Raw genomic sequence first — 288,358 nt, forward strand, 5'->3', positions numbered from 1 at the left:
GATAGGAATTATCCTTGGATGCAGTGCTGGTGGGAAGGAAGTTATCATGCAGGGACATCTTCAAGATGGGGATGCAAGGTGGATGTCTGTTGGGGCAGCGAAAGATGTTTGGTGGTGGCACTGTCTTGTCTGTTGCATCTACTGTTCTGCCTGAAGATCCCGCTGTGCCCTCTGCTCAGCCCGCTTGGTATTATTGTACTTCATCTGATGTTTCAGCCTTGGCCAAATCTTGTAATGAAATCTCCCCTAGTGCACCCTGCTCTCTTGAGGGCTTGTCCGCTCTCTGGCTGTGTTTCTCACTCGGCACAAGCTGAATGAAAGCTGGGTTCTCACCTAGGCTCTTCACCACTGAGTCCTACAATGTCAGTCATACTGCAGCTTTTCAGTAAAATGTTGATGTATTGTAAACAGAAGCTAACCATGGCTTCAAAATAAACTTAAGCCCAATTTGATAAGAAGACTTGGTTAAATCTCCCACTGGGCTTAACAAATTGCCCACATTTTCTCAGAATGACATTTTTAACATATGTGAGTTTTTTAAAAGCATTCTTTCTGCATCTGATACAGAAATTGCCTTTGGGGACGTACAAATGCAAAGCATGTAGTCAATGAGGAAATGAAGTCATGATAAGTTAGAGTTTTTCATCTGAATAATTGGATTTCTAAACACATGCATATTTTAAATGTCTCCTTGTATTAAATCATTCATGGAAAATATGTTGCTGTTAAATAAAATAGTATCTGACAACAATCAGGAGGCACCATAATGATTTTCTCTTTCACACTTGGTTAGGTATAGCATTTGTGGTAATACCAGCGAAGATAAGTGATTACAGTTCTGAGGAAGAACATTGTGTGAGCTCTGGCACAAGCTGCTCCTTGCAGTTACTGTGGTGCGGAACCTAGGGGTGGAACAGAGTGCCAAGGTCAGTCACAGACAGACCCGGACCAACTGTTTGCAGGGACCATCACCTGGCTCCTAATTCAATCATGAGTCCTAAGAAGCAGCTAGAGAGATGACCCAGCAGGTAAAGGCATTGCCTCTGAGCCGAGTGGTCTGAGTTTAATTCCCAGGTCCCATGTAGTGAAAGGACAGAACCAACTCCATCAAGTCCTGAGTTGTCCTCTGACCTCTGCACTCACATGGCCACACAAAATAAATAAATGAATATTTAAAGAGTCCTACTAAAGGATCTTAAAGCTTTTGAGCAGGCACATTCTGTTAACAGCTTGCACCCTGATTTATTTCCTCTATCTATCTGTGTATCAATGTATTTAAGTATGTATGTATGTATCTATCTATCTATCATCTATCTATCATCTATCTATCTATCTATCTATCTATCTATCTATCTATCTATCTTCTATCTATCTATCTATCTATCTATCTATCTATCTATCTATCTATCTATCTATCTATATCTGTCCCATTGCCCAACAGTATCATCCATAGTTAAATACAGTCCAGTCAAACTATACACGTCCACGAATGCTCATTAAGCCTGATCCATAGTCACCATGGAGGAACGTGGAGCAAAATAAACAGATATTCTCAGCTGAGATTCCAGAAAACTAGATGTGATGCCCCAATCGTTACTTCTCTAATTGTCTTCACTAAACACCTGCCCAGAATAAATAAGGTTTATTTTGGTTCAATATTTGAGGGGAGAGGGTTCACCAGGGCCATTGACCGAAATAGCTGAGACGATTAGAAAAAGAAATCACAGAAGTTTATTTTGTGTGTAGATCTGGAGGTCGGAAGTCTAAGCTAGAGATACAGACATGGAGGAATGGAGTGAGGAGCATCCCCTAGGCGGAGAACTGCTGGCTTCTTCACCCCTCACTCCTACTGCAGTGGGAAAGTAAACTGTGGCAGCCACTTCAGAAATAAGTCTGGGGGTTTCTCTACATTTTTATTACATTTGCTTACTTTGATTTTATTTTATTGGGAGGGGGCCCATGTGTGGAGGGCAGAGGACAACTTGTAGGACTTGCTTCTCTCATGCCACCATGTGGAAGGAGCTCCGTCAAGGTCAAGTTCCCTCATGACTTGTGGAACACTGTGACCTCTTAGCCCAAAGCTAATCTGTTGAGCCACTGACGCTGCTGCATTGCCACCAAGAGCCTATGCCTTCATCGCCACACTGATTCCTTTGTAGTTTTCTGGATGGTTAATCAGTCAAGAATCTTATGTCTTGTTCAGCTTTCTGGTGTGTTAAAAGTTACCCAAAAGAGAAGAAAGACATCAGTTTTAGAGAGCACGGAGATAAAATGAACTAGACGGAAGACTCTGAACCACTCCGATTCTGAGAACATTTCTCTTTAACAATCAAAAGGCTATTAATCCATCTGTGGTATTGAAGCCATCTTTAAAATATTGTTTTATTATTCATCAATAGTTGTGTCTGATGCTAGTCAGTGTCTAGAGTTTCTGGTGGATTCCTTAAGCAATATGTATGTTGCGTGGTGACAAACTTTGCTAATGAAAGCCATATTGGGAAAGTGGCATGCTCTTTGAATATATGTTTTAATGAAGCTAAACTATATTGATCGAATGTTAACAAAACATTGGTGGGCTTCTGGTGGATGTCTGGAGGATTCCAGATGCCGAACTTAGTCAGGTCTCTTCAGATAATAAAAGGTTCGTTTGAGATGCCCCAACTCAACCCAAACATAGACAATATATAATTTTTATCAACAGCTCATTTAGTTTATGGTTAATTGTAAATGAAATCTTTTTGCAAGAATAAGAGGTGATGAACTATAGAAAAGTCTTTCTCCATTTTGTATACATGAAGGGAAAATCATAAGCTTCCCAAGTAGAAATTAAATTAATTTCAGTTATATTCCTTCAGAAATATAATGGATGTGACTAATTTAATTTTACAATTAAAAACATTCAGCACACCCCATTTAAATACCAAATGATGAATATCTTAATGTTTTATTTTCATTCTCTTGTGACAACTTAAGGAAGAAGCAGAGAATAACAGTTAAAAACTGATTTTAAAAGAACAAGATGGTGAAAGTCTTTTTTATGGCCATTTCTAGGATCAGAGAAGCTGAAGGCATGACTTGGGTTTTCCTTGAGAACCAGCGGGAAAATTGCATTAGAAAACAATAAGGAGGAGTTGGCAGACCCAGGGTTCTTTTTCTTTTTATTCCACGTGTCAAATAGAACCAGAAAGGAGGACTGAAGAGTCAGGAAGGTGAGCCCAGAGGGAAAACACAAGGAGAGGGGAGATCGGGGTGAGTGGAAACGAGAACTTAGTTCTCAGCTCTCATGATGCTTAAGATGGGGACTTGCAATCAAAACCACTTCTGCCCTCCTGCTTGGGGTTAACATTTTCTCCTCACTCTTAGAGCTTGAAAAGAAAATAGCCACAACTGTGCTGGGTGACACTCAAGGCAGAGGTAATGTTCCCACCTCTGTACAGCTGCCTCCCTGGGGAGACTGGATGATTGACAAGAAAGACAACGAACAAATGAAATCACTGAAAACCGCACCCAAGTGAGGAGAGTCTGGGATGTGCACAGGAAACACTGGTCAAACTGATATTCCATGGCTGCATTTCCAAGTCGGTCTTGTTGACTGCTTGATTCTGGACCAACTTGGCTATTTTTGTATTCCTGTTTTCCAATTTGTTCCCGAATCTGTCCAATAAATACGACTGGCAAGAGAGTGAGAAAAAAACAACAGACATAAGGCTGGATACAAGCAGACCTTTTCTCTTGTGGGTGATCACAGGGGGATACGGGTCACTCTAGTGAGAAACGGAGCTGAACTTGAGTTGTGCTGTTGCCATGGTTACCTCCTAAAATCCACAGCATCATCTGTCAGAGGTGTCTAATGCTTATGACATGCCAAGGTGGTTCTCAGCCTTTGTGCCCAGCTCCAGTTTCGATGGTGGTTTGATCCTTAAAGTTTGATGAGCTGTTAGGGGTGGTAGCCCGTGTGTGCTTGGGCAGAACACACTGGACATGCTATTGTTCCGGGGCAGCTTTTATATTCACGGGCGTGGGGAGCCAGACAGTGGGTTTTCTGCATTTAGGATCCATATCTGGCTTTGATCTGTGAGCTTCGTGGAGAGATTCGTCATCCCTCCTTCATGGGCGCAACTCTTACGGCAGGACTAGAGTCGTCTGTAGATACTGTGATCAGCCTGACTCCATTAAAAATGATCTTTTTTTTTTTTTTGAGCTATCAAGAGGTATTTGTTCTGGAGAAACAGAATCTTCTGCCTTTCATTCTCAGGCTAGATGGTGTTTTTGTCATACGAAACTAATCTTCCACAACAAGAGGTTAGATGGAAACAAGACCTCAGGCCTTTCCTTTAGCATCAGCTGGGATCCCTCCTGTGTGCCCAAAGGATGCTTTGCCCGTTCTCATTCTCATCTTTCATCGTTTTCATGACTATGACATAGCAAGCCCATAGAAAAGCTTTTGTTAGTGCAAAGTCTCCTTATCTGGAGGCAGCTAGTGGTTCTTTAATGTTACATTTGCCTACTTGCAACTCAGTAATTTTTTCATGTGTGTGGGTGCTTTTCCTCCATGGATGTCTGTCATATGTGTGCCTAGTGTGTGCAGAGGCCATAAAACGGTGTTGGATCTCCTGGAACTGGATTTACAGATAGAAGTGAGCTGAACCCAGTTCCTTCTGGGGCAGGGGGGGTGGGGAGTGCTCTTAACTGCTCAGCCATCTCTCTAGTCCCATTGCTTTTTGTTTGTTTTCTTTTCTTTTATTTTGTTTTAAAGAAGTGTATTTATTTGTCCCACAGCACACATGTGGAGGTCAGGTAACAATTTGTGGAGGTTAATTTTCTCCTTCCATCTTGTGCACCAAATTTAGGTTGTCCAGATTATGTGGATAGCCCCTTTACCTGACAGTTAGTCACACAGCTTTTCATACCATATGTATATATACATATATATATATGTATACACACACACACACACACACACACACACACACACACACACACACACACACACACATATCTCCATACCAAGGTCTTTGGGTTCGCCTTTCTTCAGGGATGCTCTAACCAGTCAATCTCAAGGATTTTCGTACCCTCCAAAGCTCAGAAACGTGAAGTCATTTAAAATGAACTTTCTGTATTCTGTTGACTCCCAAGTCAGGCACAGATGTCTGCTTGGTGGGTGGACTGTGCATTGCAGGCAGACTTGAATCAAAGCTTAAGCAATGAGTTTGGATTGTAACGTTTCCTTTTCCAAAAGAAATTAGTGTATTGCGCCCATAAAATCCTTTCTCCCGGAGATGGGATAAGCAGGTGGCTGCAATTTGTATCAATTAAATGGTGACCTCATTTCTGTAATTTACATTTTTTCTTCCTTAATGGTAGCTTTTTAACAAAACTGCTGATGGATAGGATTTTTATGACTTCTTTTTTTTCTATGTCTATCATCTTTTCTGCACTAATTTGGAAAGTTCTAGTAAGAAATGCAAGCATCATCTACTGGACTTTAAAGAACAAAGAATGAATGCGTCTCATTTTACTTGAAAAAGAAAAAGTTACAGCCAAGTGGAATCCTGTGGAGATTATGAAGATGGACACCCTGACTCTGTAATTCGATCTTGTACAATTTCTGTCTGTCAGGTCCTGGGTTATCTTTCCAGCTAATCGCTTTGCTGAAGTAAATGAAATTTGGAAATTTTCAGCTGAGGAAAGGGTAGTTAGGTGGGAGCTAAGGGAAGGGGTTGATGCAAAACTGAGAGGTATATTCACAAGTAATGATGAGAATTTTATCCTTGGAGTTAGCACTTCATAAGTTAGTGCAGATTTATGATGACATATGTCCACCCACATAGTGTCAAGCAGAGGAGATTTATTGCCCTAAACTACCTGCCCCCATCACCCGTTGTACTGGCTCATTCTCCACTCAGCCCCAAATCCTGACAACCACCCACCTTCTTAATGCCTTTTCTCATTTTCCTTCTCTGGAACATCATTCATTAAAAGCATACAAGTAACCTTTCAGGTAGCTCCTTTTCTGTAATAGTAACGCTCCTATGGCTCTTCCAAACTCCATCTAGGGCTTGAAAACTAATTTCTTTGCAGCACTAATTGTCAAACATAGCGATACAGTCCTATTTATTTATGCAACAATTCACTGGAGGTCTTCTAATTGCTACTAATTATGGTCAGTTTTAAATGAAGTTGACCTGAGTGTTCAGATGCAGGTTTTTGTGCATGTAAGGTTTTCAGCTCCTTTGAGAAAATAGCAGACGGCAAGGCTGCTTGATCACATAGCAAGACTGCATTTGTGATCAAGCTGTTTTAAAATGGTTGTATCACTCTATATCCCAGCAACAGCAAACAGGAGTCCCGAGGCTGCAGCTCCTTGCTCACAGTTGATGTTGCAGTGTTCTGGATTTGGACCATTCTGAGGAGTTCATTGTTTTATTTTGCATTTCGATGTTGCTTTATGATGCAGAAAGTTACCCTTCTTTTATTTTATCTGTTCTGGTCTCCAGTCTGATTTCAAATTACGTGTGTGTATGTGTGTGTGTGTGTGTGTGTGTGTGTGTGTGTGTGTGTGTAAGACTACTTCTCTATCATTTGTTCTTAGTATTTTTTTCTCATTGACGAGAAATGGTTTTAAATTTTTGTTAGATTCACGTAAAGAGTCAATGAAAAGTTTTATCAGCAGTCATTCATGTATCTCCTTAGGCGCATAGCACTTCATTTCATATTGAACAGTTTCATGTGGATATTTCATTAGTCATTTTTATTGATTAATTTTGCTATTTGACAGTTTCACATACATACAATGTATTGTGATTACTGCCCCTCCATACGCTTCTTTATCTCCCTCCCATTCCTATCACACCCCTGAATCATTTTGGCTTTTAATATGCATACATATACACACCTCTGTGTATTTACACTATAAATCTATAACATCATAATTTTATTTACCATGAGTAGATGTGTGGAACACACACATACACAGTGAATACACATAAATGCATTTAATGTATTTCTTTGGAAATTCTAAGAAGCAGCCTCATCCATAGATAGACCCAGGGTGTATCATCAGCTGCTGAGTGACAGGATATGTTAGATAAAAGCCCCAGTTTTCTGTCCCTGGTCATCACTAATGATTTAATGAAGTTGTCTGGGGATGAGAGGGCTGGGAAAGAGGCAGACAAGGAGGGATGTTCATACAGAAGGAAGGAAATCCTTACTATCGATGGCATTAGATCACAGTAATGGTGACCATGTGCAGTGATTCTGCCTCAGCAGAGCAGCAGGAGGGTCTCTCGGATGCCTGGCACCGTCTGCGCTTCAGCAGAAACCTGGGATGTGGCTGCTTTGGGCAACTCGTTACTCACTTCATTAAGCCCTTGTGAACGGCTCCGTACTTTTCATGTTTATGCCGGCAGAAGGCAGCAATGCAGATTGCTCAGGGGATTCTTTTCTCAATCTGTCCTTGTCTGTCCATGCAAGGAATGCAGCCCAGAGTCTGCACAAGCCCTTCTTCTAATATCTCAGCGTCTCAGCAAGTTTTATTAATGATACAGCATTTCATACATGGCTGTGGGAGTTTAATTTATTAGAGATTATTAACCAGGAAGGCAGGTTAATCGATCACAAATATTTACTTTTCACAGGCTGCTTCCCATGTACAATATATGGCAGTGAAGAAGCAAAAGGAACTCTTGTGTCTATGACCCTTTTGTTCTGTAGCAGAGTGCGTACAACCCACCAGACCCTAAACCGTTGCTGAGTGCATGACTTCAAGTTTATGATTAAAAATATGCCAATGACAGTATAGCACATCATGACAGTTTGGGGTTTTGTTTGGTTTTGTTGTGGTTCCAGGAATCAAACACAAAGCCTTGTGCACCCTAACCAATTGCTCTACCACCAAGCTACAACTTCAACCAAGTCCTTAACAATTATTTTACTATGAGAGAAATTGCGGACCTAAAGAACACTGAGATTACATTGGCTATGGACAACAATAATTGGGCCAAATAGGTAACCCCGAGCATTAAAAAAGCCATATATTCAAAACTGTAGATCTACATTTGAATCCATATTTTCAAAATAGGATCATCTCATAAAACTGAAAGTTACAGAGTTCGTTAAAGAATGATGAAAAGGGTTAATACATGTTAATAGATAACCTACTCCCCTAGGTTTCTATTGCTATGATGAAAACCATGAACAAAAGTGAACTGGGGAGGAAAGGGTTTATTTGGGTTATGCTTCCATACATCACAGTCCATCACTGAGGGAAGTCAGGACAGGAACTCAAGGCAGGAAGCCAGGGGCAGGAACTGAAGCAGAGGCCATAGAAGAATGCTGTTTACTGACTTGTTCATCATGGCTTGCTCTGCCTACCTTCTTATATCATCTAGGATCACCAGCCCAGGGGTAGCACTGCCCACAGTGTTCTGTGCCTTCTTATCTCCATCTCTAATAATGGAAATGCCCCCAAAGACTTGCTCTCAAGCCAAGCTGATGGGCACATTTGCTTAGCTGAAGATCCTTCTTCCTGGATGAGCCTAGCTTGTATCAAATCAACAAAAAACTAACCAGCACACTATCTATGTATGTATCCATCTCCTATCTATCAACTATCATCTATCTTCCAGTCTGCCGATCTGTCTGTCTATCTGTCTATCTGTGGATCTACCTAGCTATCTATCGTCTATCAATCATCCATCTCTCATACCATTTCTTCGTGTCATTTTTATGATGACAGCCACCTAAGTTGTTCCCAAATCTTGATGATTATGAATGATGGGTCAACCCTGTGCAGGTAGAAGACTCTTCCATTCAGTACTGTTTTTGAGGGATAACCACAGAGAAGGATGGTTGCCAGAACAGGAAGAACTTTTAACAGTAGATGTCACCAGACACTAGAGTTGAAATGTTTAATGCATGCATTTTAAAGAAGCGAACTAATACACTCTTCTTCACCAACTTATTCATCATTTTCAGGCATCATTATCTGCACACTACGTTATTTATTCATATTTGTTAATTTTGTTTCCTGGGTAATAAATTAGGATATTATACTTTGAAGCTTAGTTCTGATCCAAATATTACACACACACACACACACACACACACACACACACACACACCTTACTTTGCTTTTCTTTGAAGCAACACACAGACTCACAAAACTACTTTCCTTAAAACTACCATGTGCCTTCTGGGAAGAGGTGTGCTTCTGTTCTTAGTCTGAAAAACATGGTTCAGTGTGGAGTCCAGATAGACAATGCAATTCTCTAGTTATTTGTGTAAAAAGTGCCTTACTTTAAACAACACTTTATTTCCATCTTTATTGTATTCAAAAATCACCATTAAATTTTCACAATACCTTCCTCAATTCAAAGAAATAGCCAACATTGATTTAGCAGACAGATTAGATTTGACATTAGCAATCAGCATTCCCAGATGTGGATGCGGTATGTGAGGGGCTGATACAGTCACACAGCATAACGTCTGCTCACCATATAACACCTTTGCTCCTCTTCCAACATAACATTTCATGTGGCATTTGCCTTTAAGAGCCAGCCAGATAACAGGGCAGGTGCTTACTGTGTTTCTGAACTTAATGTGTAAATTCTCTCACTATTGGCTGAGCTATTCTCAGCTGTTTCCTTAATAATTAGGCGTTATAATTTCTTTCAAATTTTATCTGTTTTATTCAAGATATGTGTGTGCACCTGCTTTTCTGTACGTGCACTACATGCACACAGTGCCTGAGAAGGCCAGAAGAAGACACTGGATGCACAAGAGTTACAGGTGTTTGTGAGCTGCTGTGTGTGCTGGGAATTGAACCCTGGTTCTCTGCTATAGAGCAGTTCTTAGCCCCTGACTGAGCCATCTCTCCAGGCTCTAATTCTTTAAATAAAAGAATAAAGCATGGCAGTTCCCATATTAATGGCATGAGGAAATGGGAAGTGGTAAAATAATTCCAGAAGGATTACAATATAGCTAGTTTCCGAATGTCCTGAGCTATTTTGAGAAACGATTTGGAGGCATTCATCTTAGCACCAATCCTCACCAGGGATCAGACATTAGAGCAATGGTGATGAGATCATAGATAAGAGCAGTAGCACTCAGGTCATAAATTAGAGCAGTGGTGATGAAGTCATAGATTAGAACAGCGCTTATGAGGTCATAGATTAGGGCAGTGCTGATGAGGTCATAGATTAGGGCAGTGCTGATGAGGTCATAGATTAAGCATTGTGATGAGGTCATAGATTAGGGCAGTGCTGATGAGGTCATAGATTAAGCATTGATGATGAGGTCATAGATTAGAACAATGCTGATGAGGTCATAGATTAGGGCAGTGCTGATGAGGTCATAGATTAAGCATTGATGATGAGGTCATAGATTAAGCATTGTGATGAGGTCATAGATTAGAACAATGCTGATGAGGTCATAGATTAGGGCAGTGCTGATGAGGTCATAGATTAAGCATTGTGATGAGGTCATAGATTAGGGCAGTGCTGATGAGGTCATAGATTAAGCATTATGATGAGGTGATAGATTCCCTATGCTGTACAAAGCAAACCCTATGCTGTATGATTTGTTTTAGTAAAATACATCTATCCTGAGTAAGCACTGATAAATGATGCTATAATGTATTTAAGTTTTAAACTATTACCTGCCAGTATTGGAAGTGAGCCATTCAAATAGTGATCATAAAGCTTATTATATGTTTTACCTCATCATCCTTGTATCAAGGGATAAAAGATCCACACCCTGTAAGTACCTAATTTTTACCTGGCTTCCTTTACAAAAAGGTAATTTGGAAACTCCATCAGAGTTAGATGTGATTATGGGTTTCAATAAAGAATGAGATGGAAAAAAATGTAATTCATGTTTTTTTTCTAAGACTTGAATTCAGTTTGAAGGAAAATGCCCCCCTCCATTACTCCACCTGTGCCATCTGTGTCTTCATGAGCTATTTGCCCCTTTGAACCATGTTAATAGTGGCAATGCCCAAGTGGTATATGAGTAACAAATTACAAATACCTGAACCCCTAGGAACTGGGCAGAGGACAATCACTGTACTAGATTGGATGGATACTCATGGAGGAGACAAATTCTACCTTATAAATAAATAAGACATTGAGTATCTCATTTTACAATGGGGAGATGAAGGGCAAGCGGTAAGACACAACCTGTCTGTTCTGGTGGAGTTTAGTACAGGTGGTGTTTTCCCATCCCAGGAGCTGCTTTCAAATCACCACACAGAGGCTTATATTAATTATAAATTATATTAATTGTAAATGTTCAGCCAATAGCTCAGGTTTATTACTATTTCTTGCATTTTAAGTTAACACATATTCTTCACTTATGCTCGGTCATGTGGTGGCACCTTTGTAAGCATGGCATGTTCATCTCCTGTTTCCTCTGTATCTATCTGGTGACTCCTGACTCTGCCCCTCTTCCTCCCAGCATTCTTCAAGTCCAACTCACCTGCCTAACTTTATTCTGTTCAGCTATTGGTGAGTCAGCTTCTTTATTAAACCAATCATAGCAAATATCTTCACAGTGTACAAAAGGATTAGTCCACAGCAGTTTAATGTGCAGAAGTGTCCCAGGTTAGGTTCTCTGTTTCTGTGGTAAGTCATTAGCCAAAAACAAACAGGAAGAAAGGGGTTCATTTGACTTACAGGTCATAATTAGTCATCAAAGGAAGCCAGAGAAAGACCGCAAGGCAGTGACCTGGAGGCTGGAACTGAAGCAATGACAATGGAGAAAGCTGCTTACTAGCTTGCTCCTCGAAATTTCCTTAGTCTGCATTATAAACCTCGTAGTACCATCTGCCCAGGAATGGCACTGCCCCTAGTGTCAGTGCTGGCCTTCCCACATCAATCATCAGTCAACAGAATTCCTCACAGGTCAATCTGATGGAGGCGGTTCCTCAATCAAAGCTCCCTCTTCCCAGATGACTCTAGTTAGTTCAAGTTGGCAAAAGCTAAAAAGCCCAAGTGGTGTCTGCTTACTGAGTTGTTCAGTTCTGACTAACAAGTTTATTTAATCCACTAACATGCCCTTTGGGGTAGTTACTATAATTCTTCATTTCTAGTTATGACTGACACCACTAACTTTCAGAGAGTGAAATCAATCTCAGCAATTCAGCATCATCTTCTTGTTGACTTCTTGGTCTACAAAAATGATGTTAGATGCTATAATTCATTCCAATGGACTAATCAATTCTAATGGAAGCTCTCCAGAGTCCTGTGTTGAGAATATTTCTTAGGCCATGTATGTTCCCAGACTGGCAGCAAAGGAAGAATGCTATGATTGATTGGGCCATGACTGTTACTGATTGCTGTGTGTCTCTGCTGTAAAATCACCCCTTCTTAGACATGGAAACCAGGGAATGCTCTCTGGGGTGAAAACCTGAAACACTCATGGAACAATTTTCATTTTTTTAAGTGCCCTCTAATCCTCATGGTTTCATTTAATGCTTAAAGTTTCTGGACTCTCAACTCAGTAGGGTTTTATTATCAATAGACATAGCAGGCAGGGGTCATAGATATCTGTAATTTAAAACTGTAGAAACTTGAAATCATAAAGTCTGAATTCCTAGGTGATAAAACCTGACATTTCTGTTTCTCATAAGAATTCTAGACTTGGTGGGACCAAGGGAACAGAGTGAGCTGAGAGAATCAGAGGGGTGGGTGGGGGCTACTGTGAAAGCCACAATTTGAGAATTCCCTATGTGTAAATGATTGCCCCCAGTCTCTGCAATGCAATACAAAAGGATTCATGTGTGTTTATGTATATGTATGTGTCTGTGTGTGTGAGAGAAAGACAGACAGACAGAAAGAGAGAGAGAGAGGCACAGAGAGACAGAGAGAGAAGATATTTTAATCCTAGGAGCAAAAGTCTACTGATTTAAACAATCCAACATAGATCACTGTTACAAACTGTTGGTGATATAAATCGGGGGAAAAATCTAGAGAGTATCACATTCTTCCAACTCAGGTTTGTTTATGATAGTGATGACTTATGTTTCAGACAAACACATGTGATCTGTTATGGCACCGCCATTTCACACACAGAACCAATGAAATTGCCAGAGTATGAGGATCATAAACTGCCAAATGTCTGTGTCAACTCTGACTAGGGTACAATATGTTTTATGATGGAAAAGACACCTCATGCAAAACCCATTTCAATCACATTCATGTCTAGGTTACCTTGTGTGAAAATCAATTTGTGTATTAATCTTAGGCTACATAATCCTGTTAAATCATCAATAGGAGAAGAGATGGACTTTAATCCCATTTACTAATTATAGGCAAGGTTCAGCATTTCTCTTTTGTGGCATTAGGTAAACTGTATATCATCCATCTCACACAAAGCTGCATGTTCAGCTTCCACCCAGTTTCCTGTTCTCACAAAACAAGCCAAGCATATTGTTACAGCAGATTTATTCATCTCCTTTCAGATATTGTTAATAAATTACAAAGCACTACAGTATGATGTAATGATATATAAGACTGATTTTCTTTATATTGTAGGATTTGGGGATTTAAATTTCATAATTTTAACCCCATCTGTTATTTGTTCAGAAACAGTGCTAGATGCTGATATTTTGATAAGTAGTTTTAGAAAATATGTCAGCGCTTGGGGCCAGAAAATACAGTTGGTAGAGAATTTGATTTCCATATTTATCAAAATATAAATTAAAATGTTTATTTTTATTTGTAGGTGTGTATATGTGTGCATGTGATTGCAGGTGTCTTCAGAGGTCGGAAGAGGACCTCTGATCCTTGGAGCTGGAATTATAGAGGTTTTGAGTCACCTGATGTGGGTACTGGGAACCAAACTTGGGTCCTCTAGAAGAGCAGCCAGGGCTTTCAACCACTGATTCATCTCTCCAGCCCCTCGCCTCAAATAAAAGTTATATTGGTATTTTGCTATGATGCAGAATATTGCTGTAGTTCAGGGCATGGAGTTTCATTTGCTGATGTTACCCCAGCAACAGGATTAAGTGACACCTGGGAAGGATCTCTGCTACCCCAAACATCTTCCTCTGTCTTTCCCTAATGGAAGAATATTGGAACTGTTCTCTCATCCCATCCGACATGAAGCCTGGCAATACTGAAGTCTAGGATATGAGTCTGAGAGTCTGTATGTGATGTGAGGTGGAGGAAAAATGAGTGATCCGAGAGAACCTGGAATGATGACAGAGAGGGCTCTAGGAACAGATAGCCAAGAGTTCTAGCTTTTAGAAAATGAGAGGAAATGACACGGAGTGGAACCAGTGATCACAAGGGAAGTTAACAGCAGTGGTTTAATGCTAGATAAAGAAACATGATGATTTGATGTGGGAGTGTCATATATCAATCTGTTGATTTCATTGGTTAAGTAATAAAGAAACTGCTTGGCCCTTATAGGCTAGAACATAGGTGGGTGGAGTAAACAGAACAGAATGCTGGGACGAAGAGGAAGTGAGCTCAGAAACCATGCAGCTCCTCTCAGAGGCAGACACGATGAAGCTCCGACCCAGGATGAACGTAGGCTAGAATCTTCGTGGTAAGCGCATGTTGGGGTGCTACTCACATTATTAGAAATGGGCTAGTCCAGGTGCAAGAGTTAGCCGAAAAGAGGCTAGATATAATGGGCCAAACAGTGTTTAAATGAATACAGTTTGTGTGTTGTTGTTTCAGGGTATAAGCCAGGTGGCCAGGAGCCGGGCTGTGGGAAGAGGCCTGCAGCTCCTTCAACAATGATTAATGGTGATGTGTTAGGAACCATAGTAAGTAATAAGCAAGGCACTTATCTCAGGAAGGATGTGAGTCACAGTCAGCAGCCACCCATTGGTAGCCATATTTGAGGGATATTAATGTTTTACATGTGTCCTCCCTCCTCTAACTCTCCCCTCCACTCTTCATGCAGTATTCTTTTTCTTAAAATTTTAAAAAGATTAATTTATTTTTATTTTATGTACATAGGTTGTTTTGCCTTTGCATGTCTGTGCACCACGTGTGTGCAATACCCATACAGGTGAGAAGAGGGCCTTGTAAGCCACCAGATAGGTGCTGGAAATTGAACTCAGGTTCTCTGCAAGAGCAGCCAGTACTATCTGAGCTATCTCTCTACCTCCCCCATCTATAGTACTTTCTGAGTAGATCTCTCCAAAGACTCTAAATGCAGTTGACTCTGCTCCAGTGTCTGCCCCTAGTGCATGGTGACTGGAGAAAAACCTGGATCATCTGCTTGATGAATAACAAGAAGGGGGCATCCACGCAAGCCCACATAGTGTGGCTGGACCACACTTCAGTGTCTAAAGCAATTTTTCCTCAGTGTCTAAACTTGAGCCTATCCTCTCTCTGCTTTTGATGTGCTCATGGTTTCCTTGAACAGTCTTTATTATCAACTCACTTTGGAAGAGGAACATCATCCTCATCCTAGCCTCTCTCACGGTCTCTTCTGGGAGTAAGTCAAACGCAGAAATATCCTGATACTCAACATCACCTTCAGGAATGTGTGCATATACACATGTATTATAAGTTGGCTTCCAGCTTATCCAATCTTCAGTCCCAAATTATCTCTCACAGAGGAGTAGCAACCCTGAATTTGCTATCTGTCATTCTCACACTGGATGCTCCTGGTCAGCTCCACCTAAAGTTTGCATTAGAAATACCCACAAATGAAAAATTGTAATTATAGACTTACAATGACCAGATTTAGGGGATATTAATATTTCATAAGGAGACTTAATCTATTTCATTACATTTTACATTAGTTGTTCTAATAAATCTATTCCTACCAGCAGTACTGTTGGATTTAATAGACTTTATAAATAATTGGTCAATATCAAATGTGCCATAAATTGACTCCAACTTTGGAAAGAGGCCCAGGAGCTACTTTTCTGTTGCAGAATTGTAACCAGCCCATAATTCACAATTAATGCAGACAGAAATCATGACAGGTAGTTGATTGTGTTAAATGACAAATTCTGCGTGGATACAAAACAAGTTTAATTCCCTGTAATTATAGATACTGAGATCACTAACTTTACTCAGTTTTACCCTAATGCAAACCAGTGCTAAGAGGACTTTTAACCAAAGATATCCAGCAGGTGGGGAAAAGCCAAATACAGAAACAATAACAAAAAAGAATGTAGTAGGAGACTTCTTTTCGCTACCCAGACCAGAACAATCACACAGAAACTATATAAATTACAACACTGTTTGACCAATGACTCAAGCATAGCTCTTATATCTTAACCCATTTCTAGTAATTTATATTTTACCAGGAGGGTGTGACCTACTGGTAGGTTCTGGCATCCTGGTGTCTTTCTCCTTTGGCAGCTACATAGCATCTCCTTGACTCTGCCTACTCTCTATCTCTTAGGGGGAGGTGTTGTGGGAACTCCTTCTGTCGATAGCTTTTAACATACTGGCCCATGTTGGGCCTGGTCCCATGGGCTAAAAGTGCCGACAAAAAGTGTGTTTGACTCTCTTTGCTGCTGGATTTGGTTCCAGTTCCCAGTGCATGCAGAGGACTGTGGATCACTACCCATCCTGTGAGTTATTCCCAAATAAATAAACCATTGTTATACTCCATTCCGGGCTATTGTGGAGCTCTTTGGTACTACCACAGAAGAATGTGCATTAAAGTTGCAGAAAGATGTGTGAAGACATTACCAAACTGAAAGCAACACAAACTTTTTGTGTAAATTTTGTGATTGTTGGTTGTGCATCCCTTAGCTCAATAGTGCTTTGTGGAGGTCATAGACCTAAGAGAGAGTTTACTACTCTTGTTTAGCTAAAAGAGCATAATATCAAACCACCTCCTGAATGAGTATTTCTATGCCCATTGATTAGTGTATCTCTCACCCCTCATCAGACAAACTTCATTGTACAGTGCATGATGGTTCAACACAAAGACTCACGGCTGGCCAGAGTTCAAGGAATAAGTGAATGTGGACTGCTCAGCCCTAAACTGGACATCTATATGGGTTCCTCTCCCCTCCAAGGCTTGATGGACATTGAGGAAGAGGGGGTGAAAAGATTGAAAGAGCAAGAGGTTGACAGGGACCCCAGCCAGAGTCCTCAGAATCTGGCCTTATCATTGCACTTGTGAAGACACAGCAGCTGGGGTTGCCCATACAAATCGAGCCAGTGAACACCTCACGATGGAGGCAGGAGGGCACAGGAAGCCCCACGCCTAGCTGAGAAGCTGTTGGCAGGTGATAGCTGCCAAAGGAAGGTGAGAGAGTCAGTTTTCTTCAGTGGTTGGTTCCCGGTTGGTTGCCCATATTTCAGGGGTAGTCTTTCATACATATCGGCAGCAGCTATTGGACTCAGTGAAAAAAAAGAAGAAATGATTGTGGGAGGAGGATGAGCTAGAGAGGAGTACAAGGGGGAATGCAGAGAGTGGATCTGATCTAAATATATTGATTCATGTGTAAAATTCAAAAATAAAATTTAAAAATTAAGTTTATATTCAGCTTTCCTGTAGAAAGGTGAAAACTGGAAAGAGGGGTGGAAGGAAGGTGGAAACTGTGATTTATTTAATGTTATTACAGGGTGTGACATCTACATAAATGGGGTATTTGATTCCTAGGCCTCTTAATATCAAGGAGCACTCAAACCATCTTTCAGTACAATGAGCAATATCCAGAATTATTTTAACTTGAAGGCTGGGTGCATATGGTGTTCATGAAGGAGGATTGAGCTTCCATGGTGGTGTATAAATGTATCTTAAAATGAAAGTATTTATTTCTCTTTTTTATTGACTGAAAGGAACACATTTATTTAAGCCTCAGCAAATGCTACACTGCTTTCTTTCGGAAAAATTGACATTAAAATCAATGATTCCTCTTTACAACCCAGAATGCTGACTGTTGGAGTATTATGTTTTAGGGCTGTTACTATTTAGTCATTGAGACTGCAGAGAAAATCAGAATGCACATTCACATGCAAATGGAACCAAGTAACAACCATCTTTTATATAAAAACTTTTCATGATCAGAAGCCATTAACTATTCTACTCAATTAATTCCTTAGACTCCAGAAATCATATCATCTCTATGGACATAAAAGCAATGCCACAATTCAATAGTCAATGTTTAAAACGATCCTCAAAATAAAAAAAAAACCCTGCCTAGCATTGAAGACTACATTCTCGTGTGTGTGTGTGTGTGTGTGTGTTTGGAAAGAGCAGAGCTTACCTCAGGAGGCATCAACCTCTCTCTAGTAAAGGGGAACTCACTCATGGATTTATGAATATATTTTATTGTCCCATAAATATTTCAATGGAGCAGGTATAAGGCAACTGTAACATGGTCTCAGACCATAAGCTGTGCTCCAGGGGCAGGCACCTGGAAGATGCTTTTGAATGTGTGAGCCGTGAGAGCATGCAGGCGAGACTTCATTTGTCCCATGCTATGTGGCCTGTGTTGTGGGCATCCTCAATGCTAGGCCACAGCTTTGGACAGTTTGACTTTTTAGCCTTTCTGATTGATATCTGACTCAGCAGTGTTCCGTGCTCCTGACACCTGTGTGGACAGAGAGGCTTTGGATGTCACACAACACAGCCCATCATGGGAACTTCATATTTGTTCACCTTGAATCATCCTTGCTTCAAGCTCTTGCTTGAGCTCCTATTGCGATTTCTGTCAATGATGCACGGTGACCTGGCATATAAATCAAATAAACCCTCTCCTACCCAAGTTGCTTTGGTCAAAGTGTTTGGTCACAGCAAGAGAACCTATGACACCACTGTTCCTTTTATTATGAGATCAAACCTATGGAATCTCACCACTCATGTTTTCTAGGCCAGTCTTTCAACTAAATGTATGCAGATGGGGGAAGATTAAAAAAACTCACCTCGTTGATTTACTGACAGTGTTTATTCTTGTAACTCTCTTTTGCTATGCTTTGATTTGTAACACGAAGTATTCATATTGGAAATATGAGAATACTGAAAAACTAAGCTATGTTTAATTCGGATTCATGGGCATTTTGTAAGTTCAGCTATATCACTAATAAAACCAGCAGCGGAAGCTCTCAGATCCTTCTAACAAGTGACTAAATCTATTTGGTTCAATTTATTCCTTGGAAAAAAAACCCAAAAGCAGAACAATTGTTTGTAAGGCAATAGTACTGATAAAATAATCACTGCTGTGATTAAGAACCACTGAAATGTGCAAATATGTTTAATAATCAACACTGACTATCAGTGATTCAGCAGAGGGACCAAAATAAATCAGGTTGTGCTACATGGATGGGTAAAAGAACCACGTGCTTTGACTTGAGGATAGAGATGGGACTGGAGAGATGACTCAGTGGTTAAGAGCACTTCCTGAGGACCTGGGTTCAATTTTCTGCACCCACATAGTTGCTCACAAACACCTTAACTCTAGTTCCACGCTATCTGATGCCCTTTTCTGACTTCTGTGGACACACACGCACACACACATACAAATAATTAAAAATAAATCAAAGTGGGTTATGAGACATTGTGACTATCCCTGTCATTTTTGACACACCTCTGACTTTTTTTAAGCATCCATTTCCTCTTTCTAAATGTACCCAGTGTGGAAATCTGAAAAGTGGTCAAAACCTCACATTATTCCAGCAGTGTTTTCTGAGCACACAGGCACACCACTGAAAATATATTTGTTTTGTTTCTTCACTCTCTCCAAATAGCATACTTTCCCACAGATTGCTCTTGATGGAAAATCACAGTTGTGTCTCCTGATTACTGCCCTCCTGTTGGTCTCAGGCTGTTCACTTCTAGGTCACTCTATTCAATTCCCTGTTGATTCTGGAAGTTGATACATTACCTCTTGCTTAAATTAGAAGATGCTGTTTTATTTTTGAGTCAATCAAGAATTGCATTTAATGAAAGTTAAAATTTAGGCGAAGCATAAAGGTGAGAGCCTGTAATCCCAGCACTCAAAACCTAGAGGCAGAGAATCATGAGTTCAAGACCATCCTCAGCTTACACAGGAAGTTTGAGACCCAGTCTCATAAAATGTTTATAGATATATGTGTCTGTCAAATACTAGAGTCTACCTGGGTGTTTTAAATATGAGGAAACCATTGTGATAACGTGCTCTAATGAATGTCCTCTCCAAGTGTCCCTTGTATAAATGATTTCCCTAAAAGTTATCTAACCTCACATAATTAGTTACGTTGTTGCCAACTGTTCTTTAGCTTCAAGAACACATGCATCTTTAAAATTACAAAAGAAAAGATTCTTGACTGCAATCCATTACACAAATCTCATAACATCAAATGGAGGGATCTATATCTGAACCCCAGTTCCCGAATTTATTTCTCAACACTGACAGAGAAACTGGGCTGTCCACTAAGGGAACTGCTCCCTTCCTAGGCATTGAGTCACCTAGGAAACATGGCCTACTGGGTCTGGTTATGATTTGGTGAGACTGTGACTTGGGTCCTTCCAGCCCGGTGTGAGCAGGAGTGATACATACCATGCTGGGACAGAGAGGTCACAGTGACTTATCTTTGGCTCCCGATCATCCCCTTCTCATCTTGACTCAGGCAAGTGAAACCGTGGGGAAGGTACAAGCTAGTGATGACAGAATCAGAGTGGGGGAAGGTTGAGCTCATGAATGCCACCTGTATGAGACTGTGTGTGATTAGGATTGATCACACATGGTGTTAGGAAATATGGAAATGAATTTCTAGAAGTTTAGGGCCTTATATACTGGGGTGGGCAGAGAGAGGGGTAGAAGTTTCTGTGTTTGTATAACTTCATAGCATGGAATACATATGTACTTCACTTACTCAGCGATTGGTTATTGAAATCCTACTGTGTGCTTGGTGTACTACCAAGGACCCCAAACAAAACTTGGTCTCTGACATAATGATAAACTGTTTTCAGGTCTCTATAGCTAGATCACTTCACAAATTTAAAAATGATTGATACCTCTAAGTAGGTGGTTTTAGCCTTAGAGTTACAGTTGCTATATCAAAAATTAAAATCATTTAAAATAGCTATTTCAATTCATAACAGGTGACTATAAATATTTATGAAAACAGTTATATTTTTTAAAACCAGACCTTATTACAAGAGTCAGTGATATTTATTTATTTGGCAAATAATATCAATGTCTAGCTTTGTAGAAAACAGCTGGATTCTCAGATATGCTTCTGCATTCATTACATGATAATGTGTTGCTTCTATTGAGGTGTATTAAAAAACATCCAGACTGATTCAAATATGTTATAGTTGAAAAGAAGGATCAACAATCTTTTTAGGTAAGTGTCAAAATTTGAGATCACATGCAAAGCCAATACGCCACTTTGTCTTTTAAAGACATAATTACATTTTATTTATTTATTATTGCATGTGTGTGTGTGTGTGTGTGTGTGTGTGTTCATACACATGTCACTGCATACATATAGAGGTCAGAGGACAACTCATGGGTGTCAATTCTTTCCTTCCACCCTGTGAGTCCTGGAAATCATATTTGAAGCTTTAGCAGCAGATGTGTTTACTCCAGTGAATATTGAAAACTGGGTGTTGGGCTGGTTGGTTTTTGTTTGTTTTTTATTTTGTTTTTGTTTTTATCAACTTGACAAAAGCTAGAGTCACCTGGGAAAAAACCTCAGATGAGAAAATGCCTCCATCTGATTGCCTTGTAGGGATGTATGAAGTGCATCTTCCTGGTTGATGACTGATGTGGGAGGGGTCAGTCCACTGTGGTTGGTGCCACCCTTGGGCAGGTGGTCCCGGACTGTATAAGAAAGCAGGTGAGCAAACTATGAGAAACAAGTCAGTAAGCATCAATCCTCCGTGGACTCTGCTTCAGCTCCTGCCTCCAGTTCCTGCCCTGACTTCCATCAGTGATGGACTACAAAAGAATGCACCTCCCCCACGATGTTCAGTGTTTGACCACAGCAACAGCCATCAAACTAGGTCAGGTGAGCTCAGAAGTGTGAGCCCATGCTAACAGGTCTCCAATGCTGTTGTCCTATCCAGCTCTCTACCACTTTGTAACACCAGGACAGAAAGTGACACGGATGTCTCACTTAGAGCTGACCACTCCACTGTGTGCCAAGACCATCTGTACTTTCCGTCGAACAATCATATGCAACGAGGCCTTGGGGCTTTCTTCTACAGCCACATAACTCATTGTTAGCCTTCCAATTAGTCCTAACTTTTGTTTCCTTGGCGTTCATCCAAACAAATTCAAGGAAAGCAGCAAACTCAGCCAAATGCACAGATTCAACATTCATTATTAATATAAACGTATGATTCTGCGTATGATATGGTAACTCAGTTCCATGATGGCAGCTGCCTCTTTAAAGACAGATTGCATTATGGGAAAGTGGAAGTTTTGTAATTTTTCAGGTTTTTTCCTATAGCAGAAATCTAGTGACACCAGCTATGCAAAGCTCCTGTTTTCTTTGTCCCTAATATAAACGCAATATGATAATTTATTTATGAGAAGCACAAATGCCTTTCTCCCCATTAATTTGCAAAATGCAAACCAAAAAGCTTTGACTTTTATTTGACTTAGATATCTGCATTAAAATACTGAACTGCTTTTTCCCACCCCCAAAATGACAAAGCAATGCCGAAATCCATCGGAGAATAAGTTAGATTTTTAATTGCTCTATATAGATGAGATAAGAACCTAACCTATACTAAACTAAGGATAAGTTATATTTTGCTGTATTTGGGGCTGGAGAAATGACTTAGAGTTTAAGAGCATTGACTTCTGTTTAAGAGAACCCAGGCTCAATTCCCAGCACCCACATAACGACTTAGAACCATCTGTAACTCTGGATCCAGAGTATTTCATGAATCTCTCTCTCTCTCTCTCTCTCTCTCTCTCTCTATCTCTCTCTCTCTCTGTCTGTGTGTGTGTGTGTGTGTGTGTCTATGTCTCTGTTTCTGTCTCTCTCTGTCTCCCTCTCTTTCTCTCTGTGTGTGTCTGTCTCATACACACACACACACACACACACACACACATACACACTGCTAACATATGTTTATCAACATTTATATGAAATAGGATGTTTTCAAGCTTTCACATCTCCCTGTGGAAACCACGCCATTCATCATGACACTCGGAAAGATTAACAACAGCAACAACAAACCTTTGACGAAAGAAAATATTTCAGTGTAAGATAGATTGTTTGTTTCCACAGTTTCAAACAAACCTTTGTATTTTTAAAAAAAAGTAACATTTTGTTGAATGGATAACCTGAGTACATCAATACTATGGGCAGAGCTGAATCCACGTAGCTACAGATTAATAGATATACAGAAAAATTAGCACCTGAGAATGTGCATATGATTATTCTGCCTCGGGTGGTATAGAAAGAACTGGACACACACTGCGCATCTCCACTATAGGGGAATCATCATATACCCAATGACATTCAAACCATTTCCAGGTCGTTACCCAAGAACGTGAGCAGGAACTCACCAATGTACTTCAACATTATCACACAAAAGATTTTGATCTCACAGACTCGTTAGTTACCCTTCTTGCTTTAAAATGCTGTGGCATTTCTCCAGCCCCTAGAATAATACTTTTATCAGCAATGATTCATAGAGGTGCCTGTCAAATAAAATTTGTGATATGCTTACTCTATATTTTTAGAAAAATAAGATAGAGATAAGCTTTACTAAAAGTACCTGTTGTGTGTATGTGTGTAATACAAGGACCTGCTTGTTGGGGTTTCTGTTCTACCCAGTTCCCACAGCTAGTAAATCCCACAGAAAATACACAGAAGTCTATATTAATGATAAACTGATTGGCCAATTAGCTCAGACTTCTTGTTATCTTTTATAACTTATATTAACCCATTATTCTTATCTATGTTAGCCATATGGCTCAGTACCTTTGTCAGTGGGGCAGGTACATTGTGCTTCTTTGGTATCTGTACAGGACTGCGGGGAGAGCTTCGTTCCTCCCAGAATACTCCTGTTCTCATTGTCCCACCTCTACTTCCTGTCTGGTTGTCCCACCTATATGTCCTGCTTGGCTACTGGCCAATCAGAGTTTATTTAAAACGTAACTGACAGAATACAGAACTGTACCACACCATATGTGTGTTTGTAAATATGTGTAAGTGTGTGTGTGTGTGTGTGTGTGTGTGTATGTGGGTGTTAAGCCTAAGTTTTCATGTAAGTGTGTGTGTTGGGCATGGGCATTTGTAGAACAGAAGTCAGTGTTGGGCATCTTCCTTGGTCTTTCTCTACTTAGCTGTATTGAAGTAATGCTTCTCACTGAATCTGGAGTTCATTGATTCTTTGATTCTGCTAGATGAGCTGACTAGCAAACCCTCAGGATCCTTTTCCCTCTGACCTTCCCAGCACTACCGTTGCAGATACACACCACCACACATAGGTTTAGACATAGGTTCTGGGTATCAAACGAGGGTCTTTGTGCTTTCATGACAAGTGGTTTATCAGCCTAGCTTTCCCTGAGCCCACATTCTCCTTTAAAGTTACTCTTTGAAAACTCAGTGTATCTTGATCATATCATTCCTTTCTTCCTCCCTCCAACTCCCTTCACCCCTAATACATCTCCCTTCCAATTTCATATCTTCTTGTTTTGAAATCTCCCATTGAGCCCAATTAGTGCTGCTCATATGCTCATGGGTATGGGGACAACCACCGAATCATGGACAACCTACCAGTGTCCTCAGCCTCCAAAGAAAAGGGACTCTTCCCCCAAACTATCACTAACTCTTTAGCTAGGAGTGAGACCTTTAGGTTGATCCTGCACAGGCCTTATGCAGGTAACCACAGCAGCTGAGAGTTGACATGCCCAGGAGCCATTTCTTATTTAGAGGACATTTGAAAGCTCTCCTTCCCAACCTCTGGCCCTTACATTCTGTCTAGCCCCTGTTTATAGATGATCTCTGAGCCTTGGAAATTGGAATTTGATATGAATGTCCCGTCTACAGCTGAGCATACACAGCCACTGGTTCTCAGCACTCTGAGTTTCCTCATTAACCATGATCCACTGCAATAGGAACGTCTCTGACCAAGGTTGGGAGAAACACAAATGTATGGATACACACATAGATATGTAGAAAGCAGTTTGGAATGCTCATTTAGCAAATCACTAATAACTGGTCCTCTGGTAGAGCTTATGATCTTCCTAGTCATGGGTTTTAATTATGTTTGCAGCAATAGGCGTGAATTCCTACCCTTGGATCAGGCCTCAAGTCTAGTCAAGAGACTGGTTGGTTGCTCTGTGAACATTATTACTCTAGTGTGCACATCTCTGTTGGTAATATGGTACACGGAGTCCTGCTTGGAGTAAGATGACTGATATTTTTAATGATGGGAATTTCTGTCATGTGACATAGCATAGTCACATCGAAGTTCCTGTTCATTCTCTGTTGTGACATTGGTAACATAAAATATATTTGTTCTAATAAAATAGACAGGGTCGACAAAAAACACCCTTGTGAACTTTCTTCCCAAAATGTGAGGACATAGCTTTGTGTCTTAGAAGAAAAGATACATCTGTTAGGCAGACACGCATGCACACTACACCCTGAATTAACCGGCAAGAACTTTTGAGTCAGGAAAGTAACATCTGCGTCAGTAAATTACCAGAAGATAACAAGTGGCTTTGCTGATGGGAAGGGACTTGAGTGGGTGCGAACAGCTGTACATAAGTCAGCCGACTCTCAGGGGATTTGAAGAAGGGTGAGATAATTAAAGTCAAGGGTAATAGAAAAAAATATGCAAAGGTATGTGTGGCCAGGATAGTTGGAGGCTCCCTCCTTCAAACTGGCTACACAGAAAAGCTCTCGTGAACCCTTGAGTAAGGATCTGGCAGAGATTATCCATTAAAGATAGATCCAGGACCACATAGGCAGAGAAAAAAAATGATTCCCCAGAGGTAGGCAAAGAAAGTGGGATAGTAAGTAGAAATAATAACAAGAAAATACAGCTGCCAACACACAGCAGCTGCAGGGAGACTGTTCAAAAGCCCCTTAGAAACTGTGAGAGACCCTCAAAGTCTCTGTACTGGAGCCAGAAACAGCACATATACTTCAGCTGTTTGGATTCTCAGAGCCATCAATTCTTACAAAATATAAAAATGAGTAGAATTGTTTAAATTCTCTCAGTGTGTAACGGGTGAGACAGAAGCTAAGTTGGACCAGGTATGAGTCAAATGAGAAATGAGGTCCTTCCATCGTGAAATTTGTAGTGCAGAAAATAACATTTTCATAGACAAAAGCTGTTAAGAAAAATCAAATTTGCATGTATGCAGCTTGTTAGGAGAAAGCATGGTGACAAAAATGAGAAGTGACAGATTGGGAAGTGAAAATACATAAATTCAAGCAAAAGACCTGGGCAGCTTGCTGTCTGAGACTATTTAATGAAGGAACTCAGGATGTGATGGATAGCTCCAGAAAGCATCATCTGAAAGTGCTACCCACAGGCCAGGCAGAGTTTGTGGTCACCATTCACACACGGACATTCTCTACCTCATGGGCCGGCAAACACTGTGGTGTAGCTCTGTCATTTCAGAGTGATCTTCAAACAAGCTTAAATCAACTTTTGTTAGTGAGAATGATGAATTTGTATAACTACATATACATATGTATAGATACATGTTTATGTTTTCATTTATTCTTTAATTTTTAACATATTGATGTGTGCATTAATCATGTCATGTTGGAAGACAGCATCCCCATCTTCTCCGGGTCTTACACTCTTTCCATGCACTCTTGTGTGGTGTCCCATGAGCCTTGGATAGGGAATAGGTCAATGATATGCAGGACTCATCTACAGCTGCTCACTCACAGTTACTTATACTCAACACTTCAGCCAACCCTGAGTGTCTGCCTTACCCACCACCCATTGCAGAAATAAACTTTTCTTTCCAAGCTCGAGAGGAAAACAAACCTATGATAATTGGAAATACTTGGAAGGCAGGTGGACAGCATGGTGATTTAATTATATGCTTGTGTTTTAATTAATTTGAATTTTAAATAAACTTAAAGAGCACAAGGATCAAGCATTGATGATAACATAGACAACATGAATTTCCTTAAGTTTAATCTGGCAATTTTTTTTGTTTAATTTTCTGCAAAATTCTATATCTGAGTGTCTGACTGTTTAACATTGAAATATGACAGCATCAACAAATGGTTTAGGCCACATTTGTAGTTACAGTAAGACAAGTTAGGCACACCTTCCTTGGAGACATTCATTGTCTAAACTGCCATCAGTCACGCAGGACAGAAAGGAGCCCTGCAATTCCCCTAATGGAATCTGGACAAGCAATAAAGCCTTTAGACAGAGAGCTAGAGAGATGGCTCAGTGGTTAAGAGCACTGGTTTCTCTTCTAGAGAACCTAGTTTTGATTCCCATCCCCTACATGGCAGCTCACAACCATGTTTAACTCCTGTTACAGGAATCTCTGGCTTCCAGAGTCATCAGGGATTCCTAAGGTGCACAGACACACATGCAGGCAACATACCCATAGACACGAAACTAAATACATAAAATGTAAAAGAAAAAGAATTTAGATACAGAGTTGTCATGAGCAGCTAAGGTAATTCACAAACTAAGGTTGACTTTTAGGTGATGTTGTTGGAAACACAAGTTCAAAGATTAAAAACCACATATGGAGATGGAAGTCTCTGCTTCCATCCATAAAGACTTCCTTCTCCATAAGATCTTCCTCAGTGTTTCCCAAGGTCTCCTGGGACCAGAGCAGATACATCGAGAAAGGAGTTGTGCAGAGCTGGTGATTCTCAGAGCATAATTTTGAAAAGGATACTAATCTGGTCAGACTCATTACCAGAAATGGATTCTCAAGAGTGGAGGCATTAGACACTTAGAGTTTGTGGCAGCCAGGAAACTATCCCGAATCATATACCTCACAGGGCAGTTATACATTCAGAACTGTTATTTTTACTAAGTGAGTGGTTTAGAGCAAACTCTTATGCTTGGTTGAGTAAAATATCAAAGTTGACATTCAGAAAGATACTGTGGAATTACACGCATAGAGTAGCTAATGAGCAGAAAAGAGCCCCGTTTGCCCCAGTGGAAATTATAAAATGTCTTCAATTTTCTGTGTCATTTCTTGCTTCTAAAATGTGCAGAACTGAGCAGGGATGGCCGTTCTTTTTCTGAGACTTAAAGAATCAGCATGAGGCATAAACTCTTCCTATGTCAGGCGGCGTGCAAACAGATGCCCAAATGCTTGCTTCATCTCTGACTTCTGCTGAGGCTTGTTCTTCAATCCCAGCTCCAGGAAGGTGGAATCAGTCAGTCTCCTGTAAGAGGATTTGGACCAGCCTTTCCCACTCTTTTTCATCAAAGAGGAAGACAACGGTCATGTTTGTGACGGTTCTTCCCAGACATCAACTTGACTGAATTTGAAATCAACTAAGGGATAAGTCATTAAGTGTGCTTGAAAGAGATTTTCCTCACCAGGGATTTGGAAGTGAGAAGGCTCACTCTAAACATGGGAGGTACCTGCACATTATCCGCAGCTCTGTCAGACTTCCCCGAGTGCCCTCATCTATAAATGGAACGGACCACGGAGCATGCGCCTTAACTTAGCTGTGGTTTGGGAAGCACGTGGAATGGTGCCTCGAAATTCACAGCTGACTCAGAACACAGATGAAACTTATCTAAACTAATGTGCATCTTCTCCGTGTAAATCTAGCTTGCTCGTGTGATTTACGTGTCCGATTACATTAAAATTATTTTTTGTTCGTTATACAAAAAAAACAACAACAACAACAAAACATGGGAGGTACCTTCCAGGGGCAGCCAGAGTAGAAGAGATCTGAGGGGAGCTGGAGAGATGACTCAGCAGGTAAGATGACTTGTTCCTCTTGCAGAGAACCAAGACTTGAGTCCCAGCACCCATATGGTGAAGCACAACCATCTAGATCTTAGTTCCTGGGAATCCAATGCCCTCCACAGGCACTGCATATACACGGAGCACATGCATTCACCCAGGAATATTCACACACACACACACACACACACACACACACACACACACACAAAAATGATTTCTTAAAAAAAGATCTTAGGGGAAAAGCTTTGTCTTTTACATTTGTGTCTTGTTGGTGAATTTACCTACCATGTTTCTGAATTCACTGACTTGTTTGCTATGGCTACTATGTATTTGCTGACATAGGATTCAGGTTCTTCAGCCTTCCAATGTAGCCAAAGGTCAATGGCTCCTCATAAATTCTCCAGGTCTCCAGTGCCATGTTGGGACTACCAAACAATCCAGCTTCCTAGACTTACTGACTGTTGGATTCTTAGTATCTCTAGGATCAAGAGCCAGTGTTAGGCTATCCAGTTCTTATCTTGTAAGCCACTCTAATGTATGGCCCTCTAATATATATTCAGTTTATCTGTTCTGTTCCTCTAGAGGACCCTGACTAAAACCTGATAACTGTAAAATTAATGTCTAAGGATGCTTGGCTAGCCATTAAGGGTGTGTAGTACTCTTCCATAGGACCTGAGTTTGATTCCTAGTACCCACATCAAGCACCAGCACCAGGGGATCTGGTGACCTCTTCTGGCCTCTGAAGGCACTGAACTCACATTGCACGAAGCTTTACCCGTACATAGCTTAAAATAAAAAAATTGAAAATAAACTAAAGTCTAATTTCCCTCTGTATTATAAAGGGTGACTCTTAGCAAAGAAATGAAAGCTATGAAGGAGAGGCAAGGCAGATGGGTTAAATAAATTGGGATTATGAATTCAAAGAACTATATAGAAAAATTAAAACAGCAGCCTGGTTTATACTATCTGGAAGTGAGCTCACTACAGCTAATTGAGTATTTCCTCCTTTTCGTTATTTCTTTCTTTTCTCCTTCCCACTCAAAGAATACTAAGGCATAAATGAACTAAGAGAAAAGAAAAATAATGGAGATAAAAAAGAGAGAGAATGGAGATAAAAAGTGTGGAGGAGCAAGATTTTGTTCAGAATGATTTCAGTATTCTCAAAAACTCACGCACTACTCTGATCATTAAATCTGAGTCTTGAAAATTATAACATTTCATATTGTAGAGAATGCATTGTTTTCTATACAGTGAAAATGACAACAGAAAAAGAAAAACACAAAAGGGAGCAAGATATACAGTAATTATTTCAATTTAGAGAGCGCAAAAGACCTTTCATTCACTGGGTAAGCAAAACAGCACGAGCTCCCTCCGGTTTCCCTGCTGGGTCGATGGTATATGAACAATGCAAACATTACTAATATTTTCTAGAACCATTAATCATGATGTGGGGTAACACATGAAGACCCAGGGACTAGGCCTGTTAACACCGCTTGGCATATAATCCATTCCAGAAACGTGATTTTAGAAGGCAAAGGGCTCCAAGAGAGCGATGTGGGTCCTTTTCCTGTGCTCTGTGGCACTTCAGGAGGAACGTGATATATGATACGGATTCAGGATAGACTGTAGGGAGGGGTCCAGAGCACTGAGGACTCCAGCATCAGGGAACTGGGTAACTCTAGACAATCAGACAGTAAGTTAACAGATTTTGACACTTTTTGGCTTTATTTGTTTTTCAGAAAGTCCTTCACTATGTAAAGCAGGCTCACCTCAACTCATGATGGTCCTCCTGCCTCAACCTCCTGAGGTGCAGGCATGCACCATCATGCCTGGCACAATTGTTTTTTCATCCTTCCCCACCTTTTTTGCTTTCCCTATACATTAAAGCCAGATGCCTTCATGGGGGCCTGAAGTGTAAGGGCTGAATTCTTGTGTATTTTATTAGAACTGGGAGCTGAAGTGCACTGGTAATGGGTTAGTCAAGAAACACGACAGTAACGTGGAGTCAGCATGACGAGCTTCAACCCTGCAGCCCCAAGTGCAGTGTTGATAACACAACCTAATTACACACACACAAACTTTAAATTCAAAGAACCAACACTTAGCAAAAATGCCAAACAGATCAGACTGCTTTCTTCCTATTCTTTTCCGTCCAAGCATGCAGCCAGATAGACCCCAGCTTCTATCATTATGTGGGCTTACTGAATTAGTTCTCATTAGTGAGATAAAGTCCCCATGTGACACAGCCATGTGTATTTCTCTAGTAACCCGTGGAACCTTCCTAAAACTCCTCCTTTTTTTATCTGCTGGTGCCCAGCATGGAAGCCAGATAACACTTTTGGGGGCTCAGACATGTTGTCAATAAGGAATGTGAAACCATGTGGAACAGAGCAAGCAAGCTTTCTCTCTGGATGTTGATGGGTGTCGTGACTTTATATGTTATGGCTCCTAAATTTGCTTTAATGAATATAAGACATGATGCTCAAAATAATCATGTGAAATTAAAGCCATAACCACCAAAGAGGCACAAAACAGTTTCATACCATTTCAAGGATGACTTCATGCTTGATCATTCAGGCCTGGTGGCATTGTGCCCACGAGCTTCTAGGACATGAAAAAGGGAACATAATGACCCTCTGTTTGATATTTATGGCTCCAGACGTAAGTTTTCATTTCCCGAAAAAGTAGTTCATTCCCCTCACCTGCGGTGCATTTCTCTTTCAAGTTGTAACACAAAGGGAAGGAAGGTTTGGGGTCCACTCTTCTCCCAACAACACAACTGTTTCTCACCCTTGCTTCAAGGCTAAGGACTCCACTGCATCTGCTACTGTTTCCATGCACAAGGGCAGGTGGGCACAGAAACAGAGATCCAATCCCCATGCCAGAAAAAGTGCATGAACATTCGAGGGCCAAGAGAAGAGAAGAACGGGGTCATTTGAGCCCAGGTAAAACCCAAACCCCCTTGGGGTTGCCCAGCTCCAAGTCTGCCTTCTCTGCCAGAGCGATCTATGATGTTTTCAATAAACTTTGCTTTGTTTGACTCTGGGCTGTTTTCCTCCCTTTTAATTCTTTAACTGATGGAGGAAAAGAACCCATTACCTAGCCAATGTCAGAGTCTATGGGGTTTGTTCTTTGCTGTGCCCCTCACGTTTTGATCAGAAACCCAGCTACACAATTGATGGTAATCAAATTTTGACTGTTTCCTAAATCAAGTGCCCATAAAAACTATGCAACAATCCCATCAAGAAAAATGCAATAAATTTCTCCTCAAATAATGCTCTAATAGATACTGTATTGCTTGCATATTTATAAACTTTTTGATTGAAATATATATATATATATATATATATATATATATATATATACTTCATTGTGGGTCATTTATTTTACTGTGTTAAACTAACAAAATTCAAAACAAATGCCTAAAGTGTCATTCACCTTAATGCTGCTGATCAAAAAAAAAAAAAGCACAGCAAATGGTTTGTCTAATTAGAGTAGGAAGTGTGAGCTCCACAATGCCCTTCTCCTCCAGGTCCTGCAAAGATTTGCAGGCTGGTTTAATGACTGACCTTTTCCTGAGATTGGCATTTCCAGTCCACTTGTCCAATTGTTCTCTGGATACTAATAACCCGCCCACTGCTTTTCACACTCACAGGGAAATGCCACTGCAAGATGCAAAACTGTTAAATGTCATCAAGCAAGCAGATAACAGGCTTTGGAATGGTAGTCTCTGCAATGCAGCAAGTGCTAAATCTCCTTAGCCCTAAACATTGACCTTCTAATTCTTTTCTATTAATGGCAAAGAACATCCAAGATAGGGCTTTGGAACTACAGCAGTGGACGCAAGGGTTTGACAATCATGACCCCATATTGAATAACCAAAGTCTTCATGGAGTAGGTCTAGGTGTGGTTTATGGCTCCAAGAAACTTACCTGTGAGCATTTTATGTGGAAAAATTAATCATTAGAAGTGACCTACATTCAGAACTTGGAGGGATGGCTCGGTAGTTAAGAGAACTTACTGCTCTTGCTGAGGACCCAGGTTCAGTTCCCATCATCACATGAAAGTTCACAGCAACCTGTAATTCCAGTTCCAGGGGATCACATACTGTTCTGGCTTTGTGGGTACCAACCACACACCTGGCACATGTATGTACATGCCAGCAAATAAAGTAAAGTAAAGCATATACAATAAAATTTTTAAAAAAGACCTTCACTCAAGGTGTGAAGAAAATCTCCCAGATAGAAGCTGCACTTCCCACTGAGCCTCTGAAAGACTAATTCACCTCGTAGAATATTGATAATTAGCAGAGGCTGGAATGTCAACTGTCCGGAACCTACTGACATTTTTAGCCCCCCAAATTCTTCGTGCATTTCTGAGTCTGACTGAACACCCTGTGGCTAACTGATTGGGCAAAGCCTAGTGTCCACCAACCAGAAGGCCAAGCCTAGGGCTGAGATGTCCCTGCTTTACCAGAGCCAGCCAAACTAAATGTTCACCAATGTATTTGAAAAGCACCTTAGTTTATGACTTTCCTTGGTTCTGTTCCCCATAAAAACTTCGCCAAACTGTTACTAGATCAGAACACAGAATTTGAGGCAACCCGAGTCTGTGATCCCAAGTCATAGTTACTCATCTTTGGCTCCAGAATAAACTCTTATTTTCCCCTCTGAGCTGAGAGCTGTGTTTTTGTGTGGACAAATGAGAAAGGCTTTAGATATCACTTCTATGGAAAGAATTGGAAAGACTATGTAGCCGTTTTCAGAGCATGACAGGTCCGAGGGCCAAACCCACCCCTCCCTTACTCCCCGAGTGCATTTTTCTGATGAACCGCATGAGTCACTGAGCAGGTCAGAACTACCTGTGGATGTCCCGTGATTAAATGTTCCATGTCTCTCTCAAAATAATTATTCTTTGCAAGTGATTTGCTCCTGCCTGAGTGGGAAGCAGAGCCACATGTCTCCCTGTTTCTTATTGAATCTAGGTAACGTTATTGCTTAAATATTTCTATGCTAAAGATATTCTTCTGCTTCCAGGAAATCATGTGAGGAAATGTCTTTGAATGAACCTTGTCAAAAATCCCAATTTGACCATTCCCATCTACCCTTATGTATTCATTTCAATGTGGACTTTAATCAAGTACATGAGATCAATGAGGCAGAGAAAGCTCCTTAGCAGATAATAGTCTGTGTCTATAGAAGTAAAAGCCAGCATTAGTAAGCAGATCAGAGCATGTGTGCACATCTCCTGGGTATACTCTGGAGGGCAGATTCTTTGCACCCTTCCCAATGGCTGGCATTTTACTTTTTCTTTGTTTTTCTTTTGTATGTGTATGGGGGGGTTCAAGACAGGGTTTCTTTGTTTAATAGCTCTTACTGTCCTGGAACTCCCTTTGTAGACCAGATTGTCCTTGAACTCACAGAGATCCAATTGCCTCTGCCTCCCAAGTGCTGGAATCCAAGGCACGTACCGTCATACCTGGCTCAGTTTTTACTTTTTTTTAAAATATTTATTTTTTATGTATACAATATCCTGTCTGTGTGTATGCCTACAGGCCAGAAGAGGGCACCATTGGGGTCCCATTACAGATGGTTGTGAGCCACCATGTGGTTGCTGGGAATTGAACTCAGGATCTTTGGAAGAGCAGGCAATGCTTTTAACCTCTGAGCCATGTCTCCAGCCCCTCAGTTTTTACTTTTAAAATACCTTCTTTTCAGGGAGTGGAGAGATGGCTCCGTGGTTAAAAACACTCTCAAGGGTCATGGGTTCCATTCCCGGCACTCACAGCCACCTGTGACTTCAGTTCTAGGGGATCTGATGCTCTCTTCTGACTTCTGCAGTCACTGCACTCATGAGCACACACGGACATACAGACATACATATGCTTTTTAAAGATCTTAAAAATGTGTTCTCTTAACCTAAAACAAAACACAGTGAACGTTTATCAGAAAATGACGAGCACATTTGACATCTGAAGCAGGTTCCCAGACCTTAGAGTCATTATTGATGAAACACCACAACCAAAAGAAATTTGGGGCAGAAAGGGTTTATTTGACATATATATTCTGGATCACAGTCTGTTGAGAGAAGTCAAAGCAGGAACCAAAGCAGAACAGGAAACTAGAGGCAGGAGCTGGTGCTGTTTAATGGCTTTCTTCTTATGGCTTATTCAGTCTGTTTTCCTAGAGAACCCAGAACTACCAGACCAGGGGTGTCCCCATCCCTAATACGCTGGTATCACCCACATCAGTCACTAGTTAAGAAAATGATCCACAGGCTTATCTATAGGCAATCTTTTGGAGGCATTTTCTTAATTGAGGCTCCCTCTTCTCAGATGACTCTAGTTTGTGTCAAGCTGATGTAAAACTAACTAGCACACCAGCCATAAATATATCTAAAACCTTGGTTCTTATCAGATTCTCATTCTGATGAAATCTTTTGCCTAATCCTTCACACCCTCAGATCTGTCCAAATAAATATATGTCTGCTCTCAAACTAACTTGTCAAAATATCAAACAAAACAAGCAAACAAAAACATCCCCCTAACACCTGTGTATTCAAGACTATTCAAACCACCCAAACTTGTGTAAAGAAGTTTTATAGAAGCTGAAATGGGATCCTTAATAGTTTTTTAATAAGAAGAAAAGGAACTTAAATTAACCATTTAGGTAAGTATGATAAATCAACAAAGTCTTCCTTCTCAGTCCATGGGTTTTCATCTACTGGAAGAGCTCATTGCTTGTCCCACAGGAGAAAAACATGAAAACTTATTTAAAATATCCTCATTGTCCTTCATAGGTCATGGTTATATTTAACAAGATGGAATTTATGCTATTTAACTAGATTGGTTAGTGATGATTTGGCAGTTAATTATCAGAAAATTGTGTTTGTAACTAATAGCAACTGTAATTGGATGTCAGATTTAATAGTGACTCTGTAAAATAGCATGTCCTGGAAGAGAATGTGTCCAGGATGAGGAGGCTGCATGTCAGGCAATGACCTGGTACAATCAGTTCTATTTTATCCTACAAGACCAGGGCATTTAGCATGACTGGTATCATTTACAAAGAACCAGTAAGAAATAAGACCTCTCCTCAAGGACAGGTCAGCTTGATCAGACTAAGCATTTAACCTTGGATTGCAAAGCAGTCATTTTAGCTGGGCATGGGAGCTTATGCTTGCAATCCTCGTACCTGAGAGGCATAGGGATCAGAAGTTCAAAGTCATAGCCCAGTGTTGGTGCAGGGAACTGAACTCAGGTCCTTTGCAAGAGTAGTGTGTGCTCATAACCACTGAGCAAACTCTCCAACCCCTTCTTTTCTTCTTAACAAATTTGTGACTGCTTTCTTATCCTGTTAAGCTCTGCTAAAGGTTGTGCTTTGCTTCCCTTAAACCAGATCTATCACTCTGAACTTAAGTTCCTCTCTTCCCACTGAGATCTCTCTCCCCTCTCAAAATTCATTGTTATGTTGTTCAGGCAACTTGTCTTCTTTTTGTTAAATCAGAGAGCAACATTCTCATGCAGGTTTTCTCTTCCTCTGGAGAAGCCAAATTTTAGGATTTTTAAATGGAATTAATAGAAACCTATCAATTACAGCTGTATCAATAGTGCCATGATAAGCAACAGATGTTTATCATGTTGTTATGTTGGCACAGCAATGGGAGATGAAATGCCCATTCCTTAGCATTGCCAAGAGTGCTAACAAGGCTGCGTTGTCAACAGAACTGTCTGCTCAGGGGCCAGTGTAGCAGGCCTAGGGTCAGGATTTCTTGCTAACATTGTCTGATTTAGCTCTCTGCTGACCTTGGCCATTGTCACCCTGCTAATAGTATGTAGGATGCTGTACTCCTCAACGAACTTGCTCAGCGTAAGTCATCAGCTTGTCTAAGACCTCCTGGTACCAACTGTTGCATTGGTGTTCTTTATGGTCTTTATTTCTCATCCCTGGTCCTTCCACTTTGTCTGCTCAATCCTGGGCATATAGATTTAGAATCCCCAGTCTAAAGTTACTAAAGAAACGCCAGCAATCTCTCTGAGTAGTAATCCACAAAATACCCAACACTCAAAAGTCCTGAAGCACAATGTGGAATGGATAGTAGGGAGGCATATCATTCTCTTTAAAAAGGACACCAATCAAAGTTCTGCTTATTTCAATTTGTTTAAACTAAATGGATCCCAGGTAGAAGTAGAGGGATCCAAAATCTCTAAGCTTTGTAGAATGCACACACTAAGATCTACTGTTCAGAAACTGTTTTCTAATTTTCAGAAATGGAAACAGAGAATCAGAGAGAAAGAGTGAAGAGAAAGCAGAGGGGAGAGAAGGGAAGGTTGAGGAGGATAGAAATATGGAGAGGGAAAGAGATTGAGTAAAGAGGAGAGAGAAGACGGGAGAGAAAGACAAAGGCAAGGGAGGGAGAGAGGGAGGGAAAGAGAGACAGGGAGATAAATGGGAGTGGAAAGGAGGAGAGAGGATGGGAAAAGAAAGGAGAAGAGAGGAAGAGAGGAGGGAGGAGAAAAGTGGCTATTTCCAGGATGTCACTGGTGCCAGGCAAGTGTTTTCCCACTTGTCCTTCACACTCTTTAACCACAGCCAGTCACCTGGACTGAAGTTTTATTGGGATGGACATCACTGATCTATCCATCCAAAGGTGATTCAAGTCAGTCACAAGTAAATTCTTGGGATCATAGAGGTCTAAATTTTATCACTGAGCTGAACAAAATTTCTAAAAAAAACCTAAATATTTGTTATTGTTATCCATTTACCCTTCCAATTTAGAGCCATGTAAAACTAAGTGTCGATAATAATGAATCTCAGTGCTCTGCAACCTCAAAATGTTCTTAACATTGCTTGAGTTATTATCAATAGTAATTTATGCATACCCCATTCATATGAAGAAAACTATTTCAGTGAGTGAAACCAATTTATTGAATTTCTACTATTAAATTTTCCTTTAGGTCTTCTTAAATATTTTGGAAATTTTGTAAGTGCATCTGTGATGATAATTTGACAGGACCTAAAAATCATTTGGGAGGCAAATCTCTGGCTGTATCAAAGAGAGAATTTCTGTATTAGGGTAACTGGGGTGCGAAGATCCACCCTGAATGTGGTCCGCACCGTTCCCTAGATAGGGGTCCTGAATAAAAAGGAGCAAGTGAGCTGAGAACCAACACTCATGTCTCTCTGCTTCCTGACTGTGGATGCCACGTGAGCAGCTGCCTCATGATCCTGCCATCATGCCTTCCCCACTCTGACCAACTGGACCCTCAGAGTGTGAGGTAAGATCAGCCTTCCTTTCTCTGAGTCACAGAAAGAGTATCTAACAGCATCCAAATCATTCCCAAGTCATCCAATAAGACTGTCTATCACCCTTTGAGTTCCACTAACTGCCTGTGTTTGTACAAATAGAAAAAATAGAATCCTTCTGTCGAGGTCTACCAGTAGATTGTCAGTCACTCTGATAACCATGAGAAAGAACCCATGATAGCTACTTGAAAAACACCTGAAAAAAACCACATTACCTGTACTATGACCATGCTCCATTAATGAGTGAGACAGAGTGGATATGAAGTAGTGCAAAACTTCTACAATTTCCAGGTAGGGTACAGTGTCCTGTGCCAATCTTCATCCTGGGACATAAAAAGTGGAGGATGAGATGTCTCCATTTACCAAGGCCTGAAAAGTTTCTGATAATCACTTATTCTGAGAAACATGGTGATATCCTAGAAACTTGTTGTCTTATCTCCAGATTGGAGTCCCAAGAGGGGAGAGAGAGAAGCCAGTCCCAAATACCAATATAGCTGCTGAGTGAGGGAAATCACTCACCTCAGAGAATCCCTGACTTTTTGTCAAGACGGTGCTAAAGGAAAGTTGAGAAGAGTCTTAGCTAAAGCCCCAATCTCCTCAGAAGGAGGCCCTAACTAAAATCAGGAAGTTACAACAAATAAGGGAAAGGGAGCCACAAGAAAAAAAATCACTTTTTTTTTCATCACAATGCTAGTAAATCCACTTAAACTTCAGAATTGATGTGGATACCAAAATATTTTCCTAATTGGCTGACAAAAGAAGGCAGAGGGTGACAAGGTTTATTAAAGCATTTCGTAATTACGAGTTTTTGCCTGCCAACTGAGGAAGGATTTCAAAGCATTTCATAGGCGTGAGATTTCACCTGTCAACCGAGGGATTTAAGAGAAGACCAGCTTACTGTGTTTTCCGTCTTTGATTCAGGTTATAACAATTGTGTACTTTTAAAAAGAGATTGCGGTTAATTTAGTGGAGATAATTAATTTTTTCAAAATCAGTGTGCATTCGGGTGTTGGATATCCAAAGTGAAGAGTCATAATATTAAAGTAGGCAGGGCTAAGGAGTTGGTTCAGTGGTTAAGAGCACTTGCTGCTCTACCAGAGGTCCCATGTTTGACTCTCAGCACCCAGAAGTTGGCTCACAATCATTGGTAACTCCAATTCTGGGAGATTCAGTGCCCTTTTTTGATATCCACAAGTACCAGGCACACATATGGTGCACATAAATAGATCCTGTTGTTGCTTTAAAAACCAACAACAACAAATAAAACTTCTTCCCAATGGGAAGAAGAGCATGCCAACCATCAACTTCAAGCCATGTGTTCTTAGACTGTGCTGTGTCCTCGGGAGCTAATGACTTTATATGACATGAACTCTAGTTTCTCATTCAATCTGTTCCCACAACAGGATAGATATTGTCCCATGCCTTCCTATGAGCTTCTAACTTGAAAACTCAGATATTCAGCCCTCAGGCAGACTGTTTCCATCTCTGTCATTATGCACACACGCTTAAGAATGAACTGACTTAAAATATTCTGTATCTGGGACTGATAGCTATTTCTAAGTCAAAGGAAAAGAAAAGTCACTCATCACTTACCTCTCTATACTATTTGAGGAAACTTTTTAATCATCTTTTCCCCTTCTCCCAGTATGTTTATAATGTATCTCTCTTTAATAATCTTAGTGAAATAATAGCTATGCTATTATGCTACCATAAAAGGCAAATTGGTGCACACAGCCACAGCAAATGTACCAAAATGGAGAAAATACAGTCGAGAACAGCAAGGCCCCTGTGCAGGGATGACAGAAACTCACAGAGCAGTCTACATTTTCATAACTGGACCAAGTGCTGAGAATAAGAGACCATGGGGTATTCAGCCCCAAATGCAAAAGCTACCACATTTCCCCCAAGGATCAAGGAGCATCATAGAAAGGGGAGAGATAATGCAAGAACCAATGTAAGGGATAATGCATGGGAAAGTGGGGGAGATGAAGGATGTGTTCTAGAAGTCACATGGCTGTTGCATTCATGAAGACATTGTCTCCATGGTCATTGCACAAACCTGTACATGATTGGGCTTATAAATACTTCATTATGGTTAGGGGAGTGCCCCATAAAGCATTTTTGGCAGTCAATAATTGTTGGGGGTAGGGGTTTCCTTCACTAAGTATTGATATTTGTCCCTGACTGAGCAAAGAATCTCCTTCCTTACTTGGGCAAGAAAGTCTAATTAAACTCCATGGGTCCCACACAGAAAGAAGACATGAATGAGGGAAGGGAGTTACTGAGAAGAAGAAAGCTGGTTTAGTAGTAGGAGGGGATGAGAGAGACTAGGGGTGAAAAGAACTACAATTCATGATGCAAATGCATGAAACTGTCAAATAATAAAATCTCTGTTGAAAACTAAATTGATAATGCTGAAAAGAATTTTTGACCAAGTGAGGAGGTGAAAGTCGCATATCCAAAGCAAGGAGCAGCCTCTGTTCTCCATTCGAGTCACTGGGTTGTCTTAAAGGGCATTGGCAGTCAAATCATGGAAAAACAGCACCAGACACTAAGCTTAGGTGGGCGTCTTTGCAGTTTGAAGACTGTTTTATGGAAGGTTCTGGGTGTGCTGTGTGCCTGTCCCCAAGCAACAACTCAGCATAACCACTCTCCTCATCTGGACCTTAATCATGGATTCTTTATTGCAGGTTGTCTTGTCCCGCATCCAAGCCTTGGTATTTGAACCCTGAATTCTTTTGTTTTTGATTTCTCTCATCTTATATAAGTCGTCTACTCTTGGTTCATATATGCCTATTCTTGACCAATAGGGATCATCAAGATTTCTGTTGTTTCTCTACTAAGATTGGTTTCTGTTTCTCTTTCATGTAGCAACTGCGGAATACTCACTAATAGTATATGATTGACTCATAGAGCAAAACCATGGACAGCTCCTAATTGGTTGAGTAGTTAGCTGATGTCATTTCCTATCTTTATATTTCAACCAGCTTTGGAACATACATTTTTTTTTAAGCTTTTACAGTTCTCTGCTTTCTTGAGTTCCTTTTCTTATCACAAAAATCTGTGTCTGGACTTTTTTGTACAATTTAAAGAAACATAAATCATGCCAAAGACACCATCAAAATGAGTTCTGCATCCAAATGTGATAATGGCATCTTGTACGCTCTTGTACATTTTGGCAGCATTCTCCAAATTTCTGGTTTTGCCACTGTTACTTTCCCAGGATGAAGGACAACAATGACCCTCATTTCTTCTGAAATAGATGGTTGGTCATCAACATACTGGCTTAGATAGTTACTATTAGACTATACTATTTGTGCTGGTGGTTGAACCTCCAGCTGCCAGAGAAGAAAGGACTAGAACTTCAGAGCTCCTGACCTGTGATTCTGAGCTTGTTACCTAGTGTCTGTTAGCTCCTACCACAGTTCTAAGGTACTTTTCTAGCTAGATGACTTAGAGACATGTCTTTCAAAGGATGTGTTCTAGAAGTCACCCAGAAACATAAGTATCTCAGTGATTTCTAGAACTTTCCCCACATCTCATTTGCTAAATGGATCATGTGGCTATCATTTGACTCTAGGAAAAGGAATAGTCATGTCAAGTTCATCTCTGATGACTGAGGCAGAGTGAGAGGATTTCTTCCGTGTCATAAAATGTGTGCTGCCTGCTATAGACATCAGTGGACAAGTGACAGGAGAGGTTTCGAGGAATATGAGCAAAGGCTCCCATACACCAGTCAGGGTTAGGAAACAGTGCTTACAGATGACTCAGAAACTGCTCCATGCTAGATACTCACCCCATTGCCACTCCCTCTCCTCTCCCTTCTGCAGCCAGTCACCAACGTGTTAGCATAAGGTCTTGCAAAATATCAGGGTATTGTGTTTGAGTTGGAGTTAGCCATGAATTTTTGCAGGGTTTCTAATTCAACAAAGCTATTTTCAGTCTACTTGCAATTCTAAAGATATCTATCAAGAAGGGTGTGTGTGTGTGTGTACATACATACATATATATACATACCCCATATACATGCATATATACGTGCATCTACGTATATATATATATATATATGTGTGTGTGTGTGTATGTATATACATACACACAACATTCTAGACTGTTTCTGGAACCTTCCACCATGAAATTGATAATGAAACTAAAGTTGTAAATTTTCTTCTCTACATCATTTTTTTCTAGCCTTCTTTTCTTCTTTGTTCTTCATTTTGGATACCTTGTATTGTCTTTAATTCTGTAATATATATCTAGTGGATAAGCCTAACCACTGACCTTTTTATCAGCTATTATGTTCATCTCTAAAATAATGCACTATGTCTTGTAAAACATCTTGGACATGTCAATAACTCCATATTACCTCTTAAATATACATGTATCAACATTGTTTCAATGCCTTTGTTCATTCATTCTATCATCTGAGATATTCTTGATGCCCCCAATGATGACATTTACATTGATTTTTGACCTTTGATTTGATTGATCATTGCATGCGGTACGCATGTCACAAAATTCGCATGGTAACCCCATAAGATTTTACAAAAGTTATTCATTGGTCAAAATAAAAGTGAAAACTGAAAAACAATGTTGCCAAGCATGACTGTGAGTTTATTTGATTCTTCCAACACATATATTTAAGTTTTTTTTTTTAGTAAAGACTTAAGCAATTGCCATAGGTGAATAGCTCCACTAATAACATACTGTTATTTTTATTATTAATTAAAATTTTTTATCTGTTTAATACATTCACAACTATCCCCTTCCCCAGTGAGAGCCTTCGAGGGAGTTTTGTAGATTTGCTTATTCTAAATTTCAATATGGTGTCCTGAGAATTAAATAGTTTCTCCACTTGGGTTAATGGACATAGAGCTACTCCTTATTGCAACATGGAGGATTTCCCACTTTTGGGGTTGTCCTTACAGTTTCAGGTGATAACTTCAGCATTCAGCTACAGAGGGAGAGGACCCAGTGTATATCTCCTAAATTCTCTACCCATGAACAGATTAAATATTCTCTACTCTGTCTCAAGAACACTCACTACCTGAATCTGCTTAGATTCTTATCTGTATATTCTCAACTCTGGGAGCTGTTATATTCTGCTCAGATTTTCCTTCCTGTGCTGTGCCCTGGGCTGTGCTCTAGGAAGTAAACCACAGGCAATTAATCTAAGAAGCACCAATTAATTTTCTTTCCCTATTTAGAAACTGATACACTGTACTGTTTGCCCTCGGAGTTGGAAAAAATAATATTTTCTATGTTTAGTTCATTTTAAGTCATTTCACATGGGAGTGATTTTGGGTTCTGTTACTCTAGCTTAGACAGACACAGATCCCATCTTGCAAGCTCTTTCCTTTTAAACATTTCCCCTGACTCTTGCAGATTACAGAAATGGCACCAACACATGTTGTCTTAGGAAAGAATCCAGGCACTCCTGATTCATCAAATGATTGCCCCAAAAGGGATTAAGACCTATTTGCCTGGTTAAAGCCTGCCATATGGTGCCATGTAACTTTGTACAGCTCAGAATCACTGAACCATTGGCTTATATGTTGGGACAACAAGCTTAGGTCTTCAGGATTTACATGGGAAATTAGTCAACAAGAAGACCTTCAGGATTTGTGTTTTCCAAAAGAGTTATTTAAATTAATAAAATTACAAGTGTGTGTGTGTGTGTGTGTGTGTGTGTGTGCATGCATGTGTGTTTTTCTTCTATTATGTGGGTCCTGAGAGTCAGATTCATATATTCAGGCTTGAAGCAAGCACCCTTTCCTGCTAAGACATCTTGCTGGCCCCAAAGAGTGATTTTTTTAAGGGACCAAGTAAAAGACATTTAACAGAAACGAGGAGCTGACTACCAGCAGAACGTTGGATTTCTAAATGTATCCTCTGATTCAATCTTGGACACAGTGGATGAAGAATTTTATTGGACCATGCATCACTGCGTGAAAACTGTACCACCACTGCTTATGTCCTTAATGCAAGCTCCACAGCTCTGACTCTAGCCAACCACTCTGGAACATGCATCAAGTCAGTCACTCAAACACAGGGCCCTTTTTCGGATAGAAGAAAACAACTCCTTATGCAATCCCATGAGACTGTTAAAGACTCATTTACAGCATTTACAGAGTTGATCAATAAACGTGGTGTGAACTGACCCAGGATGCCACAGGCAGGCAAGGAAGAGGATGAAAATGTTATTTGTAATGTGCAAAACGAAATAAAATCTAAGTCTATGAATTCCCCCTTACTCCTAGGAAGTGCAGCTGTACAGACTGCTCAGCCGTCATCTGCAAAGGTCAGTTCTCTGACCCAGAAGAATAGTTCTAAAGAATCATTTGTTTCTCATCACTTCCTTCAGGAGCAATGGGTTAGGGGTTTTTAGCCATCAACAAACCTTTTCCTAAGCTTCATGAGGTGCTCTTTTTTATGTTTGTACAGGATGTCCACTCCTGACAATTTCATTGTGATAAAATTACACAAAGACGTTCTGAGGGAGGCTCGCCAGCATTTATTTCACCAGAAGAAGATGAGCTATTCTGACCTTCAGGGTAACTGCGTACAAGAGCTGAAGGTTCCCACTCTTTGGACTTTGTTTTAGGGAACTATTATTTCCATTTAATCAGTGCTTCTGCAGAAGCAAAAACAGGTCGCACTTATAGGACATTTGGGCACCTTTACCTTCCAGACTCAAGAATCATCCATCCTTCAACTGACAATTGATGATGCAGCAGCCCATTCTGAGGAAAGTGCAAACCTTACAAACCTGCTTCCTAAGTCCATGATGCAATTGGCAGTCCCCCCAAAGTGATCATCCTGGAAGTTCAGGTGGGCTCCTTGGCACATTTTTATAATTTTAATTGTGACCTCTCCTACATGCTTGCCCCTCGACATTGCAAAGGCTCTTAAGGTTTATTCTCTGCTTCTAATATGAGAAACACACACACACACACACACACACACACACACACACACACCTCTGCAAAGGTTTTAGATTCCAATCTCCATGTGCTGCATAACTGTGAACATATGAATTTCCCTGTTGTCTTAATTAAGGTTACTCATGAGAAGTTGAGAAGTATATGCCCATGACTTTTTAGATGGGCTCAATACAGTCATAGAGTTCTTCTAAGAGGAACACAGAGGCAGAAGGAGCTGAATTAAAGAAACAGAGGCATGAGTGGAATTTAACCTGATTTTGTTGAATTTGGAGGTAGGGGAATGAGTAGGCTCTGAGCTAAGAAATATGGGCAGCCATGATAACCTCACAAAAGACTCCCAAATAGTCTGAAAGAAAAACATGACTAGAGACAGCTTAATTTGAACCCAGTGACTAATTTTAGACCTCTAACCTCCAGAGCTACTTAAAATTACTTAGTTCAGGCATTGATTTGATTTGTGAAATATGAATAATGTTAGTGTCTAACCCATAGATTGATTCACAAGGGTGAAATAGAGGGAGAAGTGTCAAGCACAGCTTTTGGCATGAGGCAATGTTGATAGAACACAATGCCTCCATGAAGGAAACAAGCCAACAGCTCATCCTGGGCCAAATACGAATGACCATGTAGTTCAAGGCTCAAGCTGTTGCCAATAACACCCTGGTAAGGGTGACTTCAGCTTTTATAGTCTTAGAAGATAAGAAAATCATAAATCAGTTAACTGTAGACAAAAATTGCCAAGGGCCTCGGCTAACAGTGTTACAGCATGTTTGGGGAGTCTCTGGATCAGATTTAAGGTATAACTCAACAGCATTCTTATCTGTAGGATTGGTGGTGGCTATAGGTCAGTTTAGCTGAGTTTGGTCAAAGAAACAGACCTCCTGATATCTAAGGCTGATGGTGGAGTCCACTTTTTATTAATTAAATGTTCTTAGAGAACTTCAAACATAAATGCAAAGGACCTCGCTCTCCCTCTGTCCACCCTCCTCTTTTCTATAAACATCTTCTTATATTCACATCCTTTAGTTTTGTGAAAATAATTTTGAACATTAGGCTAAGCTTCCAACACACGTTTTTCTTTTGAACGTCTCTCAACCAGAGTGTGTTCCTGGCCATCCGGTGACTGGCTGTCCCATGTCTGCTAAGTTCATTCAGCCCTAACCACAAGATGCACTTGTGCTTCCTCCCCTTCTTTCAGTGCATCTAGAAAATTTGCGAGGATAATTTGAAACCCGTATTTTCTTTATTCATCTTCTCATTTGTGCCAAAAGTGAATATTACTCACAGATTTCTCTTAAAGATGAGCCTTAAATATCATTAGTTATTTAACAATAATGACCACCAAAAAGACACAGCAGTGACTTAGGAAAATACTTGGGTTGGTTGGGGGAGTCACGTTTCATCTATGTCTCGAGATTCCATTCTTCTCACAGTGTCTGTCTCCTGAACAACACGTTCTTAGTAAATGTTCTCTGAAGGAAGAAATGGATGCGATTCTGTCTGACCGGAATAGAATGCTGCAGGAGTTCAGTTTGTGTCAGCCCTTCTTTAGCTTCTATTTTATTCTACTCAGTTCTACCCAGTGTTCATTTTTTCTAAGGACATTCTATCTACAAGGCGCCACTGCTTTCAGACCCAAATGAATTGAATGTCAGAGCTTTCTCAGTCCTTTCTCTTGGTCTTAAAAATGCAGACCAGTAAACCTTGTCAATCTACATCAAACACTGCTCTCCCTGCCACCGTCTTCCTTACATGCAAGTGTAGCCAAAGGGAAAAGCATAAGCATATCCCCTTTCCTAAAGAGCACCTGTGCTTTATTGGTGATACCTGAAGATGGTACCATCTGTCTTAGTTAGGGTTTCTATTGCTGCAACAAAAAAATTATGACCAAAATAAATAGGTTGGGGAAGAGAGGGTTTATTCAGCTTACACTGCCATAACACTGTTCATCATTGAAGGAAGTCAGGACAGGAACTCAAGCAGGGCAGGATCCTGGAGGCAGAAACTAATGCAGAAGCCATGAAGGAGTGATGCTTACTTGCTTGCTTCCCCTGGCTTGCTTAGCCCACTTTCTTATAGAGTCCAGAATCACCAGCCCAGGGATGGCACCACCCACAATGGGCTGGACCCTCCTTTATCAATCACTAATTAAGAAAATGTCTTATAGTCAGATCTTATGGAGGCATTTTCTCAACGGAGGTTCATTCCTTTCAGATAACTCTAGTTCATGTGTCAAGTTGACAGACTAGTCAGCACACCAATCATCCCAGAAGAGTAGACTGCTACAGGGTCACATACGTCTGTATTCTAACCTACCTTGGACATCATTCTCCTCTCCCTAGACCCAGCCTTTTTAGAAAATTGTGGTAGCAGAACTCCTTTTTATAGTGTATGCCAGCTCAGTAAATTCCCTGTTACTTCAGAGCCAGGAATACTTTTCTCTACATCAGGTTCTATTTCCTGGCAAGTTGCTCTCCCCTGACAGTACATCCATCACAAAACACCTGTCTTACTGTACCCATCACAGACTCAACTACAAAGGAGATGATTCTCAGGGGCTGGGATGGATTTAAAATGCTAATGGATGTTCAGGAGTCCTTTAGCATCTCTTTAGTGCCTGCCTGGTCCAGCCATCCCCAAAGCCAAGAAAGTGAATTACTACAGAGATAAGTTGGCAGACACTGTCCTCGGGGTGAACAGCGAATACAGTTAGAGTTAGGGAGGGACGGCATCTTTGGCTAATGATGTTGGAGAAGCAGTACAATTTCTAATGTATGATGACATGTATCTACAACTCTCCATTATTACATGTCTCATCCTGACTATGCATCCTGATCTGGGAAGGGAGGTTATAGCCATGGCCTCCCTTCCTGTGCACACTCTTGAAACTTATCACAGACAAAGGACAAGAAGTCTTCTCCTTTATATGGTTGAGGAAAGTGAATCACCATGAGAGTAGCTACTTTGAGCGAGCTACTTGCTATTATTTTATAAGAATTGGCCTTGGGGTCTAAACCATCATTACGAATGCCCCATCATATGTCCCTGATCAAGTGTTGACGCTTCAGACAGGCAGTGTAGAAAATGATGTGTCTTCAAGTAAGTTACATACCCTTTCTGTGACTCCATTTCCTCATGAATGTATGTGTGTATATTGTGTAATTTAGGTTGATAATGAGAAATTAACTCACAAGATAGCTGTAGGTCCATCTACACACTGAAGGTCCCAAGAAGCTGGTGGTATGAATTTCAGTCCAAGTTTAAAGAAGAACAAAGAAAAGCTCAAAGAGTATGAATTGAAATTCAAAGACAGAAGATATTTCATGAATCAACCATCCAAGCAAAGAATGCAATTCAGTCTCCTCCAAATGTTTTTTTTTCTTCTGTCTAGACCAGAAAACATTGGATGATAGCCACCCAGCCTGAGGAGGGTCATCTATTTTACAGAATACATGATTATAGTGGCCACTGCATCTGGAAACACCCTCAGGGACACATCAAAAAATAATGCTCACTCAAGCATCTTGATGCCCTGTGGTTTCATCAGGTTGACACAAAAAAATTACCATCACAGAAGGACACCTGGAGTAATGCAACATGCAGCGTGTCTTAACTTCGCTGTTGATGTGACAGGACACCATGACCCAGGCAATGTACAGAAGAAAGAGTTAATGTGGAGTTTATAGTTTCAGAGAGTCGGTGTCTATGACAATCATGATGGAGAGCATGACAGCAAGGTGACAGCAGGTAGGCAGGCAGGCATGGAACTGGAGCAGCAACTAAGAACTCAGATCTTGATCCCCAAGCAGGAGGCTAACTGGGAGTGGTATGGACTTTAGAAACCTCAGTATCTACTCCTAGTGATACACCACCTTCAAGAAGCTCACACCTCCTAATCCTTTAGTTCTACAAACTGGGAACCAAGTAGCTAAACTTATGAGCATGTGGGAACCATTCTTATTCAAATAACTACAGAGATGTACCCCAAAATACACCCAAGTGCCCCTCTTCAATATGAGACTGAAGGCTATGTCTCATAGGTATCGATCCATGCCACATTCTTTGCAGGGACGATGGATGTCTCAGTGGACAAGCAAGGCAAGTGTACAATGTGTTACATACATGTAGACATCATCACTTCAAGGGGTCATTATTTTAATTTTAAAATTATTCTATTCTTTGACTTGCTCATTCATGAATATAATAAATTTTAAGTTTTAATCCTCTCATTCCCTTTTAGTCTTTTGATTCTCTTGTTATATCTATTTTCTATTTTCTTTTCCCCAAAGTCTCCTTCCTACTTTCCTATCTTTCTGTATGACCTACTGAGTTTACTTAGTATTGCCTGCACAAGTATGACTAGAAAATTATTTATTGAAGCATTGTACATATTAGTGGCTATATCACTTAAGAAAACAACAGTGGTTCCCCCAGCAACTACTAACTGCCAGTAGTCCCTCAGAGCTTGATGGTGACACATGGGCTTCCCGCAAGAGACCAAGATTCTTGTCTCACCTCTAAAAGGATGATCATAGAAATGACAGGTAATTATAACCCTTGGGGACAGCCAAGATTTGATATCTTGATGCATCCACCCTTCATGTAGATGGCGATTTGGCTGAGAGCTTCCTGAACTATTGTTGGCCATCAGCATCTTCTTACTTTTCCAGGTTAGCATGGTACATAGATCACCTTGAGATTCCAAGTACCTATTAACTGGAAATAGCAGGGCTCTACAATCAGGAACATGCCAATCTCTACTATGGATTTTCCAAATAAACACATTTTTTACTATCGTGAAATATTTATGGTACCAAAACTATCTACAGCTTGAGGAGCAGTCTCCTTCATAAATCAAAAACACTAATTTTAAACTAAAATAATAAATAAAATATTTTAATATCTTTTATGGCTGAGGAGAAAACTTCAAGGCTTTCTTGGCTTCACTGAAGTGCTTAGGATCTGGACAAACTTAAATCCAACCTTTGTACAGAAGTAAATGAACTGCGAGGAGATCTGCAATTCGGCACTCAAATTTTCTTTATTCTTTTTCTTTTTCTAAAATGAATGAACAGCCTACGGGAGTTTTTGACAAGTTAAAAAGAGAAAGTATACTTCTGAAGACACAGCTGTTTTCTAAGTACTAATGTCTGAAGTCTTTGCTACAAAAGAAAAATGGAGCAGTGTGTTTAAAATCCAGAAATAAACACAGAACACCATGGTTCTTAATGGACCCTTAGAAAAGAATTGAGAGAATTGTGAACTGGACAACAGTAACTTTAGACTTATACTTCACAGAGCAGAATGAAGAAACAGGAAGAATGCTCTTTTGCCATTAGGGAACTATGTTAATATGCTAGTCTCTGTCAAGTGATACATCACTACCACTTTACTTCAAATTTGCTTGTTTTATTCTCTTTGGTCTTATTATGTAGCTCAGGTTAGGTTTGAACTCACATCCTCCTGACTCAGTAACCCAAGAATCTTGATGACCATGATTTACTCTACCTCATTTACTTTAATATGCATTAAAAATAAGCAGTCTGATATGTATTATTTTGGGATTAAGGGAATATTTACCTTTAAAAGCTAGCTTTCTTAAGGGAAATAAGTGAGTCAGAGAAATGACCAATATGTAGCTGTGGTATAAGAACGTTATTTACGCCAGGCAGTGGTGGCACACGCCTTTAATCCCAGCACTTAGAAGGCAGAGGCAGGTGGATCTTTATGAGTTTGAGGCCAGCCTGGTCTACAGAGCATGTTCCAGGACAGCCAGAGATATATACTGAGAAACTCTATTTTAAAAAAATCTATTTAAGAAAACAAAAAACTCTCTTGATTAGTAATAATCTAGTTTAATTTATGTTGTTGTAATAAAAATACCCTGACTGCTCCCAAAAACAAAACAAATAAATATAACCCAGCTTAGTAGAGAAAAAGTTTATTTTAGCTTGTAGGTCCAGATTATGGTTTATCACTGTTACTATAGAGATTTGCATTGGTATGAATCTTGTTTATTGATACAAATTTAAAGTCAATTTTGTTATACTGTATATATATATATATATATATATATATATATATATATATATATATCTGCTCTTGATTAAAGTATTGTGAGTGTGCAGTTCATTTAAAAATGTAATGTATAATTAAGAATAAAGGTAAATAGATAATCATCTATAATAGTCAAGCTTGTAGTCATGCTAGTTAGGTTTCCTGATATATAAAGATATATTTCAGTTAGACAGATAATCTTCAAGTCTTTCAAAGACCTATAGAATATGGCATTTAAAATGTTTTAAAAACTTAGGACTTTTCATTACATGATACACATCTGCTCCTGGCAGCACCAGTCTTCTTCAAAAGAAAGATGGGCATCAAAGAGGCTCCTTATGGAGTTGGTTAGCCATTTGGGCAACAAACTGCTCTTGCCTGGACTGCTTGATGAACTGGACATGCAGGATCCACAGAGAAATGACTGCTGAACTTGCTTAAAGTTGAGATGGTCCTTTGCGATTCCTGCTTCATGAAAGAGTCTGCCAGACATTCTGCAGGACACAGAAGAAAGTGACTGACAAACTGCCAATATAGGTGGAACTGTCTTTGAAATTTCCTGCTTCATGGAAAAGTCTGCCAGATACTATGGGCCTGTAAGCTGAAGATGGATGCCCCAATGTGCAGAAGAACTTTGGGTGACTGTCCAGGCAATGAGATGTCTCTGTCATTTCTAGAGTTTTGTATGTTGCTTACAATTTACTTCCTGTTTATTTAGGTAATATTATATCCTTCTGGAGTCTTTGATGTAGTTAAAAAAATTATAGTTATAGTTACATTTTCCTTAGTCATGATAAAAGATAAAGTACATATAAATATTATAACTGTAATTCTTGCTTGATACCTGTTTTGTTATATGTAGTTTTACTATGTTAAAGTTAAAGCTTTCTTTTTTATTTAAACAGAAAAGGGGAGATGATGCAGGATTTCCCTCTTTAGGTTTGAATACCATTAATGAATAAAGAAACTGCTTGAACCTATAGCAGGGCAGAACTTAGGTTGGCAGGGAAGACAGAACTAAATGCTGGGAGAAAGAAGGGCATGGGCAAAGTCAGAGAAAAGTTATGTAGCCCTGCTGGAGACAGATGCCAAAACTTTAACCAGTAAGCCACAGCCACATGGTGATACACAGATTAATAGAAATGGGTTAATATGTAAGAGTCAGCTAATAAGAAGCTAGAGCTAATGGGCCAAGCAGTGTTTTAATTAATACAGTTTCTGTGTGATTATTTAAGGGCTAAGTGGTTGGGAACTAATTAGTGGCCTTACTCCAACACATTGTGGTCAAGTCAAGCAGCAATTGGAAGCAGCTAGTCACACTGCATCCATGGCCAAGAGCAGAGAGAAAGAAGGGCATGGGCAGCTAGCTACTTGTCTCTAATCTTTTTTAGTCCATGGCTTGAACAGGGAATGATGCTGCCCACATTGGACTGGATCTTCCCAATTGATTAAACTAATCAATATAACACTCCACAGACATTCCCACAGGCCAGCTTGATCTAGGCAATTCCTCATTGTGTCTGTCTTCCCACATGATTCTTGGTCATGTCAAGTTGACAGTTTAACTCTCATAATTATGATGGTTTGCAGAGGGATTTCTACTCAAGAGGCAAGGACAGGAGTCCACTCATCCAGAGGGAAATCATATCACTGTTTGTCCTTCAGATCTTAGGAGAATCACTGATTTTAGTCATGGGGTCCTCTATATAATCTTCCTGATCTCATCTCTTCAACAGATGGGATTTTCTTTCTTTTCTTTTATTTAAATAACATTTTCATTTCCTTTACATACCAAGCAGTTTCCCCTCCCTCCTTTCCTCCTGTCCCCACCCCTTTCCCATCTATCCCCTCCCAATCCACTCCTCCTCCATCTCCATTCAGAAAGGGGCAGGCCTCCCATGGACTTGCACAAAGCATGGCAGTTGAGGCCAAACCGAGCTCCTCCTCTTATGTCCAGGAAGAGCCAGGTAATTCAATATGGGGAACAGGTTACCAAAAGTTAGCTAAGTGCCAGGGAGCGGTCCTGCTCTCACTGTTAGAAGTTACTAAGAGACCAAGCTACATAATTGCCACACACATGCAGAGGGTCTAGGTTGGTCCGATTCAGGCTCCATGACTGTTGGAATTTTTGAAGCAGACTTGGGAATGAGAAAACAAGGCCCATAAGCCAATCTGATGGAGACAATTCTTCAACTGAATCTTTGTCTTTCCAGATGATTCCAACTTATATCAAACTTGACAAAAACAAAACAAAAACAAACAATCAAATTACCAGCCAGCATCTTTTTCAGTAAGTTCTACCAAACAGGTACTATTTTTAATATTTTATCGAGTCCTTACCCCAGTCCAGTGATGAATTATTTCTCACCTTTGATTTCCCAAATCTTAATTCTCTTATTCTTAATCTACAAAGATGGAAAATGACGTTCCTGTAATTTAGCTGTTCATATTACCTAAAATATAAAATGTCATGTGCCCAGAACATATCCAAATGCTTTATTTTTGATTGCTAGTTTGACATCCTTAAGTTATTGTGGATTTATGTCATTCACTGCTGGATATTTTTAGGTTCTTATAATCTTACAAGTACCTTGATGAAGTAAATACTATCATTCTCTAATTTTACAGATGATCTGTTTTTTGGTTGCTTCTGAACTCACATTGAATATCTCCTTGTCAACAGTAAATAGCAATTTTGGAATCAGTATCTGACAACAACTGAAATCAATCTCAGAGGGAGGGTCACTGACATCTATGCACACGTGAAAGTCATATCAATCTTTCACTCAGCAATTGTTCTCTGACTTTATGTGCTTTTCAAGGCTCCCTCTTGGGCAGCAAAATTATAAACCCAAAAGAAATACAAGGGACTGGAGAAATAGCTCAGTTGCTAAAGTACTTGCCACACATGATATGAAGACCCAGCACCCACATAAAAATGCAAGCATGGTAGCATAGATTTATGATTTCAGTGGTTATGAGGTTGAGACAGGTGGATCCATGGGGGCTTAGTAGCCAATCTGACTGGTCTGATTGGCAAGCCCAGGTTCCAATAAGAGACCCTGTCAAAACTGAAAGTGAACAAATCCTTAGAAATGACAGTAACAATTAGCCTCTCGTCTTCACATGCAGTCATGTGACATTGTACCAATACACAGATGTGCAATGTGTTGGAAGTTGGAAAGAAGGGGAATGTGACACTTGCTTGGCAAAAACTGTGTTTGGGGAACAAACAGCTATGCAGGCTTCCCCAAGGATACCACAACAGATTTCTAACAAACTATTTAAATTTTATTCTGCTGCACCTCTGCAAAATCCATCACAGCAAGACTTAAACTCTTCTTCTACTATCATGCACATATCATCTGCAGGGCTGGTCCATGCCATCCAGACAAGTAATAGATTGGGCTCATGACTCACCTCTGATGAATCACAAGTCATGATATTTTACTTCTTTGACTTCAGTGATTGGTTCAGTTATGGCCATGTGATCATGCATATATTATCCATGTTTATTGCCAGAACTCTGGTGAGAATTGCTTCAGATAAGTACATATAGAAGAATCTTTTCAATGAAAGTTATAAGCAATAAAGACTTGGTGATGCTAAGAGACTTTGGAGGTGAAAGCTTTCTTGACAGGGAGGGGACTTTAGGTGGAGGGAACCAGGGGAGAACAGTAGAGAGAGTTATATTTTTTTCTATCAATGCTCAGAGTCCTCACTGAGATGAGCCTCCCTAGTTGACTTTGGAATGTCACTGGTATGAGAAGATTTATTTAAATAACTATGAATTGAATTTTCTGTCATTTGTATGTAAGAGTTTTTTACTATTAAACTCCATATAGAAGCACTGCAGTACTTACTAGAAACTGAAGACAATACTATGTTTTTCCTTACTAGATATTGTTGAGCAACAGAGAGAAAAGATGATTCAGTAAAGACTAAGATTAAGCCACATGACATATGAGGCATTTGGTGACATGCTCAATAGATTCTTTTTTTTTTGTTTGTTTTTTTACATTTTTTTTATTGATAAAAGAAGAATAAAGAAAAAAAAACAAATTTCCACCTCCTCCCAGCCTCCCCTTTCCCTCCCCCTCCTCCCACTCTTCTCCCCCTCCTCCCACTCTTCTCCCCCTCCTCCCACCCCTCTCCCCTTCCTCCCACTCCTCTCCCCCTCCCTCTCCAGTCCAAAGAGCAGTCAGGGTTCCCTGCCCTGTGGTAAGTCCTAGGTCCTCCCCCCTCCGTCCATATCTAGGAAGGTGAACATCCAAACTGGCTAGGCTCCCACCAAGCCAGCAGATTGCGTAGGATCAAAACTGCGTGCCATTGTCCTTGGCGTCTCATCAGCCCTCATTGTTCGTCATGATCACAGAGTTCAGTTTTATCCCATGCTTTTTTTGGTAATAGTCCAGCTGGCCTTGGTGAGCTCCCACTAGATCAGCTCCACTGTCTCAGTGGGTGGGTGCACCCCTCGTGGTCCCGACTTCTTTGCTCATGTTCTCCCTCCTTCTGCTCCTCATTGGGACCTTGGGAGCTCAGTCCATTGCTCCAGTGTGGGTCATTGTCTCTATCTCCATCCATCGCCAGATGAAAGTTCTAGGATGATATGCAAGATATTCGTCAGTATTGCTCTAGGATGGGGTCATTTCAGGTTCCCTATCCTCAGCTGCCCAAGGAACTAACTGGGGACCTCAGCTTGGGCACCTGGGAGCCCCTCTAGGGTCAATTCTCCTGCCCACCCTAAAGTGGGTCCCTTAACTAAGAATTGTGGTTCCGTGCTCCCCTATCCAACCTTCCTTTATCCCGATCCTCCTGTTTCCCCAAGTCCCCCCTCCTTCCCTTCTACCTTTTCTCTCCCCATCTCCCCTTACCCTCTTCCCACCCCACCCCCAAGATCCCACTTTTCTCCCCGGCAATTTTGTCTACTTCCCTTATCCAAGAGGATAACGATATGTTTTTCCTTGTGTTCACCTTCTTACTTAGCTTCTTTAGGTTCGGCAATTGTAGACTCCGTGACCCCTACTTATGGCTAGAAACCAATTATGAGTGATTACATCCCATGTTCTTCTTTTTGGGTCTGGGATACCTCACTCAGGATAGTGTTTTCTATTTCCATCCATTTGCATGCAAAATTCGAGAAGTCATTGTTTTTTACCGCAGCGTAGTACTCTAGTGTGTATATATTCCACACTTTCTTCATCCATTCTTCCATTGAAGGGCATCTAGGTTGTTTCCAGGTTCTGGCTATTACAAATAATACTGCTATGAACATAGTTGAACAAATGCTTTTGACATGTGATAGAGCATCTCTTGGGTAAATTCCCAAGAGTGGTATTGCTGGGTCCAGGGGTAGGTTGATCCCGAATTTCCTGAGAAACCGAAACACTGACTTCCACAGTGGTTGCACAAGATTGCATTCCCACCAGCAATGGATGAGGGTACCCCTTCCTCCACAGCCTCTCCAGCAAAGGCTATCCTTGTTGTTTTTGACTTTAGCCATTCTGACAGGTGTAAGATGGTATCTCAAAGTTGTTTTGATTTGCATTTCCCTGATTGCTAAGGAAATTGAGCACGACCTTAAGTATCTTTTGGCCATTTGAAGTTCTTCTGTTGAGAATTCTCTGTTCAGTTCAGATCCCCATTTTTTAATTGGGTTAATTAGCATTTTAAAGTCTAGTTTCTTGAGTTCTCTATATATTTTGGAGATCAGACCTTTGTCTGTTGCGGGGTTGGTGAAGATCTTCTCCCAGTCAGTAGGTTGCCTTTGTGTCTTAGTGACAGTGTCCTTTGCTTTACAGAAGCTTCTCAGTTTTAGTAGGTCCCATTTATTCAATGTTGCCCTTAATGCCTGTGCTTCTGGGGTTATACCTAAGAAGCGATCACCTGTGCCCATCTGTTGTAGGGTATTTCCCACTTTCTCTTCTATCAGGTTCAGTGTTTTCGGGCTGATAATGAGGTCTTTAATTCATTTGGACTTGAGTTTTGTGCACGGTGATAGATATGGGTCTATTTTCATTCTTCTACAGGTTGACATCCAGTTATGCCAGCACCATTTGTTGAAGATGCTTTCTTTCTTCCATTGTATACTTTTAGCTCTTTTATCGAAAATGAGGTGTTCATAGGTTTGTGGGATAAAATCCGGGTCTTCTAAACGATTCCATCGGTCGACTTCTCTGTTTTTATGCCAGTACCACCCTGTTTTCATTACTGTAGCTCTGTAATAGAGTTTGAAGTCAGGGATGGTAATGCCTCCAGAAGATCCTTTATTGTATAGGATTGTTTTGGCTATCCTGGGTTTTTTGTTTTTCCATATAAAGTTGATTATTGTCCTCTCCAGATCTGTGAAGAATTTTGATGGGATCTTGATGGGGATTGCATTGAATCTATAAATTGCCTTTGGTAGAATTGCCATTTTTACTATGTTGATCCTCCCAATCCAAGAGCAAGGGATGTCCATCCATTTTTTGGTATCCTCATCAATTTCTTTCTTCAATGCCTTAAAGTTCTTGTCAAATAGATCTTTCACTTCCTTGGTTAGATTTACCCCAAGATATTTTATGCTGTTTGTGGCTATCGTGAATGGAGAAGCTTCTCTGATTTCCCTCTCTGCTTCCATATCCTTTGTGTATAAGAGGGCGACTGATTTTTTGGAGTTGATCTTGTATCCTGCCACATTACTAAAGCTGTTTATCAGCTGTAAAAGTTCTTTGGTGGAGTTTTGGGGGTCGCTTATGTACACTATCATATCATCTGCGAATAACGAAAGTTTAACTTCTTCCTTTCCAATTTGAATCCCCTTGATCCCATTATGTTGTCTTATTGCTATTGCTAGAACTTCCAGCACTATATTGAAGAGGTATGGCGAAAGTGGACAGCCTTGTCGTGTTCCTGAATTAAGCGGGATGGCTTTAAGTTTCTCTCCGTTTAATTTGATGTTAGCTGTCGGCTTGCTGTATATAGCTTTTATTATATTTAGGTATGACCCTTGTATCCCTAATCTCTCCAAGACTTTTAACATAAATGGATGTTGAATTTTGTCGAATGCTTTTTCAGCATCTAATGAAATGATCATATGGTTTTTTTCTTTCAGTTTACTTATATGCTGGATTACATTGATAGATTTTCGTATGTTGAACCAGCCCTGCATCTCAGGAATGAAGCCTACTTGATCATAATGGATAATTTTTCGGATGTGTTCTTGGATTCGGTTTGCCAGTATTTTGTTGAGTATTTTTGCATCGATATTCATGAGTGAGATCGGCCTGTAATTCTCTTTCCTGGTTGAGTCTTTGTGTGGTTTTGGTATCAGAGTAACTGTAGCTTCATAAAAGGAATTTGGTAATGACCCTTCTGGTTCTATATTGTGGAATACATTAAGGAGTATAGGTATTAGGTCTTCTTGGAAGTTCTGGTAGAATTCCGCATTGAAACCATCTGGTCCTAGGCTTTTTTGGTAGGGAGGTTTTTGATAACCTCTTCTAATTCTTCGCGACTAACAGGTCTATTTAGATTGTTCACCTGATCCTGATTTAACTTTGGTAAATGATATTTATCTAAGAAACTATCCATTTCCTTTACATTTTCCAGTTTTGTGGCATATAGGCTTTTGTAGTAAGATCTAATGATTCTCTGAATTTCCTCTGTGTCTGTGGTTATGTCCCCCTTTTCATTTCTGATCTTATTAATTTGCAAGTTCTCTCTCTGCCGTTTGATTAGTTTGGATAGGGGTTTGTCAATCTTGTTGATTTTCTCCAGGAACCAGCTTTTTGTTTCATTGATTCTTTGGATTTTTCTCTGTGTTTCTATTTTATTGATTTCAGCCCTCAGTTTGATTATTTCCAGTCTCCTACTCCTCCTAGGTGAGTCTGCTTCTTTTTTTTCTAGAGCTTTCAGGTGGGCTGTTAAGTCTCCAATGTGAGCTTTCTCTGTTTTCTTTAAGTGGGCACTTAGTGCTATGAACTTTCCTCTTAGGACTGCTTTCATAGTGTCCCATAAGTTTGAGTATGTTGTTTCTTTATTTTCATTGAATTCCAGGAAGACTTTAATTTCTTTCTTTATTTCTTCCTTAATCCAGGTATGGTTCAGTAGTTGGCTGTTCAGTTTCCATGACTTTGTAGGCTTTCCGGGGGTAGCCTTGTTGTTGAATTCTAACTTTAATCCGTGGTGATCTGATAAGACACAGGTGGTTAGTAATACTTTTTTGTAACTGTGGATGTTTGCTTTGTTACCGACTATGTGGTCGATTTTCGAGAAGGTTCCATGAGCTGCAGAGAAGAAGGTGTATTCTTTCCTATTTGGGTGGAATGTTCTATAGATGTCTGTTAAGTCCATTTGTTTCATTACCTCCATTAATTGTCTTATTTCTCGGTTAGGTTTCTGTCTGATTGACCTGTCCATTGGTGAGAGAGAAGTGTTGAAGTCTCCTACTATTAGTGTGTGCGGTTTGATGGCTGCCTTGAATTTTAGCAATGTTTCTTTTATGTACGTGGGTGCTTTTATATTAGGGGCATAGATGTTCAGGATTGAGACTTCATCCTGATGAATTGTTCCTGTTATGAATATAAAATGCCCCTCTCCATCTCTTCTGATTGATTTAAGTTTGAAGTCAACTTTGTTAGAGATTAGTATGGCCACACCTGCTTGTTTCTTAGGTCCATTTGCTTGATAGGCCTTTTCCCAACCCTTTACTCTGAGTAGGTGCCTGTCTTTGTGGTTGAGGTGTGTTTCTTGTAAACAGCAGAATGTTGGATCCTGTTTTCTTATCCAATCTCTTAGCCTGTGCCTTTTTATAGGTGAGTTGAGACCATTGACATTAAGTGATATTAATGACCAGTGGTTGTTAACTCCGGTCATTTTTTTTTTTTAGTCGTAGAGTTTGTGTGTATCCCTTCTTTGGTTTGTGTTGATGAAGGGTCTCTAGATGTCTGAATTATTGTGGTCATTGTTGGACTCCTTGGTTAATGATTTTCCTTCTATTACTTTCTGTAAGGCTGGATTTGTGGCTGCATATTGTTTGAATTTGTTTTTATCCTGGAAAATTTTATTTTCTCCATTTATAGTGAACGAAAGCTTGGCTGGGTATAGTAATCTGGGCTTGCATCCATGGTCTCTCAGTTTCTGCAGTACATCTATCCAGGACCTTCTGGCTTTCATGGTTTCCATGGAGAAGTCAGGTGTAAGTCTGATAGGTTTACCTTTGTAAGTAATTTGGCCTTTTTCCTTTACCGCTCTTAATATTTTTTCCTTATTCTGTATGCTTTGTGTTTTGATAATTATATGGCGATGGGATGTTTTTTTTTGATCCAGCCTATTCGGTGTTCTGTATGCTTCTTGCACCTTCATAGGTATATCTTTCTTTAGGTTGGGAAAGTTTTCTTCTATAATTTTATTAAATATATTTTCTGGACCATTGAGCTGCACTTCTTCTCCTTCTTCTACTCCTATTATTCTTAGGTTTGGTCTTTTTATTGTGTCCCATATTTCCTGAATGTTTTGTGATGAGAGTTTGTTGGACTTGCTGTTTTCTTTGATCAGTGTGTTTATTTTCTCTATGGTATCTTCAGAATCTGAGAGTCTTTCTTCTATCTCTTGTATTCTGCTGGTTATGCTTGTTTCTGTAGTCTCTATTCGTTTACCTAGATTTTCCATGTCCAGCCGGCCCTCTGTTTGTGTTTTCTTCTTTGCCTCCATTTCAGTTTTCAAGTCTTGAACTGTTTCCATTATCTGTTTGATTGTTTTTCCTTGGTTTTCTAGGGTATCATTCACTGATTTATTCAATTCTTCAAACTTTCTGTTATATTTCTCATCCATTTCTATAAGGGCATTTTTTACATGCTGTTTAAGGGCATCAATCACTTTCATGAAGTCAATCTTTTCTCCTTCTTGATTAGGGTGTTCATGTCCTTCCGTTGTGAGGTCGCTGGTTTCTGGTGGCTTCATGTTGCTTTTCAGTTTGTTGGGCGAATTCTTGCCTTGGCGTCTGCCCATCTCTTCTTCCAAATACTCCCTTATGGATCTTCTTTTACCAGATCAGGTCTCCTTGCCTACCCAACGCGGCCTCCCCAATGTTGGCTCTCCTGGCACCAAGGGATCAGGTCTCCATGCCCAACCCTGGCTCGTCCCAACGCTGGTTCTCCCCAATGCTGGTTCTCCTGGGGCCGAGAGATCAGGCCTCCGTGCTGGTTGGGCAGCTCGCAAACAAAGCGCCTACCCTGCTGGGTGCAGGCAGGCCACAGAAACAAAGGAACTGCAGCCCGCCTGGGCGCCCCGAGGACTGGGACCCAGCACCCAATGCCACGCGCCGAGAGAGGGCGGTGGGGCCCAAGTGGGGAGGGCTCTGGACGGAAGCTGGGTGGGCCAGGAAGAAAGAGGCAGTACCCAGGGAATAGAGGTCCTGCAGAGAGCCCAAGAAAAACAGGAGGCCAAGGGACCCCCGAGATCCCCATCCCCGGCTTGCGCCGCCGGCCAGAAACTCACCCCAACGCTGGTTCTCCTTGGGCCGAGAGATCAGGCCTCCGTGCTGGTTGGGCAGCTTGCACACAAAGCGCCTACCCTCCTTGGTGCAGGCAGGCCACAGAAACAAAGGCACTGGAGCCCGCCCGGGCGCCCCAAGGACTGGGACCCAGCGCCCAATGCCACGCGCCAAAAGAGGGCGGGGGGCGAAGTGGGGGGGGCTCTGGACGGAAGCTGGGTGTGCCAGGAAGAAAGAGGCAGTACCCAGGGAATAGAGGTCCTGCAGAGAGCCCAAGAAAGACAGGAGGCCAAGGGACCCCCGAGATCCCCGTCCCCGGCTGGCGCCGCGGGCCAGATACTCACCCCAATGCTGGTTCTCCTAGGGCCGAGAGATCAGGCCTCCGTGCTGGTTGGGCAGCTCGCAAACAAAGCGCCTACCCTGCTGGGTGCAGGCAGGCCACAGAAACAAAGGAACTGCAGCCCGCCTGGGCGCCCCGAGGACTGGGACTCAGCGCCCAATGCCACGCGCTGAGAGAGGGCGGTGGGGCCCAAGTGGGGAGGGCTCTGGACGGAAGCTGGGTGGGCCAGGAAGAAAGAGGCAGTACCCAGGGAATAGAGGTCCTGCAGAGAGCCCAAGAAAGACAGGAGGCCAAGGGACCCCCGAGATCCCCGTCCCCGGCTTGCGCCGCCGGCCAGAAACTCACCCCAACGCTCCTCAATAGATTCTTAGTGATGAACAACAGGTATCCTAAGACTAAAATCTGGTTTCTGTTTAACTTAACAAATGGTAAAACAAGAACCCACATGGAAGACTGCTCCCAGGTAACCTAAGTTCACCCCAAAAGTTCCTGGAGTGTTCATTTCCCCAGTTTCACAAGCTCCAATTTGGAATGGAATGTTTGATCCCTTTAGAGCCTCCTGTACCTTGATGAGATCCCCGTGATGGAAGGTTGTTTTGGAGGAAATTCCTCTATAAAAAGGACAAATAAGCTGTTCGATATTAAGCAGCAAAACATGCTGGAAAAGAAATTGTGGATGGAAGAGAAAAACAGAGAAAGAAAGAAGAGAGAGACAAAGAGGAAGAAGATAATAAAGCAAAGGAGAAACAACAGGAGGAGTGGAAAGTAGGCAGTAGAGGAGGAAGGGAGAAGAAAGGGGGGAAGAAAAGAGGAGGAGAGGGAAGAGAAAGAGAGGGAAGAGGGAGCAGAGGAGGAAGAGGAAAAGGGAGAGGAAGTAGAAGAGAACTTCGTTGAGTTTTGTTACAATTTCAGACATCTTGACTTATAAAAAATTTCATAATTTTGGACAAGAAGAGGGAGATAAAAGAAATATAACAGAATTTTTTAAAAAATTGAAAACATCTAGTAATTTTTTTCTCCTAAGCTTCTTATAACTCAGCGAGGTTCTGTTATCTTTACAACAGGCATGAAATACTGAGTGATGATTTTTTTATTTAACCCAAATGTCTTCCTCCCTTGTACATGAATCTCTTCAGCATTTGAGAGACTTTCTTCTAAATTACACCTATGACCTGCTAATGGTGTTTGTTTGTTGTCTGTAAAGAGAGAAAAAAGAAAGAACAAAATACCTTCTTACTCAATCTAGAGTAAATTAAAATTTAATATAACATCACATTGCCACTGAGTTAGCTAGGAAATGACAGCTGCTTAATTAAACCTTAAACTCATTACCCGGCACCCTGAGATGAATGCTCTGGAGGAAAGATACAGGATCATGGAATCTAAGTTGCCAATAATAGCTGTGAGATATGAATTAACTTTCCTGTATGGAACCTGTGGATGCCTGGAAACACCCCCAAACTATGAGATACATGACAATTTAATTGCAACACTCAAAAAAGTAATAATTCATATTTCAGAAAAGAAGCATAAAACCCAAATGAATGTATTTCCTAAAATGACATAGCAATGGGTAACAGGTTTGTAGGAAAAAGTTCGATGTCATCAGAAAACAGGAAAATGCACATCAAAGTCACAGTAAATGCTACTTTGTGATGGTTAGACTTGTGATATATACACACACACATATTAACTTATTAATATATTTTAAATTAACACTAATGTTTGCTGACAATATGGAGAGACCAAAATATTTTCACAGTGTTGGGAATATAAAACAACAAAACAAAACAAAAACCATCCTGTGATTGTGGTAAAGAATATGTAAATTACTGAAAGACATTAAAAATATGACTAGTATATAATTCAGAAATTTTGCTTCTGGGTTTTACCAAAAGAATTAAAACTAGAACCTCAGAGAGACAGCAGGACTCCTGTTGTCATGGCTATTCACAACAGCAAAGAGACGACAAACTATTAACCACTTGCTGGTAAGTGGATAAAGATGATGTGGTACCTCCATGCAATGGAAGATGGTTTTAAAATTAATTTAGTTTTAATTAGGTATATGTGTGTAAAAATATTTTTAGATTTATTTGCTGTACTGCATGTGTATGAATCTTTTTGCAGTGGGTATGTATATGTAGTATGTGCATGCCTTGTGCACAAAGAGGTCAAGGAGGACAATGGATCCCCTACTGGAGTTATGAATGTTGAGAGCCACTGTGGTGCTTGAATGTGAATAGATACCATAGGCTCATAAACAGGTGTTAGAATATGTTGGTCCCTCATAGGTGGATTTACTTGGGAAGGATATGGAGTCCTTGCCTTGTTGGAGGAGGTGTGTCACCAGAGGGTGGACTTTGAGATTTCAAAAGTCCATACCTGTAGTGAGCCAGACAGGATCGCCATTACAAGATGGCGCGGACATCCTGTCTTGTTGGAAATAAACAACTCCATATTTGGCTCTGCCTTTGGAAGCTGTGTGTCCCGCATGCGCGGTGGTTTAGAGTCCTTGGGCCTATCCTGATGCAGTCTGGTGTCAGCTGATGGTGGCAGCCAATCACAGGGCGACCCGTGTGCCAATTTCATATATAAGCAGCTGCCTTAGGGCTCTCGGGCCTCTCTCGCTTTCCCCCTCTCTAGTTTCCTGCCCCTCTCGTTTCCTGCCCCTCATTTCCTGCCCCCTTTGCTTCATGCTCTCTCTCAACCAAGGGCACTCCAATAAAGCGTGATCTGAGAAGAATCCTCGTGTGGTGGTTGTTCTTTCTCGCTGGTCGAGAAGTCCGCCGCACATACCAGTTCCCATCTTGTTCTGCCTCCACCTTGTGTTTCAAATGTAAGTCTCAACCACTGCTCCAGCATCATGCTTGCCTGCCTGCTGTCAAATCTTCCTGCCATGGTGACCTTGGACTCACCCTCTGAAACTGTAAGCAAGACCCCAATTAAATGCTTTCTTTTATAAGTGGCCTTGGCCATGGCGTCTCCTCACAGCAGTAGAAAAATAACTAAGACAGCCACCATGTGGTTTCTAAGAACTGAACCTGGGTTTTCTGCAAGAGCAGTCAATGATCTTAAACTGCTGAACCATCTCTCTACCCTCCCACTCCCCACCCCCAGCATTTTAACCTCTTAATCTCTCAAGTTACTATACAATAAAATATTTTGCAGTCTTAAAAAAAGAAAATTCGCTTTACACAATAATGTGGATGTACTTCAAGGCTGTTATATATGAAGTTAGTCATGTTCCCACTCATGTTAACTACATAAAATAGTTAAAACTCATAAAAAACGGAGTCTGGAATTCACCTTCACGGGAGTCAAGGAGAAGGAGGCAAGGCTGTTCTTGACCAGGGGACAATAGTCCAGTTAAGCAAGATGAAAAAGCCCCAGGTATGTGAGATACAACATGGTACTTACAGCCCACAGTACTGCAAGGCGCTCTTGAAAATGAGTTAAGAAAGCAGATTATATGCTAACAGTTGTTTTTACCACAATAGAATAAATTTAAAAAGCTTTAAATTAAAAACCTAAGCAGGCAAATTTAGCAAGAAATAAAACAGGTTCCTCTATGAAACCAGTTAAATCTGTCCCCAAAGATGACCTGACTGATTCCCAAGCCCCCATCACCAATTGTCTATCACCACCAATCTCTGGAAGTGGAGTGGAGGAACACGGAAATTCAGTCAGTCAATGCCTTAGTTTACCCAAGCCAATGACTAACAAACAACTAAGCTAATCAGCTGGAAGAAGCTGTGCATGCCCCACCCTTCCCAGCACTGTGTCTGAAACCCATGCTGGCACTCAATCCCTCTCCTCTCTGCTCTCTGCTTTCAATCTCTCACCTACATTCATGGGCGAAGATGCTGCAGCTGGAGCTACTGTGTCTCCCAACTGCAGAGACCCACAGAGTAGGAAGGCTGGATTTCACCCTCGGAGCTTCTGCCCCACCTCATGGTTTACAATGGTTCTAAATACCTAGGGAAACAAGCGTCTCCTTCCTTCCCAGGTTGCCAGTATACACGGAATCATTCAATAAATTCTTATGACAGTTCAGTCTCTTCCTAAGACAAGATGGAAGCTGTCTTCAGAAACTCAGTAGTTTCATTGAGGAGCAGGAACACGTCTCTGGGCACACTGGTTTCAGTTGCCATGTCTTCAAGCACAAGGGTCATGACCCTTTTCCTCACTTCATTGGGCTGTCACTCACCTCCCACCTCTCATAAGAATCCCACCTTTGGGAGGTGGGGAGATGGCCCAGCATTAAGAGCTCTGTCTTCTTACAAAGATGAGGGTTGGACTCCAGCACCTACATGGTGACTCACAACAGGCATCCTTATGCCCTCTTCTGACCTGTATGAGCGCACATGTAGTGCACAGAAATATATGTATGCAATACAACCCATACACACAAAAAATAGGTTTTAAAATGAAAAATAAAAACACCCCTGCATTTGGGGGTTGATATATTAATGATAAAGTCCTTGCCTAGCATGCATGAGGACCTGTGTTCAAGCCCCTGTAGTGAGAAAAAAATCCTGCCTTCATTTCTACAATATAACACATCTTTCAAACCATGGTTAAGTTTATAGATGCATCAGTGACCCTGGAGAGGGAAGGGACCATGGCATTATTATTTGCCACATGAATACACCGAGGTTCATAAAATGGCTGTCACAAAGTCACATAGGCCAAGGTAGAAACACTCTGGCTACTCATTATCTCTCCCTGTGTACTTTCCTTCCTCTCATTATATGACCCTCCTACAAAATGCTGCATCTGTAGTGTGCTTCTCCTCCATCAGCAGCTTCCACAGAGGCTTTCTGCTTCCTAGTCCATGTGTTTTCCTATGGTTGGCACACAGTCCTCCCCAGTCATAAGTGCTCTAGTGAGACAAGCACAATCACTTTTGATACAGAATCTGAAATGCCAAACTCAGAGTCTTAAAGACATAAAAGCTCTGTCCCCTCACTTCTCCCTCCCATGATCCAGGAAATAACTTTCTAAACAAGTACCTTCTTTGAGGTTTGGGCATATCCAGGGATCAAGCTATTGGAGTGGTGACCAAGAGAACAGAGTCATCTGTGCTGTGTTCCCATCCAAGACATAGCCAATGGTATTTGAAAAAAAAATCAGCTTGTTGCAAAACAGGTGTCTTCCCAGAGTTGGAATGAGCCTTCACCCAGAGATCTAGCCTTACCACCACCATCCTGGTGCTGACCTAGGGTGAAACATCACAAAGCACTAATCCCTGTACATACTACAGGGTTCTCACTTGGCCATGAAAGTCATGCAGAAAAGTTCTACAGAGGTGCTGAGTTCTTCATTGGGCCTTTCCCAAAAGATCCTTTTGTTGAAATGTAGGTTCATGACCACAACCTACAAGATGCTGTGAGATATATGCCCTACCCATCCCACTGTCTTCAAATTCCAACTCTCCATCCCTGTGCCAAGCCACATTGCCTCCCATAGATACTCACCTCACATTCAATGAGAAGAGGATGTTTGGTCTAGTTATTTGCACAACCTCCAATGGTCTCTGTAGTAGGTACTTTTCTGCTGCTGTGACAAAATATCACGATGAAAAGCAACTTACAGAAAGAAGGGTTTGGAGCGTTCACAGTTCCTGGGAGAGAGTCCATGATGAGGAGGAAGGCATGACAGCAGGTGTCTGGAGCAGGAAGCTGAGAGGTCAGATCTTCATACATATACAGCAAACAGAAATTGAATAGAAAGTAAGATGAGGCTATAAACCCCCAAAGTGACTCTCTCCACCTCCTAAAGGTTCCATAATTCTCCAAACAGCACCACCTGCTGGAGACCAAGTGCTCACAGGCCCGGGCCTGTGGGAGACATTTCGCATTCAAACCAAAACATAGTATATATCATCAGTTACGACATGGCTGATTTTCTTCATTTGGGTCTTGATTTTCTCATCATTCAGACGGGATCTTCCTGGCTCCTACCCATCCTCACCAAACAAACTGTCATTTACTATGAAAAGTCTTCTGTTCTATCTTTTTCTATTCCTCCTCTCCCTCATTTTTTCTAATTATTACTGGACAAAATTATCTCATTTGTTTATGTGCTGCCTTTACTCATTTTTCTACCTTCTCAGTTTTTTTTTCTGGAATAAAAACTCAAGACTATTACATTATTTGTTCTTAAGAGAATGTTTATCAGGGTAGTAATACTTAAAATTCAGTGAACAATGGCATGAGTGGATGGATGCATGCACACATGGATACATGGATGACGGATGGATGGATGCACACATGGGTGTGTAGATGATGGGTGGACGCATGCACAGATATGCGGAGAAATGTATGGATATATAAGTTGATGGATGGATAGACAAATAGATCAATTTGTGGACCAAGTAACTGACTGATTGAAACATTGATGGCTGTTATCATTTGTTCTTGACACCAGAATTTTCCAACAAAGTACTTTAGACCAGCAATGTCCATCTTCTCATCATATTTAGTAAGGAAAACCAAAGCATCTTTCCCCCCTCTCATCCTTGTTGAAGAGGAGTGGGATGGAGTCATATAATAAAACTTAAGATTAACAACATGTAAGCAAAAACAGATATTCCTTTTGACAGCATTCCCAGTAGTTCAATAAACCAACAGCCACAATCTGGACTGTCCCTATTATATTCTGGCTGTAAGCTTAGAACTTGTCTATTCATTTTACTACTGCACAAAATTCTGACTCCAAGAACATGTTTTTAACAGTTACTAAGAGGCTCCAACAGTCTACAGATGGGTAGCCCTCAGCATTCCAGTGCTGATCCCCACCTAAGCTAGACTCAAATCGCTTGCTGAAATTCCCCTGTCAAAACAATCTTAAATCTTGTTTGTCTCCTGAAAGCCCATTCTGCCTCAGGCCAGCTTGTGTAGTTCTAACGACATCAGAGATTTGATGTAGAAACACATGCTTTTCTGAGTTGGAGACTCACCTGTCACCCCTTTGGAAAAGCGGAAGGAACAGCTCATATCATCATGTTTCAGGTAGTAGAGTAGGTGAAAAGAGATCAAACACATGTCTCAGGTCACTAGACACTCCAAGAATTTTTGACAGCTTTTGAAGCCAACTCTAAAGTGTGAGAGAAGCCCTACTGAACAGGTTCAGGTAGATCAGAAGGGAACATGTGTGTATGGTATGTATGTGTGTGATTGCAGAAACACATAAACCATCTGTGAGCACTGAGAAGGAAAAACATCTTCCCTACATCACTCTCATTAAGAAGATGAAGCATCATTGGATACCAATCCCCAGTAGGTTCTGCATCTGCAAACTACCCAGTCTGTGAATCAACCCTGGTCATCTCAGAAGCCAGATTCCATAGCCTGTGCATGATTTCAGGCTGCTTAGACCCACTAAGCCTTTTCTCCATGAGCTGCCTGGATTCTCAGTGTTTGTCTGGATTCCTACCTTTTTGATTCCCTCCTAGTGCCTTTCCTCTGATATTCCTTATCTAAGAGAAGACATCAGGCATCAAAAGAGATTATACTGTATCTAAGTGCAACAGATGCCTGAGCTGGAGCTAGAGTCTTCATAGTCACCCACTCTCTGCCTTTTTTCTCCCCTGTTTAGAGCAGTGGTTCTCAACCTTCCTAGTGCTGTGACCCTTTAAAACAGCTTTTCATGTTGTGGTGATGCCCCCAACCATGAAATTATTTTCATTGCTACTTCATACCTGCAATTTTGCTACTGTTATAAATCGTAATGTAAATATTTTTGGAGATAGAGGTTTGCCAAAGAAGTTATGACCCACAGGTTGAGAACCACTGCTTTAGAGCATCCTCTTCAAAATGTTTACATAATCACTTTGATTACGTTTTCATTTCTCCGAAACCAAAAGAACACAGTTCCAACAATGCAAGCACACACTTCCTGTTAACCCTTTCAGGTTGGATCTCAAGCCTCCTGCAACTACGTAGGACCAAGAGATCAGAGTGCAAGCTTAACATCTCCTCATCACAGCCAAGAATGCAGCATCTTTAGTGTTAGGTACAAATTTAAAGGTATGGGATGGCTGGAAGTCAGTTCAATGAGTAACTAAGGAATACTGTGCATAACAAGTGTCAGCTTGGGACTTCTAGCACCATCTTCCCCTTTGAGATCAGAGCCCCCACATCAAGCAGAGGAGCTTGGCCCCTCTCTCTTGTGTACACACATATGATAACCATTGGGTCCTTTGTGATTTTAATCCACCTGACCTTGATGTATTCACAGCCCAAGTGCCGTCTAGTTTTCTTTGTCTACTGTTGCTTTGCTTTGAGTTCTCTTCCAGAGTTTTGCCATTTGCTAACACATGATAGCTATTCAGAAAACACTTATGAAATGCAATTATATGAAATTAGAAAATATTCCATCCTCTCTCCAGCACCACTGTGGACACTAATAGCCCTTTAGCCTTTGAATGCCCATAAGATCTCCCTGCCACTGAGAATCAGCTTAAATTATGCATTTGGAGATACCTGACTGGCATCTGATGCTAGAGGCCTGAGTATCTAGATCTACAGCCTAAGATGTAAAAGATGTCACTCAGATTGACATCATCTCATTTTTCAGCAGTTTCTTCTAAATTTCCTTAACACGCAGGATGTTAAAGGGGATGTGAAACATCAGGATGTTCTAAGGGAAGTGGAATGCTCTGTCCTGCAGTAAAGCTCCTTAAGCTCCGGAAGTAAACAACTCAAAGACTTCAGGAAGTTCCTGAAATTGAGCAGATTCATTAGCTTCTTCCCTCTCCAAGTATCTGTAAAGAGAAAGGGCTGCTGCAAGTCACTCTCAAATAGTCTGAGCATGCATGGCGAGGCTCAGACTAACTGAGCCACATGAATAGGAAACTCTCCAACCTGTCAAGCTGCCTCCAGGTTGTGCAGTGTTCTCTAGGTTTCCAGTTTTTGTGAGCTGTGACTCATGCTGGGGTGGGCTATGGTGATGCGGCTGTCTTTGAGTCATTTCTGCTACCATAAGTAACCCCAGTCAAGCCCATTGGCTCATCAAGTTGGACTTTGATGATACTTTGACTTTAGTATGTTACTGGTTCTCTAGCTGGGGTGAGTAGATGCTTGGTCACATCTTCCCAGGAATAGTATCACACAATACATGTTCCAGACGCAAATTCCCATGTGTTCTCAGTATCTCTACACATATGTAGACTCAAGTATACTTGGTGAGGGTAGAGGCTGGTGACTTGACTGGAAGCCAGGATTTTGTGACCTCTGGCTGCCTTCCTAAAACTGGTTTACCCACGAACCCCCTTCTCTTCTAGCCCATACAAACTCTCCATGGACTTCCTTTGACGTGTCATGTGATACAGAGATTGTAATCATGATCCCTTTTACTCCTGTTGTTAGATCCTCGTTAGCACCTGAAACTCCATCTTGTCCCAGTCTGCCACTCTGTCACAATTTCCTGAGGATAGGCTGCAGCTTCCCCAAACCCCTCACACAGGTATAAACCACAAAGGTTCCACCTCCTCCTGGAGCCAGTTTGAATGACCAAACCGCAGAACTCTCTGACAGGTTAGAAGTGTGTCACCGTGGAAAGTCCCTAACCACTTCTCTCTGCATTACATTATGATTGGATGGGTTGCAGGAACTGTCTCTTTGTGGTTTTTCACTTAAAACCATCCAGTGCCCTTGCCTCAGGGATGAGGTTTGGAGCCTGAACCCTGCCACCTTGCTGATATCAGTTAAATAAATTTTTGGTTTCCTCGAACCTGGTTTTTTTGTAGTGGATGATTCCCAGATTCCCAGACCCTAACACTGTCAGTTAAGACAGTTAGACTCTTTTATTTGGTGGTATTTAAAATAAGCTGTGTGTTCACACATACTGTGGCAAGAGCTATTACTGAAAGAGAAAGATGTGAAGTCACCTCTTTCATATGGAGACAGGCACAGAAGGCTGTCTCAGGGAAAGAGTTTGGAGCTTGGAGTCCATTACTGGGGCCTTGTTCTCTCCCCTGAAACCTCCCTGAAATTCAAAGTGAGCTGTGGAGACTCAAGATAAGGACAACAACCTAAACAGTGTTATGAATAGACACCGGCCATTGCTCAGTCTAAATTATTCTCATAGTTATGAATAGACACCGGACATTGCTCAGTCTAAATTATTATCATAGTGTGTTCTGGGAACCTCCCCAGCTCTACCCCACATCACAATCATCTGAGGGACTTTAATCCTACTATAGGCTCAGAGGCACCCATGTCTTTAGATATTGGTAGTGAGAAATTGAAATCCAAGACTATCACCCCTCACCATGATCCATTCGCCTCTGAAAACCACCAACTAACAAGTATTCCTAAATGGAATGTTGTCTCTTCTAAGTGTTTCTAACATTGTAAGAGTTTTAAAAGCACGTTTATTTACTTTTATACATACTTTATCTTCATGTATGTCTATGTACCATGTATGTGCAGTGCCCATTGGGTCCAGAAGATGGTGGTCACATCCCCTCGAAATGGAGTCACAGATGGTTGTGAACCACCATGTAGATGCTGGAACTGAACCCAGGTTCTCTGGAGGAGAAAGTGCTGTTAAGTACTGAGCCATCTCTCCAGTTGCAATTAGCCAAATTTAAAAAATATTGTTCTTTTATTTATTAAAACATGGAGTAGAAATGAAACTCTCAACGACAGACTAATGGGTGGGGGAAGGGTGAGCACAGGGGACGTGAGGAAAAGGAAAATGTTTAATATAAAGTATGAACTTGCATGAAATATTTTAAAGAATGACTACAATAGTGGTTACTAAAGTTATAGGTTATTTGTCTAAATTAAGACATATAAATCAGCACTGTTGGAATGTTCCAGAAAGTTCAAGACCAGCCTTACCCAGTATGTGTATAGGTTCATATGTCACTACTTCTGTGGCTTACATTCTCTCTCTTGTCTGTCCATTCTCACTCCAGAATTCAGAGAACGTGGCTTTCTGCAAGTTTTGCTTAGAGGTTATTGGCTGGGTTTCAGGCCTGAGGGGAAGATCCCTGACATGGAGCCCAGGAGATAAGCAGCTGCAGGGACATTTGTCCTCACGCAGGAGAGAGACAACCCTGAGTGTTTCTGGCAGCTGTTTGAACAGGTTGTGCCTCATCATGATGAACATCTTTATCTTAAGATCCACAATGATATAAATATATGTCACAGCACCTGCCGAAAGTCTGCCTTACAGAGTTTCCACAGCCACAGGGCAGGGCTTGTTGTTAGGCTCATCCAGGGTTCCCTGTGAGTTGCTGGAAGGAAAGGAGAATGCTTGGCAACCTAATCCAAACTGACCCTGCTTTTAGTGCCCAAACATGACAGTAGCTTAGCATTCTTTCCCATGCCCAAATCCACAGGGGAGGATACTGGATAGTGTGCCTGCGGTTTCCTTTATCTCAGCTTCACATACTGCCTGGTGACAGAAATAGTGGCAGGAGGGAATTATTAGTCAGTGAGAGATGAGTGTGAGTAGGGAGGCGAGAGATGAAGGAGTACACATTGTGAGTGGAGAAACACAAGTCCCGGGACACAGCAGGCACAGCGTACTAACCCTAAAGGCCACTTGACACTGTGGTCAGAAGAGGCAGCAGATGCTGGACCAATGATGAGTTTGTCCAGGAGACCGTGGCAGAAGAGCCCCGCTGTGTATAGGTGTCCTTGAGTCTGCCTTTAGGAGACAGAACTCTGGAGAAGGAGCAAAGGCGGGATGCACTCCTTCAGCACAGCAGCAGTCTGCTCTTATGGAGAAATATTAATCTATGATGGAACCAGAGAGTGGTTAAGAGCTCATATTGCTCTCGCCGAGGCCCAACTTCAGTTCCCAGCACCCGCAACAGGAAATGCTCAACCACTGTAACTCTAACTCCTGGGGACCTGATGCTGTCTTCTGGCCTCCTGGGACAGTGAAACACACACACACGTGTGGTGCATGTGCCAAAATTATTTAATTATTCTTTTAAATGTTTCATTAATTTCTAGGGAGATGGCTCATATGTTAATGCACCTGCCCTGCAAGCAGGAAGACCTGAGTTCAGATGACCAGGACCCACACAAAAGCTGACTATGGTAGGGCAGGCCTGTAAATTCAGTGTTGGGGATTCAGAGACAGAACCCCTGGTGCTTGCTGGCCATTCAGGATAGGTAAATTGGTTTGCTCTAGATTCAGTTACAGGCATTGTTTTTTTTTTGTTTTTGTTTTTATTTTTTTAAGATAAGGTGGACAAGTGATCAAGGGAGAGACATTAGACATCAGTCTGGCTTCCACATGCATGTACACACACAGACACAGAAACATAAACATACACATTATATACCAAGGCCTAGGTATCCAAGGTGGAGAATCATAATAATAATAATAATAATAATAATAATAATAATAATAATAACAACTGGGGGAGGAAATGTGAACGAGGTTTTAAGGTGCAGTGTGAGAAAAGAATGGGGCTATTTTGGTAGAAAATTGTTATTGTTGTCACTGCCCATGGAATGTCCCACTGTGTGGGAGAATGGGCAGAAGGGATGCTGAGATCTTACAGCAGATGTGAGGAAATGGCAAGGTGGCTAGGGACACAAGGAGAGAAACTCAGGGAGCCGGGATCCAGGAGACAGTCTGATGGAGCCAGTGGTTCTCTGCCTTCACAGGGAGAGAATATCACACACTGAACCAGAGCAATCTCAAAGACAGTCTGTGGGCTTTCCTATTACTTCTTAAAAAATATATATATATCTGTATGAGTGTACCCCACATATGTGAAGGCACCCTTGGGGGTCAGGAGAGGGTGAAAGTTATACCTGGTTGTGAACTGATGGACGTGGATCCTCTGGAAGAGTAGTCAGTGCTCCTAACTGCTGAGCCATCTCTCCAACCACCTATTTCATTCTTGGTTTTTTTTTTGAAATTATATTTTATCTTTAAAAAGTATGTGTGACTCTCTCTCTCTCTCTCTCTCTCTCTCTCTCTCTCTCTCTCTCTCTCTCTCTCTGTGTGTGTGTGTGTGTGTGTGTGTGTGTGTGTGTGTGTGCTTGTGTGTGTATGTGTGTGTAAGGGGGGAGAGCACAAACTGGATGCAGGTGCCTTTAGAGATCAGAACAGGCAGTCGGATCCCCTGGAGCTGGGGTTACAGGAAGTTATCAGCTGTTTCATGTCAGTGCTGGGAGCCAAACTCAGGTCCTCTGCAAGAACAGTGCAAGCATTTAAACGCTGAACTGTCTCTCCAGCTTGTACCTGGATTTTAGACTGTGAAAACTGTGACTTGTGTCATTCCCCTTAGAAAATGACCATTTTAATTTTGGTCTCTAATTGTGTGATACCTTGTATACAAAGATCTCTTCCAAAGAGATAGAGCATGCCGTCTGGTAGGAACATTCTCTCCTTGTTTGAAAGCTCCCAGGAGCATAGCATGGTCCAGATAGACCCCTGGAATGCAGAAAGGCAAGTCCTTTCTTCCCAGACCCTGCTTGGGTTTCACGGGGATTCAGAGATTCTCCACTGGAGATATTGGAAGCCTACAGTTCAGAAAAAAAATCTACATGGCTATCAAATTACAGAGCATCTCATCAACGCTCCCGGGAATTAGCCCCGGTTCAAGTCTGTTGGGTTCTTACCATCTGGCTGCTCATTGTGCCAAGCGAGCCATCTCTCCCTCCTAGCTCCTCTCCCTGGAGAATTAACGAGGTTTTATTATCGCCATCGGCAGATGCGTTTTTCAACAGACAAAGGAAAACATTCAGCAGAGGAAGACTTGTTTCTGTAAGACTGGGATGAGGTGCAAACCAACACACCCATTCTCGGCTATGATTCTCTCGGTTTTGCCTTGTCCCCCCACACCCTTCTCATCTGAATTCTCCACTCTGGAGAGAATCCTGCATGGCTGCGCTGGACTCAAAACAAAAGAAGTCACAGTTACTCCCCCTGAGGCTGTCAGAGTCTTAAGCTCAATCTTTAATTATGAGATAATCTTTCATGTCTTATTAGAGGAAATTCTACCAGAAAATAGAATTCTGTTACTGTACAAAAGAATAGAAATGCTTCCCAGGCTCTTAATGAGCTCATGGATGCCAACAGCTGAGATTAAACCTTCTTCTGGCCCCAGCTCCAATCCCAGGGCCAGACACACATACACATACCGCCTATCAAAATTCATTGAACACAGGATTGAATAGAAATCGTGTGTAATTGTGTAACAACTTAATTTTCTTCTTTTGTTTTTGCTGTTGACAGATTTTGTTTTGTTTTGTTTCAAGACAGGGTCTCAGTGTGTCGTCCAGGCAGGGTACATATAGCCCAGGCTATCCTTATATAGTAACCCCTCCTGTTTCTGTCTCAGAGGGTTAGTATTACAGGAGCAAACTAGCACTCCCTGCTAGGGTATCTGGCTTTTGGAAAACATGTCGAGGGCTAGGGATGTAGCTCAATGGTAGAGTGATTGACCAACATGCACAAAACCTTGGATGCCATCCCCAGCACAGCACAAAACTGGGCACAGTGGAGCAAGCCTGTAATCCCAGCCCTCAGAAAGCAGAGGGAAGAAAATCAAAAGTTCAAGGTCGTCCTTGGTTACTTATTAAAGTTCAAGGCCAGCCTGGGCTACCTGAGACTTTGTTTCAGAAAAGAGGGAGGGGGATAGAGTGGAAGAGACGAAGGGAAGCGAGGAGAAGAAAAGGAGAGAATAGGGAAAAGGAGGGGAGGGGAGACGAGAGGATGCCAGGGGAGAGAAGGGCATGTGGAGATTTCCAGCCCAATACAGTAGATGGAATACATTGTTCAGTCTCCTTTTTAGTCCCAGATCACATTGATGTTGAAATGAAAGTTTCTCTCCCCATTGATTGCCGGGGTCAGGGTACCGAGTCTCAGAAGACAAAGAGCATGCTGCTCATGCCTCTGAAATCGGAAAGGAGATGGGACTTTGGCTGGTGACAATGCCAGCGGCAGAGTCTCCGTATGAAACTGCGGTGTGACGAATGGAAGCACTGAGAGCTCGCTGGATATCTAAGAGTGGTAGACATGCAAAGAAAGAGAAGCAGAGGCAAAGGAATGAGAGGAAGGCTAGAAATAGGTGTTTCTTCCACACCTCCAAACCCGAACTCAGTCTTGGAACAGAGAACTCAAAACGAGAGAAAGAAACTGCAATTTGAATACTGGCTTCAAAGGATAAACAGCCCAGTCAGCACATTGTAAAGGTCTAGATGATAAATATTTCTGACTTGTGACCCCAATGAGCTCTGTTCTAGTGATCCAGTCTGCTGTGGCCTAGAGAAAAGAACGATGGCGGTATGGAGACGCGTGAGTCAGGCAGAGTGGCAGCAAAACCTTTAACAGGAGTCAATGGAAAAGCCAAAAAGAGATGTTTACATAAGCATGGCATTAATTCCTAGGATATTGACGTGGTCTTTAAAAATTTGTCATGCTACATTCTGAACATGGAAACCCTGGGAATCAGCTGGATCAGCTGGGGGAGATGTCTCAGTGAGGACCCGAATTTAGTTCCCAAGTGCTCATATAAAAATCAGGTGTAGTAATGACTGTAGCACCGGGGGGGGGGGGGGAGGGAGGCATGTGGATCCCTATAGCCAAATCTGTGAGTTCTCTTTTCTGTGGGACATCTTCCCTGAGAAAATAGGATGGAGACATGCATCCAAGTTCAACCTCTGGTGTCTTCATGCCCATGTGTGCACTCAGGGGCACATGCATGCACACACACACACATACACACACACACACATGAGAGAGAGAGAGAGAGAGAGAGAGAGAGAGACAGAGAGAGAGAGAGAGACAGAGAGACAGAGAGAGAGAGACAGAGAGAGAGACAGAGACAAAGACAGAGAGACAGAAAGAGAGAGAGACCCATATGTTGCCTACTGATACCAGCAAACAACTCCCAATTTCATGTAGCTGACTTATTTTTTCAGAAAATGCAGGTAATGAATTTTGTGATAATATTGGCAGGTCAACACGACCCAGTGTCCTCATGATTTTTGTTCAATTTCTTTACTACTTAGCTGACTCCAGTTTATATCCCAAGATCTATTCTTTTTAGGTATTTCTACTTTGAAGGGTGTTGAAAACAAAACAAAGCAAAGGAGACAGAAATCCAACTATTCTGTGAACTAGGGAAGTTGGCTGAATATAATCAGAGTCCACACACTTCAAAAATACTTTACCCTGGGTCACTGCATATCCCCGGTGCCATTAGAAACACTTCAGCCCATTTGGGTCACCCTGTGAAGGAACATTCAGAGAACCTGTGGTATTAATCTGTTTGGGCATAGGCATTTCCTGGTCACGTGTGGGAGATCACCCAGTGGGCATAAGTTCTCTCTGATATTATATAAATACTCTTCTTAGCTCTACAAGCATTTCCGTGGGACCAAGGCTTGCTATGTGCAAAATACTTTGGTCATTTGGTTCATTTGGTACTTTCTGCCTGGGGTTTACATTGAAAACCAAGTACTAAGTGGCACACAGACCCCTTCTGGGTACACATTCCCGAACAAGCCACTGGGTTGCTGTGGGAGAAAATTCATAGGCAGCATCTCCAGGCGTATATACAGAGTACAGATTAAACACAGATGACCTTCACATAGATAAGAACCTAGTTCTTGGGGCTGGAAATTTAGCACAATTGATAGATTGCTTGCTTAGTAGGCATGAATCCCTGGGTCCCATCTACCACACTGCAACAAACAAGGCACAGTAATGCACACGGGTAATCTAAGTACTTGGAGGTAGAGGCAGGAACATTAGAGGTGCTAGGTCAGCCCCAGCTACATAGTGATGTGAAGATCAGCCTCAGCTGTTCAAAAAAAAAACCAAAATAAATAAATCAATAGTTGTGCTTGGTCAAGCTACCTGCCCCTCCTGCACAGCTGCTATCTTGGGAGCACAAATAGCCATGCAGACTCAGCTTCCAGCAGGAGATACTTGGATATGACCCTGGGCAGCAGACAAAGCCAGGCAGGCAAAGGCTGGAGCAATAGTCGACGGGCTGCATTTTGAGGTCACCCTAGACATAGCTCTTGAGGTGATATTATTTAAGCCCCCACATAGTTCTGAATGTTTGATTTCTTAACTTTTGAGATCCTCTAAGCAACTCCACAGATCTCTGAGCCTGGGCTTCCCTCACGCTCTTCCTCAAGGGTAGTATGATCATGGTACTGTTTTAGGGGACTCATAGCAATGATGTTCACAGTGTGTCTGCCTCTCAGTCATGCACCCCAGAAATTTGGGGAAACTTTGAAGTGTAATTCGAAGTGTAAAGTCTGGGGGTAAATCAGGTAAGGCAAATCAAGACAATGGTTCCTTTTGGCCATTTCCTACCTTGACCCTTGAGCGTGTCTCAGGTTACTCTACTATGATGTCTGCCTGTCTACACTAACCACTGAACCTTGTCCTCATCTTTGTAAAATTATCCAATGGCATTGACATTACTTTCAGGAAGAATTTCTCGTTGGTTGCAGCTGCATGTCTGATATGTGGATTTTGGTGAGTTTGCACTGAAGATGAAGGATGTGCTATATTGGTGGGGTTGACCCACCACACCAGACAGAAGCAGAGGTTTGAGAGCAGTGGAAGCTGTCTCCTTCTTTCTTGAAGCCACAATTAGCACTGCCTGTCAATGTTAATGTTTCTAAACTCTGAGCCCCATTGAACCTTAAAGCTTTTAGAGACGGAACTCAAAGTGAGCATGAATTACAAAGCAAGGCTGTGTGTGCAGAAGACCAAGGACTGGCTCTTAGTATTCAGGCATCTGTACTGTCCCGTCCTTGAGGTCCCGAAAGGCTAGTCCACAGCTGCAGCCACTAAGAGCACCTCCTGTGCACATTTGCTGCATTCCCTTTTAGAAGGTGGGCCTTACCCACCTCCCATCTCTCCCCCATCTCTCTCCTCTCTCTCTGTTTCTCTCTTTCTGCTTCTCTGCATGTCTCTCTGTCTCTCCCTTCCACCCTTTTTGCTTCTTTCTTTTCTCCTGATACTCCTGTTCCCAGAGTCTAGTCTCCCCTCTCTCTCTCCCCTTTTCTCATTTTTCTCATTCCCTTTCCCCTAGTAAAAACCCCTCCACATGAGCTCTGTCATATGGCATCTTTCTCTTTGATATGCTGCTTTTTTTAAAAAAAATTACAACATTGGTTCTCAGAACGTAACTCAATTGTAGTACATTTTGCCTATGATGTGCAGGGCCCTGGGTTTCCCATCTAAAACCACAAAAATGCAAGATACCTATAATGTATGTCCAAGGAAGGCCATCCGTTACTCATGGGCTGTCTTCCACATGGGTTAGTGAGCAACAGGTTTTCTACCCATACCCTGTTCCTAGACTCCCAAAAGGAAACCTGATGTCTGTTAGTAGAGGCACCATATCCACTGTTATTGGTTAGGGAACTTCTTGATTGCTGTCAAGGGCTCTACTACTGAAACAAATTTCCAACAATTCACACATTCAACACAGCCAAAGGTCAACCTTACAAAAAGTAAGAATTTCTAAGCAGCACAATCGCAAGCCAAGGATGTGAATTTGGTTCTGAAGAGAAACACATAAATAAATTGCCTCAAAATGGCAATTAATAAACCAGGATTGACTGGCATGAAATACACTCTCATATTGTTCCCTCACAATGAGAATGAGCACAGTTAACTCCAGCTAAGCAAAGCATAAGGTGAGCAACTCATAATCTGGGGTGTCCCCTACAAAAACCCTTAGGGTGAGCTAATTACTTGAGGTCTTTAGGAAAGACAAATGTTCTATTAGAGGGACATCCACACTTATCATTGCTGAAGCCACTCCGCACAACTGTCTCTCTTGCCCCTGACACACAGGAATATATGATAACATGCAAGGGCTCTGGCATGTGACAACTTCATATATGTAACTTCCCACTACATCAACAGAGTCCCAGCTCTCACACGCGTGTTGACTGTGTCATTTCTAATTAGCCACATGGTGTAATGGGTAATCAAACACTTGAAGGCTGGGATTTGGGGTGACAGCAATAGTGGCTTTCTGGAGTACAACAGAGACGAAAGAGGAAAGAGAAAGACAACCCACAGATCCCTGGCTGAGGGAGTCAGGCCCAGGAGCAAACTGTTATTCAGTTTGCATTCATTCCATCATCTTGAAATGGGCTTAGCTGTCATGTGCAAAATAATTATTTAAACTGCTTTAATCTTCTTAAAGGAGATAAAACGCTTGCTTGGGGAAGGGTGGTAAAAGAATATACATAGGTGAAAATCTGAAACATAGTCTCAATATACTATTGTGGGAAAACTCCCATCACCTGCTGTGAATTGAAAGCTGGTGACTGGCTTTGCATTGGCAGGTCTTAATAATGAAGAGATGGACGTTTTCAAAGGCCATTGGACACCAGATCTGTGAAAAATCCAGCAAGAAATGCAACAGAGCATGACTTTTGGAAAATGGTTGTTTAATCCGGCTAAACCCATATTGTTGGATCTTCTATCTGTCTGACTTCTCAGGTGAAGTCAGCTGTGAGAGTCTGCCAAGCCCAGTGCGGGAAGACAATCGAATTAGATTGGAATTACTTTTATGTATTTTTTAAGTTACATTCTAGGAGCTGAAGGGAAGAGACCTCATAACATTTGGCAGCTGGCATGCCCATGGAAAGTCCGTTTCTATATAATTGAGTCTATAAATATTAATTATTTTCTGTTCCTGCTCTATCTTTTATAAGTCTTTTAGATTTAGAAAGTGCTCACACTTTAGGCATTACCAATGTGCTTTGATGAACTGAGAACATTATGTCTGCTATTAGGATTTTCATCTTTGGAATGGGAGCATGTGTAGAAGTTAGAGTTTATGGGTATGTGTGTGCACCTTAAGAACAAGATTTTGGGATAGAGCAGTAACAACTCGGATGCCTATTTCTCTTCTCAAAGTAGAGAACAGAACATTTATGAGGGAAGAAAAGCCACTTCTATGAAAAGTAAATACCATACCAAGTGTTGACAACCCCACTGGAATGGCCCTCCAATGCACACTGGCTGATTTTCAAGCTAGGATGGATAAAAAAACAGGTGGGAAAGAATTAGATGCCCTCCCCCATCTCAGGACACACACAACCCTGCCTCTGCAAAGGCGTCATGCGGACAAGACTTTTTTTCTAGGAAACCCAAGAGGAGTCCTACTGTGTTCTTTAGAGGAATGTTTTTCTCTTAAGCATCTTTGGTTCCCCACAAGGACTTCTGTATTAGACTGGGCTACTGGGACAGCCTCATCAAGCCTTGCCCACACTGGATGCTCCCTGAAGTTGAAAATGAGGAGTGGTCTTGCATTCTAAACCTTTGATTTTTGCACATGGATACACCCACCGGGTTATTAATATAAGTGGTCAGAAGGAAAGAAGTCATAAGCAGAGTGTGGAGGGAGGGTGAGGTAAGAAGGGGTCTGGAGTTCAGGACATCTTTCTCTTGGCCCTGCATCATTTGTTGATTTTATTTGATATGTGTCATAGTTAACTTCAGCTATCATTTTGATACACCCTAGAATAAGTGAGAGAATCTTGTAGCCTTGTCTGTGGAGAATTGTCTTGATGTGGGATTCCTCTCTGTATGATAGGAATATGTCTTATTACCATCAGTTAATAAAGAAGCTGCTTCGGTCTATGGCAGGGCAGAATAGAGCTAGGCAGGGAAAGAAGGTGGAGTCATGTAGCTGCCGAAGGAGAAGGATGCCAGAATCTTTCTGGTAAGCTATAGTCTCGTGGCAATATACAGATTAATAGAAATGGAATAATTTAAGATGTAAGAGACAGCTAGAAATATGCCTAAGCTATTGGCCAAAGAGTGTAGTAATTAGTATAGTTCCTGTGTGATTATTCGAGTCCCGGGGCGGCCAGGAAATGAAAGAACATTCTCTAGTTACATTGTCTTAATTGGTGAATGATAAAAAATGAACCATCCCACTGTGTGTAGCACCTTCTTTAGGTAGTTGGGCCTGGGCTGTATGAAGAAGCTAGTTGAGGAGCTGGAGAGATGTCTCAGCAGTTAAGAGCACTGGCTGCTCTTACGGGGATCTTAAGATGTAGTTTCCATGTTCGCACGACAGCTTACAAGGGTCTAGAACTCTTGTCCCACATAATCTTGATCTGTCACACTCTTCTGGCTTGTTCAGGCACAGTATGCATGTGGTACACAGGAATTCATGCTGGAAAAACATCTGTAAATACACACACACAGAGAGAGAGAGAGAGAGAGAGAGAGAGAGAGAGAGAGAGAGAGAGAGAAGCTAGCAAAGAGCAGAAGCCAGAGATCAAGCCAGAAAGAGCCTTTCTTCCATGGTTCCATCCTCTGCTCCTGCTTGAACCCCTGTTTTTGTTGACAGGCTATGGCCTGGACTTGTAAGATGAAACAAACCCCTTTCTCTTGAGATTGTTTTTGGTTCTGGTGTTTGTCATGATAACAGAAAAGCAAAGTAAGCCAGTAAGTACCTAAAGAGAGAAACTGACTTAAAGCGGCTCAAGGGACAATGTAAGAGTTCAACAAAGAAAGAAAGAAGACAACAGAAAATGAAAAGAGGGAGAAAAGGAAAGAAGGAGGAATTTAAAATCAAAACAGTTTTAAAAGCTTGGTCACAACTATAGCAAAATGTGTGGTCTTGGGATGAGTCGGAAGAAGACGAGGGTGTGGTGCTCCTGTAAACAACATCAGTGCTCTAGTGCTCTTCACACCATGAGAGTGTCACTTCAGGGTGTGAACCTAGTGCCTAAAGGTGTGTGTGCGTGTGTGTGTGCATGCGTGCATGCATGTGAGTGATGAGAGAGAGAGAGAGAGAGAGAGAGAGAGAGAGAGAGAGAGAGAGAGAGAGAATGTATGTGTTTTAATACTCAGTACTCCAGGAGGACAAAGATGGCATCAGATACCCTGGAACTGGAGTTACAGGTGGTTGTGAGCTGCCATGTGGGTGCTGGGACTCGAACCTGGGTCCTTCTTAACTGCTGCATCGCTTCTCCAGTCCTTCTCCCTGTGATTTTATTGTCTGGCTGGTATCTACATGAGCTCTTTGGATTTTGATGGGCATGGCCTTTGGTCTGTAATGCGCCTGGGCAGATATGGTGGCTTGTTATTGGAGTCTTGTAACACACAAGGACAGAGTTTCATTTCTCTCATCAGCATCCTCTGATGTTCAGAACATGGATTCCATACTCACTCTGGTAAGACTGTGCCTCTGTAGTTCATGTTTCGGGTACTCATTTTATATTTGTAATATGATTAGCTCACCACCACCATATGGGAATAAAATCTAACTTACATATATTGATATTTGGTGCAATATCCTTGGTAAAGTCTCACCAGTTTTTCCCTTTTTGTTGATTCATATGACTTCCCTTGTTATCTAAGAATAAGAATTTTACTTTTTTTTATATTCTATGTGTCTTTGATTTTTTTATTCCCTCATACTTTGGGTAAGATTTTTAAATACAGTTTGAAAATAAGGAGTTAAAATTAATAACTCAGCATTTTTTCCATTCTAACTGAAAAATTTTTCATCCTTTTGCCCTTCATTATGATAGGAAGCCTAAGATTTTTGTGGATTTTTTGCAAGATAAAGTACTTTGTTTTATTTCTAGTTTTTAAGTTGTGTTTGGTCATAAATTGATATTAGCATCTGTCAGGTGCTATTAGGGCATCTATTGACATGCTGTGTGTTTTTCTTCTTTAATCTACAGAGATGGTTAATCATGTTCATTGATTTATGAATATTGAACCAGTCTTGGCTTCCTGAAATAAATCTGGCATGATTATAAAATTTTCTGCTGGGCCGACTTTGATATAGCTTTGTAGAGCATTTTCTCAATCACCCTAAAGCCCCCTGAATGAAGTTTCTCTTCATAAAGGGTCTACCTTCATGGTTAGCAACAGGGTGCTTTATTCTCACAAAACAATGTGTCAGGTGCTTCCTTCCCCCACTTATGCTGTCTACAAGGGTTTGTGTGGGCAGATATCATGTTTTCCTAAAACCTTCACTTATCCTCTGCATTTTGACCAATTACATCTCCATAGTAGCCCCTCTCTGCTACCAAAGAAAGCTTCTTTAATGAGGAATGAGAACCACATATACTGGTGTGTATAAGGATAGTCTTGAAGGGAGATTAAACTGGCTCAGGAAGACGACAATAGCGGTATGGAGGGTGAAGGTTTCTGACTCTGGATTTGTCTCTGGTTTACAGTGTTGAACACCATGGTTTCAATTCAAATATGTCACTACTTAGTTAATGCATTTCTTCTGAATGGACTCAGTGATTTATGTCTGTCAGAGATACATCTGCCTCAGCCAAATGTCAAGTGTTCAATTATATAGTCATCTATAATAGCTCCCGTCAACTCATTAACATCCTCAGCCCGTTAGTGAGGTTACCTCACCCTTTTCCTGGTGTTGATGATTCGAGTCTTCTATTACGGCACTGCCTGGCTCATTCATCAACATTATTGATCCTTCCAAACAATGAGCTTTGGGTCCCATTTATTTTCTCTTTTCTATTATAAAGGTCATTGATTTTTTTGTTTTTATCATTATTATTTATTTTTGCAAATGATGGGTTTAAATTCCATTATGCTCCTTACTCCCTTTAACTGTGACAGTATTTGTACATTTTTTTCTTGCGTATAAGAGTGTACTGGATTGTAGGTTTGCTCTTATTTGTCACATTATTACTTTCAGTAAAATAGTTGCAATGTTTGAGTTTTGAGTTAAATTCTGGTAACTGAGGGACTGGGTAGATGAATTTGTTGATAAAATGCTTACTGTGCAAGAATGAGGACCCAAGCTGTCATCTCTGACTTTCCTTTAGAATATCTCTCATAAGTCACATGCTACCTGAAAGTTTTCCTGATGGCCTTACAGGAACCTGCCACTCTTTGGAGCAGCACCTCTCTCCTTCTCTGCCTCAAGTCTCCCAGGCACACTTGACACTTCCTAACTAAGGAAAGGTCTATGAGTCACTTTATCTTCTATTTCTCCTGCTAAATCATAGTCATCATGAAGACATGGATTTTCGTCATAGCAAAGGTTTTGTCTCCAGGACCAGGGGAGGGCTAGAACAGAGCAGATAGGATGGGTGCATCTCAGATGAATGAATGGATACGTAAATGGCTTTCAATTGTCAGAGTACAGTCCCTCAGTGTAACACCTCTTTGCTTCTCAAAGCTCAAAGTGATCCATCTTGTGCCTTTGAAGACTCGCCCTTATCTGTCCTTAATCTCTGGACCATTCGGTTCACAGTCACCTCCCCCGAACTCCCTATTTTGTATACGCTTGCTTCTTGGCTTCCCCTAATTTACTCCATGTTCTCTGCTGGTGACACCCATAACTCCTAATTTGTGTATTTGTCTACATATCTTCCTCCATCCTTCTTCATGGCATAGGAGATATCTGGTTGGGAGAGTGGGAGGGCTTTCTGACTCCGTTTCCTTCTCTCTCGAGAAGAATAAGTGACAAACCCATGCTGTATAGATTCTCAGGGAGCAAAGCATGATAGTCAGCCCATTTGTAACTGTCATTTTCAGGAGATGATCGTCTCATGGAGCGCTGAGAGATCTAGGTCCATCCTTGGGTCCAGAGTCACATTATTTTGTAGTCTGGGCTCACTGGATACCTAGGAGATCTACTGAGTCAGGGCATAGGTGGAAACTGTTCTGTCCCTAGGCATCCCTCTAAGTAAATTAGTACTTGAAATATGTTTGCTTATTTAAAACAGAAGCAGAGAGAGCACGAGCAAGGAACTCAGGACCGCGAGGGGTGCACCCACACACTGAGACAATGGGGATGTTCTATAGGGAACTCACCAAGGCCAGCTGGACTGGGTCTGAAAAAGCATGGGATAAAACCGGATTCACTGAACATAGCAGACAATGAGGACTGCTGAGAAGTCAAGAACAATGGCACTGGGTTTTGATCATACTGCATGTGCTGACTTTGTGGGAGCCTAGGCTGTTTGGATACTCACCTTACTAGACCTGGAAGGAGGTGGGAGGTCCTTGGACTTCCCACAGGGCAGGGAATCCTGACTGCTCTTTGGGCTGATGAGGGAGGGGGAGATGATTGGGGCAGGGGGAGGGAAATGGGAGGCGGTGGCAGGGAGGAGGCAGAAATCTTTAACAAATAAATAAAAAAAAAGAAATATGTTTGCTTATTTAAAAATGGGTAATCTTCCCAGTTAAGTGATGAAAATCATAGGAGGAAAGAACTTACTGCAGATCCACGTAAGGAAGCTAGCATCAAAGCACCACTAGCTAAAGGTGGATAGACAGCCTTGCCAATGAATGATAGGTCACACATTAGTGAGGAAAACGAAAACTGCCTGTCACCAATGGAATTGAACATCAGCTTTGGACAAGCAGAGAAGTCATGCATCTTGCATCCAAGATCCCTAGAGCTCATGAGCCTCAGAACTACCTCCAATGACAAAATGCAGAAATGTGAAATAAAATCAAGAAAGCATGCTTGCAGCAGGCCTCTTTCCATTCTCTCCTCTTCTGATGGCACAAAGCTGAAGACAAAAGCCAGCATGCATCGCACTTGTGGAGAACCAAAGAGTGTGAGCAGGGATTCCCCATAGAGGACCAGACACCCTGGCACAGAAGTTTAGGTGACTCACATACTCAGTAAAGTTCTAAATTTGCTTTTAGCCGCAAATCAAGTCAGATGTCTTGTGATGTGTTCTTCCATTCGGACTTTGGAGGGATTTTAAGGGAAGAGGATTGTGAGCTCTTGAAGTGCTGGTGCAAATAAATCTCTTTAAATGAGTGACTTTCCTCCTAGAAACACAAAGTTCCCTTGTGCCAATTAATTAAAACCCACAGATTCCATCTCATCTACTATTCACACCTCTGTAGTCACTATAGCAACCTAGAAAGTGTTTTGTGTAAGTTTATTATTCTTAAGTAATAGGTTTTTAAGTGAGCCGCAGTTGAATGGATTGTGTGTATAAGATTCCTTATGTTTTCCAGAACTATTTAGTTCATTCTCTAATCAGTCACATAATAAAACAGCCCTTTTTTCCATTCTCTTGCTGAGAATCAAACTCAGCCAATGGTTTGAAAAGATGCAAAGCAAGCTTCAACCTCAGCCATGGCCCTTTTGAGGTAATGAGCTTGCTATATAGACCAGGATGACCCTCAAAATAATAGTCCTCCTACCTCACCATCCTGCCTGCTGGGATTATATGTGGATGCCACCATGTCTGGCAAACAAAGGCCGTATTTAAAAAGTCATTCAATCCAACTGAAGAAATCTAACAGTGAAAAAACTGGACATCACTACCAGACATTGAGCTTTCAATTTGTAGAATTTGTTCCTAGAACCAACTTCCAAGTACACAGGATGGGAACTGGCTACCCAACATGTGCGTAGCTGCTGCCCTCAAAATCCAGAGATCTGACAAGAACACCTATGGACTCAGTGTAGGGGTCACACTGTCAAAGTTAGAATATCTTCTTCTTGGATATAACTTTCCTAGGTCATTCCAGAAGAAGGGACATAAAATCCAAGGATATATGGATGTGATTAATCACTGGAGCAGGTCTTTTTAGCCCAGACATCCAGACCAAAGAAAAACAGGAAATTCAAGTGTTGATGTCTGATCTAAAGGTGGGACTAGTCTTATCTCCCAACCGTGCACCCATCAGGGCTCCATGCCATTCAGAGGGTGACTTAATGAGGCTGTGATCCACTGTCATGACTTTGCTTCTCATCCCACTTCTGACTGGGAAGGGTCAACAGCAAACTGCCAAGTTACTTTTCTATTGCAGGTAATCCAATAACATGACCAAGGCAATTTATAGAAGAATTTAAGTGAGCTTATGATTCCAGAGGAGAAGGAGTCCTTTTTCATCATGGTGGGCAACATGGCAGCAGGAATGTGGGTATGGCACTGGTTAGCAGCTGAGAGTTCACATTCCAGTCCACAAACAGGAAGCAATGACAGGCAAATTGGCAATGACAGGACCTTTTGAAGCCTCAAAGCCTACCCCAATGACACACTTCCCCCAACAAAGCCACACCTCCAAATCTTTCTCAAACAGTTCTTCTGACTTTGGATCACACGTTCAAACACATGAGTGTATGAAGGCCATTCTTATTCAAATCACAGCAAGGGTGTACAGGAGCTGGGTGCTGGGAATGAAATTGGAGTACTTTAGAAGAGCACCAAGTGCTCTTAACTGCTGAGCCATCTCTCCAGGCCCCCGCATTGACTGTTTTTATATTAAAGGGGTTTTGGACCTTATCAAATGCCTTTCCTGGGTCCACCAAGAAGGGAAATGGGCTTTATCTTTTATTCTGCTATTATGATATATGCAGGCCAAAGATTCTTCAAAGCTTTCTACTTCTTCCACAATATCCAAGGAAAATATCGACAGCCCCTTTGGAGGCTAAGGGAAACATTGACAGATCCCTCTCTCCTTCCTCTTGCTCCTTTCCCAATTGTACTTCCTCTCTCTTCCTCCACTCCTCCTTCCCTTTCACTCTCTCATTCCCCACTTCTCTCTCCTTCTTACTCTTCCTTTATCCCTTCACCCCTCTGCTTCCCTCGCTCTCTAGCACTTTCTCTGGAGAACAGGAAAGCACCACAGTAGCCCTCAGAGCCAAAACACACAAACAAAATGAATCCTTTTGTCAAAAGCTAGTGAAGAAATACCCTCTTGTCGAATACCATGTAGGGAACCAACCATGAAGCCGTGTCCTTGACAGCACTGGAGATGCTCTCGAGAAGTAAAGCCAAATCTGCCCTGCAAGAGTTGCTGCAGGAGCCCTTAGCTATAGGAGCCTGCTGTCAGAGAGTCCCCGCTCAGCGCTCGCCCCATAAAATAAAATAGGAAAAGCATCAGTGAAAGACATTACAGGAATCTGGTCAATCAGGCAATTTGAGGAGGGCAAGGTGACTCCAGCTTAGTAACCCATCTTTAGGGTACTCATATAGGTTTTAGGTTTAAGTAGAGAACTGAGTGGAGCCATGCATAATTGAGATGACTGGCCAGGCTGTGCTCAGGCAAGTCTGCCATGTAGCTAAGTGGAAACGACCATCATCGTTGTGAGGGGGCAACATGAGTGTTCTTGCTTTGTCAGGGCAGCCTCGGTTCTTAACAAGGGGCAGCTGCTGCTGTGTTTTTGGTGGGGTCTAACTAAAGCTTCATTGTCCCTGGAATACAATAGGACTTCAGGTGTTTTTTATTTGTCACATAACCAATATTTATTTATTATAATTTCTGTTTAAAACATTGCATGTGCAATATATATACAGATTTTTTATTCATTTATTCTTTTCTCCATTTTTTCTATTTCCAAAGCCTCCTATTCTTCCTTTTTTTTCTCCTGATCGTCATTTTTTTCTTATTTTTTATTGAATAAAAAAAAATTCTGCCTCTTCCCAGCCTCCCATTTCCCTCCCCCTCCTCCCACTTCTCTCCCCCTCCCCCCACTCCTCTCCCCCTCCCTCTCCAGTCCAAAGAGCAGTCAGGGTTCCCTGCCCTGTGGAAAGTCAAAGGTCTATATATCGCACATCTGGATCGCACATCTTGAATGGACATCTGGATCGCACATCTGGAACGGACAGCTGGATTGCACATCTGGAATGAACATCTGGATCACACATCTGGATCGCACATCTGGAATGAACATCTGGATCGCACATCTGGAATGAACATCTGGAATGAACATCTGGATCACACATCTGGATCGCACATCTGGATTGCACATCTGGATAGGACATCTGGAGTGGACAGCTGGATCGCCAGTCTGGAATGAACATCTGGATCGCACATCTGGATCGCACATCTGGAATGAACATCTGGATCGCACATCTGGATCGCACATCTGGAATGAACATCTGGATCGCACTTCTGGAACCGACAGCTGGATCGCATATCTGGAATGAACATCTGGATCGCACATCTGGAACGGACAGCTGGATCGCACATCTGGAATGAAACATCTGGATCGCACATCTGGATCGCACATCTGGAACGAACAGCTGGATCGCACATCTGGAACGAACAGCTGGATCGCACATCTGGAGTAGACAGCTGGATCGCCAGTCTGGCATGAACATCTGGATTGCACATCTAGATTGCACATCTGGATAGGACATCTGGAGTGGACAGCCTGATCACCAGTCTGGATTGAACATCTGGATCGCACATCTGGATCGCACATCTGGAATGAACATCTGGATCGCACATCTGGAACCGACAGCTGGATCGCACATCTGGAATGAACATCTGGATCGCACATCTGGAACGGACAGCTGGATCGCACATCTGGAATGAACATCTGGATCGCACATCTGGATCGCACATCTGGAATGAACATCTGGATCGCACATCTGGAACGGACAGCTGGATCGCACATCTGGAATGGACAGCTGGATTGCCAGTCTGGAATGAACATCTGGAATGAACATCTGGATCGCACATCTGGATCGCACATCTGGAATGAACATCTGGATCGCACATCTGGAATGAACATCTGGATCGCCCGTCTGGAATGAACATCTGGATTGCACATCTGGATTGCACATCTAGATTGCACATCTGGATAGGACATCTGGATCGGACAGCTGGATCGCCAGTCTGGAATGAACATCTGGATCGCACATCTGGATCGCACATCTGGAATGAACATCTGGATCGCACATCTGGATCGCACATCTGGAATGAACATCTGGATCGCACATCTGGAACCGACAGCTGGATCGCACATCTGGAATGGACAGCTGGATCGCCCGTCTGGTATGAACATCTGGATTGCACATCTGGATCGCACATCTGGAATGAACATCTGGATCGCACATCTGGAACGGACAGCTGGATCGCACATCTGGAATGGACAGCTGGATTGCCAGTCTGGAATGAACATCTGGATTGCACATCTGGATTGCACATCTAGATTGCACATCTGGATAGGACATCTGGAGTGGACAGCTGGATCGCCAGTCTGGAATGAACATCTGGATCGCACATCTGGAATGAACATCTGGATCGCACATCTGGATCGCACATCTGGAATGAACATCTGGATCGCACATCTGGAACCGACAGCTGGATCGCACATCTGGAATGGACAGCTGGATCGCACATCTGGAACGGACAGCTGGATTGCACATCTGGATTACACATCTAGATTGCACATCGGCAAGTTTCAGTGTCTGTCTCTGGTGGCAGCTCCACGGCTTCACCCTTGACTCTGCCTTCTGTAAACCAGCATTCAGTTTAGTTAAACTGACCCACACTGAAGCACTGGACTGAGCTCCCAAGGTCCCAAGGAGGAGCAGAAGGAGGGAGAACATGAGCAAGGAAGTCAGGACCCCAAGGGGTGCACCCACCCACGGAGACAGTGGGGCTCATCTATTGGAAGCTCACCAAGGCCAGCTGGACTGGGACTCAAAAAGCATGGGATAAAACAGGACTCTCTGAATATGGCGAACAATGAGGGCTGCTGAGAAGCCAAGGACAATGGCACTGGGTTTTGATCCTACTTCATGTTTTGGCTTTGTGGGAGCCTAGCCAGTTTGGATGTTCACCCTCCTAGACCAGGATGGAGGGGGGAAGACTTTGGACTTTCCACAGGGCAGGGAACCCTGACTGCTCTTCAGACTGGAGAGGGAGGGGGAGAGGAGTGGGGGAAGGGAGAGAGGAGTGGGGGAAAGGGAAAGGAGTGGGGGGAGGGGAGAGGAGTGGGAGGCTGGGAGGAGGCGGAAATTTTTTTTTCAATAAAAAAACAAAAAAATTTAAAAAAAAAGAATTTTGTCTTTGCAGAAAAAAAATAGGAGATATCAGAAGATGAAAAGAATTCTCATGCTCGTGGATTGGTGATGTGGGATTCCCCTTTGTATGCTGTGATTACCATTAATAAACAAAGAAAGCTGGCATGAGCCTATGGCAAGGCAGAATTTAGCAAAGCAGTTTGACTTCAGGTTTTGATAAATGAGTGGAGACTTGGCTGTTGCCTTATGGCCCTGAAACATGTTTCCAAAGCAGACCTCATTAGTTGCTCTACTATTGGCGACTTTGGCTTTGAAGGAAGACGGGGAGGTGTGATGAACTGAGTGTTAACTAATCTTCTATCACCAGGGTTTTGACAAAACATCAGAGGACAAATAAGCAAGCATTCAGAGTCAGGCAAACATGACCCAGGGGCTGGAGAAATAGTGCAGGTTAAGAATGTTTACCATTAGACCATCAGACCCGAGTTTGTTTCCCAGCATCCACTTTGGCAGCCCGCAGTTGCCTGAAAGTCTAGCTCTAGAGAAACTGATGCCTTCTTTTGGCCTCCCTAGGGAGCAGGGCACTCACCACTACAGTGCACACATACACTCACCACAAACAACACACACACCACACCACACACACACACTTATTAGTATTAAAAACAAATACAAAGAATGTAATTCCAAATTTGAAGACAGAAGTGACAGGTGTGGAGTGACTCTGGAGGTTCCATTCTATCCCGGTTCTATCCTCTCTCTGCTCCTAGCCCACTAGGATGTGAGCAGATACCACCTTTCACTTCTGCAGTCATGGCCTTCACCGTGTGTGCTCTGCACTGATGGACGGAGGCCCTAGGAAACCATGGACCCACATAAATCTTCCCTTTCTCAAGATACTTCTGTCTATCATAGCGTCACGGGTCTGGCAATTCCCAACCAGGATGTACCAATTCCCACCCCTGATCTTAGAGTCAGTGTGATTGCTTCATCTGAGGTCAGTAATCTTGTCAGGTTTCTAGTTCTAAAGGATTTAAAGGCTAAGGATTCATTCTAGACTTATACAGGAACCCATGATTCAGCCTCTGAAGAATGTCTTTCAAATTCAGATCACCCTGACATGACCCATTGTATCCTGTCTTTAATTATTATTTACACACACACACACACAAACATACACACACACAAAGACTATTAAAAATTGAACTAAAAGAGCAAAGCCCTTCTTATGCACAGTGATATTTTCTGGCCACAGTGTAATTTTAACAGATAGTTTCCGAATCCAGGATCAAAATAGTTTTGATTTCATGTATATTCAGAGCTCACATTATTCAGATATAATCCTATGAAAAAAATGTTCTCTTAAATAAATAATGAAGGGTATAAGTAACTTTAAAGTTGTCTTTTGTCCAGAGAATCCAGTGTCAGTTTGCAGGGGAGCAAGCCTCTGACATTATGATCAAATTAAGGAATCCTGAAGCCAGTAGTCTCATTTTTCTGCAGACCAGGGGCACATGTCAACTGTTTATTCCACACAGCATCCCACACAACTCAGTCCAAAGGCTGATACTTTCTCTGAAAAGATCATTTCAGACCCTCCCGAACAAGAGGAGAATCAACAATCCAGAACTGTCATTTTTTGAAATATTCTGATGCCTTCTGAGTCTGTCTTCCACAGGGTTAAGTGTGTGTACGTGTGTGTGTGTGTGTGTGTGTGTGTGTGTGTGTGTGTGTGTAAGAGAGAGAGAGCAAGAGAGAGAGAGAGAGAGAGAGAGAGAGAGAGAGCTTAAAACTTAATAACAAGACATTGCATAATTGCTTTGTAATTACAATGATTTCTTTACCAAGAAATCTTATAAGGTCCTTCTGAGACAAGCTGATAAATCCATCCATATGGGATTAAGTCCTCCCAATCCCAAATGGCTATTATGTTTGACAGACAGATTAGCCACCGGGGAGAGCTACACACTGTAATCCCGGGAAATTGGATGTTCTAGCATTTACTAGAAGGATGCTTTTAATTATACAAGCAAGCCAGTGTCTGCAAGTGCATTTTCTGTTGAAGGACTGCACATGTGCAGCCTAACTTCTGACTAGCCATGCCGGAAGGAGGGCACCAGATTTATGTTTTTCACATCTCATCCTTTAGAACAACGGCTTTTCCATTGTTCTCCCAACTTGGTGGCCCAGATTCTTTCATTTCACGAGTGTTTATTAACAGTTCAAAGTAATCACGACTGAGCTAGCTACTCTTGATTGTCAACTGGATGGGACTGAGAATCATGTTGGAAACAGACAGACATCTGAGCATTTCATATCTGTCAAGGCTTTTCTAGGTTAGGCTAAGAAGGAAGGGAAGACCCACCAATGCTGGTGGCATCATTCCCTGGCCTGGGTCTCTGGGTGGAGTTAAAAGTAGGGAGTGAGTTGAACATCAGCATCCATCTCTCTGTATTTTTTAACTACAGATACAACATGATCAGCTGCCTCATGACCCTGCCTCAGTGCTCTCCCCACCATGGTGGACATAACAACACTCCAGTTGCAAATCACAGTCAGCCCATTGTACCTCCCATGGATGGATTTTATCAGGCACTGTGTCATAGCCACAAGACAGTCACTAACAATACAATGACTTTTCTATGCATGCAGGTTGTGTGCTTTGATGGTACTTACTTCCTCTGTCACCCATTTCCTGTCCCATTTCTCTTTCCATACTCCTAATGGTCCTTTCAGGGCTTGCTTTTTTTTTTTTTATTTCACCCTGGGTTAACTTCCACCTCCACTCAAGTTGCAGAGACTTTGGTCTGAAGACGAACTACAGGATGGTTTCTTTTTTTTTTAATTTATTTATTAAAGATTTCTGTCTCTTCCCTGCCACCGCCTCCCATTTCCCTCCCCCTCCCCCAATCAAGTCCCCCTCCCTCGTCAGCCCAAAGAGCAATCAGGGTTCCCTGCCCTGTGGGAAGTCCAAGGACCACCCACCTCCATCCAGGTCTAGTAAGGTGAGCATCCAAACTGCCTAGGCTCCCACAAGGCCAGTACGTGCAGTTGGATAAAAAACTTATTGCCATTGTTCTTGAGTTCACAGTAGTCCTCATTGTCTGCTATGTTCAGCAAGTCCGGTTTTATACAGGATGATTTCTCAAGGGACTCGAGTCACATCTTCTAGTAGGATACGGGCAGACTCCCTCCCTGTCTTACCTTTCCTCCTTCAGTTCTCACCTTGGCTGCCTGTCATCTCACCTCCACTTTGGCTTTGGGTCCTCAATTTGCAGTCAGCCCAGGAGAATCAGCTTCACCACTTGAGTTGTGATCAAACTCTTTTCCCCCCACCCTTGCCTGCCAGGAGAAGAGACAGATGCTGCTAAAGATATGTGAGCCCTTGGACCCAGCCAGATGCAGGGTTGACAAAGCCCTGAACTAATGAGAAAATTGAGCCCATAAATTCCTTTCTCTTTCAAGCTACTCTGACTGGGGTTTTCTGTTCCCTGTGACCAGACAGGGCTGGAAAGTGATGTTTCTGAACTGGGAAGTATTTGGGCAGTCAGCCTTTCCCTGTGGGACTCTAGATTCTGTACCTCATGGAATATCTTAAAATTTGTTGCGCTAACACTGTGTGTAACTACGTTATAGAATAATTAGGCTGGGGGTGAGAAGGATCCCATGCTAATTGTCCCCATGGGGAAGCAATGATCACAGACTGTGGCTCTTCAGGCTGGACTCACTCTTCTGACACTTGGGAACTCTGAGTCGGGGTAATAATATCTTAACCTCTCTGAGTCCCAACTTCCTCATATAATAGAGAAAACATAGTGCCTAGCACACTGACCTTGGTGCCAAGGAGTGACAAACTCAGAAGATGACCGATCATTGTTCTTCTGAAACCCCAAAGATTTAGGGTACCATAACTGATGGGAAGGGGATTAAAGAAGGAAAACAGGAAAGGAAGAAATCCTTGACTGTGTGGTTTGGGGCAGGAAGCACTGACATCCCTTAGTGCCTGGAGCTTCATTCTGCTGAGAAAGCATGCTCAGTAAAGCCCAGTTACAGCAACTCAGCAGAGGCAATTACAACGTTAATGACCCATAAGAGGTCACTAGGGACCTCATCTCAGGCCTGGCTCATTTCTTGCCCTCTTGAAGCCAGGTCACAAGGGAACAAGGAAAGTGTGGCCTCTCTTAGTCTCCTCTCTATCCCCCTCTTAATAAACTCTGTTTCTCTCTCTAAGATAAAAAAAAGGAAGGGAGGGAAGGAGGGGGAGGGAGGGAAAAGAAATAAATGATCTCGACCGAAGACAGAGATGGGCCCCAGTTGTGGGATCAAGCCTTCAATAACCGAGCAGGTTGTAGACATTTCATAGTCAACCACTAGCAGTGAGTACTGAGTGAGAAGGGAGTTTAACGAATTGTAGAAAGTAATGGAGTAATTAGTGCTGAAGAGATGGCTTGGCCGTTAAAAGCAAGCACGGCTCTTCCAGTGGACAAGTATTTCATTCCCAGAACCCATGTCAGGTGGTCACAGCCACCTATATCTCCTGTCCCAGGGATGAGACACCACCTTTCTATCTCTCTCTCCCTGCTCCCTCTCCCTCCTTGTTCCTCTCCCTCCCTGTTCCCTCTTCCTCCCTGCTCCCTCTCCCTCCCTGCTCCCTCTTCCTCCCTGCTCCCTCTCCCTCCTTGTTCCTCTCCCTCCTTGTTCCTCTCCCTCCTTGTTCCTCTCCCTCCCTGCTCCCGCTCCCTCTCTGCATTTCCTCCCTTCTTACTTTAAAGCTATATCACCTGCAAACTAAAATTCTTTATAACATGTAACATTCAATAAATAGAAAAATGGGTCCCCAAAATGCCCAACTAAACTTCTGACATCTACAAATGTATGTTAACCTGCAGAAAGGCATTTAAAGATACGACTAAGTTAAGGACTGCATAGGGAGGAGAATTTTCCTGGACTCTTGAACAGGTCTCATGGCATTGTGGGAATCTTTATAGGTGAAAGAGGAAGACAGAGGGTTGGTAGCAGAGAGAGTCTGGGACACTTGCTGATGGATCGTAAAATACGAGATGGGGCCACAAAGAATGCAGGTGATTATGGAAACCAGACAAGGTGTAGATTCCCCCTGAAGCTTATAAAGGAATGGTCCTGCCAGCACCTTGGCTTTAGCCATTTGAAGACATTTTGTGGACTTAGGGCCATTAGGCATATAAGATGACATTGTTTATATTCTGAAACTAATTAAGTCTTAAGAAATTTCTTACAGCTCCAAAGTTTCTTTCTATTGTTTGGGAATTCCATACATGTGTGTGATGCATTTTGACCAAGATCTCCCAACCCCAAATTCTCTCCCTACAATTCTTCCCCTTACCCTTCCACTCTCTCTCTCTCTCTAACTTTATATGTTCTGTTTATTTTAACCCACTTAGTGTATGTGCACCGGTGTAGACCATCCGCTGGAGCGTTGGTAGCCTCTGAGGGGCCACACTCCTGGCCTAGCTTTGCCCCAGTCCTCAGTTGCCAACAGCTCATCAGTTGGGGGTGGAAACTCATGAGCCTCACCACCATCCATGGTGAGATTTTGGTTGATTTGATCTTATGTGAGTCTGGAACACAGGTCAGGAAACTAACATAGCTGCATAACTGTGGAGGATTCCAAAGAAAGGGCATCCCAGGGCTGCTCTGTGCAATGGAGGTTTCGCTTGCCTTGTAAATTAAGCCAATAACCAAGCCTATTTTGCAAAACAAATGTTGAGAGCAATAGAAAACTGTGAGGTTAATTTATTTCTTTCAGCTTCCATATTGCCCTTCTGGCCTATCTAATCTTTCCAGAAAAATTGACAGTTCCTTGTGAAAATTCTCTGAAATGCCTAATTATTGACATGCAGCCTCATTTCCGTCTATCTGGTTCTATGTTTTCTGTGCTAAATTAAGTCAACACTCTAAGGGCCTGCTTTCCAGCAACTTCTGCTTTAAAGCCCAGAGCTAAAGGGTTGACAGTTCACTGCCATTGAACTAAGTGAAATATTTGTGGCACTGGAGATAATGCGATTCAGGATGATAAGGGGCGTCAGGTCCTCTCACAGCTTAAATAAATCTCAACAAATTAATCTCCCTAAGAACCTTCCATCAATATCATGCATTGAATTTTTGCCTGAATTCCTGTGAGCAATTCTAATAAAATATCTAATGAATAGAAAGCTTTTATATTAAAAAATAAATAAAAGGCCCTATTTGTGAACTGCCATATGAAGAATAATGCTCAGTGTCTTAGCAGCCCTGATGCTCTTTAAAATGTGGCAAATGTTACCATCTAGGGGTCTTGATTGGGTTCATTTTCTCTGCCAATTAAATAATTAAAAGGTGGGAGAAATCTCAGACACAGCAGGCAGCAACAGGTAACTGAGTTTATTAAAAGCTGAAGAACACAGGCATATAGAGAGAGGGAGGGGGAGGGAGGAGAGCACAAACAGAGAGGGGGGAGGGAGAAAAACACAAACACAGAGGGGGGAGGGAGGAGAGCACAAACACAGAGGGGGAGGAAGGAGAGCACAAACACAGAAGGGGGAGGGGAGAGCACAAACACACAGAGAGAGGGAGGAGGGGCTGATTCTTCTCAGAGCAGAGAGGGACCCTTTCTAGAAAAACCAAAGTCTGATTTTCCCTTGGAGGGCTGGGAGTTTGGGGTACCTTGGAATGGACCCCCTCTCCCAATTTCGAATTGGTGAATGTAAACAAAGAGAGGAGGGCTTGGTAAACCCAAATCTTCAGGTAACTGTGTACAACCTTGACTTATCTGATTAGCTTGGACCAGGAGGGCAGATCCTGCTGACAAGAGAGCCTGGAGGCCTTTGTCTCCAATCAAGAGGGTAAGGAAGGAACTTCCTGTCAGGGGTCTGCGTAACCCCTAGCCCCTCACTTTTGATTATCTTGCTTTAGGAACTAGAGGGTACATTTGTCCTCTCTCCCAGAAAGGATGAAGATTCAAGAAGGGTCCTCCTTTCTTCCTTCTGCCCACACAGTGAGGTTCAAGTACTTCTGACTGATGAAATCAACAACCATCCCAGCTTGAAACAGAGGTCCTTGCTATTAAGGGATATGACTTCATAAAAGGACCAACAGACACATGGCCAGAAGAGAGCATTTGTACAGTTGAGAAAACTCAAAAGGGCTGTGGAAGATTCCAGAATCTGGCACTAGAACCCAGCTGCCGACACTCCTGAACCTAAAGGGCTGGGTCAGTAAGAGGAAAGTATTTTAGTTAGCGTTACTACTGCTGTGATGAAACACCACCACCAAAAGCAAGTTGCAGAGGGAAGGGACTGTTTGGCTTACATGTTCACACTGTCGCCCATCACTGAAGGAAGTCAGGCCAGGACCGCAAACAGACAGGAAGCTACAGGCAGGAGTTAATGCATAGGCCATGGAAGAATGCTGCTTACTGGTTTGCTCCTCATAACTTGCTCAGCCTGCTTTTTTATGGAACCCAGGACCACCAGCCCAGGGGTGGCATCACTCACAATAGGACGGGCTCTCCCCCATCAATTAAGAAAATGTCCTACAGGCTTTTCCATAGCCTGATCTTATGGAGGCATTTTCTTAATTGAGGCTCCCTCTGCTCAGATGACTTTAGCCTGTATCAAGATGACGTAATACTAGCCAGAACAGTAACCAGAACTGGAGACCCAAGAGAACTGCGGTCATAAAGAGGGGCTGACAGCAGCTAGGCTGTGCCAGGATGGAGTCCTTGCCAGCTCCATATTGCCAGGGCATAAAGAAGCTGGAGGAGTGTATTTCCTCCTTGGTGATTTCCGTTTGCCAATGCAGACCACTGGGAAATGAAGAGTGTAGTCCAGTGTTTGAGGTCAGTCAGGTGCGGTAAATACGAGGAGGCAAACTCAGGCCTCTGTAGTTGGAACCTGTTTTCCTTTCTAGACTTGCCTCCTGTAGCCCTTCCCAGAAATTTTCACAAAGAAAAAATCAAAAATGAAAAGCAAAAAACCAAACAAACAAAAAACAGACTTCATCGTTAAGAGAGAAAAGAGCTGTAGGGAACTTTGAAGTCAGCTCAAGACTTGCTAAGACCAAGTTCTCAACACAGAGAAGATTTATTTGCCCCAGAGGGACAAAGGGGAGGGAATAAGAGACAATGACAGAAGATAGAGGAAGAGGAGAAGGGAAAGGGAACAAGGGACAGAGAGAAAGGACAAGGGAGAGGGGAAGGGGAATTTGTTTCCTGCTTGGGAGAGTGGGGGCAAAGGACTGCCTCTGACTAGAGAGGAGACAGACACAGCACATAGGTAAATGGCGGTTTATAAAGGTAATGTGGAAAATGCTGTTTTAAGGTGAGAAGTTTAATTTTAATTGACCATGTCCCCCAAAAGGGGACTTTTGATTGTTGGTCTTCAATGCTTCGGTAACTGGATTTTGGTAGTCAGCATTAGAGGAGGGTTTCTCCAAATAAGAGAATAAACCTTGATGGGTTGTTTTACGAATGAAATCTAATGGTTTTTACGAATGAAATCTAATGGTTTTTAGCAAGGCAGAGGGAACTGGGGAGAAGGGCAAGGCCTGCCAGAGCCACATTTGCCTTGCCTGAGCTTGCTAGTGTCCCTTTAAAAACAATTTCCAACAGGTGTTGCTCACCTTCCACTTATTGCAAAAGCACAAATTATGTTTGCTGCTACTTTCCTGGAGCAGTGTCTATATTCAGAAATGCGGGAAGGAGGGGTAAGCCCAAATGTACACCTGAGTTACAGCATTCTAGGAAAAGTTGCATTTTGCAACGTACACACAACTGAAGTGTTTGTGTTTTATGGATGGAGGGATAAAGGAATATTTCAGGTGAAAACAGCCAGCTTTGAACAGTGTTGTGGCGGGATAATCTGAAAATCCTTCCCCTGGGGAGATGGAAACAATTCATCCAAACTCAGCCTGGGGAACCACTGGGTTCATTGGACTTACTTATTGAACATGGGTCACTGGGTCACAGGAAAGAATGTGGGTGACCTGAAAGCAGCCAGTAGCCATGTTGGAGGTCTGCTTCCAGCATGGATGATAGCATGCTGACTCTATGGTGACCACATAGACGGAATGTCCCCACACAAGCTGTGTGCAATTAGGGTAAAACTGCATATTAATGGCTGGGAGGGGAGGCTGGTTACTTAGGTTAAGGTCCAAGGAACCTCCCCAGTTTTTTCTCTGAGGAAACCTCAACAGCCCATCTGCTCCAAGCAGGCACAGCTGACCTACTGAAGACACAAGCTGTTTTTCTCAGTGCATAGCTGTCTACCACAGATGCTCCCTGTCAATCATAGTAGATCTCACGCAGAGCGGGGCGATCACACATCTTCGTTCACTGGATCTCACCTGGAATCTCTCATTTACTTGTATTCAGACTAGACCCTGCTGTCTACTGCCAAAACTCAGAATGGCCCCAAAGCAATACAGGTGACCATGCATTACTCCCAGACTCCCAGAATCTTTCAGATGAGATGGTAGAAGCCCACAACAAAGATTAATATTTTGAAAGAACATTTTCGAGCCACAAAAGTCAGTCATTGAAGACACAGACTGCTCAGAACAGCACTCAAGAGACAATTTTCCTGTCAGGAAAGATGAAGATTTCTTGGGTCTGGGAAGAAAAGGTCATACAAACACAAAAGATATTTGTTTGTTGTTTCCAAACTGGAATTATTCCCACCTGTGTGTCTGTGTCAATCATACAATGTTAAGTTTGCTGAAACTGCAATAAAAGAGACACACGAAACCTGCTTTACCCCTGTGGGAACAAGGCAGCACTAAGAGCTAATTTCCCATAGGATTCAACTCAAACTGTGGGCTCAGAAGGTACAAAGATAGGGGAGAGGATTGTGTGAGTGGACAGAGTTTGGGAAGCAAGTTGGAGAGTAGGCAGAAGCTGCTTGTTCATTTCTGGCTACACAGACCCAAAACAAGCACACAGAAAGCAACATTAATTAAAACACTTTTTGGCCTATTAGTTTAGGCATATTTCTAGCTAGCTCTTATATCTTAAATTAACCCATTTCTATTAATCTGTATCACCACATGGTTGTGGCCTACTGATAAGGTTATGTCCAGCATCAAGCATCTGTCTCCTGCAGTAGCTACATGGCTTCTCCCTGACTTTGCCTACTCTCTCTGTCTATCTTTTCCACCCTGGCTATATTCTGTTAAACCATTGGCAGAAAACAGCTTCTTCATTAACCAGTGGCAATAAAAACATATTTACAGCATATAGAGGTGAATTCCACATCAGTGAAGAATGGGAAAGTGCAGTGTGGGTGTTACAGAGCCATCAGTGCAAACATCTGAGGGACAGATGGCACCAAGGTCACCAACCCCCCACCCCAAATGAGAGAGACAGTGAAGAGACTCAACACAGGGAGTAAGGCATGAGAAACTAAGGCTGAGTGAACATTGGTAAGCTGTAGATAATCAAGCTGTGTTTACTGCGGCCTTGGTTACTATTTGTCCTTTCATTGCAAACATCTACACAGGCCACAGCCTCCACAACTCCTAAGCAGACGTACTGGCTCAATCACAGTCTTCTGCTCAATGCAGCAGCTCAGTGGATGTGATTTTGTTCAAATAATTAACAATCAAGTGAACAAATTAGCCCATAGGAACAGAGTAGCATCTATGAAGCACCTGCTCAATGTAGGCCAGGAAACCAAAGAAAAAATAAAAAAAGGTTTTTTCCTTTAATAAGATAGAGAGAGGGGAACAGAAAGTTCACAAAACCTAAGAAAATAAAAGTAAAAAAGGAGATAAAAGTGTAGAAAGTCTAAAGTGCAATAAACATTGCATATGGAAAGTCAAAACATAACCCGAGCTCTGAGAATAACTGTGAGAGATCAGAGGAGCAACACATCTCAGAACACTCTGGGATGACCCCCCACCACACACACACACACACACACACACACACACACACACACACACACGACTTGATCATAAACACAGAAAACCTACACAAAATTAACTATGAAATATCAAGCTGGAAACAAGGGAAGCAGCAGTCTGAAGACTTTGTCATGAGAAAAAGAGTCATCTGCTAAAGTTTTCTTTTTTTTTATTTTATTGATAAAAGAAGAATAAAGAAAAAAACAAATTTCCACCTCCTCCCAGCCTCCCCTTTCCCTCCCCCTCCTCCCACTCTTCTCCCCCTCCTCCCACCCCTCTCCCCTTCCCCCCACTCCTCTCCCCCTCCCTCTCCAGTCCAAAGAGCAGTCAGGGTTCCCTACCCTGTGGTAAGTCCTAGGTCCTCCCCCCTCTGTCCATATCTAGGAAGGTGAACATCCAAACTGGCTTGGCTCCCACCAAGCCAGCAGATTGCGTAGGATCAAAACTGAGTGCCATTGTCCTTGGCGTCTCATCAGCCCTCATTGTTCGTCATGATCAGAGAGTTCAGTTTTATCCCATGGTTATTTTGGTAATAGTCCAGCTGGCCTTGGTGAGCTCCCAGTAGATCAGCTCCACTGTCTCAGTGGGTGGGTGCACCCCTCGTGGTCCCGACTTCCTTGCTCATGTTCTCCCTCCTTCTGCTCCTCATTGGGACCTTGGGAGCTCAGTCCAATGCTCCAGTGTGGGTCTCTGTCTCTATCTCCATCCATCGCCAGATGAAAGTTCTAAGATGATATGCAAGATAATCGTCAGTATTGCGCAGACAGAAACCTAACAGAGAAATAAGACAATTAATGGAGGTAATGAAACAAATGGACTTAACAGACATCTATAGAACATTCCACCCAAATAGGAAAGAATACACCTTCTTCTCTGCAGCTCATGGAACCTTCTCGAAAATCGACCACATAGTCGGTAACAAAGCAAACATCCACGGTTACAAAAAAGTATTACTAACCACCTGTGTCTTATCAGATCACCATGGATTAAAGTTAGAATTCAACAACAAGGCTACCCCCGGAAAGCCCACAAAGTCATGGAAACTGAACAGCCAATTACTGAACCACACCTGGATTAAGGAAGAAATAAAGAAAGAAATTAAAGTCTTCCTGGAATTCAATGAAAATAAAGAAACAACATACTCAAACTTATGGGACACTATGAAAGCAGTCCTAAGAGGAAAGTTCATAGCACTAAGTGCCCACTTAAAGAAAACAGAGAAAGCTCACATTGGAGACTTAACAGCCCACCTGAAAGCTCTAGAAAAAAAAGAAGCAGACTCACCTAGGAGGAGTAGGAGACTGGAAATAATCAAACTGAGGGCTGAAATCAATAAAATAGAAACACAGAGAACAATCCAAAGAATCAATGAAACAAAAAGCTGGTTCCTGGAGAAAATCAACAAGATTGACAAACCCCTATCCAAACTAATCAAACGGCAGAGAGAGAATTTGCAAATTAATAAGATCAGAAATGAAAAGGGGGACATAACCACAGACACAGAGGAAATTCAGAGAATCATTAGATCTTACTACAAAAGCCTATATGCCACAAAACTGGAAAATGTAAAGGAAATGGATACTTTCTTAGATAAATATCATTTACCAAAGTTAAATCAGGACCAGGTGAACAATCTAAATAGACCTGTTAGTCGCGAAGAATTAGAAGAGGTTATCAAAAACCTCCCTACCAAAAAAAGCCCAGGACCAGATGGTTTCAATGCGGAATTCTACCAGAACTTCCAAGAAGACCTAATACCTATACTCCTTAATGTATTTCACAATATAGAAACAGAAGGGTCATTACCAAATTCCTTTTATGAAGCTACAGTTACTCTGATACCAAAACCACACAAAGACTCAACCAGGAAAGAGAATTACAGGCCGATCTCACTCATGAATATCGATGTAAAGTTTTCTTTATATGGCTATTTTCCATATGTACAAAATTACGCTTGCTTGTCACGGAAGCTCAAGCCATATATAGATTCAGAACTAGAGATTAAAGTTTATCTCCTGGGACTCAAAACAAGCTCTCCCACACTACTGAAATCAAATATGTATGTATGTGCATGTATGCTATCTCAGAAGATTTGCATGTATGTGTGTGTGTTTGTGCATGTATGTTTGTGCATGTGTGTATATTCATGTGTGTGTATATGTCTGTGTGTATATGGTTGTATATGTGTATGTACGTGTGTTGCTGTGTGACAGAACTTTCCCTGGGAAAGTGCAACACCCACCACATGTCCACCCCAGATGGGGATCCCACAACAGACAGAAGTGTTAATACCACCATTCTCCAACTTGATGAACCACTTGAGTTTGTTGGGGTGGTTTACAGGAATATGGGTGAGGGGTTACCTATAAGAGCAGAAATGATTCAAAGACAGCTGCATCATCAAAACCCACCGCAATGTGGGTGACAGCTCACAAAGCTGGGAACATAGAGCACACTGCACCTTCTGCAGGCAGCTCAAAAGGCTGGAGAGTGACCTTTCCAAGTGACTCTGGACTAAATCTCTTTGAGGCAGCTTGAATTGATTCTGCTTCTCCCAGGCAGCTACTTCAATCTCAGAGTCTTCTTTGGAGCTTCGCTCATTTAAGTGTTGGCAGTGACGCTTCATTTGCCAGAAAGGGACTCTCAGCTTTCACTGATCACTCTGGCAAGGAGGAGCCTAGTGAATCTCTTTGGTTTCAGGGACTTCCTGAAGCTATTTAATATTACCTTCCTATTTAAGGAGCTTCCCTGAAGGATAGAATGTTTCAACCTCAGAGAAAACTGTTATACAACTTACATGAGTGAAATCCCTGTCTACTGTTGCAGGCCCAACACCAGGATCCATAGTGGCTACAGCAAGCTTTGTATTTACTCCACATCTGGGCTCAGACACTGTAGCTGTGCTCAGCTGAGTTGTTCTTCCAGTGTTGTCCTCCTACAGATGTGCTACCTGGGAGCCCAGCAGGGAGGTGAGTTCTGCCTAAGCCTCTCTTCACAAGTAAATTTAGGGTTTGGACACAGGAGAAAATTCCAAGAGAGACTAAATTAAATTCATCAGACTTCAAGTAACTTCATCATGTGGAAGCAGCCAAGGACATCTCAGATCTAGCTGAGCGCACACAGCACATCTTAAAGGCGATTTGTAAACGCGTCCAACAGTTGGTTTTTTTAAATTCTTTTACATGTGGAATAGGATATGCAGAGGCTCATATCACAGTACACTAAAAACCGTGGAAGACCAAGGTTAGCGATGTCAGGAAATATAAAAACGGGTGCAAAGAGACACTTATTTGCAATTACTATACAGATAGAAAATGCAACGTTAAGCAATATAGATCAACTTCTCAGTAGCCAAAGGCCTGTTATGTAAAACATTCCTGTCTCCCACAGAAAACTGAGCTGGAAGAGAAGTGTCATGTTGGCTGTTTGCAGAATGACAGCCCCCGGGACAGGTGAAACTGCATGAGATAAATACTACCACAAATCCCATCTCACAGGTGAAGGACCAAATGTGGAGGCTGTCACCCACTCCAGCGACTGATGGATGGGGACTTAGGCAGTGGTAAAGGAGGTTGGACCAGTGTTGGTGGAGATTGTGAGCTACAGCCATCACTTGCTTCTCTGAAAAGTTTTTTGCATGACTACAGTGCTCAGAAAGGAGGCTTTTCAGCCCACTGAAGAAATGCAGAGGTCTGCTCCGCATCCATACCAAACTACTGTTTGGAAGAGTTGAGGTCTGAGTGCAAAGCAACAGGCTTAAGTCACATTCATAGGCTTAGGGTGAGGAGAGCTGGCTGCGCTTCCATCTGGTGTCCTTTCCTCTAGGCCTCAGTGCCTTGTGGTCATCCCTGCTTAGAGGACATGTATCAAATGGCTCATGGGCTGAGCACTTTTGTCCCATCCCAAGGACTCTGCAGATGTCTAGACGAACAGCATCAGACACTTGTCCCATTGCTGAGAAATGTCTAGAGAAGGACAGAGCCAAGGGTTGACAAAGCTCCCTACCTCCTCTGTTATTTCTTTACCTCCTTCCACATCTGTAATTTGTCAGCACAAAGCATGGAGTTTGCCCTACAAGGGATAAATCCATTAGGAACCAACTAGGAGAGAGTTGACTGGTAGACCCTAGAACCTAGCAGGACCCAGGAGCACAGACTCGGGTTGCTCTGACTGAAATGTTCTGACCAGAAAGCAGCTATGTGAATGTGCATAGTCACAACATGAAAGACAGCCGTGAAATCATGGGTTAAACACATCATTGGAAGCATTAGGTAGATATATTATAGCCCAGCCGAGACTTCTCCGCTACTGTCTGATGACATTCTGACCTGTGCTGTAGGTAGAAGCTAGCGGTCTGATAAGTTAATGGGGCAGCGTTTTATAAATTGGGCCCTGAATTGGATACGAGTGGACAAAGCAAGCTGAGCAATGAGCAATAAGCACTAAGCACTGAGCACTAAGCACTAAACACCCTTCCTTTTCTTTGCACTCCTAAGTGTAGGTGGAAATGATGAGAGGCTGCTTCAGTTCCTACCTTGACTTTCCTAATGTGATGAACTGTGAGTTCATTCATTGGATCCTTTCTCCCCTAAGCAGCATTTTTGTTTTGTCATAGAATCTTGTCACAACAGCAGAACAGAAACCAGGACACTCACTAATTAAAATATAATTTCTCCATATTACTATTTTTAAACCTCTTTGTTCTTACTCTTGTTCAACACTCAGAATTTTCCAATCTCACATTTTTGCCTCTTCATCTACCCCAGGGCGATGTGCAGCTTTTATTGGAGCACAAATCCCCCAGATTTAGTAGTGTGAGAATCATCTCCACACTTCCATGCTGACAGACTTTTCCCTATGGATGCCTCAAAGTCTCCCGTGTGGTTCACCGATCAATATCTTGCTATTATTAGACGTTGCAAACATTCCTCGCAGAAGATCTTCTCCTACTTGCAAAATGCTTCAGCTAGTAGTCTGCAGGAAGCAGTGCTGTGATCATGAGATCATCCTTATGATTTCCAGGGCTCCTCATATTCTCCTTCTCCTTTAAACGATTTCTCTCCAATGGACATCACAACAATATTCTCCCCTGTGCGCTTCGATGTTGTCCTTAATTGTAAAACCATTTCTATCATTTTATTAAGCTTTAAACCATTTTGAACAGACAATTCTTTAAGAAAAAATTGTATATTTAATGTTCAAGTTGTTTAGAAGTACAACACGTGAAAACTTACCAGAATCCGTATGTAGCATGAAATGAATACATTTAATCAGAGGGAAATTCTAGAGTGTGAAAGTAATATGTATTATTTTAAGCCTGCAGCTAAAATCACTGCAATTCAATTTTGATGACTGCATCTTAACTTAAAATGAAAGCTTTCTTTCCCAAACCCCTAGTTCAAGTCTGGTGTGTGCACGTGATCCAGCAGAGTCAATGAGAATCAACGAGACCTCCTCCCTCTGGGCTTCACCTGTTTTGTAGGGTCAGACATTTTGAGTATACGACATTTGAGTCTCTGCATCCATATGTCACTCACTCTTCCTAAGAGACTTGTGTAATAACAGATTGAAGTTTAGCCCGGTAAACCCACGGGCTTATGGGAGATGTTGGCAGAGGTATAGGTGATGGGCTGCCTACAGGAGCATGGATGACCCAAGGACAACTGCCCTATTAAAAATCACACTCCACCGTGGACAAAACTGCAGCCAGCTCCACCAAATAATTGTCTTACCAACAATCATTCACTGATTATATAACTCGGCCATGGCAGGGACATCAACCTTAAGGCTATGGGGCCTCAGTGGCTTCCTGGTCCACAGTCACAGTGAAGTAATGATCCCTGGCCTTGGGGCCTTCACCCATCAACCTTATGGATTGGGGCCTCAGTGGCTTCCCTGGCCCATACTCACAGTGAAGTAACAGTCTCTCACCTTGAGACCTTCACCCATCAACCCTATGGATTGGGGCCTCCATGGCTTCTCTGGCTCATGCTCACAGTAAGGTCACAATCCCTAGAATTGGGACATTCACCCATCAACTTTATGACTCTTTCAGATCCAGATGGCAGACCCACGCTTGGTGCCCTTGTTCAGACTCTAAAACCAAAGTTTGCATTGTTCTTCAATAAACTGATTCCATAATCACAAGACATTTGATAGCTAAAATTAGACAACCTTGAAAGTTTTGTGGGATTTCTGGATCTTTTGAGCCTTGTCCTCTTTATAGGAGGGAGTATTTCAATACTGAGGAAATCGTCACACAAGTAGTGCCCACGCAGAAAGTGAGAAGTCTTTTGAAGAATAAATATTTTGACTAGAGGGATCAAAGATGAGGGCTCCAAGGCAGTCTCTGCTGAAATATGGGGTGGGATTCAAGAGGCTACAGTTCCCAGGTAGAGCTGGAAGAGTAAATGACCAGAGGAGATGAAGCTGTAGTCTGTCAGTCAAAGTAAACAGCATGGGAGAGAGAGAAAAGAAACAGCAAAAACATCAAAGGATTGGAGTGATGTATTTGGTAGGACATTAAAGCTGCAGGCAGCTCTGCCCATCAGGGACAGGTGTGTTTCTGCTACTTTTGCCTATGGGGGTCCTTTCTCTATCAAAAAAAGGAGGAAGGAAGAAAAGAATAAATACTAAGCTAAATACTATGATGATTTTTCTTTTAATTTTAAAGCAAATGATTTTTTAATTGAAGCATTAAATTATTTAAATTTTACTTTATCGTATGGGTGCTTTGCCTGAATGTAAGTTTGTGTACCACATGCGTGCGGAGGCTAGAAGAAGGTTCTGGATTTCAGGCAACTGGAATTACAGACCAGTGTGAGCTGCCATGTGAGGGTTGGGAACTGAGGTCCTCTGGAAGAGCAGCCAGTGCTTTTAACCACTGAGCCATCTCTCCTATCCTACAGGAAAACATATTTATGAACGTCTTCATAGTACACTAAGCCTAAGGCATGCATCTGTTGTGACTGCTGGATAAATCACCTCTGCTTCCCCTGGGCTTATTATTTATGGGAAGCATTAAATGACTTTTCTGCCAAAGACATTTGGTGTTAACTTCTCTATCGTTTTCAATCCAAAGAGTTTTTAACCGATGCAAAACATTTCTCTTTCCTTAAGCAGCATTTAATAATGCATGCTCCCTTCCTCCTGAGAAACCATTAGTGTAAGCAAAACCTACGTTAATTACAAGATTTTAAACAAACAAACTTTGTTCTCTCTTCTGAGTATTATCGGAGGAGAAGCTCGTGCCGAGCTAGGAGTTAACTTCCAGAAAGAATTGTGGATTTGCAGGGGTGAGTTTAATTGAGGTGCTTATTTTATACAACACCCCATCTGGACAGGGGTGGGCTTAAAGATACTCCCTAAGATTGGAGGTATATTGCAATCATCTCCAGGATAAACTTAGTCCATCCCGAGGCATGTGGCTGCTGTTAAGTTGTCGCTACTGTAAATGACTTATGCACTAGGGTCCACCCTGACATTTCCATGGATGCAACACAATCACAGAATAAAAGGCTGCCAGATGGACAGAAGAAAACCAAGTCTCCCATCACTGCTACCAACTAGTACACTGTCAATACTTGATGCTTTTCTAAGTATTTTCTTTAACTTTTATATATATAATGTGTATGTGTGTGTGTGTGTGTGTATGTGTGCGCACGTGCACATACATGTTTGTGGACCAGGACACGTATGGAGGACAGAGGACAGACAACTTGCAGAAGCTGGCTCTCCTTTCTACCTTGTGGGTTCTGGAGATTGAACTCAGATCATCAGACCTGGGGATAGGTATCCTCGCCCACTGAGCACTTGTCAAAAGCACTGAGATGTGCAATATCTTATAGAACTCACAAAAACCCTCCACCCAGGAATATTTTTTATTTACATTCTAGTCAATAAAAAGTGGAAACTCCAAACAGCCAAGGAGCTAATTCATGTTTAGGTCCCACAAGGGAGCCTGCAGTACTGACACATTTGGCTTGTCTCTTGATCAGATAGTCAATGACTTATTTGTATGTGTCAAGTACCTTGCAAGATCCACAGTATCCGTTCTTTGTGTCTCTATTCATGCTATTTCTTATCTTCTCTGCCAGTCTAAAAACCAATCAGGAGTACTCTGAGAACTCCGCAAGTGATGAAAATCCAGGAACCCTTGTGAGAGTCTGATAATAGTTGGAAGACACCCATGCCTCCTATGGAGGACAGAGGGAAGAGGTGCTGGGGCCAAGAGAAAGACTGGTGAGGGGAGACAGCACCACAGAGGCCAATGAGCTGCTAATGAGATTCACCAACAGCAGACAGAAGAGTGAGGAAGCCAAAGAAACAAAGAGATGTCTCCGTGGCCAAAAGCACAGACTGTTCTTGCACAGGATCCAGGTTCAGTCCCCAGCATCCACATCAAGTTAGTTCACAACCACTTGTAACTTGAGCTCCAAGGAATCTAATGTTTTATGGCCTCTGTGTACATATAAACACACACACACACACACACACACACACACACACACCATAAAAATAAATAAACCAATTCTTTAGAATAAGAACAGAAGAGGGCTCCCTGACTGTGTCCTCAAATCCCCTGGCATTGTCGTCTCAGGGAAAATGTTACATACTTAAGGTAAGGCGACACTAAAATCTGGCAGCTATGGGAGGAAATGTGAGGAGGTAGGAGACAGAAGTTAAGAATTCACGAAGGAAACTCAGCAGGAGGGTTAATTCTGGTGCCCACCACTGCCTGTTCTAGCATCACCCATATTACCATGGAGACCAGCAGCTGTGACAATTAATAGTTTTACATCCAGAGAGGGAGAAAAAATTACCAAACAAATAAATGCTTCAAACTGCATCTACAGACAATTGCACCTACACCTCCAGACAAGACATGGCACCCTAAATGTTTACCTCTCCATGATGGTATGGATAACCTGTGTACACCCAGTATTGATATTTATTCATGTGCTTTTAATGAGCTTTAAAGAGTAGCATAGGTGCTTTTTTTTTTTTTAACTCCAACACCCTGAACAATCCCCATGTACCAACTCAGAACCTCATCCTTTTGTTCATCCTGGAAACTGTGAGAAGTCCTAGACCTGGCAGCTGAGGACAATAATACATGCAGTTTGGTCCCCTCTACTCAAGATGCTGAGACAAAATGTTTGAAAATTAGATGTCTACATGATGATAGAGCAATTTCAAGGTTAGCCTTGGAAATACATCAAGACCTTATCTCAAGTAAAGAAGAGGAAGAGGAGGAGGAAGGGGAGGGATGGACAATCCACAGTGCCGCAACAAATAAGTAAATAAATAAATACAGTTTAAGTCATTGGAAAAATGAAAAATAGTAGTTTGCAATATGGGAAACAAAGAAACTTCAAAATTCAGTTCATGTTTATACGTCATTTATGGTGACAGTCATACTCACTTGCCTGCATGTTGTCTGCAGCCTTGTTATAGAGCATAGCCTAGCCCGGTCAAGAGAAAAGCCCCAAATAGGGGTCACTCTGCAGCAGAATTCAACAGTAATAATTTTTGCCATCTAATCATTTATTTTTGTGCTACTTTTTATATAAATTTACTATGTTCAGCATTCAGGATACAGTGGATGTTGGGAGGCCATAGATATATTTCAATATAATGAAAAACTCCACACACCAAAGATTCAGAAAGCTCTTTCAAACTATTGATAGCCTATCAGAAGCCAGGAGGTGACATACAGCCAGACAAGGATTTATTCCATAACCCTGCTCTGATATACACCAATGTCCCAGCAATCTCAGTCCTTCCTCCCCCCACCAATTCAAGTGTAAAATCTGGGGGTGGCTTTTATAATAGAATGGGACTAGAACATGAAAAGAAATATAAATCTCAGCCCATCTGCTCTGACCCCAGCTGTATTTATTCTTCAACACTCTAACAGCGCTGGGAATTGTGATTTTCTCCTGATTTATATTTCTTCTGCTTTTATTTGAGGCTGGCCATGGTGAGCACTCCTCTCCCTGAGGCTCACAAAGCTATAACTCAGACACTGAGAGAGGCATGCCGCCCATAGGAGGTTGGAGACACAGTGCTTCCTAGGGTCTCTTAGAAAATGAGTTTTTATTAAGTGTTTTCAGAGGGCGACTAGAACAATATTGAGCTTGTGGGTGGAAATCAGTTAATCTCTTATTCCTTTGATTAACCGATGCTTTAGACAACCCCAGGGAAGCAACAGAGAAAACAGCCATGAAGATGTTGACTAACATCACAAGAGGATATAGGTGACAAAAGCGGGGCCTTGGGAACCTGAACTTCATGAGAAATAAATCATATGCCTATAAATCTGTCCACTAATTCATCATCTGAGAATTTATTGTAATAAAATAATGAAGATTTGGGAAGATGTGGTGTGCAAAGATGTTTGTGGTTATTGTTATTTATGGCAGCATTAAAATTTGAAAGCAACTTAGATATCCATCATTAAAAATAATTAAGTAAATATGATTTAGACAAGAGTGTGTGGAATATTAAACCACTATCAAATCGTAAGTGGAAGATAATGAAGTTTTATGAGAATGTTCATGATCTTATATGGAATATCAGATAAAAAAACTGCCTAAGTTGACTCAAACAATTAAAGTTTTCCTGCATAAGTAGGTATAAATGTACGTACGTAGTTATATATCGAGTATGTATATCACACACATTTGGTTTTCTTTGGGGGAATAGTCAGTGACATGGTTTATCAGAATTGTGGCCATTGAGATCAGTCAGGGTCTGGATAAATGTTAAAAGTGGAGAAGGCATGCCATGGGAGATGATTCTTAGTGAAATATTATAATTGGTATATGTATATACATATATATATATATATATATATATATATTTGGTATATATAATGAGAGCTGAGAGAGGGCGCAGTGAGGAAAATGATTGTGAGCATGAATATCAGCATTCCATCCCCAGCATGGATGTCAAAGGAGTGACACACATGTGTAGCCCTAGCACACATGTGCTAGGGGAGCAAGGGATGATAGATGCCCAGCTGGCCTACCTGATGAGTTATGGGCCAGCACAAGACATTGTCTCAAAAAAAATCTTACATTTGCAGACACACATACACACATATATATGCACACATGCATGTGTAAAGGAAATATATACACACATATGTAACAGAAAGATGTACACCTTGTATATGGCACGAAAATGTCTCCAGAAAGCCAGGCACAGAGGTGGACAGCCATCATCATAGCATTTAGAGGCTGAGAGAAGGGGCTCACCATGGGTTCAAGCCAAGTCTGACCTACATAGTGAGTTCAGGTTCATCATTGACTCCATTGTGAGACTTTGTCTCAACAAAGCCAAAAATAAAATAAAAAACAAACAAAAAAAAAACCTGTGGCCAGGGAAATGGCTCAGTCTATAACATTCTCACTGTGCAAGCATGGAGATCTAAATTCGGTCGACTGGCACCCACATAAAATCCAGGCATGGCAGTTGTCCTACAGCACTAGCCCAGGGGAGGTAGAGATGAATGTGTCCCGAGGGCTCATTGGCTGCTGAGCTTCAGCTACTGGAAACCTGCTCAACTGAAGGCATGGGTCTTGACGAACCTGCAGTCACCACTTTACTAAACCAGCATAATCCACGGTTACATTAACATTTCTTCCTATACCCAAAGGTAGGTGCGGGCTCACCCCTAATCAAGTGAACTTCTTTCTGCAACAGAGAGAAACCACTGTAGAAAACCACAGCCAATCAAAATGCAGAGTTGTAGAATCCAGCACAAATGGATACATTCACCAAACACGCCCACACGTGAGTCATTGCGCCTGCTGCAGAAGAGAAGGCAAAAGGATTTGAAGAGCCGGAGGATCTGGGGGAGTTTTTTTGGGAGAAGGTGTTTTCTAGGCACATCAGAAGCTGCACCTGTAAAGTCTCAGCGACATGACTGCCCAGACAGGAGCTGAACAAGGATGGCAAGCATTAGCATGTCAAACCGTGCAGGGGAAAGCCCACAAGACTTCATGTATGCAAAAAGAGCTATAGGCAACTGAGGAGAGCTTGGACTGGGAGAGGGGATTTCAAGCAGAGAGGAACACACTAATGGGATGTTCACTGCCAAATGGTCATTCCTGAAAACATACATGAAAATAACAATATGCAAACTTAGCAGGTTGAATGATTTAGGAATATATATGTCTATGCATACACACCTGTATGTAATAACAATTAATGAAAAAAAGCCATATGTTTGAAATGGAGTATGGAGAAATACATGGTAGAGTTTGGGGGGAGGAAAAGAAGAAATGATGCAATTATATTTTAATCTCTAATTTCAAAAAGAGTCATCTTCAGGTTTACTAAGGAAGCTTGTCTCAAACAACCAAACAGATAAATAAGGCGGATATATGATTGAGGCAACATATCAGAGTCAGGTTTCGACACGTGTCCAAATAGATGAGAAGCACGCACACACGCACACGCCCATGCACATGTGCACACAGTGCACAAATTCACAATGAATCCCACTCTTTTACAATCAATACCTGGTGATAAAGTTATAAAGTGACACAGCAGTGAAGGAATAAAACACCTGGGAAAGCATGGGTGGTTGTTTTCTTTCTCCCAGGGGGCGCTGTGCTCCAGCAAAGCTGCCGGGGAAGCGGCTGCCAGTGAGATAAGCGGCTGGCAGAGCACCGTTTTCTAAACACCCTGCGAGCCTCGTTCTCTGCATGTGTAAAAACACAGAACTGACCAGATCTAAGGAGCAATATTCAGTTTTTATTTTCCCCTAAAATTCAGTAGGAGACCGTGAAAATTTCCAATTCTGAATGTGTTCCAGACATAGAAAAGCAACTTATACTCAAAGAAAACAGACTTAAATAGGCTTTCTTCTCTTCCTGGTAGTGCTGACCCCTCCTCTACCTTTTATGTAGCTTCCTTTATACTTCAAACGCTGACTTATATAAAGTTTAAGAAGGCAGTATCTTTGCTTTTCATTTTTTTTAGTAGTTAAATCCACTGCTTTATGTGAACTAGTTGAAGTAAAACACAGCATAAATCCCCTCCAAAGCTACTTTGGAAAGCCACAAACATCAGCTGTCAGGGCCTCATGTCCATGGACCAGATTGTGACAACATATATTTGAATACAGAAACATTTTACAAGTCCAGAAGAATATGTCAGGAGGAATCCATAATGTCTTGACAAGCACACAGCCTTCTTTTATCTAAAACTCAAAAAAAAAAAGAGTTTATTTTCCCATCAGCAGTGCAGATACCATTGTGAGCCTCATTTTGGATGGGAAATGGAGCCCCTCTTGCTTCTCTAATTCCCAAGATGCATTTCAGCATTGAGCTCAACAAAATCCTTCCAGAGAGAAAAGGGGAGAAATGTTTTAATGAGCCTTAGCTCTGCGAGATGGCTCATGGCTGCACTGGTCATGACCTACAGATAGAGTCAAGTTTGCACCTTTGTAGGAAGGTGGCTAGTCACAGGACGTCAAAATCCCCAGCAGGAGACTGCGGTCCAGGGTTGTTATAGATCAAAAGGCTTTGTGTGTAGCTGAGCTTGTTCTTTACAAAGGCTGTTCCTTAACATGCTCTAACATGGACACACGTACATGCAGACAGTGTGAGAGGGCTACAGACACAGTCTAGAGACTGAGAGATAATATCATATTACCCACTTCTTAAGAGAAAATTATCCATCATCACATGGTGGACAGGACCAGAGAGCCCAGAGCATCCCTGCAGCTCAGGGGACTTCTGTGATATAAATGAAGAAACTGCCAATGCATATCACACAGCTCTTTCTCCTCAGTAAATAAGAAATCATTGGCCTGGATCTGGACACAAGTGATCAGACTTGGGGAACTGTGAATGATGCATCTCACCATGCAGGAGGTAGTTACACATTTATCACCCTCTAACAAAAGTACGTGGTAAATATCAAGGCATTTGCTAAATGCATTGCTGGAGACATCCAGTGGGCAGATGCCAGCAAAGCATGGGAGTCTCTGCTGCAGTTTTCACACACACCATGATGGCATGGTTAGCTTTTTGGCTGGTCGGAAGAAGCAGTTTGATAGAGTAAGACTTCCAGAAAGTTTTACCCAAAAGTCATGGACATGCTGGGCTGGATATATAATGCTTGGTAACAAAAGGCTACTGAGAAGATAAAATTACTTCTTGATGTTGAAAAATGCAAAATTCCATCATTCACAGTCACCACCTTCTATTTAGCCTGCAGCAGCTTCCAAGCAAATGTTGCTTTTCAGAGAGCTTGGGTTTACAAACTGATAACTGAGGCACAGAGAGCCAAACTCAGGGGTTTTCCTGATGATGGAGCCACCTAACAAGACACCTAAGCATCAGCAGCAAGACCAAGAGATCCTTAAGTCCCTGAGTGTAGCCTAGGATCACTGGTAACACAGATAAACAGCCTCTTTGATGCTATGGGCCTGTCAACCAAGAGCTTGATGAATCCCTGTAGGTACATGTAGGCACTCAGGCTCTTTTGGTAAGTCAGCTCATAGGTTAAAGAACCATGAGACCTCCCAGAAACTCTTCCAGCCACTGTTGAATGTCAGTTCGTCATCTGTCACCATGTCTTCTCTAGATACTGTTCTGTGGTCTCACCCAACCTGGAAATCTTTTTCCCCGCCTGGAGGTATGTGGTGAATGTAGCTTGTCATACACCCTCACTTTTTGTCACCCTTAGGAAGTCCCACCCCAGCATGCTAAAGTAAGCAGAGCTGTGATTCCCACCATTTGGAGAATAATTGGAAGACCACTGTTCTCTGTCTTCTATGTTCTGGACTAACAATGCCAAGAAAGTGTCATTTGTAACAAGACTTAGTTTTGACAAAATGTTACAAGTACAGTTGTTAGTTCGTACCCGGATGATGAATAACAAGCTTGGGAACCACTCTCTCCAGAAGACATCAGTGAACAGCTGGTAGGACAAACCTGCCCTCATTCAGCCACCCTCTCCAATAGTAAAGGACTGGTCACCTTGAGTACATTCTCTGTGCACTCCCTGAGCCACCGGAAGGTAATTCTTCATGTCTTCAGTTTTCTTCAGTCACTTCTTTTCCCAAAGCCTAGTGCCCAATAGACCCCTAACTAAATAACATTAAGATGACATTTGCCACACAGGTCGTTATGGCAACGAGTTTCAGATGTGCTCAGTGTCTGCTCTTGCCGTTATTGTTAACCAGTCAAAGAGGAGGGGTGAGCATCTCTGTGGAATTTTAAGTATGAATTGCTAAGCCTGAGTTCAAAACACAAATTAAAAAAAAGTATTCTCACCCGTAGCAACCAGCAATTAAGCTTAGTTATAGCTGGGTTCTACACAGCTTCAAAATACTGTATTAGAAACAAGGGCTGGGATCTCAGGAGAATGTTTGTTAGTTATTCCAGCCTGATATTATTCTACCCAGGAATACCTTGTCTTTTCCCCTAAGAGTGTTCCAGCTTTTTTTTGAACAATGCCACAGTGACCATTGATTTGTGAAATAATCAACAGGATAATCCCGATTGGTTTAAGCCAACTGACATATTTATATAGCTTCTGACTTGGTCTCGGACGTAGGACCAGGCAAAGGATGCTTTGTGTGTTCAGAAAAGAATGCTGGTCCCAGCCTAAGGTTGTTCCTCTCAGAAAAATTTCTGGCAATGTGGGTTCTCAAATGCTATCTGAAAACTTTGGTTTTTGTGAGTGTTTTCAGCATGTTCGGAGGGGCAGGATGTAAGCACTGTGTCTGAGTTCTTCTTATGAATAGTGTAGTGTATGTTACCCATCTGCTTTCCCCCTAAGCATCTAGGACATTGAGCACACAAAGGGCAGAAATTTCCTTTGGAATCAGTATGCAGGAGAAAGTTTGATTCATCCCACTGGAAAAATTGTATAGAAAGAGTCATCTCCTCCTTCAGGTGTTCTTGTCATTTGATATCTGTCTGTTGGCTCAGATCTGTATCCATTGACTTGGATTTATATTACAAACATCAGATTGTGGTTGGAAGCTGTTTGTTCATTTTCTGTCTGCCCAGACCCAAATTAATCACACAGAAACTGTATTAATTAAACAGTGCTTGGCCTATTACTTAGGCATATTGCTAGCTAGCTCTTATATCTTAAATTAACCTATTTCTATTATTTTGTATTTTACCACAAGGCTTGTGGTTTAATGGTAAGATTCTGGCTGGAAGCATGTGACTTTCTCCTTTGGCAACTACATGGCATCTCTCTCACTCTGCGTACTCTCTTTCAGCATTCAGTTTAGCTTTCCTGTTGGTCGAGGCTGCTCAGTGAGACACCATGTAGCCACCAGAGAAGACAGACGTACCCCCAGAATTTTACTGGTAAACCACAAGCCTCATGGTAAAAGCCTTAGTTATGATAAAAGATAAATTAGGTATAAATATTGAAACTGTATTATTGCTTGATACCTATTTTCTTATATGTAATTTTACTATGTTAAAATTTAAACCTTAATTTTTATTTAAACCGAAGAGGGGAAATCCTTCTGAATTTTTGTTGCTTTTATTGGTTAATGAATAAAGAGGCTGATTTGGCATGTGATAGGGCAGATAGAGATAGGTGGAAAAACTAAACTGAATGCTGGGAGAAAGTAGGCAGAGTGGGTGAGATGCCATGTAACCACTGGAGGAGACAGACATGCCCTGGAACTTTACTGGTAAACCACAAGCATCATGGTAAAATATAAAATAATGGAAATGGGCGAATTTAAGATATAAGAGCTAGCTAATAATATGCTTAAGCTTTTGACCAAGCAGTGATTTAAATAATATAGTTTCTGTATGATTATTTTGAGTCTGAGTGGCTGAGCACAAATGAAAAGCTTTAACTTACACTTTCCTGCCTAGCTCCATTCTTCCCTATTTTAGGCCAAAGAAGCTTTATACATTAACCAATAAAAGCAACACATATACAGAAGGACTTCCCACACCATCAGAGCTATCCCCAGACATTGTCAGCCGAGAGACAAGTCTCTCCAGTGTAGAATGAGATGTGCTTATGTGCTATGGTTAAGAGGTAATGGCAAAAGCAATGGACAGAAGAGCCCAGAAGCTGCTGATGGCGAGGCAAACATCCAGGTAGGTAGCCTTCTGAATGCAGATTAATGGAGCTCAGGAAGCTGACTTTGTGGTACAAGGAGAAGACAGATGATTAGGTTGGAGAGTCCAAGGAACTGAAACTACAGCAGCAACACTGTGGAAAGAGAAAGGAAATTCCTTCGTTCAGCTTCTATGATTCACCAGACTGCACATTAACTATGTAGCTGTTATTGTCTTTATCTTATATCATTCGAGGCTTAATCAAAGCACCAACAGCTCCATTTGTGTGATGTCATTCAAGATATATTTAGAATGGGCTGTATAACACGAGGAGAGAGGAGGCAGAGAATTAAGGGGAAATGGGAGCACTGAAGAAAAAAATCTAACATGAGCTAAGATGAGAGGATACTCTCAGGGGAGCCTGAAGCCTGGGAGGTCCAGCCACAGAGTGGATCATCAGAAGGTGTGCTGAAAGTAACTTTGTAGCTGTCTTCTTCCTATGGGTCTGTGGGAAGCTGTGAGTCTGGGATCCTCTATGGCCAGGGTTTCTGACTGAGAGCAAGAAAGCAGAATGAATACTAAAGGAGAAAAGAATGTCTGAAAGGCGGAGGGCCAATGAAACCTGACACTGCAGTCACCACCCAGATGTACCTGGATGGACAGCAAGAGCCACTGGGATTTCTTTGTAACCTGCCAGATTATGTGATTTTGTTGGCCAATTCAAAACTGGATGCAGCCTCATGTTGTTACAGCCATGCCTTCCCCACCATGATGGAGTGCCCCCTCTAAAACTGTATGCCAGAGCAAACTCTTTCTTCCCTTACTTGTTCTTTGGTTAGAGTATCCTATCATAACAACGGAAAAGAAACTAAGATAGCAAGATGGAAAGATATAAACCTTCCCATTCAGCTAGGACTCTAATGTGAAGTTAGACTCCCAACATGCCTGGCTGTGAAACTCATTTGGAGGATCCGTGGATGATGGAATATGTCTTTTAACACAAGAAGGTATGTGCAATGACTTAGCTAGCTTTGTCACGATGAAATGACAGCTGGGCAGGTAACTGACATTTTCCAGAATTTTTGGAATGTTTTCAAAAAGCAAAGCAGATCCTACAGAAACTCTGGAAGCCCAAAAACATGAGCCTATTCTACATTGTCTGAAGGTCAGAGTTTGAGCTTGCTCAAAGCTGTTGACATCAACTGTGACTACATGCCCTGACCTGGGGTGTGGTTACTTGGTGTTTTGGACATTAAGATGGTCCATAGAGGTAGAGCCACTCCACCCTGACCAAAAGTCACAGAATTCAAGCATACTTCTTCTTCTTCTTCTTCTTCTTCTTCTTCTTCTTCTTCTTCTTCTTCTTCTTCTTCTTCTTCTTCTTCTTCTTCTTCTTTTTATTCTTATTCTTATTCTTATTCTTCTTTTTTTAAATCGGAAGTTTGACCTAGGGAGTAGCTGCCTTCAGGATACTTGGTCTAGGGTGGGTTTACTACCTAAATAACAGAATGCTTTTCTCAAGAAATAATGACTTGATGTCTCAAGTATTAGAGCAAGTAATTGTTCTTGATGTCTTTGTATCATGTTAAAGTAGTCTTTTACCTTCTTCCCCCCACTTTTGTATTGGGGTATAAAAGTGAATGGAAAATAAACACAGGTGAAATCAGTATTTACTGAGTTGCCCTCCCATTACTATCTGGTGTCTCTGTGATTCTTCCTTATTACTATTTCTCCTCCTTAACATTCTAATCCTCACACTCCTGTCCTGGAACATACAAACCCATTGCAGCTAGGATAGTGGCAGAAGTCACCCCAAAAAGGTGGCTCACAACAAGAAACCTAATCGGTTTCAGCAAGTTGTTCAATTACAAATGTCAGGCATTATTATTTTTAAGAAACAACAAAATGTGAGTGAGGCAGAAGAGATGGGTCATGAGTAAAGAGAGCTCGCTGTCCCTGCAGAGGACCCAAGTTCAGAGTGTTTCGCAGCCCAAGTTTTGTGGTTCACAATTGCCTAGAATTCCAGCTCTAAGGGACGGAACTCAGCATTCTCAGGTACCAGCACTCACATGCACAGACGCATGGTCACACAGAAATAAAAATAAAATAAATATCTAGGCTTCTCATCCCAGAGGCTAGAGATGACTTTCAGCAGTTGAGATTACTGGCTCCTCTTGCACAGGACTTGAGTTCAGTTCCCAACATCTACATCAAGTGGCTCACAAGCACCTGTAACTCCAGTTTCATGGGATCTGGCACCCCTTTCTGGCATTCACAGGAACTGCTCTTATGTGTAACCATGCACACTCAGGCACACATTCCTACTTGTAATCAAAATGAAATCTTTAAAATGATGAAGTGTTTTACTCATATGCTCCAAGTATGTCAAGAACAAGGTTTTCTGAGCCCCATGCCGTCAACATGCCTCACAACATCCTTCTAAACTCCAATATAGCCTCATGACTTTTTTGAAAGTTAAATAAAATATTTGATGTGAAAAAGCTTTCATGTTCAACCGATGCTAATTCTGACTCACTTATTCCAGTTCCTTATAAGAACAAATTTTATGTACAGCACATCAGAGCCTCAAAAATTCTTATTTAATGTTGAATATTTGTAGAAGGACCTGACTGATTTTTAGAGTGGATTCATTGAAATCGATATTAAAGAGAATTTTTAAAGAGAAAAATATATTATTCTACCTATGAAAGTACATCATAATCTGTATTAAAATGTAGCAGAAATGTAAAATTATAGCCCATTAGCTCTGAAAAACATACAAAATTCCATAACTAAAAGAGATTTACTGGCCTAAGTGGATATTGGCATAAAACAGAGAAAGAAACGCCATGAAAAATACTGGTAAGTGGATTCTTACCCTTTATTTGTGGTACTATAAAAACAAAAGACAGCACGCAGTCCAGAAAAATATTGGTGGCTAAAAAGCAAGACTCAGAACAAAATGGAATGAAATGAAAACAAACGGCCCTCCTTGCCTGCAGAGGAATCCAAACAGTGGGAAGGCAGGCTGATGTTCTCACTGGGGTGCCGCGGCTGATGCTGAGAAGCTCATGTCTCTTTGTGAACCAGCACAAATGCTATAGTGCTGAAGGTACCCCAAGGTCATTTTCATGCCTGCAGGAGAGGTCACTATTTGCTTACGGTGGGAGTATGAACAAACTTGTGGGGCAAAATAACAATAATTCCAAAAGGCACTCCCCCTTCATATTCCTGGCTCTAGGGCTGGGCTTTCAGAAGTCCAAGATATTTGTCACACATTATCCTTATCCTTTATGATTGTCACAGAGTCCTCCAAATTAGCCCATGTGTCCCCCTTAAGGCCAATATTGTGTCCAGGGATCAAGGCAGAGTCTATAATGTCCAAGTACACACATCTCTGTTTGAACTCAAGGAGGCCGAGGAACTCTAGAGGCTTCTCCAGTGCGCATATTTTGGGCCATCCTTCCTTCCCCCCATGCCATCCCTTATCCTTGTACATGCTGCACTTGCCACACCCTAAGAAGTAACACCTCCATGTCAGAGGTGATTCCCATTCCAGGAAGAACTGGAGATGACCCTGTCCTTTTGGCAAACCAGAGGAACAAAGAAGGGACTTGGAGGGCCCAGTCCAGGCAGACATAAAAGGCGTTGCTTCTTGGAACATTTTCTCTGTGCCCTTATATAGTGTGGGGAATAATTGCATCATTCCAGGCTTGGGATTTGAGAAGGAAAAGTCACTTTAGAGCCAAAAGTAGTGATCAGAGACCCCATTTTCCTTCTGCCCCCTTTTGAATTATGACTTAGTTAGTGGGGAACAGTTTTTTTTATTAGTTCAAAAACTTTAACTGTAAAATTATATATATTCACTGTACAAATCAAATTTCTAAAAAGTCACCTGAAATTTACTTATTTATAGAAATATTTTTTATTTTGTTTATTGTGTTTCATTCTCTCAACACACACAGGTGTATGTGCATGCCCATACATACATACATACATACATACATACATACACACACACACACACACACACACACACACACACACATTCCAAGATCAATCTCTACCTTTTCAGGTTTAACTCTCAACTTGGCACAATCACGGGTTGAGTCATGTTTCAACAACTGTCTTCCCACAAACCCTTCTTGAACATCCATCTGGCTGTTGCCAACCTGCAAGTGGGAAGACCCCGAGACAAGGAAACATGAGTTGTAAAGACTTGCGTAGTTGATGTAAGTTGACTAGACCTGGAGGTTGGCAGGCTTGTGGCAAGGGTGTGACGTCTACTCTGGGAAGTGGTATCCTGTCCTCCGCTGAGTCTTGGTGCGGGGCCTTTAACCTTTCCTTGGCTTCCCTTTGTTTAGAAAAGGAAGTAGCCTCACAGCTTCAATCAACCTAACACTGTGTATCATTCATGTTTATGTGGTAACCGTGACTTTACACTTACACAAAGACTGCTCTGAAGTGCTTAGAGAAAACGTATGAACAATTACCCAGCCACTATTGAAGCTGTTATTGACCTTCCTGCCAATTGTTAACTCATGAACTAATTATTTTCGTTTTCTCATACTGAAGTTATAAGCACATGTACACTCAAGATTCAAGCACTTAGGAACCCACAGTTTTCCTATAAAAAATGTTCAGGTAACATGTGTAATGTTCAATAAGGTTACCAGCGATGCTTGTCTCAAAAGCATATTGTGCAAGCAATGTGAGATGACTGAGCAAAGAGAAAGAATCCAAAGCAGAGGCAGATCAGAAAGAAAGAAATGATTTTCATATGAGTGGGAGGAATCTAGATAACATTGCTCACTGCTGAATCTGGAGTGCCAAGCATAAAGCATTCAACATACATCCCATAATGCAGCATAGTTATTCACTATAGCTAAGAATGTGAAAAATAATGGCAAAAAGGATACAGAGCTCATTTTATGGTTGGCATCAAAGTGTGTGTTTAGAAAGGACTTTTATTAGCAGAGAGCAGAAGAATGTGCCCAGATGCAGATGGTCCCCTAGTCAGTGGTGTGGAATATTCCTTTACACTGTGGGAGTATATGTGGTTGGTTTATTAAAGAAGTTGATTGGCCAATAGCTGAACAGGATAAGGATAGGTGGGAGCTTCAAACTGAGAATGTTGGGAGGAAGAAGGGTGGAGTCTAGTGTCACCAGCAGAGACAGAGAGAAACAAGATGGACATGCCATACTCAGCAATGGTACCAAGCCATGTGCCAAAGCATAGATAAAAATATGGGTTAATTTAAAATGTAAGAGTTAGCAGCAAACCTGAACTATTGGTTGAGCATTTATAATTAATATAAGCCTCTGTGTTTTTATTTGGGAGCTACTGGCAAGACAGAAACTTCTACCAACACAGTGGTAAATGAACAGTGTATTAAATAGTCTTAATAGTCTACTCAACATGATATGGAATCACTTGGAAAGATAATTTCAATCAAAGAATATCTTTAGAAGGAGTTTCCCTGTACCTACAGGCATATTTGTGGGAGATTGTCTTCATTGCAAATTGATATAGGAAGATTTAGTCCACTGTAGGCAACACCATCCCCTAGGCTGAGCCCTGAACTGTTTAAGACTGAAGAAAAAAAGCTAAGCATGAACAAGCAAGCAACATGGACACACTCCTTTCTCTCTATTCTTGACTATAGATGTGATGTGACTAGCTTCTTGAGATCCTGCCTTGGCCTCCCCAAAATGATGATAACTTGGAACTGTAAGCTACGTACAGTTGTCGTGTTGCTTTTTGTTGGAGTATTTATGACAACAACAGAAAGAAGACTATAACAAAATCACATATAAATGTTTTAGGATGGTAACTCTTGATGAGGAAAAAATGATCAAGAAAGAAAATGGATATTCATTTGTTACCTAACTTGCCAGTACTGAAACTTTTCCTCTAGATGAACATTTACAATGTTCAGAGTCTGTCAGCCACTCAGTCTCTCACAGACACTATGCACACAGTCCTCCCCCTCAATACTTTGCCAGGGAGGTCCCAGGGGGTTACCTGTCATAACAATGTCCTGACCATCGGTACTAGCTTCATTTCCATTGTGATCAAATATCTCGACAACACGCAGTCTAGGGGAAGAAGGGTTCATTTTGCTTAGTTCCGAGTCAGAGTCTCATGGTTAGGGAGTCAGAGCAGCAGTGGCCTGAGTCAGTTCATCACATCCACAGTCAAGAGCAGAGAGAAATGAAGTCACATGTACTTTGTGCTTGGGAAGCCTTCTCTACCCTAACATAGCCTTCTCTACCCTAGCATAGTCCAGAAGAACCCAGGGAATGGTGCTTCCCACAGTGGGCTGGGTCTTCTCACATCTATTAAGGTAATCATGGCAATTCCTCACACACATACCCACAGGCCAACCTGGTCTAGACAAGCCCTCACTGAGACTCTCTTCCCATGAAGACCTTAGGTTGTGCTTAGTGAACGGTTAAAACTATCAATTGCACAGTCCTCCCTCTGTGGGGACAGGGGTACTGGGATCCCATAGGCTGCCTTCCTAATGCAGGGATGCTGCTTGACCTTCCCCTCATTCACCCTTCTCTTCCATGGGTCCAGGCGCATGCTTTTGAGACATGCCGTATTTTCAAAAGTGCCGTATTGATGCACTTGTGTGTATGTATGCTGGTTTGATTGAAAGTATTTTTAACTCAACGGTGATAAGCTATTTGAAACCAAGGAGAACATCTGATCTGTGCTATACTGCAATCCCCCAGTTACACACAACCTCCCTCATGTGTGAATGCAGCCTGGAGAGGAGGACATAGAGGAAAATTAAGGATATGGGATTAAAAGCTTGGGAAGACAGTGGTTAGCCCTTTTATTCGTCAGCAACACTTGGTGACCTACTAGTGAGGTCTAGTTGTGTACTTAAATGTCCTTATCCACAATTTCAGGATATTAATATTATCCTGGAGGGTGTGTGAGGCTTAATAGAGGAAAGATGGAGGTCAGATGTGGCTCGAAGTGTGAGCAGCTTTCAGATCAGCCAGTGGGATGTCACAGCCCCAAGCGACATCGCGCTTATCTGTAAACTGAAGATAACCGTCCATCCAGTGATGAGACTTAAATATTGGATACTGAATAAAATCCAAGTGTCAGCTGAAAACACCCGACTCTGTTATCCTTATTGCACAAACTTTTCTTGCATTAATCAGGTGGGGTCACTCGAGTCGAAGTGGCAGAACCCTTGTCGTTCACTCTCTCTTGCACAGAGACTGATGTGGGGTTTCAGGTGGGGTCGCATGCAGAAGCCGAAGCCCTCGTGAGAAATCCTGTTCCATCTAAATCTTTGCTCCTCTGGGATGTGTCCATCTGTCTTCATCGCTGTCCTGTTGTTCCAGAAACCTTTCTACAAATGACACTGAAGCTCATCAGAGAGCAGCCCATCTTCATTTCACCCCAACATTTATACCCCAAGCCATGGAGTGTCCACTAATTCTGGCTAGCTGGGCTTCCATAGCTGGCTCATGGAAGCCTAACTATGGGTCACATGGTGATGAGGGCTCTCTGATTAGCTACACTGGATCATCATTGGCTTAGCCTATGGCCAACTTGTGGGGATGAGCTTGACAGGGTATCAGATATCCAAGGGAAAAACAAGTACTGCTGTAGTAGGTTGCTGCTTCTGTGACTCAAGGCTAGAGTGGGATGTCTTGACAGATGTGTATTCTTCCAGTTTTAGAAGCCAGGAAGGACGGAGGGAGAAAGAAAATGAATGCATGCATAAAGATGGAAATTATCAGAGTCGATGAGAACCTGGGCTTGAGTAAGACTTTCTACATGATGATCGGAGCCTCTGGTGCTCTTTGTGAATGAGATGTAATCACTCACATTTACAAGACATCTGAGGGGTGACACAGTCTTTGTTCTCTGCATATGCTGCAGCTGACTGCATTAGTTAATGTAGAATGATGGTGCTTCCGCACTCACAGGAAGCGGAAGTGATTACTGGGGCTGGACTTGGAGAGGCTCAAGCTGAGTCATCTTACACTGACATCCTGACTCCCTCACATTTTCCCACTCAACAAGCTGGCTTGGAAACCTGTGAAGTAGAAACTTGATGGTCCTGGTGAGCTCTATAGAGGGGCATGACTGAGAAAGTTCAACTGTTGACTCCAATCAGGAAGTTTGAATTAATGAGAGCCTCTGTAGATTCAGCATCGTATGGCCCTGAAAGAAACCACAAACAAGGGGAAAGGGTAGGCAGACTCCAAGAGATGACCACGTGAGGAATTTTACACTCACTCCCCAATCCCAGGGACATCCAACTGAGAAGCAATAATGAGAGTGTGGTCATAGTATTCCCCTAGAAGATCAGAATTGCAACCCTGCCCCAGAGATCAGCCATGGTGTTTTGTGAAGCTTTTGCATGGTCTGGCAGCATCAAGCCTGCAGTTCTCTTGGTATCAATTAAATGACATCATTCAAACAGCAAGCAAGGTGGATTCCTCATATCCTTCTTCTTGACCTCAGGAAACAGAAACAATGGAGAAGAAACAGAAACAAGGCATTAAACAAATGCAGCGATGCAAACGTATCTTTACATTCATGGAGGAAATATGACCATAGAAATCGAAAGAGACATACATGGGGAAAAATGCCAGTGGCCTTCCCCTCTCAGTGAGGCTGCCTTCAGAGTTCCCTCCAATCCTGCAATGTAGATGGCACCCACAAGTGCTCTAGTGTGGCAGCTTTCCAATCCCTGAGAGCAGAACTGACTCGGGAGAGGAAGGTGAGTGTAGAGGGAGAGCAGGTTTAGGTGTAGGGAGGGTGAGCTTATGCACCTATATAGAGTCTGAAACAACCTCTGTACATGTGAAGGGAAATACAGTTCCCCTCCCATGCAGCCAGATGCTCAAAAGACATTGACAGATGTGTCCTTACAATCACAGAGCCTGCCAGGACCTCTGACTGCCATCTCCTAGATGCTGGCCTCTTTCTTTCACATGTCTTATTTCAGTGTGTGGCTTAAGGAGCATGTGTTTATTTGGTTAATGTCTGTCTTCTTTTGGATACTGTAAACACCATGACTGTCTGACGCAGGACTCATTTAATTTTAGCTTGGAGCTTCGGCACCCAGCTCCTCATGGTCATCTCAGCATATTGCTGATAGGAGGGAAGAGATGATTGCTCAGGTGCAAGAGATCCCTGAACTAGATTCCTGCATAAAGTAGATATTCAGTGAGAGTCTGAGTTCTCCTGAGAGAAGTAAAGAGAAAGGTGGATTCACTGTAAGCTGGAGATGAGAAGGGGCTGGACTTCAGACTGAGTCCATCTCCTAGCAACTATGAGCAAAGCAGACCAAAACATGGATGTGCAAGTATCTCTCCTCCATGACCCAGTAGACATCAAGGATGGTGGGACATAAAGATGGCAAGAGTCAGAAGATGGACAGAAATGCCTGAAACGCTGTCTTCTGGACATGACATGCCTGTGGTAATCGTGAACACACAGAGGCCATGACTACCAGCATAAGTGTTCATGTGCACTTTCACACACACAATAAAATTAAAATCTTTTATAAAAATGAAAATATTGGAAATGAATAAGAAGCCACTACAGTGCCATCTTCTAGAATATGCTCTGACATATGCATATAATAATAATAAATAAATATCACTGTTCATTGTTAGCAATACTTAACACAATTCAAATGCACCATCATGCATTCAGCACAAATATCTCTGTGACCTGAAGAGTATATACCAGTGACAGAAGGTTCCTAGCTGGGATTTTATAAGGGAATCTGAACCAGAAAGGAGCCCAGGGTCTTTATATTTAATAATCGATTTGTAACACCGCCGTGATAAGGCCAGCCTGTAAAACTTTATTTGGCTAACAGGAGTATGATATGTGAGGTAAGAGCCCTGCCAAATTAATTTCCCCAGGCTTTGCTAAAGATAAAACTTAATCAGCCATCTCCTCAGGTGAGAATTAATCTTTCATCAAAAATAATCTTCTTTGCTCTTTCTGCTTCTACCTAATTCTCCTGTAAAATTATAAACAAACAAAAATAAATAGGCAAAAGCAGAGCTATTTGTCACTTATCCCTCAAGTGGAGCTGCAGGTAGGTTCAAAGACACAAGGAAGAAAATACGGCTCTGGCCATGATGGGTTTATCCTGATCCCCGAGGCTGGACCACAGCAGGCACAGCTGGTTTGTTGGGTCTGTTTATTTCGAGGGCTGCTTATGTAAAACACATCAATAACTCTAATCAGCTGCGATAACATCGTCCCTCACTAATGAAAATCACATGTGCTAGAAGACTTCCTTGTCATGGGTGTCTGGATTCATGTGGAGAGAAAACGGAATTTCCAGATCTTCCATGAACACAGCAGGTTCCTCAGTCTTCTGAGATAAGGGTGACTTCAAGACAATAAAAAACTAAGTCACTTAGGGCTCTGTAGTTAAGTGGACTTAACAGAGGACTTAAATTTAGTTTCCAGCACCTAAGTCCAGCAACTCACAGCCTCCTGTAACTCCAGCTCCAGGGAATTTGTCTCCCTCTTCAGGCCTCTGCAGGCACTGCACTCTCACACACATACCTCCACACAGACACACATCCATGCACATAATTTAAAAAAATATATAAACTTTTTCTTTAAAAAGTAATCGACTCTAATTTGTGTTCCTGCTTCCTTTGTCCCCTGAGTGATGAGACTGCCTCATGTATGTTTCTTATTTCCATGGATACTCCAAGAAGCAAAGGGCTCTGTGGGTGAACTGTTTCTATTTTCCTACTTGTTTGTACAGTTTTTCATCAACCAAAATTCTGTAATGACTCAGAAAAACCAAGTGAGTAAGTGAAGGTGTAGCTATATCTTAGAGCATGCTTAGGCCAGTTCCTAAAACAAATGCAAAATGTTCTTCATGAGTTTCAGTTCTTCTGCTGTGATAAAATATCCTGACCTAAAACAATTTAGGGGAGGAGTTCATTGTAGCTTATATGTTGCGGTCCATCAGCATGGAGAAGCTATAGCAGCAGGAACTTAAAGCATCTAAAACATCACATCCACTGTCAAGAGTACAGAAAAATGTTTGCATGCATGTCTGGTGTTCACCTACCTCTCCATTCTCACTCAGTCCAGGACCCAAACCTGGCAATCCATGGTGCTGCCTACTTTCAGGATGAATCTTCCCTTATCAATGAATTCATTAAAACAACCCCACCCCCTGTCACATCCACAGGCCAATCAGATTTAGACAAGTCCTTATGATGACTCTTGTAAGGTAATTCTAGCTTGTGTCAAACTCACAACGCAAACTAATCAAAGTCCTCTTTTTAATCCAGGCATTGCTAACTGCATGTTGTTTGCCCATACTTCTACAAAGATGGTTTATCTGCATTGACTATGACCCTTGAGAACCTATCTTTTAGAAATTCAAGAAAAAGAAACCCTTGCCATGTCACCTCAGGATTCAACTCTTCCAAACCACCCTTTAACAATGATCTTTAGTTAAAAGACACCATTAGGAGCTAGAGTCAACTAGGGTGCCATAAGGCCTATCCCATCTTTAACTGGATAAATGATGCTACCATATTTCACCAGAAGATGGTGGCCTATGTAGAACTTTCAGGCCCAGGGACCAGACATTTCCCCCATGGAACACTTATAATGAACCAATAACTCCACTGCAGTTTCCTATTTAGAATTCATTTGTACTTTTTCTTTTGCCACTGAAAGCACACAATCAATCGAACATAAGCAATTGCTGGATCCTGAACTCTTTGTTTGTTATTTATCAAAAGTTCAGAGGAAGCATTTCAGGGCCCTCAGGTCTTCCTGCTGGTTCTCTCAAAGATGCCTTTGCTTTTGAGTTTCAGTACAACCTGCCCTGGGATCCTGTATCTACAACCAGTGTTTAATGGACATATAAGGGAGCATTTGCTTGACACATTCAGTGTTTGGATGACATATGATTTGAGTATCACATCCCTTGTCCTGTGTCAGGATGGACAAACATACAGGACAGTGCTAACACCTTCTTGTGAGATTCACTGTCAGGGGCAGGAAGTGGTATCAATCCTTCTCAACAACCTTTTACTACATGTGAGGCAAATGATTAAGTAGAAGTTCATGGCTGTTTCAACATGACCCAAGGGGCCATTTGGTTATTAAAGTGAATTTAGATTTTAAAATAACCTATCTACCAATATGTCATCTATTTACCATCTGACTATCTAGTTATCACTTATCTATCCATTACCAACCCATCTATCATCCATCTATCTATCATCTCTCTCCCTGCCTATCATCTACCTATCATCTATCTGTCCATCTTCCATCTATCTCTCTATCATCTATCGATTATCTACCCATCAACCATCTATGTAGCTATGCAGCATCCACCCATCTGTCAATTTGTCTATCTGTCTCTCATCTAGTCTCTACGGCCCATCTCTATCCATTATCACCTACAAATATGTCATCTTACATTTCTATTTCTCTAGGGAGCCTTTTGTGATACAGAGGGGTGATTTCTAGCAGAGTCATGCATCCAGGAAAATGTGCACCCCTTTACTAGTGGAAGTCATTCTGGCAGCAACCACCAACTTCTACCAATTGTCCTGCAAGGCACAGTATCACCTTGGCAGCCCTACAAGCACCTCTATGGGATCAATTCTTCAGTACCCCTTGGGGTATTTTCTTTCTTCAGTTTTCTCCAATTCTTTCTCAGTAGCCCTCTTGGATGATATGAGTTAGCTCAGTACTGTGTTAGTGAATCTCTTCTCTTTATAAAAGACATGTAGTCACTTTCTGTGTTTGTATCACAGAAAACTTCCTGGATCAAATACTGAAACACTGATGAGAACCGAAAACTCCAGATTGTTTTCCAATATGGTGTGGCGGTTTTCTCTGAAGTCACACCAAGACCAGTATCAGAGGATCTGATCATTGACCCTGTTTACTGATTATTGGATCACCAATATATGTTAATATGCATCTCAGATTGTCACTCAGAGCCCAATAATGTCATCAATGAGAAAATATAGTTTAATCATTGTTATTGGAGGAGCAGAAAGAGATCTAGAATGAAATGCAGTGAGTCAAAGTGGTAGGGTGAACTAGGATAAAGTCGAGTGGAATGACATAGATTTAAATGGATTGGGATGCAGGATGGGTTGAAAGAGTTATTAGGGAAGAGATTGTGTGGTGATATGGATGAGATTGGATGAAGAAGGAATAGAAGAATACACTGTCTAAATGGACTGTTAAGAGATGAATGGGATGTGATTGATGGGGTGGAATAGAATGGGAAGTAGTGGATAAGATGGGATTGGATGGGATAATGTGAGATTCATGGCATGGGATTGGGTAGTGTAGAGTGCCATAGATTAGAATGCAGTAATAGACAAGCTCAAGATACTTTTGAGTCTACCAGGAGCATGTCGTGGGTAACTTCAGTGAGTCTTATTTCCTCTAACTTTCTACTCACAATAAAATTTCCTACTTGGTTTCAACCCAGAACCTTATCTGATTTTTTATTTTGCATGCTCGCTGGGTCTTCTCCTGTATTACTATTGAGACATGAAGCCATGTACAGAGCATGACCATTTGTGGTATGTTCCCTTTATAAGCAAAGCATTTGCCAATCCCACCTACAGAAGGTCTCTGCCTCTAGTGTCCATACAAAGCATGCCCTCATCCTCCAGTGACTACAGTGATAATGTTGAACTTTTTCTTTCCCATAGAGTAGGAACATCTTCACCATTGCTCTCCACTCTTCCCTTGACTAGAAAATCACCATGACTTATTCCTTTCTCTAGTCCCTTGGCCTTCACAACACAGCTGACTGTTTTCTTGACAGGTGATCATGGCTTCCTATCATTGGATTTTACATGCATTTGCTGAGGCCTATAACCTCTGTTTGCTTCTGTAACCCAGTGTAATTTTCTGTGCAACTAATAAGAAATCACCTAGCAAACACTCTCTACTTTCTTTTATTTAAAATAATTTTGATCATATTTTATTTATTTTGTATATATGTGCACAAGCTTGAATCACAGGCACCACAGTGTATATTTGGGTGTCTGAAGTTAAGTTGTGGGGCTTGAGGTTCCCTCTTTCCATGTATGGGTCCTGAGGAACAAGATCAGGTTTTAGTCCTGGGAGGATGCAACACCACCAAGTGAGGCATGCCTCTGATCCAGAACCTTCTTTTTAGTCCTTTCTTTGTAAGTGTTTTGGCTAAAGTTCTGGGTCATGTAGAAAGTCTGAATCCTGTCACAATAGCAGAGCACCTCAAAACTTAATTTCCCATATTTCTAGGTGGACGTCCTCAGAGTTTCCAGATCTTCATTAACAGTTATAAGTAATGAGGTAAAATGCAAAATCTTAATAGGATGAAAACTTTGTAGTTTGACCTTTATAAAACCCACAAGATATACTCGCAGGATTCTCTGGAGACTCGTGACCTAATGATCTGTACTAGTACCAGATTTAATTAATTTCTCTCTCCTCTCTCCCTCCTTCCCCCTCCCTCTTTCTAATCTCAGTAATCTTGGGCTGATTGGACAAAATTTAAATGAGTGGTATAAATGAAGAGTATATGGGGTTGGAGAGAAAGCTCAGTGTCTAAGGCAGTGGCCACTCTTGCAGGGGACCCAGGTTTAGTTGCCAGCACCCACAAGGTAGCTCAGTGGGTGTCAGTTATTCAACTCCAAGGAGTCAATGCCCTCTTCTTTGCATCAATGGGAACTGCACACACACACAAACACACACACACACACACACACACACACACACACACACACACACACACTGCACATTCACACATGCAGGCAAAGCACTTGTAGACAGAAAATAACTTTTTTTAAATGAAAGGGGCATTAAATATATTTGAAATGCAAACACAAATTTCGCAGGCATTTCAGTTAGTATGGACATTTTTAGATGGGATTCTTTTTGTGATCTTGTAGGAAGAAATCAGAGCAAGGAGGTAGGCTAAGGATCAGGAAGTAAAGTGCAACAGCCTGCCAGCTTTTCACACTGTTGCAAGCCCAGAGGCCAACTGAGTCAAAGAGGTGGAGGTCCACAGGACTCCCCACAGTGATAACTGAGACCAAGATATTTATATAACAGTCCCCAGCTTTCCAGGTCATCTACGAGTCTGAATGCTAATGAGAAATCCAAGTGAAGGCCAATAGCCATTTTCCCTCTGGTTCAAACCCACATTCCCAAAGCCTGCAAATTTGCTGTGCTTGGGCTTAGAGCAACATCAGAGGCACTAAAAATAAGGAAATCATCCCAAAATAGCTACTGTTTTCTGGTCAAAGATATTCCTCCCAAGCCATTTTATAATCTCTCATTAAGGAGAAATAAAATCACAACACACAATTAGTTGTAATTTTAATTATATACCGCCCTCCCAGAGAGAACTTAAATTACAGTTAAAACACAGATAATCAGATAAAACTAGGAGTAGAAGAAAAAAAGACTTGAAGAAAATTCCTTGGGTGAAAAATAGGCTGTAGACCATTAGAGGCAAATCTGAAGTTTTAATATTTGACATTGCTTGAAAAGGTGTGTGTTTAAAACTAAACCATTGAGTGTCATTATTTGAAGACTCAACAAACATTATTAATGAGGAAATATTACAATGATAAATCATATTTAAATATAAACATGCAAAGAGTAGTTTTATGCCAATAGAAAGAATATATAATCACAGAATTCATATGCAGGAGAGAGACTTCCAAAGTTGCTATTGAAAACTTTACAGTCTTTACAGAACTTCATTAATTTTACATTTATTAAATAAGAAAAATTATAAGATTGTAAAAAAAAGTAAGTAGGCAAAGGACTTCGACATTTGCATATAGATAGAAAAGAACTCTGATCCAAATTACTGGTAAAAAAAAATAATGATTTTCAATATTTTCACCTAATTTTCAGTAAATTAGCATTTAGAAATGTCTTTGTCATGTTTTTCAGAAATATAGATTGATTCTTCTTAACTTTTCTTCCAAATGATAAAAATAAAATACAGTTTATCAAAGAAATCACTACAGGATGTGGTTGAGCCCCAGGAGAAATTCAGAGATTTTATGAGTTTGGCGTAAATCAAGATACAAATCTATAAAAATAAATTTTCTTTCATTTCATTTATTATTTTTGTCTCCATTATTTATTTATTTACTAAAGATTTTATTATGTTTCATTTCTTTATTTTGTTTGCATGTGTACATGTGGGTTCGGGCACACTGCAGTACATACACAGAAATCAGAGAACAATTCTCAGAAACTAGTTCTCTCCCTCTGCCATGTGGGTTCTGGAAATTGAACTCAGTTTGTCATGATTGACAGCAAGTGTCTTTGCCCAACATGTCATCTCATGGTTCCTCAATTTTTTTTTAACCTCTACTGACATCTAAAGGCTCTAATATTCTACACATCCCTCCTCACAGAGTCTTAGTTCAGACATATAACAAATTGTCTCATGCTGAGGGGTTTATAAACAACAAAGGCTACTCCTCACGGTTCAAAGGGGAAGAAGTCTGAGGTGGAGGTGTAAGCAGATTCTGTGTCTAGTGAATTCCCTTTATCTTCGTCACAGCTGAAGTCTTCTCTGTGTCTCCCAGCATGGTGGGACAGAAGTACTCTGGTCCCTTTATACCTTATCATGGTGCTGATCTATCATGAGAAGCCCAGCCACAGCTCAATCACTACCCAGAAGCCCCACTGATGATTATCAACACTCAATGGGAGAGGAAGGTTAGACTTCAACATAAGAACTTATTCAGTTTTCTCCTCCTGCTGAAACCAGCACCATTGTTGTGGTGACCTTGGTTACCCTAGCTTCCTTAGATCAATCAAAGCGCAAAGTAAAACCATGAGTGCCCTAATGGTACACTCAGTGGATAGCCCATTAAATTCCTAAATTAGATGATGAGCGTGTACTCTCAGGGATGGAAGAAAATACCACCAGGCAACTTTGAGGAGAGCCCATCCCTTGCAGCTGTGATTTGTAGGGGCAAAAGTCTTGCAAGACTCAGATTTGAGGAGACTCCACCAGTTCTCAGTTCATTATGATTGTTGCTCCTCAGCTCTTCTGTCCTATAACTCTGTTCAAAGACAACCATCTCCTATCGTTTACTCCAAACTGGAAGAGAAACGAACTAGGTAGAAGGTCTCACACCCTACTACAGCCAGTACCAACTGGCAGATCCCTGCTCTTCATGTTCTGCCATGTTCAGAGAGCAGGACTGGAGAAGAAAGAGACATGATGATCTTCAAAAATAAGTAGGATATGATGTCATTCATGGTATAGGTTTTTTAGGCAGAGCTGAGTGCTGTAATGTTTGTGCCTAATAAGAACCATGAGTGCAGAGGACTGTGGAATCCTCTTCTCTTCAGCTACTGAATATCCCCTATTTGTGAAATTCTACTGAGTTTCTACAAAATCGTACAAGCAAAGCATACAGAATACTTGCTTTTTATCCCTTTAGTCCTGAAGAAAGGACAGTAAAAGGTCAACACTAGGCATTTCTCCAAATGCTTAAACTGGACTGCAAGTGTCTGTGTGAATTTTAACCATATTGACTTGTATATAGTCAATAGACTTGAGCAGAGTCTTTGGGTATTTGATGGGTATGTCCCAAAATCCGAGAAAATTTTGGGGATAGAAATCCTGTTGACTCTGGGCAGAGAGGGATATGTGACTTCTACAAACAGTTCTCCATTGTATAGAGAGGACTCAGGGAAGACATGGCTCTTAAGAGGCCTGACCTGAACTTGTCAGGTCAAGGCTCAGTCATGCAGTGACTAGACACAAGGTCCTGGAGGTGGAGACTAACATAACAACTCTAAATATTTTATGCTGTGGTTATCATAGACATCACTGTATTTTTGTGATAAGTGCTGGTTCTTTTTCTTTTCTTCAAAATTCTGGTCATACTGAAGCCTATAGATCTAAGAAGCCATGAAGAATTAAATTGTGTCATTGGTAGGAAGATAGATGCATCTGGAAATAACCATGTTAAGCTAATTATATCAGACTCAAGAAAAATAAATATCATGTTTTCTTTTATTTGTTGATACTAGGCTTTGTGTAGAAACATAAGATCACATACTTTTATATAATGAAATTGTTTATGCTAACAGGGAGTGTTGATGGCAAGGGAGTATTTGACCCAAGTACATTGCTTTGTTCCTTTTGTGAAAATATTCTATGGAACACAATACTATGTACATTGAATGTCCTGAAACAAACAAACAAAAATGTAGGAGAGGCTAAAGAAAAGGCTCAGCAGTCAAGATCACTGCATTAGACTCAGGTTTGGTTTAACAGCCACATGGTGGCTCACAATTATCTGCAACTCCATTTCAGGAATTCTGATGCCCTCCTCTAGCTTCCACATATGCACATACATATAATTAGCCAAAACAATAATACACAAAAGATAAATAAATGAGTCTTCAAAAATGTTGATAACTCAGGGAACATGTTAGCAGAGGTGGATGGGGTGGGAAGAAGACAAGAGCTGGAGGATGGAGAAGAGGACTGAGAAACACTGTCTTCTGGATGTGACATTGTCATTACACTCATGAACTGTTTGCAGTTGGGGTCATACAAGATGTGAACAAGATAGGTCCCATCAACGTTCTGACATGGAAGGGAGAAATGGTCATGATGAACCCTTCCATGAGGAGCTATTGGCAGTTCATGATTGCAGAGGGGAGGAGTGTCATTTTCTTCAGCAGTGTAACAGATGATGGTTGTCTGTACATCAGTCATTCCATCCCATGCTCATGTAAGCAACCCTAATTGTTGAACTCAGTGGGAGAAGAAGAAGAAGAAGAAGAAGAAGAAGAAGAAGAAGAAGAAGAAGAAGAAGAAGAAGAAGAAGAAGAAGAGAGGAGGAGGAGGAGGAGGAGGAGGAGGAGGAGGAGGAGGAGGAGGAGGAGGAGGAGGAGGAGGAGGAGGAGGAGGAGGAGAAGAAGAAGAAGAAGAAGAAGAAGAAGAAGAAGAAGAAGAAGAAGAAGAAGAAGAAGAAGAAGAAGAAGAAGAAGAAAAAGAAGAAGAAGACACAGAAATAGGAGAGGAGAGGAGAGGAGAGGAGCTTTTTGGGAAGGAAACCACTCAGCAAGTGTGGGAGGGGAATGAGAAAGGGTAACGATGGTGGTGTATGAAAATGACCAAAAGCACATCGTATGCACATTTGAGATTTTGACAGAATAATGAATTTTGAAGGTTTAGCCATGATAGTACAGTGAGAAAAATATACATTTGAAAACTAGAGATGCCATCAAATTTGAAGCATTTAGTTAGACACAGCTATGTCCAAATCACTCTCCAGCCCACATTCACATCGGATGTCTGTGCAGGTTTGAAAGAGAGCAAAGAGGGAATGAACGTCACACTTTTCCCTTGGGCTATGGCCATCTGCTCTGAATTGTGCAGTCCTCAAGTGTGCTAACCCAAAATACTCAGATCTCCCGACCTTTCCTCAAGAAATACTCTAACGTGAAACACATCAAATATTAGCGACATGATTATTTTTTATATCAGTTCCATCCTCCTGTACCACAACCCCCCCAAACACATGATATCTTCTTTATTATTGTTTTACACATACAATATACATGTATATATATATGTACATATGCATATATGTATATATAGTATTCTTGCAATGGGTGCTGATTATCTTTTTTTGAGTTTCTGGTAATGTCAATATGTAATACTAAAACCTACAAATCCAAGAAGTCATGAAGAATTAAATTTTGTCACCTGTAGGAAAATATATGCATCTACATATGTATTTGTATGTATATGTAGAGTCTATTTGCCAGTATATATATGTATATGTATATGTAGTATATGTATGTAGGGCTAACTGCTTGGAGAAGGCTGATTCTTCCTCTCTCAGGACCCTTTGGGTGCCTGTAGTTCTTCACCTGGGTTGGGTCCTTGTGAGATTTCCTCCACCACCTTAGCATGTAAACATTGTCATTTTGCAGGCCTTGTTTAGGTGACCATACTGTAGAGATTTCATGGGTACAGTTTCCCAATCCTGTCTGGAAGACACTCTCACAGCAGCTACAAAGAGAGTATTTCTAATACAATACGAAAAGATGGAAGCACTCTCTTTCCTCATCACCACTCCCTTTTTAATATTAGACCCAGAATTGTTCATAAACATACACTGGGTTAATTTCTTATGAGATACTAACTATTTCAACCTGTGATTTCTAACTTGGGCAAAGAGTCTGGCGTCTTGACACATGAGCTGAATTACAGCAAGCCTCCATTTTTATCATATGCATATTAGGGAAATAATTTCATTGCCCTCGTAATGGATCATTATCAGACTTCAAAAATAAGGCATTAAACTCACATTTTGCAAAACACTTTCCAGAATGTTCCAGCTAGAGCCCCCAAAATAAAGAATTTACCAATTTCCAAAGATGTTTATTATATTCTTTTATAGACATGACTTCTTGGTACTTTCGCCTAAGGCATCTCTCTAAGTAGCAGAACAGCACTTTGAGCTGCTAGTATCAAATGCATAGGATGGACCAAAAGCTTCTCTAATCTCGGAATTATTTGTTTGGAAGGGGTACCCTCCACCACCTCTCCCTGTAATGAGCATAGGTTTCAATTATCAAATTATGTTTATTTTTAAACACACTGATTTCCCCCATCATTTCCCAAACAATGCTTCCCTTTTCTAAGTGTTTTTCAGAATTAGATTTGGCTTTTCCAGCTGTAGGCAGCACAGAGGGCAGGGTAAATTAATCATGAATTAATGCATTTACAACTGCTTCAAAGTGGTGGCTAGATGGGTAGGGACTCAATCACAGATACCTCCAAGTTATGTGGTTCTCGCATATGTAATAAGCACCTGGAAAGCTTTTCAGTTAGTTGACTTGCATATTTTATGGACCATAAATACCAATGTAACCTAAATTTTATCTGCCATATTTTGCTTATGTCTGTTGTGGATGCAAAGTACAGGAGCAATTTAACATTTTACTGAGTGATAAAATTGGTGGTGGTGGGGAGAAATAGTGACTTTCTTATTTGCTTTTTTTTTATTTCACTTCAATAAAATCAAACCATCAAGCTAAAGCTTACAATAAAAATAAATGCCACGTGAACAATACAAAGACATATGTTATTAAAGCCAACATTGGGGAGAATATTAACAGGATGGGATGGTGAGATGATTCTATTCAAATCTGACTGCTGTATTTCAAGGCATAATGGACATCATGGTAATAGTTTCTCGGTTGGAAGTTTTCCTAATGGAGTCAGAGGATGAAGTGGAGAGCTGTGAAATGCTATCTCCTGGACATGACAAGGCCATTGCACACTTGAGCCCACAGCAGCTATGACTGCCTGCACTGGATCAAGCCGGTCAATATTGAACATGGACTGGCAAGAAGCTCCCCAGGCCTTTACCCCTTTCTGAGGAGGTATTGATTGGGGTTAGCTTCTGGGGGAAGAGAGAATCATTCTTTTTTGAAGGTATGGCTTCTGGTAGGTTTCCCATGCTTCAGTGGATGATCCTACACCCATGCGCACAGGCCTAGCATGAATTGAACCTAGTGGGCTATCCATAACAATGTATGAATTTGAGGGAGGAATGTACCAATGGGGAAGTATTTAAGGGAGTTGTAGAGGGTAAATAATATTATCACTTAGTAGACAAAAACTCTTTGAAATTCTGAAGAAAAAAAGAAATTAAAGAGTAGAAGGCACCCAGTCAAGACCCTGATGGAGAAATCTACAGAGACAGCTGAACCAAGCTCGTGAAAACTCATGAACTCTAGACCATCAGCTATGAGGCCTCTATGGTACCGAATTAGGCCCACCACATATGGGCGACATTGGTGAAGCTTGGACTATCTGAGGGGGCCCCTGGCAATAGGTCAAGGATCTATCCCTGGTGCATAGGAATTGGAGCCCATTTTCTACAGTGGGATGCCATGTTCAGCCTTAATGCAGTGGGTAGGAACTTGATCCTGCCCCAACTTAATGTGTCAGACTTTGCTGACTCCCAAAGGGAGCCCTTCCGTTTGGGAGGAGTGGATGGGGTTGGGATGGGAGGAGGCAAGGGGGAGTGGAAGAAGGAGAGCTGGTGGTTGGAGTGTAAAATAAATAAAAAAAAATTGTTGGAAAAAAGAAATCTCTTATCAGCTGTGCATGTCATAAGCAGGGGAATGGTGGCAGTAGTTATTAAATGATTATGCTTTGAACACTCAGAGTCAGACAAGATTGAGAACACAGGATCTAAAGCTCCTAAATAGACCTTCATGAAGTAGCCTGTACCAGACACATGCTGGATTTTCTTTCTCTTGGTTTTAGTACTGAAGTGAGAAAACAGAAGGGTGGAATCAGTATCTTTAGAAACACCCTCACCAAGGCACCCAGAGGTGTGTCTCCCAGGTGATTCCAAAATAGAGTCATCTTGACCATAAAGATGCAGCATCACAACTCTATGCCTTGTCAATTTTACACCCAAGTACAACGTGGTTAAATCATCCCCCCCATTCCCATTCCCTTATGAGTCTCATGTTCACTTCATGTGCATTTCTGGAATAAAGGGGGACAATTTTATTTCAATGACCTTTCCCACTGTGAGTCCATGGTGATGGGTACTGGTGGGGGCAGATGGCAAGAGTAAGAAACCGTCTAAGTTGGAAATTTCTGCCCTATTTTACCCAGAATTAACTCAGCAACAAGGGAAATAAACCTAAACATGTTACCCATGGGCTGCTCTGGGTTCTTGGTCTTCGCTCTAAATATTGGGGCTACTTATTTCTTGTAGCAGAGAGAAGCAGAGGAGGGAAGAGTGGAACAGACTTCTTGAGGGAGCCAATTTCCAATTTAGGGTTAACTAGCAGCTTCATATTCAACATGCAGAATAAAGAACAAGAGAAAATATTCTTGAAAAGGCAGGAAAAAAAGACTCAGCTCAAACATCTGTTGGATTTAGTCTGCTCAGCACTATTTCTTTTGGGTAAATGCTGATCATTTTATATTTGGAGCTCTATATGTGTGTGTGTGCGCGTGCGCGCACGCGCGTGTGCGCATATGTGCTCATATTTGGGATGCTACAGATGGGTCACGCAAAGCTGTCTTTCATGTATGAGGCTAATATTTAATTTTTTATAGTTTATTTTATATGTACAGGTGTTTTGCCTGCATATATGTATGTGCCTGCAGAAGACATAAGATGTTGGATCCCATGGAACATGAGTTACAGACTCAAGAGCTACCATATGGGGTCCTGGGGATCAAACCCAGATCCTCTATGAGAACAGCCTGGGCTCTTAACCACTGAGCCATCTCTCCTTCCCTCTGGGTTACTCCTATCATCTAAGGCTTTCTTCTCTATCTCCCATTTTAGTGGTGCATCCAGGATTGAGCAAGTGAGTTTTAAAACTACAGAAACAAAAATACAAGTGTGATGTTAATCACTTTATGGACCTTGTTTAGCCCCAAGCCACCAAACTATTATCTGCATATTCATAATGATGGTGAGAAAGCTGAGCGTGGAAGACTCTGTTGTGACATTTGCTGCTTCCTCCATCAGAAACAGAAGGGATGACAGCAAGAGCAGGAGCTAGAGCTGGAGCAGCAACTCCATGACTCTAAGAGGGCAAGCCGGTACTCAGGAAAAGGAGACCCCTAGCTCTTCTTCTGAACCCTCCCTCTCCCAGTTCCCTTCTTTCCTCATAAAATTCATGTATGTCGTTTCCTTTCCACAAGACTCGCAGAGGCATCCCAAGGGTATAACTCCCTAAGTGTGGTCCCCAGAAAGCCATCATCTGCCTCTCCTGAGGAGGAATATGCTGGAATAATCAATTGTCAACCCAAATTGTCCCCATGCCGAAGTGTACCAGCGCTGCCCTATGAGCGCTGCCTGCAGAGCTGGGGCTGACTCCCTTGTTCCAACACCTTCCACAGATGGCTGTGATGGAGAACAAGCCAAGAATTTATGGTTGAACATTGGTTACCCCATTACTCCTGGGAGTGCTTAAGGTATTTAGAAAGACAATATCACTATGTAAATTAAAGTATAAACAAAAACACACATCAATTTAAAAATCAGAAAATTATGATTGCATTCATTACTTTTTAGAAGAACCTGGATCTTCTAAACCTGTTTCTAACACTATTACAGTGTAACTGACTCATCAAATGGAATAGTTAATTTCCAAAAGAGAACTTTACTTTTTCATATGATATCAAAGAGGAAAGCACACTATTAAGTGTACTAGGGGTAGAGGATGGAGCATCAACAAAAACTAATTTTGTTTGAAAATACCATGGTAAAGCCCAACACTTTGCAGGCTAATACAATAGAATTAGATCAAATCAAAGAAATAGTTTGGATATGGGGAGTGGATGCGGCTAGTTTAATGAGACTCAAGTCTGAGCTATTTAGGGAACTAAATTGCTTCAAATGACACGTGCAAAATACTAATTGGTCTCTGGACTGTGATGATTTTTTAAAGATAATGAACATGAAGTTGGGAGAAGAATGTGCGTCAATTAGGGGACCTACGGAAAGCTGTAGAGGTCAAAGGTTGTTAGATATGATCACATATTTCAGTGTACTTGTGCATGAAATCCTTATAGAATAATTTTAAGTGTTTCAAATATTAAAAGCAAATTATAGATTATGCAATTTTATTTCATTATTAAAAACTCATTTCTCCTACCCTCATGTACATGCTCAATAGACAGCATACCAGTACACACAAATACATAAACACTTGTAAATACATACACACACAAGTACATACACACATACATACACACATGTACATACACACACATGTACATACACACACAGAGTCTATTCAGAGATGGAATTTTTAGATTCTCTTCTTTTTTTTATGCACATCCATATTCAGGATCTCATAATGTGATAGAAAAGAAAAAAACTTCTAAAAGACCAAACATTACAAAGACTCATTAATTCTAAAAATTAAACACTAGGTGCTGGGGCCAACTTCTTGTTTATCTCCAAGCAAAAACAAGCAAATAAAAAAGGTGACCAGTTCCTGGGACACACAGCAGAAACACTGCTCCATTTAATATTAGAGGGATTACAGCCTAGCACCCCTTCTGCTTGGAGGGATCAGCATTAAGATAGGCAAAGGGACACTAGTCATGGACAATAGACCGGCTAAAGCAGTGGTTCTCAATCTGCAGGTCTCAACTGCTTTGGGTGTCCCACATCAGATATCCAGCATATCAGATATTTATATAATAATTTATAACCGCTGCAAAATTACAGTTATGAAGTAGCAATGAAATCATTCTATGGATTGGGGGGTTGCCACAACATGAGGGGTTGCATCATTAGGAAGGTTGAGAACCACTGTTCTAAAGGATCTCATAGGAAGTAGCACCTCCCCTGCCCCATCATGACTTAATTGCAGATGTCTCAGAGAAAGGAATTCCACCAGCTCCATTGCTTTTTGCCCTGATAAAATATATGACTAAATCCAATCAAAGAAGGAAGCATTTACTCTGCCTCATGGCTTAAGGGGCTATTGTCTGTCATGACAGGAAAGACATGGTGAACCATCTATGGTAGCAAGAACTCTCTGTATAGCTTGTTTACATCTTAGCAGACCCAGAAGCTGGAAGGGGCCATAAACACCACAGCAGACTCCTTATACCAGCCCACTCTTGCCACTTAAAGTTTCTATAATCTCCCCAAAGAACGCTACCAGCTGGGAACCAGATGTTCAAACTCCTGAGCCTGTCTGGGCACATTTCACACAGAACAGCAGTCTTTAAAGACCTGCAGTTGTACGGAAGACACCGCGGTGGGAATCCTTCCAGAGGTTAGAAGTAGAGTTGCTTTTATGCTCTCTTGGCCTTGATGGGGAGATGCAGCATCAGCAGTAGGCAGAGCTAGAGTCTTGAGCAACTGGCAATCTGAGTGCAGCAATTCAGCAAAAGTACAAACATTAGGCCCTTGGCCCCAAACCAGAGGGGTGGCAAAGAGGAGACCCCGAGCTTTGTTCCTCCTACATGAGGTTGGGGCTTCCCACTGGAACATTCCAGGTGGAAGGAGGAAGATGAAGTCTCCTGTGAGGGGTTCTAACTGGGACTCAGAATATGACTGTCAGGGACAGGAAGCAGAAAGACGGGATGTTTGGCAGATCCAACATCCTCTGGGTGTGTTTCCCATATTGGGCTGGACTAAAATGAGACCACCCTGTATTAACTCTGACATCTGCTCCTTGTGCACTTAGGACCCCCAGGGTTGACCTGAGCCTCCTATTCCTCAAGTAAATAACGAGGGTTGACCAATCCACAAGCACTGTTTTGAAGTAGAATGAACACGGTAAAGGGTTGTCTGCCTGAAGGAAAGGGAACAGCACCTGCCTATAGACTGTTTCCCAGGGTACCCGTCAGACTCACAACTTAACAAGCTGCTCCAAGAACTGATTTCATATTTCTGATCTCTTAAACGTGGCTTAATGAGTTGATATAACTTTAACTGAAAATTCATTAAAATGTATTTGCTCTAAGTAAATATTTAAATGAATATTATACACTCCAGGGAAGAGGGGGAGGCTTGTTTAATTATATCTGTCTTCTCTCCGGGAACAATTTGAGTTTTCTCCATGTAGGATGATTCTGTTACACACTACTGTGTCTTCCTGCCTTGGGGAAGCCAACACGACTCCATAGAGGCTAACAGCATCCCAGATATGAGATTGGAATACTGAGGTTGCAGCTGTCTGTCGTCCAAAAGCTCAGGCCATTGCTGCAGCCACACAGCTACACCTGGGTTGGGATCCTATGAACTACTAAGTACAGTATGTTGATTTCCCACATTACCTTTTTGTCCCGTGAATCAGCTAAGACACATCTGGTTCATCATCCAAACAATGACACTTAGAGAAGAAAGAGAACTTATTAAAAGCTCAAGCCTATTTGGAGCCCACAACAGAGTTGTGACCACTGAAGTCTGGAGTGATGCTCAAGAGAAAAGTAGGGATGTGGGTTGGGTGGGGAAAACAATTAAATGTTTGTCCTCTTGATGGGGAGCTTTTGTTTATGGTTTAAAGCCATTGGCAAGGAGGAAAGGTTGATGTAAAGAGCCCACATGCTAAGCTTATCGTGCTGAATTCTCTTGTTTATTTCTTCCCAACCCTCTCAGCTTCCCCAAGCATGTGCGGTGACTTTACCCAATCTGTCCTGGAATCTAAAATTTAAAGTTGATTTAAGCAGAATTTCTTGTGTCTGTATAGTATAGAATAGTGGAGACCATAGTGTGGGTTCAAGATAGAGGGGCCTGGTGTGACTTCAATGTCATATGATGCAAAAAATGATAAAGGAAAGATATAAAGGATTCCCTTTATAGTCTGTGCACCAATGAGAGATGGAATGGGTGGCATAAGGCGTGGTTTCCACTGTGGATGAGGACTTATGCCTTATTAGGTAACCAGATGAGAGAAGCCAAGTCAAGGAGCTTGTGAGAGCAGAGGATCAGAGGGATTGTCATGGTGGACACACTGTTGGTTTACGTCTACCAAAAGTATTCTGCTATTCCTGACTCCCCACCCACCCCTTATTAGATGGTGTCATGTTTCGTTTTCCCTTTATTTTGTTTGGATGGAGGCAACTTTAAAAGATGTGGCTTGGATAGGTTCAACTCAAAGCAAATTACACAGAGAGAGTGGGTAGGGACTCTGAGTTGCTGGGGTTGAATAAAGACAGGATGTGTAGGGGAAGCCCAGCCAATCACCTTGCTTGAAGGGCGGGATTCCCTGAGGATATTATTTACTTATAAATATTGCGGGTGTGCTCCCCGCCTTCCCTTCTGTTTTCCTGTTCTCTGCAGGAACCTTGGTTTTGTAAGTCCTCTCCTTATTAAAGCTGAATATTTTATTATAAATTCTGTCTGCCATTAATTTACGCTGTAACAATGATGCATAAAAATGTCTGCTGGTGGTAGGAGTTGAGTGACAAAGAGTGAGGTGGAAATGATGTAAGTACTAAATTCTAAAATAGTAAAATAAAATAAGTGTGTGCACTCACGCGTGTGTGTGTGTGTTTATATTCAGAGGGAATTAAGTGTGGTTGGTGGTGCATGCCTTTAACCCCAGCCCTTGGGAGGCAGAGGCAGGTGGATCTCTATGAGTTAGAAGTTGACCTGGTCTGCGTAGTAAGTTCCAGGTCAGTCAAGGCTACACATTGAGAATATCTCACCCCACCCCACAAAGGTAAAGGAGACAGTTACTAAATTTTAATTTTAATGCAAATCAAGACAACTTTAAGATACCATCTTACACCTGTCAGAATGGCTAAAATAAAAAACACCAAGGATAGCCTTTGCTGGAGAGGTTGTGGAGAAACGGGTACACTCATCCATTGCTGGTGAGAATGCAAACTTGTACAACCACTCTGGAAAGCAGTGTGGCGGTTTCTCAGGAAATTCGGGATCAATCTACCCCTGGACCCAGCAATATCACTCTTGGGAATATACCCAAGAGAGGCCTTATCATACAACAAAAGTATATGCTCTACTATGTTCATAGCAGCATTGTTTGTAATAGCCAGAACCTGGAGACAACCTAGATGCCCTTCAATGGAAGAATGAATGAAGAAAGTATGAAATATATACATATTAGAGTACTACTCAGCAGTATAAAACAAGGACTTCTTGAACTTTGCATGCAAATGGATGGAAATAGAAAACACTATCCTGAGTGAGGTAAGCCAGACCCAAAAAGAGGAACATGGGATGTACTCACTCATAATTGGTTTCTAGCCATAAATAAAGGACATTGAGCCTATAATTCATGATCCTAGAGAAGCTAAATAAGAAGGAGAACCCAAAGAAAAACATATAGGCATACTCCTGAATATTAACCTTCATCAGGCGATGAAAGGAAACAGAGACAGAGACCCACATTGGAGCACCGGATTGAAATCTCAAGGTCCAAATCAGGAGCAGAAGGAGAGAGAGCACGAGCAAGGAACTCAGGACCGCGAGGGGTGCACCCACACACTGAGACAATGGGGATGTTCGCTCGGGAACTCACCAAGGCCAGCTGGCCTGGGTCTGAAAAAACCTGGGATAAAACCGGACTCGCTGAACATAGCGGACAATGAGGACTACTGAGAACTCAAGAACAATGGCAATGGGTTTTTGATCCTACTGCACGTACTGGCTTTGTGGGAGCCTAGGCAGTTTGGATGCTCACCTTACTGGACCTGGACGGAAGTGGGTGGTCCTTGGACTTCCCACAGGGCAGGGAACCCTGATGGCTCTTTGGGCTGACGAGGGAGGGGGACTTGATTGTGGGAGGGGGAGGGAAATGGGAGGAGGTGGCAGAGAAGAGATAGAAATCTTTAATAAATGAATAAATAAATAAATTTAAAACAAAAAAAAGAAAAAACTTTAATTTTATCACCATACAGGTGTCGATATAGACAAATAAGATTGACAGTCAAGACCAAAGCCTATGTAGTTGTGTGAGAGTATCCATGCCCTGAAACACAGTGAGGGTCTCATCAGGGATGAATTGTGCCAAGGTGTGCAGAGAAAATGTAACTCATAGAAGGACTTAGTTCTTCCCTTTATAAAATTTCCCATTTCCATATAACTTTATAAATAACCAAATATAGTACCTCCCAAAGCAGAAGCACCTAGTCCTAAAATGCGAAGATAATAAGGATGTGTGTAGGGGGAGGGTAGATTTCTTAGCATTGCTCATGGTTTTACAAGCATATGATTATATTCTGTTGGCTTATTTTCAGTTTGGTTTTTTTTTTGGTTTTTCGAGACAGGGTTTCTCTGTAGTTTTGGAGCCTGTCCTGGAACTAGCTCTGTAGACCAGGCTGGTCTCAAACTCACAGAGATCCGCCTGCCTCTGCCTCCCGAGTGCTGGGATTAAAGGCGTGCGCCACCATCGCCCGGCTTTTCAGATATTTTTTGCAAACAAAAATTGATTTGTATTTATTTAAAGCATAGTTTCATCTTATTTGGAAAAAAAGACTATCTAAATCAAAAAAGGAAGTAAATGGAAAGCTGACAAACATTTAAAACTCAGGGATTTTTAGATCTTATAATTGAAATGTCGTGAACTGGTTTGTTTTATTGCCTATTTGTTTATAGGAATATTTAATAAACACACTTTACAAAGAAAGTGTTCAGTCTACTTGTGATCTAAGAAACCATGTAAGCCTTCACTATTGAATTAATAAGGAAATTTACATAAATGATTATTATTCTGCGATCAGCAAACAGCCCATGAAACTAAGTTGTAAGGGGACTTGGGAAACTAAATTTTAATGGTAGGAAGACTCTGATACATTGATGTGTTTAGCCACCACCTTCTACATAAAAATGCTCGTCATGGTGCCTGCAAACCTTCAGTGTGTATTTGTTCCCATCGAGCTCAATCTCAAGCTATAGCCATGTGACCAATGAAGAGACAAGAAGAAATTCACATAATCAGCTTGTGAGGACTGACAGGAGCTAGATACACCACGCTCCTCGACAGACTGCTCTGAGGAGAGAAAATGCCTGAACACTCATCTTTGGCAGAGCATGGAGTGATAAATGGCTTTCATAGAAGCAGAAATAAAAAAAGGCAACTCGGCAATCTTCCCATATCCAGGAGGATAACTATATGTTTTTCTTTGGGTTCACCTTCTTATTTAGCTTCTTTAGGATCACAAATTATAGGCTCAATGTCCTTTATTTATGGCTAGAAACCAATTATGAGTGAGTACATCCCATGTTCATCTTTTTGGGTCTGGGACACCTCACTCAGGATAGTGTTTTCTATTTCCATCCATTTGTATGCAAAATTCGAGAAGTCTTTGTTTTTTACCACTGAGTAGTACTCTAATGTGTATATATTCCACACTTTCTTCATCCATTCTTCCATTGAAGGACATCTAGGTTGTTTCCAGGTTCTGGTTATTACAAATAATGCTGCTATGAACATAGTTGAACAAATGGTTTTGTAATATGACAGGGCATCTCTTGGGTATATTCCCAGGAGTGGTATTGCTGGGTCCAGGGGTAGGTTGATAACAAATTTCCTGAGAAACTGCCACACTGATTTCCAAAGTGGTTGGACAAGTTTGCATTCCCACCAGCAATGGATGAGGGTACCCCTTCCTCCATAACCTCTCCAGCAAAGGCTATCATTGGTGTTTTGATTTTAGCCATTCTGACAGGTGTAAGATGATATCGAGCAAAAATTGGGATCTTGGGGGAGGGGTGGGATAGGGGTAAGGGGAGATGGGGAGAGAAATGTGAGAAGGGGAGGATGGGAGGAACTTGGGGAATTGGGATGGTTGGGATAAAGGAAGGATGGATATGGGAGCAGGGAAGCATATATCTTAATTAAGGGATCCAGCTTAGGGTAGGCAAGAGACCTGAACCTAGAGGGGCTCCAAGGTGCCCAGGGGGATGTCCCCAGTTAGTGCCTTGGGCAGCTGAGGATAAGGAACCTGAAATTGCCCTATCCTATAACCACACTGATGAATATCTTGCATGACACCATAGAACCTTCATTGGGCGATGGATGGAGATAGAGACAGAGACCCACATTGGAGGACCGGAATAAGCTCCCAAGGCCCCAATGAGGAGCAGAAGGAGGGAGAACATGAACAAGGAAGTCAGGACCGTGAGGGGTGCACCCACCCACTGAGACAGAGGGACTGATCTATTGGGAGCTCACCAAGACCAGCTGAACTGGAACTGAAAAAGCATGGGATTAAACTGGACTCTTTGAACAATGAGGACTGATGAGAAGCCAAAGACAATGGCACTGGGGTTTGATCTTACTTCATGTTCTGGCTTTGTGGGAGCCTAGCCAGTTTGGATGCTCACCTTCCTAGACCTGGATGGAGGTGGGAGGACCTTGGACTTTACACAGGGCAGGGAACCCTGACTGTTCTTCGGACTGGAGACGGAGGGGGAAAGGAGTGGGGGGAGGGGGAGTGGTGTGGGAGGAAGGGGAGGGAAATGGGAGGCTGGGAGGAAATTTTTTTTTTATTTTTCAATAAAAAAATTTAGAAATAAAAATAAAATGTCAAGTCAACTTTTTACCAGTTTTGAGTAAAAGTTATCAGGTCCTTTGGGAAATCCTGGTGTAGTGGGAGTCATGGCCACTCACAATCTATTGCCTATGGCTCTTCCATGATGCTCATGAGAAGGGTCAGGAGCAGGACAGGTTTCCTAGAAGTGCAACTGTGTGGGATGGGACTATACACCCTTATGAAGCATGCTTGAGTCCCCGATATTTCTGCACATCAGGAGTTTTCTCCCACAATGAGTATTGGTCTGATATGCTGGATGGAGGCAGCAAATCCTCACCCTGGTAAGGCTCATGTCCAGGTAGCCTTCTGGGAAAGAGAGGACTGACATCTTTCTTTAGGACAGACGATTTCCCAGCATCTGTATTTATGCATAGTTATCCTCCATGGGGATGAGAAAGAAGACAGACAGTGACAATGCCACCAACCAAGACAAGGCCATCTCTACAGTGCTGGAAGCCACCAGGAAGATTCCCGGGCCAGACTGCGGTAGCTTCTTCCAAACGTATCTGACGACCTCAGTGAAGTAAGAAAAAGCTCAGGATACTCAGTCTATCAAAGCTCATTCTAAAAGAGACAAACACTTGAAATCCTCCACATTTATACAAAGAATTTAGTCCTAAAACGTATTTGCATGGATGGCTCAACTTTTGTTGACATGCCTGGAGAATTTGTTGACATGCCTGGAGAAATCTATCAAACATTTGAGGCATTTATAAATAATGCCAAAGAGATGTAACACTCTTTTTTTTTTTTTTTGGTTTTTCGAGACAGGGTTTCTCTGTGGTTTTGGAGCCTGTCCTGGAACCAGCTCTGTAGACCAGGCTGGTCTCGAACTCACAGAGATCCGCCTGCCTCTGCCTCCCGAGTGCTGGGATTAAAGGCGTGTGCCATCATCGCCCGGCTTTGTAACATTCTTTTCTATTGCTGTGATAAATGCTATCACACACACACACACACACACACACACACACACACACACACACACGTGCAAATATGCACACACATGTAAACGTGCACACACTTTACAGATGATAAGGAACTAAGAGAACATACAAAACACAATGATCTCAACAGAAAAAGCAACTGATATGAAACCCCACAAAAGTCAATAATAATTTTTTTAAAAAGAATCTTAATGAATGAAGGACAGAAAAAAAAAACCTCCTAACAAAGGTAAGTGATGTCTTCATAAAACCTATACCTAAACATGTTTCAAGGTAATAATGATTTTACCCCCTCCCCCAAAATTGGAGAAATACCCAAAGCACCCAGTAACGTGGCTGTTTATAAATTGTACTGAATGTCTTATCCAATGCAAACAGAGAGAAAGCTGTCAATCTTCCTCCAAAAGTACTGGAAACAAAATGGCTTAAGCAAGTTCCCAAGGGCCATGGTAAGATATGCTGATGTCACTTACAGTTAGTGCTTGGGTGTCATTTAACAGTGCTTCCAACCGAGGAAAATATTGTGTATGTTTTTTGTATCTTATATGATGAAGGCGGTGAGGGTAGTGATGATGATGGTGGTGGTGGTCATGATAGTGATGGAGGTGGTGACAGTATTGTAAGTGTGGTGGTGGTGGTGATACTGTCAGTAAGGATCGTTGTGGTGATGGTGAGAGCGGTAATGGGGAAAGTCTGTATGACAAAGAGTTCAGTACTGTTGCTCTTTGCAAACACACAGAAAACACGATGTATCATATATGTGCGGGAGTGGCTCCAGAGAGACCAGTAACATCAACATGTACTTCACAAGCTCTGGCACCATCAAGGAATGAGATGGCTCCACAGAAACAGGTACCAGTAATGTGTGCAATGCCAAGTTCTTACACATAACAATGGAGGCTTGTAGTCCTAATGTGATTACAGAGTTCTTGTACCACTTCAGATAATCATCAGCATCTCAGCGATAAGTGTGCATTTATCATTATCACACCATCCCCAGATTATTCTAAAAGACATTCTTCCTCATGGTGCAAACACCATGAACGGTCCTGCAATCCAATGTCTATTGTAGCTTCAGCCATTACTATTGACCCATCCTACAGAGATACCGCTCCACCATATCAGTATCCCTAGTAGCTCATGCATTTGGGGCAGGGAGATGCAATGGGTAAAGAATTCAAGGCAGGACAGCAGGAATGGCATGTGCTGAAGAGAATGTCCTTCCTATCTGTAGCCGAGCTGGGCTTCCCCTTCATATTTTAATCATCATCTAATCATTTCTGCTTCTCCTCTCTCTCAACATGTCTGACTACATGAAACCAGACCCTCTCCTCATTGTATACCCCAGGCTACTTCATCTATTTCAAATTTGTATTTACACTGGGGGGATAAAAATGATCTATTATCCTTGTGAAGGTAAAAGCCATTTAAGGAAATCTGATTTTCACATTTTATCAGTATCTCGTTGCCAGTTCTTGAGGCTAGTCAAACTGTGACAACAGAGAATCCTGAATGGCGTCTCATTATTATTGCATTCTCAAATACTGGAAAAGGAGTCGTCTGTCTCTTGTTTTCATATATACGTGGAACTCTTTTGAGACTTTTCTTATTAGCATGGCCTTTAAGCGGCAACAAGGAGCGTGTCTTCTGGGAAAAAAAGTGTCTTCGGGCCATCTTCATTTACTTATTGTTGAAATAATATTGTGAGATATTAACCTTTACTCACCTTCTCTTATTCAATCAGATAAAGGCTCTCTGCTCATTTCCTCAGGAGAGGGAAGAAAATGAAGCTTAAAAGCACCCTGGAAGTCATTAGCTCACATCTGCTACAAAGTTTGGTTGGCAGCAACAACTGTATCAGCTAACGTTTAGAGAGTTGCTGGACTGTTGACACTTGGTCTAAACTTTCCACGTATGTTAACTCTAAGAGGGCAATACTATTTTCCTTCTCATGTCTCAGGAGACAAAGCCGAGGCAAAGTATTGTCACATAAATTGTCAATCTTTGCATAGCTATTGAATCAGAACCAATATGTGGGCACACACAATTTGGATTCAATTTCCATTGTGTTCAAGTGTCTGGCTGCAAGGTTCTCAGTCATTAATACCCCCTACACTGATCTATTTTTTTAAAAAAAAGCCTTAGGCTATCATGTTGGGAAACAAAATTGGGCCAGAGAGATGGTTCAGCAGTTACCAGTGTTTGTTTCCTCCAGAGGACTGGAGTTCATAGCACTCATACCAGATGATCACAGCTGCCTGTAACCCTATCTTCAGGGGATATGACACACTCTTTTTGGTCTCTATGGACACTCACACATGTGTAGCATACACAGATACACATAAACAAAAAAAAGAAAAAGAAAACTTTGTTTTAAAGAAAAAATAATTTTTTCTAGGAATATTTACCTCCTTTTGGGCATAGAAGTGAAGATGGAGACATTGCTCAAACCAAAACCAGGTGTTCTCTCTGGGGAGAAAGATCATGGAGCGGGCTGAGTGTTCTCTCCACCATAACTGGGGAGATAGACAATGGAGAGGGGCAAGCCTCAAGACATAGATCAGAGGCAACAGATCAGAGAAGGGATGTTAAAACTCATTTGCCATGAGGTACTAGTTTCCCATCCGTGTCTCCAACCTGTACAAAGCCAGGCTCACTGGTGTCTTAGTTATGGTTTCCAGTACTGTGATAAAGACCATGACCTAAAGCAACTTGAGAAGGAAGGGGCTCATGTGAGCTTGCAACTTGTAGTCTATCATCCCCGAAAGTCTGGCAGGAACTTGAGCAGAAGCCATGGAGGAGTACTGCTTACTCGATTGCTCCTCAGAGCTTGCTCTGCCTCATATATGTGTGTGTGTGTGTGTGTATGTGTGTGTGTGTGTATGTGTGTGTGTATGTATGTATGTATGTATGTATGTATCACCCAGGATCATGCACTCGGGATAGAACTTCCTATAATGGTCAGCCGACCTCCCAACATCAGTCTTCAATTTTAAAACAATGTTCCACAGACTTGCCTCCTGGACAATCCTATGGCGGCATTTTCTTGATTAAGATTCCCTCTTCCTGATGATTCTACCTTGTGTCAAGTTGATTTAAAACTATCCAAAACTATCCAGCACACCTGGAAGCTCGATAATCCTTAGGGCGCTTACTTGCATGGAATTTTCCTCTAACCTGTTGTGAAGATTTGCTAGAAACAGAACTGGAGAGACGGCTGCTCTTTCAAAGGACCCAGGTTTAATTCCAGCACTCACACAGTGGCTCACAACCAGTAAATCCAGTTTTAGGGGATCTGTGATGGAGGAAGGTCATTGGCTAATAAAGAAACTGCCTTGGCCCATTTTATAGGTTAGAACATGGGTAGGTGGAGTAAACAGAACAGAATGCTGGGAGGAAGAGGAATTGAGCTTAGACTCGATAGCTCTCCTCTCTGGGGCAGATGCGATGAAGCTCCGACCCAGGATGGACGTAGGCTAGAATCTTCCCAGTAAGTGCACCTTGGGGTACTACACACATTAATAGAAATGGGCCAAGCAGTGTTTATATGAATACAGTTTGTGTGTTGTTATTTCGGGTAAAGCTAGCCGGTGGCGGAAGCTGGGTGGTAGAATGCAACCCACAGCTCCTTCAACAGATCTGAGGCCTTTTCTGGCCTCCATGGGTACCAGACAAGCACATGGTGCACATACATACATGCAGGAAAAACAACCATACGCATACAATAAAAATAATAATAAATGACATTTAAAAAACAAGTATCCCCCCATGGTTAAAATTACTAAAAATTCAACAATGTCCATATATAAACATATTTCAAAGTTCCACAAAAAGGACATAAGCTTTTTCCAAAATCAGCCTTGTGTTTGTAGCACTGCCCAAGAACAAAGGATTGCACGGGTCATTTTAGCAAAGAGCTTCCACACGGTTGTCAAGAAAAGCCGTCCTAAAGTCGGTATGTGTTTTCCTTCTTCCAATCATGATTATAGTTACCTCCTTTTCAAGTCCAATATTCAAACTGCATCCATGAATATAAAAACATTCTAGAAAGGTCTCTTAATTATTGTCCCCATTGACCTGAGAGTTCCCATTATCAGCACGGAGTCTGATTCCTTTGTGTGGACTGATGAGGGTGAATTGGGAACTGCACCTCTTCATCAGCAGCTATTCAGAAGCAAATCTTTGTATGTTGAGCATATTTTTTTTCTTTCTGAACATTTGCCTGTCGCCGTGACTAGGTTAGCTCACTGTTGAAACACGATTTCTCAGAAACCCAGGGCTCCTAAGTGATTTGAGACAAAAAGAAGCAGAATTCTGCAAATCTTTGTAGTTTTGTACCTGAAAAGATCTGCATACTGCTGTATTGAGTCTCTGTACAGTCTTAAAAAGCTGCAGGACAGACAATTGTCCCATGAAAAAATGGTGCTTTTTGATGCAGAAGATTTTTTAATGTATTTTAAATATTTATTTATTTATTTTTAGCTATGTTTGCATATGTGTATGTGAGTGCAGCTTCATGCAGAGTCCAGAAGTGGAAGTCAGAATCCTCTAGAGCTGGAGTTATAAGCAGTTGTGAATACTCAGTGTGGGTGCTTGGAACTGAACCTAGGTCCTGTACAAAGGCAGTACATAGTCTTAACTGCTGAGCTGTATCTCCAGCCCCTGGAAGGCAGATTATAACCCTAAGCCTTCTCATGTAGTTAACTTGCCAGTTGTTCTTGTATGGAATCTAAAGGGGTCAACACTGTGTATGCCCAAGATTTCACACAGAACTCAGGGGATTATAAAGTCTTATAATTAAGAGGTTGCAGATAATTGTGTTATTTTCCTAATTTTAAAAATTTGAAGTGTTATTATATCTTACTTCAACAGTTAACAGAAAGGCAAAGAATAAAGAAACCTCACAGGCATTACAAAGGATGTGTTAGTCCCAACAACAGACAAGTTCAAGCCATGACAGCTAAGCCTCAAGAAGAGATTGCTCCTCTCCACTGCCATTCCCTGTGTCATCCTCCTAGCTGTCTCCTCATGGTGATAAAGTGGCTGACAAAGGATCTCATATGTCCTTCCAGTGCCAGCCCATTGACTAGAAAGGACACTGACTTTGCATCTGTCCAGCTGGGAATGTGCCTCAGCAGAATCCATTCTAATTTTGTGGTTCAAATGATGGCATCAGGTAAATGAATGGCTACCATAATGCTAGCCTGTATATGGTGCTACCCAGAACAGAATTGGAGTGTTACACCAAATACAAACAGAACACACCTCCATCACTGCCAGGTGGATAGTGACAGAGGTTAAGGTTCACTTCACTGCCCACTTCATGCGGAGGTGAGCTGGAGTCCTGGAGCCCAGGCACAGGCTCTGCCTTCCTTTATGGACCCATATTTCCCAAAAGAGTGAAGCCATTTGATTTTTACTCTGTTGATTTAACTGCCTTACTTTACAAATGCCAACAAATAACATCACAGTAATTTGTGTAGGTGGGCAACTAGATGGAACGCTAAAGGCTATGCTTGGATGAGTTCTCTGTTCCATCTTTCCCAAGTTCATATCTCTCTGTCTTCTTGAAAAAAGAAGAGACACAACTCCTTCTAAACACCACATACCCCTCCTGTCCATCACGTCGCACACCAGTCTTTGTCACCTGATAACTGGTGTTAGGCAACTGAGCAGTTTCCAGCTGCCCATCACCAAGAGTAGAGTGCATTCTCTTAGAACAGATGTGCATAACAACAGCTGAACAATGATGGAAACAGTTGCAACACCTGGACCACATTGTGGAATCTGCTTCTGTATGATCAAGACTCCCAGGGCTCTCCAAAGGACAATGTGGAGCTGAATGGCTAACTAAGTGTCCTTCCCACAGAAAGAATGACAACTGTTTACAATGTACTCAGCAATCACTTACAGGTGTGGTTATCGAAAACGGGCAGCAGGGCTGAGATGGGTCAGCTGGTAAAGTGTTTGAGCAAATATGAGACCTGATCCACAGAACCAACCTAAAAATATCCAATCCACAGTGACGTGCACCTATAGTGTCAACACCAGAGAGGCAGAAACGGGAAGAAACAACTCCATCCCTTCAGCTTGCTGGCCTAGGCAAATTTAAAAATTAAGGTGATGAGCAACTGATGAAACCACATGATGTCTGCTTTGGGGCTGACTGCACACACATGCACGCATGCACGCACGCACACACACACACACACACACACACACACAGAGAGAGAGAGAGAGAGAGAGAGAGAGAGAGAGAGAAAGACAGAGATTGGGAAAGAGGGAGGAGGAGCTGGGGAGAAAGAAACGCTTCATAGACAATGTGCATTGGTAAAACATTCATTGATGTCACAGACAATGGAATATGAATACACACAGTGCGGAATACTATTTGACTTCTAAAAAGAAGTAAACCCTGCAAAGCGCAGCCCTTTGGATGACTCTTGAGATGGTGATGTGATGTGAAACAAGGCAGCATGGAAGACACCAACTACACCGTTCTGCTTTTAGGAAATATCCAAACTAGTAAAAATCCAAAGGAACACAAATGTGCTTGTGGTTATCAACAGTTGAGGGAGCAGAAAGAGTGCGTTATTGTTTGAGGCATGCAAAGCTACAGTGAGCAAAATCAACAATCTCTAAAGTTGAAAAATAACCTATTTTGAGCATAAATATTGTTATTAATGAAGAGGAAAGATCTCATGTTAACTGTTATAGCTTGGTTTCTGTTACTGTGCTGAGCATAACTACCAAAAACTACTTGGGGAAGAAAGGATTACACTTCCTTGTCACCATCTATCATTGAGGAAATTCAGGGCAGGAACCTGGAGGCAGGGACTGAAGCAGACACCATGGAGGATTGCTGCTTACAGGCTTGCCTTACATGGTTTGTTCAGCTATTTTTCTTAAATGACCCAGAATCACCTGCCTAGGGATGATTCTGCTCAAAGTGAGCAGAGTCTTCCTGCCTTAAATGTCAGTCAAGACACTTTCTCACTGATATTATGACCACAGACCATTCTGATTGAAACAGTTTCAAAATGAGGTTTTCTCATCCCAGGTGACATTAAGTTGTGTCAAACTGACAATAAAAACGAAACAAGACAATTTTCTTTCTTTCTCGTTTTATTAATTCTTTGAAATTTTAATACAGTAGATTTTGATGGTGTTCAATTCACTCCCTTCTCCTCTCAGATCCATATCTTTCCCATTCCCTAAGTACCCTACTTGATGTCTTTAAAAACAAACAAACAAACAAAAAACATTGAGTACAATTTGTGCTGTTCTTACACTCCTAGATGGATGATTGTCTATTGGACCATGGTTGAGTCACCAGAGGCCACAACTTTAAGAGGACTGACCCTCCCTTTTACAGTAGCTCTCAATGGCCAGTAGCTCCTCAGCTAGGGGTAAGAATTTGTGATCACTCGCAACTTGATGCTGAGACTTTTGTCTGGTTTTGTTCTTGCAATTTTGCATGTGCCATGTGTTGCTGCCCTGCTGAATCCTGAAGACACGTTGGTTGTAGTCATTCCTTCCTGTGACTCTTACAATCTTTTTGCCTTCTCTTCCTAAGTGATCCCTGAACCTTTGTAGGAACGAGTGTGATATTGATAGTCTATTTGGGGCTGAATATTCCATACTGTCTTATTATCTTCATTTTGACTCTGTTTGTCACCATCTACTACAAAAAGAAAGCTTCTCTGGTGAAGGCTAATATATGTACTAGCCTTTGGGACCATTTGAAGTCTGCTTAATACTGTGTCCATATAGCAAAGTAATCACAGTAGATTCTTTCTAGGTCCTACGACCTGCCTAGGCACAGGTTCTTAGTCCCAATAATGGCTCCAGGAATAGGTTTCATCTTGTGAACTGGGACTTAAATCTAATCAGAGAGTGTTTGTTGACTCCCATGTTATTGCTTTTCTCCTTAGGCAGCATTCACAGCACTTTTGAGCACTATGGATGCTAACCAGTAGCTTTCAGGCACACAGTGTCCATACTAATGATGCACAGGCAGAAAGAACACATGAAGCAGAGAATTCATTTCTCATTGATGCAGCAATGGTTGGAGTGTTGTCAGGATGAACCCTCTGTCAACCTGAGTCTGGTGACAATGAGCCTCGGCCCCTCAGTCTCCATGGACACAGAGGGTCTCTATGTAGTTATCCAAGTAACAGAAGCCTGCTCAGAGCAGAATGCACAAAGCATAGTCCTATGGCTATAAAATTCTAGACAATACAAACTGGCATTTAGTGACTAGGTACCTATGATAGTTATTTTCTGGAGTTTGTGGGGTGTTCCTACAGAGGCTAGATGTAGTCACTGTCTTGAGTGTGGTGATGGTTTTGACAGTGTGTGTGCATGTCAAAACATATCACATCAGACACTTAAAAGTCTATGCTTACTATTTGGCCAAGTATGCCTCATTCAGCTTTCAAAAGAAAGTGTGCTGCTCTGTAGCAAATGCAGTTATATATAAGATAAACAATAATTAGAATCTTGGTTTCTTTTGATGTCAAATAGAATGGACATTTAAACATTTCATTGAGATGGCAAACACTTAGAAATAAGAGATACGGTCTCAGCAGTCAACAGGGAAGATAGATTACAAATAAGGCTTTAGTTTATATTAAATTTCAAAGGAAGAGGTATTTTAATCAGCCTTTTTATTGTTTACATTTTTAATACAATAAAAGAAAAGGTCTCTGCACGACTAAAATCATTACATGTGCATTTCACAGGCTCAGCTTTCAGCTTTGAGCTCTTAACAAAGGGGTGTGCTAGGGTCTCCAAGATGCTTCTGGTATTTAGAACAATTCTTGAGTTGTCTTAACAGACTCAGAAGTCATTGACACATACAATTTTTACACAAAAGGACACAAAGTTGTGTCAACACCGTTGTGACACAGCTTTGTGAGGACACAGCTTAGCTGGCAGAATGTTTACCTAGCAGAGTTTAAAGTCCTGGGTCTCATCCCCAGCACAGGATACTCCAGGTGTAGTGCTCGCCTGTAATCCTCCCAGTACACAAGAGGTGGGGCAGCAGTCTGAGAAATTTGAAGTCATCCTCAGTTACATAGGGAGTTTGGGACCAGCCTGGAAAACTGTGACCCTGTGTCAAAACATCAGCAAAAGTTCTATGGAAGCCAAATAAGTGAGGGAAAACAACACAAGTCAATGTTGTGGGAGCACAGGTGCACACCTCCAAGAGGTTTCTCTCAGTGTGCCCCACAAGAGGCAAACAGACACCTCATTACTTCAGCATAGGTGAAATGGCCTCTGTCATGGAAGCTCCATGGAGACTGGGAGTGAAGGTGTTGTGTGAAGAGTCAACATACAAGGCATGTACCAAAGTTCCAGACCCTCAGAATTCATTGCACAAGCTAGCTAGACAGACTGGAATAACATGGTTTACAGTGTGTAGAGTACACAGAATGTTCCTAAAGCTTCTCCATTGACAGTAGACCAAGGACCAGTCAGGAGAGCTGGACCATTTGGAAAATTCACAAGCCATGAGCAACTTAGACTTTCTGGGCATAACTCATTGCTGCATAGAGAGACACTGACAGATGTCTATTGATGTTGCCTTAAAATAAACATACATGCATACTAACAGAGCAAAATCATCAATATGAAGGAACACTCAGCATGAAATTATATATCTTCTACATAATTCATTACCATGATAATAATTTTGATACAAATGCAATTATTTGTGTGTAGCACAATATAATGTTTCCCATTTGCATGTTTTGAAGATACTTGTATCAATTATTTGATAATTTAATACAATATATTTCATCTTTTTTGCCCCCTGCTTCTCCGTTACTTCTCCCAGCTATACCTCCATTTCCTTATCACTTTGTACCTTAAAAAAAGTAGCCCATTGACCTTAATTTGTGCTGCCCATACATTCCTGTGTGTGGAGTCATCCACTGGAGCCTGGTTCACCTACCTTAAAGATGGTCACATCCTTAAAGAAAGCTGGCTCTCCATCCCTCAGAAGGCATCAGTTGTCCATGGCTTCCCTGCTAGGGGTGAGCCTCTTGAGCCTCTCCCTCCTCCATGCTGGGATGTGAACTGGCTTGGTCATGTGCAGGGCTCATGCAGGCAACCACAGCTTCTGTGTGTCCTCAAGCATGGTGATCCTGTCATGCCCAGAAGACACCATTCCATTCTGGTCCTCCTGAACCTCTGTCTCCTGATGGTGTGTTGCAAAAAGAAGTCAGTTGAGTTTGTTCTCAATATTTCAGTGGCTCTTGTAGCTACCCATTTAATTGCTTTGACAAAAGTGACTTAAGGGAGGAAAGGTCTATTTGGACTCGTGGTTTGAGAAGCCATGGCAGTGGAAGCATGAGGTGACTGGGCACCCTGTATTCGTAGTCACAAAGCAGAGACTAAACCTGGTGCTTTATTTGCTGTCCCACTGTCCTCATCTTATTCAGTCTGGGACCCCAACCCAGATTGCGATACCCACATACAAGGTGGGTCCTTCCCCCTCGAGTAAACATCCCTGGAATCGTGTTTAGGGACGTGCTCAGGGCGTGTCTTCTGGATGATTCTAAATGCAATCAAGTTGACAAGGAGCTCATGTGATTGCATCAGATCACACAGATAGTTTTGCATTTGAATAGCCATATGACTATCAAACCATAAGCAACTGGTTACTAACCTTAATTACCATGGAAACAATCCATTTTGCTGTCGAATAAGACACAACTATTGGGATAATGTCTCATTGACTGGTAGATGTCCCCTTCCTTCTTGTCCATGTAAGTGACAATTATGCAATGTACAGTGTGGGGTGGAACCTCAGAAGATAATGTTAAATGGAGGCACAGGTTAGATTACATATTCATCAAATTCATGGATATGTGCATAGAGTTTATGATCTACCGTTACACCATAGCTATCAGGGTGGACACACCTGGCTAAATTCAATAAGGTTTTAATGTTTAATATTTTGATCAATAGCTGCTAAATCTCTGTGTATTTTCAAATCATGACATGACATAAATGCTGTCAATATTTATTTTGATGATGTATTGAGTTATTTTGGTAAGATATTGGACTAAGGCAAGGTATTAAATTGTCAGAGAATTACCTTATTAGACAAATACTGTCACTACCCACATCTGATACCTGAAGAAACAGAGGCTTGAGGACAGGAAGTGACTTTTGTGCATTCACTTAGGTGGCAAGTGAGACAACAGTTAATCTCAAACTCACGTGCACCTAACCAGAACCCCATTAAGGTCTCCGACGTAACTATATTCTGTGATAATTGTATTAACCAACTTTATTGAGGGTTTTAAATTATGTTTTCAGGGGGCTGGTGAGATGGCTCAGTGGTTAAGAGCACTGCCTGCTCTTCCAGATGTCCTGAGTTCAATTCCCAGCAACCACATAGTGGCTCACAACCATCTGTAATGAGGTCTGGTGCCCTCTTCTGGTCTGCTGGCACCAGAACACTGTATACATAATAAATAAATAAATAAATAAATAAATAAATAAATAAATAAATAAATAAATAAATAAAGTAGTGTTTTAAGGGAGCAAGTCAATATCATTTAGTAAATGCATACAATCATGTAACTGAACATAAGGAAGATTCCAGTCCTGTCAGAGGCCTGTGTTCCTAACAGATAGTAACCCAAAACAATGACCACCTAGTCTCCATTGCAAGAGTGAAGTTTCTGTTGTTTAGAATCATATTGTATGTAATCATTTTTGTTTGGTTTGGTTATGTGAGTTGGAGTTTCATTCATATTGTGCGCATCCATAATGCATTTACTTTTAATGCTAAGTGGTCTTCTGTGTGTTATTGTTACACTACACATACCATTCCACACACAAACTCACACAAGCACACACACACACAAGTACACACAGACAAACTCACACATACTACAATCACACCCACACACTCACACACACACAATTTGGATTGGTATGGTTTGAGCTGCCGGATACCACAAATGAGGCTGCCGTGCATGTTTGTGTCCCGTTTTTTTTTGACATAATATTTTCATGTTATCTTATCTAAACACCTAGAAGGAAATATACTAGATGAGCTGAAAAACATATGTTTATTTCTCTCTTGTGCTGCCAAAGCCATTTGCAAAATTTTCATGACATTTTACAAATATCTTTGCAGTGTGAGAACTGGATCTTCTCAAGAAAGTACTAGTCTTCAGTGTGGACTCAGCCTGAGCTGATGGTGTGTCTAGACATAGGAGAAGATCAAACACTCAACTTGAGTTTATGTTGGATCTGTAACCACAGCGATGGCCACATTCAGCCCATTCAAATAAGAGCAACTTCCCAATATGGGGGATGATGTCCTTCATCAGCTAGTAGATCAAGAAACTTAGGCAAGCATGATTAATTCAACAAAGTCACACATAATGAATAAACAGAGTTCACACTGCCATCCCTTAAACATGCTGTGATTCTGCCTCTGTTAAGGATCCAGCTTCCTTTAGGGATGTTTTACCCAGAGCTAAATGATAGACGGAGCAGAACAAATTTGGAGTGTCTGATGTGAGTTCTAGGAGAGAGAAGATGTTGCTACCATATGGTGTGTCCTGGTGAATTTTCTCACAGTCTGAGTGTTGGGGATAACTTTCCTATCCTTTCCAGACCTTGGCGTCCTTGTCTGTGAAAACAGGATAACGATAGCATCACCTCCCAGGGTTACATGAGAGTAAAAGGTGGAATTACACAAATTATTTGTTGCGTAGGAAGAAACAAATCAGAATTTGCTCTTGGTGGAAAATTCACCATCCTTCCCCAAAGATGATCCACATCTGACTGAAGATCTGTCAGCTCAGGTGGGCCACCTCTCTTCTGTATTTCCTATATGTGGTATGCATGAAGTGATGGTTGCTCAGCCCAGACTATCTGAGTTCCAAGGAAACCGACACAGCAGTGCAAGTGCAGGTGCATACTGCATGTGAGGTTCGATGGGGAGGCTAATTTGCAGGAATGCTAGCCTTCCTATTCCTAGCACCACGAGCTCGCCTCAACCCTTCTGTGGTCTATTCTGAGAGATAAGGAAGCCCGTTGCTCTCCCGTGGCTTTGCTGCAGCAGGAACGCCTTGCAGAATGCCTTTTTGTAGACGCTTATTTCATTCGGCAATTTGTCCTAATTAACTGGAGGGGCCTTGCAGGAGGAGCAGTGCAATGGCCACTGTGATAATAGGAGGTTCACAGACACTGGACAGCAGCAAAAATTGGTCGCACATCTCTCTGGCAGCAGTAGCAAGTTTTCTTAATTGCTGACTGATGGAGGAGGCCCTAGCCCACTGCGGGAGGTGCCATCCCTCGGCAGGTAGGCTGGGTTCTATAGGAAAGCTAGCCAAGCATCCATGATTCAGGTCAAGCAAGGCAGTATATTCCTCCATGGTGTCTGCTTCTGTTCCTGCCTCCGGGTTCTTGTCTTGAACTCCTAGCATGACTTCACTCGATGATAAACAATAACAAGTGAAATAAAGTAAATCCGTTCCTCCCCAAGTTGCTTTTGGTTATGGTGTTTATCACAGCCACAGAGCAAACTGGAACAGGCTCACACAGGTAGGACACAAAGGACTCCATATTAGAAAGAAAGAATCTGCATTTTAGTCTCTGTCAAAGTACTGTTCATGGAATATGAATGTAACTTTTATTAGTTACTGCTAATAGCATTGGTTGGATGAAAACTCCAGGAGAAACACCTGACGAATGAATTGAGGAGGCTTTGAACCCAGAACTGGCTCCCTTGTCTTGTTTAATCATAAGAGAAAATGCTTCTGCTCAGCTACAACAGTGGACGAGACAGATAGTTGCAAGTACAGACTAACACAATGCTACAAATAAATAAATATAGGCATGTAAAATTTTTGTAAATATATACACTGTTTCTTACCCACATGGGGATATAAAAGTCAGCTAAAAACTATCAAGCATGATGCATTAGGATTCACTCAAACACCCAATGGGAAAGCAGATATACACAAGCCATATTCTAGACAGGAAATATGAGTCCCCATGTGATAGTTTGAATATAATCGGCCCCCATAAGCACATAGGGAATGACATCATTAGGAGATGTGGCCTTGTTGAAGTAGTGTAGGCTTTGAGGTCTCCTATGCTCACGCTATGCCTAGGTCAGTGAACGTTCTGTTGCCTGCACCTGAAGATGCAGAGCTCTTCAGTTCCTTCTCCAGCACCGTGTCTGCCCGCGCACCACCATGTGGCACCATAATGATAAGGGACTAAACCTCTGAAACTGTAAGCCACTCCAATAAAATGATTGTTTTCCTTTATAAGAGTTGCCGTGGTCATAGTGTCTCTTCACAGCAATAGAACCATAACTAAGGTGCCCACACAGACACAAGTGTGACTTTAACTTTGTCCCCCGTAACAGTGGAATCTAACTAAGAAAAACTGGTCTGACCACAGCAACCCACTTTATTAGTGTTTTCGTTTTGTCTTTGACTAAGAGATCATGGGGGAGGAAGAATGTCTAACAATAGCCAGGTCCTCCTACATTCCCCCCCAATCATCTGCCTATTTTCTCTCAGCTGAGAAAGCAACATCTGGGCACCCACACTATGTCTGCACATCCTCATTCCTTCTGCTGTCCCCAGGAGCAAACCCAAATGGCATGGGTTATCTCAGGGCACCAGGAGCCTGTCAGATCCAACTGACCTGGTGACCAAATGACTCTGTGCTTTTGGTTCTGCAAAGTGTGGGAACCATTCCCCATGACAAAGATTGATGGTCTCCTTTAGTCTCCAAAATAGGGCAATCGCACACAAAACACCAGCCTGTGAACAAAGGGAATAAAAAACAGCTGAGTGCACAGAATAGACCAGATCCACCTTCAGCAAAATTCTTAAATCAAAACATTTCATTTTGAAAGATCCATCCTTTGAATTCTGGTCAAATGCAGTAAGTGAGGTGAGATGGGCTGTGGTTGCTGCTTCCCAAGACTTAACTGGTGATTGTTTGTTTTTGAAGATTTGAGAATTCCATATGTGCTTACTCTGAAATAGGGTCTGTCATATCAAGTCACCAGCCTTGCCCTTCTCCTCAACTCCCCCTGCACCACTCCAACAGTTCTTTCTTTCCACTTCTTGTTCTTTTATTTCTTGAAAGTAACCCGCCAAGTCCAATGTGAGCTGCTCACGTGGGCATGGGTGTGGGGACGTCCCCTGGAGCACGGACAATCTGCCTCAAGGTCTTGTGTAGGTCACCACAGCTGCTGTGAGCTCATGATTGTGACCGTCATGTCAGGTCCCAAGGCCAGCACTTCATAGCTCTCCTCACCATCCTCAGGCTCTTAGGTCCTTTTCTCCCTCTCTTCTGCTGATATTCTATGCGCCCTGGCTTGAGCGCATATAGATGTCCCATTTAGAGCTCAGTCCCTTCTTCTACGAACTTTGACCACTTATGCATCTCTATGTTTATTGCTGCTCACAGCCTGCTTGATGAGCTTCTGACAAAGGCAGACAGCAGCCAATTGACTGGTGATCTTTACAAAGGCTACCTTCTCCCCATGCCTCATGAGCGTGTGACTGTGCTGTATACAGTAGGTGATTAGATATGCTCTGAAGTGTGCTCCTGCCAGCTGCTACAGTCTTGCCATCTTTTCTGAGTTCACAACCTTATTGACACTGTATGAAAGCTCACGTGTTAAAAATGTAATTCCCCATAAGTTATAAAGCTATAAGCATCCCCATGCCATCAAGATTCTGACTCAGTAATTGGTGAGGGATTCCATGATCCTGCTACTAGTACACAGGCTCAAACAGAAGATGAGTTCAGCCATTCTCCCTGTTCTTGTATGTATGCGCCATCTTACTTCTCTGCCTTCCTCTGTGAGATGTCAGACCAAAAGGATGCTGCCTGGCACTGGCCCTGTGTCCTTTGCTTCTTTGCTTTTAGAACCCTAATAATTACATTTCTATTCCTCATAAATGATCAAGTATCAGGTGTTCTGTCACAGCAACAGAAAACAAATTATCAAAACACTGTCCTCCAGTGTCTACCCAGTGTCCACCTGGCCCCTTATTAATATGATCCTACTAAGGACATGTTTATCTTCTGTGTCTGAGTTCTCACCTAGAGTTGGGAAAGCTGAATTTAAATGTTTTGGTTTTTATTAGCAGATCTGTGCTGTTTTCAAGTTTCATAAGAAATATCCACCCAAAGAATGGTGTAGTCAATGAAATAAAGAACCGTTGCACATACTCACAGAGTGTCAAAAACTCAGTCTCTGCTATTAGGTAAAAAGCATTCATTCTTACACATTAGTTTTAAATAACAAAATTGCATGCAAATTGGTTTAAATACATGGGGATTGAGTCTGCCTCATATCAATTGCTTCCTCTCTCTTGAGCTATCCATTTTGTTCTCTTCTTTTTGTAGTGTGTGTGTGTGTGTGTGTATTCAACTTGATATAAATGAAGACATACTTAAGAGGAGAGAACCACAATGGAGGAATTGCATCCATCAGACTGATCAGGGCAATGTTTGAGGAGCATTTTCTTGGTTGCAAATTGATATAGGAGGACCCAGTCCATTGTGAGTCCTGGATTGTAAAAGAAGGCAGGTTGAGCCAGCTAGTAAGCAGTGTTCTGCTGTGGCTTCTCTATCAGTTCCTGCCTCCAGATTCCCACCTTGAGTTTCTGCCCTGACTTCCTTGGATGATGAACTCTAAGGAGAAGTAAACTTCTTCCTCCACAAGTTGTTTTTGTGTATAGTATTTATCACAGCAACAGAAAGCTCATTAGTGTGTGTGTGTGTGTGTGAGAGAGAGAGAGAGAGAGAGAGAATGTTTACACAAGTATCTAAATGTTTGCATATATGTAAATGCTTGCATATGTAGATGTACATGTGTGGATGTATGCACATGTGTACTGCATGTACATGTGTGTATGTCTTCCTTTCATGTGTGCATATATGAATGTTTGCATGTGTGTTTGCACAGTGTACATCTATGTGTGCATGAATGTGTGTGCATATGTGTATAAAATGTGTATGTTCACACATGTGTGGATGCTTGTGTGTGTCCTCATATATGTGTGAGTGTTCGTGTATATGTACATGTGTGAGGCTATGTGTGTGAATATGTACATGTGTGTGCTGTGTGTGTATATGTTTGTGTGTGCACATGTGTGAGCATGTGAAAGCCCAAGGCTGATGCTGAGAATCACCATGCATCCATCACTGTCCTCCCTTTTTCCCTGAGTTAGGACCTCTCAATCAAAGAGCTCACCTGTAGCCACAGTGTCTAGTCTTGCTAGTCAGGTTGTTTTGAGGGCACTGTCTCTGCATTTCTAGGCAGTTCCCATGCCCTCCCAGAACTTACTCAGGCTTCTGGGAATTCAAACTTTAAGTCTCATGCTTGTGCAGCGAGTGCTTTAACACTGGGCCATCACCACAGGCCCCTACTCTCTGCTCATGGTTTCATTTGTTCATTAGTCCCATCCTCAGGATCATCCAATGGCAGATTTAGACCCACACCCATACCGAGCCTAGTAGCAACATGCTTTTTCTCTGGCTGGCCAAAATCATGAAATCCTAAGACTTGGGACCTTCCCTGGCTCTGATAGAGACCTGGGCCTTCCCTGTGGTTAAAATGATGTTCACCATATGACATCCTTAGACGAGCAAGGTAAGACTAACCTGTCAAACTCTGGAGTGGGAGATGGAATTGAGTCATGAAATGTGGACCCAGCTAACTGTAATGTTGAAGAGCAGATGGGCACCAGAAACCAGAAACCATGGACTGTTCAACCACAGTGGAAATCTATATTGAGTTTAAATTTGGAGGTGTGCCTGGGATACAGTGTATACGATTTGTGGAATTTCAAGATAATTGAACTCATCAATACTTCAGTGTCAAGAGATAGCACATACTAAAATTCCTAAACCCTAGCTGACGTTGGAGAATGAAAGATATATAAACTCACATTTGATCATGACAAGAATCCCCAAAGGTAGAACAGAGTCTATGCGTACACCATTTTCCTGAGTTCTCAGAGATCCAAGGGCAATCACTCACAGAACTTGCTTGCTCTTGAAGATGTTAAAACTTGAAATCCTAGATTTAGGTTGAAAGGGTCCATTGAGTATGTGTAAGCAGTGACTGTCAAGTGAAAATGCATGTCTTATTTGAAACAAGAGTGAGTGGTTTAAAAGCCAATACTTAAACCACCCCCCTCTTTCCTGATCCCAGTTGGAATCTAAAGGCTTATAAAGGGATATAAATATAGATTTCTCTGTTGTCACATATTGCCATAAGCATTGATACATTCCTGTATCTAATTATTGTCATTTGTTTGTGCAAGGTGACAAATTAGCTCATTTAAATTTTTATATAGGTGAGCATGTGATTGGCATAATATAGAAAGCCTTAGAGCTGCCCCCAAGCCAGTGCCAATAAGAGTTCAGTCTCTGTACTGTGGCAGCCTTAGACAGAGCTTTATAGCCAAACACATTTTTAAGCTCTGAAAACAGTATCTTAGAATAACATGCAGGGGCTTCTTGTGCCCCCTTTTAACCTGCTTGGAAGTGCCTAGCATTGAATACACTGCTAAGCTGTGTAGATGGCTCCCTCAAGCAAGTCTGTAAATTCCCTGTCACTCCAGCCAATTGCTTCTGGGTAACAAGGATCCTCATTTGAAAGCAATAATTAAGCATCTATAAAAAGCAGTGGTGCCTGGTGCATGTAGGAATTTGCACAGCAGAGGAACACTAGGGAATATTTTCTGGGTAATAGCAGTAAGGCAGAGAAGCCACAAGTCATACTGTTTTCAAAAGCAAGCGAGTTCCATATACAGGGTATCACTGGACTGCTGGGCACTTAGGCAAGCTGGTGTAGGCATAAACCCTGCCCCATACCAAGAAATTCCTACACTGAATGAACGTGGGCTCATTGCTCATATCTTCCTTTTTCCTAAGAGAAACTAAGGTTTTGAATTTTTATGTGGGATAATCCTCAATATTGAAGTATTGATAATACTTCAGGAAGAGAGTTTGAAATGTACGCTGTTCATCAATGACAAAACAATTGCTGCTGATATACAAAACACCTGTATCGAACATGCTGGTCATTAAATGGGGATCCCCAAGGATACGTGTTGCATAATTTAACATACATGACATTTGGAAATGACAAAATTATAGAGAACAGATTTGCTTTGTGGTTCCTTGGGGTTAAGTAGTTGATCAAAAACTAGATATACATTAGGATAAACTTTTCAAAATTTTAAGTTCAGAACCTTCTCCCTGAAGCCAAAGAAGGATAATGAAGATGTCTTACTTGTACATTGGGTCCTAAACTTTACACAGCCTAGATTCATCTGAGAGGGAAGCCTCTACTAAGTATTTACCTAGCTAAGACCGGTCATGAGGAACTGTCTTTATTACTACTTGGTACAGGAGAGTTCAGCTCACTGTGGGTAGCACCATTCCCTATACAGGTGGTCCTGGGCTGTATAATAAAGCTAGGTAAACAAGATTCCGAGAGTGAACAGCAAGCAACCTCCTCCTCCATCTGGAGCAGATTCCTGCCTTCAGGTTTTTGCTTGAGTTCCCCCCTGACCACTCTCAATGATGACCTCTAACCCATTAGTTGAAATAAACCCTCTGCTCTTCTAAGTTGCTATAGGCCAAAGTTATTTTTTCTTTTATTACAGCACCAGAAAGAGTACTCAGACAGTTAGTAAATAAATCGTTGTGTGAACTACAGTTTGTAATGCCTTGTACAGCCTCTGTTGAGGTGACGCTTGTCCACAGAGTGATTCGACTTGATCACAAATGAAACATGAATGCAAGGGCAATGCCTAAAGAGAGCTGTGGCTGAAGAGAAAAGAAAAATTAGGAAGGAGGCAAAATTTGAAGGAAGAGCATCTATGTCTACTCCACTAAGCCACACAAGACTACTTGAGGATCTGAGTAGAAATGGGGGATTTTATTGTCCAGAGAGCATTTATAGAGATATTCTTATTTAATGTTTCTAGCCAATCCCATAACAAGCTTTGGAGCTATCCTTAGCTGAGGCAGCAGTGCAAGGTCTCTGCACTGTCTTGGACTTCTCTGTTAGAAACCATCAAAGATATTCCTGTCACCACTGGGGAGCCCACGCCCAGTCCTGTGGAAGTCTTTGTTCTCCCATTGCATTGCCTGTTGTGAGGCACATGACAAGTACATTCTATATTTCCTTTTCATTTTTGTCCTTTAAGATTTTTATTTACTGTTATACAAATGTGCATGATTTCTGCCAGCACAGGTGTGAAGGTCAGAGGACAACATGGTTCTCCCCTTTCTTCTTTGTATCAATTCTCAGTATCAAACCCATGTCTTCATGTTTGAGCAACACACACTCTTACAGGCAAGCCACCTCTCAGGCCCTCTGACTCTGCATCTTAACAGCTCTGGTACTCAGTCCCAGCAAAACCCTTTGGTTTAGAATTTTGTGACAAATCTGGCAAGGACTAGGATGGATTGACAACATCCTCTGATAAACACTAACTGCTCAGTGTTTACATAATAATATATAAATTGTTACTATAATATAATTTACATTGTTTGTCTGTTCATTTCAAAACAAGGAACCGTCCGCGACTCATCTGTAAAGCTCTGCATGCCATACTTAACTTCATGGATCTGGTTAAACTACATAAGCTTGACCACTCACAGGAGCAGGAGGGGTTGCTAAAGGGAAAGAAAAAACAAACAAATGGTGAAATCCTTTCATGTCTTCTGGACTCAGGCACCAGGCCCAGGTGTCCCCAGCAGGCCTGAATATTTTTAAACAATCAATAGCGGATGTGTTCTGTTTTCTGACTGTCTGTGTGGTCCGTTCTTTCATTGCTGTTTACAATTAAAGATGAGATAACCGTAGTTTTGGTTCACCTGGCAGAGGAGAGGAAATGGCTGCTCCATGTTGCCACCAGGTGGCAATCAATGACTTAATCCCCTGCCTGGAGCGAGGCCCCGAAAGTCCTCACTGAAAGCGTCTCTGCAGCTAAACAACAGCAACCGCAGCAGGAAGATTTTACTTAGGGTTTTGTTGGAGTCTTAATACAGATTATTTTATTTAATTTCCCAAAGTCTCCACTCTTATTTCTAAAAAGCTAAACACACCATTGCTCTATTTACTAGCTGCTATTGTCGTGCACAAACATTCTAACAAAAAAAAACTTATATTTACACAAAAATATGTGTGCAAATGCTTATGACAACCCTTCTGAGAATAGACTGTTCTAAACTGGAATACAACCCAAATGTGCTTTAACAGAAAGATATTCTAATTATGATGCACCAGACAATAGAACACCACTTGGAAGCAACAAAAAGCATACTTACTATTCACAGCCTGACCACCTCAAGGAATTATGCTAATGCAAAAATCCCATCTCCAGGAGTCATGTGCTAAATAATTTAATTTATGTGACATCATGGAAAAGATGAAATTATGGTGAACAAATCAGTGATTTCCAGGGTTTAAGAAGTGGATCAAAAAAAAAAAACCAGCCGTGTATTGCACCAATTTTTCAAGAATATTCAATTCATAACCTTCATCCTACAGCCAAAGGAGCCATCAAACCATGTCGTGTCTTTAAGAGCACAATGGTGTCAGAAAGCTGAGGGGCAGTGCTGGCCCTGGTGTTACAGGCATGGCCTGAGTTTGATCACAAGGAACCAAGTAAAAAAGGCCAGGTGTGATGGTGTGAGCTTGTAATCCAATCCTCTGAGTAAGAGGATCTCAGGGACCAGTCTGCTTACATGGTGAGTTTCAGTCCAGTGAGACACTGTTTCAAGACCCAAAGTGGATGGTGATTAAGAAAATACATCCAAGGTTGCACACTGGCTTTCAAATCCATTCTCTCTCTCTCTCTCTCTCTCTCTCTCTCTCTCTCTCTCTCTGTCTGTCTCTCTGTCTCTGTCTCTCTCTCTCTCCATATCCATCCTCACCTCCACACACACACACACACACACACACACACAGAGGCATAGACACAAAGACAGACATACACATATACACAGAAAAAGAAAATATCAGGCTTTAGTTACAAGTCTTAAAAAGATTAGCACCTGCTTTCACTTATCTATTTTAGTTAGACAAGCATGAGGACCTGAGTTCATAGCCCAGCACCCACAGAAAAAAAGCTGTTCTTGCTGTGTATCCACAATTCCAGCACTAGGAAGGCAGAGACAGGCCGATCCTTGGAGCTCACCAGCCTAGTGGAATTTGGAGGCTCCTCAGAGAGGGATCCATCTCAGAAAATAAAATAAGACTGACTGAGGATGACATTGGACATCCATCTTTGACCGCTACATGTATGTGCACAAGAGCACACATGTAAACACATGACAAAAATATTTTTTAGATTACATGTACGTGCAGGGTACCATGTGGTATTTCAGAAAACATGTGCTCTAAAACGTCACACTTAAAGCAGAATAAATATTGCCCTTCAAAATTTCATTTCTTTGTGAGGAAACACTTGAAAATCTTTTCTTCCAGGGCTTTAAGATCTGCAGTAGCTGGGTGGTGGTGGCACATGCTTTTAATTCTAGTACTCAGGAAGCAGAGGTAGGCAAATCTTTGAATTTCAGGCCAGCCCGATCTACGAGAAAGTTCCAGGACAGAAGAAATCCTGTCTCAAAAAAGAAGAGGAGGGAGAAAATGAGGAAGAAGAAGAGGAAGAAAAAGGAAGAAGGAAGAAGGACAGGAGGAAGAACAGTGCCTAAGCACCCTCATCCCTAGTCTAGGCACCGAATGACTCATCAATATTCCTGCATCCAACCATATCTCAGTATCTTTGACCAGCATCTCCCTGACTCTCTAGCCCTGAGTCTCACCAGTCTTTAGTAAACACTTGTGAGTCTAAAACTAAGGAAGTCTTCTGAGATCACTTTTTTTTATTTCAATTTACTTTATGTTTATGGGTGTTTGCCTGCATGTATGTATATATGCACCACATGTATACAGCACCTGAGACCAGAAGAGAGCACTGGATATCCCGTGAGTGGAGTCAGAGATAGTTGTGAACTGCCATGTGGGTGCTGAGAACTGAATGCAGGTCTATAAGAGCAGCCAGCACTCTGGCCCTTTGAACCATCTTCCCACACTCTGATATTTGAAATTTATATTGAACAGCTTAAGTCATAAAACTTTGCTATCATTATCAACATAATATTAAGATGTTTAATATGAACTTAGGATCAAAAGTTTGGGGGATAGGTTCTGAATGTTTTCTTACCATGTGGAAATAACAAAAATCAGTAGGGACATACTGTGCCCAACTACACAAAAGCTATCTGAAGTAATGAATATTCATCTCCACCCAGTGGACTAGGAAATTGCTGGACTTCATCACACACACACACACACACACACACACACACACACACACACACACACCATCTTTGTGATGTGCATTTACAAATAAAAACATCAAATCCAAGCTCCAGACATTGGCAAAGGAACTGAACTAGATGAACCTACCAAATATGGTAGAAAGTGTCCATCACTCTCTCAGCCCTGAGTAAAGAAACCAAAAAATCAGGAACTGTGATGTGAATTTAAGACACACAGGAACACTAATCATTATCACATCTTTTTCTAAAATGTCATCCAAAGACTTGGACCAATCACAATGGGAAGAGGACACACACAGGGAGCTTTATTGGAGACAGAGATTAGGAGTCCATCATGGATCTACAGTATTTATATGCATCAACTTGAGGTTAGGGATTATTTTTTCTTTTTTTTTTATCTACACGGGTTCCCCAAATGAAAACCTCAAGAAAGTAATATTCAGATTTACATGTAATTTCCTCTGCTTGCATTTACAAGAGGTCTTTCCAGAAAGTCTTGCTGTTGCAGGTGTGAAAAGATGCCACACCAGAGACTTTCAGAATCATGCATTTCAGGTAGCTCTGTGTCTAAATATAAGTCCTTCCCCAAGCTCCTGCCGTCATTACCATTTGGTAATTGTAAGCAACGTGACAGGAGCTTTCGCCTCCAATGTGACTGAAGATTGGATTCTGTTTACGCAATGTTGCTGCCTTCTCCCATTTAGAGTGCTAAGTTTGGAAGAAAGGATCAGCTCTTTGCACATTAGCTGGGACAATTAATCTTCAGGGTTTGCTGCCCCTGTCTGTCAAAGAATTAAGGAATGCTAGAACTGGATAAGGCCAGATGCCTGCAAGAGGCTCTTTTGTTTTGAAGTTCAGACAATTCTGAGTTTTCTACCTGTTAAATTACAACTCAGCAAACAGAGAGGTGAGATGACCCAGACCCTTGGGGTGTATAAATACAGATGATCTGTCTAAGTGGACACCTGTGCACATAGTTGGAAGAGCCCTGAATGAAGAGGCTCACTGTATGGAAGGTGAAATGATTGCTAACTTAATAAATAGAGAACAAGCACAGGACCATTAGCCTGGATCACAGGGAAGTTTCTACACTATATACACAGTCCCAGTATACAATGGTTCAATTGATCTTCTTCAGATTGGGGGGAAATAGTATATATATGGAATACGCCATGAATTTTTATATTAGCCTGCACTGATGTGTGTGATCCAACACTCTCTCATATAATCATAAAGGGAAGTATTGATACTCTAAGTGTGATTTATTGTCAGGATCTTTGGGAGATGCAAGTATTAATATCACATTTAGCTTTTATTCTGTTGCTTGCCTCTGCATTTGAAGCAGAGGTCAGTAATGATCGGAGTTCAGCAGTGATGTTGGCATTCCCAAACCCCTGCTGTCGTCCCTTGTGCTTCTGTTGCCATTCAGAGACAAAGTCTATAGAGACCAGTGGACCTGTGCACGAAACGTGAGTGTGTGTGTGTGTGTGTGTGTGTGTGTGTGTGTGTGTCTGTCTGTCTGTCTGTCTGTCCATGTGTATAGAGATCCATTTGCACTAGCAAAGAAGTCAATCCATACATGAGCTTGTTGGTTAGAAATAATATTCCCTAATGGGGAATTTCCAAGCTCCTCTCTTCCTCTACAGTGCCAACTCTAGGTTCAACTTTTTTTTTATTGAAAAACAAAACAAAACAAAAAGGAGGAGCTGAAAAGACAACCCAACCATTAGAAACAGTGGCTGCTCTTGCAGACTGCCTGAGTTCGGTGTCCAACACTCACAGGATGATTCACAGCTACCTGGATTTCCAGTTCCAGAGGCTACAACTCCCTGTTCTGGCCTCTGTGGGCACTGCACACATGCACTGCACAGACACATGTGGGCAAATACTCAAACACATTAAATGAAAGTGTATTAATTCTTTTTTTAAGCAACTCGCTTATTAAATGCATTGCTTGTGGCAATGTAGAGGCTCACAGTGTAGTAACCAGACTTTAATAGCAGTCATTATTATTGCTAGTATCTAATTAGTTGTAGAAACCATGTTATTTTAAAAAGTGTACAGGACACGCTAGTAACAAAAGAAAATTTGAGGCATTCTGAAATAATGTTTAAAGGTCACAGGTCAGTTTTAGCAAAGTGACCTAACTAGTTCTTTGAAAATGGTTCTCATCAAAATTTGCAAAGAGCTAATGGTGTTAAAAATCTTGATATCCCTGGGGATGTACAGAGCATCTGGGGTTAGTTAGCTAACTGAATAAATTTGATCATACCTGAGGCTCACAGAGTGCATCATTAGCTCAGAATGAACCCTTACTTCTAATTCCAAGTAATAGCATTGAATCCATACTAAAAATTAAATATTGCTGTGTGTTTGTTTTTATTCACAATGCAAAGAGATAGTGATTGGTTTTGGCTGACAGACATACAAGGAAAATGCATGTGGTTTACTCGGGTAGCACAGATAGAAGCAACTGCTAAGAAAAGTCATCCAGGCCAAGTGGGACAAGCCTGTCCTCTTTGGCACTCCTGACGCTGAGGATCATGTGTTAGACTCTTCCTATGGAGAAGCAACATAGGTATGTCTCCTCACCCCAGAAAGGGAACACATGATGGTCCAAAGTAATGATGGCACAAAAGTCCAATGTGATGAATCAATGGGTTTCTATTAAGGTTACTTGCAGAAGTATGGGTGAGGGATTGTGAACAGGAGCAGGGATGATTAAAAACAACATTTGCATCACTGCAAAGCCCACCACGATGTGGGTGAGGACTCGAGAAAGCTGCAACCCCAGGGCTCTATCTGCATAGCTTGCAGACAGCTTCACAGGACTGAGAACCTCCTCTCTGAGCCTTGGGTGGACAGTCTCCTCCACTGTTTGCTATTTCTGTAAAGACTTGGTGGACACTTCAAGATTCTTGCAAGTTTCAGGTTTTCCAGGCTTGGGAGGATTGTTTGTTTCCTAGGTTTCATGAGCTTCCCTCTTGCTCCTGGAAGAAGAAACTTCAATCCCAGGACAGCAACTATTGCAGCACCAAAACAGGAGGGTTTGATTTGCCTGGATTACTGTTAGTTTTCAAGGTAAGGCTGGATAACATAGTGAGATCCTGACTCATCTAGAAATAAAAAAGTTAAATAGAGGACCAGAGATGTCTTTCAGCTGTCAAACTCTATGTAAGTGAGATTCTGGGTTCCACCACTACTGCCTCAAAATTTAAATGAATAAATAAATAATACATGTGGATGGTTACAAAATTCTGTACAACAAAGCTACATTAAAAACATTGATGCAACCAAATATGTCTAGCAAAGAATAGATCCTGGGTCTGAACAAACACCATGAGTCTCTGAATCAGAAAAGAAAAAGAAAAAAAGATGGGAATATAATGGTCTTAGCAACCATAAATGAATTTAAACAAAGTCTCTTTTCCTCTGGAACATCAAATATAATTTGTGGAAGGTACAGACCCCAGACATAGAAAAGAAGAACAGAATCTAGAGAGACCACACCCTCCCTCAATGAGTCTGTTACCAAGCATAACACACATGTCCCTAAAATAACGATTGGTAGAAAACTCACTCATGGTCAGACAGGCCATTTGTCATATCACAGCTTGGGTTCAAAGACCCGGATATAATGGTGTCAAGAGAGTCTAGACATTTAAAATGTTTCTGTGAGAACCCCCATTTCTAAGTTCTACTTACTAAATTTAAATAGTTAACTTTGTGTGTTGACTCTAGATGTTAAGAAACCTTTTGGTGTCTTAGAGATTTGGTACACAGCACTAGAATATTCAATCAGAGATACAGAGTATACAGCATCACACAATTCACACCACTCTACACAGCTGACATCAAGAATGACCCATCCCACATCACTCCTCAACTCTCTCATCCCACCTCCTGTGAAGGCCCTGACTTCTGCCATGTGGTCCTGTGAAGTGCCATGTTGGCCTGGTTACCTCCCTACTCTGTGTCTCATCGAATGTCCCCTAGGAAGCAGGGTTGAAATGTATCCTAGGCAGATATTTGTGATGTGCGCTTTCCAGGTGAGGTGGCAGATACTAGTTTAATTCATCTGAGACAATTGGACTCCATTGAGATTTGAAGCCCTCATTTGCATAATTACCATACCTTATTTGGAGACCTTGCCTCAGAGTTCAGCCACACTCATCACTTTTGGGTTAAGACATACAATAATATACAAAGCACAATCACAGCTAGATAGCCATAAGTGGAAAGAATGGGTTCTAATATGGTGTTGATTCCCAACTACTTCGTCTTAGTGACCTTGAACCTGTTACCTCCTTTTTCCAATGTAATTAAATGTTAGCTGAGAACCTAAAACTGAAACAAAAATGTCAACCCATAAAATACTTGACTGGGAAAGGTGTGTGATTTCAAAATTCACTCAGTTAGAAACAATTATTTCCATTTTTTTCTGACATGCTTGTCTCATTTGTATTATTGTTGCAATGTTTATATCAAAAGGTCACTTTAAAAACTCCATTATCAATTTTAAAAAGTCATAGGACTACAAAGTAAATCAATAGACAGCACCATAATCAGGCATTACTTCAAGAAGAAACTGATAAAATGTTAAATTATCCCAACTGGCAGGTGACATGATGCAGGTGACACCATGAAGGGAAAGAGAAGCCATCGTGGGACGAGGGAGGTCTTGTACATCATTTACTCAAGGGATACAGAAACTCTGAATTGGAGACGGGGGAGTCATCATCTTAACCAAATGTTCTTCCTCCTACCACTTTATACCTGTGTGTATAGAGATCCTGGAAGTATCTCTGTGTGGCCAAAATATCCTAGAAGAAAGGTCTTGGAAGTACATAAGTGTGGTCCAAAGGTCCTATAAGTACATCAGTGTTGTCAAAGGTCAATGAAGTACAGCAGTGTGGGTCATTTGGGGAAGGCGAACAGCATGAAGGAGAAGAAGAGTTGGGCAAGGGTCAGAGAGGCTATGCCCTGTGCAGCGCAGTTGAATGGGCACCGAAGCTGAAGTCATCAGATGCTATGTGATGCTACTGCTCACTGGGGGCTTGACCTCAAGATCCCTCCCTTGCAAACAGCACAGGAGCCCGTGTCAAATATGCGGTTACACAAAACAGACATTTTCCAGAATGGAATCAAAATAAAGAATCAGTTATTGGAATTCTCACTGTTTAATTTAGCATGTTTAATGTCACGTTCCTACAGGTGTCTTCACGCAGCTTCCCACATGTCCTCATGTCCTTGACTGGGAGAGTCTGAACGCCACAGTCATTCAGTTCCACCTTGTGTTTCTCTATGACTGGTAAATACTCTAGTGAGATAACAGTTTGCATCATGAACTCTTCATCACACATTGGAATATGCCACTTGCCAAAACATGGTCAGAATTGCAAAGGACTCAAAATATATGTTAATATATTTCCAGAATAGTGCTATATAATTGTGCTGTCAGTCAGCAACAGATACTGCTTTCTTTATTATGGGAGACAGTTTCTGAACCACCAGGATCCATGTTCTGTTTTCTGTTATCACAGAAAGGACATCAAGCATTTTGTGTTGGAATGAACATGGACAGTGACTATGTTGAAGGTCTGTGTGACATTTGATGTTACCCAACAAATGTTCAAGAAACTGATTTGAGACCATCAATCCCATATTCCATGAGTATTTATGAGTATGGATGATGGAAAAACCATGGCCCTATGAATCTTAAAACAGACTTAAGTATAACTGCTTCTTCTCCATCTAGCTGTCAAATCTGAGGAACAAGTAAACACCCAGAGTATGTCTTTCTGTCTCAATTCTATTCTTTTAAAGTGTGTGTGTGTATAAAATGCATAAGTGCACACAAGTCCTGGAGCATGTGTTTAGAGGTAACAGAATGACTTGAGGAATTGATTCTCTCCTTCTACCCTCTGGGTTCCTGGGGATAAAACTCAAGTTTTTAGACTCAACAACAATCAACTTTACCCAATGAGCTATTTTGTCCTTTTTGTTTCTGGATATTTATTCTCCAGAAACATACACAGACGGGGGGGGGGGAGACAGAGACAGAGGCAGACAGAGACAGAGAGACAGAAGCAGAGAGAAAGAGTTAAAGTATAGACCAGTTTGCTAAATATAGATGTTCTTGCTCTTGTGTCTACTCCAGTTCATGATAGACATTTCTCATAGCCTTAAAAACAACTCCTAATATGATGCTGCCAGTCCCTGAGCCTGGGCTTCAGAGTGAAATTTACCCACCATTCACTACATAAGCCTTTCATACAATTCCCTCTCTATGAAGCAGGAAAGGTGGCCGAACATCACAGCTCATCCCTGCTTCCCCAGTTCATTCTACAGAGCATCACGATTCTTCCCAGTGCATGGATTTTCTCAGTTTAAGAAGGAGGTCTCTGTGGTATATTGTTGGTGCCCAATAAAAGCTTCTTGAAGGGTTGACTATGTGCATCACCCGAAACAGAAAAAAGCAGATACAGCTGTGACAAGATAGGGCATTTGTGGAACTGGAAAACACAAGCTTCACACCTCACACTTCCCTGCTGGAGAACAGTCTCATCTATAGCCATACAGCAATTAAGATACAGCTTTTGTCACTATGTTTTGGCCAAGACTGTAGGGACAGACCTCTCAATTTCAGCGATTAGTAGAACGGATTCTACTAATTAAAGACAGTAATGCAATTGGCTTTAATTTTGAACTCATGTAAGAACGTTCTCCATAGGGTCTAGCAGAAGTGGGTCAGCTTTGGTTTGTACTGCTTGTGGATTTTTACTCCCTGCTCCTCCTATTTGTGAGCCCACTTGTAATTAAAGAGAATTTAATTTGGTGATGGTGGAAGTAGAGCTGCCTTTATTCAGGATAGTTCTGCTAGGGCTGTGCATTGTACTCAGGCTTACTTGCTATCTAAAAGAATGAGAGGAGGCATTAAGCCTTCATGAAACCTTAAGGAAGGAGAGCATGTATGGGGTCAGGCAGAGGACCTCCTGAATAAGGCTATGAAATCCATCTTCTGGATGGATTCAAGTCAGTGTTACTGGGACAAATAATGCCTTTTGGAAACAGATTAATGTAGAAGTCTTTCCTCCTCAGTGGAGGTCTATATAGATCTTGACAGGATCTAGAATCACCCAGAAAACAGGTCTCTGGACATGCCTGTAGGGAGGTTTTTAGGTTAGGTAAACTGAGTTGAGAAAGGACACCATAAATATGAGTGGCTTTATACCATGGGCTGGAGTCCTGGACTGATGACAAAGGAAAAAGTGAGCTGAGCATCAGCCTTCATCTCTGTTTCCTAACTGTGGATGCCATGTGACCAGCTGTCTCATACTCCTGCCCCCATGCCTCCCCTGCCGTGAGGTGCTGAGAACTCTCAAACTGAGAGCCTGATCACCCTTCCTTCCTGACGTTGCTTTTGTCAGGGTTTTTTTTTTTTTTTAAATCACAGTTGTGAGAGAAGTAAATAGCACAGCATCTATGTGCTGAATCCATAAAGACATCACAGCTTTAGGAAGAAAGGTTACCATGAACACCCCGCTAATGAAAACGGCAGCCAAGCTTCATTGTAGCTTTAGCATCTGACACAGAACTCATTCCTACTATCCTGACTGGAGCATCTTAATTCTCTTAACTCAGTGTACTATCCTCTGGCAAGAGTTAGAAGTCTTCATCAATAGAAAAAGGGTCCCAGAGTAGGTAGACCACATGTCTAATGGGTTTGGGTTTTTCTTTTGGTTTACAGTGTCCCACCCACAGGTTCCCTGTTCCTTTCATTTCCATTGGTCTGCAGATGTCTGAGTACACCTTCTTTAACATGAGTTGGATCCCTGTCTCTGTAACTGTAGATTGGCTGGAGTAAGAGTGAGCACCATAGGCCTGTCTGCTCCTTGTGGTATAACAGGTACAAGAGAGACCCACTGAATAAGAAGTTAAAAAGTGGATTATATTCCTGATAAATAGAAACTTGCTGCTGGAACAAAAACCCATGAAGAAATGCCTGTTGCTAAGGACAAAAATCCATTAGTGAGACAGCCTAAACTCTGGTTTCTTATGTTTCTCATTCTCTCATGATAAGGACCTATGGCCTCATTTACAACCTCAGTTCCCTTCTCCATGAACTTATCAAAAAGTTCACTTCTATTTCTACTCAGCTTTGGCTCTATTGGCTTAAATCTCACAGCACAATGTGCTTATGAATATAGAAGAAATAGTCAGTTTGTCAGATTTGTTCTTTTGGTTAGTCCTTTGAAAATCTTGGACAATGTATTTAGGTCAAATTCACCCTCTTCTGGAACTCCTCCCAGATTCATGCATTGTTCTCTATTCACCCAGCTTTCTAAACCCACTTTGTTTATTTAAACACACCTAGTCCAGCTTGTGCTGCCTACATACATACATACTCCCATGCCCTCAAACATGGCTGATCTACTAGGAACCACACCCTTAAGGAATATTGGCTTTCCATTTTCCAGAAGTTATCAATTGCCAGTAACTCCTAAGCTAGGATGGGATTTTATGCCCACCTCCCATGCTGGAATTTTGTCTAGCTTGAGCTTTGATGTGGGATTCCCCTCTGTATGCTGTGAATATCATTGGCTAATAAAGAAACTGCTCTGGGCCTATAGCAGAGCTATAGGGAAACAGAGCTAGGCAGGGAAAACTAAATGGAATGCTGGGAGAAAGAAGGGCAGAGTCAGAGAGAAGCCATGTAGCCCTGCCAGAGACAGGCACTTGGAACTTTACCCAGTAAGCCACTGCCACATGGTGATACACAGATTAATAGAAATGGGTTAAATTAATATGTAAGAGTTAGCCAATAAGAAGCTAGAGTTAATGGGCCAATTAGTGATTTAATTAATACAGTTTCTGTGTGATTATTTCAGTTCTGGGCGGCTAGAATGATCAAGCGGCTCCCTCCAACAGAGCTTAACTCATGTTCTTTATTTTTCTACAAAGAATTTAACTCAAGTTCAAATGTAAATTCAGCATTTTACATAGCCAGCTCCAATGTATGGTTCTACTCAGACCAACGTTAACAGAACAACTAATATTAACAACAAAAATAGGGGCCAGTAATGCAGATGAGAATAAAACCTCCAACAGCAAACCAGATGAGAAAATTACAGTGACTGAGCTGTGCTTGAATTGTGAAGATGTATCAGTCTCTTTAATAAAAAGAAAAAGGCTGAGGCTATAAATAGCCAAGCTACACCCTGTGTGATTTCTACACATGAGTTTTCTGAAATGCATTCTAGTGCCTTTAATCTCTGGCTTTTGTCTCTTATGAATGTCTCTGCAGCCATTCCTGTCAGAGCCCTTTGCAAAGTTAAATTAGCATGGGCTAAAACAGCAACAGTGAATATCCCCAAGTAGGTTTCCCACAAAGGCACTTCATGACAGTCCATCATCATAGAGAGGTAAGCTGTCCTCAGATACCAGCTCCACCTCCAGAATCGAACCATTCCACGCGAAATGGTGGGGGCATGACTTTGGCCTCAGTAGCTGGTTTCTTTGTCAACACCACTGGTGACTTCACAAGAGTAGAATTATTTAGTACTTAACATTCCTGTCCCTGGTTTATTTAATTTCACAAAACAACCCCAGGCTTAGCCATGTGCTCACAAGATTGAGGGACTGCATTTATTCACTTTACTGAGAAAACTGATATCTGAGAAAAGGGTCCCCAGGACCCATATTTCTTGGAATGAATTGCATTACATTCCCTTCTTCCTCACTCTCTCTGCATCCCACCCCCTCAGCCCAGAAAAAATAGACTCTTCATATATAGAAACCTGATCACCATCTCCTCTGTCACCTTTTTTTCTTAAAAAAAAAAGAAGTAACTTTTTCTATGTGTGTACAGGTTTGTTTGCCCATGTGATTGTAGTAGTAGTCTACAGAGACCAGAAGAGGGCATCAGATCCCACGAAGCAGGATTTACAGACTGTTGTGAGCCTCTCAAGAGGGGTGCTGGGCACTGAACTTAGATCCTTTGCAAGAGCAGTAAGCACTGCTGAACTGACTCCAAAGCCCCACTCTACTGTCTACTTACCAGTCAGCTAATGCCAGTTCCACAAAACACTCAGAACCCAGGGATGCTTGCCAAGATTTTCCCCATAGTATTAGTTACTTTTCTGTTACTGTAACAAAATACTATGACCAAAAAAAAAAAAAAAAAAGTAAAGAAGGAAAGTCTATTTCAGTTTACAGTTCTAGGGAGATGGAGTCTATAATGCGTAAGAAGGCATGTCTGCAGGAACAGAAAGCAGGGGTCATATTTCACCCACACACAGACAGCAGAGAAGAGGGGACAGGAAGAGGGGAGAAGACATAATCTTCTAATCCCATCCTGATGCTTTACTTCCTCTAGCAATGCTCCGCCTGCTGAAGGTTCCATAACCTCTTTAAATAGCACCACCTACTGGCAACAAATGTTCAAACACCAGAGCCTCTGGGGGATGCTTCTCACTCAAACCACTGCACCCAGAAAAAGAGATTTTTGTCCCTAAAGGAGATGTAATTGTACCATGGGCTGAATACTTTTTCATTTCTGCAAATACAAATTGAGGTTATATTTTATTCAAATTTTGGAACACAGCAATTTAAACACTGTGACATGAAATACTGACACAATATTACTCTATTTAAATAATTGGTGATAATAACTACCGCCCAAAGAAGTAATGAAGCATCAAGAATTCACAGCTGGCTAGCCAGAGATAGGGTAACTTAGTTAAGGATATTGCTTCACTGTGGTGACAATTTGCTTAGCCAGGACAATAAAGTACGGAGCTGCAGTTCATTAACCTTTGAAATGACAAAACTGGAGACATGGAGCTGGGCTTGTGTATCTATGAGCCTAGCACCAGAAAGGCCAAAGCACGAGGGTTGTTATAGGAGATTTCGATTTGAAGTCAGCCTGGAATACGTAGAGTAAAGCAGGCCAGCCAGGGCTACACAGAAAGACCTTGTCTAAAATAAAATAAAATAAAAAATACAACAAAAAATACTTCAGACATGAGCCAAAGGATCTGTGTACTGTGAATCTTTTTAAGCAACTGTGAGCTATGCTTATGACTATTCTCCTTTTAAAAAGATTATTTAACTTTTTATTTATGTACATATATGTGTGTCTCTGCATATGTACACATGAATGGATTACCCTCAGAAGCCAGAAGAAGGCAACACATCTGCTAGAGCTGGAGTTACAGGAGTTGTGAGCCATCCCACATGGGTGTCAGGGACCAAAATTGGGATTCTCTGGGAAAGCAGCAAAGAAACTTAACTGTCAAGCCATCTCTCCAGCTGCTCCTTTGGTATTTCCTTGGTGAGGGCATTATTATGATTTTTTTGTTTTAAAGACAATTTCAGTAATAAAACAGTTTATACAGCAATCACTATGACTTCATTTACACAGATTTACATATCTGGAATATGTGAATATATAAGGGGAATATATTTCCTGTGAGGGATCCATTCCCTATGAAGCAAAATAAAGCTTAAAACAAGTTGAAATTCAAGTGTTTTAAGTTTTATTTCAATCGGTTAAAGGGCCTCTTCCTGACACATTAAGCAATCACTGTAGAGTCTACAAGAGAGATGCTTGAGTCCCTGGTACTATGGAAGATCTTGGCTTCGTACCAGTCTTCTGGGTCCCTGAGGACCCAGCAACCATGCTGCAACTGTCTGCATAGTCTCATGGAAGATCCTGTCCTACCACAGTATTTCCTACTGTGATGTAAGCCACACTGTCTTTTAGTTCCTTTCATGACTCTTGTCCTTCACTCTCTTTAACCTTCTCCTTCAGTCCCTCCCCATGTTTTCTGTCTCTTAAATCTTTGCTTGGCTCAATAATAAGCATCATTCACACATCACGTGGTTGGCATGGATATCAAAGGATTGTCGTTTGATGCATGTAGCTATTATTTACTTAAATATTTACTGAGTGCCTATTAAATTCCAGGAGTGAGAGGCACCGATATGCACAGCAGTATCTAAAATACAGCTTCCTGTTGATAATTTGCTTAAAGCTCTAATTGTTATTCTCAAAAAATAAAAACCCTGATGCTTCTCTCCTTCAAACAGACAGCATAAACTCTACACATATTTTCAAAGCCACATTCCTTTTTCTTCTTCTGAGAAAATACTGAGGCACCCTCATTTTTTTTCAAAGGGACATTTGATCTCTTTTTTAAAAAATACATTGACCTCTTTCCAAATGCATATCAATTTTTATTTCAAAGTCACACTTCTAGAGAATATAACGTGCTTCCTCCCCGGGAGACCATAGGGAATGTTTAGAACGGTTCAGGGAATGGGGGAAATCGGGAGGAAATTCAGGTATAAAAGTGAATTTGCCGCTCAGATGTCCAATGGAACTAGAGGGTTTTGATCTGAGCCCTCGCAGGAGGGCATGATCCCTCTTCCTCCTTGAAACCTAGTCCTTGTGATTGACAAGGTCATGGTGTTTAACTTGGCATCATGGACATTTGTTTACCCAGAAGAAAACAAACAGGTCTATTTTCAGATGTTACTCAGTGTGGGACAGACTCAACCAGATTTCTTAGTTGCTACAACGTTTTTCTCAACTCTGTTTTCTCCAACGTTTTCAAGCTCTCCTTGTTACTGTCACTGTTATTGTCCCCACTGATTACTTACAATTTTCCAAGTTACATATGTAAAGACTAGGAAGGACTCTAGTTCAAGGGTGTCTATAGACCCCCACTCTCTGAGGAGGCTGCCTTCATCTAGTGCCTCTCTTTGATGAGTCTGAGTTCCAGAGGTGCTCTCCAAACTCTTAGTTCTCCTCCTGGGACTTGCCTGGACCGGCTCAGTTGATCTTTACAATGCTTCTTCAAACCTCAGTTTGCAGATCTTGGGAGCAGGTCAGGGAATCAGTAGAAGATAATCCAACTAGTCCAAGCCACAGTCAAAGACTGACTCTGTGAAATGTGGTAACACCTTTGTCCTCAAGACTCCAAGCTCCCTACAAGCCCCACAATCCACAGCTCATGAGAAGCATTTGATTGAGCATGAAGACCCATTGCAAGTACGTCCTGTTTCCTTCCAGAATATTTACCCCATGTCCACAACTCCAAGGATGGAGTTTAACTGAGGGGGAAAAAAGCAAAATCACAAAACAAAACAAAATGTATCTACTCTTCAGCTCATCTTAGGAAACACTGAGACCTGGAGGGTAGGAGTACTGCCCGGGTTTTCTATTGAAATGTCTCAACCAGCCTAAATATGTAGATTTAATGTGATCCATCATCTCTTGGTGGGTGTATATGCATGCACATGCATGTCTATGGGGGTAGAGGAGAGATGTGCAAGTGTGTGTGTGTGTGTGTGTGTGTGTGTGTGTGTGTGTGTGTGTGCTGTATCTGTTGGAGTGCCCATGGAGGCCTACGCAGAGCTTCTGGTGCCTTTCTCTACTGCTCGACACCTCGCACTTTGCATTAGGGTCTCTCCCTATAGTGAAATCTGGCTGTTTCTGCTAGCCTGGCAGTCAATGATCTCTTTACTCCACCCCCAGTACTAGGGTTACAGGAATGCACACCATTGCTTGGTTTTCAGTGAGGATTCTGGGAATCCTAACTCAGGTTTTCATGCTTGCAGAGGAAGTGTTCTGTCTCACTGAGCCATCTCCCAATCCCCCATTCATTAAAGAATAGTTCATGTGACCAAGAACTCATCTCTGCATGGTGCAATTGTGACTGAGGCAATTCTACAAAGGACTGCAGGAAGCCCCTGCAATAAAAAAAAAGTTCACCACAGAGCTCTCATCTTGAAGCTGCCCTAGGGTTAGGAAGCTGCAAATGTCCACAGCATGGTTGATTTGGTTCTGAAAGTCAGTATGCCTAGAGAGTTGGGAAGAAGCCCAAAGCAACAGAATGAGAATAAGTGGAATGTGGGAGACTAAGATATTTGACACACTTTCACCCACAGCAATTCAGGCATGCTCCATGATAGAACAATTCCTAAAAAATGCCTTATGAATCCCAGAGGAAAGAAATGCAAAAAACATAGAGAACTACATCATCAAAGGGGTGGAAAATGTCACCAGTCTGATGTGGTAACTCTGATGTTGTTTCCCCTTCACTGAAGAGCGACATCTACTCCTCTGCCCTCCTCCAAACCAAAGCAGACTTTCTAGTGTAAATCATTGCAAAGGGAGCCCTGTCCTGTCCATCTGGCTCACAGAGAGGTCAACAGGGATCATGGACCACTCCTGTCACTGGATGGAAGTTTCCCTCCACAGCTAGGATGAATGAAGTAACACCATCCATGTCAGGCAGTGAAATACTGAGCCAAAGGGAGAGGCTACCACTATCCTGCGAGTTTAAAGTAAATTTGCCTGCTCATTTGTGCCCTCCTTATCTATTACTGTATCTGAGTAACTAGCTAATCCAATGAACATCAAATATTATGTTTGTACAGTGTATTCAAAGCCCACAGATAATTAATACCCATTTGTGTTTATAAGTCTGTCTGCTTCAACACATAAGCTTTGTTGGAATATTACTTCAAGGGTGATATTGTTTTGCTGTTTTGATTGCTATTCATTTTGGAAAACTGATATGTAGCAAACAAGCAGACCCCACAAATGCCACTGAGAAGCCCAAGTCAATCCAAGTCTGTTTAGCTGAGTGCTTTTATGATTGCATCCTCCTTGATCCAAATCACAGCTGATTACGTAAACTTACATGCAAAGCGAACACTTGATTTCCACCACGTCGGATTGTACAAACCATCTCTCCACCGTAGCCCTTGACAATTTCCCTCTGATTAGAGGAGATCAGAGTCTTTCCAAAAAGACAGTTGCATCTGGTACACAAGAGAATAAAATGATGTATCCCAGAGTGTCCCAGACATAGCTGCCAGGTAGGAATTTCATATTTCAGCTCAGTGCTTGATCTGTAGAACTGGGAGATTTGAAATTGGGTTAAGCATTGTCTCTGGTAACAAGTAAATGGAAAGGTTGAGTGAGTGATGTTTTTTGATCAGAGAGAAACACAATGATGCTGCCTTGTGGTACAGGATCTCAAGGTATAAATCATCAGTAAAATCAATACCAGTGAAAGCTCTGTTGAGTGAAGGCAAAGACAATATGGGACACCCTTTTAATTAGGATTTCTAGTGCTGTGAAGAGACACCATGACCATGGAAATTCTTTGAAAGAAAACATTTAATTGGGGTAACTTACAGATTCAGAGATTCAGTCCATGATTATCATGGTGGGAATCATGGTGTTGTGCAGGCAGACATGGTGCTGGAGTAGTAGCTATGTCTTGCAGACAACAGGAAGAAGACTGAAACACTGGGCAGTATCCTGAGCATAGGAAATCTCAAAGTCCACCCCCACAATGATAAACTTACTCCACAAGTCCATATTTACTCCGACAAAGCCATACCTTTTAATAGTGCCATTCCCTTTGGGGGCAGCTTTCTTTCAAACCACCGCAGACATTATCTCGGAATTTCAGATTCCACCTTTGCTTGTGTTTTCCCTCCTGCATATATATCCAATCCCATGCTGAAAGGTGTGCATGAAAAGAAAAAACATGCCTGTTCTATCCAGTTATAAGTTACTCGGTTCACAACAGCTTCTAGAAGCTTCTCTCTTGGAGCGTCTAAAAAAATGAAGAGCTTTATTAATGTCCTTATTAATGTCCTGGTTTATAGGAGGGAGGTCTGTGATCCTTGGGTTTGAGGGAAAGGATATAGTAGGCCTTTTGGTTGCTGTTGTTACTGAGACCTGAATTGGATTATTTCACACCTGCCTTGTTGCACACAACTGACTCACAGGCAGGATAGAGAGACAAGGGAAATAATAGGACATAGGAAAGAAAGGAAACATTCTCTCTCTCTCTCTCTCTCTCTCTCTCTCTCTCTCTCTCTCTCTCTCTCTCTCTCCTCTGATTTTTGAAACCTTCAGCAGCTGAGAATCAAGAATTCTAACACAATTAGTAACAGTTATTTCAGGTCATCTCCTCCTCCCAGCTGGACATCTACAATTTTCTGTGAAACTCACCAGAAACCCCCTTCATAATAAAGGATACATGCCAAAGCCCTCATGCAACCCTAGTGACCGGTCGTTTACTTTAAAGGGATTATAATCCCATTTGAGACATCTCAGGAGCCTCCTCATAATCTAGGTAATTTACAAAGGGGGTATTTCTTAGCCGCCCTTTGAGATGTTACTGGATAACTACAAAAATGGTATCTATGGCTAATGCTGAGACATTTGGTTGGGACTCTCCCTTGAGAAGGCCACACCTATGCTCTTCCCCTGATCGCCTTTCTTCCTATTTTTAATGGGTCTCTACTTCATCCTGGCTCATTCTGAAATTCTTTTTGAGGATTTTGTCAAGGATTTGGATTTTCCTGAGTTAATGTCCCCAAGAGATTATGTGACATTGTGGAACTGTGCCTCTGACCTTGCTACCCTGGACACCTGAGAATCTTTAAGTGTACCACAGGATAACTGGAAAATAAATTTTGTTTGATTCTAACTCATCATTTCAAACTTAGGAGATTCTCAAGCAAGGCTGTCTTTTATCTGGGACTCAAGGGGTCTGCCATGCTGTGAGTCCTCCCATGGGCAGCTTTTTCCCCCCCTGAGGAAACAGAAGTCTATGACCACCTCCCTACCTGCCCAGAGCTGGGTCTCAAATTGTTTCATACTGTTTCTCCTTCCTGCTGACTGGTGGCTAGCATCAGGTCCATTCACCCTCACACTGAAGCTGTTTGTTCAAACAGAAAAAGAAAAAAAGGGAAAGAAAAATGAGTTTTGCTCACACATCTCTATTGAACTTATATTTAAAACAAAAAAAAAGTGGCTAAAAGAATTGCTCATTTGAAGAGAGAGTTCTAGTAACCGTTACCTTTCATCTAACATATTGATAATCATTCTGATCCAGGTAACTTAACTGCAGGCTATCTCAGTCTGGATGTGTGGGTCTCCCTTCTCGCTCTTCAATAATTTCATAACTCTCATGAAAATGAGTTCTTTTACTCAATGACAAATTATAGATGCAAATGTGGTTTTGAGAGCCATGGGGAAGGGAAAGCGGAAAAGAGATGAAAACACATCTGTTTTTCTCATAAGATGAAGATTTCCATTTGGAAGTTCCATTAAAAATTAAAATAAACATAAAGCGTTGTATAATTATACTCTCCAGCATTGTCTAGGACCTCATCATTTGTCAGGCCTTGTCTCAGGAATGCTCAGACACCATCTCATCCAATGCTCACTGCAAGCAGGAGAGGTGGGGATTATAATTCCAGTGCTCAGATTAGAAAGTGGAGCCTCAAGAATATGCCTGTGAGGGCAGGGGAGGCAGATCAGCAATTAAGAGCACTCGCTGCTCTTGCAGATGAGCCGATGACTGGAGCTGAGATCTCAGCACCCACTTCAAGTGGCTCACAACCACCTGTAATTCTAGTTCTGGAGAATCTGATGCCCTCTTCTGGCCTCTGTGGGAAATGTCATCATATGCAATCCTATATATTGACTGTGATTTTAATAAGAAACTCTATTATTTGTCAAAATTCTCTTCATTTATTTAGGAATATTGGCTTATTCACTCCTTTTGATATCCCCAATCCAATTTGGTCCTTACCTGAACTCTGGGACATCCCTGGAGACACATCTTTCTAACAGTTCTGCCACCCCTGTGCACCTCATCCTGCAATGCATAAATCAGCTTCTAGAGAATTGATTTTTTTTTGGTGTCTTGCTTTGAGTATTCCAACACTGAAAACTGAAGCCAACATAATTTCTAATTGTTTTGTAGTAGAAATAAAGACTCACAACTTTGAAATGAAAATTTCTTCTGCCCAGAAAAGTGGTAGAGAAGAAACGGAAGAAGCACAAAGCAGTGGTTTAACCCTGCTGTCCTCTGGGCACCTTGAAATGTCATGTTCCCCTTTATTATCCTCGGGTGAACCTGGCTAAAGAAAATTATCAGGAAAGTATTTCTTAGAGGGAGCAGCATGCTGGTGAGGGCATGTCTGAGTCTGTTAGAGAATAAAGTTTGCCTTTTCTTTGATGAGACCTTTTATGGTGGCCACTGAGGTGTGGTGGAGAGGCTGTGATGAAGGCAAAGGAGCTGTGGGGGAAAGGGGATGACAGACCAATGGGTTCTGAAGCACAGGTGCCTTTTATCATGGCGCCGTGTGTTGTCCTGGTGTAAAGGTGTGAACAGGCATGTCCTTAGCACTTGGCCTTTGGGTGTTCATTCAGTTTTCTCACCTCACCCCAGAGCCTTTAAGTCACTTTCACCACTGTCCTTAAGTGTGTGTGTGTGTGTGTGTGTGTGTGTGTGTGTGTGTGTCTGAGCCCCATGTACTTCAGTCTTTCAGGAGATTATCACAGACCTGCCAATCTTGCAGTTTTCCAACCTAAACATAACCAACTCCACCACTACTAAGCTTCCAGTATCAGAGGCCATTGACGCGTTCTGCATTCAGCTGGAGACTGACCTTGGGTTTGTGGTTTTCTTTTATTTTGAATATCACCAATCTTTTTTAGAAGCCTTTTTGGAATTTAATGTAATAATCACAGATGTTCTCTCCTTGACACGCATATCGTATTATATTCTGCTCGTTTTCTCTAATGGGGCAGTAAACAGGGATACGACCACACCGCCCTGCACACACGTCTAATATGATAATAAAGTGTTTAGGTGTATGATGAGCTAGCTGAAGGCATTTTCTCTCTTTATATTCCTCCACACAGCGGCATAACTTTATGAAGATACAGAACTGTTTTCTCACACAGAAACACAAGCCCCTGCCTTGTCCCTCCCAAATTACAGCATCTGCTTGATCCCAGAGAGAAACCCTTTTTCTGGAATGGAAGTTGCTATTCTAGGTAAAATTATATTTAGTTACCTTATTAGAAATGCAGGGGTTTTTTCCTTAGGCTGTGGGACTCCACATTAGATACAAAGGGAAGGTGCATAATTAGCGGACAAAGGGAAAACGGAGGCCACAAACAATTAAATCCAGCAAACTCCAGGACATAACTTAGAGTCAATGTAGAAACTAATTGTTGAAATTAGCGATAAAAATGAATGTAGTCATCAGTCTGGATAGAGGTAGCTGCGGTGTAGAGGAAGGAGGAAAGGTACAGAGAATCTGCTTTATGGACAGTCTTCTCTTGCTGTATCCTGGCTGCACACGTATGAGCAGGCACTGTCCTGGGTGCTGAAGACAATGTAGGAAACAGTTGACGGAAGTCCAGAGTCTTCATCGGAATAGCAGAAGCAAGTACTGCAGTACCTTAACTGAAGTAGGGTGGGTGTTAGGTCAGGAGGATGCAGCAGCTCCCGGGAAAGAAGCCTGATTGTTCTGGGATTAGAGTGATGGGATTATTCCCTATTCGATCAAAACAGACCTAGAGGTGACTTTTATGTCCTAAATCACCTGAATTTTCTCTATTATACAATAAACCAGAATCTACAGTCTTCTTCTGTTTTTAGTATTTTACTTTATCTGTCACTAAACAGTGAAGTTTCATATCCAGCAACATACTTTTGACACTTTCAACACCATTAAAAGTACATACTTCCCAACTGGAATTACAATGTTAATACAACAGGAAACGGAAGGGGCATTTTCGTGTGATTCTGCCCTCTCGTTGCCTGTCTGTCAGTCATACTTTAACAAACTCACGGCAACATCACTGTGAGATTTCATCTCCTTCCCTGCTATTTTTGATAGCTCCTTTACCACCTTGGCGATGGTAATTTGTGGTTCAAGGTTTGCAAAGCAAAACGTTCCTCACGGAATCCTCCAGGTGTGCGTATTGGATGGCGGCATTTTGTAAGACTGGGGATTGTTCGAACAGAGAACAATTCACTTCTGCGAGGAAGCAAAGCTCTGATTTCTGTCCTCTGCATTTACTCCAAATTAAGAAGTACCAAATTGGGAGCTGGAGAGATGGTCCAGTGATAAGAGAACTAAATGCTCTTCTAGAGGACCCAGGTTCAAATCCTGGCATGTCTCATAGCCACCTGTAACTATAAAAGTCTGGCCTCCATGGGCAGCAGGCATGCCTGTGGTATACAGACACAAGTACAGCAAAATACCCACACACATAAAGTATCATTTTTTTTGTAAAAAGAATTTCCAGGTCCCTTGTCATTTACTAATGTCCCAAAGAATATACTACTCCTTGTCAAAATACTGGCTACTTATTGTTAGCAGTTAGAGTAGCTGGGTTTGTTCCTGTGGCATTTAAATATAGGTTTGCATCTTGATCTGCAATCATTAGCAAACTTTCTGCTACTGGGACATGATGCCTGAGGAAATGACAGGGACTGATTTTTGGCTGATAGATTTGGAGCCATTGTGGGCATGTGGCTCCATTGTTTCTGAGCTATGGTGAAGACCATAGTGAAGGGAGGCATGGGGGGAGCTATTGACATCATGGCAACCGAGAAGCAGAAAGGGGGAGAAAAAGCAAAAATGGATGAGAAGGGGGAGAAAATACACTTTTCAAGAGTCCCTAAGGAACACTTCCTCCAACATGGCCCTGTTTCTTAATGTTTGCACACACACACACACACACACACACACACACACACACACCTCCCTACAGTACCAGGACTAAACCTTCAACATATGAGACTTTGTGGGATATTTCGGATGCAAGTGCTAGCGTTCACCAGATCACAGTTTCACTGTATAGTTGTGTGGCCCAGCTCTGTGCACTTCTCTGCAGCACACTGAAAGGGATTTAGCAGTTTGGTGATTGTTGGTGGAGTGCATAGAGAGACATTGTATTTCCTCCTTTAGAGAATGGCAAGAGGATTCATAGTGGGTAAAAGGCGCTTGCCCCCAAGTGTGGCAAGTTGAGTTTGATCCCTGGCACCCATGCGGCAGAAGGAGAGAGCTGACTCTCTTAAACTGTAGTATGATCTTCACACATGCACCATGGTACACAATGGTGCCATGTATTCCACACATGTGCCCATCCCCCAAATAAATAAATACTTTTAAAAATTAAAGGGTTAAAAAAATCTTCAAAAACTAAACAACAGCCACCCATCATCTGTATCGTAGTGACAACCACCACTTTGTCCCATTGTGTGGCTCCTCGAAGTGATGGTCCTTTAAGGGTACATCATTAGAGAAACAAGACCTGATTCTGTCTAGTAATAAGGACTGTCTGTGATTAAGAGACCTAAGACACAGCCCCTCGATCATGTCCTCTCTCCTCTGCAATTTTGCATGTGTAAGCAATTGTGCTAGGTGCTCTGAGTCTGAAGCTGCTATAAGCAGACATAAAAACAGGATGATGATCCACAGATGTGAATTCTTTCACTTCACCTACTGGCTATCCTGCTGGGACACGGTAATTACTTTTTGAATTCAGGTGTTCTGTTTGTTGGCAAATAGACTTTATGGATAATATGTTGACAAAATATTCCAACGTTTACAAAGTTAGCTCACAAATCTGATGTGGTTTCACAAGAACTGGTTGTTTTGATTTAATAAAAATATTATGAACCGTCATTAGCCTACGGCAGATCATCAACTAAATTCAGTAAAGACGCAATGATGGCTCTGAGGTAGGTGAAGACCTTCACCAAAGTCACTAGTCAATGCTCACAAAAACCAAGTTCATATAGAGTCCATATGACTCTGCCCCAATCAGAGCTCAAGGTGAACTTGATTCTGCTGAGACCATCAGAGACAGAGGATCCTCCTGTCTGCTCTCAAACTTGTTTTTGACCCATAAGCACACTGAATGTAGACAACACATATCCAGTTTTAGTAACTCAGACCTGGGGGTCTCTATTCAGTCGGAATGTCCTGGAAGCCAGAGGCTTGCTATCAAGTCAACCCAAGCCTTCCTCTCTCCTCCAAAATGTCCTCCAATTCTTCCCTGCCTCTGGCTTAGTCAGCTGTAAGGAGTGTTGATCAGGCAAGAGCTGGACCTCTCTAAGGACCTGGAGACCATCGTGACAAGAATTAGTGTTATCGTGAACTACAAACCGGAAGTGAACCTGACTTCCCATTTCTCAAATCCTTCTGCATTTTCTTAGTCTTACAATCTCTTTTTAAAGTTCATTCTTTTCTACATGCCTGTTTTCTAGATCTGCACTAACTGTTCAGACTGTAAATTAAGACAATTCTGCACATGTTTATCTAGGCGGTGTCATTCATTATGTTCCAAGAGCTAATTATATCCCTGAAGACAGTGATTTCCAGGGACTTTGAAACAAACAAAGGAACTCCTAAGGTGGATTTCCGTGAAACCTGATACAGAATGTCTGAATTTATGCCACTTAAATATATGCTAAATAGAAGAAAGTCGAATTTCTTTGAAGGCAAGTAGCTTTTATCTCTTGACTTTATTTGAAAGCTTTACAGAAAATAACACATCTAACGTGGGCCTGGTTAAAACCTCATTAAATCGAAACCAAGGACATTATTGACTAAAAATTCTTCTGTCAAGAGGAGAGAGGAAACACCAGATCAAATGGCTATTTATTCTTTTGCTCTTAAATTTTTTTGCCTCTTATTACCAGCCTTTTCCAGTCATTCACAAGAACAAAATTTCTGCAAAAATTTTGGCAAGTGCCTTCCCAAATCTTCTCCCTTTATGTAATTGTTTTTGAAGAGTATTCATAAGCAGAGACCCTCTCTAGTTCTCTCAGACAGTGACCAGACCTTGCAAGAAATAGATCCTCAGAGCTCAGCTCATGACTGGGACTCTCTGAGACCCACTCCAACAAAATCCTCACTATGGGACCCCCAGGTACCTCTCTGCATGTGCACATGTGGGCATAATGTAAATCCCTTTCATTTGTGTGCCCATGTGTTAGTGCAAGGGCATTTTTAAATGGATAATTGATGCTTTACAACAGTCTACTACTGAATCTTGCATGAAGTGAAGTTCCCAGTAAAACACCAAACCCATGTTAAAGATCCTTCAAGGTGGCTGGTCAATTAGGACTTCCATGATTGTGGAGAATGCGAATGTTACAGGTCCAGGACCAAATTATCTTGGGCTAATTTTAGCTTTTAACTGTCATTTTTTGCCCCCTCTGCACTTAGCCTAACATCCTTATGATGATCAAATGAATGATTTGAAATATGCTAACAGATCACTAACCCCAAAGATAAGAATGGCATCGTGAAGCTTCTGAAGTAACAGCGATGTCTCCATTCTGCTGAAATCCACCTACCTCATTTCCTTAACATTGTACTTGAAAAAACAAACTTCCATTTATGATTTTTTTTTATTCTGTAACTATTAAAAGTTCATAAAACCATTTCTACATTGGAACATGTTATTTGGGACCACCATGGGATGCATATTTGGCTCAAGAATGAACTACCTTGCAAGCTGGAGGTGTTTTGGATGTCACTCTACCTCACTTTCCCCGTGGTTATGTTTTGGATCTCCAATCAGGCAGAGTGGTTTGAAGACTATGTTGTCCAGCGCAAGAAGGAGCTGTGGCCACCAGAGAAGGAGGCTCAGTGCCAGGAGCTAGAAGAATTCAAACAGAAGATCTGGAAACAGAGGGAAGAGAGACTTCTTCAAGCTGCTCAGCAGAACTCCTAAGACCTCCAAGTATTCAAGTCCCGACCCCTCCACCGAGGAAATAACACACACTCAATTCTTAAAAAAAAAAAAATCAACTACCTTTTATCTCCTCCTACATGAGATCTGGGTTTTATATCGACATCAGCCTACCCATGTATTTAATTTGGTCAGAAGAATCTCCAAGAATGTGAATGAGCATGAACTGCCCCAGGTAAGCACAAATGCACCATGTCCTCTCCCCTTATGTCTGACCTACTTCACTGTTCTCATCCTTTGTCTAGCCTGTGGATGCTGCTATTGGCTCTCCTGAGTTTAAATTTTGATCTCTTTACCAGATTGAGAGTTTTGTAAGCAAAAAAGAGTAGTTGTCTTTTTTCTGGTCCCAGGATCAAACATGAAAAATTAGACCACAGTTGGTGTTTAGCACGTTTAAATAAGCAGACAACCCAGAGAAAGCAAATAGGTCCATTTGTTCCGAGCTTGGTATAGTAAAGTAAGTCACCAGTACACTTGTTACATGCATGCGTGTAACAGAGATTGACAGACAGGAAGGGAAGTTTGAAAGACTGACCTAGAACATCAGGACTTCAGGTGCCCTGTGTTGGAGTCTGTTGGTGCAGCTTTGGCCGAGCTAACTAGAAGCAAAACATCCCTTGTTAAATTCTCATCCCTGTTTAGCTGATAAAAAGCAACATAGGAGAGGAAGGCTGTACTTGGCATACAGTTCTACCATTTCTGTGAAGTAAAAGCAGGAACTTCAAGTAGCTAGTCACATCACATCCATAGTCAAGTAAAGCATTTACTTATATTGTTATACTATTTATAAATTCAGGAGGCAAATATCAGGGTAAAAATCTGATGCATCAGATTTTTCTCCAGCGGTGGAGAAGCAACCCATGACTTTCCCTCTCACCCCTTCCTCAATCCAAAAGAGCCCATGAATCTTTCCAAGCTACTTCCTACTGCTTTCTGTGCCTCTCTATATGCCTCCTGGGTCCTCCAAAACCTCTATGGCTAATTCTGGTCAGCTAGTTACTAACTCCTCCCCCTCATTCAAGGTCAAACTTTATTAAAAGTCTTGGATTGTCAGTGGGAACAAATATCCCACAAATGTCAAGAAGAGAGAAATGAATGCACCCATGCTGCCTGCTTGCTCATGCTTAGCTGCTTTCTTCACTCTTACACGGTTCAGGTCCCAGTCTAGGTAATGACGCCACCCACATTCAGGGTGGGACTTCCCACCTCAATTAATAATCAAGGCAAACACCCATAGATATTCCCACAAGTCAACCTGACCCAGACTATTCATCCCTCTATTAAGATTATCTTCTCCAGCACTTCTCAGTTGACATTTAAAACTAAACACAGGTCCAAGAAAGTGAGGGTTGAGTGGTGGTCACAGATGTCACAGCTGAGGCTCCCACAGGCAACCTTACATAAATAATATCTCATTGACTAAGTACAGCACACTCTGGAGATTGTCTAGTATCCTCCTTTGTATTATCTTTGGTTCTGAGGACACATTTTCTAAATGTATTGTTCAGGGTTCTCTAAAAATAAACCAGAATCAATAAGACAAATATATATATTTAAAGGGTAATTATTAGATTGGTCCATCTGTGGTCCAGGTAGTCTAACAATGCCTCACTCCAGAAAGGCTGGGAATCCCATAACTGTTCAGTTCACGGGCTGGATGTCTCTCCAGTCTCACTCTGTTACTGGAGATTTAGAAGATTCCTAGAGAGCTGCTGGTCCTCAGTCTCTGTTAGAATCCTGAAGAAGTTGGATTTATGCTGGTTGCAGTAACAGGGTAGATGAACTTGCCAGTAAGAATGAAGGTGAGCTGGCAGAAAAAATAAAAAGTTTCCTTCTCCCATACAGATTGCTGTCAGAAAGTGTGACCCAGGGTTAGGGTGGGTCTTCCTGCCTCAAATAATCTGATTAAGAAAATGCTTTCCTGTGGTGGGACAATGGTTTTACCCTGTAAAGATTTGTTTCTTGTACTTGTTTAATAAAATGCTGAATGGCCAGTAGCCAGGCAGGAAGTATACATGGCATGACCAGGCAGAAAGTAGAGGTGGGGTGCTGAGAACAGGAGAATTCTGAGAAGAGGAAAGGTTAGTCTACAATCGTCACCCAGATGCAGAGGAAGCAAGATGTGACTGCCTCCCTGAAAAAGGTACTAAGCCACATGGCTAATGCAGACAAGAATTATGGGCTAATATAAGTTATAAGAGTTAATCAGAAGCCTGAGCTAACAGGCCAATCAGTTTATAATTAATGTAGGCCTCTGTACATTTATTTGGGACTAAACAGATGTGGGACCTGGTGGGACAGAAAATTCAGTCAACACTTTGCAGGAGTGTGCAGCCATTTGGGTTTTAGCTGACTCCAGATGTCATCAAGTTGACAACAAAGATTAGCCATCATGTTCAGTATCCCATGGACTTTTCATACCCACACCTCAGCAGGCGGGAGTTTTGTCTCCTCTCACAAATGTAAGTTATAAAAAGTACAAAGGGAAAGAGGCAGAGTGGTTTCTAGAAAACTTGTGTTTTCTAGGCCAGGGAATGTCTTTCAAGAGTGTCCCTGTGGGGTCTCTGCATTCAAGTGATGTTCAAATGGACGACTTTAAGTTTGCTTAGAAATCTTCCATAGAGATCCAGTGAGAAGAACAGGGCTGTCCTCTTGCATATTGATATTCCCTGAATGGCCCCAGCTACTGCGGATTCCTTAATATGCTTATTAAAGAGACCTATAGAGATCCTGGACTGCGTTGGTTGAGCAGAAGCAGAGGGTAACAGGAAGCTCTACCTCAGACATCAATGCCATTGAGGGATCCAGGGCGTGGGTACCAGTCACAACATGCTGGCTATAAAGGTGAACTCCTCTGGTCCAACCTGGATGAGGATATCAGAAGATGAGGACCCTGCCCTGCTCTGCATACTGCCTATGGCAGGATGAAGGCACCGGTGTCTTCAACTCCCTGTTCAGATAGCTGGCCACTCAGGGTCTCACATTTCAGCCTCTCCACTTGTTCCTTCAAACCTGCTGGACCATTGATAAAACTGTCAGGGTTGACAGGTGGCAAATATCTCAAGACAGTGTCCAAAGAATCCCACAGTAAGAATGAGAGACAGGAACAAGGGCTAGGACACAGGAGTCTCTGAGATCATCAGAGCATGACCATGGACATCTTCCCCCACTTTTTAGAATACTGAGCACTCTTTTCCAGCATGACCAGCTCCAAAGTCCAGCTATTTCCCATTATGTCTTCTACTGACCCCAACTTGAACTTAGTTTCATCTGAATACAGGGAATGTCCACTGCCAGCAGTAAGGAGGTGACTTACCTTACGCTGGATCCCTGGGTGGAGAGGAGACATTCTAAACACATAGTCATGAGCCTGCCTTCAGGACCTTTTTCTTTGCTTGCAAAAGCAGTGTTTGGTTTAAGCAAGGAGGGCAGGAGTTCAAGACTGAAGCTGAGTCCCAAAGAGGCAGTGTGTAAGGCTTGAGCCCTGTGCCTATTGAAAGAATGGAACCAGGGATAAGAAACCTGTCCAAGTAGGTCCTGAAAGGTGGGGCTCTTGCACCCCAGAGAAGCCACTGAGACACTTCTTTTTCAAAACTGAGAACTCTTGAAGACAGAATGTCGCCATACCTACCTGAATACACGTGATTTCCTTTGACCTTAGAGGTCGTTTTTGGTCACCGTGGAAGGGGGAATGGTCAGAACTTGGGTCTGAAGCCTTATGTGAGTGTTTCACCAGTTGCTGAAAAATAAGAGAAAAGGAATAGGGAGAGGAGATGGAAGGCGGCAAAGACGAAGGGAAGGAAAGAAGGAAGAAGTGACCCAGTTAGCTTTGTGTTGCTGAGATAAAACACAGGTCAAAAGCAATGTGGGGAGGAAAGGGTTTATTTCAGTTTACAGCTCACAGTCAGTGGATGTCTAAATCCATCACTAAAGCAGGAAGTCAAGGCAGGAACCTGGAGGCAGGAGCTGAAGCAGAGACCCTAGAGGAATGCTTCTTCCTGACTTGCTCAGCCTTCTTTTCTATAAATCCCTGTATCACCTGCTCAGAGATGCCACCATCCAAGTGGGCAGGCCCTCTCACATCAATCATCTCTAAAGAAAATGATTCACAAAACAATCTGATGAAGGTAATTCATCAACTGATGTTCCCTCTTTCTAGATGGTCATGACTTGTGTTAAGTTGTCAAAAAAAAAAACCCCACAAACAAACTAAAAATTCTCACAGGTAGGGAGAAAAAGAAGGAGGGAGAAGGGTAAAGAGGAAGGAAGATGTCAATGAGTCTATAACATCACGTTTTCTATTCAACTGGAGGAAACAGGTTGGTAACAGCTAATGATAAGCAGAACAATGAACATCCAGGCACTTTAAGTTCACAATATCTTACTACTGAAACGTATCCATTCTTTGAAACAAGACCCTGCCTGTTGCTTCCACTCAGTGACAATCCCAAGAAACTTAGAACAGCATACTTTGAGCTGCAAAGAAGAAACAAAAACCTGGCCGGTTCGTCAGATCGTGCCTGGCAAGCCTGTTTGTGCAGTAAGGATTGTTCCGCCAGCCCACATCCCAGATAACGTAACAAAACGCCTGCGTGTTGACGCTAGATGGAGATGCACTTGTGCAATTAGATTCATCAGCTTCACATCCACATCCTAATAACACCTGTCTAGCGGAAGCATGCTTATCTTCCAAATCTCATTCTTTAAACCAGCTTCATTTAGGTACACACTCTTTAAAAAAAAATCATTGCAGTTGTCGTAATATTAAAATTAAATATGCAAAATAAGTAATTTTATACAAAGCATTGCAGAAAGCTCTCCACATCTGGTCTGCTCCTAGCCATGAATGCAAAACAGCACTTTACAATTTCATCAGGTGAACAAGCAGAAGAGATTTAAATTCGTGGGCAGCTATTCTACAGGGCACACCTTCTAGCTCTGATTTCGCGCACTGAAACTGCTTAATTTCCTAGCGCAGAGTTTGACTTCTGATGTAAACTGCCTTTCTCCATATAGCTGTAAGTCTAGCCACATAAGGGTTTTTAAAAGGTGGATGCAAAGCATGTTGGGAATGCTTCGTCAGTCTCAAGGGAGGGGAGAAGAGACTTCACCTTCGTGAAGTCACCTGCTCGAAGAAATAAAAATAAAATTGGATTTTTGCCCATGACCCTGGTGAATGACCCCATCTATGGGTTCATCTGGGCAGCACTAACTGGACTTAGAGGGTAATAAAAAAAGAAAAGATATAAAGGTTGGAGGGGGGTTGGAGTTACGGTGGGAACTGGAGTGAAGGAGAGGAATGGATATGACCAAGATACATTTTATAGACTTGTGAAATTATATATAATATGAATAAATATATATAGTCATGTGGCTTTTTGATTGAAAGTCAATAAATTTCATTAATTGTAAATTGAAGTTTTTCAGACAAATTCTATCTTACTTTTTTTAACCCTAAGTTTTTTGTGTTTAATTTTTAAAAAAATTTAAAAAAACTTATTACTTTATTTTATGTGTATGGCTGTTTTGTCTGCATGTGTATCTGTGCACCATATGCCTGCAGAACCCAGAGGGGCCAGGAGAGGGTATTAGATTCCCCTAAAACTAGAGTTATAGGTGGTTATGAACCACCCACCATATGGGTTCTTGGAATTGAATCTGGTCCTCTGCAAGAGCAGCCAGTGCCCTTAAAGCTACACCATCTATCCATCCCTTTGTGTTTAATTTAAATTAGTTGATTTGTTAAGTTATTTTTCTCATCATTGTGGCAAAACACCTGGCAAAGAGCAGTTGAAGGGAGTCAAGGGTGATTTTGGCTCACAGCTTCAGAGGGATTTCTGCTCCTCATGGTTGGGGAAACATGGCGGTTGAGCAGCTCAGCTACACCTGTGTGATCCAGAGGCAGCTCAAGAAGTGTTGTAGGTCAGTGGAGAAGAGAGAGCTTGGATCAGAACAGGAGGTTCCTCTAACCTTCGAGAGCTGCTTCATATTATCACAGCTGGGTGTGGATTCTCCATCTCCTGACACAGCAAACACATGAGCCTATAAAAACAAGTCATTCAAACCACATCAGTGACCAGCACACTTGAGACTGTGCAGTTTCAAGCAGGCTTTCAGATTTCATACACATATCCTTTATTAAATGTGCTCCCCTTTGGCCTGAATTCTTGTTGAGAAACAAGAAACCCATCTCGGAAACCGTGGCTTCCAAATGGCAGCAAACCCAGGAGTTGGAGTTTTCTACCTAAGATTATTTTAAGTAAGATTTTCTTCTCTTAGTTATGGGTACATACGTGGGCTTGTGCACAGTGAGGGCAGCATCTGTGGAGGACAGCACAGGGAGGATGTCCCCCCTGGAGCTGGAGTGACGGGTGTTTGTGAGCCTCCTGTTGTCAGTGCTGGATGCTGAATGTGGATCCTCTGCAAGAGTGGTGTGTGCTCTTAACCCCTGAGCCGTCTCTCCAGGCCACTACTCAAGATTATTAACACATGCGCACTTGCACGCTCATGCGCGCACACACACACATACAGAGAGAGAGAAAGAGAGGGGGGTATATAATAAAATAAACCTTCTAAAACAAGGAATGCCTGGTGTCATAAGTGGGTCAGATGGCCGCGCTAGTTAAGCCAGAAGCAAGATGCACCACACAATTACACAGGAAGACACAACCATGCTTTGAACAAGGCAGGTGGAAACAGGGACACAGGGATTTCTTCTCGGGCATAGAAGAGAAATTGAACCTGAACTCCAAGAAGGGAACACCATCAAGAGCTGGCGTTGCCACATCAAGAGGCCAGAAAAATATTACCAGCTTTCTAGTCCAGCTGATAACTGCCCACACTGTAATGTAAAATCAGTTATTATATTACTGTGACCAAATGGGAATTTAACCACACTGTTTACTACAAATGACACAGGTTTACTTCTTGGAGTGTGGGCCTTCTTGACATTTTGAAGACAATCCTAGGTCTGGGTCATTTCTTCCTTAGGTTCTCTTACAAGAATTCTCAAGCCTGGCTAAAGTACTCAACATGGTATTGAGTCCCCTATTGAGCTCAATGCCAGTCAACAAATGTTCTCTGAGGAGGCCCTCTGAGAAGTCATCATCATCATCATCATCATCATCATCATCATCTATGCCCCGGCAATGTTTAAGCATGAATGGGCAGCCTGTTTGTGGCGGTTCTCCAGTTGTTCCTATCCTGAACAGTCCTAGATGCTTGTGTTATTGTCATAGCCAAAGTTCCACCGTCTTCCTTTATGCTGTCTACTCAGCATTCGGGGGGGGGGGGGGCTTCCTTTTTTTGTGCACTCCTCCAAGCAGTGCTCTCTTTGGGTATCTGCCATCATTAAATGAAAAGCAGTTATAAAGTCTGATAAATGGCATGAATTTCAGCTGCTCCTCTTAGGCTGTGGGTACAAGTTTGTACACATGGTGCCCTTGTGTGCACTGCTTTGTATTTTGCTATGGGGACATCTAACTAAGAAAGTCAGTCTGCTAAGTGTGTGGGAGTGCTCTCCCAATCTTCAGACACTCTGATAGGAAAGATTTCATGATCCAGCGGTTTAATTCAATGGGTTAGGCGTGCTTCTAGCAAGGACTCCAGCCGGCACCCATAGCTGTAGTTCTTTGTTGTCTCTCAGAACATCCCAGTGAAGGGGGGGGAGTCTGTGATGTGGGGTGCTCATGTGTCTAAAACTATGTTGTGAATGCTAGCCTGAAACAGCCGACTCACCCACAGTCTATGATCAAATCCTTATGAAACCCATTGCTTTGTACCAGGGTCATGCATTCACAAAAACATTAAATAAAATCACAGGCATATGAACTTAACTTATGGAAGACCACCTCTCCACCAAAATGAAACCTGATAGTTTAGGAAATCAGCATTAGATTGTCATGCTCTAATTGTTTCTACAATTTTGTCAATTTTCTTCCTATTGGCCTGAGCTAGTAAAAATAACCTCCTTATGAAAAATGTATGTGATTAATAAAAGATGAGCTTTCTAATTGGGTTCTCATTGCTCTTCCATAGCCTGATTGTAATTAGTTCTTATAGTCATGCGAAGATTCTTATTTTCAAAGAGTAATCGCAACTTAGTCAGTTCAACATTGTTGAACACTGATGAGCACATAGGATTCTTTTTTCCAGCTTTGGTTTGCAAAACATTTCATTAAAATAAGTTTTGCTCTGGGTTTCACCTAATAATTAAATCTGTGAGGCCGGGGAGGTATGCCAGTTCCTTAGCACCTATGTTTAAATTTCCTTATTTATGGATAAGGGGGTCAGAAACAAGCCCAGAAACCAAAAAATGCACCTTCATCACCTTTTATATTTTTTCTATTCATATTAAAGCATAAAGAAAACATAAAATGCATGGAATAGTATTTCATAAAATGTCTTTTGAAACATTGTATATTGCAAGGATTGTTTATTAGATGCAATGATGTAGTTCTAAGGAACCTGTCTTTCACTGGGGAGCCATACGTATTACTCAACCAATCTATTTAAAGTTTCCATTCAGTAATGCTTAGAATATTCATTACAACACACAATTATTATCACAACCCATTGTCAAAGATTTTTATTACCTAAAAGGAAACTCTGCACCCATCAGTTGTCAAACCCATTATACCCACCTCAGCTACCATCCAAGCTCATCACCACCTGTCTTAGCTACCTTCTGTTACTGTGATAAAAACAACATTACCACAAAGCCTATATGTTTTTCTTTGGGTTCTCCTTATTTAGCTTCTCTAGGATCACTAATTATAGGCTCAATGTACTTGGTTTATGGCTAGAAACCAAATATGAGTGAGTACATCCCATGTTCCTCTTTTTGCGTCTGGCTTACCTCACTCAGGATAGTGTTTTCTATTTCCATCCATTTGCATGCAAAATTCAAGAAGCCCTTGTTTTTTACTGCTGAGTAGTACTCTAATATGTATATATTCCATACTTTCTTCATCCATTCTTTGTGGGAGCCTAGGCAGTTTGGGTGTTCAACTTGCTAGACCTGGATGGAGGTGGGGGTTCCTTGGACTTCCCACAGGACAGGGAACCCTGATTGCTTTTCGGACTGAGGGGGAGGGACTTAATTGGGGGAGGGGGAGGGAAATGGGAGATGTGGCAGGATAGAGACAGAAATCTTTAATAAATAAATAAATAAATTTTTAAAAAAAAACAACATTACCAAAAGCAACTTGGGGAGGGAAGAATTCACCTTGCAGCTTCTAAGTCCATCCCATAGGGAACTAAAAGCAGGAACCTGGAGACAGGAACTGAAGCAGAGGCTATGGAGGAGTGCTACTTACTAGCTTGCTCCTCCTGGCTTGCTCAGCCTGCTTTATTACAGTACCTAGGACCACCAGCACAGGTGTGGCATTGCCTACAGAGGGCCGAGCCCTCTCACATCAACCATTAATCCTGAAAATACCCAGTAGACTTGCCAGTCCAGTGGGAACGCCATCTCAATTGAGGCTCCCTCTTCCAAAATGGCTCCAGCTTGTGTCAAGTTGACATAAAACCAGCTACCATATCATCTAACCCCATTCCCACCTATCCAACTCCCACCTAACCGGGCTACCATCCAACCCCATTACCACCCACCTCCTTTTCCCTCCTACCCTGTTACCATCCAGCCCCTTACCACCCACTCCCTTTACCACCCATCCTCACTACCACACAAGCCCACAACCTATTTGCAGCAACAAATCCATCATTCAGCTCTCTGTCTATCTGGGTATTTCATACAATGAGTTGAACCTGTGATGACTTGTGTGTTTAGCCTCTTGCGCTTGACGTGATCACCGAGAAGCTGCTCCATGTTGAGTGAATTCTATTCTGCTATATAGACAGACCACTCTTTTTAATTGCCTATTCCTCATGGATGCTTTTGAGTTGTTTTCACTTAGGACTGTTATTAATGATGTTGTTTTTATAATAATTAATGATAATAATGATCTCATTATTGTTTCTAGAAAATTATCACTTGGTCTCCATCACTGTTAAATGGTGTTGAATCATCTAAAGCAAAGATTTTTGTGTTATAAATCTACACTCAGACTTTGATAAAACCACCAAATATTTTCTCACATTACATGTCATGACTTCTTGGTCAATACTTGACATTGTGTATAAACATGGACTCTATTCCATCCCTCTGTGTCTGTCTCTAATTTAATGCAATGAGATACTATATTGATGACATCAGCTTTGTAAGCTTTCAAATCAAAGTGTTTGTTCTTCAAGGATTTTTTTGCTTGCTTAAAAGTTTTATTTTGATGTATTTATTGCTATTTTAATTTGTGTGTGTGTGTGTGTGTGTGTGTGTGTGTGTGTGTGTGTGTGTGTGTGATGTGTGTGAAGGTTCCTGGGAAGGCCAGCAGAAGAAGGTTTTGAACCCTCTGGAACTATAGTTACAGACTGTTGTGAGGTCAGAATTTCTTGATAAAATGTCCATGCTCTCTTTTTGGGGGTGAGTGTGGCCTTGTAGGTAACCCCTGTGTTCAGCCTATGTACTATCATCTCTTTCTCCAATGTACCCACTGTGTTTATTACATCCACCACAGAGGACCCATTTCCCTGTGGCACACACACAAGCTGCTCACCTATGCCATGAAGGATCCATTTCCTGTGGCACACACACTAGCTGCTCACCTATGTCATGAAGGACCCATTTCCCTGTAGCACACCCATGAGCTGCTCACCTATGCCGTGAAGGACCCATTTCCCTGTGGCACACCCACGAGCTGCTCACCTATGCCATGAAGGACCCATTTCACTGTGGCACATACACACGACCTGCTCACCTATACCACGGAATGGATATGGCAAGAGGAGCTGTTCCATGAACTTCATTTCCCTCCTCATTGTTACAAAGTAATCTGTGGAACTAGATTTCATGGCTAACAGAAAACTAAACTAAAAGTAGCAACTCGTTCCATGAAGGCGTTAAACTTTGGTTCAAAAACAGAACAAGAAGTTGTGCCTTGAGAATGAAAGATAAGAATTTCAATCTATTGGTAACAACATTTTGGGGGTGTGGATACTGAATAAGAGATGAGACAATCCTAAGTGCTAGACAAACATTTACTGAATACAGAAAGTCAAGCACTGAGCTTAAACTTTTATGTACACTGTGGGTAGCTAATTATCTTATTAATCCTATTATGGTCTAATTATCTCTTCCATTTAGCCATCTCAATGACTTCTCTTTGTAATGGCTTTATTGAGATATAATTTGCATACAAGAGCCACCCTTAGAGAGGGTACAGTTCAATGGCTGTTAGCATGTTCATGGGGTTGTGCACCTGTCACTGTTTGGCAAGAGGCATCTATTGCCTGTTAGTAGAAACAGAACTCTCTCCCTTGCCATTAAAGCACATACACACATGTACACACATGCGTGCACACACACCCTACACAATCCAGCCAAGTACTAGGTAGAAACGCTTTGCTCATGCAGGGGAAAGACAACAGTGTCAGATTCCCTGGTGGATACTGGTCCTTGTGACCAGAATTCTCTTCAAGCAGCCAATTATTGAAATGCATACACTACACCTAGGTCCCCAAATTCTCCTGGCACGACACAGATTTCTGTCACTGGATGTTGGAATGAACATATAAGCAAAGTCCAGGTTGACTCCCGACTGCAGTGATAAGCCCAACTTTTCTCTATGTCTGGGAAATGCTGGTTTGCTCACGACCGAACAGGTTCACATCTTATTTCCTTCTGAGAGTTCTGTAGTTTGGTCTCTTTCTTACTCATAGTTGCTTGAATCAGCCTGAGTTCATTTTCATATGTGATGTGTGGCAGGAGTCCAATTTCATTATTTTGCATGTGAATGGTTACCCAGAGGCATTTGTTGAAAAACTTACATGCTTTCTTGTTAAGTGGTCTTTAGAACTTGCAAAAAGTCAATTAACCTTAAGCGTGAGGGTTTGATCTCTGGATTTCAATTTCTACTCAGTTGATTTGTGTTTAGCCTTATGCCACTACCACACTCATTTAAACAATTAATGGAGTGAGGAGATGGCGGAGGAATTGGGAGAATATCTTTGTTAACTCCTTGTGTGGTAGAGGATTGTTGTCTGGACTAGACAAAGAACTAAAAAAACATAATAATAAATAATTAAAAAAGAAAAGCCAGCAATCAATAAATCAGCTTATGATGTGAACAGACAGTTCATTAATAAATGAACATTAAAGTAGAAACCTAAATGGCTAATAAACATGAAAAACTTCAAAGTCACAAGTCATCAGAGAAATGCACATTAAACCACATTGTGGTTCTGTTTTGCCCTCGTTGGAATGAGTGTGACTCAGAAAACAAGAAACATGCCAGCCAGGATGGCGATAAAAGGGATCCGTTATACACTGTTGTTGGGAATATAAACTAGTCCCGCTGCTAAGGAAATCAGTATACATGTTATTTTCAAGAATAAAAATAGAACTACCCTGAGAGCAGGCTATAGCACTCCTGGCTATGCACATGAAAGGTTCTAAGTCAGCATCTTAGAACACTTGCACATCTGTATTTACTGCAGGGCTTGTTCCAATAGCTAAGTTCCAGAACCAGCCTAGGTGTCCATCAACAGAAGAACGGGCAAGAACAAAACAAAACAAAACAAAACAAACAAACAAAACCACATATCATGATGGAAATTTTCAGCCCTGCCTGAACACTCCAGTGTTGTCCTTTTCAGGAAAATGGGTGCACGTGGAGACAATCATATTGAGAGAATTCCGTCTGACTCAGAGACAGAGAGAGCTGTTTTCTCTCATTGGTAGGTAAAACTTCGTATAGACTGCTAAAATCCTGGGTGTGAGTTGATATCAGTCCCTCCCGCAGCCCCTGACCAAGGCTCAGTGAACATCCTGGAAGAGGAGGCAGGAAGAATGCGAGAACACAGGCTGGAGAGGAGAGCTGTGCAATGCTGCCGGGTGGCCGTTTCACTCAGGAACTCACAGCAGTAGAGATCAACGGCGCAGCTCAAACCAGTCATCGTTTCCAGAGTGGGAGGAGCTCCACTGGCCCCACCCCTTACTGAAAATCTGCTGACAGTTGATAAACTCCGGTGGAGGGATAGTTCATTTTTCTTCCCTATGCACCAAGAAATAACCCTGCAGCTATGTACACTTCATGCATCACTAGACTCAGTGGATCAGTAAAAACAAAACAAAAAAACTTGATATTGGGAGGGGGACATGTAGGGGTCTGTGGAGGGTGCTGGAGGGAGGAAAGAAGGGGAAAATATCCTATTTTACATGCATGCATGAAATTCTCAAGAATAAAGAAAAAATAAAATTTTAAAAAAGTGAAAGGAATTAAATTATACATTCAATCCATAATTATAAAAATATTGAAAAAAATCTTCCAACTTTGTTTTCTTGGATGACAGTTTTATAATGATCCAATCAATTTCCATAAAGAATTCAGTTATGGTTTTGATCAGAGTCAAGTTCAATTTGTACAACAAGACTGAAGACTGTAATCATCATAACACAATGGCATCTTCCATCCCCCAGCACGGAATTTCTTTCCACGCTTTCCAACGTTACTTTCTTTCAACAACACTGCCAGTGTGAAGGGTGAAAGTTTATAGTTTTTCTTTTAAAGTTTATTCCTCTTTTATTCTCTCCACTAATATCTCTTAATTTTAAAAGATTAAATTTAATTTTATGTGCATGGGTGTTTTGCCTGCATGCATGTGTTTGTATATGACATGCCAGCGCCCGTGGATGTCAGAAGAGGGCACTTTCAGGAGTCCCGGGTTCAATTCCCAGCCCCCACGTGGCAGCTCAGAGAATCCTGCGAGAGCAGCCAGTGCTCTTAATCACCAAGTCATCTCTCTAGTCCCTTTCGTCACTATTATTGAACTTAAATTTGTCTATTTTTATCATCTTGCTCATCTCTTTGTCTATAAATATAATTTTTATTTTTGCCCTTGTATCTCAAAGCTTTGTTGAACTTGATGACTTTTGAAACAGTTTTTTATGTGCATTTTTATGTGCATTCTTTAAAATTCCCTGTGTATGAGATACCAGTGTCTGCACCCAAACACAGCACTTGCTAGCTTTCTCTCTCATCTTTATGCCTTTTGGTTCATTCTCTTCACCATTTGCCTGAGCTAGGAAATTAAATTCTTTCGGTGTCATTTTGAACTTTTCAAGATAGAAACGTGTGCCTCTCGTGCTAATTTTCCTCAAGCCTCTTGTTCCTTTGGATGCTGTTGTAAATGGAATTGTTTGCTTAATTTAATGTTTCTCATTATTTATTCTTCCTATAGAAGCACAATGGTCTTTTATGCATTGTTCTCCTGCAAGCTTGCTGATGTCTAGACTCTTTTAGTGGTTCGAAAAGTGTGTTAAAGCCAGTGTTTAGCGTTTTCTAAGTAAAAGATCATGCCATCTGCAAATAGCATGGTTTGGTCCCTCCCTTCAATCTGGATGAACTCTTTTGCAATCCTTTTCCTAATTGCCTCAGCGAAAGTCTCCTTTGCAGGGCTGAAAACCCAGTGCAGAAGCACAGACATCTGTGTCTTTCGTGGATCTGGGAGGGGACACTCTGTTCCTCACTGATACTTCTGACAGAGTTGCTCAGAATGTTTGTGGATGGCATTTTCAAAAGTCCTCTTCTATTAAGATATTTTAAAATAGAATTTAATTCCGCCCTTTTCCCCTTTGTCTATGGAAATGATAAAGTGGTCTTTGTATTTTATTCTGTTGATATGTGTGCTGCCGGTGTAGGAGGTTCTTCTGTTTGTGTGTTGCTTTTGTTGATTGAATAAAGATACTGCCTTGGCCTTTTGATAGGGCAAACCTTAGGTGGGCGGGGAAGACCCAACAGAATTCTGGGAGGAAGAAAGCAGAGACAGGCAGATGCCATGATTCTCCTGCCTGAGACGGACGCTGGTTAGACTCATGCTGGTAAGCCACAGTCAAGTGGTGATACACATTAATAGAAATGGATTAATCAAGATGTGAGAGTTAGCCAATAAGAGGCTAGAGCTAATGGGACAAGCAGTAATTAAATTAATGCAATTTCCATGTGGTTATTTCCAGGGTTAAGCTAGTCGGGCCACCAGGATGCAACCCACAGCTCCTCTCACTACATGCTGCATTCATTGATTTTTTCAGGTGTATAAGGAACTTTTTAATGGTGTGTGTGTGTGTGTGTGTGTGTGTGTGTGTGTGTGTGTGTGTTTGCCTGTGTACTGTGCCTTTTGACTGCAGTACACATGATGGCCAGAAGAGGGAATCACCTCCCCTGAAGCCAGAGGTACAGAGTTGTGAGTCCTCCAACATGAGCGATAGGAACAAAACTTGGGTTCTCTAGGAGAGCAGTGGGAACTTTTAACTGCTGAATCTTCCTAGCCTCTACCTCTACATCAGTGGTTCCCAACCTGCCTAATGCTGCAGCCCTATAATAGAGTTCCTCATGTTTTGGTGACTCCTCCAGCCATAAAATTATTCTGTTGTTACTTCATAACTATAATTTTGCTGCTATTATGAATTATTCTGCAACTATCTGACCAACAAACTGAGAACCTCTGCTCTACGTTACTTTTTTCTTTTAATTACTCAGATAAGTTCCACTTGTATACTCTTTTCCAAATGTGTATCTATATCTATAAGAGTTTTGGTCTATAATTCTCTACTTGGAAGTCTCCTTAGCTGTGATCTCAAATTAATGTAATCTTCATATCATGAATTGAGAAGTATCCCTGCCTCTGATAATTCTGAAGACTACTTAAAATGTAATATATCTATTCTTTTACAATTTCATAAACATATATAATGTCCTTTAATAACCTCTATGGAAGGGAGGGTCACTTTCCTCAATGGTGTAACTTCTCGTAAGTTGTCTTTGCTAAAGCAAAAGGCCCCTCATCCACCCATTCATAGATTTTGTAGTCAAACATAATTAAATGCAGTGTGTTACAAAAACAGAAACAAGCACACAGAAGCTTTATGAAAACTTAGTATTAATTCTTTTGAAATACTTCATAGAATTTAATTTTAAAAAGCTGTTTGTGCATAGGGCTTTAGCTTATAGAGAATGTTAAGATGTATAGTTTAATGTATTTAGAGAATAATTGCCATCTTCCAAACTTGTCTGCTATTGAGCTCTGGCCTGGTAGATTGTCCAGAACCAGGACTGGGTCAATCACTGCTTCTTACAGTGTTGTGAATAGTCAAGATGCCTTGAGAGGTCGCTTTGACTCTGGCAGTCTGTTTTTCTGATCCTACTGGACTCCTACTTCAAGTCCTGTGTGGCCTTTTGTCTATAGTACTTGGACCTTCTCTTATGTGAAAAGGCAACTTTTTATTAAGAAAAAAGTTTAGGTTCTAAGGCTGAGAGAAACCTTGGCTGAGTCCCATAGCTTAACTAACCATCACTGACTTGAAAGGCTACATGGCTGCAGTCTGTCCTACCATCTGGCACTAACTGTGCAGTGAGTAGCATCTCTGGTGAGTAGTCTTTGATGGTAAGGGTTGCCTGAGATGTTTGTAAAGAACTCAGAGACAGCTTCGGCCTTTGTCTACCCTCCACTAGGTGAAACCTCAAACCTTTCCCTTGCCCTGCGCCTACTGTCATATGGGTGACATCACATCCATCCTCATCACATTCATGCAGCTGTTTTCTGAACAAGTTTCTGGTGAAGCTGGATGGTGTATAAATTCTCTTGTCTCCAGTAACACACCCCTCTTTTGCCTTATACCCCTCTGCTTCTTCATTCCATAAATATCCCTAAGCCCTATCTTTAGGCACATTCATGCAATCTCTCTTTCTAACTTACAGTCTTGCTCTTTGGTGCCCATGACCAATCTACTCCTGCATCCCATAAACATCTCCAAACCTTCCTACGTTAGAGACAAGCAGTTTCATGATGTCCCTATGCTTCGCTTCCAAGCACAGTTTGTCATTCAATGAGTCATTCTATGACAGAGAGAACAGCCCTGATTCAGAAACATGGCTGCTGTTCCCTTTTGGATTTGCATCTGCAACTAAACTCAGAAACAATTCTAGTGTGTAAAATGTTTTACTATAACTGAGTCAAACACTGATGATGACCAAATACAGCAGCTCTAGGCTCCTGCTTCTCCCTGGCCACAGGTGCCTGGCTCTCCCACCCAGCCCCTTTTAGAAGGACCACACTGTGTTTTCTGTTTGCATGTGGTTCCCAGTGCTCGCTGTTGATGTCTTTGCTCTGTCTTCTATGAACCCGTGGGTATAGGACCATATCCCAGGCATGAGCCATTTCACATCACTGTATTTTTCTTTTGTAGGCAGCAGTTCCAATCTTTCTGTAGTGGCAGGAAACTTCCAATAAGCTCTTTTTCAAAAACAAAATATTTTTAAATTAGATTATAAATTAGTGGGGTTTCATAAGACTTCTTACATATTTAGTTATGCTTACTCCACTCTCTACTTCTCCTTTCTCTCACCTCCACCCCCATTTAAACTTACATCTCCCAGTATTCTCCTCCTGTTCTTTCATATCTCATGTCTTACTGCCCCCTCTAATTATATTGCTTTCCTTGGATTGCAAGATGGCAGGTTCCCAAGTAGCTTCTTCACGCACACTACAGTATGGTTAGCTGGGCCTTCTTGCTTTACATGAGCTCCTCCTCCTGCAGGGATGAAGATGTCAAGCCTACAAGGCAATACCAGGCCAAGGTGTATGTCTGGCAGGTCCGTGGAGGACAACACAGCAAGCTGCTACTGAAGGGAAAAGGACAGTGGGTGTTAGTGGTAAACCTCCAAAGCCCTGGCCCATGGACAACCAAAAGGGGCCATGTGCTGTTTTTCTCTGTTGATAAACCAATTCTGACTGCAGATCAGCATAGGTCTTAATTTTTTTTTATAAAATTCACACATTAGTACTGTATTTGTGTAATTTCCATCCTTCACTTTCCTACCTTTAACTCCTCCTGTGCCCTCCTCCCTCTCAAATCCATGGCCTCCTCTATAATTATTATTGTTGCACACACATACACACACACACACACACACACACACACTATTGACTACATTTAGTGTTGCTCATATGCACATGTGTTTAAGGCTGACTACCTTTTTATTACAATGGAGTGATTTCCTCCAGCTGTGTCATGACTACTAGTCACAACAAAGCAGAGACTGTTGTGAAGATCTACAGATCTTGGCCCCACAGTCATGGCAAAGAGGAACCAGAGCACCACAGCAATAATGAGACAGACAATTATAGCGATGTGACTATGAAAGACTCTTAGGAGAGGGAGGGATATGGTCAGATCCTCCCCTGAGATTTCAGATTCTGCTCTTTCTACTCACCAGCTATGGAAGATCTTTGAGTTGCTTACATGCATAGGTGGTAGAGAGCTGAGAATGGAATTATTCTACAATGCAGCTATCATGAGACTATCACCCATACTGGGATGGGTCTTTTGATGACACCGATTCCTTTGATTTGCTTAAATTCCTATAGTTAATCCTTCACCCATACTCCTGTGAGGAAACCTCCACTCATGCTCCTGTGAAGAACCCTAACCCGTGCTCCTGTGAAGAACCTTCACCCGTGCTCCTGTGAGGAACCCTTCACCCGTGCTCCTGTGAGGAACCCTAACCCGTGCTCCTGTGAGGAACCCTTCACCCGTGCTCCTGTGAGGAATCCCTCATATTCCTGAAAATGCCCTTAATAATTCCATTGGGTCTCCAAGCTGGACTTGGGTGGACACATCCGTCAGTGTGCACTGCTGTACCTGGTATAAGCAGATGTTTCCATTTCCCAGGGAAAAGCCCCACAGTAGTGTTTACAGAGAGACACCTCATTAGAGAACAGGACTTGAAACAAGCCTGGCTGAGAATATTATACAAATATTTAGGAATTTACACTGAGCTAAGACAGAGAAAAGAGTCAGAATGTGCCATATGTCTTTGTTTTCTTCGGTCTGATTAAACATGAAGAAGAAACACACACACACATACATGAGTGCACACACACACACACACTTTTAATTGTTGCCTGACCTGACATTGTTCTATAAAATTACCTCGCGGTTGAAAAAGTGCTAAGATTTGGGCCAGAATACATCAGTTCTCTCATGCTTTTTAAAATCATGTTCCACCTTCAATTTCTGAAAATAGCTGATATTTGTGATGCAAAGATTTCATTTCTTAATAGTGGGATTTGAGTTTTGTAAAATTGTCATGGGTCAAGTACAGATTTTCTTGTCTTCCTGACATGTTAATTTGTCAAAGCGGAGAACAAAGAACACTGATTTACAATTTAGAGGCATTAGGAAAAGCTGCCAATTATGGAGTCCCTCTCACTACATGGAGCAAGCTCTAAAACCAGGCTTAACCCCTTCTGCACTGAGTTAGAATTTTTGATTGTGTGTCACTAATCACCACCTAAGGGGCTCAGACTTCAAACTCCTTGAGAAGAAGAAACAGAAGTTTCTATTTTGTAATGAGCAGAAATGTGCCCAGTGCTTCCTGGAAATTGCCCAGGGTTTAGAGCTGCGAGGAGAGCTCATAACAACATGATTTTGCCACGGTTTTTATCTTATTTAAAGACTGTGTGTTCCTTCTCTTCTCTTTGTTCTGAACAGTCTGGAGAGTTGGACTATATAGGAAGAAAAAGGTAAATTAATAAATAAATAGCACGTAGCAGACAGAAGCAGCAGACACATAGCAAAACATCATCAAACTGATGCCCGCAGCATCCATTAGCAAAGATGGGAGTGCCCTAATTGACAGGCAAACAGAAGGCAACATCATAAGACAGGGGCCTTCAAAACATCCAGTAGAATCCCAGGGAAGTTGATTGGGGACCTCTACATTGAGACCATCCTGGGCAAGCAGTTGGGCTCGCCCCTCTATCCTCTCCACAGGCCATTATCCCATGGCTGAGCTTTCAGCTTCCTGTTCTCACCACAGGCACTTTTTATATCACTGGCTAAATGATAATAACCTCTGTTGGAAATGGTTGACCTTCTCGCTGTTTTCAAGGACACAGATTTCTCTGTTGGACTTTTCACTGTTCACTCTCTGTAACAACAAAGCCCAGGGAGGGATGAGGCTTGCCCTCAGTCAAGGAGTCTTGGAAGACACTCGAAATAAACCTGCTTTAGGGTTTGGGGGAGTAGGAGGGAATAAGCTACCAGAGCTGGCTACTCAGAAGCTCAAACAACACCTGACAGTTTATACATATAATGCACTTTGCCGATTTCTCCTTTCTTCTTTTTTTTTTATTTTCTATTATTTTCCTTCACTGGGCATTGAACCTAGATCCTTGCCAGCACTAAGAAAGTACCTCACCACTGTGCAGCACAGCCTTTCTTTTTCAATTTTCATGCAGAACCATCTCTTTCTTGAATAAGAATCCTGTACAGTTTAGATATTTTGGGTTATTATTTCTTCATCTACACACTATAAAGAGAATTGGATCACTCTTCACTTGTGTTGCTGTTCTGCTAACTGAGCAGATAATTACCAGTTTCCCTAGCTCATAGCATCTGTAGATTATAGCATTATGAGTCCATCATCATTCCTAATTCATCAGCCCCTCTAGTTCCCCATCAACCCTAGTTTATCATCATCCCTGGTTCATCATCATCCCTAGCCCATCATTTCTACTTCACACTAATCCTAGCTCATCATCAGCCCTAGGACACAGCATCCCTAGTTCACTAGCATCTCTAGTTCATTAGTGCTTCTACGTTGTTAGTAGCAACTGCCTGTCCATCTCATGATTGGACACAGTCTAATGACTTTATGCATCCAGATTTTCTGAAAGGAACAAACTTTTCCCAGATGAGAAGTCTGATTACTGTTGTGATACAGATGCTCCTAAATGCTTTTCCATGAAATCAAGGCAGACAGGCATTTGTGATCCCCAGAGTGACCCCCCTGAAAGTTATTGTAAAGCTTGAGGACAATGAGAAGACCTCACTCTTATTTTCTTTTGTAAGGAAATGGTGCTTTTAGGTTAGCAGTTGAATTAAAGGAAAGTTTGCAGAGTTTTTACTAATAAGTACTATTTAACTGGATCATAAAAATTGGAAAGTAAAGCCCATTAATGTTATGGACTCCACATGGCTAGTGAGGAGATGAGGTGGGGGGGGGCAGTAATAGGAAATAAATTGTTCATGTGTTAATGTGGTGACAGACTCACATGCCCCATTCTAAATCATGGGGAGTGATAGAGCAGGACTCGCTGGTAATGGCAGATAATGGGCTTTACTCATGGCCGGGTGCTTTTTAGTTTTTCTTTCTTACCTAACATAAAATTCCCTACAGAATAGTCCACAGATAAGGCAGACAAACCATATCACCATCATCTTCCGGCTCAGCCAACTTTTCTGCTTTCTCCATCTTCATCACTAGTCTTAGCTTTCAAAGTGTCTCTTTACCGGAAGCGGCTCCAGTGGAACCAGCCATCATATCAACACGCCTATGGACAGCCAGCTTCTGGGGGGATACGTGCCAGGTGGGTCATTACCGTGGGAACAGGCTCCAATTCCAGTCTCCCTTGTAACTCCCTGTCTAAAAATTAAGTCTCGTGGACATTTATTTTTTGTAAGGAAGATGGTGAAAGGTGGTTTTGAATTTTTTTCACCAAGGCTCACAGGCACTCTAACAGTTAGAATCCCATTATTGTGGTGGATATGATGAGTGAGCATTGCGCAGACAATGTCTTTAGAAAAGCTGGAGTTTAAATTAAGGCCGGGAAGGACCTTACAGTCTTTAATTTGTTTGTTTTTAGAGGGTCTCACTATGCGATTCAGGCTGGCCTCACAATTTAAGTGGTCCTCCTACCTGAGTGTCCTGAGTGCTGAGTCTTATTTAGCAGATATGTGTTGTTCATGTGTGAGAGAGAGTGAGAGTTCATACATGTCTGAATCCACATGCACACATGTGCATGTGTTTGGAGAGCAGAGTTCCATCCCAGGAATCATTCTCAGGTTCACTTGGCAAGCCTGGAAGGATAACAAGCTCTAGGATTGTCCTGGATCCTTCATCCCAGCACTGGAATTGTGGGTATGCACAGCCCTGCCTGGCTTTGCATGTGGGTGTTGAGCATCAAACTCAGATCTTTGTGCTCCTGCGGCAAACACTTTACTGACTGAGCCATCTCCCCAGTGTCTAGAGTGAGTCTCAATGCTTCAGCAGTAAGCTCATTTTCTATTTATGAATTTTGACATTTTATTGAAAACCATGTCTTCTTTTTTTACTAGTATCATGTTTATATGCAAATTAGCTTCATAAATGTGTTTGCTTAACTTAGTTTGTTTATTGACACAGTGACTTCGGTCTGGAGAGTCCCAAAGGCTCATCTACTTAACATTTAGTCCCCAGAACGGTGTTGTTGGGAGGCGGTATCTGGTGTCTTAAGAGGTTCCTGAGGTGGTGAGGAATTAGGGGGACATGCCTTTGAAAGAGCTTTCAGACCCTTGACTCTTTTTTCTCTTTCTCTTGGTCCCTAAAAATGAGATTTGGCTTCACCATGCACCTCTTTCACTATGTGCTGACTCACTGAGGGCCAAAAGCAACAAAGCCACCTGTTCATGACTGGAACGGCAACACTGGGAGCCAAGACAAACCTGCTCTTTATTAATTCTCTAATTAACGAACAAATGGCCTCAGTTATTTTGTCACAGTGACAGAAAGCTGGCTAGTTCGTGGGGACAAAGGTAATAACAATGTGTGTGGGCTCTGTGCTGAGTAACCAAGTTTGCAAGACCACTGGCCATTGTGTGGAAGCCCTCCTATGTGTAGAACAAGGGATGAGATAACGGAAGAGAAATAAGAAGTGAAGGTAAGAAATAAGGGGCACAGCATCCCTCTGCTGTGAAGGTCAAGCAAGATCAAATGCCATAAAGGGCAGACCCAGGAGAGCTGGGAGGTTCCAGCACATCCCACTCCTCTTGCTTGTGCCTTCACCTCTTGTCCTCATGAGCAATAGTGCCAGCCCACGCCAGTGGAGAATCACCACCCTCTGTTCATTTCCATACTGGTCTTGCTTCTTGAGGCTGTGTAAGACAGTTTTCAATCTCAGTTCTAGTGATGTGTGGCCAATTTATGCTTTGCAGTAGTGCCCAGCCGTGACATGGAAGAGTGCTCAGCAGCCTCGACTTCTGTCTACTAAATGCCGGGGCATTTCACACTTTTGACAATCAAACTCATCTCCCTAAATCCTCAAGTGCCCCAAAGACCCTAATAAAGATCAAAGGGGGGGCAGTGTTTCAATGTTAGAATAAATTCTGATTGTTTAATACTTGCTTTTGTTATATTCCTATAACTGGATTCTGAGTGAGACAGAAGATAACTAAAATTCAAAGAAATGACTCAATAATACAAAATACCCATCAAGAACATCCAAATGTCAAGACCAAGTGAGATCCCTCTTTGCTAAGTATGAAGTTTGGAAAATGTGAATGTCCAGCCAGCATCAAATGGATTCTCTGCTTGATGCATCCAGGTTTGAAGGAAGAGTGACATGGAAATAATTCATCCCCAAGAACATTTACAGTGTGTGTGTGTGTGTGTGTGTGTGTGTGTGTGTGTGTGTGTGTGTGTGTATGTCTTTGTGTATACACATAGAGGGGAGAGAAGGGGGTCAGGCATCCTACTTTACCACTGTTCGCCTTATTCCTTTAAGCCAGGACCTCTCACTGAACCTGAAACGAGGCTAGCAGTCAGCAAACCCAAGATCTTCACTGCCTCTGCTCCACAGCACTGGAATTATAAATGCTGTGTGACAACACCTGGGTTTTTTTTATGTGATGCTGGAGATTGCAACTCAAGTCCTTGTGCCTGTTGAGAAAACATTTCTAGCTGCTGTGTTGTCTCCTTAGCCCTTAAGATCATTTTATACTCTGCTCAGTATCAAAGAGACAAAACCCTTAATGTGAAAACAACTACTGATCTTATCTAGTGAAAGATAGACGATAGAGATAAGATAGAGGGCTGATCTCCAAAATATATAAAGAACTCAAGAAAATGGTCATCAAAAGAACAAATAATTCAATAAAAATGGAGTATAGACATAAACAAAGAACTCTCAACAAAGAAATCTAAAAATGGCTGAAAGACACTTAAGGAAATGTTCAACATCCTTAGTCATCAGAGAAATGCAAATCAAAACAACTCTGAGATTCCATCTTACACCTGTAAGAATGGCCAAGAGCAAAAACACTGATGACAACTTATGCTGGAGAGGATGTGAGGTAAAGGGAACACTCTTGCATTGCTGGTGGGAGTACAAACTGGTACAGCCACTTTTGATATCAGTGTGGAGATTTCTCAGAAAATTAAGAAACAACCTTCCTCAAGACCCAGCAATATCACTTTTGGGTATATACCCAAAGGATGCTCAATCGACATGTATTCAATTGTGTTCATAGTAGCATTGTTTGTCATAGACAGAACCTGGAAACAACCTAAATGCCCCTCGACCAAAGAATGGATAATGAAGATATGGTGCATTTACACAATGAAGTACTACACAGCAGAAAAAATAATGACATCTTGGAATTTATAGGCAAATGAATGGATCTTGAAAGCATCATATTGAGTGAGGTAACCCAGACCCAAAAAGACAAATATAATATGTACTCCCCCATAAGTGACTTTTAAACATAAAGAAAAACCAGCCTACTATTCACAATCCGAGAGAACTTAGACAATAAAGAGGACCCTAAGGGAGACATACATGGATCTAATCTACATGGAAAGTAGAAAAAGACAGATCTTCTGACTAAATTAGAAGTATAGGGACCATGGGAGAGGGTAAGAGGTGAGGAGAGGAGAAGGAAGGGGAGTGAAGAAAATATATATAGCTCAATAAAAACAAATAAAAAGACAGACAGACAGATAGATAAACAGACATAACAGGAGTTACAGGCTTGTATTTATCAAAGTCTTGATTAGAGGGCGCAGATTATCAGTTGCTCTGTTTTCAACATTTAACAAATCTTCACATTCATAACCATCCTAATATATATTATTACCTTCAAGAAATCAAGATATTTTGATATCTATGACTCAGAGTCTTCAGGCACTATGATAAAATAGCTTTAGGACAATAAAATAAAATAGGTAAATTGCAAAGCCTACTGGCACACACCTAGCATCCAACTACTTGGGAAGCTGAACCAAAAGAATCACAAGTTCAAGACCAGGCTGGGTCTTGAACAGTTTAGTGAGACCCATTCTCAAGTAACTAAATAAATAGGACTGTCTGGAAACACGAGTCAGTCATTAAAAGATTTTCTGCTCTTGCAAGGGACCCAAATTTAATTCCCAGTACCCATGATGGGCATCTTAAAACCATTAATAACTCCAACTTTAAGGTATCTAATGCCCTCTTCTGAACTCTGCAGGCACTGAACTCATGTGCATAACGCCAACCACCCCTGACCTCCTGCCATACACATAAAAATAATAATAATAACAATGATGAAAGTAATATATTTATAAATAAATACATACAAGAAAAAAGTTTAAAAAAATGAAAAATGAAAGTTAAGGGCAAGACATAGAGCTGAGTGGTAGAACGGCAATCACTTTATTTCCCTTCACACAGAAGCCAAAGGGTTTGCAGGCCAAACTTGATTTACCATTCATTATGTTGCTAAACAGATGTCCACGATGTTAGTAAGAGTTACAAAGGGAGCAAAGAGGGAGCTGTAGGTGGCAGCTTGCTGAGTCCATTTGCAAATATAAAATCAAACTTAGTGAGAGAATAGAACCCACAGGTCGTCCAGGGAACCAGATGCCAGGTCCAATCCAAAGAGCTATATACTAACTCAGTGTGTGTTTACTTTTCCCTTATCATTGCCCTGCTTTCCAAATTGGTATCCCAAAGCTGAGGTCTAAATGGCTAGTGGAGGATCAAAAGACACCAGCCATCTAGTCTTCTTCAAGCTCATTCTGCCTTATGATCAATTAAGCAAGTTCATTCTTCCAGACTCAGACATGAAGTTCATGGGTTGTATAGATCAGTCATCCATCCCGTGCCTGGGATTTGCCAGTCATACAGCACCAGAAGCAACTGAACTGATCAAACCCAAGGCACGGCACACAGAACTGTCCCCTTGCAGGATTCTATGCAGCAAGCAAAACTTTCCTATTGCAAGCAAAACTCTGACCCATTCATCTTTTTTGCTCTGCCTCATTAGTGTGGACCTGTACAGAGTTCAAAGCAAAATTTTTGGTTATCTGATACTGAAACTTATGGGGAGGGAGGGAGGGAGGAGAGATGTAAACCATTTCAAAGATAAACATGAGAACCCAAATTCAATACTCTAGAGCCCACATAAGAAGACAGGTCTAACCAGGAGATGGTGGCGCACACCTCCAATCCCAGCGCTCGGGAGACAGAGGCAGGCAGATCTCTGTGGGTTCAGAGGTAGTTCATAGGAGGGCTCCAAAGCTACTGAGAAAGCCTGTCTTGAAAAAACAACACACATGCTTGCAACCCAGTGTCAGAGAGAAGAAAGAAGGAAGAAACAAAAGGGCCCTGTTCACTGTCAGTCATTCCAGGCAAACAGACAAGCTCCAGGTTCAGTGAGAGGCTTTGTCTCAAAAAATAGCATGTAGAACAATTGGGAAAATGCATAAAACATCAACCTCTGGCTTCCATACTCAGGTACACACCTGAGTGTGTAAACATTCTATACATGTGCACACACACATACATGTACACCCAAACCAAATAAAAGCATGATAAAGCTCACATCCAATGCCATACACTTTCCATCCTCCAGGAAGGCTATGAGATACATGAATTCTAGGACTATGAGCATATATGTCTCTGGTCGGTCTCTCAACAGCATTTCATATTATCAAACAACAAATAATAATTATATTCATCATCTCCGCCTATTTTCATGTTTTATTTCTTTCTAGACCTGAGTGTTACGTCTAAGGGAGAGTATATTTTCATTAAATGTTGCTTGATATTAAAATATTCTGGAGGCTGGGGAGATGGCTCAGCAGTCAAGAGCACTGACTGCTCTTACAGAGGGCCCGACTTCAATTCCCAGCAACCATACGGTAGCTCACAACCCTCTATAACCACTATGCCAGGGGATTTGATGCCCTCTTCTGCCCTCTGTGGACAATAGGCACACCAGTGGTGCACAAGTATACATGAAGGAAAAAATACCCATCCACAGAATATTTTATAAGGGGGGGAGGGAGGGATTAGCAAAGGAGAAAGGAAGGAGGGAAGGAGGGAGGGGGGATTAAAGAAGAAATGAAGGAAGGGAAAAAGGAGGAAGGAAGGGAGGGAGGGAGGGAGGGAGGAAGGAAGGAAGGAAGGAAGGAAGGAAGGAAGGAAGGAAGGAAGGAAGGAAGGAAGGAAAAAGAGAAAGATTATAAATTCTGCCTTTGGTGCAAAACCAAACCAAAAGGAAATGTGTTATTGAGACAGATGGAAAGTCTGTAGTGCCCATTTCTAATGATGAGTGGCATTCTTGTGTTGTGATGTCTGTATCCCCATGCTAACCGGATGTGTGGTGTAGCAGAGTGGGTACCATTTGCCCACTTTGCTAAGTATCTTTCATCTGCTTCCTTGATGAGCTCAGCATCCGGCCCTGTCCTTCCCTGCTCTTTGTCAGGCGACAAGCATCTTTGTGCTGTTGTTGCCAGGTGCCTGGACACCCTAGCTCCACTTACTTCTGGTTGCACTCTAGTAGATGCAGCAAGTGGATCTCAAAGGCACAAAGACAATGGAGGTCAGAATTTTCTTCTTTCTGCTTCATCCCCTACAAGACATAGCTTGGAAGTGTCTATGTCCTTTGTCAGCAGACATAGTCCTGGCCAGAGTCCTCTTTGTTCTGGCTTCCTCCTCTCGTCTCTTCAGTCTGCAGTAGTAACTGGTTCCATATTAGCTAATTCTGTTTTAACTTTGTTTTTTGTGTATGGGTGTTTCCCCTGAACATATGTCTATGCACCATGTTTGTGTGTAGTTCCCCAAAAGACCAGAAAAGGGCATTTGAATCCTCTGGAACCATTTACAGACAGTTGTGAGCTGCCATGTGGATGTTGAAAATCAACCCAGGAACTTTGGGAGAATAGCCAGTGCTCTTAACCACTGTGCCATCTCTCCAACCTGAAACTTTTGCTAATTCTTGAGTGTTTTTCCTGTCTCCTGTTCTTCGCTTATTCCTCCAAAAGCTACATCATGAGCTTGTGTGTGTGTGTGTGTGTGTGTGAGAGAGAGAGAGAGAGAGAGAGAGAGAGACAGAGACAGAGACAGAGACAGAGACAGAGAATTCCTCTGATTCCCAGTGCCATATGTACAGATACACGCACTTTCTCGGTTCATCAATGAAATTGGTATCACTTGCCTTGTGCCACGATGTTTCAAGTGTTTAGCGTCAAGAACACTTCATTCTGCAGATGAGTAAATTAAGGAAGATAAATGGTAATTTCCACGAAGTGATATAGCATATCTTGAGTTCAGCCTGAGAGGATTCGACTTCAACAGTTAACAATTTATACCCACCTCCAATTTGAAATGAGGGCTTATTATTTTAAGATTTATCACCTATTTTATTTTCTGTGTATGTGTGTTTGCCTGTATGGGTTATGTGAAATATTGGAGTCTGGAGCCAGAGTAGATCAGAAGAGGTGTGAGTCTCCCATTCTGGGTGCTGAGAACTGAATCCAGATCCTCTGCCAGCACAGCAGGTGCTCTTAACCACGGGGCCACCTCTCCAGGTCTGAATGAAGGCTGTTTGATTGCCTTTCCCAGCATTGTGTCAGGAACAGGGTTTGTCACAAGATTCATAACTCATTGTTCACCACGCACTGTGGAAAGCACGTATTTGGAGTCATTAGCTGAGTTCTCCAATCACCCGGTGATCAATTAATCCAATAGGAAAAGCCTTTCTGTGCCACAGCTAATTTGTGATTGTTAATGTGTAATTAGTGCTCAGCATCTAACTTTCTTTTATTGAGACAATGCGAAACCTGGCAGAAGCTGGAATGATTTGTGCAAAGTCAGAGAAGATTATGCAAAGCCCCTTTTCAAATTAATGGAGGTAATAAAAGATTCTGCAGCCATTTTTACATCTAAGCCTTTCAGAATAAAGACACCAGGAAATGGTTGGTAGAATGGTGTGCTGACAGCCAGTGCCTGCCAACTTGCAAGAGGCAATTTTTTAGGGTTTTGCAAGCTTATTGTTAACTAGAACCATTGTTAAGTAATATAAAACCAAATATTGTTCTGATCTCTACAACTATTGGAAAAGCAAGGAAGATAGTGATCTCACACTGATCGCTGTGGGGCTGAGAAATGTTTCAATTTAATGAATATAAATCATGTACAAGTTAAAAATAGCATGGAACTAGATCATTTATCAGACTAATGACAAAAGCCCTAATGGGAAGCCACAGAGAGATGTAGCCCCACTGGTCAGATAATGATTGAATAAAAACCATGTTTTATCTACTAAGATACAAGTTTAGCTTTTTCAAGTAACCATGTAGAACTTGCAACATATATTTTAATTGTTTTAAAATTTTATTTTATTTGTGTGTACATGTGTGTACCTGTGTGAGTTTATACATACTGTATGTGTGCAGGTGACTGAGGAGGCCTGAAGGGGCAACAGATTCCCTGGACTGAAGTTACAGGTAGTTGTGAGCTGCCATGTGGGTGCTGGGAACTGATCCTCGGTCCTCTCCAAGCGTAGTCAGTGCTCTTAACCTCTGAGCCATCTTTCTCTGAAGTGTGTCTCCCTTCTTTTTTCAATTTCGTTTTACATTCCAGCCTCAGTTCTCCCTCCCACCCTCCTCCTGCCCCCCTTCCCCTCCCACTCAGTCCACCTCCCATCCCCTCCTTCCAACAGGGAAGGGCTCCGGATGGGGAGTAAACAAAGTCTGGCACATTAAGTTGGGGCAGGACCAAGCCTTTCTCCCCTGCATTAAGCATGGCATCCCACCATAGAAAATGAGCTCCAGTAAGCTAGCTCATGCACCAGGGTAAGATCCTGGTCCTAATGCCAGGGGCCCCTCAGATAGTCCAAGCTTCACCACTGTCTCCCACATACGGAGGGCCTGGTTCAGTTCCATGGAGCTGAGTCATCTTTCTATCCACCATGCTATTTTATTTTTTGATTGGTTTAAAGGAATATATCATTACCCCATTTCACTTCATTTATTCATATTTCTATTAATACAACTATACTGCACACACACATACTATATTTATTCAATAAAAAGAGGATCTGGGTTCAATTCCCACACCTACATAAATGCACGAAACTGTCTGTAACTCCAATTCCAGGAAGTCTGATGCCCCTCTGGGCACTGAATGTACATATTACACAGGCATACGTGGCGATAACACATTAATATACCTAAAAAAAATAACCTTTTAAACTCAACAAAAATAAGCTCTTCTAACATTTTATAGATCTTAGTCTAACTTAATCATACAACCATTTTATTTCAATGCAGTGTATCGATTCATCAGTTCTGTTGTAGACAAAATGAGGCTGAGTCATGCTAACAGGCTGTAAACGCAGCTTCATTCTACCTGGTGAACTGGTGTCTCCCACAGTCCTACCCAGTCAGCCCTCTTCTTCCCTGAGTGACCAGCTCACAGCACACAGCTCAGTGACCTCTGAGCTGACTTCTGTTATGGCATACTACTAGTAACTCAAGGTGAACTTGTCCTTGCGCTAGGGAGAGGGCTGTGCTGTGCACAGCATGTCCTCCACACAGAGCGAGAGGGCAAAGGCGACCATCCTGAAGCTCCTGGGTACTCTTTCCCAGAACTCCAAGCTCTGGTCCTACACTTCTTTCTACACAGAACCCAGTGTCTGCGGGACCCACCTCTTGGTTACAAAACTCACTGCTCTTTGCTGTGGGCCTCAGTGCGCTGGGTTTGAGATGGCTGTTGCTCAGCAGTTGAGACTACCACAGAGCATGCGCACAAGACTGGAGATATTAATGTTCATTTATGGAGAAGGAGAAGGCTCAGGGGACCTGCCCCTCCCTAGGAATATTATAGGTAACTGATGGTTACAGGAGGGAGTCAAACAGAAACAGACAATAGAAATAAACATGAAGAGAGGAATTTCTTTAGTGATGTGGCGACTTGTATGTTTCTCATGCTCCTATAATGAACTAGTCACACATGCACCTCTACCCATCCCCCATTCCCTATGGGAAATCCCTCACCCATGCCCCTATGGGAAATCCCTCACCCATAGTCTTGTGAGTTACCCCTCACCCATGCCCCTATGGGAAATCCCTCACCCATATTCCTATGAGAAACCCCTTACCCATGCCCTTATCCATGTGCCTGTGAAAACCCCTAATTAAATTAGTTGGTTCACAGAGATACACTTAGGGTATCATCTCTTTAGTCCATCACTGGTTCCCTGTTTGGAATGGACGGACATTTGTTTGTTTAGCCAAGAAAACTCACATAACATTCTTCAACAGTTCATTTTCTCATTGATTTTTTAGCATTGTTTTTTACTGTGACAAATGCACAGATAAATATAGAGTTTAACAGTCTTATAATGTCTTTAAACTACATTTAAGTGTCCCCACCATGAATCTGCTCCTAGTTCGGTCTGGTTTCTCAGTCTCTACAGAGACATCCAGTAAGGCTTCCTGTTCATCTGCATAGGACATTGTGAAGAGCCTCAAGAAGAGAGACTCTGAGAGCTAGGCTCTTCCCTCCCTTTCCCCCTCTCTTGGTCTTAGTTCTGGTTATCTGGACATCTCTGTATTCCATATTTGCTTCGTATCCTCTGGAGATGATGCAACCCTGCCTGCCTTACATTCTCTCTGAGCACTTCCCCCTGACTTATCAACCTCTCGCTCAAATCCATACACGATCAGCCAATCCTTGAAGGGAAAAGTAAAGATGTCTGTCTCGTGCCAGTGCTTTCTTGATCTTTCCGACATTGAGCCCCTTGTGTGCTATGGTCTCAGTAGATTCCTAATGTCAGTACACAGACTTTTCAAAAACTGTTTTCAGCTTCTCTAGTTTCTGTGTTCCATCACACAGAAATGTCTCTCACCAATTCTTTTAGTCCATCAGTCCATCCCATCTGAATTTTACCTTCTCCTTCCAAATGCTGCTTTGCTAGAAGCTTGCATGAAGTTTGAAGCCTCTCTGAAGTTCATTCAGGGGAAGAAAGCAGCTTCTTGCTGTGTGACCCAAGCAGCATCATGAGAAAGGAAAAGGTGGCTGTGTGTTCCCGTAGGCAGCAGGAAGGAGATTATTGTAAGAAAGTGGATGTTTTCTAGCATTTTATCCAAATATAGTGAATTTACTTGGACTTTTAGGCAGAAAAAATATCAAAAACTTTATTAAGTTCAAGCAAATAGGTAATTAAAATATTAATGTTGAGAATTAGCCCAATAGAACTCACATTTGGGGGGGTGACAGCGATGATGTCAGAGGACAACTCTCAACACTCAGTCTACAACTTCTGTCACATGTATACTTGGGATCAGACTCAGGTCGTCAGCTTTGGCAGCAAGTCCCTTTACCCGCTGAGCCGTATTTCTCGTCCTGTATGTTTATGTTTTTGAAATGGAGTCTATGAAACCCAGACTAACTTCTAAGTTTCCATGCATCCCTAGATGGCTTTGAGCTCCCAATTCCCCTGCTTCTGCCCCCAATGTCTAGAATTACAGGCACGTGGCACCAGATTAGCTTCACATTGGTCTTCAAGTGAGAGAAGTCAAAGTTTTCAGTGACTAAATTCCTAAGAGAGCAATGAATAAATGTGGCTTCATTTGCCAGTGATTTGTTGATATAAAATGGTACAAGAGCAGCCACAAACAAAATCAAATGATCTCATTTGCTACTCACACACCACGGAATAGCCAATTCTTTGGGTATCTGCACAAACTGGCTTGCATTTTAAGTGAAAGCTACAATGATGGATGCTTTTCTCAGAAGGACGCCACCTTCCAATTAGCCATGGCTTTGGATACCCTGAGTATGCCATGAGCTTCAGGAGCCTCAGACTGGAGAATAGATTAAGGTTCTTGTTCGGTTGCAAGTAAGAGTCTTATATTTGTTTATTTAAAATGTTTCTGATATGTAGTTTAAATAGACATGGTTTTTGTGAATAGATCATACAAGTAGCAGATTTTTATTTTACAAATATAAAATAAAAACACTAGAAATCACAAATCTGTTCATTATCTGGGTTAGTGTTTGGGGGCAGGAGTGAGCAACCCTTTACTGCAAAGGGTCAGCTTATAGGTATCTTAGCTGCGTGGGCCGCTTGACCTTTCACAGAACTTCTTAGCTGTCTTGGTTTAGAGTAAAAATAGACAATTCTAAAATAAACCTAGGCCTGAAGGGTGTGTGTGAGCAGCAGCAGAGTGCCCGCCTAGAATCCCCCAGTAAGAAGCTAGAAGTGTGGCTCAGTGGTAGAACATCTGCCTAGCACTCCCCAGTAAGAAGCTGTGGTGTGGCTCAGTGGTAGAGCACCTGCCTAGAATCCCCCAGGAAAATGCTGGGGGTGTGGCTCAGTGGTAGAGCATCTGCCTAGAATCCCCCAGGAAGATGCTGGGGTTGTGGCTCAGTGGTAGAGCATCTGCCTAGAATCTCCCAGTAAGAAGCTGGGGTGTGGCTCAGTGGTAGAGCACCTGCCTAGCATTGTCCAATGAGAGAATGGAGGCCTGGCTCTGCAGTAGTGCACCTACCTGGAATCCACCAGTAAGGGGTAGAGGTTACTTCAGTGTCAGAGCACTTACCTAGATTCCCCAACTGAGGGCTATGGGCATGGTTCAGTGGTAGAGCACCTGCCTAGAATCCCGCAGTAGGAGGCCTCATGACATAACCCGTCTGCAAGCATGGGAGACTGAATTCATCTTATCTCATTTTCAGGGTGACAGAGAGCTCTGGGAGACAGCAGTGGGGAGTTGGAGGGACAGACATTAAGAGTCCAAAACACACAGGTGACAGGAGACTTTGCTGGGCAGGACAGTGCATGGGGAAAGTAACTCCATCTTCAGTGGCAAGGGACAGATGTCATCCACTGGGAACAACAATGGGGCGTGACTGTCTGAGCCTGAGTCAACAGGCGGATCAGACTCTGCAGGCACATGTCTGCCCTCTGCTCTTGGGGAGCTGCAGAGCTGTGATGTTCCAGGAGTATAGGTAACACCCGCAGCTGAATCTAACCAGCAGGACTGTTGATGCAGACTGCTTTTAACCTGCATTACAGCCCCGCTGTCCTCTGCAGTGCCTTGGACCTAACTAACAGCAAGCCTAGATGCTGCAGCCCCACTGTTCATGCCTGGTATCTTCTACCCCCCCCCCCAAAAAAAAGTGTGATAAAATAAAACAACCAAGGCAGGGGGAAATAGCTGAGTGGGTAGGAGTGTTGTCTGTGTCAGCATGAGGACCTGAATTCAAAACCTCAGAGCCCATATCAAAAGCCAGACACGGTTGTTCATGAGTCTGTAAATGGCTGTGCTGTGGGCGGGGCTGGACGGAAGAGAGCTGAGACATGAGGGTGGCTGAGTGTTAGTCAGGTTCAGTCTTAAGGGAATGAGATGGAGCCTGACGGAACAGGACACCTGGTGCCTTTTGATTTGTGAACTTGTGCACCCCATACGCACATGTGTGCATACATCACACATATGCAACACACACACACACCCCACCACCAACAACAACAATTAAAACAACCTTTACACTCTTCACCCTATTGCGTAGATTCTTCTAGACCTCAGTGACAGAATCAGATTCTCACACCTGGTAATATGGGCTGATTTTCTTGGGTACTGGACCTAGGTGGTCTGCGCTTGGTATCACTCCAGGTCAACACAGAGACTGAAAGTGAAAAGGAGACTTTTTAGGGGAGATAGAATGTTCCAGAATCAGAGAAAACAAAGGTTTCCTGGGACACATTGGCCATCAATGTCAGGCCCCTGTGAGGGATGTGGCAGAGTGAAGCTGTGGATTCGGAGGGCAAATATATCCGTAGGCATTTTTTTCTTTTTTTTTAATATTTATTTATTTATTATGTATACAATATTCTGTCTGTGTGTATGTCTGCAGGCCAGAAGAGGGCACCAGACCTCATTACAGATGGTTGTGAGCCACCATGTGGTTGCTGAGAATTGAACTCAGGACATTTGGAAGAGCAGGCAATGCTCTTAACCACTGAGCCATCTCTCCAGCCCCTCCGTAGGCATTTTAATGTATGTTGCTGGTTGTTTTTCAGAAAACCAACCACTGCACTGTACTTCCATTTGTGCCATTTCTTTGAACATTGAGGAAATTGCTTGAAGTAATAAAAATGTGATTGAAATATAAGATATCTCTATATAGACCAAGATCATTTTTTTCAAATGATTAAAGACATGCCATTAAGCACATTAATCTAAACTGTCCACTCCTTCTTGTTTGAGTCATATCTACGGTGGTAACTAATTATCATTGTTAAAAGACAGAATTAAAAGCCATCCCTCAAATCTCCACTTTCATCATGCTTTCAGATGCCTTATTGGGAAAATTTCAATTACTCCACTCTCTTCCTAGAAATGTCCTGAGTCCTCCCTTTGCACTGACAGATGACCAGTCCAAGTTTGTTTGTCTCTGTGAGGGCTTCCTGGGGAACACAGCTTCAGCTAGAAAGAAATACCCTGGAAAGGAGAAAATTGCAAACTTAGAGCTTCAGTGACAGATTTCCCAAACTGGAAATGACATATGTTTTCTATTACCCAATTACTGAACTCTATGGACCTGCCTGCCTCAAGATGTCTCTGTTGATAAAGACTGTGATTTCTCAGTGGTGTCCCAAGGCAGTGCCTTCACTACGGAGAACATTTTGAATAAGTGAGAGAATAGTCTTCTTGACCACAGCATGTAGTGCCGAATCTGCAAGTGAAAGCTTAGAAGCTGCTGATATTTCTGAGACGATCCTTCCAGCATCTTCTCTTGTGGTGTGCATTCTAGATCCATCTCTGTCGTTGTGATAAAATACCCGAAAAATTGCATTAGGGATGGAAAGAGTTAATTCAGCTCACAATTCCAGGCTACAATACATCAACAAAGGGGGATCCAGGCAGGAACCTGAGCATTTGTCACATCACACCCATAGTCAAGAGAGAAAGAAAAAACACATCTTTGCTTGCTGGTGCTAAGCTAGCTCCTTTAACCTTGTATAATTCAGGACCTAGCCTAGGGAATGAAGCCACCTACAGTGGGTGGTCAAAGAACAATCAAGACAATCTTCTACAGTCTTGCCCACAGGCCAATTTGATCTAGATAATTTCTCACTGAGATTCCTTCTTTCAAGATAACCTTAAGTTGCATCGACTCTTACATTTTAAATTAACCTATTTCTATTAATCTATGTATCACCACAAGGCTGTGACCTACCAGCAAGTTTCCGGCATCTTTCTCCTTTGGCAGCTACATGGCATCTCCCTGACTCCTCCTCCTTTCTCCCTGCATTTAGTTTAGCTTTTTCCCACCTAGCTCCGATCTTCCCTATCATAGGCCAAAATAGTTTTTTTTATATTACCCCATGGAAATAAAACATATTCACAGCATACAGAGGGGCATCCCACATTATTGACTAACTACTAGTTCACAGTTCCACTTGAGATAGTAAAATCTTTATCAGGTAGAGCCTAGTGGGAGGATGTTAAGTTGTTGGGAATAAGCCCTTGCTGAGAACTATATGATCTCAGTCCATTCCAGTCTCATTTCTAAGTTTACATGAAGTGAGTGGTTTTGTCTGCCATGAGGTCCCTGTCATCATATTCTACCTTGTTACAAATCCAAAAACAATAGAGAAAAAATAAGTGGACATAAATCCCTAAACCACAGAACAATATGAATCTCTTATCTTCCTATTACATTTGGATCAGTATTCTCATCACCATGATGGAAAGCTAACCTATCTGAGTATGATTAACAAAATATTTGGTGTCAGCACAGCCTTGATTGCCCTCATCATCTATGCTAGGTTCTATGCTACTGTTCCTATCAAGATCTTTTTCCTTTATCCAAAGCATCCAGAAGACATTGAGCATCACTTGGTTTCCATGGTAACAACAGGTAAACTCTCAGAGCAAAATCAGGTGATTTTGTGTTCATTGGTTTGTGATTTCTGAACTACAGGACTGTGGGAACAATCTTTGATGACACCTCATAAAATTGAGACCGAGACCTCCCTCCCCCAAAAATCTAATTCATAGTTGTCAACTTGTCAGCCAACCTGTGCAAATCTTGTCTGCTGGACCTGGAATCTAAGGACCTGAAAGAATGGGGCAGTGTACTTTAATGCAGGAATGAAACAAAGTATTGATTCAAGGAAGGTTGCTTTAGTTCAGAAAAACATGCAAGCACATACTACATATTAACAGAGCTGCTCATTTCCAGAATATCTCAGGACAGACCAATGCAGACACAATTGCCTGGCATTTGCTGTAGATTTTATCTGAGAAAGTATGAAAGCAAGGCAGAAGACAACATCCAGGTTCAGGGTACACTGACCAGATTGGGTTCTATAGTTATGATATAACATCCAACAAGAATAAACATGCCTTATAAACTTAATGCAAATGTTTGTCACAGAAGACATGAAAGCATGTCGAAGAACAATCCCAGGAACAAAATGCCCTCTGCCTTTTTCCTGGAGCCTCTCTCACAGTTCTCCTAGGCATTGCTTACTGTGCATTATTTGTCTGACTGTGTTCCAACAGTAAGCTTGGGAATGCTCAGTCTTTCTACACAATGGTAACTCAAGACTAAATGCTTGAATCAGGGATTCATCTTTGTCTATATGGCACCAGGCACACAAGCATCACGGGTACTCTCTGTGGCATTTCATGTTGATTGTCAACTTGACAGAGTGTATAATCACCTCGGAAAAGGGAAAGGGCATTATTTAGATTAGGTCAATGGACATTAAAAGATCCACCCTAAAAGAAAGTGACATTATTCCCTGGGCTTGCTTCCTAGACTGCTCAAAAAGGAGAAAACCAGCTCAACGTCATTGCTCATTTATCTCTTCTACCTGACTGGTGTCCTGGTGGCTCCATGGCTGTGATGAAACCCTATGACGATAAATAATTTGGGGAGGAAAAGGTTTGACTGAATGACACTTTCAGGCCCAGTCCATCACTGGGGGAAATCAGGGCACGAGCCTGGAGGAAGAAACTGAGGCACAGATCTTGAGAGCTCTGCTTAGGGGGTTGCTCCCCATAGCTTGCTCAGCCTGTTCTCTTATAACATCCAGGGCCACCTGCCCGAGGGTGGAGCCTCCCACAGTGACCTGGATCCTCCCTCATGTACCATCAATCAAGAAAATGCCCAACATGCTCGCCCATGGGCTAATCCGATAGATGTATTTCCTCAGTTGAAACGCCCTCCTCCCAGGTACGTGTGGAGTTGACTAACAACTAACTAGTTTACAAAAAACTAACCAGAATACTGTGTGTGTGAGGCGAGAATCTGTTTCAAACTTCTGCTGCTTTGACTTCCACACCATGGTGGGCTATACCCTCAAACTATAAGTTAAACTCTTCCTTCCTCAAGTTGCTTTTGTAAGGTGTTGTGTTTACATAACAGTGTAATTTATGTCCCTGGCCATGTAGGTTTCTGGTGGACTTTATTCCTTTGTTAATGAACATCTTTGGAGACACTATATGAAATATGGCAGCTTTCAATTTAGAGTCTTCTCTATGTTCACCCCACTTCATTCCCATCCAAAACACCCACTAGCATGGGTACCTTGCTGCCTGTTTTGCTGTCTTTTCCCACCTGTCTGCAAATTCCAGGGGAACAGAACTGTGTCCAGTACTATACTCTGCATTTAGAATGCTTCTTCGTATGGTTCAGTGGTTAGGAGCATTTGTTGCTCTTCCAAAGAACCTAGATGCAATTTCTAGCAGTCATAAAGCAGTTCACAACCATTTCTAACTCCAGCTCCAGGAGATGTGATGCCCTCTTCTGGCATCTGTGGGCACTGCATACTCAATGTGCACATACACGCAAGCAGGCCAAACACTCATACACATAAAATAAATATGTTTTTAAAATGTTTTTCCTTTTAAAAGTACAGTGAGCTTCCACATTGTCTCATCTCTTTTGTTCCATTCTTTTCCCCATCAGGATGTTTTGCCATTTCCAAATGTTCGGCTCCTTTATAATTTTGAAAACATTCATTTCAATTTTCTTCATTCTGCACCACTCATTGCTCTGATCTGAAAGTGACACATGGGGGAATTACTCTCACAAAGCACAGTAAATCAGGTTTCTTTTTTAAAAATACACATATGCAGTAGAGTTTTATGATCAATCATGCTGTGCAAAGATATGAAAGAATCTTTCATGCATTTGCTGAAATAAAAGAGTCAAGTCTAAAAAGGCTATGTTCTGGTGACTCTAACTCCTTGCCACTCTGGAAAAACCAAACTACAATGATAAACAAAAGAGCAGTGGGTGTCAGGGTGTGGAGGATGGGGCTGAGATGAATGGGTGGGGCACAAGGGACTTTTAAGATGATGAACCTGTTCTGTAAGACTATAGGGTGGACAGAAGGTAACATGAATTAGCTATACCCCATAGATGGCTTTGGAGAAGACTAAAGCATTGAGCTACACTAATTAACAATAAAATGACTGTGCCTTAAGGGGTCTATGAGAATTGTACTTTGATTGTGGAATGTCCCTCACAGACTCATGTTTTTGAACAGTTGGTGCCTATATAGTGGTGCTGTTTGGGGAAGCTGTGGAATATTCAGGAGGTGGAACCTCATTGGAAAATGAGTCACTATGGTCAGGTCTTGAGTTTACTATTTTAAAGATTTATTTACTGTTATATAATGTGAATGAGTGTTTCATTTGCATGCATGTAAATATGTAGAAGCCCAAAGATGGTGCTGGATCTCTGTAGAAGGAGTTTCGGGCTGCGTTCGGCCACACAGCTCCCAGCCGCCTGGCTAGCTTATACCCCGAAATAACAACACGGAAACTATATTATTTTAAACATTATATCTAGCCTCTTCTTGGCTAACTCTCACATCTTGACTAACCCATTTCTAATAATCTGTGTAGCACCACAAAGTGGTGGCTTACTGGCATGGATTCAGCATGTCTGGCTCCATTGCGTCTGACCTGGAGAGGAGAGGCATGGCATCTGGCTCACTTCCCTCTTCCTCCCAACATTCTGTTCTGTTTACTCTGCCTACCTAATTTTATGTCCTATCAAATGGCCAAGGCAGTTTCTTTATTAACCAATGAAATCACCTCAAAACATAAGACCTTTCCACATCAGATTTCTTGTAACGGGAGTTATGAATGACTGTAATCCACTATTAGGTGATAGTATCCCAACCCACCTGGGTGATCTGCAAGAGCAGCAAATGTTCTTAACCTGTACTGTCTATCCAGTCTGATTTGAGGCTTTATAGCCCCTTCCCACTCCTGATTTCCCCTTTCCTCCCTCCCTCTCTCCCTCTCTCCCTCCTCTCTCTTTCCTAAAAGTAGATGCATGTAACTATGCAGCCACCTGCTCCTGCCACCAAGCCTTCCCTGTCTGCTGCCAGCAATCTAGACCCTGTCCTTCTGGACCTGCATGCAGCTAGTTTTATGTCAACTTGACACAAACTAGGGTCATCTGAGAGGAAGGAACTTCAATCGATAAAATGCCTCCATAAGATCAGGTTGTAAGCAAGCCTGTAAGGCATTTCCTTAATTAGTGATTTATGGGAGAGGGCCCAGCCCATTGTGGGTAGGGCCATCCTGGGTCTGGTGGTCCTGGGTTCTATAAGAAAGCAGGTTGATAGCATAAGCGTCATCAGAGAGGCTTCGTCCAGCAACTGATAGGAGCACATGCAGAGACCCACAGCCAAACATTCGGCAGAGCTTGGGAATCCTCATGGAAAAGGGAGAGAAAGGATCGGAGGAATCAGAGAGGTTGAGGACACCACAAGAACATTGCCCACAGAATCAACTAAGCAGGGCTCATAGGTGCTCTAGAGACTGAAGCGACAGTTAGGGAGCCTGGGAGGTCTGTCGTCTTCTGAAGGGAAATGGAGAAGATATGAATCTGGGAGAGAGGGACAACAGTGGAAAGGGACGGAGAGTAGCGGAGGGAGGGAAAACTGCAGTCTGGGTGTCATATATGAAAGAAGAATAATTTAAAAAAAAAAAAGATGGAATGAAGGGAGGGAGGGAAGGAGGGAGAGAGAGAGAGAACAGGTTGAGCAAGCAATACAGAGCAAGCCAATAAGCAGCACTCCTCCGCAGCCTCTGCATCAGCTCCTGCCTCCAGATTCACACTCTGACTTGTTCAATAATTCACAGTGATGATGAAGCATAAACAAAGTGAACTCTTTCCTCCCCAGGTTGCCTTTGGTCCTGGTGTTTCATCACAGCAATAGCACCCCTGACTAAGACAAACTTTGAGGCCAAGTAAACCCTTTCTCCCTTAGGTTGCCTTTGTTGGGGTGTTTTATTAAAATCACAAGAGAGTGACTCAGTTAGAAACGTCCTGTAGTATATGAGAAGGTTTTTCTATAAGTCAAACCTGGTGCTGATTAAAAATGTAAAGCTAAGTCAAAATTGAACAGAGACGTCTTGGTAATATGTAAGAAAGGCTTTGTAATGGAGCAGGGCTTCAGTCCTTGCTGAGTGCAGGGGTTTTAATGTTCTTCCATCTGAGCCTCAGCAGGCAGGGAAGCTGCCTGCTTGAGCCTGACAAGGATGTCCTTCTAGCCAGCCTTTCACGGCAGTGTTAGACTGCACAGGAAGACGAGGACTGATTAGTGTCTTCAGCAGCATCCGCCAGCCCTCTGAGTCTGCACCTTTGCTTTTGATCCTCTACATGTGCAGCTCCATGCCTTGCTTTAGGCGAGATGAGACTCCTAGAAATAGACGACTCCCCTTTATCATCAGCTCTCCCAGAATCACCATCTCACGGCCTGATTTGGGGTGCTAATGGCCCGTGCCCGCCTCCACACCTGGGCTTATTAGGAGAGCCACTTGTGAACAGGCATTTGCTAGGTGGTGTTATGTGTTCAGTGAAGGGAGTATCCAGGGCTATGAGCTGACAATGTACAAATCAATGAAAGGAGGGGAAGAGGGTCGGCTGACTCAAGGAGAAGGAAGAGGTTGAGCTGAGCCATCGTTAGAAGAAAATAGAGACAGATTTAGGTTAACATAAGGGAAAGCAAAGAACTGTACTGTGAAGCCCATGAAATTTTATTTTCACCAGGTCTAAATGGACAGACTCCAGAAAGTACAAACATCCAAACAACAGCTCCAGGGACATGAACTCAGGGTGGACATGGTCAATTAGCCCCACCTGTTCGTATTCTGCATAAATCAAGACTGGGCTTCCAGATTGGCCCAGGATTATTCAGAACTTTATTATCCTGTGCCCTTGGGATTCCAGCTAAGTGTATTTTACAGAGTGGGAGTTTGTTTGAATACAGTCAATATGGCTGTAACAGAAGAGAATGACAGACATACTTCTTTGTAAGTCAGTGAAATCCTCAACTAATGTGGCTGACCATTTAGTGACAGAGACTTGAAAAGGTATGGTATGGGAAACATCATCAAAGGCATGAGTACCACCAACAGGTTGTTGGGAAAATGGAAATTGACTTCACGGAGAAGTCACAGGCTATACTTGATTATTTTCATTCTCATATTATTATTATATTGTAGGACATCTCCTTGAATAACTGTACAAATCTTGGTTCCTGGGAATTTCTGGCTACTTTTCTGTTTCTTTTTGAGACAGAGTCTCAGGTAAACCAAGTTGGCCTCAAACTCACCAAGTAGCTGAAGGTGAACTTGAACTTTCCTGCTCCTTTTGCCTCCCCCTCATGGCTTCTGAAGCTAGAGTTTTGCTCCACCATGCCTGGTTTATGTAGTGCTAAGAACTGAGTCCAGGGTTCCATGCATGCTTAGACAAGTACTTTACCAACTTAGCTACATCCCAAGCCTAAATTTGCAATGACTTCTCTTTTAAACATATCTATGTAAATCTTGTTTTATATGGTTTTGTTCCATGACATCTTATGTAATAAATGTTGTTTCATTATAATTGATCTCATGACCAATAATATTGTAACTCGTGCTTAAACAAAGTCCAGGGTCTTATCTAACACATGTCCTGTCCACTAAGGCCTATAATGGACTTGTGCCTACGGTCTCTCCACAGTACTTTAGTACCAAGCAGAGGACACTCTTAAATGGGAAAATAAAGAAGAAAAGGCACATGAGCCTGGAGAGTATGTAATTCAGTAAGCCACAGGACACTTGCTTATACTTTGTCTGTCAGGTTATATACACATGCATTTATTTGGGTTATATGTCTGCTTGTGTGACATTCTATAAGTGGACATGAACAAACATCTACTTGCCCTAGATAGGGCACTGATGGTAAAAATGAAGAAATGATTCCACAGAAGTCCAGACTGGTGAGTCAGTGAGTTTATTGGGGTCTCTCACAAGAGCACGACAGGGGGATTACCTACAGGGCATTAGTAGCTCCAAGGCACCTCCACCCACTCTAGCCTGCATGAAAACTCCCAGAAGCTGCACCCAAGATATCCGCAGGATTTGCAGCCAGCTCAATGACTCATGAAGCCTCCTATAGGCAGTAGGCAGCTTCTTTTCTCCACAGTTGCTAAATGATTCTAGACCCATGAAGAGGCCTGCTGAGTCTTCTGAGTTCCAATTTTCCTGGGTTTGTAGTGTTTACTCCCTTGGTCACCTGGGCCTCACTCTTCCCATCCTAGAAGCAATGACTCTTTCAGGAGGATTGGTCCAGAGGAGGCTGCCGCATGATGACTGGGCAACTCGGACTTTAGCCACTCTTCGAGTCTCGGATTTTGTGGCTCCAAATGAATATGATTGAGCATGTGGAGTTGATAATTAATCCATAAATAATGATGGGTTTTTTATTTATATTGTGTTGTCGAATGCTTGGGAGTTGTGTAAAACCATGAAGCTAAGATGGAGCTTTTGGCTTGAGATAAACAAAGGTCAAAGCTGGACTTGAACTCCTGTTGGAACAGCCTGCTCACTCCATCAGTCACTGTGGGCTAAATGGAGGGCAGAAGACAATGAGAGAAGGGGTCAGAGACACCATGCAAACTGATGAGAAATCCGAGGCAGGTCCAGACAATGTGTATTTTCTCTGATTTGTGTTCTGTGTTTAATAAATAAACTTTCTCTCTACCCTCTCCCCTTTTCTCATTCCCACCTCCGCCCTCTGCTTTACTTAAAGGCCACCATGATGCCATTTGAACTTTGTCATACAGCAGAGACATGAGTGTTCTCACATGAGTCGTATGTGGGGTTCAAAGGCTACAAATCAGGACGTTCATTCTTCCCTGAGAACATGCCAGTCTGCACTAAGTGTAAACAATATCAGAAAATTTACAGAGTCCTGAAACGACATAGTGCTAAGCATGAGTTCTAATTCTGCCACTAACTTTAGAGGCTCAAGACGCATTACACCCCACCTGTAAGCATTCATTGCCACATGTGTAAGAAGGCGGTGGCCTGGACCCCTCCTCTGGCAGTGATGGTGAGGATTAAGCAGGATTGAAAGGGCTTCTGCAGTACAGCACAGGAGATCTCTAATGATGTGAGCTACTGTCATGATTGTTTTTCTCAGATCAAGAGTGTCGGTAGCTACAAACCCCTCGGAGGGATTGCTTGAAAGAGATTCTCCATGCTTACTAGTTTGGGCTTGGAAACAGCCTGCAGCAAAATCAATTGAAAACAAGAGCCTCAAGGCAGAGATAGAGACCGTGGGTTGTTAGGAAATGAGGAGGTGAAAATGGAAGAGGGAGGAACCCAGGGTTTGGAGGAGTACCAGAATACTTCTCTTCCAGGTATTGACACCAAGGATGCTTTGTGCTGTCTTCCACAGCCTCCTACAATCACTCGAGTGTCCTCCAGTGTAAAATAAATTATCATATGAAAACTCCTATATCAGTAAAATATCCTTTAATTTTCACGAACAAAGATGAGATTTGCATGAGCTAATGACAAGAGTAGATGTTCCATGAAAACTAAAAGCTGACTGGGACCTTCTGCACTAACAACCTTGATCTACCATCACTGCAGATGCACAGCCTCACAGATGCCCTGCAGTTGGGGAATAAATGTGCACACAGGCCCTGCACCAGGACAAAAGGGTGTTGTTTTACAGCAAATTCCCCTGAGTTAAAACATTCCATTCTGGGGGGAAGCTCTTCAGTCTCAGGAAGGAAACAACTCAAAAGTCTCAGGAGGTCCCAGACACTGAGCGGATGCACAAGATCCCCTCCCCCAGCCTGTCCCCAAGGTTATCTGATCAGTAAGGACCACTGAGGAGACTCAGACCAACTGAGCCAGCTGGAAGAGACTCTTCTGCCTGTTGATCTTGAGGGAGACTGTGTAGAGAGCTCCCGGTGACAGTTTTCCTGAGCTGTCACCTGTACTGGGAGGGGGGGGGCTTTCAGTGATACAGCTGCCTTTGACTCATCCACGCTCCTGTAAGAAATGCCAGTATACCCAATGGTTAACAAAGCTGGACTTTGGTGGTGCCATTACTTTGGTCTGTCATCAGTTTCCTATCTTGGACTAGTAAGCATTTGTTTCTGATCCCAGGGATAGTGTCACACAGCAGGTCTCCATGCATAAGCATCTTTCCTCTAATAGAGTCCCCTTTCTGTTAGAGTAACAGGTTAGTTTAACTACTTCTGAGGTGAAATTGAACATGGAATGGGCTTCTCTGCTATAAATTCATGCAGATTGTATTGTTGGTGCCAATCAAAATTCGACATACCAAAAAATAAATAAATAAAACCCTTGCAATTACATTTGATTCAATTTGTCCATGCAGAAAACAGTTCATTAAGAATGTGTCAAGAGGCCAGAGAGATGGTTCAGTGATTAAGAGCATGGGTTGCTCTTCCAGAAAACCCAAGTTCAGTTCCTGTTCCTAAATGGCAGCTCACAACCACCTGTAGTTCCACGGGATCTGATAGCCTCTTTTTGCCCCCAAGGGCATTGCAAACATGTGTCATACACTCACACAGACACACATAAATAAAAATAAATCATTGAAAACTATGTCTCAGAGCTGCAAAGATAGCTTAGTAGGTAAAGTTCTTGCTGTGCAAACACGAAGACATGAGTTCAGACCCCCTGCACCCATGTAAAAAGTTGAGTGTGGTTCTGTATGTCTGTAATCTCTATTCTTTGAAGAAAAGGCAGGAGGATCCCCAAGGGTTTACTGCTTAACTAGTCTAGCAAAAATAGTAAGCTCTGCTCTCAGTGAGAGACCTTGTCTCAAGAAAAAAAAAGTGGCAGTTGGTGTATGATATACCATACCTTTAATCCCAGCACTTGAGAGGCAGAGGCGGGATGATCTCTCTGTGAGTTCTGGCCCAGCCTAGTCTATGTGGTGACTCTGTGTCTGCCAGGGTTATGTAGTGAGACCCTATATCAAACAAACAAAAAAAATATAAATAAGATGGAGGACAATTAGGGAAGAACCCCAATGTTGATCTCGACCTCTAAGCATGCTGGCATGTATCACACACCTATCCCCACATCTGCAACTATGCACTTAACCAGATTACCTCATAAGGTCAGAAAGCGTATTCAGACATCTCCCTTGTACATGGGAGGACTGAACGTGTCCAGGACTGGCTGAAAGAGATTCCCCATTGTTTATTCAAAAGAAAGCTGTGAACTACATATTGGCTCCTGAGAAAGTGATGTCTGAAGAGCTAAAGATGGTGGATCTCAGTGTAGCGGTGGCTACTGTACTGTTTGAATCTGTGTTTTATCATAGCAAGCCCACTACTGTCATCTGAAAGAGAGACATGTTTAGAAATGAGAGTGGGTGCAGAGAGGTTTGCAAACCTTGAACATCTCCAATTCCTCTGTTGTTTTCTAAACCTTCCAGATTTATCAGGTGCTTATTTTGCTTTGTTTTTAATCACGACAAGAATGAAACTCAAGGTCTCATAGCACGGTGCTCTGAAAGTCCTGCTGACATCCACCTTCTCCATCAAGGCAAACTGTAGGCAGATTGATGAAGGAAGGAGAGTTCATGAAGTCCAGGTTTAGGAAAATAAGGTAGAAACTATTTGTGTTAATGAAAGCTATACATGTTTTTGCAAGAGGAAAGTCTTGAGGGATTTTAGAGCTTCTGGCTAGAACATTCTAGGCTTACAGAGTTCTTTGTCTTGGGACATGTTATAATGACTGAAAACCGGAGATTTTCTCAGTGTGTTTCCTTGAAAATTTGCTTCAAGCCCCTTCCTGTGTGTGGGTTGGCACACTGACCTGTAAGTGAAAAGCCATGAGCAGAGGATGGAGGAAGTATCCCAATCACCAATCAAAGTCTGACCAACCACAGGATAAGATGGCCACAGGTTAGACAGAAGGGATACAAGCAAAGGTGAGGTTTGGGGGGCATTGTTTACATTGCATAACCAAGGTCATCAATGAAAAGGCTAACTTTTACAAAATCATTTTTATTCTGTACCTGTGATGTTTTAATCTGCTCTCTCAGGCCCATGCATGCTATACAGACACTCTACCACTGAGCTACCATGCTCTCTGTAAGAACTACCTTGGAGTGTGTAGGGATGGGGATGTGTGTGTACGCATGTATTGCCTATGTACGCATGTGTGTTGATACATGCCCCCTTGTGTGCCCTTAGAGAGACGTGAGGGGGGTATGGTTCTCTTGTGCCATCACTCTCCATCTGAGAGAGGGTCTCTTTATGAACTTGAAGCTAAGCTACCAGCCAGCAAGCCTCATTGAGCCTCCTGCCCATGCCCCCATAGCGCTGGGGCTATCGGTATGTAATTTATATAGGCGCTAGAGACTCAAACTCAGGCATGTATGCTAATGAAACCAAAACTTCATTTTTACCTGCTAAACCATCTCTACACCCTCGAAAGAAAATTTATTGTGCCATTTTTACACTTCAGCCATTTATTGTCATAATTTTTGCAGTAAGGATTTAAGTTGCTTTACTTTTATTGTAAATTTCAATTAAATCATTCCCATTAGAATTAGCACTCCTTTGCAGATGTTAATACGGGAAGTCATGTGATTGTCCTCACAAATATACACGCCAGTCTTTATGCTGTGTTGTCCCCCTGTGCTCAGAAAACCCCATTATCTGTTGCCTTTCGACTCTGTTTTCTACACACACCTTTTCTGACAGAGTTTGTTTCTCATTGCAATGTGCAGGTTGTACAACTCAATCATCCAGAAAGAGAGAGAGAGAAAAAAACACGATTAGCTTGGTTTAAATGGCGAATACATTAGTGGATTGTTGGCAAATAGGGGCATTTGACTGGAAGAAATGAAATCAGTTTTTGAAAGGATGAAAACGACCGTAAACAGTAACCCAGGTAAGACTCACAGCTGTAGGGATCAGAACAAAGGGTCTGATCACATTTTTAATCCACAGAATTGTCTAGAAGGTGCTGGCATCAATTTTTAACTAATTACCCAGCTATTAATAGAAAAAAACCATAGTTTTCTATAAGATTGTAAATGCTTCATGGCTGTCATAGGATAATTCCAGCTCTGTTGTTCATTACTCCTGTAACTCACATAGATGCTAAATTCTTTGCAGAAAGAAGAAAATAATCATTTGAAACAAGAGTCTAAGCTCCTTTGGCTAAGCTCACAAAGATACCAGTAACTCAGAACATTAGCAAATTCCTGTGATATTTAGTTATGCACGGTTGTGTTACTGAACTCGGTGGTCACAGCCTGTGCCCCAAGCTAGGTTCTGCTACCTGTCCTCAATAATCCAACCAAAAAGTCAAATTAATAGGGAAAGATTAAAAGGAGATTTATTCACTGTGGGTACATAAGAAAGTGGGATTTTGTCCGGTGCTCCAATGTGGGTCTCTGTCTCTGTCTCTGTCTCCTTTCATCGCCTGATGAAGGTTAATATTCAGGAGGATGCCTATATGTTTTTCTTTGGGTTCTCCTTCTTATTTAGCTTCTCTAGGATCACTAATTATAGGCTCAATGTCCTTTATTTATGGCTAGAAACCAAATATGAGTGAGTATATCCCATGTTCCTTTTTTTGGGTCTGGCTTACCTCACTCAGGATAGTGTTTTCTATTTCCATCCATTTGCATGCAAAATTCAAGAAGTCCTTGTTTTTTACTGCGGAGTAGTACTTTAATATGTATATTTGAGCAGAAGGAGAGAGAGCACAAGCAAGGAACTCAGGACCACGAGAGGTGCACCCACACACTGAGACAATGGGGATGTTCTTTCGGGAACTCACCAAGGCCAGCCGGCCTAGGTCTGAAAAAGCATGGGATAAAACCGGACTAGCTGAACATAGAAGACAATGAGGACTACTGAGAACTCAAGAACAATAGCAATGGGTTTTTGATCCTACTGCACGTACTGGCTTTGTGGGAGCCTAGGCAGTTTGGATGCTCACCTTACTAGACCTGGATGGAGGTGGGTGGTCCTTGGACTTCCCACAGGGCAGGGAACCCTGATTGCTCTTTGGGCTGATGAGGGAGGGGGACTTGATTGGGGGAGGGGGAAGGAAATGGGAGGCGGTGGCGGGGAAGAGACAGAAATCTTTAATAAATAAACAAATAAATAATTTTTTTTTAAAAAAAGAAAGAGGGACAGAGATCCAAGAATATTCTTCAAGCCTGGGGTACTGTCATGGGAATGAGGTTTAAATACATGATCAAGCATGTACACAACTAAGCAGTCCCATAAAGCTATGGTCCCCACCCAGCAGTGACCCCATTGCTCTGTGAGCTTCAGTCTCCTCTTCCAAAGTTAGCTGACAAGTTGCTAGAACTGTGAAACCTCTCTGGAAGACAAGGTCTCTTCTGGCTAGTGCTTTTGGCTTCTCCCAGCATGAGATTCCTGGGGACATTCACATTGGTGGACTCCACTGCTTGGGGAGTCAGATGGAGAGACACGGGCATCTCTCCAGAAGACCCTTGTGTCTGCCAGGCAATTGCAGTGGGGCGAGAAGAGTGGAAAGGCTACTACACAACAGGATCTGTTCATAAGGCTTGGCTGCTTTCATTTAACATTGCTTTGAGATTTTATAGCTGTTTCATACTTGACGAAGGTAAAGACACCCAAACCTGTCTTCAGCTCCTGAACCAGCCCATGCTAAGTTCTGGCCTTAGAATGTTTTACCTTGCTGCTTGGCCTGACTGGATCATTGTTTTTCTTCCTGCTTAGACTAGAGATCCCTGTCACTTCCTAGACTCCTTTCCTGTCAACCATATGTCAACTCTACCACCCTGTTCTAGGTTTTCTCCACCATACTGACTCAGTTTATTTGCTGATGACTTTCTGTCCCGGCATTTGTCACTGTGAAGCCTTTTACTGTCTTGTTTGGTCTAAGAGGGGCTGGGAGAGCAGGGTATTCATGCTCACATCCCTATAGGTATCCTGTGAATGAATGCAGAGTGGTGATGAAGGGCCAGTGCATCTCTGAATCAGGGACCAGCATCTCAAGAAGGTTCTTGTTTAATTGCCTCAAGGGACTTGATAATGAGTCAAGGAAGACTTTCCCTCTTTGATTTCCAAATAAGGACACGTAAAACACAGGAGATGGGTCCCAAATAAGACAGAAAATGTTCAAAGCCTTGTATGAATGTGTCAACGTAACACTTGAAATGAGTCCTGTGAAGATAATGAAGTTCTTGCCTTCAAAGCGCTGTCAGTCTGATGCATGTTGCTTGACTTTGATGGTGAGCATGCAAAGACAAAACACACACACACACACACACACACACACACACACACACACACAGCATCACAGTGAATCAAATAAGTGTGCTGCAGCATCTACACTCACGTGGCTTCCCAGCAATGCTCTGATTCACTAGCCATTGTTTTATAGGGTCAACCTATTCCAAATTTTCTAGCTTTAACAGCCTTGGGTTCATGACCCTAGTGCATTCAAGTTTGTCGAATCACTCAGAGCATCATCAAGACACATACACACCCACCTCTCCTGAAGTCTGCCCCGGACTGCTTCCATCTAAAGATACACATAGTAATGGTATAATTAGACTTGCAAGCTGACCGCAAATGGCCACTTATTCCGGAGATGGGTCTCAACGTAATTTTCTTGGATGATGCCATGAGAACATGCCAAATTCTGATCTTTATAATATAATCCAGATCTGTTTTTTGGTACTGGGGAGATGGTTTGGTGATTAAGAGCATTGGATTCTCTGCTAGAGGAGCCAGGCTCAATTCCCAACACCCAAATCAGGTGGCTTACAACCACTTGTAATTCCAATTCTAGCTCCCTCCCCTCTATGCCCTCTTATTTTCCTCCAAGGGCATGTGGTATGCAGATAAACATGCAGGCAAAACATCCATACGCACACAACAAAATAAATCTTTAAAAAATCAAACCAGACCTGTTTTGTAAACAGCTGGTGAGATCTTTTTCAAATACTTGCTTTCCATATAGGAACAGGGACATTCTGTGAAAGACATCACCTTAGGTAAGAAGGTGTCCTTGTCCTCATCTTCAATGCTTATCACTGGTTTGAATAGAGCTTTTCAGTCCATTCATTTCTCCTTGCTCCAAACTGGGACCAAGTATCCTACAACAGCAAACCAGGTGCTTCCAAGTACACTGGACGTAGGTTCGGGATGCACCAGGAACCTCACACCATAATTCCCATCTCGCTTTCCTTCCTGACACAGTGATCAGAGGTGACATATCCTTTTCCCCATGAAGACTCCTCTTGTCACCTGATGATGTAATCTCATCTAACTTTGCATTCGTGTAAAAATCTTCTAGAAAGATAACATACTCCAATGTTAATAGTAGAAAACAAGTTAGTTTTAAAGTTAATAGTTTAAAAAACAAGAACAAGAGCTGGTTTAGTGATCAAGAGCATAGACTGCAAATCCAGGAGACCTGGGTTTGATTCATGACTCCTACAAAATGGCTCACAACCATCTACAACTCTAGTTCCAGGGGCTCCATTGCCCACTTCTGTCCTCCAAAGACACCAGGAAGGCATGTAGTGTGCCAACATATAGGCAAAGCACTCATACATATAAAATTAAAAATAGGTCTTCCTTAAAAAAAAATAAGAACAAAGGCCCAGAAGGCACAGAACCTGGAGCCAAGCTCAGAACTGAGCTGCCTGTATTAAAGCTGTGACATATGGAGTTAAAAATTCCTCAGCATACTGAGCAGCCATGAAGTGAAGAACATATTTTGCTCTCAAATTTTCCTTTTCTCTCCTCTACTTCTTATAATCCAATTCTCGCCTGTAGAAAGGATCCCCAGCTCTCCCCAAACTATTTAGTTTGGATGGAGAATGATGAGCACAGATATTGATTTTGCTTCTTTCAACTTCTTGTTGAGAGACACACCAGGAAAGACAATACTGTTTTTCTTAGACCTGCTGCACTATGTGTGAAGGAGATAATGAACAGCACCAAGCAAAGTTGGGTAGCCTGGGAGATGATATCATAGGCAAGGTGCTTTTTGCCCAGACGTGGTGACTCTGAGTTCAGATCCTTTGCACCCTCCTAAAAAGCCAGGCACAGGCATGGTGGTTCATGTCATCTGTAACCCAAGTGCTCAGGACATGAAGACAGATGGATCATAGGGCTCACTGACCAGACATGTGGCCAATCTGTGAGCTCCAGGTTCAATAAGAGGGTTTATAGGAAAAGTTAAGGGAAACGGGGTAACTGAGGAAGATGTCCAATGTTAGTATCTTACGTCTACAAATGCATGAGTGCACATACAAACATACACACATTCACAAAAACAACACATGCACAATGTGTATATATATCCTATGCATATTATGCACACATGACTACATGCACATGGTGCACACACATATGCAAATATGAACTCATAAGACCATGTATGCATACTATATAAACACAACAATTGGGCAGCTCCTATCTGTCATAGTCAGTGAAGGCACTTGACCAGTTTCTTATAGGTCTAGATACTGGGAAACATTTAAGAGTATTTAATGGATAAACAATCTTCAAGAGACATGGCAAATGTCTTTACTGGACACTAGAAAGAACATTACTCTCTGCAGAGGAGCTGTCAGTCAGAGCTTGTTCTACACACCACAAAGATACCGGTGTTCTCCATCCGCTCCTTCTCAGTCAGCTTCGGTGAGCATGATTGGCTTGTAATTTAAAAAAAAAAAAAATCCCAGTACTCAGCACCAGTGTGGAGAGACTTCATCCACCTGAGCCAGGTACACATTCTCTGCAAGACTTTGGTCTCTTTAGGTGCCCCTCTGTCCTGGGACCCCCCTTCTCTGCCCAGCCTCACTTCCTCTCCCTCCCCCATCTCACTATAGGCTACACACCACCATATTTCTGATTCCCTCTGTCCTCAAGGTCCTTATACAAGGAAATCTACCATGTCCCAAGACTAAACCCAGAGCACGGCCACCACAGGGGCCCAGAAAATATTTGTGAAAAGAGAGTGCCTCTCAGAGACAGAGCTTCCAAAGGAGCGAGAAGGACCAAGCTGTAGGGCCCATGGGTCTACCTCTGCTCCTGGGGTTCATACAGAGGACAGTTTTGGGCCATCTAGCTAAAACATCCTGTTTGTTCCTGTGTTCTCTCTGCTGCCCTGGTGGTTAGCTATAGGCCGTTGTTTACTCTACCTTCCGCATGGTAATTTCCCACCTTCCTGGGGGGTATTCTATTGTGCAGCAGCTAAGTATTTAAAGTTTTTCCTAAGTTTGAATAAACGGCTTTCAGCTGATCTACTTTCGAATGACCCAGGTCTCTTGTGTGTTCTTTCAATCTTCAGGCCCTTGCCCGGCTCGCATACAGTACAGTGGCGCGTGAACTGTACCGAGAGAGTAATGCAGGCGCAGGCATTACACCAAGCAACTGGCCGAGTCATAGAAAGATGCTGATAGTGAGTGTGTAACTCGTGTGTAGAGAAATCTGGATGCAAAGGACTCATGCTGTTGAGGAAGAGGAAGAGAAGGAGGAACCTGAGGATCTGGGTTTGGGGGTTAAGGTGCGAAGTTCCGGCACTGGAGACCCCTCCCTGCCTTGTCCTCTATCCTCCTCTTTCTCTCCACTTAGGTCTATGAGCTGAACTCCTGCTCTCAGACAAGTTCTCCTGGCCCCTGGTGTAGGGCAGGCTCTACTGTGGAGCTGAGAGACCACAGTCTTTCCTGGATGGAGGAAATCTGTGTCAACCAGCAGTTGGAGGTCGAGGGTTGCAGAAGGAACACGTTTCTGCTGACTCAGGTCCTTGAGTGAGGTAACTCTGTCTCCCAAGTCTGAGTGAGTTCGTTCTAAAAAGTGCATCTAAAAAGATGCACCGCTCTTGCCGTATAGTTTTTCTCTTTTTATTAATTTTTTTCTTTTATTTTACGAACCAACCACAACCTCCCGCCTCTCTTCCCATCCCCTCCCTGCACCTCCCATTTATCCTCTCTGTCCGCTCCTCCTCTGTTCAGAAAGGGGCAGGCCTCCCATTTTAGCTTCTTGTCAAGAAGTAGCATTTTCAAAAGTAGTATTTCAGCATACTCAATCCAAAGGATTTTGTAACTTACAGTGTGGTTCCTGCTTACCTGCTCTATTTAGGAGACCATTTTTCTAATTGCATCCATTTGAGGACCTTCTAGTTACCATGGTTATCATCATCATCATCATCATCATCATTATAACTGTCATCATTACAATCACCACCATCATCTTAGCTTTTATTGTGCAGTGGACAGAGAATACAGTCCTGTGTTTCAGCCCTTTGCAATATGCTCAAAGTGTTCTGATAATCCCAAAAATGATCAATTTGAGTAAAAACTCCATATTGTGTTATTGTTGGCCATCTTCCTAAATATGCTATTCTGCTCAAGCTTGAAATTGTGTTCAAATTCCTGTGTTACTGGTGATTTGATATGATCACTATAGCCACAGGGGAAAAGGGTCTGTTCAAATCTCACACGACAACTGTGTGTGTGTGTCTCTGAGTGTGTGTGAGAGAGTATGTGAGTGTGTGTGTGAGTGTGTATGTGTGAGTGTGTGTGTGTCTGAGTGTGTGTAACTGTGTGTGTGTGCTTCCTTTAATTGTCACGTTTTTTATTTATGCCTTTAGAAGCTATTGGGGCTTGTTTTCCTTTTCGGATAGCCACTCGATCCCAGCTGAATATCATCTTATCACTTGAGCTCTTTTGCTTTAAATTTTGAACTTAATACAAAAACACCAGCTCACACCCACCTCATAATAAAACAACACACTTCCCCAGGCTTCTACCTTCCCTCCATTTCAGCACTCTTCGCTGTAAGCAACATCGGTACAGAAATGAGTGGGGTTGTAAGGTTTTCTTCAGTTAAATAAAACTAAGTGTGTTAGTTGAGGGTTCTCCACAGAAACCCTCAACTAATACCAATGGAATAAATTTACACGTGTGTGTGTGTGCGTGTGTGTGCATGCATTGAAGTGGTAAGAGCTGCCTCACACCTGAGAGGCTGAGAACTGATAGTCACTCTGTTGTTGAAGCTTGGTGCCTTAGCAGATAAAATAGCCCCAAGTAGCTGCCTCTCACTGGAGATGCCAACAACCCAGTAGATTCTCAGTCCACAAGGCTGGGTCCCTCTGCTGTCCCATTCTGGTACCTGAAACCTGAAAAGGTCCTGGATTATTGCTGTTCCCTTATCTACAAAGGAAACCTGGAGACACTGGACCTGATATCAGTGCAGGAATTGGCAGCAGAGACAGGACAGACAACTCACCAGCCAGAGAAGAGGGGAGAGAGCCAAAAGAGATTAATCCTCCTTCTGCCCTTTTAATCTGGGATGCTACCAGAGGATCTTCCATATCAATCAAGGCAACAGGAAACTTCTTCAGGACAGCTTTCCTACTCGGGTAATTCCGATTTGTGGGAGGCTGATGTGCAAATGAACCATAATGCGGAGGTTTTAACTTTTTATTAATGTAAGTCACTTTGAGTTTGCTAAGGTGTGTGTGTTTTAATATTGATACCGCTTTCTATGTGTTCTCTAAGGAAGTCATTAATATGACAATAGCCCAAATTGGTAATTAATCAATAGCACATGAAGAGTGATGTCTAATGTTTACCTGACAGGGCTAAGCTGGACATGCAAGACTCAGGCAGGCTGCAGAAGGTAGATGTTGAGGCACTCTGTAAAAGATTGTTGTGTGAAATCCAGTTTGGCACACTGGACAGAATCAAAGCAAACATCATCTGTAGGGCCCTGGGTTACTTTATATTATTGTAACAGGACTGGAAACATATAACTCAGCTGGTAGAGTTTCTTCCTGGCATATATGTGGCCATGGGGTTTGATCCCCAAAACTGCAGAAAGTGGACATAGTGCTGCATTTCTGTAACTGCAAGACTTGGGAACCAGGGCCATAAGGATCAGAAGTTCAAGGCCACCCTTGGCCACGTAACAACTTCAAGCTAACCTGAGCTACATGAGACCGTATCTTGCAAATAATTATCATAATGAAAACAAAACGATAAGAACTCAACCTATACGTAATGCTACACGATGGTTGTTCTCAATGATGTTCAGCCTGAGCCGATGCTAACTTGTTATGCTCTCTGTGGTTGAAGTACAGATTTTTCATAGGATGGAGAAAATCGACGGAAACTCATGATCCATACATAGTTACAGGGCAGGATCCCCATTAACAGCCTATATTGCTCTTGTAGAGGATCTGAGTTCTGTTCCTAGCACTCAAACCAGGTGGCTCACAAAAGCCGCCATTTAAATTCCAGGGGAGCCAACACCCTCTTCTGGCCTCCTTGGGTACTGCACTCATGCACATACCTACATACAGATACACGTATATACACTTAAACATATTTAACCTTTAAAGGTATTTTTAATATTTCACATATCCCCATCACCACTTTCAAATTATTTTCAATTTATTATTTGAGAAAACCTTTCCTTTGAAATAGCTTTTATCATTAACCAGCTCTTGATGCTGTTTAATGAAAACATAGATATTATTATTAATTGAATATCTGAGTAGTCTTATTTTATAACACGTACGTGCTAAGAGAGAATGCTAATAAAGTCTAACTGATACATAGCAAACCCAAGACCAAGTGACTGGGCAGTACAATGGCCATTCTATAAATGATTCCATGGAAATAGACTTATCATTCCTAAACTATGTTCAACTGCCAACCTGCAACCACTCCTTCCCCACCCGAAAGTCTTCCATAGTGTTTTAATTTGAAAAAGATAAAATATAAAAATAAACAACAAGCAAATAAACATCTTCAGTCTTTGCTAAATTTCTTAATTCTTTTTACTGATGTCAAAATATATTGTTAGAAGGCCAGGGATGGAGTGAGGGGTGGTGGCAGAGAGCAGGTCTTGACTTTGTGGGCTTTTGTTTTGTTGAATATGGTGCAGATTGAAGCAAGTTTTTTCTTGCTTTGTGTTACGCCCTAGGCTCTGTGGCACTAGGTGGGAGCTTTGTGAATGTCTAAGGGATGACTTTCCTCTTTGTATTCTTAGCATCTCAAATGGTAACTAAATGTATTCCCTATGCCATCCACCTCCTAACACACATTCCCATTTCTTGATCTCATACTTGTAGTTCTACAGAGCCCTTTCGGACATCCCATCCTTTCTCTGTACCTTGTCTCTCCCCCAGAAACACCTGGAACACTTTGCACACCTCATCAGCGATTTTAAGACTATATTACTACAAATCAGACATCTCTTCTGATTTTCTGATTTTCTCATAGTCTCTATACATGACTTTAGAGCAGTGATTCTCAACCTACCTAATACTACAACCCGTTAATACAATTCTCGATGTACTGGTGTACCCCAATCATAATATTATTTTCATAGCTACTTTATATCTGTAATTTTTCTACTGTTATGAATCATAATGTAAATATCTGATATTCAGGGTATCTGATATGTGACTTCTGTGGGAGTCTCAACCCACAGGTAGATAACCACTGATATATATCTATACCTGTATCTGTGTAACTACTGATGTGTAGATATATGTATATGTATTTTGTGTGTATATGTATATATGTAAGTGTGTAAGTACATATCTACAATGTGTGTATGTATGCATATATGTGTATATACACATACATGTATATGTGTATATGTATCATATATGTTTGTATATATACATATTTATATATTTTTATATATGCGCAAATTTCCTCATCTGCAAAGCTAGAAAACATGGTAGTACTTGCCTCTTTATACTGTTAAGAGAATTAAGGGGCCGGGCGATGGTGGTGCACGCCTTTAATCCCAGCACTCGGGAGGCAGAGGCAGGCAGATCTCTGTGAGTTCGAGACCAGCCTGGTCTACAGAGTGAGTTCAGGACAGGCTCCAAAGCCACAGAGAAATCCTGTCTCGAAAAACCAAAAAAAAAAAAAGAGAGAGAGAATTAAGGGAACTGGCTTTCATCAAGGAATTAAAACATTGTTTGACATCTTATTAGCACTTGACAGACATTTGCTTTTAAAATGATAATTACTATGGTCATAATGCTTTGAATTATGACTACCTGAAGGATTTTTTGATTTTTCATCTATGAGACTAAATGTGTTTTAGCATAGGGATAGGATTAATTCACTACAGAGTGAAATCATGCATTAAATGCACAATAATTTCCTTCCTGGACTTAGCATGTAAGAGGGAAATTAGTCCTGATCAAAAACACTCTTTCAAGCCTTCTGAATCAGTCATAAATATTAGTCTGTTTATGAATTTGTTTTTGGATGTTTTAAAAGAAAAGTCATGCTTCTCAAAGAACTGGGAGTTCCTAAGAAGAGAAGGTTTGGGGGCAGTACCATCACCCCACCATCAGGGAGCTAGCCAGTCCCCATCCCTGAGCCAGGGACAATAGGAAGTGTCTGAGATCTCTCCCTTGTCATCAGATACCACTGCTCTCCTCAGCCTCCATCCTGCATGAGCTCAGAGTGGAGATTTGAGGGCTGGTGGGTTCTTCTAGGTGACTGGGCTGAAGTCTCAATCCTGCCACCTTAGTTTCTCTCCCGGTTGCTATGACAAAATACTCCAACAAAAGCAGTTTAAAGAAACGGGTCTTATTTGGGGTTGTGGTTCAAGCATACAATTCCATCATGGAGAAGAAGTCATGGAAGCAAGAGTTTGGGGGAGTTGGTCACCCACACATGCAGTCACAAAACAGAGAGTTCAATACTCCCAGACAAATTCATGTTCTTCATTTCATAAAGTATAGACTGTTATCTAAGGAAGGATGCTGCCCACAGAGATGTGCTAAGTCTGGTTCCCGCTGGATACCAGAGCTTGGAAAGGGTTTGCAATGCATCTTGACAAGGCAGTGCAGAGGAGATGGGAGATGTCTCAGTGCATAAAGCGTAAGGAATATGCTTTGGAGCCTCAGGACCCAATAAAAACTCATTGGGAATGGTTGCCTGCCTGTGATCCCAGCTCTCAGGAAGTTGAGACAGAAGATCCCTGAAAGATTTGGCTTCTAGACTGTTGGGAACAGGCTCCCCTAGATAATTCTGAAGGCAAGTGGGATTTCCAAAAGTAATGTTTCTGAGGACTTTCTTTGGTGGTTGTCTTTGTTTATTAAATGCTTCTAAGGACCTTGACCACAAGACTTTCCCTGTCAGGGACATTAACATGGATGTCTCATGCTGAGGAATAGTAAGGAATGGATTCAGCAGAAATCTAGAGAAATTTCTTCTTTCATTGGAACAAGACGCATAAACAGAAATTGCAAAGTTCCTGATGGAATACGTCAATTAATGGCAGATGAAGGGATGAAAGGTTCATTTTGAGTAGAGTAAAAACCTCTATATCAAGTAAAGTCTTATGTCTGGGACAGTTCCTGACTATGGTAGGTGACAGCAAGAGTAGAGGCTGCCTGCTTAGGAAAGAGGAGACCAGAAATCCGAGAACCAAAGGCATCAAGGTTATAGCCTCAAAGCCCAGCCTGAGCACAGGACCCTCCCGCTATTCCTCGCCTCTAGGTGACTCCAGGGCCAATCAAAACAGGAACCAGCTGGAACTAAGTGCTCCAACCCAGAGGCTGTGGAGGACATTCTATATCCTAAATCAGTGTAAAGTCCCTGGATGAATGTGCCTTCCTGTTTCTGAGCAAACAGATTCTTCTACTTTCTCTTATCTGCAGTCTGTTGCATCGGTGCATTTAAAAGAATTCATCTGCAGTTTATGAAGTCTCCATGGACGAATACTGGGGAAAGGTCAGCTCACTGGATGAGCAGAGTTGAAGCTTGTGGGCTAGATAAACAAAACAATCCCATCTTTTACAATACTTTGCTTTGTTAATACACCAGGGAAGACAGACAAATTGAAGACGCTGCTTCACTAACTGCTTTGGGGTTTTGTAAACCATTTCCCAGGATCCCCTTCTGAATTCCTTCAGTTCCCAACACAGACATGGGTCACGACGTTTTCAGACATTTCAGCTTGCTGCCACAATCAAAAGAATTATGGCTTTCTATGCGCCTCATAGTCTCTTACTACAGTCACTTGTAGGGGACTCTCAATCCTGCCCCAAGAACCAGCGTTGTTTGTGGGTATGAAGTCTTGGTTGGCTACATAAAATATCTTATTCAAACTGAACATTTGTCTTAATATAATGTGGGAGGTATGCTGTGAATATGTTTTATTGCCATCGGTTTATAAAAAAAAAAGCTACTTTGGGCCTATAGCAGGACAGAAACAGAGCTAGGCAGAAAAAACTAAACTGAATTCTGGGAGAAAGAAGGTGGAGTCAGAGAGAAGCCAGGTAGCCACCGCCAAGGACAGGCACCTCTGCTGGAGCCCACTGAAACCTTGTTGGTAGGTCATGACCTCGTAGTGATTCACAGATTAATGGAGATAAGTTAGTTTAGGATATGAGAGTGAGCTAGAAATATGAACATATATCAAGATTGATCTTAAATTTGTATCAATAAACCAAGATCCATACCAATGCAAAGTATTCATCTCTATGCTTTAAGAGACCCCCGTTAGAATTTCTTCTGGTGCCTAAATCCACACTTTTTCTCTTCTATATCACCAAAATCTTTTCCATGACCTACAATGATTTAATTTCCTTGAATGTAAAGACGATTTGGTCCAACACTGGCATAGCACCATGAACGTGAGAATTCTCTATCCCCCTGAATCACACTAGCCATCCTGGGGGCAGAGTTCAAAGGAGATTTTCATAGATAAAGAAGTGAGGAGATTAAACAAGATCTGGATGGACCCGTAGGGTTCTGAGTAAGAAATTAATTCCCATGTTTGTTTGTTTATATTATATATTAGGGGAACACTACAGGTGACTGCTATCTGAGTTGGGATTTGTGTCACATATGATATCCATGACTGACTAAGATCTTTCTGTGCTTTCTCCCTGGCCCAGCATGAGAATGATCCATATATGATATCACAGGTCCCCCATGTGAAAGTTCCATCAGGATTCCTATGACATCATTGATCCTGCCGAGGACAGGACCCCACAGTGAGGTCATCCCCCAGTTTGATGAGCCTCCCTCTCTTTGTGTTTTGTGTCCTTGGGGAAGCACAACAATGGCATCTGCCAGCATCTCTGCGAGCTCAGGCCCTTCAGGATGCTCATGTCTGGAAGCTCCGCTGAAATGAGTTTCAGTTGGAAGAAATAATCCACTAACGGATAGAAAAAGTCCAAGAGTAAAATCAAGGGAATAATGAGCCCCAAGAAAATGCTGACTCCTGTCCATGAGGCGCAGTGTGTGCACAGGGATCACGGGAGCATCTGTCTCTCCAAGTGCTTCAGCATCTGTGGAAAGCCAGAATTCCATCAGACTCAGGCAAAATCCCCATCAGTAAAAACAGACCTACTTAGTAATTTATCTTCACTATTTATTTACTTGTTTGTTTATTGAGCCATGCGTTGAACCTAAGGTCTTATATGTGCTAAGTAAGAATCCTACCATTGAGATGTATCCATAGCCTATTTTAACATTCTAATTTTTAGTTTGAGAAAGGTCTCATGGTGTAGCCCTGGATGGCTTGGAACTCACATAGACCAGGCTAGATTGAAATTCAGAAAGATCCTCCTGACTCTGCCTCCTAAGTGCTGGGATTAAAGGCATGTGCCACCGCACCTAGATTTTAACTTTCTAATTTTTGAGAGAGGGTACCACTAAGTTTTCCAGACTAGCCTTGAACTTCTGATCTCCCGGTCTCAGCCTCCTCAATAGTTGGATTAGAAGCCGAGACACCTGACTTCATGCTTCTTCTTCACTTTTTTGGGGGGGAGGGGCGTCTGATAGATCTTCTCTATGTTTCTGCATTTACTGTGAACATAAGACACTTGCACAATTAAGCTAATATTTGGGGGTAACTGTACAGACCAAATTCATTCTTAGAGATTATGGTGTGATCCTTGTATATGTGGTCCCTGTACACACACACACACACACACACACACACACACACACACACACACATATATATATATATATAAACTTTGTACTGTGTCTTTATATCAATATATATGTATGTATTATATTGTTATAAATGAATATATAATACTCATATGAACATGTTTTTAACTATTTTTCAAGGTTTTGTTTAGGAGATCCATAGCAAAGCTATTGTGGGATGCAAGTATCTCTCTTCCCTGTCTTTTTTTCCTCAGAGGAGGTAAACATTCTCATGACACAAGGCCTGGCTGAGAGTTACCCCAGCATAGCTGCTCCAGCCTGGCTCTCAGTTTTGGCTCCCACTGGCCTTGTGGCCCTGCAGATTATACAAATGCTGTCCCCTGCCTCCTTCCCTGACAGGGAACGTGACTCCCCTCCTGGGTTGTGTTTGAAGTCAGAGCTGAATGTCTTGACAGCGCCCCCCATGTTTCTCCTCCAGGGGAGAATCCTCTCCTGCTGGGGTTGACAGTTATTGCCAAACATCGCCTGGAGATGCTGTGACTGTAAGTGTTTTACGTCTTTCCTTTCCTCCCTATGACAGGGAGGCTCCCACATTTACAGAGAGTGCAGCAGAGGCTGGTACTTAAAAACCCAACAACTCAGTAAAGCCAGATCTCTTCTTGGGGAGGCTTTTCAATCTCCTTATATTCTTTTGAACAGTTCAAAGAGTGATTCAAGGTGCTGATATTCAATATTCTTTAAAGTAAAAGAAATGGGTGAGTTGGGACAGTGGGGGTAACCAGCTTTAGGTTGTCAGAAAGATAAGAAACCCGCTATTTTTGTGGCTTTCAAAACATTCTTCTCTTTTTATTTCGTTCAAAAATGCTGACTGTTGTATTCATAAACCCACAGCAGCTGTGGTTACCTGCACACAATTCCTGCCAGGCAGGGAGGAGGGTCAAAGCCAATAAAACAGAGGGAAGTGAAAGGGGCCAGGCAAAGTGTGGTGTGCTTTGCTACTTCTCCGAGCACAGCCGACCAGGGAGGGATTTAGAAGCCAAGCAGGCCATTGTGAGAATGAAGAACAAAGGATCCATTTTATTAGACAGGGTGTGTAAAAGACTTCCCTGCACAGCTGAGTGGTTTTAGCAGCATCCCTTAAATAGAAAAGTTGACTTAGAGAACAGATGATAATGAAGACCCTGTCCAATCAGTGGAAAGCAAACCCTCTCTAATTTACTAAATTTTCCCTCATTTGACTACACTTCATTAGAAATTTCATTAGAGAAATTTAATTAAAACTCACCCACATAAAGAAAAATAAAATATGATAGAACTGCAGCTTCTAGGTAAAATGTAGGTCTCCAAAAACAATGGTACCACAGTTCTGTGTCTGAAAAGTGTCCTACTTACTTCTTGAGTGCTTTAGAGAAAGCAAAGCTTGGAGCCCACACAGTCAGCTTCAGGGTTAAAAGGTCCCAGAAAATGGTGAGAATTTCCAACCACTGACTATATAACAAGAGGGAATATAAGTCCCCCTCTTCAAACACTACAGAATAGGGCATTTTCCAGTGTCTAGAGGACACACGGATGGTTATATACAAGTTCACAGAGGTTCCCAGATTTGGACAGGGTCAGAAACAGGAAGGATTCCTGGTGCCTGGCGGTAGCAGAAGCTTGGAGTTTGCATGGTTTAAAAGGGTTTGTAAGGGCTCCCAAGCCAACAGCTTCTCCAGGTTTCAAGTTCTTCATCTGCAAGCTAGTGGGTGGTGGGGATAGAAACTCCTTATTACACAGAGTTCAGAAGAGAATCTATAATTATAAGGTTGTGTTTTGTTTTGGTTTTGATCATGTTGGCTCATACAAACAAAAGCTAAAGAGCCAGAGAAACCTCCATTTGTTCAGTCCAGGAGAACAAAAGCCTCAGAACGAGAGGCAAAAGATCCTGTCCTGATGTTTGAAAATTCTGTGGAGAACTGCTGGTTCAAATCCACATTGAAAACTGAAGAGCCTGGACTCTACATCCAGAAATGGCAGAAAAAAGTACCCAATCAGGAAGGGTTGGACCCACGCAGGCAGCAGCATCCTCTTCATCAGTGTTGCTACCCAACTGCATCCACAGACAGCTGGAAATCACTACCCATCATAAAGGGCATCTTTATGCATCCTAATGACCCATGTCATAATCACTTCAGGAAATGACCTCAGACACGTCTAGGTTTCTCAGCAGTTCCTTAGCCCAAGCAATTTGGCAGCCATGATTAACCATGGTGCTGTATTTACATTTGTAAAATAGAGCATGTAGTGAGCTGAAAAGATTGCCTACCTTGTGCACCAGAGGTTAGTGGTTACTTTTCTCATAGCTGTGGCAAACACACACACACACACACACACACACCAAGTTCAAGATAGATTAATTTCTGCTCACAGTTTGAGAGTTTAGTCCCTGATGGTAGAGAAGGCATGGAGTCAGAAGCACGAGGCAGCAGGTCACATTGCCTCCAGTCAGGAGGAGAGAGATGGATGCTGGTGCTCGGCTTACTATATCCTTTTTAACAGTCCAGAACCCCAGCCCATGGGATGGTGCCACCCACAGTGGGTGGTGAGGGGTATCTTCCCACCACAGAAAAAAAATCCTCTTGGAAAAACCCTCATAAGGTCACCACACAGGTATCTTCTTGGTGACTCTCAATACAGCCAAGCTGGCAATCAAGACCGTCACAAAGGTACAAATTCACACGTGAGAATGTATGGGTGTGTGGGTGGGTGAGTGTGTTTGTGTAACCTTAGAACCTATCTCATGAGCCCACACTTGATCTATAAAGAACCAGACACACTGACACTGTTTACAAACGCATTGCAGATTGCTCAGGAAAGCCTGAGTTCATGAAAAGAGAATCTCTCTCTCTCTCTCTCTCTCTCTCTCTCTCTCTCTCTCTCTCTCTCTCTTTCTCTCTCTCCCACATCCCTCAAGTTGCTCTCAGCTCATGTCCTCAAGAACCCCACTTCCCTTAGCCTCTAAGTATCTAGAGCTACAGGCTGACACCTTGCACCTGGTGGCCCTGCCACACACCCCTAAAGCTGGTCCTCATCCCCTTCATATATCATACTACTCACCTAAGGACTTCATAATACTTTTGTTCATGCAGATTCTAGCAAGGGCTATTTGGCAGATCAGAAATTAACACTGAGAAATGTTTTAAGTGCCATCTGTTATTTAAAAAATATTAAACCCATTACACGGCAATACACAGAACATATTTTTATGATAACTATATTATCCCGACAACAATTACCGAGGAGAATGAAATGCTTTCGCATTTTGTTAATCTCGTCATTGTCCTGCTTAATAGAAAGCAGCTGCGCTGCTCAGCCTGTTGCGAGTCTGCCATTCAGCTTGCGGAAAGCTGGCTCTCTCAGGAGAAGAGCCCCGGGCAAAGCAGCAGCATCTTCCTGTGCTTGCTGGTGTGACACCAGCCTCAGCCTTAGGTGCAGAGTCCTGCTTGGTGCTTTGACTTCACAAGGCGACTGCATTCTACACATCCTGAAATGTTTTATTGATTTATTTTTGTGTTCAACCAATACACAAAACATAAAAGTTGTTTTTTTTAAGAGGCGTCTTGTAGAGTTAGACACGTGTACAGTCGTCGTGTTTAGATCACATTAGTGATATCTATTTCTTTAAACGCTTCTGGTTTTTAAAATATTTTTCTGAAATTTTCCATATTTACTCTTGGTAATGTTATATGTGAATACTATGTATTTAGACCATGTCCACTGCTGAACCACCATCTCTTCCCAATTTCCTCTCCCAACTTCATCTTCTCCTTTTCCTCTTCCTCCTCCTCCTCTTCTTCTATGACCCACTGAAGGCAATTAGTGTTGACCAAATGCACATGAGAACAAGTGACCATTCAGTGCTTAGTCCTAAATGGGAAATGCTTGGCACAGCCCCACCCCCGAGGGTCAGGAAACATCAAGGAAAAGGGGGCGGAAAGACTGTAAGAACCAGAGGTTGTCTTGTCATGTCTTCTGGACACAAGGGCTTTTGCGCTCACAAGCTCACATCAGCCTTGGTTGCCCACACAAAACCCACCCAGACAGCATTCCAGCGTGGAGAGGGTGGGAGCTGAAAAGGTTTCACCAAAACTATCAAGGAAACACTATTGCTGTCTTCTTTGTGACCAGCTTGGATTTAAAATTCTTTTGCCCCTTTGTCTTGCTCCTTACTGAAGAAGCAAATCACTGGACTGCAGCTCATAGCCCTGGAGAACCCTCCCATGGGATATCATTATAAACACTAGGGGGAAAGACTGGTATCTCTGTTCTTTATGTCCTTGGATTTGTTTCTCAGCTTTCTCTGTGGAGCAGCTGGTGAAACAGAAAAACTGGCAGGGTCTATTTGGAGCTTCACAGGAGTTAGCACACCTAGGGCTGCCGAGGATGTCTTTGCTTGGACAACAGAGGGAGGTCCCGCCCACAAGAAGGGGCTCTCTTTCCTAGACTGGCCAAAGGACTTATTTACTCTTTTTGGAGTTTTAGAAAAAAGTGTATTATAGATGTATAAATGGAAGCTTAAGAAAGAGAGACAAAGTCACGCTGTTTGATACAAGCCAGCATGGAGGTTGGCCACATGGCAGATAGTCGCATGGGCAGGAGGGGAGTTTTAGAGGAAGATGAAGGAAGTGAGCCAAATACTGTGACTTAGGGCAGCATTACAAAGGAAAAGGCAGAAGAGGGGGGAAAAAAGAAAGAAAAGAAAAGTTATATTTTTCCTTTTCTGAGCCAGAATCCAGCCTGAAGTTATTTGCTTATTAAAGTGTTTTGGAGGGTAGGCAGAAGACAACAGCAAAAAACAGGCATTATTATATTATATCATATTATATTATATTAAATGCAAAATATAACATATTAATGATAGCCTATAATTAAAATGAAATTTGTACGATGATTAAAATAATAGGCTGAGTGCGGTGGCACAGGCCTTTAACACTTGCACTTAGGAGCCAGAAGCAAGTGGATTTCTAGGATTTCCAGGCCAGTCAAGTCTACATAGTGAAACTCTGTCAATAAAATGATGATGATGGTGGTGGTGGTGGTGATGATAATGATAGCAATGAAATACATTTTAAATGTTTTTTAACAAAGGAGTAAGATTTACTTGCTTTAATAATTTTCCTTACTGCCCAAAATTTCAGTATGTTTTCAGTTGTACATAGATAAAGGTTTGTAACAGTACCCTCAATTTTACAACTAATTGGAATAGAGTCCCCAACAAACATTAAGAATTGATTGTTTTTGTTTCTTTCAGAATTGAAAGCCCAGAGCTGGGAACTAGCTGAGGCTGAGTTTTCTAAAACCAGTGAGGAGTAATCTCAGCCCTGTGGTTAGACACAGAAAGGGAAGGCTGGGGAGTCTGTGGAGGGGGTTGTTGGGAAAATCTTTTTGTACACTGTATGAAGATGTGCCTCTGTTTAACCTCACCTGCCCAAGCCACCTTCTGGTTGGAGTAATATAAGAAGTTGAATGGCCAATAGCTAGGCAAGAGAAGTTAGTTGGGAGCAAGCCTAAGCTAAGGCCAAGCTTCCATAATTAATAAAACATCTCCTCTCCATGTCATTATTTGAGAGCTAGTAATATAATAAAAAGACCAGTTATAGTAGAGAGAAGCCGTGATGGACACCTGAGATGCACTTTCTTCTCTCTCCCTGAGAAAGGACTCACCAGAAAAGAGAGATAATAATCCAGCAAGAGTTCTGAGAATAACTTCCCTTTTTAGCTCTCTGGTTCTCCCTCTTTTCCCTGCTCTAGAGGAAACTATTTCCTAGTGGATATTCTTAGGGTACATGCCTGGCTCCTGAGGCTCACTGCCTAGTGTTAAGGCAGCCCTATACAGGAGATAAAAGTCAGTAATGGAGATGCAAAAAGTTGATCTCCACCGTGATGCAGAAGGACAGTACAGGAGCCAGAAAGCCCGAATCTTGGCTATTTGTAGCTGATGAGTCCTGTGAAACTACTGCAGCCAGATGTACTCGAGACAGACAAGCATGTGACACCAACATCTTAAGATTACTTCTGAGTTTCAGCATAGTTGGCAATTTCTGTTTTCTTTTTTTTTTTTTTGCTTATCTGTACTTTTGACTTTCACCAGTGCCCCCCTCCACCCTTAGTGTCTGCCCCTCACATCTTGCTTCTTAAGTCTATGACTCCACTTAGGTATCACCTCTTAAGATTTTAGAGTAAATCTTTGAAATCAAAAAAGAAATAATGTTGCGATTGTTGGTTTTTTAACACATTGAACATTTATGCGTTCATTGGTATTTGGGCTGTGTCTCTTACTGTGCTTGGTTCTCACTACTTGTTTGAAACTTTACTGGATAAAGTGTTTGGGATTGGTGGACTTAACTGTGTATCTGGGGATGGGGTGGGGCATGCCCAAGAGGATTGACATGTGGGAGAGTAAACAGAAGGGAGATGCACCCTGAATTGGTCAGCATCTTCTAGTGTGTGGCCACCCCAATGAAAAACTGGAAGGAGGTGCCACATATGCCTATAATTCCTTTGCTCTCCCAAGTAGATGCCATCATTGTGCTGACATCAGACTCTAGGATCTTCAGCTTTGAAGGGTACCCTGTGTCTGCATGGGGTTCTCCAGGAATTTTCTAGGCTTTCAGCCCTGCTGTACAACTATTGAGGTGTCCCACTCTCTGGGTTGGGAGACAGGCTCTCCAACTCTCCAGTGTGCAGATGACCATTGCTGGACTACCTATGTTTGTAGTATATAAACCACTCCAATAATTCATACATATATATACATGTATATCATATATATAAACATATCATATACACACAAGTGTATATTTATAGAGATATATACATTTGTCCTTATGATTCTGTATTCTCTATAACCCTAATACATCACCTTCTGTGCATGAACTTGGTATTGTATAATGCAAGACCCATAGCATAGCATGAACAGGAAAAATGGCTCAATGTCTAAGAGTGCTTGCCCTGCTAGCATGAAGACCTGAGTTCAAGCCCTTAGCTCCTGAGTAAAAATCCAGATACGGTTGCACATATCTGAAGACCCAGCATTGAGGGGTGGAGACAGTCAGACAGGCAGATCCTGCTGCTAGGCAACCCTAGCAAAAACTGAGCCTGAGCTTCTAGTGTAGGCTCACAGACTGTCTCAAGTCAGCAAAACAGAGAGCAATACCCCTGAATGTATGTTCATGGGTGCATACATACTCACACTCATGTGTGTACAAACCACAAAACACACATACACATAAAAATTAAAAGCAAAACCTAGAACCATTAACTCTAATGCTTACAGGATCCAGACTGGTAAAGGAAATGCTTGTATTTCCATCATAAAGGAATGCTGGGCATAAGGCAAAGAGGGGGACAGTCTGAGGAGGCCAGTCTGTGTTTACCTGCTGCTCATTCTTAGAACACGCTGTTGATGGATGCTCTGGCCTTTCAAGGCAATCCAACGCTCTAGAGTTCATTTTAAAAGTTTATTTCTCTGTACTGAGAAATAAATGTGCTTTGTTTTAATCAGTGCATTGGCCAGAGAGAAGTTGCCTAGAAGGCTTGCCTCTCCTTCAGACTCCCAGTTAGCAATCTCAGCGTGGGTTAAATCCACTCATAACTTTCTCCAATTCCCTTAGCTCCCAGTTTTAATTTTTGAAAGCAGCTGAGTGATGTTCATTTGAGCCTAAATATGTTCAACTGGTGAGTCAAATCTTAGGGCTAATGTTTGCTGTTATTAGTGTTTTATCTTAAGAAATAAATCTTTTATTTATTCCTTGAGAGTTTCATATATGGATACAATATGTTTCTATCCTATTGACCTTCCCTGTTCTTCCCTCCAACTGCTCCCAGATGAACCCCACATTTCCTAGCTTCATCTCCTTACCCCTTCTTCGTAGTCAACTGAGTTCAGTTAGTGCTGCCAATACCATGGGTGTGAAGCCATCCCTCTGGAGCACAGGCAACCCACCAGTATCCACAGTGCTTGAGAAAAACTGACTCTCCTTTCTGGAGCAGCAATCAACAGCCACTAGCACTTCAGCTAGGGGTGAAGACTCGGGAGCCCTTTCCACCCTCTGATAGAAATCTTGGGGTTATCATGTGTAAACCCCAACTGTTGTGACTTTCTGAGTGGGATGACTTTGCCATGTTCAGGGTGTGTAGTAGGAGGCTGTTTGTTCGTTCCCAACTGCCCAGCCTCAAAATAATCACACAGAAACCATATTATTTGCAATACTCTTTTGTCAATAGCTTAAGCGTATTTCTGGCTAACTCATATCTTAAATTAACCCATCTCCATTAATCTGTGTATCACAGCCTTACCAGGTAAAGTTCTTGGCAGGGCTATATGGCTTCTCTCTGACTCTACTTTCTTTCTCTCAGCATTGTTTAGCTTTACCTGCCTAGCTCTGTTCTAGCCTATTCATTCAAAGGATAGAGAGGGGAATTTCACATCACTTCCCATTTTCTGTTTAAATAAAAAAGGAAAGTTTTAACTTTAACATAGTAAAATTACATATAACAAAACAGGTATCAAGCAAAAATTACAGTTACAACATTAAATCTACTTTATCCTTTTGCATAATGAGGGAAAACTATAATTATAACTATCTATTCTTCAACTCCTTCAAAGACTTCAGAAGCATATAATAGTACCTAAGTAAGCAGGAAGTGCATTGTCAGCAATTTTCAAAGCTCTAGAATTGATAGAGACATCTTGCTGCCTGGACAGTCACCCAGAGTTCTTCTGTATCATTAGGGTATCCATCTTCAGCCTACAGGCCTGTTATATCCAGCAGATTTTTCCATGAAGCAGGAAATTTCAAAAAGAATTCCACCTATATTAGCAGTTTGTCAATCACCTTTTTTCAGTATCCTGCAAAATGTTTGGCAGACTCTTTCATGAAGCAGGAACCCTGAAGGATCGTCTCACCTTTAAGCAAGTTCAGCAGTCATTTCTCTGTGGGTCCTGCATGTCCAGGTCATCCAGCAGTCCAGACAAGAGCAATTTCTTGCCCAAATGGCTAGCAAACTCCATGAGGAGCCTCCTCAATGCCCATAATCCTCTTGAAGTAGATTGTTGCTGCCAGGAGCAGATGTATCTTATTGTCATGAAAAGTCCTAAGTTCTTAAAACATTTTAAATGCCATATTCTGTAGTCTTTGAAAGGTTTTAAGAATGTATATCCATCTGAAATACATCTCTGTACATTTAGAAAACCTAAATAACATGACTACAAACTTGACTCTTGTAGATTATTATCTATTAACCTGTATTTCTTAATTATACATTACATTTTTAGATGAACTACACAATCACTATACCTTAATCAAGAGCAGAAATATATATATATATATATATATATATATATATATATATATATATAATAAGATTGACCTAAAATTTGTATCAATAGAGAATGATCTATACCAATGCAAATCTCTATAGCATATCCTCCTTTAAATGTAAAGAAACATTTATAAACAAACATAGGTAATTTGGGCATTGTTCTCTCCAAATTGCTTCCTGCTTTTTGTTGAGTGAAGTAATTTGGGGGGGGGTGCGTTTCATGGAGACCTTTCGGGTGCTCTTGGTCCATCAAACCACATTAGTCTGGAAGGATTCCACAGGTTCTCATCCTCTGTGGAATCAAAAGAAGAACCTCTTTTTCAAAGCAACAAATCCTTGAACTCAAATTTTGAAGGCAAGATACCTTTGAGTATATATGCTGTGTAACAGTCTGTACAATGAAATGTCTTGGCTCCTTCAACTCAAAAAAATTCAAAGAAAACACAATAATATACATAATCCAGACTCTCTGTGTATATTCACCTTTATGTGACTCATTTTTCTTACTCTATTACTTTTTCTACAAGTTTAATATTTATTATCTTTAGTCCTTTAATCTATGGATTTCTGTGCTCTTTTATATTACATTTACTGTCTCTTTACTCTTTTTCTTCTTTCTCCCAAATTATGTACATTTATCCATCACTGTGACCCATTTAGAGTCACAACTGGATTTGTCTTTGTTGCATATCTGTAATCCATTTCTGACCAGACTGCTTTTATAATGCTAAGTGGGCAAGACTAGGGACAATGCAGCCCTTCCTGCTTGCTCCATCCAGTCCAACATGGCTGAGGCATGTTTGCCGCCTCTGAGAACCATGTACATTACCTACCCCATTTTAAAGCACACAGCAGGTCTATATTACGCAAGTTGTAGCACTCTCCTCATATACACAGCAGGTCTATGTTGCCATTAAGCAAGTTGTAGCGCTCTGCTCACAGAACCCATTTAAATGCTCCATAGCCGGGTCTCCCAGATCTCCCAAAAGAGTCAGAGTTTGTGCTGGCAGCACAGCCCAGGAAGCCACTGTTTCAAAACTGCTCAGCTACTGCTGAATCAGGAAAATCTCTCTTAAAGGAGCCATGGTGTTAAGCTTTGCTTAACTCTGCTTTTTTGGTTTGGTTTGTTTTTTGGTGAGTGTGCCAAGAATTCCTTCCCAAACTCTCTCAGGTTTTAAGTGGTTTTAGTTGGCCACATTGACACACCAATTTGTAGTGGATGGCTGTTCGTTCATTCCCAGCTGCCCAGCCCTGAAATAATCACACAAAAACCATATTATTTGCAATGCTGTTTGGTCAATAGCTTAAGCATATTTCTGGATAACTCCTATCTTAAATTAACCCATCTCTATTAATCTGTGTATCACTACAAGGCTGTGACTTCCTGGGTAAAGTTCCAGTGTCTGTCTCTGGCAGGGCTACATGGCTTTTCTCTGACTCTGCCTTCTCTCTTCTAGCATTTAGTTTAGATTTCCCTGCCTAGCTCTGCACTACTTTATCAGGCCAAGCCAGTTTCTTTATTAACCAATGGTATTCATAGCATACAAAAGGCAACCCCACATCAAGGGTGCAGCCTTTCTGGACTCTCCTTCCAAACCTATCAGACAGCTCAGTTAAAAGTTAGCATTTTGAGGCATAGTACAAAAACTTCTTATTGCTATGGCATGGCACATGCCTTTGATCACAGCACTTTGAAGGTAGAGGCAGAGGCAGATGGATTTCTGTGCAGTCAAGGCCAGCCTGGTCTACACAGGGAAAGCACAGGCCAGCAAAGTCTAGGTAATGTGACTCTGTCTCAGAAAGGTGTTTTTATTTTACAATTATACAATCTACCCAGTAATTTGTACTCTGTGTATTATTGACAATACAATATTTCTTTTAGAAACTATAGTTCATTATTTTTTCTTGTCTAATTGTAAAAATATCTGTAAAAATATCATATAGATGTATATACGATATGTTTGCCATTTGAGGAGTTAAAATGTACATCTCAATTCCATTCTTTCTTTGGAAAGTGATACTTTCATATCTTTGGGTTTTATTTTTGTCTTTTTCCCTGTTATAGTTCTTTCTGTATTTAGGATCTTAACTACAGGATGGTATACTAGGGAATCTTTGGAAACACATAAAGCTCCATCTCCACAAAGGTTTAATATTAAGCCATATGGATACAATATTTCTTACAAGGATTTCACTCTTTATTGAAAATGTTCCAACATTCGAAACATATGACATTCCATGCTGAAATTCTATTTGCGAATCAGGCCATCTGTAGGCAATCAGGAGATGCTTTTCCACAGGGTCTGGCTATTTGCACAGGGTGAGTATATGATGTCTTGATAGAGGCATTTTAAAAAGGCACAAGGAAAATACAACGGTAGATTAAAATCCTGCTGATACAATAGCTCACTATTCTTCGTCTTGAAATGGTACTACATGTTTAAGTAGTGGCACACAGATGTGCCCCTGCAGAGCCCACGTCCCAGTAGTTGTTACAAAGTTCTCTATAAAGAGTGGATTTCTCCATTAGAACCCTGAGCCTGTGAGTTTCTTATGATTTATCATCAAACCCCCACGCCTGTAAAGCCCTCTGAACAAACTTATCATTTAGTAACAATACGAAACGCACCTCATCTTCACACAGTGATATTTCTCCTTCTGGTCAAACTGCCCAACTCTTTACCATCCCCCTACCTTCGATCCCAGACACACCCATTGAAGTGGCACAAAGTTCATGCACAGAAAGGACTTGGGGGTACCTCCAGAATAAAAGCCTTTTTTTCCCCTCCTCTTTCTTTATCCTGCTGTATGCATTTCATTCCTTCACTCTCAAACTCCCTCTCCCTTAAAATCTCATCTCACGTTTGCTCACTTGCCATCCTCCATGCTCCAGGTGGGTCCTCTTTCTTTTAGGATAGGCTAAGCATCTGTCTGCCCAAACCCTCAGAGTACCTTCTACGTAAGCCCAGAGCATTCATCTTTAAATCTTAAACCTCCTGGTGAGTTAGGTTTAAAACAGAAGCTCCCGAAGGAAAAAGAGTGGGTCTCTTCTATTCATTACTCCCAGAGTCTATTGAATCCATAGGAAAAAAAATACTGGGATTAAACTAAAGGGTTTCATCAGGATTGCTTTAAAAGTCCCTTCAGTACTGGTATTTTATTCTACCTATTGGGTAAATGATCAGAGAAGGGCCCATTATTCTTCATTTAAGGTGTGTGAAATGTCAGGCTGCGGGCTCCAGCTCTATTCACAGTACAAATTTCTTATGATGTATTGGCTCTCCTTAGCCCATGTGAACACCATCCATCACTAGGAAGCCCAGAGCTCCAGCCTTCCATTCAATTTGGGAATTGTGCCACCGTGAACATACCAAGTCTATTTTAGAATCTGGTAACTAACAATCCTGCCACCTCCACAGCAGCCCGTGGCTGAAACACAAAATTTCTATTTCTAGATTGTGGTGCCTTAAAAAATGGCTTTTTTGTGTTTATGGGAGCGGGTTTTGAGGCATTCTAATTGGTCAGGGCGTTCAACAACAGCTGCCATTGCATGTTGGGGAAGTTGTAGAACCTGCAGAACCTTCAAAGTTTGGAGGTTGACTCCTAATGTGTCTGGGATCTTGGGGTCCGATGACTGTGTCCTGTCTTCTCCAATGACCTCAAACAGAAAGCAGAGGCAATAGAGGAAGCGTATCAGATTTATATCCTTCACTCCAGAAATGGCAGGCATTTCTTGTTTGGCCAGAAAAACTCAAATGACCCTGCTGTAGCTGAGGATGAACCTGGGCATTACTGAACTCGGACACACGCACAACATGTCAAAGGTCTCTTTTGCTCTCGACTCCACGTCCCCAGACAGCGGAGGTGTTAACCCAGTGCATCCCAGTGGCTGCTGGAGTGGACATCATACCTGGGGAAATCCCTTGCATATTTCCAGTTCTTTCATAGAACCTAGAGTCTGCAAAGACAAATTTTCTCTCACCTATTTTTATAGCTTGAATAGGAAGCATCTCCCACAAGCTCATGAGCTGAGACAGATGGCCCCCACCTGATGACACTCTTTTGGAAATTAGTAGAAGTTTCAGGAGGTAAGATCTTAAGTGGAGGAAGTAGGCCATTGAAGGGACATCTTTAAAAGTTAATTTTGTCCCCAGTTCCTTCCCAACTCACACACCTGAACCCTCTCTTCCTCCCTTCCCCTGTGTATCTCTATCTACCTGTCTGTCTGTCCATCTGTTCATCTGTCTGTATCTATCTGCATCCTGTCTATTATGAGGCAAGCATCCCCTATGTGCCCTTGCTGCTATGATGTTGATGCCTCGCTATTGTGGACTTCAAGTCAACAGAGACAAGGATAATGGACTAAACCAAACCCTCTGAGACCATGAGCTGAAACAACTCTCTGCTGCTGTGAACTGTCTGCGTCAGGTATTTCAGCACAGCAACACATCCGTCCAGCAGCCTTCAGCTCCAGGCAGAGTGGAAGAGGAAAGAGCTCAGTGAGGAAATCGGGTCAGACAGAGCAGTGGGAACCAGCTTTATCCTCCCTCATCAAGCCCGTTACCTGGATCTTCTCTCTTAATAAGCTTTTAATGGCTGTTCCACCTGGTGTGCTTGCGAGTCATGCTGCCCACACCTGATTTTCCCCGGTAAGCAAATCAATTACGCTCCAGGACTCCTTGGCCTCGTCTTGTCTCTGTCTTACCCTGACAACTTCCGTTTCATTAGTGCTCTTGGAAAGGGCTCACCTCAATTTGTTTCTCCAGATGTTTCGGTCATCTCGTGTCAGAATAAGATAAGTTTTGTTTAGGATGCTCTGTAGCTCATGTCACACTAAGTGAAGTCTTCCCTTGGAGGCTGATGGCGGCTGCTACTGAGTGAGCTTCAGACATTAGTCAGAGATTTAGTCAGATTTGTGATCACTGTGCTGGCAGGGGGCTGGTTTCCTCAGAGATACTCCTGGAATCTGGGATGTATTGCAGGGGCCCACAAACCCTTCTCCTTCCTCCTCCTGACTGTTGTCCAGATGGGAGGTGACTTCATCTCCAGAGTACAAGGGCCTGTTTGATTTATAGTTTGTTTTCTAGGACAAGGGAGGAGCTTGGTAATAAATGAGTTAATTAATGAATGACTATGCCTATGATGTGAAAGAAAAAGTATTACTTTGTTGGTTTTCTTTTTCAGTGTGTTTGTGTGTGTGTAGGTGGACTGTTCACCTGTATAGGTGTTGATCTCAAGATGTCTTTATTCAATAAATTGTTTTTCTACCTTATTTTTAAAAAGACTTTATTTTTATTTCATGGGTATTGGTGGGGGGTTTTTTTTGTTTGTTTGTTTTCAGTTTTTGGTTTTGTTGTTCTTGTTATTGTCTTGGTTTCTCAAGACAGGATTTGGAGCCTGCCCTGAAACTAGCTCTTGTAGACCAGGCTGGCCTTAAACTCATAAAGATCCATCTGCCTCTGCCTCCCTGAGTGCTAGGATTAAAAGCATGCACCACCACCACCCAGCTGGGCATTGGTGTTTTACCTGCACATATGTCTACACATTGTATGCGTGTCTGGTACCCAGGAAGGCCAAAAGAGGGTATTGGATCTCCTGTATCTGGTCTTACAGGTGGTTGTAAGTCACCATGTGAGTGCTGGGAATCAAACTTGGATCCTTTGCAAGAACAGCCAGTGCTGTTAACTTCTGAACTATTTCTCCAGTCCCAATAGTTGGCTTTTTATTTCATTTTGCTTTAGTTTTCACTAATGGAAACAATTCTTGAAGTGGTATAGGCGTAAGGTCTGTGTAGCTATTTCCTTCAAATCTAGGTGGAATGCCACTTTAAAACCGCCCATGCTCTTAATTGTGATTTCTTACCTACCAGGTCTCTATTGTTAGCCAACGTGGCCCTCAGGGTCACCTAATTCTAAAAAATAGAATGAAAACACATGCTTTTCTGTCTCCAAACATAACTTGTAAATTAATAAAATGGTGATTCCTATATAAAAGTATACAGGGAGCCAAAAGCCAGCCCGCCCACAATTCAACTCTTTGAAGGTCTGCAAAGTAGGGGGCAGTAAGAGAACAATTCAAGAAAATACATAAGCCAGAAGAACCCTGCATCAAGGGAGCCTTGAAACCACCCCTTCAAACAATGGAGAATACTCCCTGGGACATACATTCCTGGAAGTCCATCTCATCCCCAGCCTTGGTTTTGATTAAGGAAGATGCTGCAGAGTGACCCGTGAATGCTCGAGACAGTGACATGTGGACACAGAGAGGAAAGCTAACAACTAAAATGCTAATCAACAACTGGACATCAGCCCCAAGCCTGTGAGAGGCCAGGATTTTAGATGCTTACCAGGTAATTCCCATGAGCACAAAATTAGATTTTTTTGGGTGATTGCTGCATCTATAAGGTATTTGTCTTGCATGTGTGAGGACCTGAGTTTAATTTTTATTTTGGAAAAGAAATTAAGAAGTCAGGCATGGTGGTGCATGCTTTATAATCCTAGTGCCAGGGAAGTAAAGACAGGAGGATACCTTTGTGTCCCTAGGCAGCCAGCCTAGCCTAGTCAGTGAGCTCCAGGCCCTAAGGAGAAACCCCATCTCTATGAAAAATGATAGACATGATCTGTATCTAAGAAAAAACACCTGAGTTTGTCATCTGGCTTCTACATGCATGCGTGCGCACACGTGCGGCTTACGAGCACATGCACGCACAGATGTACACACACCTGCACACAAAGTGGACTGAGTGGCTATTTTTTAAAGCAGAAGGTGTGAAGTTGGGGGTGTGTGTGCTGTGGGGGGGGGAGATGCAAGGTGGATTGAAGGGGATGTGGGGAATGAATGTTTTCATATTTTATGTATACACCAAAGAAATTCTCAAAGAATACATATTTAACGAAAAGAATTAAAAAAACTGTCAAGTGTTTTTTTTCTCCAACTGAAACAGACACAGTTATAAATGTGGCAATTTAATAAGCATGTTCTTAAACAGAGCCATTCAAAAATCCAAGTGCCTTGGCAGTCGTAAGAGTGTAGCAACAGACTATGTGTCTGTCATGTGTGGGTGGCACAGATGGACATACCCTGGAATTCCCAACTCTCTAATCAGGCCTGCTGAGGCCACCTGGCTAGCTTGATGGCTGACCCTGTGATTAGGGTGGTAGCAGCCCCCAGACCTTAGCACAACTGACTCCATGATGGAAGTACTATTCAGGTCATAAATCTCAACCTGCTCAGCCCGCCAAAATGAAACAAAACCCTAATCCATCAAAGTCCATAGTTCTGATAAAGTCTCTAAATGTACTAACCATTACTTTTTGACTTTTGTAATTCCATTCCTGGCTAACTGTTCTTATTAACTGAAGTATGTCGACCCAGGACATGGTTTTTGTGATTAAAACCTCACCCGGAGAACTTGAAACTACATTGAGATTCCCAACATCCAGTGTGGTTGCTGGATGTTCAACCCATGTCCAACAACAGGTTCTTTTCATAATATTTATTTTTTTATTTTTACCTATGTGTACATGTATGTTACCATGTGCCTATGTGTGTGCAGGTGTCCACACAGGCTAGAGGCATTGAATTTCATGGATCTGGAGATGCAGGTAGTTTTGATCCACTCAAAGCGAGTACTGGGAATCAAACTCAGGTCTTCTGCAAGAGTAGCAAGTGTTCTAAACTACTGAGACTTCTCCCCAAGGAGCTGGTTGGGCTACTGAGTAAATGATCATAATGCCCATCCAAGTGTTTCTGCTGCAAGCAAGGAACTAACTGTGTCAGAGAACTGTTGGGCAGGAATCCATGCCCTTAGTTCCTCCAGGATGGAGCATTGACTACAGGATAGGAATCTAATCCAACGGGACTCTAAAGTAATATAAACTGATCTTAGGTAAAAAGGGTCTTTCCATCAGACTGAGTAAGAGCCACAGTCCCACAGGTATGAAACCAACAGATAAATCAGCAGATAATTCAGACCAACAAGAAAAACATTCATTGCAGATTCATTTTCTGGTTTGCACTAGTCTATTTTTTAAAAAAATGCATTTTGTTTTTTGTAGCTCATAATTAGATGAGCTACAATCTCTTTTGTAACAATAAGAACGTATTAATTATTTCAAGCAAGAGAGGTTGTGTGTGAATGTAGCTCAGCTTGTGAGTTCTTGCCTAGGTATGCAACACCCTGGGTTCCCTCCCCAGTACTCTGTAAACTGGGAGTGGTGGTGCACACACTTAGTGCAAGGGAGGTAGAGGCAGGAGATCAAAAGTTCAAGGCCAGCTTTGGCTGCATTGCCAGTTGGATGACATCCTAAGATACATCATAAGATCATGTCTGGGAAAAAAAGAAATAATTACATAAAAATAAAAACAGAAGTAAAGATTAAATACCTATAATCTGCCATCAAGAAGTAAGAAACACTGTATTTTGTGACTTTTCTAAAACATACAAAGTGGTGTGTGGAATTCCCACCTTGGCGATAATAATTCCTTTGTACTCTTAAGTAAGTCTAACTTGATCCTAGATGCAGAAATGTGAAATTTCAACCCAAATATAACATGCAGAAGCAATGAGTCAGAGGTCTCTCTGATTCATTCTGTGCAGGTTGTTAGGGATGCTTTATACACTTGCTCTTGGACCATCTGTTGTGCTGTGCTCAGCCACATCCCAGTGGAAATGGTAGCCTGCCTGTGGCTCTCTGTGATGCTCTGTGTCTCTGATAAAGTTTTACAAGCATCTTGGATGCCTTCCCATGTCAACGTGTATCTCCTAAATACGACTGCTCCGTTGAGATCCCCGGACATTAGCCTGTGCCTCCTCCAGCTGCTTTCAACCTGGGCACCATGCTGTCATTTTATAAATGAATACTAGTGGCCTCACAGATGGCTGCAGGTGGTGGCCTCATGTTGACCAAAACAGGTGCTGGCTAGGTAGGCTCACCAACTGAAAAGTTAGAGCAACTATTTCTCTGTGTGTGTATGTGGGGGAGTTGTTCTATAGAAATTTTACATTTTGTTTTTAAAAGGCTATCCATCTATCTATCTATCTGTCTATCTATCTATCTATCTATCTATCTATCTATCTATCTATCTATCTTTTCTTGAATTGAAGAACTCATTGGCTGCTATTTCACTCGATTAAGTTGCTAGCTTTTCACAATTTTTGGTTTTTTGTGATGTTATTTTATTTTCAATTATGCGCGCGTGCGCGCGTGTGTGCGTGTGCGTGTGCGTGTGCGTGTGCGTGTGTGTGTGTGTGTGTGTGTGTGTGTCTGGTGTGCTCCATGTGCAACCAGTGCCTTACAGAGACCTGAAGAGGGCATCAGATTCCCCTTAGAGCTGGAGTTGCAGATGGTTGTGCGTTGCCCAATGTGGGTGCTGGGAACTGAATCTGGGTCCTCTGCAAGAGTAAGCAACATTCTTAACCACTGAGCCACCTCTCCAGACCCTCTATTTTCATTTATTATGATCGTGAATAAACATGCCAGTGTATGAATATTTATACATGTTGGCTATCTTTGCAGCAGAAACCTTGTGAAGGCAGTGCTTGTTGGCAAAGTGTGAATTCATAGGCTAAGTTTGTGTAAGTTTCTTCTTTAGGACATGAAGTGCCATGTTTTTTTTTTTCTGGAATGAAAAATTGGAAATGAAATGTATAATCTCTATATAGAGTAAGATAGATACAGGGCCCAGAAACTAACAAAACAGTAGAAGGCTTGATAATATGAAATAGAAAATACCATGCAAAATCAACTATTTTTGTATTATATGTGTGTGTTTATATATATTTACACATGTGTGTCATGCATATTTTCAAATACGTATCTCTGTAAGTGTGTGTTGTATATAGTGTGTATTTCTATATATGTATACATGTGTGTTGTGTATATTTTCAAATACGTATCTCTGTAAGTGTGTGTTGTATATAGTGTGTATTTCTATATATGTATACATGTGTGTTGTGTATATTTTCAAATTTGTAGGCGGTGCATTGTGGGGGATGTTTTCTTCCTATAACTTTTCCATTATGCATTCACGGGGCATCAGTTAGCATCTGTGGAAGTCGTTAAGACAACAGAGGAGTAGAATAAACTTTGGGTAAGGACCACAGTCACTGTGCCTGCCCACTCCCCACCCCCTCCTGAATAATGCCATATTCTCCACCAGGATTTTCCCTCAGGTTTATGGTAGAGGCATGAACCACACACTGCCCACACTGCCACCCCAGTCACAACCTCATCTACTCTTATTTGCCTGAGAACATCCACCAAGGGCCTCCCCAAGTCCCCAAGGAAGAGTGGTGCTGAGACTGAGGATTTCTTTGTCTGCTTGCTAAACTCTGCATCTGAGACCCATCTATTGCCAGGGATCACATGACCTCGAATATACCTCAAGTCTTCCCCTGTGCAACTAGATTTCAGATCCTGGACTCGACAAGACTTTGGATATTCTCCTAACTGGAAATACCGAACACCAATAATTTCAGTAAAAAGTATCTATAGAATTATACTGACAAAGTGAACATATTCTTAGAAAGAATTGTATTTTCTCAACTCGCACCAGAAGGGAACACATATGTATAGTATCCACATTGTGTATATGTGTAAAAATAAGAAAATGTGAATACACAGATGTCTGGTATTTGTATATTCACTCACTCCGCAAATATTTACTGTGTGTGTCATTTTGCTTCTCCTGCTTAGCAGGCTCCACTATCTGCAAAGTGGCTTTAAACAGAGCTAGTTGCCGGCTCACAGTTCCATGGACTGAAATGTGGCCAGGCTTCAGCTGAAAGAGGCTCAGGTGTTCAGAGCCACCAAACACCGAGTGTCCTCACCAGGTGCCTTGCAGCTGGCACTGGCCTCTGCTGTGATGTTAGGGATCATACCTTCGTGTTTAGTTCCCTTTCTACAGATGGTCCAGAGGCGGTCAAGAGCAGAGGGACGGGATGAGCCTGAAAGAGCAAGCATCATGCAGCCTCTCACTTGAATGGCTGCATCTCCGAACCTCCAGCTTCCAGCTGTAGATAAAAAGCACACCCTCTCCATGTGCCAGAGAGACAGTAGAAGTCTGAGATCGCATTAGTAAACTACACCAGTGGGAGCCTCTCTGAGCTCACAGTCCGGTGACCTGATCTAATGGTGCCCCACTCAGACTAAGAGGAAAAGTAGTTAACAGCAAGCTGAGTCACTATTCATTGTTGTTTTGTATTTTTTTTCCCCAGTATTTTGAGACAGGGTTTCTCTGTAGCTTTGGTGCCTGTCCTGGAACTAGTTCTTTTAGATCAGGTTGGCCTCAAACTCACAAAGATCTGCCTGCCTCTGCCTCCCGAGTGCTGGGATTAAAGGCATGTGCCACCACCACCTGGCTTTGTTTTGTATTTTTAAGGGTTTAATAAATGTTGTTATTAGAGAATTTCACGTTCACAGCAATCTTTGGGGGAAGATGTCCCCTATAGCCCTCCCATTCTGATGTAGGTAGATATTCCCAGTTATTGGTGTTAGAGTTTGCACAGGAATCGTCCCTCATGGAGAGACTCTGGAACATTTGTGAAGGGAGGTGTAGATGGTCCTGTAGATTTTCTGGGGGCAGTTGACAGTGGCAACCTGGCCCCATGTCTGCTCCTTCTAATCACGCAGGGCATTTTCCACATACAATTACTATCATCAATTAAAGTAATAATTAATAGGCATTCCAATTTTATTGCCAGGAACTGAAACTCTTTGGACAGTTTAAAATCTTTAAACACACAGAAGAGATCAGGCATAACCACCACCTTCGGTTATCTGAATGATGAAGTGAGTTGTGGGCACGTAATTGTGCCTATGTGTCCACCTCTCAATGCATTTGAAAGGATGACTGAGACTTGATTGTCTATCATTGGCAAAGTACTTTGAATTCTCTCAGAGCAACACTGTATAACAGAGGTGGGATTGGGCATTTGACAATGCTTAAGATTTTAAAATGCCACTACTGAGGGATGGCACACACTTTAGCAAGCACAATGTCAATTTTTGGAAAAATATATATCATACTTAAGGTATTGGTTAGTTTGATATTGGCCATGTTTTTTAAGTTATTTCCTCATAATTTTTCAGATTATAATGCAATTAATATCATTTCTGCCTTCCCTTTCCTCCCTCCAAGCCCTCCAATACGTCCCTCCTTACTCTCTTTCAAACTCATGGCTGTGTGTGTGCATGTGTGTGTGTGTTTACGTGTTGCATGTTTCTTAATGTATAAGTGTTTTGCATATTTGTATGCATATACAGAGATGCATCGTGTCTATATGTGTTTATGCATGTTTATGCATATGTTACATGTATGCATTCTTGTGAATGTATGTGCACACATATGTGTATATGAAGGTTAGAGGTTAATGTCAAGTATTTCCTCAATCACACTCCACATTATTCTTGACAACAGTCTCTCTCTGAACATGAAGCTCGCTGATAAACTAGACTAGCTATCAGTGAGCTCCAGGGATCAATTTGTCTCTGCCTCCGAGCACGGACATTGCAAACATGGACTGCCTTGATCAATCTGAGTCATGTGCTAGGGATCTGATCTCATGTCTTCACAACTGCAGGGCTGCAGGGAGAGCACTTTGACCAATGAGTCATCTCTCCAGCCATACTTAGGGGAAGCGTGAGCCTTCTGTGAGAGGCCATGAACTTTCATCAGACACAGTTTTCCTTCGATAAATCTCATTTTCAAGACAACAAAAACATACTTCTCTTGAATTCCATATTTGCATGTTATTCGTGCAAAGCAATTCATGTTTTTTTATTCTTATTTAGAGTGAGGTTTATTTAGGAACCTTGCCCCTCTTATATTAACAAAGCACAAATTTCAAGCCAGCCTCAATTCACCCAGAGTCCATACAGTTTACACACAGTGTACAGTCTGTGCTGCCCCGCCCTGCCTCACTGCATGACTGTAGGGAGAACCCTGCATCTTTTATTTTTGTTCAGTTGAGTAGCATTCTTCAAAGAGTCGGAAATCAAAGTGATGTATTTAAGCACCATTAAGCAAAGAGCCCAGAAAGAAACTTATAATTAGCACCAAGAAATAATTTATTATCTGCACAGAACATCCCTCAGTGTGAAAGGAGAATGTTAAGAATGGCATTGGATACAAAGCTGCTCAGGGCTGTACCTAACCGAGTTGATAAAGGAGCAACCCAGCCACCTGCTTGCAGGTCTCTTCTACACAAGAATGGTTCTGTGTCCGTATAAATGGTGCTGTGCAGCTTAGGGTGTCATCTCTTATTGTTAAAGCCATTTTTTCCAAATTTAGAGAGATAACTATTAATAATACAGAAAACAAATTAGATTGTGCATTAATAACCCAAAGTAAAGGAATTATGAGCCATGTAGAAGCCTGAATAACTTGGAAAAAACACATTCCCCACTATCCACATACACACAGGCACAAAGCATGCATGCACACACACATACACACACACACAAGAACATACTAATAAAATAGATATGGAGCTCACACACACGTGGACATGCAAAAACAGGTACACATGATCATATGCATACAAGCACACATGTGTACAGGAATGTGCTGTGCATGCATGGACATACACACACACTGACACACACAGGTTTTCTGGTCACTTAAAAAGGCAAAGCTGAGTCTGATCCCGGGACGCTCAGACACTCACAGCTTCCCTCTTTGTCTTGTGATGTGTCATCCCTCATCATTAACTTCCTCCTCTCTGCAATCTTGTCATGAGGAAAATGAAGAAAGCTTCTTCAGTAATGGGGCTGAGTAGCAGTGAGTTGGTTTCCTAAAACATGCCGAGTTTGAAATGGAGAATGAGCCTAGTGGAAACCACGTTGGTAGTGTCTGCAGAGTGACTGGTTCTCATACTGTTGGAAACTCCTTTCCAGACTCTCGGAGCTCTGTGTTCAGGAAGCTTCAGACCCCCATCCTGACGCCACTGAAGGGTATGTCTGAGCATTCCTTACAAACAGCTGGAAAACAAGAGCCAGGCCTTCCCTGCATCTGTAAATTGCACAGTAGACACAATGATTCACTTTGTTCTAGAAACTGTTGCTCCCTTTTTAAGTACCTGCTACAGGCTTGAATAACTTTTTTGGAGACATGTCCCGTTTTGAAGGATGCATTTTTAATTTTGCATATGCGTGTGTTTCTGCATGTGTGTGCACATTTGCGAGAGAAGTGAGAGAGGCCAGTAGAGCATCAGGACTCCTGGAGCTGGAGTCACATGTGATTGTGAGCCACCCACTGTAGGTGCTTAGATATGAACCCAGGTCCTCTGCAAAAGCAGCACACGCCCTTAGTCACTAAGCATCACTCCAGCCCCTTCATGGCCCATTTAACGAGTGGACTGGTTGCTTTGTTCACTCAGTTAAAAAATATACCACATTCTAGTGTCAAATTCAATGAGCAGAATGGAAATCCAGAAGCATCATGCAGACTAACGGCTGACAGAACTAGACGGAGGAGGTAATGAGAACTGACAGTCAGGTAGACTACACAGGGTGGATGCTCTTAGGTGACCAGCAGGCTGGTAGCAGGCACAGGGTGGGTACTCTGGATGCATTCACGTCTATGGAGCACTAGAGTGGGGTGGCAGGAGAGTTCATTGTAATATTCTAGAAAGTACAGACTTTACACATGATAAAGAGTTCATGGAATTTTCCATTCTGAAATTATTCAGTTGTCCATGTAAAGAGGAACCGTGAATAGGGGAAATGCTGTAACTACAGTCTGCTGCCTGTTGGACTTGGTGAGATTTGTATTTCTCATTCAGCTCTGGGCTAAGGCTGTCTTTAAGCAGAGAGCGCAGATTTGCAGTCATCAACGGCTGTTCTGAGTAAGTAAAATTAATTCAAACAAGACTTGCCCTTGACTTCTTTTCCTACCTTCTTCATACAAAGGTGTGCGATATATATCTTAAAAATTATGGTGGCATGTTAAAAATATAATGTATGAATTTCTCAAAGAACTGGTAAAACTGTTACTTAAAACAAAAGGAGGCACACAGACCGAAAATAACAAGAAAAAGGTGTGAGGGAGGGTTGCCATCATTGGAGAAGCTCTTTTTATGTAGTAGATGGCAATTAGGGACCCACAGTTGACCAAAGTGAGGGAAATAAGCGAACTCAGGGTGCTCAGCCATAAGTGGGATGACTATACCTCTCCCTCAAAGCTCAGGGACCACTGAGGAAAAGGGGACAGAACGATTACCAAAGCTGGAAGTCCTGGAAGACTGCCACAACACAGCATTGTCTGGATGTGTCAGGACTGTTGAGCGCACAAACTTATGGAATTGGTTGCCAGCACATCAAGTCAGTCAACATTCCAGCATGGACCTGGTTCATACAGTTCACAAAGCTCCACTCTCAGTGAGGAGCTATTGGGAGTTGATGGCTGCAGGAAGGGAAGAGAGTCGATTTTCCTTAAGAGTGCCTCTCTGGTTGGTTGCATATCCTTCAGTAGATGGGCTCACATCCACACACATGTGCAGCACTAATTAGACTCAGTGGGTTAAAAAAAAAAGGACAAAGAACATGAAATTGTGAGGGAGGTATTGGGATGAAATTCTCGGCAAGAGTTTGGGGGAGGAGTATGGTGTCTGTGTATGTGTGCATGCGTGCGTGCGTGCCTGCCTGCCTGCACACGCATGCACACACACACACGGTGCATGCATGTTGCATGTACCTGAGTGTGTAAATGCATTACTTACAGAGACCAGAGACGTCTGTCCCTGTCTTCCCCTATCCCTCTCCTTCTCATTGTCTTGCGACAGGGCCTTTCAGTGAATTAGAAGCTAAACATTTTGGCTAGCTGAGCTGGCCAGTGAGTTCTCTAAATCTGTCTGTCTCTATCCCAAACCCCATCGAATGCTAGAGCCAGCCAGCAACGTGTGCACAGGTATGCCCAGCTTTTTATGCTGGCTCTGGGAAT

General features: G+C 41.9%; 1 pseudogene; it reads left to right on the forward strand.

The window, feature by feature from the left end:
* Positions 1-200,356: 200,356 nt before the first annotated feature.
* Positions 200,357-200,667, forward strand: LOC142851115 (protein PET100 homolog, mitochondrial pseudogene; annotated as a pseudogene).
* Positions 200,668-288,358: the final 87,691 nt, after the last annotated feature.

This window comes from Microtus pennsylvanicus, chromosome 1 (assembly GCF_037038515.1).
Source record: "Microtus pennsylvanicus isolate mMicPen1 chromosome 1, mMicPen1.hap1, whole genome shotgun sequence".
Taxonomy (NCBI): Eukaryota; Metazoa; Chordata; class Mammalia; order Rodentia; family Cricetidae; genus Microtus; species Microtus pennsylvanicus.